Source organism: Mobula birostris, chromosome 22, assembly GCF_030028105.1.
Source record: "Mobula birostris isolate sMobBir1 chromosome 22, sMobBir1.hap1, whole genome shotgun sequence".
NCBI classification, from domain to species: domain Eukaryota; kingdom Metazoa; phylum Chordata; class Chondrichthyes; order Myliobatiformes; family Myliobatidae; genus Mobula; species Mobula birostris.
In genome coordinates, this window is record NC_092391.1 from 55463577 (window position 1) to 55673308 (window position 209732).

Below are 209732 nucleotides of genomic sequence, written 5' to 3' on the forward strand. Positions count from 1 at the left end.
GAGATTGCTGGGCGGTGTGGCTCCAAGGTCTGGAAGGACGTATTCCATGTTGTATCTCAATAAATAAAAAACACAATCTAAGGATTGCTGGGGCAGCACACAAATGTCACCACACTTCCCGTGCCAACATAACATTCCCACGATTCACTAACCCTAACCCGTACTGTACATCCTTAAAAAGTGGGAAGAAACCGGAACACCCAGAGGACAACCACGTGGTCACAAGGAGAATGTACAAACTCCTTCCAGACAGCAGCAGAATTGAACCCAGGTTGCCTGCACTGTAAAGCCTTACGCTAACTGCTACGACGTCAGTAAAGGGTCTTGACCTGAAACATCGACTGTCCACTTCCTTCCACTGTTGCTGTCGGACCTGCTGAGTTCTTCCAGCATTTTGTTTGCAGCTCAGGAGCTTACTTGGTTATAAGATCTGGCACAGAGACATAGAAGCTCCCAGATTGTTTAGTAATGGTTTATCATTATTACATGGTCACAGTTCAAAGTAAGTTTTATTATCAAAGTACATATATGTCACCTTACACAACCCTGAGATTCATTTTCCTGTGGGCATATTCAGCAAATTTATAGAATAGTAACTATAACAGGATCAATGAAAGATCAACCAGAGTGCAGAAGATAACAAAATGTGTAAATGCAAGTATAAATAAATAGCAATAACTAACAAGAACATGAGATGAAGAGTCCTTGAAAGTGAGTCCATAGGTTGTGGGAACGTTTCAGTGATGGGCCAAGATAAGTTATCCCCACTGGTTCAGGATCCTGATGGATGAGGGGTAGTAGCTATTCCTGAACCTGCTGGTGTGAGTCCCAGGGCTCCCGTACCTTCCTCCTGATTTGCCAAGATACAATTAAAAACTTGTCTTGCACAACTGTTGATACAGATCAGATCATTACACAGTGCATTGAGGTTGAACAAGGCGAAAAAATAACAATGTAGAATTGTACTCATAATAGAAGCAATGAATGAACTGTTTTGTAGATCCCAGCTGTTTAGTTTTTAAGATTCAGATTTACTTATCACATGTACATTGAAACATACAGTGAAATGCATTGCCTGTATTAGCAACTAACGCAACAAATTGATGTACTGGGGGCAGCCCACCAAGGCCACACATTCTGGTGCGAATATAGTGTGCTTGTCATGTTCAACAACAGGACAATAGGACAAAACGAGGCCCTTTCCCACTCTCCCATCCACCTGCCCCCTCACTCACACAAACGCACAAAGGCACTCAACGCCGGGGAGTCGCTGACTTTAGTCCTCAGCCCAGAGAAGAAAACTTGCGATCTTCTCCTGCTCTGGCCTACATGTGACTCCAGACCCAGCTACCTGATTGACTCCCAATTTGCCGTCTTACGGATGGGCATTAAATGCTCGTGATCCCACAAATAAATCTTGAGGAGGGATTGGGATTAGGTGGATAATTAAGAGAAGGATACAGATATTATTTTTTATTTCCTTTCCTCTCAATATTTGGTGAACTATATGCTTTTGTATGATTTTTAAGGCATCCTTCACCATGCTCTTAAAGGGTTTTTGTTTGGCTTGCGGGAGGTTGTGTCCTGAAAGAGCCAGTGTCCCTGTCGAGGCAGCGTTGGGGAGACTCGACACCACAGAAGGTGACTGCTTCAGCTGGTGGGGGGGGGGGTCTGGCCGAGTCGGTGTGGTGGGGGGACTGGGAATTGATCAGCCTGCAGGACAGCAGCGGAAGCAGTCGCTGTTTGATGTATCTTGCTGTGCATTATGAGGACACAACCACGTTGTCCGGAGAATGCTTGGGATGCTGTCCAGGGAGCAAAATTAAAGACTTGGAGGATCTCGGCGTTTTGTGTCTTCCTTTGATTTGATTGATCGAATTATCCAGGTCCAGAAATTCTATTCTAATTACAAATGCATGTGCGTTACACTGCAAAATCTTTTCGGGGCGCTGAGTGGTTACAGAGGACTTATCAAATGCACTGAAGTCCCACCAAAGAGTTTTGGCCCAAAACGTCGACTGTACTTTTTTTCCATCGATGCTACGTGGCCTGCTGAGTTCCTCCAGCATTTTGTGTGTGTTGCTCGGATTTCCAGCATCTGCAGATTTTCTCTTGTTTGTGACACTGAGGTGTCTTTGGGTCCTCTATGTGTAGGCCTGTCTCACACACAGGGGAGCACAGAGCGCACACAAGGTACCCTCCAACCCGATGACATGAACATCGAATTCTCTTAACTTCTGGTAATTTCTGCCTCCTCCCACTTCTCTCCTTTCCCACTCTCCAATCTGGTTCACCTCTCACTCCTTCTCTTCTCCTCATCTCCCCCGGTGCCCCTCCTCCTTCCCTCTCTCCCAGGGTCCACTCTCTCCTGTCAGATTCCTTCTTCCTCAGCCCCCTACCTCTCCCACCCATCACCTCTCAGCTTCTCACTTCATTCCCCCTCCCCCACCTGGACTCGTCTGTCACCTACCAGCTTGCAAACTTTGCCCCCACCCCCACCTTTGTTTTCTGGCTCCTGTCCCCCTTCCCGTCCAGTCCTGATGAAAGGTTTCGGCCTGAAACGTCGACTGTTTATTCCCCTGTGGAGATGCTGCCAGGATTGTTGAGTTCCTCCAGCACTTTGTGCGTCTTACCACGAGGCCATGCAGTGTGCGCGATGTCTGCGCTCTGCATCCACGACGTTCAGCAGCACCTGCACATTACTACCCCTGGGCCCCCCTCCTCCTTTCCTTTCTCCTATTTGTCCACCCTCCTCCCCAATCAGATTCATCCCTGTCTAGCCCTTGACCTTTCCCACCCATCTGGCTTCACCTATCACCTTCTAGCTTGACCTCCTCCCCCTCCCTCCACCTTCTTGTTCAGGCTTCTTCCCCACCCCCCCCCCCCCGTCGCCCCCCAGTCCTGAAGAATGGTCTAAGCGTGGAACATCGACTGTTCACTCTTTTGCGCAGATGTGGCCTGACCTGCTCGTTTCCTCCAGCATTTTGGGTGCATTGCTCTGGATTTCCAGCATCTGCAGACTTTCTTGTGCCTGACCCCTAATTTTGAGACCTCACCCTTCATTTCCACATCTGCTGACCAGGGTAAATGTTATCCCTTCATCCAGCCGTCTCTGAGTGATACTTGCATTGGTTCAATATTGTCACATGGACCGAGACCGAGATACAGTGAAATAAGGTGTTGCTCCTCCACACTCAGGGTGTGTATCAATTATACCAATTTATCGGCCTATCTTGCATGCTCTTCATACAGATCAAATCCTTACATAGTGCATTGAGCTGGAATAAGATAAACCAACACCAGAATGTAGAATAGAGTGTGAAAGCTACGGAAAAAAGTGCACTGCAGGTAAATGATAAAGTGCAAGATCTTAACAGGTAGAGAGGCCAAGTCGTACAGGAGTCTCTTAACAGTGAGATAGAAGCCATCCTTGAGCCTGGTGGTACCTGCTTTCAGGCTTTTGTATCTCCTGCTGATGGGAGGGGGGAGAAGAGAAAATATCTGGGTGGGTGGGGGGGGTCTTTGATTATGCTGGCTGCTTTACTGAGGCAGTGAGAAGCATGGACAGGGACGTACAACGTGGAAGCAGGCACTTCAGACCAACTTATCAGTTTCTACTGCCCATTACGCCGCTGGCATTAAGGGCAGTAATGAAGTTCCTCCATCTCTGCCAGTGCTCAGGGCTTCCTTCATTCTGTCAGTAGCTCGGTTTTCATTACTGTCAGTCACGCAAGTCCCAGGTGGAGACTGAGGAAACCATTGCACTCAGATGCAGAAGGATTCTTCATTGCTGGTTCCAAAACAGTTTTGCTTGATGAGTCAGGGTTGTTAGCCCTGAGCTGAACCTCCGAACCTGGAGGACCTCTGGACCACTCTGAGTCTGGCCTCTACCCTTTGACCTGTTTAGCATGGGTGACCCTACCAAAAGCCAAAGCATAAAGCCCTGACTCCAGCCGGCATAGCTCTCTGGGTCACTGAGGCACTCAGGCCTCCAAACTCTATGACAAGGTTGTGGTCCTCTGGGAGGAATTTATCCATGTTAGCCCTTTGTCCTGCGTGTAAAACATGCACCTTCTGTAGCAGGCAGTCTTACACATCTCTGGCACTGCATTGATCAAGATGCTAATCAGAGCTAATTCCCTAAAACACCACAGAGATTTGCTCCTCAAAGTAAACCAATACCAATCCAAAATATAAAGACGCTTATATCTATTGGAGCACTTGGCTTTCAGCTGATTAATTAAACAAGGAAAGTGAGATTAATTAGATCGTTCTTTCAAAGGGCAAGAAGAGAGACAATGGGCTGAACAGTCTCTGGAGGAATATTAAATTGACTGTTCACAGTAACTTACCCTGTGGGACTGGAGGAAAGTTTAATTGCTTTTAAAAGTAAGTGTTTAATTGAAGAATTGCCTGACCAATAACATCTTCAGCATGGCTGGCTGTGAGAGACTCCCAGGTGACTCAGCTTTAGAAATTGTGCCCACGGAACAGACTCACGTGTCTGCTCGGCTCTGCTTTGCCCGGAGACGGGCCAGTCCACGCACACACCTCACACACATAGTCCCTCTCCCGTCATGGTACTCCACACACTGAGGACTGGCCAGCATTAATACCCAGCCAAGACAAGATTCAAGATTGTTTAATGTCGTTTCCAGTACACAAGGAGAATGAAATAATTATTACTCCAGATCCGATGGGGCACAAAAACAACACAATAAGATAAAAAAAAACACAATAATAATCAAAACACGCAATGAGATAAGGAACCCAATAATCATAAAAACACAATAAATACGGATATATTTGTTGGTTATGTGCTGTGTCCTATCCCATGGCCGATCATGGTCTTTCCATGAATTCCCAGCAGCCAGACGTTCCCAGGTCCCTCTGACCTAATGGCATGAGTATCGATTTCCCCTGGTAAGCAAATTTTCTCCCTTCCCGCCCCCTCTATTCCCCATTCTGAATTATTACCTCTCCTCACCTGCCTATCACTTCCCCATGGGTCTCTTCTTCCTTCCCGTCCACTTTCCTCTCCTGACAGATTCCTTCCCCTCCAGCTCGTTACCTTTCCCACCCACCTGACTGCACCTATCACCTTCCAGATAGCCTCCTTTCTCACCCCACCACTCGCTTTCTTATTCTGGCATCTTCCCCCCTTCCTTGCCAGTTCTGAAGAAGGGTCTCAGCCGGAAACGTTGACCATCTAGTAATTTCTGTAGATGATGCCTGACCAGCTGAGTTCGTCCAGCTGGTTGTTGCTTTCCATGAACATGATTGTTCTTGGCAAGTTTTTCTGCAGAAGTGGCTCTCCATTGCTGTCTGGGCAGTGTCTTTACAAGACGGGTGACCGCAGCCATTATCAATACTCTTCAGAGATTGTCTGCCTGGTGTCAGTGGTCACATGACCAGGACTTGTGATCTGCACCAGCTGCTCAAACGACCGTCACCACCTGCTCCCATGGTCACCTGACCCTGATCGGGGGCTGAGCAGGTGCTACACCTCGCCCAAGGGTGACTACAGGATAGCAGAGGGAAGGGGCACCTGACACCTCCTTCGGTCAAGACAAATCTGCACCCGCCACCCTATAAATACACATGATAGCTTATGTACAGAGATTGACTGTGTGTGTCCATAAAGTGATGCTCGGCACAGGAGTGTCTGTACATAAGGTATCTGACAGGAATGATAAAGTAGCGATGGTTGGGGGTGTGAAGGGGTGGGTTAGTGGGTGGAGGTGTTGATCAGCCTTACTGCTTGGGGAAAGTAACCGTTTTTGAGTCTGGTGGTCCTGGTGTGGATGAAATGTAGCCTCCTCCCTGATGAGAGTGGGACAAACAGTCCATGAGCAGGGTGGGTGGGATCCTTCATGATGTTGCAAGTTGATTTTATTGCTGTGTGCGCATGGCCAAGTGGTTAAGGCATTGGTCTAGTGATTTGAAGGTCGCTAGTTTGAACCTTGGCCGAGGCAGCGTGTTGTGTCCTTGAGCCAGGCACTTAACCACACATTGCTCTGCGATGACACCGGTGCGAAGCCGTCTGGGTCCTAATGCCCTTCCCTTGGACAACATTGGTGTCGTGGAGAGGGGAGACTTGCAGCATGGGCAACTGCTGGTCTTCCATACAACCTTGCCCAGGCCTGCGCCCTGGAAACCTTCCAAGGCACAAATCCATGGTCTCACGAGACTAACAGATGCCTATATAAAAAAAACAGGTATGGTGGGGTTCAGGGACAATCACGGGCACAGAGGTACAGACAACACACACAATATAAATTATGCACAGAGGCTTTGGAAATGATTTATTATCAGCATATGTACCAGGATACAGTGAAAAGCTTGTCTTGCACACTGTTCATACAGATCAGATCATTGCACAGTGACCATAAGACCACAAGACACAGGAGCAGAATTAGGCCATTTGGTCCATCAAGTCCACTCCGCCATGCTATCATGGCTGACTTATTATCCCTGTCAACCCTAATCTCCTGACTTCTCCCCATAACCTTTCATGCCCTGACTAATGAAGAATTTATCAACCTCCACTTTAAATGCACTCAGTGACTTGGCCTCCCCAGGCGCCTGTGGCAACGAATTCCACAGATTCACCACTTTCTAGCTAAAGAAATTCCTCCTCATCTCTGTTCTAAATGGATGTTCTTCTATTCTGAGTCTGTGCCCTCCGGTCCTAGACTCCCCCATCCACTCTATCGGCTTTTCAACATCCGATAGGTTTCAATGAGATTCCCCCTCATTCTTCTAAACTCCAGTGAGTACAAGCCCTGAGCCACCAGCCACTACTCCTGTGATAAGCCTTTCATTCCCGGAATTATTCTTGTGAACATCCTCAGAGCCCTCCCCAATGTCTGCATATTCTTTCTTAGATAACGGACCCAAAACTGCTCACAATACTCCCAAGTGAGGCCTCGCCAGTGCTTTATAAAGCCACAACATTACATCCTTGCATTTATATTCTAGTCCTCTCAAAATGAATGTTAACATTGTATCTGTTTTCCTCACTCTTGCAAATTAACTTCTAGGGAATCCCGCCTGAGGATTCTCAAGTCCTTTGGCACCTCGTATTTTTGAATTTTCTCCCTGTTTAGGAAATAGTCTCTGCTTCTATTCCTTCCACCAAGGTGCACGAGCACACAGTTCCTGACACTGTATTCCATTTAATACACACCAAATGCTGGAGGAACTCAGCAGGCCAGAAAAGTGCACATTTCAGGCTGAGAACTTCCATCTGGACTGATAAATCAGCTGTTCACTCTTTTCCATAGATGCTGCCTAGCCTACTGGGTTCCTCAAGCATTTTGTGTCTTGTACTTTGATTTCCTGCATCTGCAGATTTTCTCTTGTCTGTATTCCATTTGCCAATTCTTTGCCCAGTCTCCTAATCTGTCCAAGTGCTTCTGCATCCTCCCCGTTACCTCAACACTACTTGCTCCTCCACCTATCTTCATATCATCCGCAAACTTGGACAAATAACCATCTATTCCGTCATCCGATCATTGATATACAATGTAAAACAACACAGTCCCAACACCGACCCCTGCAGAACACCACTGGACACCGGCAGCCAATCAGAAAATGATCCTGGAATTCCCAGCCCTCTTGTCTCCCAGTGACTCGGGGTGCAGACAGTTCCACCACTGGCCTAGTGATTGGGAGTACTGACAGGTCCACCACTGGCCTAGTGACCCGGGGTACAGACACGTCTACAACTGACCTAGTGACTGGGAGTACAGACAGCTTCACCAGTAGCCTAGTGCACCGACCAACAACCCACTGATTTAACCCCAGTCTCATCACGGGACAATTTACAATGACCTACTAACCAGTACGTTTTTGGTCTGTGGGAGGAAACCAGAGCACCCGGAGGAAACCCACGCATTCCAGAGGGAGGGTGCACAGACTCTTTGCAGACGGCACCGTAATTGTACTCGGAACTCCGGAATGCCCGGAGCTGTGATAGTGTTGTGCTATCCCCTACGCTACTCTGGTGCGATGGGGAATCGCTCTCCCTGTCTTGCAACTCCTCAGTAAAGAGCAGGTGACCAAACTAAACTCAATGTGAGGTGACTGGTTGTGGTACCATCTCTGCAGGAGAATCACCAAGAGTCCTGAGGAACATTGACTGTTTCTTACAGGTCAGGAGTGGGAGAGTCTGGGTGGGGTTGATGGGCTGAGGTGGATAGGTGAGGTGAGGAGAGTGGGAAAGCACTTTGGCCAAGGGTAAAGAATCACCCGTTGTGTATCTGGGCCACTGTCAATGGGAAGGGGCAGGAACCAAGAGATGTTGGGTTAGGGAAGGGGTGCTGAGGTAAAGGGACCAATCATGTTCTTACTGAATAGTGGAACGAGAAAAGGGGATAAATGGCCCTGGGATGGGGAATGAGCACAGTAGTCCAGCTGTGGGGCCTTGTGTGTGTGTGTGTGTGTGTGCAGTACAGTGCAAAAATCTTAGGCACATACATATAGCTAGAGTGTCTCAGGGCTGGGGTTGTCTATATCCATGTCACCACCATCCCTCCCCCCCACCCCCGGCCAGCTCCTGGCATTCCTTCTCTGCCACCCGTCCCACACCCCTCCCGTGGCACTCCACCCTCACCATTCCCAATGTCCTTTGGCAGCGACCTCCTGGTTAGCTGCGCGCTTCTTTCTTTTCAAATCTTTTTATTATTATTATCCAAAACTAACACGAGTACATCGAAGTTGGCAACACTTACAATGTCTCAAGAAAAAAAAAACATTGTTTTAAAGATTGAAAAAATTTTGGTGACAAAAAAAAAAGAAAAAAAAACCTACTAAAGCAAAGAAAAGTGAGAAAAAAAAACCATCAGGTCTTCAACCCCGGAGCCACGCATCACTCAAAAAACTTCTAAAGATAAACATCAAACCGCCAGCAAGAAAACAAAATACCAAAAATTTACAATTAGATCATGGAGGAAATTTATCAATTAACTCAAATGATAGTAACGAGCAAGTGAACCCCATCTTTTCTCAAAATCAAATAAAGGTTCAAAGGTTTGACTTCTAATTTTCTCCAAACTAAGACATAGCATCACTTGAGAGAACCATTGTGACAAAGTGGGAGCTGATGTATCCTTCCACTTCAACAAAATGGCCCTCCTAGCTATCAGTGTAACAAATGCAATAACATGTTGGTCAGACAAAGAGATACCGTGGATATTTTGAGGAATTATTCCAAAAAGCACAGTTAGTTTGTTAAGTTGTTAGCTTCTGTTTGGTTCTGAACTGATTGACTGTGAGCTTCTGGGTAGTTGTGAGCTCCTGCTGGCTCAGGGCTGATTGGAGCTGAGCTTCCGATTGGCTGCAAGCTCCTAACTGGCCATAAGTACTTGGGAGATCCTTTGGCGTCTGGTTGGCTTCTCCTTGAGATTCTTGGATGGTGGGTCTGTCCCTGTGAGGGGAATCCCAGCTCTCGGAGAGGCTTGAAGTGGAAGGCAGCCGGTGGAGGAGCTCACTTTTCTCAACCTTGTGTTGTTTCGGGCAAAGGAACAGAGTTCTTACAACCTAAATTCTAGGGACAGCAACCTCTCATCAAATTTAATTGTCATTCAACCATACACGAATATAGCCAAATGAAACAGTGTTCCTTGGGGGCCAAGGTGCAAAACACATTACCAACAGCACACAGCACAAATAGCATATATGGTTACAATTGCAGAAAACAAACAGTCACAAAGGAAAATAATATAGCCGATGGTCCCTGAGTGGCATGACTGCAGATTGATGTGAAGTAGCCCTGGTCCAACTTGTCCTTCCACTGAATGAACACTGGAGGGCAGCACCAATGGGAGGGGCCAGACCCAACGTGCCTACAAAGACCTCTGTTCTCTCCCAGGCAGCCTCCAGCATCTCCTCCCCTGGGCAACGGCAACAATACAGCAACACAAAATAGAGGGGCTGGAACCATGTCGGGAAGAGCTGAAGTGTCAAGCTGTGAGGTGGAATCCTCCTTCAAAGAAGAATACTGCCTTTCAACAGGCGATTTGAAGATGCCAGTTTATGCAGTCATCGGCCACCGTTGGCTGCCAGTAACTAAACACTGGGGCAGCAAGGTAACATAGCGGTTAGCAAAACATTATTACAGGTCCAGTGATCTGGGTTCATTTCCCACTGCTATCTGTGAGGAGTTTGTATGTTCTTCCCGTGACCACGTGGGTATCCTTCTACGGTCCAAAGGTGCATGTGTTGTGACTGTGACCAAAGTCAACAAAGCGAAGCTTGTGATATGGAAGTCTTTATTCATCACAGCAGGCAGGCATCATTCTGGAGACACCCTCAGTAGAGGCTCGCATCCCAAAGGTACACCACGTTTTCATGCCCTTAGGATCAAAGGTAACAGCAGGTGATTCAATACAATTTCAATGACATCAATAGTTTGAGTTGACAATGCTTCCTTTGAATTAGATATCTACAGTGGCAGACACCTCTAAATGTTCAAACACTTTTGCTGGGACAAAGTAATTCACACAGATGGTCTGAAAGCTTCCCAGGACAGGGATCCCAAACACTCAAAATTAATGTACTGACTGAGTACATAAATGTCCCAATTATTGATAACACGCAGATATTATTGATAACCCACAGCTCAGGAGGAGAAGATGGCGGCGCGATGCAGCTCACAGCAGCCACTCCGGTGGTGACGTCTGTTATTTGTCAAGTAGGGTGCCGTACACAATCCTGATTTGATGGAGACGGACGTGAGAGCACAGAGGAACATCTGGTGAAACTTCTGAAATGCCTGCTTCGCTGCTGCTGCTACAGAATCTCCGGAGGAGAAGGTCCTGAGTCCTCGGCGTTGCTTGTTGCTCGGCGGCCAGGGCAGGGTTGAAGCGCTCGGCGGAGGATGGTGCTCGGAGAGGCTGTGTTGAAGGGGCTGGTCAGAGGCTCTAAGTTTTCGGACGGACTCAGAGTCCGCTGTGGTCGGGTGATTCCAATGGTGCTGCATCGGCAAGTTTGCAGCGCTTGGAGGTTCATGGCAGGAAGAGTTTCTCCCTTCACCGTCTGCGTGAGATGATGAGGCTATCGGGACTTGGGACTTTTTTTTACCATGCCCATGGTCTGCTCTTTATCAAATTACAGTATTGCTTTGCACTGTTGTAACTATACGTTATAATTATGTGGTTTTGTCAGTTTTAATCTTGGTTTGTCCTGTGTTTCTGTGATATCTTTCTGGAGGAACATTGTATCATTTTTTAATGCATGCATTTCTAAATGGCAATAAATGAGGACTGAGTGTCCTCATAATCTAATCTAATCTAATCTATCTGATTGATACCCTAAGTGTCAACATCAGTCTGGTTTGCCAGCTCGAATTCAGTCTGTAATTTCAAATTCCTGGGTGGGAGAGAGTGAACCATTTCAAGTTCCTGGGTATCAACATCTCTGAGGATCTAACCAACATATCAATACAGTTGCAAAGAAGGCTGTATTTGGTCAGGAGTTTGAGGAGACTTGGTCTGTCACCAAAGACACCTGCTAATTTCTACAGATATACCATAGACAGCGTTCTAACTGGTTGCTTCACCATCTGCTATCGGGAGGGGCTACTGTACAGGATCGAAATAAGTTGCAGAAAGTTGTAAACTCGGTCAGCTCCACCATGGGTACTGGCCTCCAAAGTATCCAGGACATCTTCAGGGACTGATGTCCCATCACCCAAGTCATGCCTTCTTATTGCTACCATCAGAGAAGAAGCACACTCTGAACGATTCAGAAACAGTTTCTTCCTCTCCGCCTTCAGATTTCTGAATGGACATTGAACCCACTATTTTTTTAATATAACTAATATATACATATATACTTCTCACTGTAATTCACAGTTTTTATTATCATGTACAGGTCCACAATCCCTTATCCGAAATCCTTGGGGCCAGTTGCATTTTGGAATTCAGAATTTTTCGGATTTCAGACCCGCCCCCCCCCCCCCAATACCAAAAAACATGTATGCCCAAGTCCCTTATCTAACCTGTCTCAGTGCAGTGGACTTTAGGACCCGGTGGCGCGTCAAACCTACACACATCCTCCCATATACTTTAAATCATCTCTAGATTACTTGTAATACCTAATACAATGTAAATGCTATGTAAATGATTGTTATACTGTATTGTTAAGGGAATAATGACAAGAAGAAATTTTATTTCCAACAAAAGCATTCAACAAAACATAAAAATATACAGCTTCGAACGAACCAAATCAAACACATGGTAAGTGACTTATTGGAATTAATGTAGAACATCACTGTCACTGTCACTATAAAACTTCAGTAACTTGTCTTTCTGTTTATTTAAATCACATACAGTGGTAGTTCCGACACTATTTTCTTCAGTAAGTCGCCGCACGGACACACCACGATCAAGCTTCTGCAATAACTCCACTTTCTAAGTTATTGATAATGATAGATGCTTCCTTCTCTTTTTCTCATTGTTGCCCATAGGGCTATCTGCAGCTCTTTTTGACATTTTCACAGTGAAATTAAACACAAAGTCAACAGTGAGCACAAAATATCAGCGAACAGCAAATGCACGTGTAACCAGTACGAGCGCTGAGCCACAACTGACGTCTGGCGGCCTCTGCTAGTGCTGCCACGTCACACCTGAGTGACGTCAGCTGTTGGCAAAAAAACCTCAGTTTTCGGAGCTTTTTGGATTTCAGAATTTCGGATAAAGAAACGTGCACCTGTATTGCTTTGTACTGCTGCTGCAAAACAAGTGATTTCATGACATATGCCCGTGATATTAAACCTGATTCTAGTTCCGATTCTGATAACTTGGGCAGTGTTTGCAAAGATGTACTTTTAACTTCAAGCTGATTAGTGCTTGCAATTCACAAATTACATTAAGACTCGTTCATTTCTATCTGCAATATTCACATAACTCCAGAATACTCCCTCGCATAATTACCAAAAAACAATAGGTACTCCTGTTTGAGTACTGTTGGGGGGGGACAGCTTACCCGGGGGAAGCGACAGTGGCCGTGCCTCCGGCACAGAGTCTGGCCCTGTAGCTCAGAAGGGTAGGGCAAGGAAGAGGAGGGCAGTTGTGATAGGGGACTCGATAGTAAGGGGGTCAGATAGGCGATTCTGTGGACGCAGTCCAGAGACCCGGATGGTAGTTTGCCTCCCTGGTGCCAGGGTCCGCGATATTTCTGATCGTGTCCAAGATATCCTGAAGTGGGAAGGTGAGGAGCCAGAGGTCGTGGTACATATAGGTACCAATGACATAGGTAGGAAAAGGGAAGAGGTCCTGAAAGGAGAATATAGGGAGCTAGGAAGGGAATTGAGAAAAAGGACCGCAAAGGTAGTAATCTCGGGATTACTGCCTGTGCCACGGACAGTGAGAGTAGGAATGCGATGAGGTGGAGGATAAATGCGTGGCTGAGGGATTGGAGCAGGAGGCAGGGATTCAAGTTTTTGGATCATTGGGACCTCGTTTGGTGCGGGCGTGACCTGTACAAAAAGGATGGGTTACACTTGAATCCTAGGGGGACCAATATCCTGGCAGGGAGATTAGCGAGGGCTACTGAGGTGACTTTAAACTAGAATGGTTGGGGGGTGGGAATCAAATTAAAGAGGCTAGGTGAGAGGACGTTAGTTCACAACAGGGGGATGGGAACCAGTGCAGAGAGACAGAGGGGTGTAAAGTGAGGGTAGAAGCAAAAAGTAGTAAGGAGAAAAGTAAAAGTGGCAGGCCGACAAATCCAGGGCAAGCATTAAAAAGGGCCATTTTTCAACATAATTGTATAAGGGCTAAGAGAGTTGTAAAAACGCGCCTGAAGGCTTTGTGTGTCAATGCAAGGAGCATTCGTAACAAGGTGGTTGAATTGAAAGTGCAGATTGTTATTAATGATTATGATATAGTTGAGATCACAGAGACGTGGCTCCAGGGTGACCAAGGATGGGAGCTCAACGTTCAGGGATATTCAATATTCAGGAGGGATAGACATGAAAGAAAAGGAGGTGGGGTGGTGTTGCAGGTTAAAGAGGAGATTAACGCAATAGAAAGGAAGGACATAAGCCGGGAAGATGTGGAATCGATATGGGTAGAGCTGCGTAACACTAAGGGGCAGAAAACGCTGGTGGGAGTTGTGTACAGGCCACCTAACAGTAGTAGTGAGGTCGGGGATGGTATTAAACAGGAAATTAGAAATGTGTGCAATAAAGGAACAGCAGTTATAATGGGTGACTTCAATCTACATGTAGATTGGGTAAACCAAATTGGTAAAGGTGCTGAGGAAGAGGATTTCTTGGAATGTATGCGGGATGGTTTTTTGAACCAACATGTCGAGGAACCAACTAGAGAGCAGGCTATTCTGGACTGGGTTTTGAGCAATGAGGAAGGGTTAATTAGCAATCTTGTCGTCAGAGGCCCCTTGGGTAAGAGTGACCATAATATGGTGGAATTCTTCATTAAGATGGAGAGTGAAATATTAATTCAGAAACAAAGGTTCTGAACTTAAAGAGGGGTAACTTTGAAGGTATGAGACGTGAATTAGCTAAGATAGACTGGCAAATGACACTTAAAGGATTGACGGTGGATATGCAATGGCAAGCATTTAAAGGTTGCATGGATGAACTACAACAATTGTTCATCCCAGTTTGGCAAAAGAATAAATCAAGGAAGGTAGTGCACCCGTGGCTGACAAGGGAAGTTAGGGATAGTATCAATTCCAAAGAGGAAGCATACAAATTAGCCAGAAAAAGTGGCTCACCTGAGGACTGGGAGAAATTCAGAGTTCAGCAGAGGAGGACAAAGGGCTTAATTAGGAAGGGGAAAAAAAATTATGAGAGAAAACTGGCAGGGAACATAAGAACTGACTGTAAAAGCTTTTATAGATATGTAAAAAGGAAAAGACTGGTAAAGACAAATGTAGGTCCCCTACAGATAGAAACAGGTGAATTGATTATGGGGAGCAAGGACATGGCAGACCAGTTGAATAATTACTTTGGTTCTGTCTTCACGAAGGAGGACATAAATAATCTTCCAGAAATAGTAGGGGACAGAGGGTCCAGTGAGATGGAGGAACTGAGCGAAATACATGTTAGTAGGGAAGTGGTGTTAAGTAAATTGAAGGGATTAAAGGCAGATAAATCCCCAGGGCCAGATGCTCTGCATCCCAGAGTGCTTAAGGAAGTAGCCCAAGAAATAATGGATGCATTAGTGATAATTTTTCAAAACTCTTTAGATTCTGGACTAGTTCCTGAGGATTGGAGGGTGGCTAATGTAACCCCACTTTTTAAAAAAGGAGGGAGAGAGAAACCGGGGAATTATAGACCGTTTAGCCTAACATCAGTGGTGGGGAAACTGCTAGAGCCAGTTATCAAAGATGTGATAACAGCACATTTGGAAAGTGGTGAAATCATCGGACAAAGTCAGCATGGATTTGTGAAAGGAAAATCATGTCTGACGAATCTCATAGAATTTTTTGAGGATGTAACTAGTAGAGTGGATATGGGAGAACCAGTGGATGTGGTATATTTGGATTTTCAAAAGGCTTTTGACAAGGTCCCACACAGGAGATTAGTGTGCAAACTTAAAGCACACGGTATTGGGGGTAAGGTATTGATGTGGATAGAGAATTGGTTAGCAGACAAGGAAGCAAAGAGTGGGAATAAACAGGACCTTTTCAGAATGGCAGGCAGTGACTAGTGGGGTACCGCAAGGCTCAGTGCTGGGACCCCAGTTGTTTATAATATATATTAATGACTTGGATGAGGGAATTAAATGCAGCATCTCCAAGTTTGCGGATGACACGAAGCTGGGCGGCAGTGTTAGCTGTGAGGAGGATGCTAAGAGGATGCAGGGTGACTTGGATAGGTTGGGTGAGTGGGCAAATTCATGGCAGATGCAATTTAATGTGGATAAATGTGAAGTTATCCACTTTGGTGGCAAAAATAGGAAAACCAGATTATTATCTGAATGGTAGCCGATTAGGAAAAGGAGAGGTGCAACGAGACCTGGGTGTCATTATACACCAGTCATTGAAAGTGGGCATGCAGGTACAGCAGGCGGTGAAAAAGGCAAATGGTATGCTGGCATTTATAGCGAGAGGATTCGAGTACAGGAGCAGGGAGGTACTACTGCAGTTGTGCAAGGCCTTGGTGAGACCACACCTGGAGTATTGTGTGCAGTTTTGGTCTCCTAATCTGAGGAAAGACATCCTTGCCATAGAGGGAGTACAAAGAAGGTTCACCAGATTGATTCCTGGGATGGCAGGACTTTCATATGAAGAAAGACTGGATGAACTGGGCTTGTACTCGTTAGAATTTAGAAGATTGAGGGAGGATCTGATTGAAACGTATAAGATCCTAAAGGGATTGGACAGGCTAGATGCAGGAAGGTTGTTCCCGATGTTGGGGAAGTCCAGAACGAGGGGTCACAGTTTGAGGATAAAGGGGAAGCCTTTTAGGACTGAGATTAGGAAAAACTTCTTCACACAGAGAGTGGTGAATCTGTGGAATTCCCTGCCACAGGAAACAGTTGAGGCCAGTTCATTGGCTATATTTAAGAGGGAGTTAGATATGGCCCTTGTGGCTAGGGGGATCAGAGGGTATGGAGGGAAGGCTGGTGCGGGGTTCTGAGTTGGATGATCAGCCATGATCGTACTGAATGGTGGTGCAGGCTCGAAGGGCCGAATGGCCTACTCCTGCACCTATTTTCTATGTTTCTATGTGTGTTGGTTAATTGATCACATGGTGTTCCTTAAGGTTGTCATATCTGGGGATGATAATGGGGATAAGCTCCCACTACCTATTAAATGCTCCCAATGGCATGCATCTCAAATAGCCTCTGACAACCAAGTCCAGTTCCTGGCCTTCACATGTGGCTTAACTACTAAGCCCAGCGGAACTGTTTCTACTGACAGGAGAAGGGTCAAAGGCGGGTTACTGGCGCCTAAAAACCAGTCACTTTGGGCAGGTGGGGCTGGTCAGTCATATTTTGCAGCTGATCTAGGAGAAGAAAAACTCTGCTCTCAAACCTCTGCTGCCTTGTGGCTATAACCACTCAAGGGGAAGGCTTTGGGAGTGAACCCCAAAGGGAAAGTCTGGAGTGGAGTCCCTAAATCAGCCCGACATTGAGTTCGATGCTGACTGGCAACTCCCGCAATGCCACTGGTGCCAAATTCTATCAGCTCTGCCATTCTTTGGAATCATCCGCTGTGTGGAGACAGGGAGCCTGCTGCACGGGCAACATCCTGCTCCCTACATTGTACTGCCCTGGCTTGCGTATCAGTGCATGGACATAACATCCATGGTCAGCCATCACTGAGAGTATTGTGACCACCTCTATCGCTGTTTGGTTTCCTGCCGCCTCCTCCCTCGCCGAGTCCAGGTTACAGCAACTGGTCCACTCAGCAGAGAGGATCAATAGCTGTCAACTACCTGTTCATCGTCAGAGTAAAGAATAGAGCTGGAAAAATGACTGCTGGCTCCACCCACCCTAGTAGTCACCTACTCACCAAATTGCCATCAGAGAGACACTACAAGTCGATCAGCGCCATGACTACATGTCATCTCTGAAGCTTCTTTCCTGTAGCTATGCAGCTTCTCAACAAAGCTCACTCAGGTGTTGTACTCTAACTGTCCGTGCACAACATCCGATAAATGGTTTTTCCTAAACCCTCCTTGTTCTGTTGATAATTATTAAATCTGTTCATATGTTCATGTTTATTTGAGTTTGATTATTGAAGTTTGTGCTAATTGTTGATGGCTTGTGAATGTTTGCACTTGTCTTGTGAATTGTTGGTTGCTATTGTGTTGTCTGTTATGGCATTGTCCTGGGTTTTATGCTTGGTACTGAACCACAAGCAGTTCTGGTTTGTGTCACATACTGGCAATAAAACCATAAAACCATAAGATATAGAAGCAGAATTAGGCCATTTGGCCTGACATGTTTGCTCCGCTATTTCATCATGGCTGATCCAGTTGCCTCTCAGCACCAATCTCCTCCCCATATCCCTTCATGCCCTGAGCAATCAAGAATCTATCACCCTCTGCCTTAAATATACTCAATGACTTGGCCTCCACAGCTGCCTGTGGCAACGAATTCCACAGATTCACCACTCTCTGGTGAAAGAAATTCTACCTCATCTCCATTCTAAATAGATATCCCTCTATTCTGGGGCTGTGTCCCCTGGTCTTAGACTCCTCCACCACAGGAAACATCCTCTCCTCAATCTACTCTTTTGAGACCTTTCAACATTCAATAGGTTTCAATAAGATCCTCCTCATTCTCCTGAATTCCAGTGAGTACAGGCCAGAGCCATCAATCACTCCTCATTACAAGCCCCATGACAAGCCTTTGAAACACTTTCATGAACCTCCTTTGAACCCTCTCCAATGTCAGCACATCCTTTCTTAGATAAGGGGCCCAAAACTGCTCACTATACTCCAAGCGAGCCCTCACCAGTGCTTTATAGAGCCTCAGCATTACATCCTTGTTTAGCTGTCTGCATGTGTAAGGGTGAATGATAATTAAACTTGCACTTGAAGCAGGACCATATGTGACCTTCCAGATGATGTAACATATCCCAAGGTGCTACCAGGAATGCATCCTTGTATCACAGCTAATGTTTATCCATCATTCAGCACAGGGCAGGAACAGTACATAACAAGAAGAGGCCCTTCAGCCCATCATGTCAGTACTGATCATGGTGCCAAGTTAATTAACTCCATCAGCCTGCACACAGTCTGTATCAGAATCAGGTTTATTATCACTGCAGTATCAAGATAAGATTAGATCTATGTGTCATGAGTACTTTGAAACATTGAGCAAAACGTGTCGTTTGCGTCAACAGCCCAGCCCGCAAGTGTCTCCACACTTAAGACGTCATCATGGCGTGCCCACAGCTTACTGACTCTCACCACAACGTCTTTTGGAATGTGGGAGGGAACCCATATGGTCACGGGGTAAGTGTGCAAACTCCTTACATAAAGCAGTGGGAATTGAACCCCAGTCAGTGCTTACTGGTGCTGGAAGATGAGGCACCAACTGCTATGATGAGATATTTGATGTTTTGTGGCAGCAGGACAGTGAAAGATGTCGCGTCAGTTGTCCATCGTGTCCGACAATGACAGGAAACCCACGCGGGAGAGTTTTTAAGGTGGAAAAACCGTTCCACTCTCTTGACCTCAGAAGTCCGGGTCCAGTGGTACAAATGAGCGTCACAACACAGTCTTCCTTGGTTGCATGACGTCTTCTGTGCCTCGTCGTGCCCTTTGCTCTCCACGGAGCGTTGCAGTGCTGCCTTCCTGTAGATGTCATCCTCCCAGTCCGCTGAGCCCATCCCACGCCTTCAGCCCGGACACCCCAACCTTTCCAATCTGGCCCAGCGCTTAAATCAGCCAAACCTCAGGTCGGTCCTCGCTCTCGAACCCAGGCCTCGCCGCCTCAATTTGGCGAGTACTCACCACGCAGCAACTGTCCTGACCCTTTGTAACTGCAGTTCACACCGTAAAAATGCCAGGTCATACAGGCGGTTCAAAAGCTCACCTTGGAAAGGGAAGTTAATATTCATTGATCGCAGTGATCATATTGAGAAAAAGTGTAGTTAATACAGTCATTTATAGTTTTGTTTGCTTCCAGCAAGTCGTCACCATGCTACACCAGAGCCATCTGAAGTAGAATATGGCCCTCATTCGTGTCCTGTTCGAGAGACAGTACCTCAGAACAGCAGCACGTAATGGCAATGCACAGAGACACAACGACTTCTCTCTCTCCTAATAATGGTGCTAGTTTTAGATTATTAGACATCTGTTTCAAAGTTTCTTGTCAGGAACATCAGTCAACCAAAGTTTTGATATAACTCTGCCACTGGCGGTCCCAAGCCCGGACTTGAAAGGAGGGGGGTAGCAACCCTGTCCTGTAAAAACTCGGAGCCACAGAAACTCCAACAGAAGGTCTCATCCCTGGGAGAGGAAGGATCTTGGCCTTGAATGGCCCAGAACAGACAACTGGTATATAGAAGATTGAGAAGAGATTTGATAGAGGTTTACAAAATTATAAGGGGTATAGATAGGGTAAATGCAAGCAGGCTTTTTCTACTGAGGTTGGGTGAGACTGCAACCACAGGTCATGGGTTAAGGGTGAAAGGTGTAAAGTTTAATGGGAACATGAGGGGAAACTTCTTCACTCAGATGGTGGTGAGAGTGTGGAATGAGCTGCCAAGTGGTGCACACGAGCTCGATTTCAACATTTAAGAGAAGTTTGGGTAGGTACATGGATGATAAGGGTGTTGGGGGCTGTGGTCCCGGTGCAGGTTGATGGGAGTAGGCAGTTTAAATTGTTTTGGCATGGACTAGATGAGCTGTACTTTCCTATGACTCTATAACTCTGGTAAGCTGCTATCAGCAGCCTATGCCCCAATAGGGGTGATGGGTTTGAGTGAGAATCAGGTATATATCGAAATGTGTTACCTTTGTAGTAACAGCCCAATACAATGCATAATAATAGAAAAAGACATGAATTACAGTAAGCATATATATATTAAATAGTTCATTAAATAATGAGTGCAAAAACAGAAATTGAAAAGTAGTGAGGTAGTGTTTATGGGTTCAATGTCCGTTCAGAAATCAGATGGCAGAGGGGTAGAAGCTGTTCCTGAATCACTGAGTGTGTGTCTTCAGGCTCCTGTACCTCCTCCCTGATGGTAGCAATGAGACCAGGGCATGACCTGGGTGATGGGGTCTTTAATGATGGATGCCGCCTTTTTGATGCACTGCTCTCTGGATACTAGGGAGGCTAGTGCCCGTGATGTTGCTGACTAGGTTTACAGCTCTCTGCAGCTTATTTTAATCCTGACAAGAGGAAGAAGAAAGCTTTGATATACATCCACACTCTAACAGTTATTTCTACATTGTGTTTTATTGGATTGCTTTTATAGTGTATATTTATTATGGCTCTTTTTTTGTTATTTGTTGTGATTTTATGTGTATCTTTTGTTTAATATGCTGCATTGGATCTGGAGTAGCAATCATTTTGTTCTCCTTTACACTCGGGTACTGAAGAACGACAACAAATAATCTTGGATATTAGATCTTGAATCTGATCCCCATGAGGATTCGCTCTTGGCCCTCCAGATTCCTCCTCCTGACATCAATAATCAGTTCCTTCAAAGCTTCTAAGGTTCAGCAAAGGTTTATTTATTGTCAAAGTATGCAGGCAGTATACAACTCTGAGATTCTTCTTCTCTAGATAGCCACAGAACCAAGAAAGCCATGGAAGTAAAAACATCAACACCTCCCATGCGAAAAAAAACAAAATATGCCAAGAGCATCAATGTCTTGCTAACATTGAGTGAGAGGTTGCCAGGTGAGATATATACAGAAAGGTGGCAGTTAAGGGTCAGTAACATCATGAAGGATCCCACCCACCCTGCTCATGGTTTGTTAGTCCCGCTCCCATCAAGGAGGAGGCTACATAGCATCCATACCAGGACCACCAGACTCAAAAACAGTTACTTTCTTTCCCCCAGCAGTAAGGCTGATCAACACCTCCACCCACTAACCCACCCCTCCACACCCCCAACCACCACTACTTTATTATTTCCGTTCAGAGTTGCCTAACGTACAGACACTCCTGTGTCGAGTGTCATTTTATGGACATACTGTACAATCAATCTATGTATATAAGCTATCTTATTTATTTATATTTAGTGTGTTTTTTATTGTTGTGTTCTTTATCTTATTGTGTTTTTTTGGATCCGGAGTGACAATTATTTCATTCTCCTATGCGTGTGCTCTGGAAATGGCATTAAACAAGCTTGAGTCTAGAACACTGAATATTGATAACGCATTTTACTGCCTGTTGCGTTGCTGGGGTTTAGGGCAGCAATGAAGGGCCTCCATCTCTGGCGGTGTTCAGGGCTTCCTTCATCGTATCAGCAGCTTCCTCTCAGTTTTCATACAAGTCCTGGGTGGAGACTCAGGAATACCATCACACTCAGATGTAGAAGGATTCTTCACTGCTGTTTCCGTAACAGTTTTGTTTGACCAGTCAGGATTGTTAGACCTGAGCTGAACCCCCGATCCCAGAGGACCAGTGGCCCACTCGTAGTCTGGCCTCTATCCTTTGACCTGTTTGGCATGGGTGACCCTACCAAGAGACAAAACACAAAGCCCTGACTCCAGCCAACAAGGAGTCTGGGTCATTGAGGCATGCAAGCCTCCAAACCCTATGACAAGGTTGTGGTCCTCTTGGAGGTAATGGAGCATCAGGAAACCCATACCATTCACTGCTCCGATTATCCCCCAGTTGCTCCCCAAGTAGTAAGGCTGATCAACACCCCCACCCACTAACCCATCCCTCCTAGCGTCACCTAATGTACTATGTACAATCTGTCTATGTACAGAAAGGTTACTGGTACACTCACTGTGTTTTATGGGATTGATTTTATATTTACTGAGTGTTTTTTTAATATTGTGTTCTTTATCTTATTGTGTATTTTGTGCTGCATTGCATCCGGAGTAACAATTATATCATTCTCCTTTACTGAAGAATAACAATAACCAGTCTTGAATCCTGAACCACTGGGGAGTCAGCCCAGTTCACAGAGAACCTCTCTCTCTGAACAGTGGTGATCATTTTTCCCACAGAGGCACGGGCAGCCAACGTGTGATGGAGAGCGCTCGCTAAATGCACTCCGTACAATGTGCATTTACACATACAAACATTGCCTTGTCACTCTGCTGTCATGTGCTGAGTGTGGGCACCTCCCCCCCCCCCGGTATATTCTAATAACACTGGACAACAAAGATTTTGCTTCCTGAATATCTTTGCGTATATCTTATGGATTTGGGGCTGCTGAGTAGGAAAATCACCATGAAATTCCTCTATTTCACTCCACTTTTTGAAAAATCACCTATATTTGCTATTTCAATTCATAATTCAAATCAGAACAACTGATACCAAGGCTACGGAAGGCATTTTTGTTGGTCGACAAATCAAACAGGTCATCAATGACAGGCAATTCAAAGAACTTCTAGTGGGACCGGAGAAAATCACATGGAAGGCATTCAAGGATGTTGCTGAAAATTTTCTTGCCAACATCAGAGCACCAAACTACGTGCAGCTGGTCGACAACATGCTTTAATCATACAAAACCTTGAAGTGCAACACGTCACTAAAGATTCATTTTCTGCATTCCCATTTAGACTTCCTCCCTGCCAATCTTGGCACTGTCGGTGACGAGCATTGTGAAAGGTTTCACCAGGACACTGTGGTCATGGAGAAACGGTATCAGAGCAACTGGAATCCATCAGTGCTGGCTGATTATTGTTGGATACTTAAGTGTGAGGCCTCAGACACTCAGCACAAATGAAAATCATCAATGAAACATTTTTAGCTCAGTTGAACAATTGCAAGGCATCAGCACTGTAATGCAATTAACACATTATATTCAATAAAAGTTAATTTCTTGTTTCTCCAAATTTCTATGTGATATGTAGCCACCCACCCCTCCAGCCAGCCTCAGGGTCTCTCGGCTCGCTTTTGTCTAGGGAAACAGCCCTCAGCCCCGCCAAACTGGGTAATAGTTTGTGTGGGTGCTGTGTGATGTACCCCACCCCACCCAAATAACAGACAATACACCAGATACGATTAAATGATTTACAGTTTATAGATATTTCTGGAACTATATAATTAATAGAGAATAAAATATAAAAGGAAAATAAAAGGTGCCACACTTATCAAAGTTCAATCTCTTCGTGCACAAACAGTTGGAACTCAAGACCCTCCTTCTTCACCCTGTGACCCTTCAGACCACCTCGACCAGCCGCCTGGGACCAAAAACGGTGGTCCACCAGACGCTCCACACAAGTCCGTCTCCGTCTCCCCTCCTCGCTGAACTCCCTGGACCTCGGACTCCTGCTCGGGGTCTGACCCTGTTAGCGGACTCACAGCACCTGGTCTGTCCTCTGTCTCTCTCTTTCTCTCGCCTTCTGCACAAAAACCCGGGCATCACACTAACTTACAGACACAGACAGAATAACATCCATCCCAATTGGTTTGTTCATCCTTTTATCAGTAACATGATCCAAACAATCTCCTAGCGGGAGGACTTTCTCAGCAGTTAACATAACAAAGAAGCCATTTTAATTAGACTATGCAGTAACATAAAAGAAGAAACCCCTTACAGATACAAATAGTCTGAAGTTATATTTGTGTTCAACTTCAAGCAATCTATCATAAACAAAAAAAAATTCTGATGAAGCAACACTTTTGAAAAAATTTGTTGTCCTGTGGTCTTGGTCCTAATGGGTTGGATTTGTGGTGCCTTTCCTGCCATACATGGTGAAATATTCCATGGGGATGTTTAAATATGTATATATTTTTTTTATTTAGGGCAGATACTTCTGTGGATTTTGTAATATGATTGTAGCTACATTGCAGGACGTATCATATTCAAATTCATGTGTAGCCTTAAGTTAACCTTGGGGTAATATATCCTTGTGCCTGAAAAAACAGGGCGGATCGCACTCGGCAGAGGAGATAGATCGAACTACCAAGAGTTCACATTGAGTATAGTATGTAGCTATAGTGTGTTTTCTGGTAGATAGCTCTCTGTACACATTGGCAATTTCCTTTTCACTATTTTCACTAATGTTTGTGAGTTAGATTTTTGACACACTGAACAGACACCCTTCCATGAAAGTGCTGAGCGACTCCAACTGTTTCTTCCCCTTTAGGTCGAAACTCACTTATCATAACACAACACTTTCAGAATCTGGTTTAATATCACTGGCGTATGTCGTGAAATCTGTTACCTTTGCAACAGCACTATAATGCAAAACCTGATAATAGAGAGAAAAAGTGTAAATTACAGTAAGTATATATATATTAAATAATTGAGCTAAATAAGTAGTGCAACAAATAGAAATAAAAAAAAAGTAGTGAGGTAGTGCTCATGGGTTCAAAGTCCATTCAGAAATCGGATGGCAGAGGGGAAGAAGCTGTTCCTGAATCATTGAGTGTGTGTCTTCAGGCTCCTGTACCTCCTTCCTGATGGTAGCAATGAGAAGAGGGCATGACCTGGGTGATGGGGGTCCTTAATGACGGATGCCACCCTTTTGAGACATCACTCCTTGAAGATGTCCCGGATACTACGGAAGATAGTGCCCATGATGGAGCTGACTAAGTTTACAACTCTCAGCAGCTTGTTGTGATCCTGTGCAGTAGCCTCAAATACCAGACGGTGATGCAGCCAGTCAGAATGCTCTCCATAGTTCCATCTGTAGAAATTTGCAAGTGTTTTTGGTGACAAACCAAATCTCCTCAAACTCCTAATGAAATTTAGCCGCTGTCATGCCTTCTTTGTAGCTGCATCGATATGTTGGGCCCAGGATAGTTCCTCAGAGATATTAACTCCCAGGAACTTGAAATTGCTCACTCTCTCCACTTCTGATCCCTCCATGAGGACTGGAGTGGGTTTCCTCATCTTACCCTTTCTGAAGTCCACAATCAATTCTTTGATCTTAGTGATGTTCAGTGCCAGCTCGTTGCTGCGACACCACTCTACTAGCTGGTATACCTTGCTCTTGTATGCCCTTTCGCCACCACCTTTCGGCTTTGCTTTCTGTTTTCAGATCTTACCAGGAAATCTGATGTTGCTGTGTGCCTGTGTAATATAAACAGACATCGCAGGAAACAGCTGTCCTGCCATGGAATTTCAGCAGAACAAATAACACAGGCCAGGAAAGGCGAGCAAACACGGTCGGTGAGAGGTAACCTGTCTTATCAGTGCTGTTGAACCACACACTGAGCGTTGTGTGGAACAAGGACAAGGTGTTCGAATGACTTCAGATATTTGCTGGAGGGGTGTGGGGGACATGCGAAGGGAGGGCAGGCGAGGGATGCACACTATGTTCAGCAGAACAACGCGAGTTCTGTAACCAGAGAGCTATAGATGATAGTGAACCCAAGTGCAGAAAGAGGTCTAGAATTCAGTCTGTCTCAGACTAGCCTTCTGCAGTCTCCTAGGGAGTTCGGTGAAGCTTCGAGCGAAGCGTATGGCCTGGAGTTCAGACAGCTTGGTGACGGGGTGGCTGGGGAGGGTGGGCAAGCCCACGATCGACTGCATTTCTCGCCAGCTAAAGTGCCAAGGAAGAATGAAATCAACAAGGATGAGAGGGAAAGGCAGACAGGTGTTCAGTGCCATCTACCTGTGTGTGAAAGATCCCTCGCCTGCTGCTCCAGGAGGAAGGTGCCTATGTACAAAGCAGGACTGACACCTACTTGCCTCTCTCTCTCTCACTCTGTCCTTCTCCCTCTGTCTCTCTCTCTTTCTCTCTCTGTCTCTCTCTCTGTCTCTCTCTCTCTCTCTCTCGCTCTCTCTCTCTCTCTCTCTCACTTTTTCATCCCTCCCACCCCAGGAGGAAGGTGCTTATGTGTGAACAGTCTCTCTCTCCCTCTCGCTCGATGCTATTGGAGGATGGTGCCAGAGTCCATGGGTCTTGGGTAACGTTTAATCCATGTGGTTTGTGGACTGGTCTCTGTAATTCATATTATAATGTTTTTTTAATGGTTTCTGGACACTTTTATTTCTAGCTGTTTTGTGCAATTTTGGTCGGGACCGACTGGCACGGCAGCCTGCAGATAGCGAGAGACGCAAGCGATGTTGGATTGAACTGAATTGAATATGTCTTTTAATGTCTTTGTGATTTGGTGTTTTGCATTATGTGTTTTTGACTTGCTTATTTTTTTTGCTGTTTGCGCAATTTGTTCTTTTTTTGCACATTTGGGGCTTGATGTTTTTCTTTGTTTCATGGCTGTCTGTGGCAAGACAAATCTCAGGGTTGTATATGACATATAGACTTTGATAAGAAATGTACCATGACGCTCCGGGAGGATGTGGCCGACACCCTGCCCCACATTTCTAATGATCCACCCTGTTTTTGTTCCCGTGTTAAAATGTTTTTGTGGGATTATGGTGGGAAGTTCCAGTTCATTTATTGTTACATTTTAACTTGGGTTATACAGTTACTCACTTGTGTATTTGTGGGTCACCTTGACTGTAACCGGGGTGTGTGATGGTCACCTCCCCCGTCTGTATGAGACTGGTTGGGTTCACTCTCCGGGTCATGGTGCCTGGTCTGTTTTGTGTTTCTCACAATAAACCAGTTGTTGATTCAACGAGCTTCCTCGTTGAATGCTCAACATATTGGTGTCAGGAGCGGGATGTGAAATTGACAGCGAGATTGAAAAGCTACAGCATTGGATGGAGTACCTTAAGACCCAGTTAAGAAACAGGTAAATAGTTTTGGAAAGAAAACTTGTGGTACATTGGCATTCAAAGAATAAAGTATTGAGTACAAGAGATGGAATGTTATGTCAAAGTTCTATAAGACATTGGTGAGGCCTAATTTGGGGTATTGTGTGCAGTTTTGGTCACCTACTGACAGGAAAGATACAAATAAAATCGGAAGAGTACAGAGAAAATTTACAAGGATGTTGCGGGGACTGGAGGACCTGAGTTATGAGGAAAGATTGAATAGGTTAGAACTCCATTCCTTGGAACATAGAAGATTGAGAAGAGATTTGACAGAGGTATACAAAATAATGAGCGGTATAGATATGGTAAACGCAAGCAGACTTTTTCTTTTGAGGTTGGGTGGGACTACAACCAGAGGTCAAGGGGTTAAGGGTGAAAGGTGAAAAGTTTAAGGGAAACATAAGGGGAAATCTTTTCACTCAGAGGACGGTAAGAGTGTGGAACGAGCTGCCAGCGCAAATGGTGCATGCCAGCTCGATTTCAACGTTTAACAGAAGTTTGGATAGGTACATGGATAGTAGGGGTATGGAGGACTATGGTCCAGGTGCAGGTCGATGGAACTGGGCAGTTTAAATGGTTTGGCATGGACTAGATGGGCTGAAGGGCCTGTTTCTGTGCTACAGTTTTCTATGATGTTATGACTCGGAGCGGTTGGAGGTGATGGGATGGGTTGAGAAGATCTGCAGAATGATAAGTTCTACAGAGAGGCTGCGTAGGGCAAAATGATGAAGTCAGACCAGAATCTTGGAAAAATCATTGCTTAGAACACAGAGCATAGAACAGTACCATACAATGCAGGTCCTTTCCCCTGTTACGTACCCCGTGACTGGGTTGCCAAACCAGCAGAAATGGACCACGTGTTGGAGTCTGGTTTAACAGAAACTAATAAAGTTTTATTAAAGAAATAAGTAAAACAGTACTCTAATCGTAAGGATATAAATGCAACAGGTTAGCAATGATAAAACACACATGTACACAGAACTAGGGTAATAGGATTCAACCAAGCTCTATCGCAGTCTAGGGGTAAAATGATCAGTCTCAAGTGACGCAGAGTTCAGTTCAGCTGAGTACAGTTCGCAGTAATTGCTGTTGTGCCATTGGAGAGGGAGAGAGAATGGAAATTTTGATTCAAACAGACCTTTGATGTTCTTCGCAGTTAGCTTTCGGGCGAACCCTTTTTATGTCTTCTGTGGTCACCGACTGTGACCCCTCCATTCCGGATACGACCGTTCTTCCACAGTGAACCCGGCACCCAGGCAAGGGCGGACACACACACCAGGTTCCCACCGATCGTACCCTTTTCACCCTGTGCATCTATGGTCGGTTCCCGCGACCAGACCTCCAAAGTGAAACCAACTTGTGGGGGCACACCGCTCTTCCAGAGTCTCGTTATCTCGTGATCTCGTGGTGTGTCGTGCCTTAGCACACCTGTTCTTTTTTTCCCCCTGCTGGGGTATCGCCTGTCCATCAAACTTCAAACAGTTCAGGTTCAAAGCAACCGGTCTGTCGATATTCTGAAATGTGTTTCTTTGTCGTTAATCTCTCTCATCTCTCTTATTAGCATTTTGAATGTTTCTCCATTGTCTCACTTATCCCTCTCTCATTAGCATCAATCTTCTGATAACTTGGTTTTTCGTCACACAGGATTTTTACCAGGGTAAAAATTATGGGCATGAATACATTATTAGATACACACTAATATACAGAGTCATCACCTATTCGGCTAATACAGAGAACCTTAAGTTGTCAACACCTTGACAGACAGTCAGCTATCACATTTTCCGTTCCTTTCATATGTGTTATTTTAATATCTTCTAAGACCAGGCTCCAACTTAGCAACCTTTTGTTTTTATCCTTCATAGTGGCCAAAAACACTAATGGGTTCTGATCACTGTAAATTCTCAGTGGTTTCCGTCCCAGACAAATATAACAAAGGTCGTCCCACACAAACTTCGCATTCTTTGGCAAGAGCTTAGTAAGAGGGAGGGTAATATCTGCAAAGTTTTTGCAAAATTTCCGATAGTACCCCACCATCCCCAAGAACCTTCTCAGGGCTCGCTTGTCTTTCGGGGTGGGGACTTCAGAGATAGCCTACACCTTAGCCTGCATCGGAGCCAGCTGCCCCTGTCCTACCACAAATCCCAGATAAGTGACCTTTGCGTGGCCGAATTCACTTTTTGCAAGGTTCACTGTCAGGCTGGCTTCAGCCAGCTTTTTAAACAGTTCCTCTACTGCCACAATGTGCTCCTCCCACGTGTCACTCCAGACCACTAAATCGTCACTATACGCTTCTGCGTTCCTTAGCCCTTTTGTCACTGAATTAATCATCCTATAGGGGTGTTGCTCACTAGGCTGACCTGATGTGACAACAACACCATGTCCCGGCTCTTTGCATCGCCTCGGGACATCCGGACATACGTGTGAGTGCCGGTTAATTAGCTTTATCAGCGGCTCGCTCTGTTCAGGGGTTAAGTGAGAGAACTCATCAGCAAAGCTGGCCACAACAATAGAGTTCTCCCATCTGGTCGGCACCACACTTATCTTTCCAAAATGGGTTTTCCCCTTATCAGGTGGCACCCTAGCCTCATTAATTATCATGATAACACCGACTAGGTCTGCTCGCTCATCGTGGCAAGCTGTTAGCATATCAGTAGCCTGTAACTGTGTTAACTCAGGTTTACAATAGTCAATAGCATCCTTCCTCCTGTGCGGCCAGTAAAACTCTTTCATGATTCTATCGACTGTCTTCCTCACCCCAAAATGTCCACCGAGGGGTATCTTGTGGGCCAGGTTAAAAATCTCATCCCCATAAATTTTCGGTACTACCAGCTGGTGCACCACCCCCCATTCCTCATCTGCGAGCACTGTACTTGGTCTCCATTTCCTCCTTAGTATTCCCTCCTTCACATAATAGCCCACTGGCTCCCTTTTTAATGCTGCTTCGGAGAGAGCTGTCTCCGTCAAAACCATCAGCTCCTTGTCTCGTTCCTGTGCCTGTATAAATTCCTTCCTTGCTAATGATAAATCTACCTCAACTTCCGTTTCACTACGCTGCTTCTCACTTTCTAACCCCTCCTGGTACAAGGCTGGTAAAAACGTCTCTGCTAAATCTACATTCGCTTCGGCAGCCTTTCTGGACATGCGCCAAGTCACTGCGCAAACGGGATAAACCTGTGAGTCCATGGGTGGGTCCTCAATGCTGGCAGGCTGGCTTGTCAGTTTTACTGCTGAGAACACATTTCCGCCGGCGAGGTCATTACCGAGTAAGACCTCCACGTCTTTCATCGGTAGTTCAGGCTTCACCCCTATCGTGACCGGTCCGGAGACTAAGTCGCTTTTTAGGTGTATCTGGTGCAAAGGTACTGCTTCAGTCCCTTTCCCGATGCCTTTTATCACCCTGACCTCCCCAGTCTGGGTCTCTGAACTAAAGTCTAACACACTCTTTAAGATCAATGACTGACAAGCTCCAGTGTCTCTCCAGATCCGTACTGGAACCGGGTTTAACCCCCTTTTCCCTGACACCAATCCGGCCGAGATAAACTTCTCGCACCCTTCCTGAACTTTATCAGACCTCTTCTCCCCTAGTGGTTTGTTTGCCAGCTCAATACAGCCAGTCGGAACCGTCGTTTTTCCTTTCCCCGTCTCCTTCTTTGGGGCAAAGCACCTGGACACAAAGTGATCAGCTTTCCCACAATTATAGCATACGACCCCAGGAGACTTCCTACCAAACTGCTCCCGGTCTACCTTATCCTTCTCACTAGTCCCCAGCTTACTTTCTGACTTTTCTGGCGGACTCTCCCCGCCCTCCTGACTACCCTTCTGGTAGCCTTTACTCAGGGTAAACTTCACTTTGTGCGTTAACGCGTATTCATCCACTAACTTAGCAGTTGCGGCTAAGGTTTCGGCCTCTTTCTCATCTAGATAGGGCCTCATACCTTCAGGAACACAACCTTTAAACTGCTCAATCAGTATTAGCTGTAACAGTCTGTCATAATCCCCATTGACCTCTTTCGAGGCACACCAACACTCACAATATGTCTGCATCTCACGGGCAAACTCTAAATACGTGCCGCCCCACTGCTTCCTCACATTCCGGAACCTCTGCCGGTATGCCTCCGGGACCAACTCATAAATCCTGAGTATGGCCTCTTTCACCACATCATACCTCTCAGCATCTTCTGCGGACAAAGCCGAGTAAGCTTGTTGAGTTTTTTCCTTTAAGTACGCTCTGAAGCAAAACAGCCCACTTATCCCTCGGCCAGTCCTGACTTGCAGCGACTTTTTCAAAATGTAGAAAGTACCGATCAACATCGGCCTCCTCAAATGGGGGAAGCAGCCTAACCTCCTGGGTCGCCCTGAACCCTCCACCTTGGATCGGCATGGGCCCCTGCGCTAGCCTCATCCTTAACTTCTCCAGCTCAAATTCCCTTTCCCTCTGTTTCTCTCTCGCTTCTCGTTCTAACTTTCTGTCCCTCTCTTCTCGCTCTAACTGCCTGTCCCTCTCTCCTTGTTCCAGCTGTTTCACCCGGAACTCGTGCTCGAGTCTCAGTTTTTCAATCTGCAGCTGTACTGTTTCTCCACCAGGTTTTCCCATAGATACCATCTCCAGCTCCCCTTGGGGAAACACACCTTTAGATACATAATGCTCATTGATAGCTCTGTGCATCTCCGCTCTCCTCATTGTCGACTTTCCCTTAAAAAGATTCAACCGTTTGGCCACAGTTGCCAATTCTGATTTCCTGGCATCCTCTAATGCCTCCAAGGTTGGTGCCTTTAGAAATTCCTCAATCTCCATTTCTGCTGTTTGCCCTTTCTTTCTTTTGGGAATTTTAACCCAATCAATTTACCCAGTCCCAAATTTGACGTTCAAGATCGCAGACGAGATCCCCAATTATGTTACGTACCCTGTAACTGGGTTGCCAAACCAGCAGAAATGGACCACGTGTTGGAGTCTGGTTTAACAGAAATTAATAAAGTTTTATTAAAGAAATAAGTAACACAGTACTCTAATCTTAAGGATATAAATGCAACAGGTTAGCAATGATAAAACACACATAGAACCATAGAACCATAGAAACTACAGCACAGAAACAGGCCTTTTGGCCCTTCTTGGCTGTGCCGAACCATTTTCTGCCTAGTCCCACTGACCTGCACACGGACCATATCCCTCCATACACCTCCCATCCATGTATCTGTCCAATTTATTCTTAAATGTTAAATAAGAACCCACATTTACCACCTCGTTTGGCAGCTCATTCCATACTCCCACCACTCTCTGTATGAAGAAGCCCCCCTTAATGTTCCCTTTAAACTTTTCCCCCCTCACCCTTAACCCACGTCCTCTGGTTTTTTTCTCCCCTTGCCTCAGTGGAAAAAGCCTGCTTGCATTCACTCTATCAATACCCATCATAATTTTATATACCTCTATCAAATCTCCCCTCATTCTTCTACGCTCCAGGGAATAAGGTCCTAACCTATTCAACCTTTCTCTGTAACTGAGTTTCTCAAGTCCCGGCAACATCCTTGTAAACCTTCTCTACACTCTTTCAACCTTAATTACATCCTTCCTGTAATTTGGTGACCAAAACTGAACACAATACTCCAGATTCGGCCTCACCAATGCCTTATACATCCTCATCATAACATTCCAGCTCTTATACTCAATACTTTGATTAATAAAGGCCAATGTACCAAAAGCTCTCTTTACGACCCTATCTACCTGTGATGCCACTTTTAGGGAATTTTGTATCTGTATTCCCAGATCCCTCTGTTCTACTGCACCCCTCAGTGCCTTACCATTAACCCTGTATGTTCTACCTTGGTTTGTCCTTCCAAATGTACACAGAACTAGGGTGATAGGAATCAACCAAGCTCTATCACAGTCTGGGGATAAAATGATCAGTCTCAAGTGACGCAGAGTTCAGTTCAGCTTAGTACAATTCGCAGTAATCGCTGTTGTGCCGTTGGAGAGAGAGAGAGAATGGAAATTTTGATTCAAACAGACCTTTGATGTTCTTCGCAGTTAGCTTTTGGGCGAACCCTCTTTATGTCTTCTGTGGTCACCGACTGTGACCCCTTCGTTCCGGATACGACCGTTCTTCAAAGGTGAACCCGGCACCCAGGCAAGGGCGGACACACACACCAGGTTCCCACCGATCGTACCCTTTTCACCCTGTGCGTCTATGGTCGGTTCCCGCGACCAGACCTTCAAAGTGAAACTAACTTGTGGGGGCACACCGCTCTTCCAGGGTCTTGTTATCTTGTGATCTTGTGGTGTGTGTCGTGCCTTAGCGAACCTGTTCTTTTTATCCCCCTGCTGGGGTATCGCCTGTCCATCAAACTTCAAACAGTTCAGGTTCAAAGCAACCGGTCTGTCAATATTCTGAAATGTGTTTCTTTCTCATTAATCTCTCTCATCTCTCTTATTAGCATTTTGAATGTTTCTCCATTGTCTCACTTATCTCTCTCTCATTAGTATCAATCTTCTGATAACTTGGTTTTTCGTCACACCCCCCAGTGTTGGGCCAATCTTTTAATCTTCTGTAAAATCAGAAGATCCCCAGGCCCAGCAATGGTGGGACCAGGCAGGGGAATGTTGGGCAGAAGGTGATGGTGAGGATTTGGTTCCACTGAGCCCAAAGTCTGAAAGCACACTGGCATCACAGAACATATGGAACAGAACCAGCATCTTCAGCACACCAAATCCTCTGGAGTGGGTTCAGCGGAGATTCACAAGAACAATTCCACAAAAGAAAGGCTTATCGTATGAGGAGCACTTGATGGCTCTGGGCCTTTACTTGTTGGTATTTAAAAGAATGAGGGGCGAACCTCTACCCAAGATTCAAGATTGTTTAATACTATTTTCAGTGCATAGATGTAAAGGAGAACAAAATAATTGTTACTCTGGATCCAGAACCTGTCACCCTTCACCCTAAATACGCCCAATGACTTTGCCTCCAACAAATTCCATGGATTCACCACTGTCTGTCCTAAATGGATGTCCCTCAATCCTGCGGCTGTGTCCTCTGGTCCTATCATCCACCACCATAGGAAGTATCCTCTCCACATCTACTCTCTTGAGATCTTTCAACATTCGAGAGGTTTTAATGAGATCCCCCCTCATTCTTCTAAATTCCAATGAGTATAGGCTCAGGGTCATCAGTCGCTCTTTGCAGCTACGCATCAATTAAATAAAAGCATGCACAGACAACAGATCTATAAGCATACGTAGACAGCTGATCATTTGTAGTGCCTAGATGGGTCATTGCTCTAAAAGAAATAGATCCATACAATACACTTCTCCCCCTATAGATTAATGCTACATAAAACTGTATATGCCCAAAACATTCAATTTCCTATTTCACAACTCACATTCCAAATAAACATGCTTTCACAGTACAGTCCCTCACTAACTTCACAGTCCTAACGGTTCAGTCTTTTGGGAGGCGCTCTGTTTCTTTCAGGATAGCGCCTCTGGACCCATGGAGTGGCATTGGGTTTGGCAGGTGTCTTGTCTAGATAACATTCTTGGTTTCTGTCAGTGACATCATCACTGAGAGGTAAGTCTGGTGTCAGTGACATCATCACTGAGAGGTAAGTCTGGTGACTGTAATGTGTCCATCTTGTTGGATGTAGTCAACTCAGGTGTGTTCTTCGGTTGAGCATCCAGTGTCTGGTCCACATGACGTCTCTATGTTTGATCTCCAATATCAACTGTATACATCAGTGGTCTAGTTGTAGCTACCCAACTGGGTGTCCACTTGTCTTCTCGATAATCATGCACTAGGACTTCCTGTCCAATCTCAAATTTCCTTGCTGCTTCACTTGGCAACTGGCTTAACTGTTTAGTCTGCACTTCCCTCCATAGGTCTGGTTTCAAGAGGTCTATGCGAGATCTCAGATTCCTGCTCGTGAACAGAATTTCAGGTGTTTGATTTGTCGTCATATGGTACACAGAAAGGAAGCTGTCCACCTTATGTGGTAGAGAAATGTCCTTCTTGTCCACCACTTTAATGAACTTCTTCAAGGTTTGGATAAACCTTTCAGCTAACCCATTCGTTGCTGGGTGGTGTGGAACTGACTTGAAATGTCTGATGTCATTTTGCTTCATGAACAGTCGGAATTCTTCTGACATGTATTGTGCTCTGTTGTCACTCACAATTTGTTCTGGTAAGCCATTTCTTGTGAAGATAGTCCTCAGAGTGGAGACAGTCTTTGATGAGGTGGGTTGACTTCATTGGTATAACCTCCAATGAGCATCCACAGCAATCAGAAACATGGAGTCCATGAATGGCCCAGCAAAGTCAATATGTACACTTTGCCATGGTGACAACGGCCACTCCCAGGGCTGTAACAGTGTCTACGGGGGTGCATTTTGAACTTTTTGGCATCCTGAACAGCCTTTGACCATGTTTTCAATCTGTTTATCCATTCCTGGCCACCACACGTAGTTCCGGGTGAGACTCTTCATCTGGACTGTACCCAGGTGTCCTCAGTGCAGATTCTCTAACACTCTGGTGCTCAGTTTAGAGGGAACCACAACATGAGATCCACACATCAGCATTCTTTGACATACCGACAGTTGGTCTCATCTCATTGAGAATTCTGGAAACATAGGGTTACCATGAGCTGGTCGTCCATGCATGGTGATGTCATAGACTTCTGACAATGTCAGTTCATTCTTTGTTTCCCTTTGTATTTCGGAATTTGTTACTGGCAACTGCTCCACCAACGCTGTGTGGAACACTTCTGCTGGATCACAGTATGAAGACTTCTTCAGTTGTCAACAGTGGAAGACGTGACAAGTCATCAGTGTTGCTGTGTTGTTTGCTACCTTGAACCCCATGTCATAAGAGTGGGCTCCTAGGAAAAGTGCCCAATGTTGTAACCGGTAGCAGTCTTCACTGGAATTCCCTTCCTGGGACTGAAAATGGACACAAAGGGCTGGATCACACACCAGTCTGATGGTCAGTGATGGGTCATAGTGGGTGAGTAGTTCTCGGATGTTATTAGTCTCTTTGTTTCCTTGAATGCTCTTTCACATCTTTCTGACCATTCCCACTTTGCTCCTGTCTGTAACAGTGTGTTCAATGGGTGCAGCACTGTAGCAATGTTTGGTAGAAACCAGTGGTAGTAGCTTACAAGGCCCAAGTATGACCTGGCAACACTCAATCCTGTCCTGACGAAGGGTTCTGGCCCGAAATGTCGACTGATCGTTTCCACGGATGCTGCCCGGCCAGCTGAGTTCCTCCAGCGTGTTGTGAGTGTTGCTTTGACCCAAGTATGACCTGAGTTGTGACACATTTTCCGGTTTGGGTGCCTGTAGCACTGCTTCAACCTTCTCTTGTGGCTTATGTAAACCCTGCTTGTCAATGACATGTCCACAATATGAGATTTCACTCTTGAAAAACTCATATTTCTCTCACTTTGCACACAGACCGTACTCACTCAGCCTGGTAAGCACTTTACCAAGGTTCTGGAGGGGCTCTTCATCATTTTTGCCAGTCACAATGATGCCATCAAGGTAACATTGTGTTCCTGGGATATCTTGGAGCATTTGGTCCATTGCTCTTTGCCAAATTGCTGGAGCTGATGCCACACCAAAGATGAGATGATTATACTGGAACAGTCCCTTGTGATTGTTGATTAAGAGGAACTTCCTGCTTGACTCCTCAATCTCCACTTGCAGATAGGCTTGTGACAAATCAATCTTTGAAAACCTCTCCCCTCCTGCCAAAGATACAAAAATGTTTTCTACATTTGTATTTGTGGCAGGGGTTAGTGCACGGTATGCAGCACCAGGCTGACGCTCACCTTGAAATCCTCACGCACGCGTACAGCTCCGGCCTTCCCTTTCTTGATCACTGGGACAATGGGCATGGCCCAATCACTCCACTCAGCCTTGGAGAGGATTCCAGATGCCTCCAAGCTCTACAGTTCAGCATCCACTTCAGGACGTAGTGCATAAGGCATTGGATGCTTTATGGAATCTTGGTGTTGCTGTTTCATTCAATTCAATTCTGGCCTTCATGCCTTTGAATTTACCAATCCCCTTCTCAAACACCTTCTCATTAGCACTGAGCACCTGTTCCAGTCTCTGGTTAGTGCTATTATTTGGGCTGCTGTTGCCTGTTGAAGCCACATTGAGAGCTTTGATTGCGTGCCAGTCCAGTTGGAGTTTTCTCAACCATTGATGTCCAAAAAGTGCTGTCCCTTCACTTTTCAACATACAAAGCTCTAACTGCTCTGTTTGGCCTCCATAAGTCACATTCACTTTCAGTTTGCCTTTGGGAGACATTTTTTCGCCTGTAGGTCTTTAGCATCACTGGGGTCTTCGCTAAGTGTATCTTAGAAAACAATCTGTTGTATTCGGCATCTGGAATTATAGACAAAACTGACCCTGTATCCAGCTTCATTTTCAGTTTTACACCAGACACATCTGTTGTGCAACACACACAAAATGTTGGAGGAACTCAGCAGGCCAAGCAGCATCTATGGAAAAAAGTGCAGTCGACGTTTCGGGTTGAGACTTGACCATACTTGAATGTCAACTGTACTTTTTTCCATAGATGCTGCCTCGCCTGCTGAGTTCCTTCAGCATTTTGTGTGTATTGCTTGGATTTTTTGCATCTGTGAATTTTCTCTTGTTTGTCTATTGTGATCCATATGATTTTCTGATCTGCTTCAGTAATACTATGCAGTACTAGGCATGACAGCTCACCTTTGTCAGACTCTGTGTTTTCTGATTCTGTTTCACATTCAGTCACTTTATGTATTTGATCACTTTTGTGTTTGAATCTTTTCACTCGGTGTGGTTTTTCTCTTTGGTAGTGGTTTTTATCTGACTTGCACACTGTATGTGACCTTGTCTATGACAATCATTTGATCATGGGAGGATTTGCTACATCAATAACATGTTTTGCTTTTTGCACCATTCAGGGAAATTTTGTGCATTTAACATTCTAAACCCTTTTTCTGTCATTCTTTTGCATCTTTTGCTGCAGTCTCGAATGATATTGCAGTGATCAATGCCTGTTTTAAGGTTAGGTCTCTCTGACAGTAGGCTCTTTTGATTGCTTTGACTGTGCATGCCACAAACAAGCCTGTCCATTAATGCACCAGAAAGTCCATCTCTGAAGTCACTGCACTGGGAAAGTTTGCAGTTCTCCAATGTATTCAGAAATGCTTTCATCCTTTGACTGGGTCCTTTTGTAAAATCTGAATCTCTCAGCTATTACCAGCAGTTTGGGGTTCAAATGATTTTGTAAAATTGTAACAATTTTGTTGAACATCTTGCTTGCTGGCTTTTCAGTGGTTACAAAGTTCCATAAGAGACAGTACCATCCTTGCACCTATTAAACTAAGAAGCTTGGGGGGCTTTCTTTCACTCCTCCACATTGTTCGTATTACAATACAGTTTCACCCTCCTGATATATCACTCCCAGCCTTCATTAGCACTATCAAATTCATCAGCTTTCCCGACTGAAGTCATCGTCATGTTATTTTCATTTTAATTTTGCCAGTTGTGTATCTTTCACTATGTAATATGCTGTACTCACGTGTACCTTTGTCAGCATTTGTGACGGCTTCCATACTAACTCTTTCCTCTTACTGTCGGTGTAGCTTGTGATATTTTCCAAAATTCAGGTTCGTAGTTGTTGCCAATTTGTTGTGCCTTTGCAGTTACATGCCAATTAAGTAAAAGCACGCACATATTAACTGGTGTGCTCACATTGCAGTGAGAAAGGGAGAGAGAGCGACAATGCACCATGCACAGAGAACAGATCTATATGCATGAGTAGACAACTGGTAGACAAGAAATAGATCCATACATTACACCTCATACAACAAGCCTTTCATTCCCAAAATCATTTTTGTGAACTTCCTGTGAAACCTCTCCAGTGTCAGCACATTCTTTCTCAGATAAGGGGCCCAAATCTACTCGCAATACTCAAAGCAAGGCCTCACCAGTGCCTTATAACAGTGGTCCCCAACCTTCGGGCCACAGACCGATACCAGGCCGCGAAGCATGCTGGGGTGCAGCGGTAGCCGGAGTGCACCCGGCACATCTTTAAGAAAAAAGCCGAAATAAACAAGCTAATTAATTAGGTGTCACCCAGAAGCCAGTCTTCATTAGAGGAACTGAGGTGGAGAGGGTCAATAACTTTAAATTCTTCGGCATTAAGGATCGATGTTTCTACTCTCTGAAAAGTGTCAGAGGATCTGCCCTGGGACCAGCACGTAACTGTCATTACAAAGAAAGCACGGCAGCGCTTATACTTTATTAGAAGTTTGTGTAGTTTCAACATGTCACCTCGATCCTGACAGCCCTGTCTTTTCAGCCTGTCTGGGCTGGCATTTAAATTGACCAAACAATGGAACAGCTAAAGGCCCCAGCGCCCTGGAAAAAGGAGTGAACATCGCGTAGATCAAGTGAAATCGGCAATCGCCTCTGATCTGGGCCGACATTTACGTGCCGAGCGGCATCTAATTAATTAGCTTGTTTATTTCGGCTTTTTTCTTAAAGATGTGCTGGGTGCACTCCGGCTACCGCTACACCCCGGCATGCTTCGCGGCCCGGAGGTTGGGGACCACTGCCTTATAAAGTCTTAACATTACATCTTAAGGCAAGAATGTCCCTTAAGGAAACCATGCTAACGTTGGCCTTTTCTATCCTGTGCCTCCAGGTACCCCAAAACGACATCCTTAATAATTGACTCCAGCATGTTCCCAAACACTGAGGTCAGGCTAATTTCCTTTGTGAAAGTCTCTGCCTTCACCACCCTCTCAGGTAGTGTGTCCCAGATTCCAACAACCTCCACCCCTCTGGGGAAAAGAATTTTCCTCAGGTTTGCCCTAAACCTCTTACACTTCTTAAGTTTCAGCGCTCTAATCCCTGGCACTGTGCCACAGGAAAAGCTGTCTTTCTCTCTCTGTTTCTCTCTCTCCCTCTCTACGTGCTTCATAATTCTGTACACTCATAATTGTGTTTCTTGGATTGAGTGTGCGTTCTCTCGGGGTTGTGTACGTATGTGACAGGTATGTCATCCTCATCGTCACGTGCTGTGTCGTTTGGCGTGGGCAAACATGGTCTCATGACCATGATTGTTCTTGACTAATTATTCTAAGGAAGTAGTTTTCTATTGCCTACTTCTGGGCAGTGTCTTTACAAGATGGGTGACCCCAGCTATTATCAATACTCTTCAGAGATTGTCTGCCTGGTGTCAGTGGTCACATAACCAGGACTTGTGATCTGCACCGGCTGCTCAAACAATCTGCTCCCAGGACCTTACATAACCCTGATCAGGGATAAGGCAGGTGCTACACCTCGCCCAAGGGTGACCTGCAGGCTGGCAGAGGGAAGAAGTGCCTTCCACTTCCTTTAAGGATGTATCTCTACCCTGCCATCTAGGCATATATGTACTTCGATAATAAACTTACTCTGAACTTTGAACACTTCTGTTGGGTCACCACCTTGGCCTCCACCAATACAAGGAAAATGAACCCAATTCCTCCAGACTCTCCTCATAACTGGAACCATCCACTCCAGTCTTCTTCTTCCTAAGACCTTCACCCCCTAGTGGAGCAGATGCCACCAACAGCAACCCTCCAGAGTCCTCTGTTGTGGGCCAAAGGTTGATCAGCTCTGTGGCTTCCACTTTCCCCACATGACTTTGTACTTCTAGATGAAGATCCTTCCTCTCTTAGGATGAGCCCTTCTTTAGTGTTCCTGTAGTTCCGGGTTTTTGTGGGATGGAGTCGTTAGTCCCATGGCTAACCCTCCTGCTTTGGCAGCCAGGCTTGGGACCGTCCATGGTGGAGTTCTCCATCCCAGTTAACATCTAGTAATTCTCTTCTGCACGCTCTCCAACGCTACCACACCCTTCCTACACTGAGAAAATCCGAACTGCACACAATACTCCAGACATTCTCTCTTCTCCCCTCACCCATCGGGCAGAAGATAGAAAACCCTAAAACCACATACCACCAGGGTCAAGGACAGATTGTACCACCATGTGATAAAACTGTTGAATGGCTCCCAAGTAATAAAAGATGCAATTACAAACAAGGAGCAGCAGTAGGTATATTTCATCAGGAGTTTGAGGATATCTGGTATGACACCAAAGACACTTGCAAATTTCTACAGGTGTACCGTGGAGAGCATTCTGACTGGCCGCATCACTGTCTGGTATGGGAGGGGGGAGATGGGGGCTTCTGTATTGGATTGAAATAAGCTGCAGAAAGTTGTAAACTCAGTCAGCTCCATCGTAGGCACTGGCCTCCACGGTATCCAGGACATCTTGAAAGTGCAATGCCTCAGAAAGGCAGCGTCATCAGTAAGGACCCTCACCACCCAGGGCATGCCCTCTTCTCACTGTTACCATCAGGAAGGAGGTACAGGAGCCTGAAGACACATAGTCAATGATCCAGGAACAGCTTCTTCCCCTCTGTCATCAGATTTCTGAATGAATGTTGAACCCATGAATGTTAACTCAGTAGTTTAATTTTGGTCTATTTGTTTAATTTATTTTTATATATACAGTATTTCACATTGTAATGTATAGTTTTTATTATTATATATTGCAGAAAATTTGACAAATTATGCCAGTGACAGTAAACCTGATTCTGATCGTTCTGTTCTGTGTCACGGATTCACACGGAATCTGAGCAAGCTTCCCCAACGTTTGCAGTATGCGAGGTGGTATCGGGGATCTGCCATCCGGCTCGCACAGCGAGCCATACGAAGCTGGCTTATGCCCCTCTGGGCTGGGAGGGTTGACGGGGGAATGGGGAAGTCGAGGAGGGTGGTTTGGGAGAATCTGGTGTGCTGGGGTTGAGTTGATGAGAAGGTGGGGAGAATGAAGTGACATTAGTGCAAGATTAGGGTCCATAAGATCATAGACATAGGAGCAGAATTTAGCCATTTGGCCCATCAAGTCTGCTCCCCATCCCAACATGGCTGATTTATTATCCCTCTCCACCTCATTCTTCTGCCTTCTCCCAATAATCTTTGATACCCTGAATAATCATGAGTCTATCAAACTCTGCTTTGAGTATACGCAATGACTTGGCCCCCACAATGAATTCCAGTGGGTGAGTATTTATTTATTTATTTATTGAGACAGCGCAGAGTAGGCCCTTCCAGCCCTTTGAACCCTGCTGCCCAACAATCCCCCCCGATGTGAACCCAAACCTAATCATGGGACAAATAACTTTTTTTTTGTAATTTATTTTTTATTGAATTTCATCATCAGACGAACATTTCCACAAGATGTATTTCAGATACTGTACATATATATCATATAATCATATTTGTCACAAATCTCCACATAATATTTATCTGAGGTATACATTTATAGAAAGGAAAGGAAAGAAAGAACAATCGAGAGAAGAAAACTATGTACAGAGTAGGGAGTGATTTTTTTTTTACAACATATTCATTGACTTGTGAGAATAAAATCAGGCCCATGAGGTGTTATGAAGTTAAACTATTTTTCCAGTATGAATTAAATTTTTCCAACTTATAATTAACAGATACTATTATCTTCTCCATTTTGTAAATGTCCATTGTAATTTCCATCTATACATTTAAAGTTGGGCTCTCCTGTGATAACCATTTCCTGGTAAGGGTCTTTTTACCAGCCACCAGCAGTACATTCATTAAATATTTATCTCTTTTCAACCATTCTTGAGGTATATACCCAAAATAAATGGTCTTGCTCTCTAAGGGTATTTCACATTTAAAGATGTCTTGTAGGGCATTATGTATCCCACTCCAATAGTCCTTGATAACGGGGCATTCCCAGAAAATATGATAATGGTTTGCATTTTGATTTCCACAATTTTTCCAGCAAACAGGGGGGGTTACTATCATAACGGGATTTCTGAGAGGGTGTAATAAAATATCTTACCAAGTTTTTCCACCCGAACTCCCTCCATTTCTGTGAACTGGTACACTTCCATTGATACCTCCATATTGTTGTCCAGTCTTCCTCAGATATTATTATCCCTCCTTCCTTCTCCCATTTTGTTTTAATGTATGAAGTCGAATATGGTTTAAGATTTGACAAACCCTTATACACGCTTGAAATGATTCTACTACCATTGTCTGAATTATATGCTTTTCTAAATAGCTCTATCAGACATGTACTTGCCTTGGTTACATCTGTAAATACTGTTAAAAGTCTTGTTTTTCTAATAAGTGTTTCTCTTTGAGCATTTCAAAACTGAACAGTGTCCCTTCTTTCATTATATTGCAAATAGCTGTTATTCCTTTAGCTGTCCAGTCCTTAAATCTAGCGTCCAGTTTATTCGGTGTAACATCCGAGTCATATGCACACCATTTAAGAATTGCAATGTCTCTCTCTAGGTTATACTCTTTTATAATCGTTTTCCATATTTTAAGAGTCCATTTCACCCACGGGTTATCAATAGCATTTCTGTTACTTTGTAGGTTGTTATCAGCCAAAATTGCCTGTATGGGGATGAAAAGTATCCTCTCCTCAATGTTTTTCCATTGAGCGTCATATGATGGGTTGCACCAGCATATCACAGCTCTCAACTGTGCGGCAAAATAATAATCTCTAAGAGAAGGTAGGCCCCACCCCCCCTTTTCCTTGGCTAATTGCAAAGTTTTGAGACAAACCCGAGGCCTTTTACCTTGCCATAGATATCTTGATAGCATCTTGTTCCATTCATTGAATTGATTTTGATTAATCTCTATTGGTAAGGTCTGAAAGAGATATAGTAGTCTGGGCAGTATATTCATTTTAATAGATTCAATCCTTGAACTGAGACCAAAAATAAAGGAATTTGGTTCTATCTTGTTGTATCTTCCTTAATTTTTTTATATATAGGCTGATAATTGTATTCTGATAATTTTGCCAAATCTTTTGGCACAATGATGCCCAAATATTTGACAGACTCTGTTTGCCATGCCCAAGGATATTTACTTTCAATTTCTCTTGGTGGGTTATAGTTATATGAAAGTAGTTGGGTTTTATCTATGTTGATCTTGTATCCTGATAATTGGCCATATTGTTCAAAAGATTGCTTCAATTTAGGTAAAGAGTATGTTGATTGTCCTAGGTAGATCAAAATGTCATCCGTGTAACAGGCCAATTTATGCTCTGTCCCTTTAATAGTAATTCTCCTGATATCTTCATTTTATCTGATGTATTGAGCTAATGGTTCCAGATATAATGCGAAGAGTAGCGGTGACCATGCACAACCCTGTCTCGTGCCCCTTTCTAGGGTAAAACTATTAGATAAATATCCATTGATTTTAATCCTGGCAGTAGGATTGTCATATAGTGCCCGTATAGTTTTAATAATTGTGTCATGTAGACCAAATCTATGTAAAACTCTGTATAGAATATTCCAATTAACCAAATCAAATGCCTTTTCAGCATCCACGCTTATCACTATTGCTTCAATTTCATTTTTATATATGATCCATAATGTGAAGTACCCTTCATATATTATCTTGTGTTTGGCGTTGTTGTATAAAATCTGTCTGATCATTATGTATCAGTGTGGGTAGAAACTCTTCTCATCGTTTGGCCATGATGGAGGTAAATATTCTATAATCCACATTAAGAACAGATATTGGTCTAAATGACCCACATTCCATTTTATCCTTGCCTTCTTTCGATATAGCTGAGATTATCACCTCCTTCCAGCTGGGTGGCATTTGCAGTTTTTTCAGTTTCCGCACCAGTATTTTCAATGATTTAGATTCACTTTCATAGTGTCTCTGTCTCAGAAACATTAATTTTTTTCTAATTTCTTGTGTAGCCAAACTATTAATTTCATTCCTAATTTTTAAAATTTCCTCTACTGTATCCTGTGCCAAACTCAATTTGTGTTTTCTTCTAGTTCCTTCAGCTTATCTTGTAATTCCTCTAATGTTTTATTCCTTATTTTTTTCTTATATGCAGATATCGCTATAATTTTCCCTCTTAAGACAGCCTTCAGAGTATCCCATAGAATGGGAGGTGAAACCTCTCCATTGTCATTGAATTCTAAGTAAAGACCAATTTCTTTTTTAATTTTTTCCTTAAAATAGGGATCATTGAGTAGACTTGAATTTAGTTTCCAAATAGTATTCTTTGGTTGTAGGTCAAAATCAACATATAAATATATAGGTGAATGGCCACTTACATCTATTGTCCCAATTCCACAGGTGATTATTTTGTCTCTATCTTTTCCAAATGTTATGAAATAGTCTATTCTTGTATATACGGAATGGCGGGGGGGGGGGGCAGAATAATGAGTGTAATCCCTTCTGTCGGGGAAAAGGTCCCTCCATGTATCAATTAGACCAACATCCTCAAAAAGAGTGTTAACTTTCTTATGTAAGGACTTAGTTTCATAAGTTTTTCTATTGGAAGAGTCTAACTTTGGTTGTAATTGTAAATGTAAGTCTCCCCCACATATCAAGAGAACTTCTGTTTCCGTTACCATAATATTAGTAATTTTCTGGAAGAAACTAATATCACTTCCTGGGGGTGCGTATATATTCAATAAAGTAACTGGATTTCCGTCTATATTCCCCCTTATGAGAATATATCTGCCCTCCTTATCTCCCACTTTGAATATTTTTTCAAAATTTAGCTTGCTTGTGATGAGAATAGCAACTCCTCTTCTATGTCCTGATTTATACGAGGAGAAAAACAAATTAGTGAAGCCCAATCTCTTTAATTTTCCATGTTCATTATCACTTAAGTGAGTTTCTTGTAAATATACTACATGGGCTTGTTTTTTCATTTTTGATAGAATTTTACTGCGCTTGACTGGATTCAACAGCCCATTGACATTAAAAGAAATGAATTTTACTTTGTCTTTAGCTATGTGTATTTATCTGTTAGTATATCATTGAAATTTGCAGAACATAACTTAATCGATCTACTCCTGTCATAATGGGGGTACTGGGAGTGGACCCAAATGCAAGGCACAGAGCCTGAAGTACTAGGAACAGGACAGGACTAGAGACTAGAGTTAGGGACGTGTCTGGATGCAGACAAGGAGCTGGGACAAGAACACAGACTTGGGCTAGGACATTGACTAGGCAAGCGGGACCAGGACAAGGAACTGGGAACTAGGAGCCTGGGCTTGGACTCCGAGCTGGAGACTGGACGAGGACCCAGAACTTGGGTCTTGACTCGGGCTCGGATCCCGGAACTAGGCGAGGACTATGGCTACAGAACTGGACATGGCTTGGGTTCCTCGAGGCTTGGGTTCTTCGTGGCTTGGGTTCCTTGAGGCTCGGGTTCTTTATGGCTTGAGTTCCTTGAGGAGAGGACATGATGAGGCTTGGGTTCCTTGAGGAGAGGACATGACGAGGCTTGGGTTCCTCGAGGCAAGGACATGACGAGGCTTGGGTTCCTCAAGGCAAGGACATGACGAGGCTTGGGTTCGGACTCCGAGCCAGAGACTGGACAAGGACCCAGAACCCCTGGGTCTTGACTCGGGCTCGGACTCGGGAACTAGGCGAATACATGACGTGGTCTTGGGAGACAAGAACATCGGAACACAAAGCCGGAAGCCTTGACTTGGCCTTGGGGAGGACAGGAACACAGAGCCTTGGTCTAGAGCACGGGAACATGGAGCCTTGGACATGAGAGACAGGAACATGGAACACAGAGCTGAGACCCCTCCTTGGGAACAGGACGTAGGGCCGGGACTCATACACAGAATGCTGAACATGACGAGACAGTTCTCAACACTAGGTAGCGGCAAACGGCCGGACCTACCTAGCGAAGGTGTGGACACAGAGTCGATTCCCAACACCAGGTAGCGGCAAATGGCCAGACCTACCTAGCGAAGGCGTGGACACAGAGTCGGTTCCCAACACTAGGTAGCGGCAAATGGCCAGACCTACCTAGCGAAGGCATGGACACAGAGATGGTTCCCAACACTAGATAGCAGCAAACGGCCAGACCTACCTAACGAAGGCGTGGACACAGAGGCAGTTCTAACTTAATGATAGGCAGTTCCTTATCTTGACACAGCAAGGCTCCGGTCTTGCTCCGGTGGTTGAACTTGACAAGGTTGCAGGCAAAGCTTCAGACACAGGTTGCAGGGCAGGGCTCCAGAAGGAAGGGGAAGGGAAGGGAACAGTGCAGCCTCAGGGTAACGGCAAAGATGTCCTGGCTTACCCAACGGAGGCAAGGACAGGAAGGGACAGATCCAACCACAGGATAAAGGCAAAGACGGCCTGACTTACCCCACGGAGGCAAGGACGGGATACTGACGAGACAAACCAGCCACCACACTTCTTCTTCTTCTTCTTCCTCTTCTTCTATTTCCGGCAGTTTAGATGCATCTAGGTGTATTACTGCCCTCTGCAGGATGTATAATTAATTATAGAATTTCAAGGAACTCAAATTCTCGGATATAACCTAGTCTCACGTATAAACTGTCACGCGGTTTCCAAATAATTGCATTGCCTCAAATCACATTCATTTCATTTGAATCATTTGTAAAACTAAAAGCTTCTTGCTTGAGAATATTCATTATCGCATGCTTAATATTTAAAATGAGTTTTCCAAGTCTATCTGCTATTTCCAAGTTTTCCTTTTCTTGAATCAAAGCTAATAGTTGTTTATTGAGATCTTGAAGTTCTTCCTCAGTTGTTTCCATGTTTCCATTTTATAATCCGAATGTAGATAATTCACTTTGCATCAAATTCCTTTTTCTTTTTGCAACTTTGGAATAAGTTCCTCCATTTTTAATCTGTTTTCCATGTCACTGAATTTTGACAACAAGCACCTTTTCAGAGACCATCTCCTTTAAATGCAGTACTGTTTCATCCAATCTCTTTCCAACACAGTTGTTCTTACTGAGTAACACACAGCAAAGTTGCTGGTGAACGCAGCAGGCCAGGCAGCATCTCTAGGAAGAGGTACAGTCGACGTTTCAGGCTGAGACCCTTCATCAGGACTAACTGAAAGAAGAGTGAGTAAGGGATTTGAAAGTTGGAGGGGGAGGGGGAGATCCAAAATGATAGGAGAAGACAGGAGGGGGAGGGATGGAGCCAAGAGCTGGACGGGTGATTGGCAAAAGGGATACGAGAGGATCATGGGACAGGAGGTCCAGGAAGAAAGGCAAGTGGGGGGGGGGGAACCCAGAGGATGGGCAAGGGGTATATTCAGAGGGACAGAGGGAGAAAAAGGAGAGAGAGAGAAAGAACGTGTGCATAAAAATAAGTAACAGATGGGGTACGAGGGGGAGGTGGGGCTTTAGCAGAAGTTAGAGAAGTCGATGTTCATGCCATCAGGTTGGAGGCTACCCAGACGGAATATAAGGTGTTGTTCCTCCAACCTGAGTGTGGCTTCATCTTTACAGTAGAGGAGGCCGTGGATAGACATGTCAGAATGGGAATGGGATGTGGAATTAAAATGTGTGGCCACTGGGAGATCCTGCTTTCTCCGGCGGACAGAGCGTAGGTGTTCAGCAAAGCGGTCTCCCAGTCTGCTATCATTTTGGATCTCCCCGTCCTCCTCCAACTTTCAAATCTCTTACTCACTCTTCCTTCAGTTAGTCCTGACGAAGGGTCTCGGCCTGAAATGTCGACTGTGCCTCTTCCTAGAGATGCTGCCTGGCCTGTTGCGTTCACCAGCAACTTTGATGTGTGTTGCTTGAATTTCCAGCATCTGCAGAATTCCTGTTGTTTGTGTTCTTATTGAGTACTTCTATTTGTTGATGGAGTTCTACACATTTACCCTGGGTTTCAACCATGTTTCTTGTAAACATAAATTCCGGTACATACTTCATAAGTTCTTGATCATTTGTGATAAGACTCCTTGGATTCCTTTGTGATATATATATACACATACACACACACATATCACATATTGCCATTAATTTACAGCCTCTCCTGCCTATGAACTGTTTGATCCTCCATTCAGCGTATCTTTGACTGCTTCCCACCTAAGCCCTGTTATTTTTCTGCAGACTTGACTATAATTTAAATTTTTTCAGTTCTTTTGTCTGTTTGCGCTGAACAGTTAAATGCATCTACCATAAACAGTACGAAATCCTTCTTACTCATTATTAGTGTATCCTTATTTATCATATTACAGCCCTCACAATTCACCAGTTTATTATTCCCTGTATTTGTTTGCTCGATAGCCTTCTCCAGCAAATGCTTTCACTGCCTCTACGTAACTGATCCCTTGAATTACTTTTACATATTGTATCTCAGCTTTGCTCTTGCTAATAATGCACCCTCGGTAAGCTGCACTGTGTTCCTCGCCACAATTGCAGCATTTCAGCCCAGCTCCTGCCTCACATTTCCCGTATTTATGTTCTCCAGCGCACCTTCCACATCTTTGTTTCCCTCTGCAGACCGCCACAATATGTCCGAATTTCTGATATTTAAACCATCTTAAAGGCAGTGGTATATATATTCTGACCTTATAACACATATACCCTAAATAAACTTTAGTTGGCAATCTCTCTTCATCAAAGTTAATCATAACCGATAAACTATCACACCTTTTCCCATTTCTTGTAGCTTTCAAATGTTTGGCCTCAATAATTTTTGCTCCTTTTATGTTCTGTTTAATCTCACCCATAGTATCTTTTGTAGGTATCCCCAAAATAACACCTCTAGTCCACTTGCTATTGTTCCCCCGCCATCTGAAGGTAGAGCGTTCCTATGAAACGGTTCGTAAGCCAAAATGTCGTAAAACGAAGAAGCAATTACCATTTATTTATATGGGGAAATTTTCTGAGCGTTCGCAGACCCAAAAATAACCTACCAAATCATGCCAAATAACACATAAAACCTAAAATAACAGTAACATATAGTAAAAGCAGGAATGATATGATAAATACACAGCCTATATAAAGTAGAAATACTTCTCTACAATGATTGCCTGCACAGATCTCCGTAGCAAAAATCTCACGCAAGCGCTGTTGGCATAAACGCGCTCTCCAGTAACCTTTAAACTATGAAGCTGCCAAATCTACCAAATAACGCGTAAAAATACACAGCCATATATAAAATAGAAATAATGTATGTACAGTGTAGTATCACTTACCGGAATTGGGAAAACAGCACCAAGCACACTGATGATGGTGTGTTAGACTGAGTCGTCGCAGGCTGGGTGGTGCAGTGGCCCCCACCCTCCAGGCCGCCGACCCGATACATTGCCGCGAAGAACACAAGGGTCCAGCGGTATCCAGGAGGCACACAGCACATCGTTAAGATTGCATCGCCTCTGATCTGGGCCGATATTTACGTGCTAGGCGGCACCTAATTAATTAGCATGTTTATTTCGGCATTTTTCTTAAAGATGTGCTGTGTGCCTCCTGGCTATCACAGCGTTCTTCGCGAATCGGTACAGTATCTGTCCGGGGCCCGGGTGTTCGGGTGGTGGGACACGGGGGTGTCATCTCATCGTCGATCAGGGCAGGCAGCTCATCTTCTCCTATGACTGCCCACCTCGATGTCGAAGGTCGAGGTTCGTCGTCTGCTGTGGCTAATGTGGAAGACTTGCTTGACTGCTGAGCCTCGCGCATTTTTCTATCATACAGTTGTTTGTAAGCACTCAAACTGTCCTGCAAATATCCCCTAAACTGACGTACCCTTTCAAAATTAAAGTCGTGCTTTATCATTGCAGCGAAAATCTCACGCAGTTGCTTCACTTTCTGCATTCGGTTTCGATTGTTATCCTTTCTTCTTCCGATTGCTTCAGCTCTTCATCTATCAGTTCTTGGTCATGGGATGCCAAAACCTCTCCAACATCATCTTCGTCAGCTTACACAAGCCAAACTCACTTTGTCCTTGCTTCGTTCACCATGATCGAAATGCTTAATTATGTCTAGTTTTACGCTAAGTGTAACACCCTTACTCTTTCAGGCTTTTCCGACACCTTAGAACTCACCTTGCAAACGGCTGCTCAATGCAACGGGTTAAAGCAATGCCGTTCCGAATCCGGGGGAGAGCGGCTGCTCGGGGCGCGCGCTGCCTTTCTTTGTAACAGTGAAAACACCTTCTGAAAGCGAAAACAGGGTACTGATGTAGGTCTTTCGTAACAGTGAGGTTTCGTAAAGCGAACGTTCAAAAAGTGGGGGACACCTGTATTGAGCACTGTACATTTTTGCCGTTTATTTTATTTAATCTTACCACTTTGCCTTGTTCAGCTCTAACCCGACAAATCACTAATAGCGATCCATTTCGTAAAATCTTTGCACTTTTGACTTCACCTATAAATTTGTTGATTACCTTCATCAAATGAATCAGGTTCCATTCACCAAAAGACACTTCATCCGCTCAGTTTTATAATTGCTTTAATCTCAGCTTCTTTCTGTTGTTTTGCTATCCTATTTTGTTTGTCCCCTGACTCCTTAGAGTTTGACACCTCATACCTCTGTTTTCTTTTCTTACTCTTTCCACTCCATTCCTCTTTCTCGCCAACGTCCATCTCTAACTCACTTCCACTATCTGTCGACCAGCAGTTCATCCTGCGGGATATTCTCTTTATCAACTCAGCAGCTGTGGCCTCCCTACTCAGCTCCTCTTCAGCAGTTCTGCCCACGATTGGCACTCTGGTCTGGCTCGAATCAGTGATGAAAACAAGCGACGTTGTTGCCCTTCGTTCCTCGCTGCCCGCAACATGTAGGCTTGGTACTCCACAATTCAGCTCTATTCATTCAATTTGCCGCTCCCCAATTTGGTCTCAACTCAAATCAACTCAATTCAACTGCAACCTCAAGAGCCTAAGCAGCCATCATATGTCAGCCAGCCACCACATTCAAACCCAGGGCCACTTATATCCCCAGCCCCAGGACGCGTATCAGTGCCTATGAACCGGAACGCAGAGTTCATGGACCGGACCATGACAGCTCCCTGAACAAATGAGCCAAGAAACGCGAATAATAAAAAAACGGTAACGAAGGTGTGATTCCAAGGCTGGGGTCTCTAGATGACCCTGGGTTGAGCTCGAAGAAACGTCTAGCCGTGGGGGATAGCTCCTCCTACCTGTGAGTCGAGGGCCCCCGCTGCGGTATCTATAAAATTAAGTAAAAAAAATCTATGTCCGTTACACAGAAATGATTTCCCTGTGTATTCCTCCCATGTATATATTCTCATTTAGGTGGGGAAAAAAGGAGTGAATGAATGAATTTTAAAAAATTGAGTAATATAATACGTAATTATAATACATATTTCTCGAAATAGGTATATCACCATCTATTTTTGCTTCCGTTTAATTTATCAACATTTTTAAAGTTAACCAAACCTTATGGCTCTTCTGGAGGAGGTGAGGGCTGCCCTCGGAGAACCTACAGTCTCTTCCTAATCTCCTTCTCTCGTCCTGCTCCTGTCCCCTGCTTTCTCGGTTCTCTTACTATTTCCCAAGCAGATCGGGATAACTGCTCAGCCACACTTTCCCTTGGTTTGACCACGCTAACGGGCAGCTCTCTGTTCTTCATGTCTGTAGTCGCCTCTTCCACCGTCTGATATAGTCGTATCCCTTCTTGGTAAAATAGCCTCAGTTTAGCAGGGTACGGGGCTTGGAATTTAATCTTTTCCTGCCTTAATATTCATTTTGCTTCAGAATATTCCTTCCATTTCTGCGGGACATGATCGAAATATATTAACTTCTCGTTCCAAAGCACCCACTTCTTACCCGAGGCCCTTCGTAGAATCTGCGCCTTGCTCTTGAATTGAAGGAATTTAAGTACTACAGAGCGCGGCTTACTTTCTCTGTCTCCAGAGGGCTGTGGGACGAGTGAACGATGTGCCCTCTCAATTTCAATCTCCGTAGTCGGGGAAGTCTCCAGCGCTTCCCGCAGCAACTTTTCTACAAACTCCATCATGAACAAACCCTCTGCTCCTTCGGGAACATTATAAATCCTGATACTTTTCTGTTGCGATCTTCCCTCCTGGTCAAGCAAGTTACTTTCCTGTTGATTTAATATTTTTATCGTCTTATTTAGTATCCATTCCGCGTTTTGCACGCGATCTTCCACCTTCTCAATTCGAGTCTCTGCCACCGCTATTTTCTGATTGACGTTGGCGAGCTCTGACTTTATATCATTGAGTTGCTGCTTTATATCTTTTTGGACTTCCCTTATCTCTTCCAGAATCCTCACCATATTTGCCGCTTCGCCTGAACGAGGCCCCGCGTCAGCCGCGCCACCACGCACACGTGTAGGAGAGCCGCGCGTTGTACCTCTCTCTTCCATAGGCTCCGCAGTGGTGCTTTTTTTAATCTCCATTCTTTTTCCCCATTCTTGCCCCCCTTATCAATTCAGATATTTTCAAAAGATCTTATATTTGATGGATTAACGGGGCAAAATATGCGTTTTTCCAGAGGAGCTGTTGATTTAAGCGGCCATTCTGAATGATGACGTCACTGAAACCCCACGGGACAATTTACAATGACCAATTTACCTACCAATTGGTGCGTCTTTGGACTGTGGGAGGAAACCCACGCAGCCATGATGAGGATGTACAGAGAACGCCGTTATTGAATCTTGAACACGGACGACCCGAGCTGCACTAACTGCTGTGCTACCGTGGCGCATGATCGGGGTGGCGGGTCACTGTTATCTGGGCCGTGCTGCCTCAAAAGCATGGTGAGCAGTCTCAGCAGAGCTTTAGAAGGGGAGCTGGAGAAACAGCAAAAGGGAATCACATGCAGGACTCGGGAACTGGTCGGTCATTTAGAAACATAGAAACATAGAAAACCTACAGCACAATACAGGCCCTTCGAACCACAAAGCTGTGCTGAACATGTCCTTACCTTAGAAATTACCTAGGGTTACCCATAGCCCTCTATTTTTCTGAGCTCCACGTACCTGTCCAGGAGTCTCTTAAAAGACTGTATCGTATCCGCCTCTACCACCGTTGCCGGCAGCCCATTCCACGCACTCACCATTCTCTGAGTAAAAAACTTACCCCTGACATCTCCTCTGTACCTACTCCCCAGCACCTTAAACCTGTGTCCTCTTGTGGCAACCATTTCAGCCCTGGGAAAAAGCCTCTGACTATCCACACGATCAATGCCTCTCATCATCTTATACACCTCTATCAGGTCACCTCTCATCCTCCATCGTCCCAAGGAGAAAAGGCCGAGTTCACTCAACCTATTCTCATAAGGCATGCTCCCCAATCCAGGCAACGTCCTTGTAAATCTTCTCTGCACCCTTCCTATGGTTTCCACGTCCTTCCTGTAGTGAGGCGACCAGAACTGAGCACAGTACTCCAAGTTTACCTATGACAAAAAACAGTCAGAAAGGGAAGGAGGAGGGAAACCAGGGGGAGGTAATGGGCAGGTGAGGAGAAGAGAAGGGGTGAGAGGGGAACCAGAATGAGGGATTGAAAAAGAGAGAAGGGGGAAAGGGGGAATAATTACCTGAAGGTAGAGAAATCGATATTCATGCCATCAGACTCGTAGCTACTCAGATGGAATATAAGGTGTTGCTCCTCCAGCCTGAGTGTGGCCACATGGTGGCAGTAGAGGACACCATGGACCGACCTGTCAGAATGGGAATCAGAGGTAGAATTAGCTTGGGTAGCTTCCGGAAAATCCCGTTGATTGTGGCAGATGGAGCGAAGATGCTCAAGGAAGCATTCCTCCAATCGCCAGCACCCGCAGAATCTCTTGCATTCAAAGATTTTAAATACATTTATTGTCAAAGGACTTATATAGAATACAACCGAGTTTCGAAGTCCCACAGGCAGCCACGAAACAAAGAAGCACAATGGAACCCATTCAAGGAAACATCAAACACCCAACATGTGAAAAAAGAACAAATTGAGCAAATTTCCCCCTGGGTCCCCTCCTCCTTCCCTTTCTCCTGTGGTTCATTCTCCTCTCCTATCGGATTCCTTCCTCTCCAGCCCTTGACCTTTCCCATTCACCTGCTTCACCTATTGCCTTCCGGCCAGCCTCCTTCCCCTTCCTCCTCCGTGCTGAAGAAGGTTCTCAGTCTGGAATGTCCATTGTGACCAGAATCCAGCAACACATGCAACTTCAACTTCTAAGTCCCCCAAAACAATTCCACACCCTCGCTGATCAATTCCTTCAATGTGGGTCCCAAGATTCCTGCAGTTTCCTCCGAGAGCAGCTAGCAAGAGGGAGAGGAAAACCGCTCTCATCCTCGCCGATTTCAACTTTGCTCAATGCCTCAATCGCAGAGAAGCAATGCAGTTGATCACGGGCTCGTGCCCTCAGCGCCTCAGTTGGAGAGAGGCAATGGAGTCAAACAGGGGCTCGTGTCCTCAACATCTCAATTATAGAGAAACAATGGACTTGATCATGGACTTGCACCCATAATGCCTCAGTCGGAGAGAAGCAACCAAGTCAATCACAGGTTTGGACTGTCTCCCAGCTTCCTTTCATTAAATGGCATCTCCTACATAACTAAAAGTTAGGTTGATCTTGGAGCAGGCTAAGGGTTCAGTACAACATTGTGGGCTGAAGGGCCTGTACTATGCTATAGTGTTCTATGTTTAGAGGATATGGCCAAACACAGACAAGTGAGATTAACTTAGATGGGAATCTTGGTCAGCATGTTTTGTGTCCTGTGACTGTATGACCCACATGTCCTTTAGAATCAGAATCGGGCTTAATATCACGGCATACGCTGTGAAATTTGTCATCTTGCAGCAGCAGTACATTGCAATACATAATAACAAGAAGTATAAATTACAATAGGAAATATATGTTAAAAATGAAATTAAGTAGTGCATAAAGATGGTGTACTGTATAGCCTACAGTATAATAAGGGACTACTTTATGTTGTAGGGACACATTGTTGCATGCGCTATTAGGCACGTATTGAGCATGCGCTATTAGGCGTGTATCGATCTGTCTGTGAGTGTCGAGTTCGGTTTCTGCCAGTAAAGAACCATGAAACTTAGCTTCCGTCTCCAGCGTTTTTATTAATAGCATTGTTGTGTAACCAGGCCACATACACAACAAATTGGCGACAAGGTTAATGAACCTACATCATATCGGAATGCTGTGTTTTAATTGATAACGACACTCGGAAGAAGACCACAAGGAATTAGCCAAGGAGCGGGAGAAGGAGGCAGAGCAAGGCCGCGAGTCCGAAAGGAAGCAGGAGCACAGCCGGGGTCAGGGACGTTGGGAGACCAAGAGACACAGTCGGAGCCGCAGCACGTCCAGCCGAGACCACAGCCGGGGCTGACCCCCAGGGGCTGAGGGTCTGCCTGCCCCAGAAGGGAGATAAAAAGGAGCAACACACACACACATCTCGACGGAGTGCGCTCATGGCGCTAGCAAAAAGGACATGTGAGTCAAAAAGGAAAATAAGAGGAGAACGGAGTTAATTAACATAACAAAGATGACGATGATTGGAACCATTACAGCATGTAATAGTGACTTTGAAGACTGGGCAACTTACATTGAAAGAGTGGGGTGACATTGTGAGGGTAACGGTGTTAAGGATGAAAAAAAAGCCAGCACCTTACTCAGTATTATGGGAGCAAAAACATACGGGCTGCTACAGAGCTTGTTAACCCCGAAAAAGCCAGCTGACGAAACATTCAAGCAAATAGTAGACACTCTCCAACAGCAGTTAAACCCCAAACCACTGGTCATTGCTGAAAGATTTAAAGTTCACAATCAGAATCAGAGCAAAAATGAAAGCATTTCTGAATATTGTGCTGAATTGCGCAAATTATCAGGACATTGTCAATTTGGAACTGGTCTATCGGACGCATTGAGGGACAGGTTAGTGTGTGGCATGCACTGTGAAACCACACAGAAGAAGCTTCTGTGTGAAAGAGATCTTACATTCGAGAAAGCAGTAAACATTGCAATATCAACAGAAACAGCGGCACGGGGTGCTTCCGAGATACAACAAAATTCTCTGGAATATGCCACAAATAAAATGTCACTGAACAGAAATGAAAGAAGGAAATGTTACCATTGTGGGAACAGGTCACATGACCCGGAGGACTATTGTTTTAAAGACAAAGTATGCAGAAACTGTGACAAACAGGGCCACACTGGCAGAGTCTGCAAAGCTAGTAAACAGCAGAAAAAGGGCAAAATACAGAGAAACAAGAAACCCCAGAAAGAAAAATACAACAAGGTACACAAAATGAAAGAAAGCAGTTATGAAAGCAGTTCTGATGAAAACGACTCTGACGAAAGTGAATTGTCTTGTCAGCAACTTCACAGCGTGAAAGAGACAGATGATCAAAGAGTAATAAGAATCACTCCACAAGTGGCAGGCATGAGAATGAAAATGGAGTTGGACACAGGCTCAGCTTTAACAGTGATCTCTGTACACGACTACAAACGACTGTTTTCTCACATACCTCTGAAACCAACTAAACTTCTACTAAAGACTTACACAGGACAGAAAGTGCGTCCTGAAGGCAAAATTAAAGTGACGGTGACCTATGAAGCTAAAACACAGCAACTGAACCTCTATGTACTGAAAAGTGGAGGACCACAGTTGCTGGGGCGTGAATGGCTCAGGAAAATCCAGTTGGATGGGCACACCATCAAGGCACCAGATGTGTCAGCAAAGGAGGGCAGCAAGACTACATCTGAGAGACTGTCACAAATACTTGCTGACTCTGAGGAAGTGCTCATGAAAGGAATAGGAACACTTCAGGGCACGAAGGCAGATATTGAGATTGAGGAAAATGCATGTCCAAAATTGCACAAAGCCAGACCAGTGCCATATGCAATCCGTCCGACAGTAGAGGCAGAGCTGAAAGATCTGGAGCAGACTGGGGTCCTGTGGATTGGAGTGAATGGGCCACGCCTCTTGTTCCAGTGATGATGAAAACCTCCAGCACAAAACCAGGAAAACCAAGCAAGGTGCGAATATGTGGTGACTTTAAAGTGACTGTTAACCCAGTTCTCCGCACAGTACAGTATCCTCTACCTCGTATTGAGGACATCGTTTTAAATTATGAGAACACTCAGTCCTCTTTTATTGTCATTTAGAAATGCATACATGCATTAAGAAATGATACAATGTTTCTCCGGAGTGATATCACAGAAAACAGGACAGACCAAAGACTAACACTGACAGAACCACATAGTTATAACATATAGTTACAGCAATGCAAAGCAATACCATAATTTGATGAAGAACAAACCATGGGCACAGTAAAAAAAGTCTCAAAGTCCGCAAGTCGATCGTCCCCCGAGTTCCCAATAGCAGGCAGCAAAAGGGAGAAATTCCCTGCCATAAACCTCCAGGCACTGTCAACTTGCTGATGTCTTGGAAGCAGCTGACCACAGCCGACACTGAGTCCATCCGTCCGAAAACTTCAAGCCTCCGACTAGTCTCTCCGATACAGCCTCCTGAGCACCATCCTCTGCCGAGCACCTTCGACCTTGCCCCAGCCGCTGAAACAAGCAAAGCCGAGGATTCAGGGCCTTCTGCTTCGGAGATTCCGGTTACCACACAGTAGTAGCGGCAGCGAAGCAGGCATTTCAGAAGTTTTCCTGATGTTCAGAGTTCAGCAGAGGAGGACAAGGGGCTTAATTAGGAAGGGGAATAAAGATTATGAGAGAAAACTGGCAGGGAACATAAAAACTGACGGTAAAAGCTTTTATAGATATTTGAAAAGAAAAAGATGGTTAAGACAAATGTAGGTCCCCTACAGGCAGAAACAGGTGAATTGATTATGGGGAGCAAGGACATGGCAGACTAATTGAATAACTACTTTGGTTCTGTCTTCACTAAGGAGGACATAAATAATCTTCCGGAACTAGTAGGGGACAGAGAGTCCAGTGAGATGGAGGAACTGAGCGAAATACATGTTAGTAGGGAAGTGGTGTTAGGTAAATTGAAGGGATTAAAGGCAGGTAAATCCCCAGGGCCAGATGCTCTGCATCCCAGAGTGCTTAAGGAAGTAGCCCAAGAAATAGTGGATGCATTAGTGATAATTTTTCAAAACTCGTTAGATTCTGGACTAGTTCCTGAGGATTGGAGGGTGGCTAATGTAACTCCACTTTTTAAAAAAGGAGGGAGAGAGAAACCGGGGAATTATAGACCGGTTAGCCTAACGTCGGTGGTGGGGAAACTGCTTGAGTCAGTTATCAAAGATGTGATAACAACACATTTGGAAAGCGGTGAAATCATCGGACAAAGTCAGCATGGATTTGTGAAAGGAAAATCATGTCTGACGAATCTCATAGAATTTTTTGAGGATGTAACTAGTAGAGTGGATAGGGGAGAACCAGTGGATGTGGTATATTTGGATTTTCAAAAGACTTTTGACAAGGTCCCACACAGGAGATTAGCGTGCAAACTTAAAGCACACAGTATTGGGGGTAAGGTATTGATGTGGATAGAGAATTGGTTGGCAGACAGGAAGCAAAGGGTGGGAATAAACAGGACCTTTTCAGAATGGCAGGCAGTGACTAGTGGGGTACCACAAGGCTCAGTGCTGGGACCCCAGTTGTTTACAATATATATTAATGACTTAGATGAGGGAATTAAATGCGGCATCTCCAAGTTTGCGGATGACACGAAGCTGGGCGGCAGTGTTAGCTGTGAGGAGGATGCTAAGAGGAGGCAGGGTGACTTGGATAGGTTAGGTGAGTGGGCAAATTCATGGCAGATGCAATTTAATGTGGATAAATGTGAGGTTATCCACTTTGGTGGCAAAAACGGGAAAACAGATTATTATCTGAATGGTGGCCGATTAGGAAAAGGGGAGGTGCAACGAGTCCTGGGTGTCATTACACACCAGTCATTGAAAGTGGACATGCAGGTACAGCAGGCGGTGAAAAAGGCGAATGGTATGCTGGCATTCATATCAAGAGGATTCGAGTACAGGAGCAGGGAGGTACTACTGCAGTTGTACAAGGCCTTGGTGAAACCACACCTGGAGTATTGTGTGCAGTTTTGGTCCCCTAATCTGAGGGAAGACATCCTTGCCATAGAGGGAGTACAAAGAAGGTTCACCAGATTGATTCCTGGGCTAGCAGGACTTTCATATGATGAAAGACTGGATCAACTAGGCTTATACTCGTTGGAATTTAGAAGATTGAGGGGGGATCTTATTGAAACATATAAAATCCTAAAGGGATTGTACAGGCTAGATGCAGGAAGATTGTTCCCGATGTTGGGGAAGTCCAGAACGAGGGGTCACAGTTTGAGGATAAAGGGGAAGCCTTTTAGGACTGAGATTAGGAAAAACTTCTTCACACAGAGAGTGGTGAATTTGTGGAATTCTCTGCTACAGGAAACAGTTGAGGCCAGTTTATTGGCTATATTTAAGAGGGAGTTAGATATGGCCCTTGTGGCTAAAGGGATCAGGGGGTATGGAGGGAAGGCAGGTACAGTGTTCTGAGTTGGATGATCAGCCATGATCATACTGAATGGCGGTGCAGGCTCGAAGGGCCGAATGGCCAACTCCTGCACCTATTTTCTATGTTTCTATGTTTCTAAATGTGTCTCAGCTGAGAGCATATCTTGGACTAGTGAACTATTACCAACACGCACAAAACGCTGGAGGAACTCAGCAGGTCGGGCAACATCCATAGAAATGATCAGTCAACATTTTGGGCCAGAACCCTTCGTCAGGACTGAAGAGGGAAGGGGCAGAGGCCCTATAAAGAAGGTGGGGGGAGGGTGGAAAGAAGAAGGCTGGTAGGTGCCAGGTGAAAAACCAGTAAGGGGAAAGATCAAAAGGTAGGGGAGGGGATGCAGGGAGGTGATAGGCAGGAAAGGTGAAGAAGGAATAGGGGAAAACACAATGGGTAGTAGAAGGAGGTGGAACCATGAGGGAGGTGATAGGCAGCTGGAGGAGGGGGCAGAGTGAAACTGGGATGGGGGAAGGTGGCGGGGAAGGAATTACCGGAAGTTGGAGAATTCAATGTTCATACCAAGGGGCTGGAGACTACCCAGATGGTATAGGAGGTGTTGCTCCTCCAACCTGAGTTTTACCACAAGTTACCACTAGTTCTTGCCTCACCTGTCCACAGTCCTACACCCACTAAATCCACTATTACAGACAGGGACACAATGGAAGTGGACTGAGAGCTGTGAGAAAGCGTTTCAAGAAACTAAAAGACTCATGACTTCAGAAGGGGTACTCGCGCACTTTGACCCCTCCTTACCAATCCGACTGGCTTGTGATGCCTCGCCCCATGGGATAGGAGCTGTGTTATCGCACAAGTTTCCGGATGCCTCAGAAAGACCAATAGCGTTTGCCTCAAGAACGTTAACTTCAGCTGAACACAACTACGCACAGATTGACAGAGAGGCCCCGAGCCTCGTGTGGGGAGTCAGGAAATTCAGTCACTACCTGTATGGCCAGAAGTTTACCCTGTTGACTGACCATCAGCCCCTCGTTTCAATCTTCAACCACAAAAAAGGTGTTCCAGAGATGACAGCACAAAGGCTGCAGTGATGGTCTCTGTTCTTAGGTCACAGCTATGACATTGAACACAAGGGGACCAAGCAACATGGCAATGCAGATGGGTTGTCATGTTTACCACTGCCCACTTCAGAGATAACTACACAAATGGATTCAGCAGAGTCTTTCACACAACAATAGTTGAACAACCAGTGACAAACAGCCTCATTGAAAGGGAAACACACAATGGCCATACGTTGTCAAAAGTGTATGACATCACGGTAAAGGGATGGCCAGCACGGGGTAACACATTGTTTCCAGCCTCCTCAGTGAGGAAGGAGCAGTTGTCAGTGTGTTGGGGAACACTAATGTGTGGTTCACGAGTTGTGATTCCTCCCAAGCTACACACCAGAGTGCTGGAGGAAGTGCACGAGGGGCACCTGGGTACCATGAAGATGAAAAGTCTTGCCCGTGCTGTTACGTACCCCGTAACTGGGTTGCCTAACCAGCAGAAATGGATCACTCAGTTGGAGTCTGGATTACTAGAACTAAGAAAGTTTTATTAAAGAAACAAGCAACACAGTACTCTAATCAAAAGGATAATGAATGCAACAGTTCAGCAATGATAAACATACATGTACACAAAATTAAGATAACAGGATCAATCAAGCTCTATCGTTGTCTAGGGGTAAATGACCAGTTTCAAAATGACGCAAAGTTCAGTTCAATTTAGTTCAGTTCAGTTCACAGTAATCGCTGCCGTGGCGATGGACAGTGGGGGGAAGGAGAGAGAGAGCAAAACGAATGAATATTCAAAACGGCTTCCACACAGACCTTCGCAGTCAGCTTTCGGGCGAGTCCTTTGTGATGTCATCTGCGGTCACCGACCGTGACCCCCTCCGTTTCCAGATACGAATCGTTTCCCTGCGGTGAACCTGGCACCCAGGCAAGGGTGGACACACACCAGGTTCCCGCCGATCGTGCCTTTCCACTCTGAGCGTCTATGGCTTGATCCCGCGACCAGCCGTCCAAAAGCTTCCCACCGACTTGTGAGAGGCGCACCGCTTCCAGGGTCTCGTTACCTTGGGTGTTGTGTGTGTCCTGCCTTAGCAAACCTGTCCCTTTTTATCCCCCTGCTGGGGTATCGCCTGTCCATCACTTCAAACAGTTCAGGGTTCAAAGGGGGAGCCGATCTTGACAGCTCTCCTTCCTTCATTTACATCTCCAAATGCTGCTCCATTGTTTTCCTTATCTCGCTCTCTCCTGAAGACAGGTGGCAGACCAACTGCTGATTCCACTGGTGCCAGCCCAGGCCAGCTACATCTTAATCTATGTGTATTCTTGTCACACTTCCCCCCCTTTAAGGATTTTTACCGGGGGGTAAAAATTACAAACATGAATACATTATTTGGTACACACGAATATACATCTTTATCAGCTATTTGGCTAATACAGCGAGTTTGAAGTTGTCAACACCTTGACAGACAGTCAGTCATCACATTTTCTGTTCCTTTTATATGAGTTATTAATAATCCCTTAGACCAGGCTCCAATTTAGCAAACTTCATAGTGGCCAAAAACACTGATGAATTGCGATCAATGTAACCTCTCATTTGGTTTTGTCCCGGACCACGATAACAAGGGTCGTCCCATTCCGACTTAGTTTTCTCTCGCAAGGGCTTAGTAGGAGGGGGAGGGGTAGTAACCGCAGAGTTATTGCAAAACTTCCTACAGTATCCCACCATCTCCAAGAGCCTTCTGAAGGTCCTCGTGTCTGTCGGGGTTGGGATGTCAGAGATAGCCCGCATTTTAGCTTGCATCGCTGCCAGCTGCCCCTGTGTCACTCCAATTCCCAGGTAAGTGACTTTCGTGTGGCTGAACTCACTTTTTTCAAGGTTCACTATCAAGCTGGCTTCAGACAGCCGTATTACATTGCCAATACACACCTCTGTGTTCGTCAGCCCTTTAGTCACTGAATTACTCGCTAGGCTGACCTATTGTAACAAGCACCACCCAACATCCCAGTTCTTTGCATCGCCTCGGGACAATCAAACACACGTGTGCGAGTCATTTAATTACTTCTCCTAAAGAGTCGCTTTGTTCGGGGATTAAGGGAGAGACCTTATCAGCAGAGCTGGCCAAAACAATAGCCTTCTCCCATCTGGTCGATACCATACTCATCTTTTCAAAATGTTTTTTTTCTCTTATCAGGGGGACCCTAGCTTCATTGATTACCGCGTTAACACCGACTAGGTTTGTTAGCATATCAAAAGCCTGTGACCGTCTCAGTTCGCGTCGGCCATAATCAATAACATCCTTCCTCCTGAGCAGCCGGTAAACCTCTTTCATGATTCCACCAACTGTTTTCTCCAGCACCGCAAAATGTCCACCGGGGGGTACCTTGTGGGCCAGGTTAAAAATCTCATCCCCATAACTCTTTTGCACCACCCCCCATTCCTCATCTGCGGGTACAGTACTTGGTTTCCCTTTCTTCCTTAGCACTTCCTCCTCCACCAAAATCATCAGCCCCTCGTCTCGCTCCTGCGCCTGCATAAATTCTTTCCTGGCTAATGCTAAGTCTGTCTCAGCTCCCTCACTACCTCTTGTTTCACTACACTCCTTCTTTTCACTTTCTACTCCCTTCTCGTACAAGGCTGGCAGAAACGTCTCAGCTAAATTTACTACCGCGGTCCCGTGATGAACCTGTGAGTCCATGGGCGGGGCCTCAATGCTGGCAGGCTGACCTGTCAATCTCACTGCTTCAAACACGTTTCCCCCGGCGAGGTCATTACCGAGCAAGACTTCCACGCCTTTCATCGGTAATTCGGACCTCACCCTGATCGTGACTAGTCCAGAGACCAGGTTGCTTTGGAAGTGTACCTGGTGCAAAGGGACTGTCTCTGTCCCTTCTCCAATACCTTTGACCTTGTCCCCAGTCTGGGTCTCTGAGCTAAACTCTAATACACTCTTAGTATTAGTGACTGACACGCTCCCGTGTCTCTCCAGATCCGCACTGGAACTGGTTTTAACCCCTCCTTCACTGACACCAATCCAGCCGAGATAAACCTCTCGCGCCCTTCCTGAACTTTGGCAGACCTGTCCTCTCCTAGCGGTTCGTTTACCAGCTCGATACAGCCAGTCAAAATCGCCATTTTTCCTTTTCCCGTCTCCTTCTTTGGGGCAAAGCACCTGGACGCAAAGTGTCCGACTTTCCCGCAATTATAACAGACGACCCCAGGAGGCTTCCTACCAGACTGCTCCCGATCTACCTTATCCTTCTCACTAGTCCCTGGCTTACTTTCTGACTTTTCCGGCAGACTCTCCCTGCCCTCCTGACTACCCTTCTGGTAGCCTTTACTCGGGGCAAACTTCATTTTATGTGTCAACACATACTCATCCGCTAACCTAGCAGTTGCGGCTAACGTGGCTGCCTCTTTCTCATCTAGGTAGGGTCTCATACCATCAGGGACACAACCTTTAAACTGCTCAATCAGGATCAGCTGTAGCAGTCTGTCATAATCCCCCTCTACCCCCTTCGAGGCGCACCAACGCTCACAATATGTCTGCATCTCACGGGCAAACTCCAAATACATGCGGTCCCACTGCTTCCTCGCATTCCGGAACCTCTGCCGGTATGCCTCCGGGACCAACTCATAAATCCTGAGAATGGCCTCTTTCACCACCTCATACCTCTGGGCATCTTCCGCGAACAAAGCTGAGTAAGCTTCTTGGGCTTTCCCTTTCAGTACACTCTGAAGCAAAACAACCCACTTATCCCTCGGCCAGTCCTGACTTGTAGCAACTTTTTCGAAATGGAGGAAGTACCGATCCACGTCGGTATCGTCAAATGGGGGAACCAGCCTAACCTCCTGGGTCGCCCGGAACCCTCCATCTTGGTTCGACACGGGCCCCTGCTCTGCCCTTATCTTTAACTTCTCCAGCTCGAATTCCCTTTCCCTCTGTTTCTCCTCTCGTTCCAGCTGTCTCTCTTTCTCTCTCGCCTTTCTAACTCTCTCTCTTTCTCCTGCCTTTCTAACTCTCTCTCTTTCTCCTGCCTTTCTAACTCTCTCTCTTTCTCCCGCCTTTCTAACTGCTTCTCTTCGTGTTCTAACTGCCGTACCCGGAACTCGTGCTCGAGTCTCAGTTTTTCAAGCTGTACCTGTACCGCGTCTCCGGCAGGTTTTTCAATAGACACCACCCCCAGCTCGCCTTGGGGAAATACACCTTTAGATACAAAGTGCTCTACGATAGCTCTGTGTATCTCCTCTCTCCTCATTGTCGACTTCCCCTTAGCAAGATTCAACCGTTTGGCCACAGCTACCAATTCCGATTTCCTGGCATCCTCTAATGCCTCCAAGGTCGGCGCCTTTATAAATTCCTCAGCCTCCATTTCTGCTGTTTGTCTTTTCTTTCTTTCGGAAATTTTGACCCAATCAATTTACTCCGTCCCAAATTTAGCGTTCAAAATCGCGGACGAGAACCCCACTTATGTTACGTACCCCGTAACTAGGTTGCCAAGCCAGCAGAAATGGATCACTCAGTTGGAGTCTGGATTACTAGAACTAAGAAAGTTTTATTAAAGAAACAAGCAACACAGTACTCTAATCAAAAGGATAATGAATGCAACAGTTCAGCAATGATAAACATACATGTACACAAAATTAAGATAACAGGATCAATCAAGCTCTATCGTTGTCAGTTTCAAAGTGACGCAAAGTTCAGTTCAATTTAGTTCAGTTCAGTTCGCAGTAATCGCTGCCGTGGCGATGGACAGTAGGGGGAAGGAGAGAGAGAGCAAAACGAATGCATATTCAAGGCTTCCACATAGGCCTTCGCAGTCAGCTTTGGGGCGAGTCCTTTGTGATGTCATCTGAGGTCACCGACCGTGACCCCCTCCGTTTCCAGATACGAATCGTTTCCCTGCGGTGAACCTGGCACCCAGGCAAGGGTGGACACACACCAGGTTCCCGCCGATCGTGCCTTTCCACCCTGAGCATCTATGGCTTGATCCTGCGATCAGCCGTCCAAAAGCTTTCCACCGACTTGTGAGAGGCGCACCGCTTCCAGGGTCTCGTTACCTCGGGTGTCGTGTGTGTGTGTCCTGCCTTAGCGAACCTGTCCCTTTTTATCCCCCTGCTGGGGTATCGCCTGTCCATCACTTCAAACAGTTCAGGGTTCAAAGGGGGAGCCGCTCTTGACAGCTCTCCTTCCTTCATTAACATCTCCAAATGCTGCCTCATTGTTTTCCTTATCTCTCTCTCTCCTGAAGGCAGGTGGCAGACCAACTGCTGATCCCACTGGTGCCAGCACAGGACAGCTACATCTTAATCTTTGTGTATTCTTGTCACGTGCCTATGTGTGGTGGCCAGGATTCGATAAACAGATTGAGGACGTGACCAAGAACTGCTCTGGATGTCAAAAGGTCACAGAACACACCAGCACAAGCCCCTCTCCATCCATGGGAGTGGCCCTCATCACCATGGCAACGAGTGCACATCGACTTTGCTGGACCATTCATGGACTCTATCTTTTTAATCGCCGTCGATGCACATTCCAAATGGCCAGAGGTCATCAAAATGAAGACAACCACATCGGAAAAGACCATTACAGTTCTGATGACCACATTCGCCAGGAATGGCATACCAGAACAAATCTGCACAGACAATGGACGACAATTTGTCTCTGAAGAATTCCAAAGTTTTGTGAAGAACAATGGAATCAAGCACTTTACATCTGCCCCTTACTATCCATCCACAAATGGCATGGCAGAAAGATTTGTACAAACATTCAAGAAAGCCCTCAAGGTAAGGGACAGCGAAAATCAACCACTACAACACAAGATAGACAGCTTCCTCCTTGCCTATCGTAATGCAGTACACGCAACAACCAACCAGACTTCAGTGATGCTGTTTCTGAACAGGAACCTGAGGTCTCACATGGATCTTCTCAAACCAGATGTACGGTGTGATGTGGAGAACAGACAGTTCAAACACTTGAATGCTAAGCCAACACGGAGCTTCAGTGTGGGACAGTCAGTTCTTGCACACGATTACCGGACTGAAAAGTGGCCGCCGGGTACAATTTCCACCATAGATGGGCCACTGATGTATAGAGTACAGGTGGGAGAGAATGTATGGAGACGTCATGTGGACCAAATCCTGGATGCTCGGGTGAAAAACACAACAACACCTTGCCCGGACTCCCCGGACATAGAAGCAAACACTCCAGCTGTGACCACATCAGACTCATCCACAGATAAGCCTGTCATCAGTGCTGAGGAGCCACCTGATGTACCTGTGGAGACTCACTCCCCGAAGCAACGTTTCAAGTCAGACGTTACCTGGAGAGGCAGAGAAGACCCCCTCCCCCCCAGAGACTTGAGTTATAAATGTGTCTTAGAACGAAAGTGAAAGAAAAGCCTTGTTATAATTCGATATTATTACGTTACTTTGCTATAATTTGATGTTATTAAGTTACTAAGTGAACAAATGGTAGGCGTTTGTATGTTAAGGGTAAACATATTTGTTTTAGCAGAGTGTCCAGTAAAAAAAACAGTTGATACACTATTAAAATAAAAGGGGAGGAGTGTACTGTATAGCCTGCAGTATAATAAGGGACTACTTTATGTTTTAGTAACACGTCATTGAATGCGCTATTAGGCGCGTATTGATCTGTATGTGTGTGTCGAGTTCGGATTCTGCCAGTAAAGAACCATGAAACTTAGCTCCCGTCTCCAGCGTTTTTATTAATAGCATTATTGTGTAACCAGGCCACATATACAACAGATGGAAAGTAGTGAGGTAGTGTTCATGGGTTCAATGTCCATTCAGAAATCGGATGGCAGAGGGGAAGAAGCTGTTCCTGAATCACTGAGTGTGTGTCTTCAGGCTCCTGTACCTCCTCCCTGATGGTGGCAATGAGAAGAGGACATGACCTGGGTGATGGGGGCCCTTAATGATGGATGCTGCCTTTTTGAGGCATCGCTTTTTGAATGTATCCTCGAGGCTGCGGAGGATAGTGCCCATGATGGAGTTGGTTGAGTTTTCAACTCTCTGCAGCTTTTTCCGATCCTGTGCAGTGAGCCCCCCGCCCCCCCATTCCAGTCGGTGATGGTGCCAGACAGAATGCTCTCTAATCTGCGAGAGTCTTTGGATGTGGAGAGGATGTTTCCTATGGTGATGGAGTCTAGGACCAGAGGACACAGCCTCAGAATAGAGGGTTTTTCATTTAGAAGGGAAAAGAAGAGGGATTTCTTTAGCCAGAGGGTGGTGAATCTGTGGAATTTGTTGTCACAGGTGGCTGTGAAGGCCATGTCATTGGGTGTATTTAAAGCAGAGGTTGATAGGTTCTTGATTAGTCAGGGTGTGAAAGGTTACAGGGAGAAGCCAAGAGAATGGGGTGGAGGGATAATAAATCAGTCGTGATGTAATGGCAGAGCAGATTTAATAAGTTGAATCGGCTAAAATTCTGCTCCTACAGAAATGTGCAGAAGTCATAGATACTTATATATATTGTATAGCTAGGACCTTTGCGCAGTACTGTATTTGTCAATGTGAAGCAGAGAGTGAGTTTGTAAATCTGGTGGGAGCAAAGGAAGTTGGAAGTGGTGAGGGTGCAGCTCTGTGGGAGGGGAGTAGGACAGTTGGAGAGAAGGACTGTCGGGGCAGGTGTGGTGTGGGTGCAGACACACCCAGCCTCGAGACACCAGGCAAGGTCATTTGATTACAATCAATTGGTTTATTGATCATTACAGAATGTCTCTCTGGTGCTTCCCACTCCCTCCCCTCTCCCTTCCCCTTTTCCCAACCATGATTCCCCTCTCCCTGTCCCCTTCCCACTCTCAGTCCACAATAGAGACCCAGATCAGAATCAGGTTTATCATCAGTCACATACGTCATGAATTTTGCTTTTTTTTGTGACAGCAGTACAGTGCAATACATAAAATTACTACAGTACTGTGCAACAGTGTGGATAGTATGGAAGTAGGTACAGAGGAGATGTCAGGGGTAAGTTTTTTATGCAGAGAGTGGTGAGTGTGTGGAATGGGCTGCCGGCCGCGGTGGTGGAGGCGGAAACAATAGGGTCTTTTAAGAGACTCCTGGATGGATACATGGAGCTTAGAAAAATAGAGGGCTATGGGTGAGCCTAGCTAGTTCTAAGGTAAGGACATGTTCAGCACAGCTTTGTGGGCCAAAGGTGCTTCGAGATGATGGTCCTGATTTCAAATCCGGCCAGGTCCCAACCTGGGCAGCAGCAGTACCTGTGTGGAAGAAAGGCCTGGCAATCTACTTCCGTATCTTGCCACGAAAACCCTATGGACAGCTACACTATCCACAGGGTCGCCATGAGTTGACGACGACTTGATGGTATTCAACTCTCTACTGTATGTCTTATGGTCTTACATCAGGAGAAACAGCAGCTCATGTTCACAGAATAAACAAGTTAATCTATGCGTGTTGGAAATGCAGAGGATTTCAACTTTACTCGTGATTCTGATTCTGTAAAGGAAAGGTGGGGATCTGTGGAGGTTTATCGAAGGTTCGCAGTGAGTCAGAATGATTGAGCTGGGACAAGAGATGGAAGAATGTTGACTAGAGAGGGTGGATGGTGGATCAGGCTGGAACAGGAGGCAGTAAGAGATCCCAGTTCTGTTTATTGTCATTCAACCATACACATGTATATCACCAAACGAGACAGTGTTCCTCTGGACCAGGGTCCCCAACGTGGGGTCCCTGGACCCCTTGCTTAATGGTATTGGTCCATGGCACAAAAAAGGTTGGAAATCCCTGCTCCAGACCATGGTGCACAATACAGTAAATTTAACTCACTCACATAGCACATAAAGTAATATTACCACAAATAAATTAACAAGTAATAAGGTGCATTTATTACACAAACTAGAAAGTAAACAGTATAATGCCACTGGCACTTTATGCCTGCCGAGAACCGGGTGGTGGCAGGGGGTTTGGTAGTTTTATGTCCTGGGAGAAGAAGCTGTTTCCAATCCTAACAGTTCTTGTCCTGATGCTACTGTATCTCCTGCCTGATGGGGGTGGGGGGTTGTCAAAGAAGGTGGGAAGCCCTGTACACAGGCGGCTCCAAACCAGAGAAAGAGGCTCTAGTAAGGGGGCATTGGCCAAGAACTCAACAGGACCAGCTGCAGATCAGAGGCTGAGATCCTGTGGTGAGCAACTCAACTCTTGACACCCCAAGGACTTCCCGCCATCTGTGAACACACCTGGAGTGTGACAGAACACTCGCACCTGGGTGAGGGCAGCTCCAGCAATTCTCAAGAAGGTCAGAGCCATCAGGACAAAGCAACTCGCTTGATTGGCACCCCATCCACCACCACCAAACACTCACTCCCTTCAGCACTGGCACACACTGGCTGCAGTGTTTCCATCCACTAAAGGTCAAAATTCAAAGTAAATTTATGTATGTATCACCAAAAACAGCCTCGAGATTCACTGTCTTGCGGGCATACTCAATAACTCTGTAGAAAAATAACCAAACCAGAATCAGTGAAAGACCACAGCAACTTGGGTTTTTAACCAATGTGCAAAAGACAACAAACTGTGCAAATGCAAAAAGATAGAAGAAATAATAATAAATAAATAAATAAGATTGAAAGATTCAAAAGATTCAAAGTACATCTATTATCAAAGTATGAGGTATATAGACCTGAGGTTCATCTTCACACAGGCATCCACAAAACGAAGAGACACGATGGAACCCGTTCAAAGAAAACATCAAACACCCAACGTGCCAAGAGAAAAGAACAAAGCACGCAAATGGCAAAAAGCAAGAAACACAGAATATAAAACATCAAACCACAAAGTCATTGAAACAGCCGCGGAGTGTTCAGTTTAGTTCCGTTCAGTTCAATGTAGCGATGTGTTGTTTGTTGACTGCTAGTCCACCACGCTCAAAAGCTCACAAAATAGCGACCAGAAACCATAACGGGAACTACAGAGTCCAACCCACAAACTGCATTGAATAAACCTTGCCCAAGATCCAAGACTCCAGCAGCATCAAGCAAAAGGGAGAAAGAGAGAGAGAGAGAGAGAGAGAGAGAGAGAGGGAGAGAGAGAGGTAAAATGCAGGCAGACGGCGCTGAACACCTGCTCACCTTCCATTCTCAACCTCATTGGCTTCAGTCTTGTTCAACGCTTTAATCAGCGAGAAATAGAGAAATGAAATAAGCAACAAATATCGTGAACATGAGATAAAGAGTCCTTGAAAGTGAGTCCATAGGCTGTGGGAAAATTTCAATGATGGGGCGAGTGGAGTGAAGTTATCAGGAGTCTGATTGATTCCTGAACCTGGTGGTGTGGGTCCCGAGGCTCCTGTACTTCCTTCCTGATGGTTGAGGGGTAATAACTGTTCCTGAACCTGGTGGTGTGGGTCCTGAAACTCCTGTACCTCCTTCCTGATGGTTGAGGGGTAATAACTGTTCCTGAACCTGGTGGTGTGGGTCCTGAAGCTCCTGTACCTCCTTCCTGATGGTTGAGGGGTAATAACTGTTCCTGAACCTGGTGGTGTGGGTCCTGAAGCTCCTGTACCTCCTTCCTGATGGTTGAGGGGTAATAACTGTTCCTGAACCTGGTGGTGTGGGTCCTGAAGCTCCTGTACCTCCTTCCTGATGGTTGAGGGGTAATAACTGTTCCTGAACCTGGTGGTGTGGGTCCTGAGGCTCCTGTACTTCCTTCCTGATGGTTGAGGGGTAATAACTGTTCCTGAACCTGGTGGTGTGGGTCCTGAGGCTCCTGTACCTCCTTTCTGATGAAGGGGCAAGAAGAGAGCATGTGGGGGTCCCTGACGATGGATGCTGCTTTCCTGCAACAGCATTTCATGTAGATGTGCTCAATGGTGGGGAGGGAATTCCGCATGATGTACTGGGCCGTATCCACAAGAGGCTGTGGAGGCTAAGTCACTGAGTGTACTTAGTGGAGGTTGGTAGGTTACTGATTGGTCAGAGAAAAGACAGGAGAATGGGGAGGGGACAAAAAATAAATCAGCCATGACGGAAATCAGTACTGTCTAAAACCCTTAGGCACCTGAGTAATGTATATGTGCCTAAGAGTTTTGCACTGTACTCTAATAATAATAATAATAATAATAAAAACACATAAGCAAAACATATTGAGAGCATGAGATGAAGAGTCCAGGTTACACCTGACAAGCCTACCTGCCACCTGTAAGTTGCCAGGCGCGGTAAGGTAGCATAGCTGTAAGCGTAATGCATCATAGCGCCAGTGATATGAGTTGTGTTCTCGCCGCTGCCTGTAAGGAGTTTGACCGTTCTCCCCATGACCGTGTGGGTTTCCTCTGGGTGCTCTGGTTTCCTCCTACAGTCCAAAGATTTACCGGTTGGTCGGTTAGTTGGTCACAGGGCTACAATTGGGTAGCACGGGCTCGTTGGGCTGGAAGAGCCTGTTACTATGCAGTACATTTAAATAAAAATTAATAATGAAGTGATTACAAGAGGGCGTGCTTCAGAAACCTGTATGCAGCTGGAGGAGTTATCCGTGTACCTCAGGAAGGAAAACGTACAGGAGCTGGGGGAAATACCTGTCTCACACTGTTCCGGTGCAGACATCACGGAAACCAGCCTCCTCTCTGTGGACTCTGCATACACTTCTCACTGCTTCAGTACAGCAGCCAGACCCACCCACCCCAGGCATTCTCCCCTCTCCCATCCAGCAGAAGATACAAAAGTCAAAGTTCAAAAGTTCAAAGTAAATTTTGTTATCAAAGTACAAATAGGTCACCAGATACAACCTTGAGATTCATTTTCCTGTGGGCATACTCAGCAAATCTATAGAATAGTAACTATAACAAGATCAATGAAAGGTCAACCAGAGTGCAGAAGATAATAAACTGTGCAAATGGAAATATTTAAAAAAAGCAAGAAATAACGAGAACATGAGATAATGAGATAAAGAGTCCCTAAAGTGAGATCATTGGTTGGGGGAACATCTCAGATGGATGGGCAAATGAGTGTAGTTATCCCCTTTTGTTCAAGAGCCTGATGGTTGAGGGGTAGTAACTGTTCTTGAACCTGGTGGTGCGAGACCTGAGGCCCTTGTACCTTCCACTTGATGGCAGCAGCAAGAAAAGAGCATGGGGGTAATCTCCAATGATGGATACTGTTTTCCTACGACAGTGCTTCATGTAGATGTGCTCAGCGGTTGGGAGGACTTTACCTGTGATATAGTGGACTGAATCCACTATCTCTTGTAGGATTTCCCTTTCAAGGGCATTGGTGTTTCCGTACCAGGCCATGATACAGCCAGTCAGTATACTCTACACCGGTGATCCCCAACCTCCAGGCCGCGGACTGATACCGGGATACATAGAATGCAGGGGTACAGTGGTAGCCAGAACACACCCAGCAAATGTTTAAGAAAAAAAGCTGAAATAAACAAGCTAATTAATTAGGTGCCGCCCGGCACGTAAATGTTGGCGTTGCCTCTGATCTGGGCTGACATTTACGTGCCAAGCGGCACCTAATTAATTAGCTTGTTTATTTTGGCCTTTTTCTTAAAGATGTGCTGTGTGCGTCCCAGCTACCGCTGTACCGCTGCATTCTTCGCGGCAGTGTATCAGTCCACAGCCCAGAGGTTGGGGACCACTGCTCTACACTATACACCTACAGAACTGGCATTATCAAAGACCCTACCACATATTCTCTCTTCCCTCCCCCACCCACCCCCAGGCAGAAGATTCAGAAGCCTGAAAGCATGTACCAGCAGGGTCAAGGACAGTTTCTATCCCTACTCTTATAAGACTATTGAACTGCTCCTTCTATGATAAGATGGACTCTTGACCTCACAATCTACTAGTTATGACCGTGTATAAGACAGTGTACTTTCTCTTAGCCGTTACACTTCATTCTGCATTCTGTTATTGCTTTACCTCCTTCTACCTCAGTGCACTGCGTAACGATCTGATCTGCTTGAGCAGCGCGCAAGACAAGCTCCTCACTGTACCTTGCAGCAAAGGGCAGCACGGTAGTGTAGTGGATAGCACAACGCTTCACAGCACCAGCAAACTGTGTTCAATTCCCACTGCTGACTGTAAAGAGTTTGCATGTTCTCTCTGTGACTGTCTGGTTTCCTCCGGGTGCTCCGGTTTCCTCCCACATTCCAAAGATGTACCAGTAGGTCATTGTAAATGGTCCTGTGATCAGGCTAGGAATAAATTGGGGGGTGCTGGGTGGCCATTAATGGTCCCATGATAAGGCTAGGATTAAATTGGGGGGTGCTGGGTGGCACGGCTGACAGAGCCAAAAGGGTCTGTTCCGTGCAGAGGCTCAACTAATCAATAAACAGGTACAATAATCAATAAACAGGTACAATAATCAATAAGCAGGTACAGGCCCTTTGGCTCACAACGTTGTGTTGACTTTTTAACCTAAAGCCAATCTAATCCATCCCTCCCACATAAACCTCCATTTTTCTATCATCCAAGTGCCTATCTAAGAGTCTCAGTCTCTACCACCACCCCTGGCAGCACGTTCCACACACCCGCCACTCTTTGTGTGAAAAACCTACCCGCCATCCTTCCCTGTGCTTTCCTCCAATCACCTTAAAATGATGCCCTCTCACATTAGCCATTTCCAACCTGGGAAAAGGTCTCTGGCTCTCTACTTGATTTAGGCCTCCTCTTGTCTGGTACACCCCTATCAAGTCACCTCTCATCCTCCTTTGCTCCAAAGGGAAAAGCTCCAGCTCACTCACCCTACCCTCATAAGACATGCCCTCTATACGCGGCAACGTTAAAACAATCCCAATTCCAGTAAGTTTGTCCTCCCTCCTGGAACCATGAAGCCCAGCAGCCCTGTGGGAGCATCTCCTCCACCCCAGGAAAGTGCCCACTGCTCCAGGCTGGCTCTCTGACCTAAGGGTCACACGCTGAGTCGAGAGAGGGAGAGAGAGAAACATAGAGACAGACAGAGGAGGGGGAGAGAGCAGAGCGAGGAAGAGAGAGAGAGGAGGGTGAGAGAGATGAGTGAGAGAGAGAAGGGGAGAGAGAAAGGAGGGAGGGAGGGAAGGAGAGAGGGAGAAAGAGAGACATGGGAGAGAAGGGCAAGGAGGGAGAGGGTGAGAGAGAAAGAAGAGGGAGAGAGATGGCGATGTGAGAGAAGGAAGAAGAGAGTGCATTGAGGAGAGAGAATGAGAGGCAGCAAAGGGGTAGAGAAGGGACGGAGGAAGAAGAAAGAAGAGACAGTGAGAGTGAGACAAAGAGAGGGAGGGAGAGGGAGTGAGAGGGAGAGAGGGGAGGAAAAAGAGAGACAGAGGGAGAGACATGAGAGAAAGAGGAGGGAGAGAGGTGGGAGAGAGAGAGAGGGAGGAGGGGTGACAGAGGGGGATGGAGAGAAAGAGAGAGGGATAGAGGTGGGGAGAGAGAGGGATAGGGTGAGGAGAGAGAGAGAGTGACAGAGAATGGAGGGAGAGAGAAAGTGAGATTGAGAGGAAGAGAATAAGTAAGAGGGAGGGAGACAGAGTGAGAGGGAGTGTGAGATGTGAGAGAGGAGGGAGGGAGAGGGAAAGAGATTCAGCAAGAAAGAGAGTGAGTGAGAGGGGAGAGAGAAGAAGGGAGAGAATAGAGAGGGGAAAGAGAAGGGAGAGAGGGAGGGAGAGAGAAAGAGACAGCGAGATTAAGAGGGAGAGTGAGTGAGAGGGAATGTGAGAGAGAGATTGAGAGTGAGGGAGGAGGAAAGGAGAGTGGGGAGAGTGGAGGGAGAGATATAAGAGGAGGGAGAGGGAGGGGAGAGACGAGAGGGAGAAAGGGAGAGAGAGGAAGAAAGATGGGAGGGAGATAGAGAGTGTGTGAGGAGAGAGAGGGAGAGTGAGAGGTGTGAGTTAGGAAGGAAAGAGAAGCAGAGAGGGTGAAGAGCGAGAGGAGGAAGGGAGAGAGAGGTGAGAGGGAGAGGGTAGAGGGGGAGTCAGAGAGACGGAAGGAAAGGGAGAGAGATGGAGAGTTAGAGGCAGGAGAGAGAGGAGCAAGAGAGGGAGACAGAAAGTGAGTGAGAGTGAGAGAGGAGGGAGGGAGAGGGAGGGATGGAGAGAGTGAGAGAGGGAGGGAGATGGTGAGCGACAGAAACAGTGAGAGAGCGAGAGAGAGAGAGAGGAGAAAGAAAGGATGAAGAGGGACAGAATGTGTGGGAGAGAGTGAGAGAGAGGGAAGAGCAAGAAAGGGAGAGAGGAGGGGGAGTAATGGAGAGATAGGGGCAAGGGAGAGAGAAACTGAGTGAGAGGGAGAGTGAGAGAGGGAAGGGGAGAGAGAGGGATGGAGAGAGTGAGAGAGGGAGGGAGATAAAGAGGGAGCGAGAAAGTGAGTGAGAGTGAGAGAGCAAAATACAGAGGGAGACAGAGCGAGAGAGAGTGAGTGAGAGGGAGAGGGAGAGAGGGAGAGAGGGAGAGGGAGAGAGGGAGAGAGGGAGAGAGGGAGAGAGGGAGAGGGAGAGAGGGAGAGGAGGAGAGGAGGAGAGGGAGAGGGAGAGAGGGAGACAGAGAGAGGGAGAGAGAGGAAGGAAAGTCATGGAGCGAGAGATAAAGACATGATAAAAACATCTGTGTCTTCTGAGCAGATCACTATAGATTGGTATCCCTCTCTCGTGGCACGGGCAGCATAGAGAAGTAGGCGGCCGTCTGCTTCTTGTTGACACTGAAGAGCTGACACCTCCTCACTGTCTTAAAATGTGATTCTGTAACATTTGTCATTCACAGTTGATACAGAATCTTCTCCTGTAGCTTTGCTCTGTACTCCGTCTTTCTCCATTCATGGACTACGAAGCTAATGAGACGATTTTTGTCACTGACTTTGGTCAGGAAGCTCCTCCACTGCCTCACCATCTGTGTGCCTGTGATACCTTGCAACTCATGACCAGTCTCTTCACCCCGTAGAGATCTTTCACTATTCCTGATAGAGTTCTCCTTGTATGTGTCTATTCTGCCACTCTGACTGCCTTCCCTCAGAGCTATACCCAGAATTGTTGTGGCAACATCTCTGAACATAACTTGATCACTTTTCACTCTTTGAACCAAGTTCATTCCATCAGCCACTGTAGCAGAGTTTCCTGGGAGTTGCTCTTCTACTGCTACATTTTTCTGCAAGGTTGTGGCTAAAGTAGCTTTATTTGTCTTTCTCAGCAATCCTTCTGGTGTGGACAGGGCCCAGGGCAATGGTCCAAGGGGATGAGAAAGGATATCCTCCATACCTAGACTGCACCCTTGTGCCATCGCTGTGATGCGTCCAAACAAAGACCTGTCTGCTTTCAAGATGATCGCCCTCCCACTTGATTTCACTTCTCTCTTCTTACACATATCATTGAATGTTTTTAGCTTGTTGGTTTTCATTGGGTCATGGAATTTCTTTGCTGGTGGGTCTTCCTCTAGTCTCTCATCCTTGAAGGTTGCATAGCATTGCTCACCAATCTCATATGCCTTCATCAGGTCGAAGGCAATGTCCTTGGGGGCTGCCTTTGCCGTAGAGATGCTAATGAGGTCCCACTTCTCTGCAAATGGGTCATATGTGACCCATTCATGTATGAAGCTAACCACTGCTGAAGCTGCTTCCTCATCTTTCTGGATTCTTGGCCACTGTGGCTCCACATGACAAAGCTCTGATTTGTTGTCTTGCACTATCTCCCTTAACTGTCCCAGGAATGCACTGTGGTGCTTAGCTGTTATGTAGTAATGCTTGATAGCTCCAGCATTCAGGCTGAACCGTGATGTGCCTCCAGGAGTCTGTGTGTCTTTGTTCACTGTGGCTTCAATAGCCTGGTCCACAGGGATCTGCTCAAAGGGGTTGTTACTTGACAGCTGCACTGAGAATTGGCCTGTCTTGAAGGCCTCATACACAGAAGGATTCTTCTCTGGGAGGTTCGTCATCTGAGCAAAGTAAGGGGACATAATTCATCTTATCACAGGCAAAGCACCACGGGATCATGGTTCTTACAGCATGGAGGTGCAACTCCCAGTCCCCCTCACAGAAAGCTACCACCGCTGCAATGCTATCACATATTTTCTAGCACGAAGGGTGTATACCTTGCCAAAAATCACTATAAGAGTTATTACCCCGCTCTTCGCTTTCACATCAGTGACGGTGCAACTAATTTTCGGTCGTCCCAAACCCGGGTTCATCCGACACCTAAACCGTGCGCCTCTGTAGGTCAAAGCCAGCGCGACGTCTCCTAAATTCCACCCCAACGAAGTTAAGATCGTGTACCTCAGATGTACAGGAGGCGAAGTTGGTGCACCTTCTGCTTTGGCTCCCAAGATTGGTCCATTGGGCCTGTCTCCCAGGAAAGTGGATGATGGCTACAGGTGACTGTATCACAATCCAGCTGACCATCCAGATTCAGGTTGTCCCATCAGCTTCTGCCCTAATCATCAAAGCTCTGAAGGAACCACCCAGGGACAGAAAGAAGCAAAAGAATATTAAACACACTGGCAGCATCACCTTCGATGAGGTGGTTAATATTGCCCGGCAGATGAGGCATCGTTCTCTAGTGAGAGACCCTTCAGGAACTGTGGAGGAAATCCTGGGAACTGCTGGGTCCGTCGGTGGCAACACACAGTGTCATTGACGACATCAGTGAAGGCAGGATTGAGTGTCCTACTGAATGAAGAGGAAGTGCCAGATATCAGGGCCCCAGCAGAGTAAAATAAAATCTGTTGAGATTAAAAAAAAAGAATTATTCCCCCTACATGGTACCGGTGACCCAAATTTGGGGTCCTGGCTCACGGACTAAGAGGGTGAGAGAGGGAGATGGAGAGAAATTGGGAGATCATGGAGACAGAGGGGGAGAGGAGGAGTGTGAGGGAGTGGGGGAGGAGAGAGAGAGAGTGGGAGGAGAGAGAGGAGTGAGGGAGGCGGCCTCTCTGTAAACAGACAGCTTGTGTCCTTTGTCTGCGGAGCGTCTCCAACTCTCCTCCCTCCCGGGCAAAGCGCAGCCCCTCCCGCTGGATCCACCATCACCCCCCGCCCCTGGTACACTGGACAGTAGCCCTGCCTCCTTGTTGTCTCCAGTGCGGAGAGGGGCTACGGGAACCACAGGAGTGTCAGGCCCGCTTGTCTAGACAGAGAACCGGCTGATCGGCCATGGGAGGAAGCGCCTGATCTGCGCCAGCCCGGGCTAGAGCGCACCCCACCCCACGGGGCTCTGTATGTCTTGAGGGGGGAGAATGATTGCCGGGACACCCGGGGGAGAGACGGCGAAAGCGCCCGTGGAAATGGCAAGGGATCTGCGTTCTTACGCCGCCAGCTGCCTCGCCACCTCCGGGCCTGTTCCCGGCCAACCGTGATCGGGTGAGCCGGGGGAATCGGAGCGCAATTCGCCATGGAGACCGTGGGCAAATTCGAGTTCAACAGGAAGGATCTGATCGGGCACGGGGCTTTCGCCGTGGTCTTCAAAGGTCGGCACATCGAGGTAAAATCTCGCCCTGGTGCCGCTGAATAGCGCTGGTCGGTACATTTATACAGGTTGTTCCTGCGGCAGGGCCGCTGATGTGTCTGACACACTTGTAATACCGTGTTTATTTACAGTGTGAGAGTCTGAGTGTGTGCGTGTGAGTGGGCTTGTGATGGTATGTGTGTGAGTCTGTATGTATGTGTTTGTGTCTGTGTGTGTGTGTGTGTGTGTGAGTCTGTATGTATGTGTCTGTGTGTGTGTGTGTGTGAGTCTGTATGTGTGTGTGTCTGTGTGTGTGTGTCTGTGTGTGAGTGTGTGTGTGTGTGTGAGTGTGTGTGTGTGTGAGTGTGTGTGTGTCTGTGTGTGAGTGTGTGTGTGTGTGTGAGTGTGTGTGTGTGAGTGTGTGTGTGTGTGTGTGTGTCTGTCTGTGTGTGTGTGAGTGTCTCTGTATGTGTTTGTGTCTGTGTGTGTGTGTGTGAGTCTGTATGTATGTTTGTGTCTGTGTGTGTGTGTGTGAGTCTGTATGTATGTGTCTGTGTCTGTGTATGTGTGTGAGTCTGTATGTGTGTGTTTGTGTCTGTGTGTGTGTGTCTGTGTGTGAGTGTGTGTGTGTGTGTGAGTGTCTGTGTGTGTGTGTGTGTCTGTCTGTGTGTGTGAGTGTCTCTGTATGTGTCTGTGTGTGTGTGTGTGTCTGTGTGTGTGGTGTGTGTGTGAGTGTGTGTGTGTGTGAGTGTCTGTGTATGTGTGTGTGTGTGTGTGTGTGTCTGTGTGTGTGGTGTGTGTGAGTGTGTGTGTGTGTGAGTGTCTGTGTATGTGTGTGTGTGTGTGTGTATGTGTCTGTGTGTGTGTGTGTGTGTGTATGTGTCTGTGTGTGTGAGTGTGTGTGTGTGTCTGTGTGTGTGTGTGTGTGTGTATGTGTGTGTGTGTATGTGTCTGTGTGTGTGAGTCTGTGTGTGTGTGTCTGTGTGTGTGTGAGTGTGTGAGTGTGTGTGTGTGTGTGTGTGTGCCTGTGCTGGACAGCTGATAGAGAGGGGGTGGTGAGAGTAGGGCCAGTGAGCTTTCTACAGCCTGTCTACCTCAGGCAGACAAGTATGGACAAGTCTCCTTTACCCCCGCGATTTATATAAACCCATGTTCCTATCACACGCATTGTTAATTTTCTTTTACAGGCTCATCAAATGCTTCAGTTTTCAGATTAGTTCAGCTGATTCTGGTCGGAGCTTTAATAAAACAGAAGTACAAGTTTTCTTGCACTGATTAAAGTTTAACTGTCCATTAAACCCCAAATGTAAATATTTCTGGATGAAAAGCAACACACAAAATACAGGAGGACCTCAGCAGGTCAGGCAGAGTCTACGGAGAGGAATAAAAAGTCAACATTTCAGCGCGATACCCTTCATCAGGACTGAAACTTTAGCTGTTTACTTCTCTCCATGGATGCTGCCTGACCTGCTGAGTTCCTCCAGCATTTTGTGTGTGTTGCTCTGAATTAGCAGCATCAGCAGAATCTTTTGTGTTTATGATTTGCTGAATTAACGATCAAGTTTTAAACTACATATACAAATACAGCCAGTATAATAATTGCCATTTTTTGTTTCAGAAACATGATTGCGAGGTTGCCATTAAATGTATTAACAAGAAAAACTTAGTAAAATCTCAAACCCTTTTGGGAAAGGAAATTAAAATCTTAAAGGTAAGAGCAATACTTCAGTTCAAGTTCAGTTTATTGTCATTCAACCCGTACACACATCTATCACCAAATGAAACAACTTTTCCCTGGACGGAGGTGCACAACCCAGTACATAAAACTTCGACACACACACACAACACATAAAGTAATATTACCACAAATAAATTAACAAAAAAAAAGGTGCATTTACAACACGTTAAGGAGTAAACAGTATACGTTACTGACACTTCACTCGTGACGAGACCTGGGTGGTGGCAGGGAGTTCGTTAGTCTCACGGCCTGGGGGAAGAAGCTGTTTCCCATCCTAACAGTCCTTGTCCTGATGCCTGATGGTAGGGGGTCAAAGAGATTGTTGGATGGATGGGTTGGATCATTGACAAAGCTAAGGGTACTGCATTTGACACTGATCATTTAGCCAAAGTGCAAAGTAAATTTATAATCAAAAGTACACATACGTCACCATATACAACCCTGAGATTCATGTTATTGCAGACATAATAAATCCATGGAATAATAACCATAACAGAGTTAATGAAAGACCACACCAACTTGGACCTTCAACCAGAGTGCAAAAGACAACAGAATGTGCAAACACAAAAAGAAATGATAATAAATAAATAAGCAATAAATATTGAGAACATGAGATGAAGAGTCCTGGAAAGTGAGTCCATACCTTGGGGGAACAGTTCAGTGATGGGGCAAGTGAAGTTGAGTGAAGTTATCCACTTTGGTTGAATAGCCTGATGGTTGAGGGGTGATAACTGCTCCTGAACCTGGTGGTGAGAGTCCTGAGACTCCTGTTCCTTCTCCCTGATGGCAGCAGCGAGAAGAGAGCATGACCTGGGTGGTGGGTGCTGCTTTCCTGCGATAGTATTTTGTGTGCTCAGTGGTGGGGAGGGCTGTACCCATGATGGACTGGGCTGAATCCATAACTTTTTGTAGGATTTTCCATTCAAGGGCATTGATGTTTCCATACCAGGCTGCGCTGCAGCCAGTCAGTATACTCTCCACTACACATCGATAGAAGTTTATCGAAGTTTTAGATGTCATGCCGAATCTTCACAAACTCCTAAGGCAGTAGGGGTGCTGCTGGGCTTTCTTCATAATTGTACTTTATGTGCTGGGTCCTCCGAAATGATAACACCGATGAACTAGTTTTGAATCTCTCACACATGTGGAATTAGTGAGTTGTTGAGGTTTTTTTTAAACCTTGTGGCTTTACCACATGAGTTAATATTTCCTCTTTTTCAGGAACTGAAACACGAAAACATTGTGGCACTCTATGACTTTCAGGTAACAGTATTGGTTCAAAAGCTGCATCCTAGAGAGATGATGCACAAACAGAACATGCTCACGGTATTAAGCAGCTAGGAGAGCATCTGTAGATAAAGAAGAGCTGAACTATGGTTTCAAGCTGATGAAATATTTCATAACGTCAGCATTTTGTGGTTTTCAAAGTTATAAGTAAATTTATTATCAAAGTACATTTATCTCACCACATACAACCCTGAAATTCATTTTTGGGAATTCCCAATAAATCCATAATGGAATAATAACCATAACAGAATCAATGAAAGACCGCACCAACTTGGGTCTTCAACCAGAATGCAAAAGAAAACAAACTGCAAATACAAAAAGAAAGAAATAATAATAATAATAAATAAGCAATAAATATTGAGACGAGATGAAGAGTCCTTAAAAGTGAGTCCATTGGTTGTGGAAACATTTCAATAATGGGGCAAGTGAAGCTTTCCCCTTTGCTCCAAGAGCCTGATGGCTGAGGGTAATAACTGTTCCTGAACCTGGTGGTGTGGGTCCTGAGGCTCCTGTCCCTGCTTCCTATTGGCAGCAGTGAGAAGTGAGCTTGGCCGAGGTGGTTGGGGTCCCTGATGATAGATTGTGGTTTACCCTCAATTTTGCATGTGTTGTTTTATTTGTTCTAGGATATCTTGCTCATTAATATTATGATTTGAAGAATTTTTAAAGACGACCTCAGTTTCATCAGTTTCTGAATTAATTCAGCAGGAATAAATGACCAGCAGGATTCCAATAACTATATTGCAAAATAAATGTATAGATGTGCTGATTTTTCAAGTGGGAAGGATTCACCCTTCTAAGCAGATCCCCTGGGAACAGTTACCTCCAGCCCTGCAATTGACATTGCCCCTGCTGACCCTAGTTTGATTGGGAATACATTGCCTCTGAATTTGGAACAGTTCGGGGAATTGGGAATCTATGAGTCCTGCAGCTGAGTGGTTCGGCACGGACTAGATGGGCTGAAGGGCCTATTTCTGTGCTGGCTTCTATATCCGAGAGTGCTTCGCGTGCCTGTCTGGTGAACAGCTGATCGTTTTGTTGACATTCTCCGACATCCGGGTTGAACTTTAGTGCGCATGCGCCGCGCCGGTTTCGGCGCCCTGTGCTCGCTGTGACTGCTGGGAAATGTAGTACATTTCGACTCTGACAGGGCACGACATGTTTGAACTACAGCTCCCAGGTACCTGCGCGCGTCAGCTGCTTCATCTACGTCAGATAGACTGTTACATGTCGAGCTGAGGGTGATTGGGCAGAGCGGGGTCTCCTTATGTGACAGATTACACTAAGCATGACTAATATTACCCATTGCGGGAGCTCCGGGCAGTATAAAGTGTTACACCAAAAATAACCACAGCTGGAATTGGTTTCTTAATTACAAACGTTTGTAGAAGCAGAAAACTGTAAGGCCGTAAGACATAGGAGCAGAATTAGGCCATTTAGCCCGTCAATTCTGCTTCACCATTTGATCATGGCTAATCTATTTCCCCCCTGCTTTCTCCCTGTAAACTTTCACGCCCTGAATTATCAAGAACTTAATCAATCTCCGCTTTAAATATACCTAGTGACTGGGCCTCCACAGCTGCCTGAGGCAACAAATTCCACAGATTCACCACCCTTTGATTAAAGAAATTCCTCCTCGCCTCTGTTCTAAATGGACACCCCTCTATTCTGAGGGTATGTTCTTTGTCCTAGACTCCCCCACCAAAGGAAATGGCCCCTTCACATCCAGTATATTGAGGCCTCTCAACATTCGATCGGTTTCAATGAGGTCACCCCTTGCATTCTTCTGATTTGGTCTATACAGTCTTGGGCATTACTTTACATTTATAACCTTTAAATACAGAGTCAGATCATCAAGACAGTTGGTGGATAAGAATTCGATTAAAATGAGGACTGGTACTCAATACACAAGAATCAGAATCAAATTTATTATCACTGACATATTCAAAGGAAGTTTATTATCAAAGTACATGTATGTCACCATGTACAACCGTGAGATTTATTTTCCTGTGGGCCTTTACAGTAAACACAGTAGGATCAATAAAAGACCACACACGACAAAGCACAACGAGCAAAGTGCAAAAGACAACAATCAGAATCAGGTTTAATATCACCAGCATATGTCGTAAAATGTGTTAACCTTCAGGCAGCAGTACTATGCATGATAAGTATACAGAAAAACCCTGAATTACAGTTAGCATATTTATGTATATTAAATAGTTAAATAAGTAGAGCAAAAAGAGAAAAAAATAGTAGTAAGGTGGTGTTCATGGGTTCAATGTCCATTCAGAAATCTGATGGTGCCTTCAGGCTCCTGTACCTCCTCCCTCATGGAAACAATGAGAACAGGGCATGACCTGGGTGATGAGGGTCCTTAATGATGGATGCCACCTTTTCAATAGGTACATCTAATGTCAGAGAAATGTATACAGTATACATCCTGAAATGCTTTTTGAGTCATTGCTGCTTGAAGATGGATACCACAGAGGCATTGCTTTTGGATACTATGGAGGCTGGTGCCATGATGGAGCTGACTGAGTTTACAACTCTCTGCAGCTTCCTTCGATCCTGTGGCGTACTCCCCACCCAACCCCCATACCAGACGGCGATGCAACTAGTCTGAATGCTGTCCACGTGACATCCGTAGAGATTTGCAGGTGTCATTGGTGACATACCAAATCTCCTCAAACTCCGAATGAAATGGGTGTGTGTATTGCTCTGGATTTCCAGCACCTGCAGGATCTCCTGTGACTATTACTAGTAATTTTGTGTGCTAGGATGTTTCACCCAGACTAATTACAGTGTTATTGTGGTTGCTGTCCTACAAACCAACTCAGTATGTTGCTGTTACCTTTATAAATGTAAGTGCTGAACATTTGGCCCTTGTTCAAAATTAGGTCATGGTAAAACAGTCCCTAAACGTGTGATTCTGCTGGTGGTTGCGGTTGGTTGGAGGCTGATGGTGCTTGTCCGTCACTGTCCGTTGAATCTGACGATGACGCGAAGCCTTCTCGGGACAGCTTTTAAAGTGGAAAAGCCATCCTCCATCGACCTCAAGGTCCGGTAGTACAAGTAGTCATCACAAACGGGGGTCTTCTTGGATGGCTATGAATTTATCTGTGCCTTAGAATATAGAACAGTACAGCACAGGAACAGGCCATTCGGCCCACAATGTTGTGCTGATCCAGCTATAAAGCAAATCAAAAGTACCCAAACATTAATCCCTCCTACCTACACCATGCCCATATCCCTCCATCTTCCTCACATCCATGTGTCTATCCAAACGTCTTTCAAAAGCCTCTAATGTATTTGCCTCTACCACCAGACCAGGCAGCACATTCCAGACATCCACCACTCTGAGTAAAAAGCTTACTCCTCGCATCCCCCTTGAGCTTACCCTCTCTCACTTCCAATGCCCTCTGGTATTAGACATTTCACCCCTGGGAAACAGATACTCTCTGTCCACTCTATCTATGCCTCTCATTATTTTATAAACCTCTATCAGATCTCCCCTCAACCTCTGGCGCTCCAGAAAAAACAGTCCAAGCTTATCCAGCTTCTTGTGGTAGCAGATATGCTGTAAACCAGGCAGCGTCCTGGTAAACCTACTCTGCACCCTCTCCAAAGCCTCCGCATCCTCCTGTGGTGGGGCAGTTGTGGTTTTTCTACCTTTATAACTTGACCCTAGTTCAAAATTAAGTCTTTCTGTTTTTCCTTAAACTTCTGATTCAGCTGGCCGTTGTAGTTGGGTGTCTGCTGTATCCAACGATGACAGGAAACGTGTGCAGAGGAGTCTTTTGCATGGAAAAGCCTTTCCACTCCAGGTCCAGTCGTACAAGTAGGCGTCACAAGTAGTGGTCTTCCTTGTTTGCAGTGGATGACCGTGGAGTTTTCTGTGCCTCGTCATGCTGCTCACTCCCCATGGAGCGTTGCAGAACCACCTTCCTGGCTGTTGGATCACCATAAGACCATAGGAGATAAGAGCTGAATTAGGCTAGATACAACCTTGAGATCAATTTCCTTGTGGGCATTCATAGTGGATACAAAGAAATGAGAAAGATGTAGGAGCGGAATTAGACCATTTGGCCCATCGAGTCTGTTCTACCATTTCATCAATGGCTGATCCAATTTTCCTCTCAGCCCCAATCTCCTGCCTCTCCCTGTATCCCTTCATGCCCTGACCAATGAAGAATCTGTCAACCTCTGCCTTAAATATACATGAAAACTTGGCCTCTACAGCTGCCTGGTGCAAATAATTCAATAGTTCACTACTCATTGGCCAAAGAAATTTCTTCTCATATCCGTTATAAAGAAGGTGCCCCTCTATTCTGAGGCTGTGACCCCTGGTCTTAGATTCTCCCATTATAGGAGACATCCTCTCCATATCCACTCTATCAAGGCCTTGCACCATTAAATAGGTTTCAATGAGGTCACCCCTCATTCTTCTGAATTCTCGTGAATAGAGGCCTAGGGCCATCAAACACTCTGCATATGACAAGCCATTCGATCCTGGAATCATTTTTGTGAACCTCCTTTGAACCCTCTCCAGTTTCAGCACGTCCTTTCTAAGATAGGGACCCAAAACTGCTCACAATACTCCAAGTGAAACCCCACCAGTGCTTCATAAAGCCTCAACATTACATCAAAGAAACACATTTTGTGTGTGTGGCTTGGATTTCCAGCATCTACAGATTTTCCCTTGTTCAGAATTACATCTTTGCTTTTATGTTCTAGTCCTCTTGAAATGAATGCACACATTGCATTTGCCTTCCTCACTACTGAGTCAACCTGTAAATTAACCTTTAGGGAATCCTGCACAAGGACTCCCAAGTCCCTTTGCACCTCTGTTTTTTTTGTATTATCTCTCCATTTAAAAATAGTCAGCCCTTTCATTTCTTCTACCAATGTGCATGACCATACATTTCCCAACACTGTATTCCATCTGTCATTTCCTTGCCCATTCTCCTAATCTGTCCAAGTCCTTCTGTAGCCTCTCTACTTCCTCAAAACTACCTGCCCTTCCACCTATCTTCATATCATCTGCAAACTTTACAACAAAGTTATTAGTTCCATCAATCAAATCATTGACATATAACATAAAAAGAATCGGTCCCAACACAGACCCCTGTGGAACACCACTAGTCACGAGCAACCAACCAGAAAAGGCTCCCTTTATTCCCACTCTTTTCCTCCTACCAATCAGGTACTGCTCTATCCATGCTAGAATCTTTCCTGTAACACCATGGGTTCATAGCTTGTTAAACAGCCGCAAGTGTGGCACCTTGTCAAAGGCCTTCTGAGAGTCCAGGTGTACATCAACCGACTCTCCTTTTCCTGTCCCACTCGTCATTCCTTCAAAGAATTCCAGCAGGTTTGTCAGTCAAGATTTTCCCTTCAGGAAACCATGCTAACCGTGGCCTATTTTATCATCCTTAATCATTGACTCCAACATCTTGAAAGATCATTACTAATGCCTCGACAATCTCTTCAGCCACCTCTTTCAGGACCCTATGGTGTACAGAATCTGGTCCAGGTGACTTATCTACTTTCAAACATTTCAGTTTCCCAAGAACCTTCTCCCTAGTGATGGCAACTTCACACATTTCATAACCTCTGACACCTGGAACTTCCACCATACTGCTAGTGTCTTCCACAGTAAAGACTGATGCAAAATTCTTCCTCAGTTCATCCGCCATTTCCTTGCCTGCCCCCCCCCTTTCCCTTTGCTACCGCTCCAGGACTTTTTTCCAGCAGTCCGATATCCATTCTCACCTCTCTTACACTTTATGTACCTGAAGAAACTTATAGCAACTTCATTCATATTATTGGTTAGCTTACTTTCATATTCCATTTTTACCTTCTTAATGACTGTTTTAGTTGCCTTCTGTTGGTTTTTATAAGATTCCCAATCCTCTAACTTGCCACTAATTCTTGCTCTATTAAAAGCCCTCTCTTTGGCTTTTATGTTGGCTTTGACTTCTCTTGTTAGCCATGGTTGTGTCATCTTGCCTTTAGAAAACTTCTGCCTCTTTAGGATGTATATATCCTGTGCCTTTCAAATTGCTTCCAGAAATTCCAGGCATTGCTGCTCTGCCATCATACCTGGCAGTGTACTTTTCCAATCAAGGAAATCAACTCTTCTCTCATGCCTCTGTAATTCCCTTTACTCCACTGTAATACTGATACATCTGACTTTAGCATCTCCTTCTCAAATTTCAGGGTGAATTCAATCATATTATCATCACTTGACCCCCAAGGGTTCTTTTATATTAAATTCTCTAATTGTGTTCACTGACAACACCTGTTCCAGAATAGCTGATCCCCTAGTGGGCTCAACCACAAGCTGCTCTAAAAAGCCATCTCATAGGCACTCTAGCAATTCCCCCTCCTGGAATCCAGCATCAACCTGATTGTCCCAATCTACCTGCGTATTGAAATCCCCCATGACTATTGTAACATTGCCCTTTTGGCATGCATTTTCTATCTCCCATTGTTATTTGTAGACCATATCCTTACTACTGTTTGGGGGTCTGTAGACAAATCCCATCAGGGTCTTTTTACTCTTGCAGTTCCTAAGATCTATCCACAATGATTCAACTCTTTTCAACCCTATGTCACTTCTTTCTAATGATTTGATTTCATTTTTTACCAACAGAGCAATGCCACCCCCTCTGCCTTCCTGCCTGTCCTTTCAATACAATGTGTATGCTTGGACATTAAGCTCCCAGATATAATCTTTCAGCCATGATTCAGTGATGCCTGTAACTTCATACTTGCCTTAATGCAACTGTGCTACAAGTTCATCTACGTTATTCCATATACTGCACACATTCAAATATAGCACCTTCAGTCCTGTATTCACCTTTTCGATTTTGTCTGCATTTATTGTTGTAACTCATCCTGTTGACTGCAATTTTACTCTGTCAGCAGCCTCTCCTCACTCACTACACATTGCCTGTGTTTGTAAACCAGTTACCTCATCTTCAGCACTATTATCTGCCTTTCCTATGACACTTCTTACATTGAAATATACACAGATCAGGACACTAGTCACACCATGTTCAACCTTCTGATTCCGAACTTTGTCTGAGGTCTTACCAACATCTACATAGAAACATACATAGAAAATAGGTGCAGGAGTAGGCCATTCGGCCCTTCGAGCCTGCACCGCCATTTATTATGATCATGGCTGATCATCCAACTCAGATCCCTGCACCAGCCTTCCCTCCATACCCCCTGATCCCCGTAGCCACAAGGGCCATATCTAACTCCCTCTTAAATATAGCCAATGAACTGGCCTCAACTGTTTGCTGTGGCAGAGAATTCCACAGATTCACCACTCTCTGTGTGAAGAAGTTTTTCCTAATCTCGGTCCTAAAAGGCTTCCCCTCTATCCTCAAACTGTGGCCCCTCGTTCTGGACTTCCCCAACATCGGGAACAATCTTCCTGCATCTAGCCTGTCCAATCCCTTTAGGATCTTATACGTTTCAATCAGATCCCCCCTCAATCTTCTAAATTCCAACGAGTACAAGCCCAGTTCATCCAGTCTTTCTCCACAACCTCTCCGCTAACTGTTCTGGCACTCTGGTTCCCATCCCCCTCCAACTCTAGTTTAAACCCCACCGTGCAGCATTAACAAACCTTCCTGCTAGGATATTAGTCCCCCTCCAGTTCAGGTGCAAAACATCCCTTACATACAGGTCCCACCTTCCTTGGAAGAGATCCCAATGATCCAGAAATCTTATGCTCTCCCTCCTACACCCAACTCCTTAGCCACATATTGAACTGTATAATCTTCCTAGTACATAGCACAGGTAGCATTTCTGAGATCTCAATCCTGGATGTCCTGCCCTTTAACTTAGCACCTAACTCCCTATGCAGAACCTCATTACTCATCCTACCCATGCCATTGGTACCTACATGGACCACAGCTTCTGGCTGTTCACCCTCCCACTGAAGAATGCTGACAACTCGATCCGAGATATCCCGGACCCTGGCACCTAGGAGGCAACATACGATCGGGGGCTCTCATTCTCGCCCGCAGAGCCTCCTGTCCATTCCCCTAACTAGCGAATCCCCTATCACCACAGCGTGCCTCTTCTCCCTCCCATCCCCACCTCCATTTCCCTTCTGAGTCACAGAGGCAGACTCAGTGCCAAAACCCCGACCACTGTGACTTTCCTTTGTTAGGTCAACCACCTCCCCCCCCCAGTAGTATTCAATGCAATATACCTGTTGTCGAGGTGGGTAGCCACAGGGGTACTCTGCACTGACTCCTTAACCCCTTTCCCCTTCCTGACTGTCACCCAGCTTCCTGAGTCCTGCACCTTGAGTGTAGCTACTTTCCTATTTGTCCTATCTCACCTCCTCAGTCTCCTGAATGACCTGGACTTCATCCCGTTCCACCTCCAGCTCCTTAAAAGTAAGCGATGAATCCTGACTGCAAGGGGGATAGTTGGGGCTTAATTTGTCAGGTGTGTTCAAGAAGGATTCCTGACACACTATGTGGACCGGCTGATAAGAGGAGAGGCCATACTGGATCTAGTTCTGGGTAATGACCCTGGTCAGGTGGCAGACCTCTTGGTGGGGGAGCATTTTGGTGAGAGTGACCACAACTCCCTTAGCTTCAGCATAGCTATGGAAAAGGATAAAAACAGACAAAATGAGAAAGTGCTTAACTGGGGAAGGGCTAACTATGAAGGGATGAGGCAGGAACTAGCGAGAGTAAATTGTAAACAGATGTTCAAGGGTGAAAGCACAGAAGTGTAAGAGGAATAGATAGAGTGGATAGCCAGCGCCTCTTCCCCAGGGCACCACTGCTCAATACAAGAGGACATGGCTTTAAGGTAAGGGGTGGGAAGTTCAAGGGGGATATTAGGGGAAGGTTTTTTACTCAAAGAGTGGTTGGTGCATGGAATACACTGCCTGAGTCATTGGTGGAGGCAGATACACTAGTGAAGTTTAAGAGACTACTAGACAGGTATATGGAGGAATCTAAGGTGGGGGCTTATATGGGAGGCAGGGTTTGAGGGTCGGCACAACATTGTGGGCCGAAGGGCCTGTACTGTGCTGTACTATTCTATGTTCTAGTGTGAGCGTGAGGTGAAGAATCCTCGAAAGTGAATGCGTAGGCTGTGGGAGCAGTTCAGTGCCGGGGTGAGTGAAGTTATCAGAGGGAGGTGCTCCTGGGATGGGGAGGGCCGCTGAGAATTGTGATAGACTGGACCGGCTGAGGCTCAGTTCCAAGGGTTACAACTCTCTGGATTATTAGCAGCATCCGCAGACTCTGCCCCTTCAATGCATGGTGCTTATCCATCGTGTTCAACGATGACAGCAGAGTTTTTAAAGTGAAAAAGCCACTGCACTGGGCCAGTTCCCCTCAGAAGTCCGGGTCCAGTTGTATGAACCGGCGTCACAAACTGGGGTCTTCCTCGTTTGCAGTGGATGACCATGACATCTCCTGTGCCTCGTCATGCCCTTCGCTGTCCACGGAGTGTTGCAGACCCTCCTTCCTGGCCGTTGGATCTCACTGTAGATCTCATCCCCCCTCCCAGTCTGCCGGAGCAGACTTCACCTGCTTGGAGATGTCCCTATCTCACTGGGCTATGAGCTCCACTGGCCGCATCTTCAGCCCGCCTGTCAAAGCGGTGTGGTTGCTATCTCATGCAAACAGCTACTTGGAGCCACGGTGAGAGCTGAGTGTCCGGCTTTGGGTGAGTGACCTGCAACGGAATGGGCACCACAAGCCCCTTCACCAGCAGTATTACCCCTCCCTGGACACCACACATCAACCATAATCAACTATTGATAAAGGAAATCAAAGGCCCAAGGAACGGTCTGATTTAGTTTGGAATTGAACAGACCCATGTTGTAACTGGAACGCTATTGGCCTTTGTGCACTGTATTTCTGTTTTTGCTTGTTCTAAATTCAGAAGGACGGTATTGGCAGCTCTCTCTGGTGTCATCAAAGTTGAGTTTATTGCTAAATTCACAAGGCCTTGCTCACAGCATCATCATTATGTGCTGTGTCCTATGACGAGGGTGATCGTGGCCTTTCCATCACCATGATGGTTCTTGGCAAATGTTTCTGCAGAAGTGGTTTGCCATTGCCTTCTTCTGGGCAGTGTCTTTACAAGACGGGTGACCCCAGCCATTGTCAATACTCTTCAGAGATTGTCTGCCTGGTGTCAGTGGTCACATGACCAGGACTTGTGCTCTGCACCAGCTGCTCAAACGACCGTCACCCCCTGCCCCCATGGTCACCTGATGCTGATCTATGGGGGGGGGGCTAAACAAGTGCTACATCTTGCACAAAGGTGACCTGCAGACTAGTGCTGCTCCCCACCCCTGGCACTCCTTCCCTGTCCCCTGTCCCACACCCCTCCCGCGGCCCTCCACCCTCGCCACTCCCAACATCCTTAGCTCCGGTCAGATTTACAAACTCATTCTCTGCTCTATGTTGACAATACAGTACTGTGTAAAAGTCTGAGGCACCCTTGCTATGTATATCAGCTTAAGGCTTATGCCCAGTCCTTTACCAGTCAGAGAGTGGAGAATTTGCCCAGTACTTTACCAGTCAGAGTGGAGACTTTGCCCAGTGTTGTACCAGTTGGAGATTGGAGACTTTGCCCAGTGCTTTACCAGTCAGAGAGTGGAGAATTTGCCCAGTGCTTTACCAGTCAGAGATTGGAGAATTTGCCCAGTGCTTTACCAGTCAGAGATTGGAGAATTTGCCCAGTGCTGTACCAGTCAGAGTGGGATGTTGCCCAGTGCTTTACCAGTCAGAGAGTGGAGACTTTGCCTAGTGCTTTCCCGGTCAGAGAGTGGAGACTCTTGATTTCTATTGGTTTGGTCTCCAAAAGTGGTTTTCCCGGAGTCCCTTAGGATATCAACTGAGACCGTTCTGGGCCATGGTCTGTGTCAGCACACAGGATAATGCCATACGTTTCCTACTCTGTTTACTCCTCTATTCTCTCCCTCCAAGTTTCACCCCTCACCTACACATGAGGGGAGATTAACCTCCAGCATCCATGGCTTAAAGGTGTGTGTGGAAACAGGAGCACACAGAAAATCCTGCGAAAAGTAGTGAATATGGTCCAGTCCATCACGGGTAAAGCTCTCCCCACTATTGGGCGCATCCACATGAAACCCTGTCTCAAGAAAGCAGCATCCAACATCAGGGACCTCCACCACATCTCTCACTGCTGCCATCAGGAAGGAGGTACAGGAACCTCAGGACCCACACTACCAGGTTCTGCAACAGTTATTGCCCCTCAACCATCAGACTCCTGAACAATAACTTCACTCAATTTCACTGGCCCCATCACTGAAATGTTCCCACAACCTATGGACTTATTTTCAAGGACTCTCCATCTTATGTTCTCAATATTTATTGCATAGAAACATAGAAATTTGAAAACATAGAAACATAGAAAACCTACAGTGCAGTACAGACCCTTCGGCCCAAAAGTTGTGCAGAACATGTCCTTGCCTTAGAAATTACCTAGGGTTACCCATAGCCCTCTATCTTTCTAAGTTCCACGTACCTGTCCAGGAGTCACTTAAAAGACCCTATCGTATCCACCTCCACCACCGCCACTGACAGCCCATTCCATGCACTCACCACTCGCTGCCTAAAAATCCTTACCCCTGACATCAACTCTGTATCTACTTCCAAGCACCTTAAAACTGTGCCCTCTTGTGCGAGCCATTTCAGCCCTGGGAAAAACCCGCTGACTATCCACACGATCATTGCCTCTCATCATCTTGTACATGTCTCTCAAGTCACCTCTCATCCTCTGTTGCTGCAAGGAAAAAAGGCCCAGTTCGCTCAACCTATTCTCATGAGGCATGCTCCCCAATGCAGGCAACATCCTTGTAAATCTCCTCTGCATCCTTTCTATGGTTTCCACGTCCTTCCTGTAGTGAGGTGACCAGAACTGAGCACAGTACTCCAAGTGGGGTCTGACCAGGATCCTATATAGCTGCAACATTACCTCCCAGCTTCTAAACTCAGCCCCACGATTGATGAAGGCCAATGCACCATATGCTTTCTTAACCACAGAGTCAACCTGCACAGCAGCTTTGGGTGTCCTATGGACTCAGACCCCACGATCCATCTGATCCTCCACACTACCAAGAATCTTAGCATTAATACTATATCCTGCCATCATATTTGACCTACCAAAATGAACCACCTCACACTTATCTGGGTTGAACGCCATCTGCCACTTCTCAGCCCAGTTTTGCATTCTATCAATGTCACGCTGTAACCTCTAAGGCATGGGATCCAAGGGGACATTGCTTTGTGGATCCAGAACTGGCTTGGCCACAGAAGGCAAAGAGTGGTTGTAGATGGGTCATATTCTGCATGGAGGTCGGTCACCAGTGGTGTGCCTCAGGGATCTGTTCTGGGACCCCTACTCTTTGTGATTTTTATAAATGACCTGGATGAGGAAGTGGAGGGATGGGTTAGTGAATTTACTGATGACACAAAGGTTGGGAGTGTTGTCGATAGTGTGGAGGGCTGTCAGAGGTTACAGCAGGACATTGATCATTAATGTTGCAGCTATATAGGATCCTGGTCAGACCCCACTTGGAGTACTGTGCTCAGTTCTGGTCACCTCACTACAGGAAGGATGTGGAAACCATAGAAAGGGTGCAGAGGAGATTTACAAGGATGTTGCCTGGATTGGGGAGCATGCCTTATGAGAATAGGTTGAGTGTGCTCAGCCTTTTTTCCTTGGAGTGATGGAGGATAAGAGGTGACCTGATAGAGGTGTATAAGATGATGAGAGGCATTGATCATGTGGATAGTCAGAGGCTTTTTCCCAGGGCTGAAAAGGTTAGCATGAGACGGCACAGTTTTAAGGTGCTTGGAAGTAGGTACAGAGGAGATATCAGGGGTAAGTTTTTTACGCAGAGAGTGGTGAGTGCATGGAATGAGCTGCCGGCGATGGTGGTGGAGGCGGATACAATAGGGTCTTTTAAGAGACTCCTGGACAGGTACATGGAGCTTAGAAAAATAGAGGGCTATGGTTAACCCTAGGTAATTTCTAAGGTAAGGACATGTTCGGCACAGCTTTGTGGGCCGAAGGGCCTGTATTGTGCTGTAGGTCTTCTATGTTTCTATGAGGCAAATCAGCAGTGAGGTCATGGGCCCTATACAGATTACAGAGGAGGAGGTGGTTACTGCCTTGAGGCAAATTAGTATGGATAAATCCCCAGGGCCTGACAAGGTGTTCCCTCGGATACTGTGGGAGGCAAGTGCAGAAATTTCTGGGGCTCTACCAGAGGCATTTATACCATCCTTAGCGACAGGTGAGGCAGCAGAGAACTGGAGGATGGCCAATGTTGTTCTGCTGTTTAACAAAAGCTCTGAACATAAACGGGGAAATTATAGACTGGTGAGCCTGACATCATTAGTGGGAAAGTTATTAGAGATATTCTAAGGGACCAGATAAATGAGTATTTGGATAGACATGGACTGATTAGGGATAGTCAGCTAGACTTTTGTGTGTGTGGTAGGTCACGTGTAACCAATGTTATAGAGTTTTGCAAGGAAGTTGTCAGGAAAGTTAATGAAGGCAAGGCAGTGGATGTTGTCTACATGGACTTTAGCAAGGCATTTGACAAGGTCCCACATGGGAGGTTGGTCAGGTAGGTTCAGTCACTCAGCATTCAAGATGAGTTAGTAAATTGGATTTGACATTGGCTTTGTTGGAGAAGCCAGAGAGTGCAGTAGCTGGGTGCCTCTCCAACTGGAGGCCTGTGACGAGAGCTGTACTGTGGGGATCAGGGCTGCCTCAGCTGTTTATCATCTGTATCAATGATCTGAATGACGATGTGGTTAACTGGTTCAGGAAATTTGCAGATGACACCAAGATTGGAGGTGTAGTAGACAGCGAGGAAGACTGTTAGAGCTTGCAACAGGATCTGGACCAGTTGGAAAAATGAGCTGAAAGATGGTAGATGGAATTTAATGCAGATGAGTACAGAGTGTTGCACTTCAGTAGGACCAACCAGGGTAGGGCTTACACAGTGAACAGTCGGGCACTGAGGAGTGTGGTAGAACAAAGGAATCTGGGAATACAGGTACATAATTCATTAAAAGTGGCATCACAGGTAGATAGAGTCGTTAAGAAAGCTTTTGGCATGTTGGCCATCATAAATTAAAGTATTGAATACAGGAGATGGGATGATATGTCGAAGTTGTATAAGACATCAGTGAGGCCTAGTTTGGGATATTGTGTACAGTGTTGGTCACCTACCTACGGGAAAGATGTAAATAAGGTTGAAAGAGTGCAGAGAATCTAAGGACCTGAGTTACAAGGAACAATTGAATAGGTTAGAACTTTATTCTTTAAAACATAGAAGATTGAGGGGAGATTTGGTAGCGGCGTACAGAATTATGTGGGGTATAGATAGGGTAAATGCAAGCAGGCTTTTTCCACTGAGGTTGGGTGAGACTATAATTAGAGGTCATGGGTTAAGGGTGAAAGGTGAGAAGTTTAATGGGAACAAGAGAGGAAACTTCTCCACTCAGAGTGTGGTGAGAGTGTGGAATGAGCTGCCAGCACAAGTGATACATGTGAGCTTGATTTCAATGTTTAAGAGAAGTTTGGATGGTACATGGATGATAGGGGTATGGAGGTCTATGGTCCCAGTGCAGGTCGATGGGAGTAGCCAGTTTAAATGGTTTAGGAATTTCTTTCAGCAGAGGGCAGTGAATCTGTGGAACTCGTTGCCACAAACAGCTGTGGAGGCCAGGTCACTGAGAATATTTGATGCGGAAGTTGATGGGTTCGTGATAGTCCGGGAGTCAGAAGTGACGAGGAGGATGCGGCGGAGGGATAATAAATCAGCCGTGACGCAGTGGCGGTGTGGCCTGTGTCCTTTGCTGCATACACCAGGGTGAAATGAAATGCCTTCCTTATGCGAAGCTCACAGAGTAACCAGTGTACGTAGTCAAAATGAATAGAGCAAGAAATACAACGGGAAGAAAACAGTGAACAATGCAGAGTTTACTGCTGCACAATAAACCACAGGGTGGCTGAGTTCAGGATGTTAAAGATTAACTTCATTTATTGCAGGTGCAGAAGTCTGAGCCACATATATATAGCTAGGGCGCCTAAGACTTTTGCACAGTATCGTTGTAATTTTATGTATCATACTGCACTGCTGCTGCAAAAAAAGCAAATTTCATGACATATATGAGTGATGATAAACCTGATTCTGATATGGGTCTCTATTGTGGACTGAGAGTGGGAAGGGGGCAGGGAGAGGGGAAGAAGCGGGAAACACCAGAGAGACATATACTAATGATCAATAAACCAATTGTTTGGAATCAAACGACGTTCCCTGGTGCCTCAGGGGCCAGGAGTGTCTGCTGGCAGCCACAAAAAAAGAAACACCGTGGAAGTCGTTCAAAGAAAACATCAAGCACCCACCATGCAAAAAAAAAGGACATCACACAAGTGGCAAAAAAAGAGCGAATAACACAGAGAATATAAGTCAGCAAACCAGAGAGTCCTTAACGTATTCAGGAATGTTCAGTTCAGTTCAAGTTAGCGCTGTGTCGGTCACTGACTGTAGGCCGCAGAGCCAATTCGAGTCGAAGTTTCCTGATCAAAATCACACAAAATAGCAGTAGAAAAAGGTGTATCCAGAAACCAGAAACGTGTACTACAGAGTCTTCTAAAAACAAGTCCAGTCCCCAAACCTTGCCCGAACCAAGACCCCTGTACCTTCCTCCAGCAGCAGCAAACGAGAGGGAGAGAGAGACCGGCCAAATACAGTCAGACAGCACTGAACACCGAGCAAGCGAGAGGGAGAGAGAGACCGGCCAAGTACAGTCAGACAGCACTGAACACGCAGCGAGCGAGAGGGAGAGAGGGACCGGCCAAATACAGTCAGACAGCACTGAACACCGCAGAGAGGAAGAGAGAGACCGGCCAAATACAGTCAGACAGCACTGAACACCTCAGAGAGAGAGAGAGAGACCGGCCAAGTACAGTCAGACAGCACTGAACACTGCAGAGAGGGAGAGAGAGACCGGCCAAGTACAGTCAGACAGCACTGAACACCGCAGCGAGCGAGAGGGAGAAAGAGACCGGCCAAGTACAGTCAGACAGCACTGAACACCGAGCAAACGAGAGGGAGAGAGACCGGCCAAGTACAGTCAGACAGCACTGAACACTGCAGCGAGCGAGAGGGAGAGAGGAAACCGGCCAAGTACAGTCAGACAGCACTGAACACAGAGCAAGCGAGAGGGAGAGAGGGACCGGCCAAGTACAGTCAGACAGCACTGAACACCGCAGCGAGCAAGAGGGAGAGAGAGACCGGCCAAGTACAGTCAGACAGCACTGAACACCGAGCAAGCGAGAGGGAGAGAGAGACCGGCCAAATACAGTCAGACAGCACTGAACAACGCAGAGAGGGAAAGAGAGACTGGCCAAGTACAGTCAGACAGCACTGAACACCGCAGAGAGGGAAAGAGAGACCGGCCAAGTACAGTCAGACAGCACTGAACACCGCAGAGCGGGAAAGAGAGACCGGCCAAGTACAGTCAGACAGCACTGAACACCGCAGAGAGGGAGAGAGAGACCGGCCAAGTACAGTCAGACAGCACTGAACACTGCAGAGAGGGAGAGAGAGACCGGCCAAGTACAGTCAGACAGCACTGAACACCGCAGAGAGGGAGAGAGAGACCGGCCAAGTACAGTCAGACAGCACTGAACACCGCAGAGAGGGAGAGAGAGAGACCAGCTAAGTACAGTCAGACAGCACTGAACACCGCAGAGAGGGAGAGAGAGACCGGCTAAGTACAGTCAGACAGCACTGAACCGCAGAGAGGGAGAGAGAGACCGGCCAAGTACAGTCAGACAGCACTGAACACTGAGCAAGCGAGAGGGAGAGAGAGACCGGCCGAGTACAGTCAGACAGCACTGAACACCGCAGAGAGGGAGAGAGAGACCGGCTAAGTACAGTCAGACAGCACTGAACCGCAGAGAGAGAGAGGGAGAGAGAGACCGGCCAAATACAGTCAGACAGCACTGAACACTGCAGAGAGGGAGAGAGAGACCGGCCAAGTACAGTCAGACAGCACTGAACACTGCAGAGAGGGAGAGAGAGACCGGCCAAGTACAGTCAGACAGCACTGAACACCGCAGAGAGGGAGAGAGAGACCGGCCAAGTACAGTCAGACAGCACTGAACACCGCAGAGAGGGAGAGAGAGAGACCAGCTAATTACAGTCAGACAGCACTGAACACCGCAGAGAGGGAGAGAGAGACCGGCCAAGTACAGTCAGACAGCACTGAACCGCAGAGAGGGAGAGAGAGACCGGCCAAGTACAGTCAGACAGCACTGAACACTGAGCAAGCGAGAGGGAGAGAGAGACCGGCCGAGTACAGTCAGACAGCACTGAACACTGAGCAAGCGAGAGGGAGAGAGAGACCGGCCGAGTACAGTCAGACAGCACTGAACACCGCAGTGAGCGAGAGGGAGAGAGAGACCGGCCAAATACAGTCAGACAGCACTGAACACCGCAGAGAGGGAGAGAGAGACCGGCTAAGTACAGTCAGACAGCACTGAACCGCAGAGAGGGAGAGAGAGACCGGCCAAGTACATTCAGACAGCACTGAACACTGAGCAAGCGAGAGGGAGAGAGAGACCGGCCGAGTACAGTCAGACAGCACTGAACACCGCAGAGAGGAAGAGAGAGACCGGCTAAGTACAGTCAGACAGCACTGAACCGCAGAGAGGGAGAGAGAGACCGGCCAAGTACAGTCAGACAGCACTGAACACTGAGCAAGCGAGAGGGAGAGAGAGACCGGCCAAGTACAGTCAGACAGCACTGAACACCGCAGCGAGCAAGAGGGAGAGAGAGACCGGCCAAGTACAGTCAGACAGCACTGAACACCGAGCAAGCGAGAGGGAGAGAGAGACCGGCCAAATACAGTCAGACAGCACTGAACAACGCAGAGAGGGAAAGAGAGACCGGCCAAGTACAGTCAGACAGCACTGAACACCGCAGAGCGGGAAAGAGAGACCGGCCAAGTACAGTCAGACAGCACTGAACACCGCAGAGAGGGAGAGAGAGACCGGCCAAGTACAGTCAGACAGCACTGAACACCGCAGAGAGGGAGAGAGAGACCGGCCAAGTACAGTCAGACAGCACTGAACACCGCAGAGAGGGAGAGAGAGACCGGCCAAGTACAGTCAGACAGCACTGAACACCGCAGAGAGGGAGAGAGAGACCGGCCAAGTACAGTCAGACAGCACTGAACACCGCAGAGAGGGAGAGAGAGAGACCAGCTAAGTACAGTCAGACAGCACTGAACACCGCAGAGAGGGAGAGAGATACCGGCTAAGTACAGTCAGACAGCACTGAACCGCAGAGAGGGAGAGAGAGACCGGCCAAGTACAGTCAGACAGCACTGAACACTGAGCAAGCGAGAGGGAGAGAGAGACCGGCCGAGTACAGTCAGACAGCACTGAACACCGCAGTGAGCGAGAGGGAGAGAGAGACCGGCCAAATACAGTCAGACAGCACTGAACACCGCAGAGAGGGAGAGAGAGACCGGCTAAGTACAGTCAGACAGCACTGAACCGCAGAGAGGGAGAGAGAGACCGGCCAAGTACAGTCAGACAGCACTGAACACTGAGCAAGCGAGAGGGAGAGAGAGACCGGCCAAATACAGTCAGACAGCACTGAACACCGCAGTGAGCGAGAGGGAGAGAGAGACCGGCCAAATACAGTCAGACAGCACTGAACACCGCAGCGAGCGAGAGGGAGAGAGAGACCAGCCAAGTACAGTCAGACAGCACTGAACACCGAGCAAGCGAGAGGGAGAGAGAGACCGGCCAAGTACAGTCAGACAGCACTGAACACCGAGCAAGCGAGAGGGAGAGAGAGACCAGCCAAGTACAGTCAGACAGCACTGAACACCGAGCAAGCGAGAGGGAGAGAGAGACCGGCCAAATACAGTCAGACAGCACTGAACACCCGCTGTCCTTCCAGTCTTGTCCTTGTCCTTTTCAAGCTTGCTCAGTGCTTTAATTGGCGGTCGTGGGTTCGTGCTCCGGTATTAAGACGCACCCTCCATTCCCAAGCTCACCCTCAACCACTCCAAGTTCCCTCAGAAACAGCAGAAGTGCCAGATCACTCAGTCGGCCCAAAAACACATAATCAAATGTAAATTACAGTCTCCAGTCACACACGGATTAGCGTTGGGAGTATATTTAAAAGAAGAAGAAGCAGTTTCATGAACTGTCTGCAGGATGTTGCCGTTATTTGTGTTGGTCATTGGTGCCATCCCGCCTTTAGGCATCTTGACCCACAGAACTACTGCTCACTGGATGTTTTTTGTTTCTCACACCATTCTCTAAACTCTAGAGGCTGTTGTGAGTAAAAATCCCAGGAGATCAGCACTTTCTGAGATACTCAAACCACCCCATCTGGCACCAGCAATCATTCTACGGTGCAAGTGACTTCAATCACATTTCTCCACCTTTCTGATGTTTGGCTTGAACAACAACTAAACCTCTTGACCGTGATTGCATGCTTTTATGCGTTGAGTTGTTGCCACGTGATTGGCTGATCAGACATTTTCATTAACAAGCAGGTGTACCTGATAAAGAACACCCAACATGGCCACTAAGTACACAGGGAAATGCATCATTTGCATCGACATCCAGCACAGTCCGAGGATGTGCTGGGGACAGCCCGCAATTGTTTCCTTCGCCACCATAGCATGCCACAACTTACCAACCCTAACCCGTACTTGGAATGTGGGAAGAAACGGGAGGAACCTCATGCGGTGACAGGGAGAGTGTACAAACTCGTTACAGACAACGGCAGGAACTGAGCCCTGGTCGCTGGTGCTGTAAGACGTTAGGCGTTGCTGTTCGTTGTCCTGTGACAGCAGACAGACACACTCTCCTGTGCGTTATGGTCTGCGTGACACAGCTCGGGTCCTGAAGTAGTTCTTCTGTCATCTTGAGGAGGTCTCCTGACCCGTGGAATCAGATAGTTTCCTTGCCTGACCTGTCTCAAGATCACGAGCCAATGGGACCTCTTCCACGGACAGGGGGAAAGCGAGGAGTTTCACTGCAGCCCAAGTATTTCACCAAGCACTTCAGAATCTACAGCGCATTGAGATCCTACAGGCTGTTCCATCCACACTAAAGGTGATGCCTTCTCCCCCCAGCCTCTGTTTACTCTATGGTTCAATGGTTCCATTTAACGTTAGAGAATGTATACAGTATACAACCTGTAATTCTTATTCTTCACAGACATCCACAAAACAGAGAAAAGAACCCCGAAGAATGAATGACAGAAAATCATTAGAACCTCCAAGCCCCCCTCCCACACTTATTCCAGCAGGAAGTATCCGTGCCCATCACTCATCAAGCAAGCAATATTAAGCTCCTAAAGAGAGACCATGATCTGCAGTCCAATAAAAATCATTGTTCACCCAACAATTCAACATACCACAGTCTCTCTCTCTCTCTCTCTCTGTCTCTGTCTCTCTCTATCTCTTTATCTCTCCCCCTCTCTCTCTCTCTCACTCACTCACAAGGGACAGAGAGATGTCAACCTTTCCACAGTGAGAGAGAGACCAACAGATCGCTGTTTCGATGTTACAATCCGAAGCGATGTTTATTTGAACTTACCCGACTCAAGGATTGGCAGATTTTCTCCCCCACCCATGTTGACAAAGAGAGAGTGATCACTGAGTACAGAGGCCTCCAACAACCGCACCTGCTGTCGCAATGTTCCAATCCCCGTGACGTTCCCGTTGGCAACACCGGCGAGAAATTGAGTTGTTCACAGGGGCCGTCTGAGGCCGCAGCCTGACGTCACACATCTTCCAGTCCGCTCCTGGAGATATTGAGAATGGTAGGTCAACGAGCTCCAGAAGTGGGAACTCACCACCATGAAGAACCGCAGTTTAAATGCAGCTGTAGATCACAGACTCCTACAGGACCCCAGCCACCTTGAAAAGGAGAAAAGAGACATTAAAGAGGAGAATTTCGCAGTTTCAAACATGAGCTCAAAGAAGGCATCCTCTCATGCCATTTTAGCCCCTCTCCCTTGAGAGGAGCTAAGAATCAGAATCAGGTTTATTTTTAAGACCATAAGACATAGGAAAAGTGGCAGGGTAAAATTAGTCAGGTCCACCTCAGGTTCTAGCCTTAGCATCCAAGACACCTTCAAAGAGTGGCCCCGGAGAACGGGTCTCCCGTCTTGTAAAGACACTGCCCAGAAGAAAGCAATGGCAAACCAGTTCTGCAGAAAAGTTTGCCAAGAACAATCATGGTCATGGAAAGACCACGATCACAAATGACACGACTCCTGATGATGATGTCATATGATATAACACCTGATGATGGTGTCATATGACATGGCACATAATCATGATGATGATAAGACATATGAGCCAAATTAGATCGTTCAGCTCATAGAGTCTGCTCTACAATTCCATCTAGGCTGATTTATTATCCCTCTCTGCCCTGTTCTCCTGCCTTCTCCCGTAACTTTGATGCCTTGACGAATCAAGAATCTTATCAACCTCCGCTTTCAATATACTCAGTAACTTGGTCTTCACAGCTGTCTGTGACAATGAACTGCACAGATTCCCAACATCTGGCTAAAGAAATTCCTCCTCATCTCTGTTCTAAATGGACGGCCTGCTATTCTGAGACTGTGCCATCTGGTCCTAGACTCCCCCACCCAAGGGAACATCCTCTCCACATCCATTCTGTGTAGGCCTTCCAATATTCGATTGGTTTCAGTGAGATTCCCCTTCATTCCTCTAAACTCCAGTGAGTTTGGGACCACAGCCACCAAATGCTCCTCATATGTTAACCCTTTCATTCCCGGGCTGTCTTACATTTTGGAACAGTCACTCACAAAGGGTAACGTTTACAAATTCAGGCATAAAGGCAGAAAAAAATTCTCATTTGAAAATTTGTTGGAAGTTTTCTGAAGTTCCATCGTTCACAGCCAAACCAGAGGATGTTATATTTTCTGCCCAAGTTGAGAGGGTTAGGTACTGCAGCCCAAGCTATACCTGGATAAGCCTGAATGGGAAAGAATATCATGACGCTTTATTGAATGGTGAAAGTGTGACCAGAAACGGAGAGGGGAACCATGGTAGTGTGGTGGTCAGCGCAATGCTATTACATTTCAGGTCATTGGATTTTGGAGTCAATCCCGGCATTCTCCGTAAGGAGTCTCTGTACGTTCTCCTCTTGGAATGTGTGGGTTTTCTCCGGGTGCTCTGGTTTCCTCCCACAGTCGGAAGGTGTACCAGTCAGTAGGTTAATTGGTCAGTGTAAATTGTCCCGTGATTAGGTCCGGGTTAAATTAGGGGTTGCTGGGCGGCGCAGCTTAAAGAGCCAGAAGGGCCTGTTTCTTGCTGTACCTCTGGTGAGGCCACATCTGGAGTATTGCATACAGTTTGGTTGTCCCACTATAGGCAGGATGTAGAGGCTTTGGAGAGGGTGTAGAAGAGGTTTACCAGGATGCTGCTTACTTTAAAGGGCATGTGCTATCATGAGAGGCTGGATAAACTTGGTTGTTTTCTCTGGAGCGTTGGAGCCTGAGGGAGATCTGATAGAGGTTTATAAGGTTATAAGAGGCATAGATAGAGTGGACAGAGACTATCTGTTTCCCAGGGTTGAAATGTCTAATACCAGAGAGTATGCATTGAAGGTGAGAGGGGGTAGGTTCGGGAGGGGGGGGTGTGAGGAGTAAGTTTTTTATTCAGAGTGGTGGATGCCTGGTCTGGTGGTAGAGGCAAATACATTAGAGGCTTTTAAGAGACGTTTGGACAGGCACATGGATGTGAGGAAGATGGAGGGATATGCACATTGTGTCGGTAGGAGGGATTAGTGTTTGGGTGTTTTTGATTTGTTATTTAGCCGGTTCAGCACAACGTTGTGGGCCGATTGGCCTGTTCCTGTTCTGTGGTCTATGTTCTATATTCTATCTCTAAAGTAAAAATATAAAAAAATTAAAAATCTTTAACCAATGTATGTGGCCCAGAAATGGGTGTCTTACGCAAGAATCTAATCTCTGGTAATGTCCTCATTTCTGATCTTTGTGTTTCACAGGAGATGGCAAACTCTGTCTACCTGGTGATGGAGGTGAGTGATATTGAACATCACAGAACCAGACCCTTTGGCCCAACTTGTCCATACTGACCATTGGTCACCAAGGTGCTAGTCCCAGTTGCCTGAGCTTGGCCCATGTCCATCTGTCTAAACCTTTCCTGTCCACATACCTACCTACCCACCTCTATCACCTCCTGTGTTAACTTATTCTGTATACCCACTCCCTGAGTGAAAAAAGTTGCGCCTCGGGTCACCTTAAAATCTCCCCTCCTACCTTAAACCTGTGACCTCTACTTTTAGACTCACCTATCCTGGGACAAAACTATAACCACCCTCTTTCTCTGTCCTGGGACAAAACTGTGGACACCCTCACTCTGGGACAAAACTATGGCCATCCACTTTCTCTGTCCTGGGGCAAAACTGTGGACACCCTCACTCTGGGACAAAACTATGGCCATCCACTTTCTCTGTCCTGGGACAAAACTGTGGACATCTGGAGCGAAGGAGGGTGAGAGGTGACTTTATAGGGATATATAAATTGCAGTAAAATTTGGAAATCATTATTTTGGATCAGTCTTCCTCCAATTCTGCCAGAGTTGCAGTTTTCCATCGTCATTACTTAATAGAGGCGCACAAGATGCCCTGACCTTTCCCACCCACCTGGCTCCACCTGTTACCTTCCAGCTAGCCTCCTTTCCCCTCCATCCACCTTTTTATTCTGGCATTTTCCCCTTCCTTCTCAGTCCTGAAGAAGGGTCTCAGCCCGAAACGTCGACTGTTCATTTCACTCCATAGATGCTGCCTGTCCTGCTAAATCCTCCAGCATTTTGTGTGTGTGTGTGTGTGTGTGTGTTGCTTTAAAGAAATGCAACATTGCCTCACGGCATCTCGTGTGTGTGTGTGTGTCTCTCTCTCTCTTTCTCTCTCTGTGTCTGTGTACTCACTGAAATTCCATGTGTTTTTTTGCAGTACTGCAATGGGGGTGATCTTGCCGACTATCTTCAACGTAAGTGTTCAGCAACTGAGAAACTTGTAAAGTGAGAAAGCTTTTATTTCGTCCTGTTGGCACAAGGATCAATTGTGTTTGCTGTATACATTTACTTGTATTAGGAATTTGCTGTGGTGTGTTGATCGGAGCATGACATGCAACAAAAAACAACATTCAACAATTATAACGAATAAAGAAATATATAAAAATGAAGTTAGAGGTTAAAGCACAGATAAGGAGTAAAATGAGCATAAATAGATAAAACACCAGTGTGCATTTACAATGTAAACAGCATTATGAACTGTGGTTTAAAGTGTATGACTGCAGTAACAGATAGAGGGGGGGTGGATTGAACATGGAACACAGAACAGTACAGCACAGGAACAGGCCATTCGGCCTACAATGTTGTGCTGGGCCGGCTAAAAAGCAAATCAAAAACACCCAAACACTAATCCCTCCTACCTACACGATGTCCATATCCCTCCATCTTCCTATTCTTTGAAGAAGTAACATTCATGATAGACAAAGGAGAATGGATTGATATTGTCTACTTGGACTTTCAGAAGGCCTTTGACAAGGTGCCACACTTGAGGCTGCTTAGCAAGATACGAGCCCGTGGCATTACAGGGAAGATTCTAGCATCGATAAATAGTCACTGATTGGCAGGAGACAAAGAGTGGAATAAAGAGCCTTTTCTGGTTGTCTGCCGGTGACTAACGGTGTTCCACAGGGTCTGTGTTGGGACTGATTCTTTCTACATTATATGCCAATGATTTGGATGACGGAATTGATGGCTTTGTTGCAAAGTTTGAGGATAATATGAAGATGTTGGGGGGCTGGTAGTGTTGAGAGGTAGAGAGGCTCTTGAAGGACTTGGACAGATTAGGAGAATGGGCAAAGAAATGGCAGATGGAGTACAGGTTGGGAAATATATGGTCATGCTCTTTGGTAGAAGAAATGAAAGGGCATGTTGTTTTCTAAATGAAGAGGAAGTTTAAAATCTGAGGTGCAAAGGGACTTGGGCAGGATTCCCTAAAGATTAATTTCCAGGTTGAATCTGTGGTGAGGAAGGCAAATGTAATGTTAACATTCATTTTGAGAGGACTAGACTATAAAAGCAAGGATGTAATGTTGGGGCTTTATAAAGTACTGGTGAGGCCTCACGTAGAGTATTGTGAGCAGGCCTGGGCCCCTTATCTTAGAAAGACCATACGATATAGGAGCAGAATTAGTCCAAAGGATGTGCTGTCATTGGAGAGGATTGTAAAGAGGTTCACAAAAATGATTCCAGGGTTGAAACACTTGTCATATGAAGGATATTTGATGGTTCTGGGCCTCTGCTCACTGGAATTCAGAAGAATGAGTGAGGACCTCATTGAAACCTATTGAATATTGAAAGGCCTTGGTGCAGTGGATGTGGAGGGGATGTTTTCTATGGTGGGGTAGTCTAAGACCAGGGGACACAGCCTTAGAATAGAGGGTCCTTCTAGAATGGAGATGAGGAGGAATTCCTTTAGCTAGAGGGTGGTAAATCTGTGGAATTCGTTGCTACAGGCGGCTGTGGAGGCCAAGTCATTGGGTATATTTAAGGCTGAGGTTGATAGATTCTTGATTAGTTAGGGCATGAAGGGCTACGGGGAGAAGGCAGGAGATTGGGGCTGAGAGGGAAAATGGATCAGCCATGATGAAATGGTGGAACAGAATCGATGGCCAAATGGCCTAATTCTGCTCCTATGTCTTATGGTCTTATGGACTGAAAAAAAGTAAATTTAGAGGTTAAAGGACGCATATGGAATAAAATGTGCATAAATACATAAATTCCAGCATGGAATTACGACATAAACACCAGTATAAAAAGTGGTTTACAGATTTTACAATGAAGTGACTAAGGTGATGGGGGACTAACTAGAATGGTTGATCAGATTAACTGCTGAGGGGAAGAAATTTTTAGGATGGAGTGAAGTTTTCTTTTGTTTTAATGGCCCTATAGCGCTTTTCAGAAGGGAATTTTTGGGAAGGGCAGTTTGCAGGGTGGACTGTGTCCTCAGCGATTTTTCCTACCCACTTCTTTATCAAGTTCTACAGTGATGGTGGACTGTAGCCAGTGACTACTTCTGCTGACCTGACAGTTCATTGTAGCTTTTGTAAATTCTGAGAGGACGCTGCGCCAAGCCAGACCGTAATGGTTGCTGAGAAGATGCCATCTGTACTAATGGTGGATGCAGGTGACGGGGTTTAGAGGATTAGGAAGCTTTTAAAAGCCAACAGAAGGCAACTAGAAAAGTGATAAAGAAGGAAAAGATGGAACACAAAGGTAAGCTATTAAAGAGGAAATCAAAAGTTTCTTCAGATATATAAAAGAGGCGAGACTGGAAAATGACACTGGAGAGGTAGTAATGGGAAACAAGGAAATGCTGGACGTACTTAATAAGTATTTTGCATCAGTCTTCACTTTGGAAGACACTAGCTGAATGGTGGAAGTTCGAGAGTGTCAGGGGACAGAAGTGAGTGAAGTCGCCATTACTAGGGAGAAGGTTCTTGGGAAACTGAAAGGTCTGAGATAGATAAGTCACCTGGACCAGATGATATACACCCGAGTGTTCTGAAAGAAGAATTTCTTTAGCCAGAAAGTGGCAAATCTGTGGAATTCGTTGCCACAGGTGGCTATGGAGGTCAAATATATTTAAGGCAGAGGTTGGTAGAGTCTTAATTAGTCAGGCCACGAAGGGATACAGGGGGAAGGCAGGAGATTGGGGCTGAGGGGGAAATGGTTTAGCCTTGATGAAGTGATGGAGCAGACTTGATGGGCTAAATGGCCTAATTCTGCTCCTATATTTTATGGTTTATGATCGTAAGCATCTGGTTTTATGTACTTGCTCGGTTATTGGAATGAAAAGTGAGAAGATCTTCTAACACTTTACCACACCCAAACATTTTGCAGCCATTGACATAGTCCTGAAATATTGAAACCAACAGCTTGAGCACGGTTTGCTCTGATAAATGGCAACAAAAGAGCAGCATGCATGGTTAGCATAATGTTGTTCCAACACCGGTGACCCAGGGTCAGTTCCTGCTGCTCTCTGTAAGGAGTTTGAAGGTTCTGCCTGTGACCATGAGGTTTTCCTCCGGGTGCCCTGGTTTCCTCCCACATTACAGACAGCGGCGGGAATTGAACCCCAACCACTGGTGCAGTAGCATTCTAAGTTCAAAGTAAATTTTATTATCAAAGTGCATATATGTCACCATTTACAACACAGAGATTTATTTTCCTTTGGGCATTTTCAGCAAATCTATAGAATAGTAATTATAACAGGTTCAATGAAAGATCAACCAGAGTGCAGAAGACAACAAACTGTGTAAATGCAAATATAAGTAAATAGCAATAAATAACAAGCACATGAGATAATGAGGTAAAGAGTCCTTAAAGTGAGATCATTGGTTGTGGAAACATCTCATTGATGGGGCAAGTGAATGTAGTTACCCCATTTTGCACAAAAACCTGATGTATGAGGGGTAGTAACTGTTCCTGTATCTGGTGATGTGGGACCTGAGGTTCCTGTACCTTCTTCCTGATGGCAGCAGAGAGAAGAGAGAATGTCCTGGCTGGTGGAGGTCTCTGATGATGGACGCTGCTTTCCTATGACAGCGTTTCATGTAGATGTGCTCAATGGTGGGGAGAGTTTTACCTGTGATGGACTGGGCCATATCCACTACCTTGTGTAGGATTTTCGGTTCAAAGATATTGGTGTTTCCATACCAGGCCGTGCTAATGCAGCCAAACGATTTACTCTCCACTACACATGTATAGAAGGTTCTCAAAGTTGTAGATATCATGCCAAATTTCTGCAAACTGCTGAGGAAGTAGAGGAACTGCCGTGCTTTCTTCTGTACTAGGTCCAGGACAGGTCCTCTGAAATAATAACACCCAGCTCACTCTCTCCACCTCAGATCCTCTGATGAGGACTGGCTTTTGGACCTCTGGTTTCCCTCTCCTAAAGGTCTGCATGTGACAAATCTTTAAATCTTGAATAGTTAATATGTGGTGTCAGGTTGAAATTGCCGTTCTTGTGATTTGTTGTGTGTGACTATGTCATTATAATATTTATTAACATTTAATATGTTACAACGGGCGCTGTTTAACCTAGTCACCCTCTGTTCTAATTGTATTTGGGTGCTGAGAAGGTATTGTAACTTAAGCTGTCTGTGACTCATTTAGATAATCTGCATTTGCTTTGGATGCAGACAGAATTGGCAATTTGATAAAGATATTTCTCTGGACTGACCCTGCAGAATATAAAATCAATTTAATTATTTGCTTGTTTGTCGAGTGCCTCGTGACAACACTCTATAATGTGGAAGAATTGGGAATCTGCTTTGTAGGGAATGACTGCACTGTGCAGCTGAGGGGTCACAGTGCAAGCATGGAGATTTCTCCCTGACTTTGTCTTGCCTCCTGGTTTCTTAAACGTGGGCAATTCCAAGTACTCTGTCAAAACCCAGAAACCCAACACCGTACAGTCCCAGTGTGTACGAATGAACCCCACTCCCCCAGTGCTGAACCCTGCTGTGCAGAGAATTTGGCGCCATTTTCCCCAAACTCACAGGGAACTTCCTTGCAAACGATACAGTACAGAACAGCCCCGTAGCCCCACGATGTTGTGCTGACCTTTTAACCTTCTCCCAAGATCAACCTAACCCTTCCCTTCCACACAGCCCTCCATTCTCCTGTCATCCATGTGCCTGGCTAAGTGTTTTTAAATGTCCCTAATGTATCTGCCTCTACCATCATCTCTGGCACTGTGTTCCACACACCCACCACTCTGTGTAAAAAAACCTACCTTTGACATCCCCCCCACCCATACTTTCCTCCAATCTCCTTAAAATTATGTCCTCCCCACTTCCATTAGCCATTTTCACCCGGGGAAGAAGTCTCTCTGGCTAGTCACTCGATTTATGCCTTTTATCATCTTGTATACCTCTATCAAGTCATCTCTCATCCTCCTTCTCTCCAAAGAGAAAAGCTGTAGCTAGCTCAACCTTTCCCCATAAGACATGCTCTCTAATCCAAGCAACATCCTGGTAAATCTCCTCTGCGCCCTCTCTAAAGCTTCCACATCCTTCCTGTAATGTGGCGACCAGAACTGAACACAATACAAGTGTGGTCTAACCAGAATCTTATAAAGCTACAACATCGCCTCGTTGCTCTGGAACTCAGCCCCACTGACAAATGGAGGCCAATACACCATACGCCTTCCTAACCAAGATCCCTCTGTTCCTCCACAAAGCTAAGAGTCCTGTTATTAACCCTGTATCACACACAAAATGCCGGAGGAACTCAGCAGGTCAGGCAGCAGCTATGGAGAGGAATGAATAGTCGATGTTTTGGGCTGAGGCCCCTCAGCAGCACTGATGAAGGGTCTTGGCCCTAAACGTCAACTGCTCGCTTGCTTGTTTGTTTGTTTATGTATTTATTTAACGATATAGCGACACCACCCCAGCAATCCTCAACTCCAATTTAATCCTAACCTAATCACGGGACTATTTACAATGACCAATTAACCTACTGACCAGTACACCTTTGGGCTATGGGAGGAAACCAGAGCACCCGGAGGAAACCCATATATTGCACTGGGAGGACGTACAAACTCCTTGCAGAGGATGCCGGGATTGAACTCCCAACTCCGACACCCTGAATGTTTCCCCCTACATCCCAAACAAACCCAGGCTGCCGGGTTAATTGTATACTGAAAATTGCCCCAAGTGTGTAGTTGGGTGGGAGAACTGAATGGGAATGTTGGAGATCCAATTTACAGAACAGAGAAATGGTGAAGAGGATCGTTCTGATGATCTAGAATAGATTCGATGGGCCAAAGAGTCTCCTGCTCTGCCGTAAGGAAATATGAAATAAGTATTTGCCTCTTTACACTGGATACCATTTATACCACAGCTCAGTAGACCAAACCCCATGTGGTCAATGCCCTGATCCCCACCTAAACAGAGCACCAAGCCCCCACCTCTATTGTTCGACCGGATGCCAAAATCTATCTGCCCAGAATCCTGAACATTATTTTCCTGGATTGCTAAATCTCATCATCAGGTTTATTGCCACTGATATTTGCTGTTATCACCACTGACGTTTGCTGTTTTGCGGACAAATGTTTTAATTCCTATCCCCATTTCCATTCTAACATGTCAGACCATGGTCCATCTCTTCAGCCACGATGAGGCCACTCTCAGGGTGGAGGACCATCCCCTCATATTCTGTCCAGGTAGCTTCCAACCTGATGGCATGAGCATCGATTTCCTCTTCTGTAAATTTTTCCTGTTCCTCCTTCCCTCTTCTTCAATTCTTCACTTATCTTGTTTCCTTATCTGCCTATCACCTCCCCCTGGGTCCCTTCCTCCTTCCTTTTCTCCCATGGTCCACTCTCCTCTCCAATCAGATTCCTTCCTCTCCAGTCCTTTATCTGTTCCACCAATCACCTCCCAGCTTCTTTCTTCACCAGCCCCCCTACCCACCTGGCTTCACCTATCACCTTTTAACTTGTTTTCTTTCCCCTCCCCCCACCCTTTTTATTCTGGCATCTTACCCTTTCCTTTCAGTCCTAAAGAAGAGTCTTGGCCTGAAAGGTCGACTGTTTATTCCTCTCCATAGATGCTGCCTGACCTGCTGAGTTCCTCCGGCATTTTGTATGTGTGTTGCTCTCCAGCAGCTGCTCAATCTCGTGTTTAATATCGCTGACATATGTTATGAAATTTGTTGTTTTGTGGCAGCAGTACATCACAATACCAAAAAATTACAATAAGAAATATATAAAATAACTTTTTTGTGTGTGTGTGCTGTACTCTGCCAGAGCCTCAGTGACCGCCTTTCAAGAGGTTGTCTTGGAGGAAAGATTCGGTGAGTGGTCCCCCACGTCCTTCTCACAGCGCAGTTTGTTTTTACGAGGCCAAGTTGTGAGCTCAACACTCAACCCGGCACGGATAGAAAGCGTGCCCAGGAGCAGCCCGACTGGATTCAAACTCGGGAACCTTCGCTCCAGAGTCTGGCGCTGATGTCACTGCGCCACCAGCCGGCCTATATATAAAAAAACTAAGTAGTGCAAAAAGAGAGCAAAATTAGTGAGGTGATGTTCATGTGTTCATGGGCTGTTCAGAGATCGGATGGTGGAGGGAAAGAAGCTGTTCCTGAAGTGTTGAGAGTTGCTCGTCAGGCTTCTGTCCTTCCTCTCTGACGGACGTAACGAACAGAGGGCCTGTTCTGAGGTAGTAAGGTCCTTCATGATGGATGCTACCATCTGCACTGTGAGAGAGAGAGTGGGGCAGCAAGCTAAACGTGTGTCCTTGAGGGCCGTCTATGTTGATCATAAAATGATGAGTGTGTCTCTTCAGTCTCCAGTGGTAGTGTTGAGAAGAGAGCATGGGAGACCAGAGCCAGTGTAGATCGGAAGTCATATCTCCGCTCGCTGGCGATCAACACAGGCACACCTCACGGATGCATGCGTAGCCCTCTGCTCTACTCCCACTGGCTTTATACACGTTGAAGTGTAATGATGCCATTGAGGAGCACTGCCACAGGAAAGCAGCATCCACCAACAAGGACTCCCACCATCCGGGCCATGCTCTCTTCTCACTACCACCATCGGGCAGGAGATGGAGGAGCCTCAGGTCCCACACCACCAGGTTCAGGAACAGCTATTACCCCCCAACCATCAGGCTCCTGAACCAGTGTGGATAATTTCACTTACCTCAACTCTGAAATGATTCCACAATCTACAGACTCCAATCTCCTGTTCTGCCTTTCAAGGACTTTGCAACAACTCTTATTCTCAATATTATTTATTATTTATTTACATCGCTTCTCGGCCTTTTGGCTAAGATCAAGTGTAGTATCTGTTCTTATCAGACCAGAAGGCGGAGGACCAGAGTTCGCGCTGACGCAGGGGTGGATCCTAATGCTGATTGGCCTCCAATCTAACACCCCATACCAGCGACGACAGCAGTGAGGAAGATGGCAGCAGCGAGCAGTGCATCGGCTCGAGGCCCGGGTATCAAGAACACTGTCAGGCTGACAGTGCGAGACCAGAACGGGGGCACCGGCTTCACCCGAGAGACCTTCATCCGGAAGGTCTTGATGGAATGCTGCGGATTTACGCCCGACGACATCTATTGCGTCCAGGACTTCGCAGGTTTCTTCGATGTCACTTTCCGGCAGGCTGCAGGGTGGCAGAAGCTGTACCAGCAGCTTCAGCTGAAGGGGACAGAGGCGCCGCTGTCGCTGCTGAAAGCACAGCCCCTCTTTGCAACGGCTACGCAACAGGAAAGGACAATCACGGTGCACATGTTCAACCCGCACGTGCCAGTGGTAGATGTCCTTACATTCCTCGCTCGGTATGTGGAGAGCGTAGGAACACCAGCAGACGTGAAGGACGGACTGGGAATCTGGACCAGCAAACGGCAGGTGAAGGTGAAGCTGAGGTTGGATTCCAACGGCGGCGTCATCCACCCCCCCCCCCCGTCTTCGCCATCGGAGGGAACCGAGGGTACATGGTGTACACGGGACAACCCAGGGTGTGCCGAAACTGCGGCAAGGAAGGGCACATCGCAGCCCAGCGCAGGGTGGTGATGTGCAAGAACTGTAAAGCCGAAGGCCACCTGACCAAAGACTGCACGCAGGCCAAGTCCTGCAACCTTTGCGGACAGGCTGGCCACCTGTACAGAGCCCGCCCGAGGCGTGGGGGCACCTACGCACAGGCGACCAGGGGAGGTGCTGGCCCTGAAAGGGCCCAGGCAGATGCGGACGTACCCGCCAGCGCTGCAGACCAGGCACCCGACAGGACGGATGACGAGACCAGGGAGGAAGGTGCAAGCACCCCAAGACCTGCCACCCCCCTGCAGACCCTCCAGGACCAGGCAAACGACGAGCAGGAGTCCATGGAGGAGGGGAGAGCTGAGGCGGAAACCGAATGGAAGGTCGTCAAACGCAAAAAGACCCAAAAGGCGGCGGCCAAGCGACAGAAGGCGGAGCAACACAAGAAAAGGGCAGGGAACCACACAGCCCCTGGTACCCTGTCCTCTTCAGAGGAGGAAGGAGTTGGGGGAGGCCAGCAGCCCTGGCGGAGGAGACAGCTGGCAGAACAGGTGGAGAGGAGGAGAGAGGAGGGAGAAGGTCTGCTGGCCACCCCCCAAGTACAGGAGACAGAGAGCAGCAGAAACACACAGCTCCGGGAATCCGGGAGCAGAGCCACGGCCGGCACCCAGCAGCCGGAAGGGGAAGCAGCCCAGGAAGTCAACAAACCCCCCGGGCCCAGAACCAGAACGGCCACACACGGAGGAGTACTACCAGCAGTACCTGAGCCCACAGGAGGTGGAAAACTTCACAAAGGCGGTGGGAATGAAGGCTCAGGATGGCAAGGGTGAGGACGGAGAGCAGCCAAAATAAAAGACTTACAACGATGGCAGACCTTAAATTGGCGTGCTTGTACGTGCGAAGTTTGAAGAGTACTGGGCGATGCGTCAGCACGCTCCAGTACCTGGACACTGTAAAGACCGACGTGACCTTCCTCCAGGAGTGCGGACTACCACATCTCCGTAACTACCGGAGGTGGTCACGGTGGTGGAGAAAAGGTTTGTCTGTGTGGTCGGGGGGCAACGATTGTCGCGCTTCCGGCCTGGGGATTCTGCTGCGGGGAGGCAACTTCTCAATCACCCAAGTTAAAGAGGTGGTTGCGGGGCGCCTCCTGGTAGCAGACGTCAAATACCGGGGCACTCTGCTCCGGCTGATCAATGTGTACGCCTCCCCCGTGCGGAGCGAGCGGCTGACCGTCTTCGAGCAGCTCCCAAAGCTGCTGGTGACGTTCCAGCCAGTCGTTCTGGCCGGAGACTTCAACCGCACCATTGATGCGGCTGGAGGACCCGGCAGCGCCGACGGCAGGCTGGACAGTACCTCTAGACTCCTGAGGGTAACGGTGAAGACAGCCAAGCTGCGCGACGCCTTTGGCACCCCCACAGGTGGAGCACAGCCGCAAGCCACCTGGACACGATCGGACGGCTCAGCCCGCTCCTGGATTGACTTCCTCTTCCTGTCTGAGTCCCTCACGGTCAGGTCCACCGACGTCACGCCGGTGTTCTTCTCTGACCACTGCCTTCTGAGAGCCACCTGTCGCTTACGGGAGGCCCAGAAGGCAGGCAGGGGGACTTGGAAGCTGAATGTAAAGCTGCTGACCCCAGAGAACATCGAGGAACTAGAGAGGGAGTACACAGGTTGGAGAACCTTGAAAGCCTTCTTTGATTCCCCGGTTCACTGGTGGGAAGCCACCAAGGAGAACATTAAGAGGTTCTGCATCCGCAAGGGTATCCAGAAAGCAAGGCAGGAGCAGAGGGAACTGCGTAAACTCCAGACAGAGTGCAGCAACTTCTTCTGCAGTCAAAGGGGGTGGATGTCGGGGGGGGAATTGCGAGAGGTGAAGGGCCGGCAAGCCCAGCACCTCGCCGCCAAATCCTCCAAGATCATCTTCCGATCAAGGGTCCAAACCGTGGAGCAGGACGAGACGTGCTCATGCTTCTTCTTCCAGAAGGTGCACAGGGGGAGCTGTGTGATCCACAACCTTAAGGAAGAGGACGGCTCAGTCGCGTCCTTGCAGACCGACATACTGAGGATCTGCAAGTCCTTCTATGCCGGTCTGTACGACGAAAAGGCCACAGAATCCACAGCCTCCCGCAACTTCCTGTCGTCTATCACGCAGGTCTTAGACGACGGCAAGCCGGAGAGTCTGGATCAGCCACTGACCCTGGACGAGCTGACAGGCTCCATCCATTCCTTTGGGTTGGGTAAGACTCCCGGAAGCGACGGCTTACTGGCTGAGTTGTACTCGGCTCTGTGGAACTGGATGGGCCCAGACCTGCTGGAAGTGTACAACGCTATGCTTCTGGCCGGCAGTATGCCTGAGTCCATGAGGAAGGGCATCATCACCCTCATCTACAAGTAGAAGGGGGAAAGGGAGGACATTAGAAATTGGAGACCCATCTCTCTCCTGAATGTGGACTACAAGATCCTGTCCAAGGCTATCGCCAACAGGGTCAAGTCTGCTCTAGGACAGGTGATTCACCCAGACCAAACCTGTGCTGTACCGGGTAGGAAGATCTCAGACAGCCTCACGTTGCTGAGGGACACCATCGCCTACGTGCAGGACAGGGGGGTGGACGCCTGCCTGGTCAGCTTGGACCAGGAGAAAGCCTTCGACAGGATATCGCACACGTACATGGCGGATGTGCTCTCCAAAATGGGATTTGGGGAGGGAATCCGGAAGTGGATCAGACTGCTCTACACAGACATCCGTAGTGCAGTCCAGGTCAACGGGTGGGAAACAGACAGCTTCCCCATCAGGTCTGGAGTCAGGCAGGGCTGTCCCCTCTCCCCTGTCTTGTTTGTGTGCTGCATAGAACCCTTTGCGGAAGCCATCAGGAGGGATGAGGGCATAAGAGGGGTGACGCTGCCAGGCAGTGGAGGGACCCAGGTGAAAACCTCCCTGTACATGGACAACGTCACCGTCTTCTGCTCTGATCCAAGGTCAGTTCGCAGGTTGATTGGCACCTGCGAACAGTTCGAGCTGGCGTCGGGGGCCAGGGTCAACCGCACGAAAAGCGAAGCAATGTTCTTCGGCAACTGGCCCGACCAATCCAGCGCCCCCTTCACCATCAGGTCTGACCACGTGAAGGTGTTGGGGATTTGGTTCGGAGGGGCTGAAGTGTGCAACAAGAACTAGCAGGAGCGGACTGCCAAGGTGAAACAGAAACTGGGACTGTGGGGAGGGCGCTCCCTGTCAATAACGGGCAAGAACCTGGTCATCAGGTGTGAGGTGCTCTCAGGGCTGCTGTACTTGGCGGAGGTCTGGCCCGTCCCCCGCTCCTACAGCTCGGAAATCACCCGAGCTGTCTTCAGATTCGTCTGGGGATCCAAGATGGAGCGGGTGAGACAGACCGTCATGCACAAGTCCCTGGACAACGGGGGCAAGATCGTCCCCAATGTCGCCCTCACCCTGATGGCCAGCTTTGTATGTGGCTGCATCAGGTTGTGTGTAGAACCCAGGTATGTGGGCACCAAGTACCACTATGTGCCCAGGTTCTACCTGTCGCCCTGGCTACGAAGGATGGGTCTGGCCCCACTCCCGCACAACGCCCCAGTCAGCTGGTCGTTGCTGGCATACCTGTCCTACGTAGCAAAGTTCTTCCAGGAGAACGCCTTTGACCACAAGGCCATCAGGCAGTGGTCGGCACGAAGTGTCCTGCAGGCACTACAGGAGAAGGATGTGATGGACACAGTGGGGTGGTTCCCTGAGCAGACTGTCCAGTTCATCTGGCAAAATGCCTCATCGCCAGATCTCACCAACAGGCACCAAGACCTCGCCTGGCTGGCGGTGAGAGGAGCCCTCCCAGTCAGAACCCTCCTGTACGCCCGGAACGTTGTCTCCACACCCCACTGCCCACGGGAGGACTGCAGTGAGGAGGAGTCTGTGACCCACCTCTTTGCACACTGCCAGTTCGCAAAGAGGGTGTGGAGGAGGATGGACGGGCTAGTGTCACGTTTCATCCCCAGCAGCTGCGTAACAGAGGACTCTCTGATCTACGGGCTGTTCCCGGGGATGCACACGGAGACCAACATCCGGTGCTGCTGGCAGATCATCAACTCGGTGAAAGACGCCCTTTGGTCAGCCCGAAACTTGATGATCTTCCAGCACATGGAGATGTCCGTGGGAGAATGCTGCCGACTGGCACACTCTCGGCTGCAGGAGTACGTGCTGAGGGACGCACTGAAACTTGGTGCAGCCACCGCAAGGGCCCGGTGGGGAAGGACCACAGTATAGGTTTCTCCACCCGTGGGTGCGGGAGGGGTCGGTGGTCGGGGAGTATACCCCTCAACAATGATATGGTAAGCTGAACTACTGGAGTGCCACGTGGGGGGCTATAAATACGGATATGTACTGAGTATAATGGAAACGTATGTAAAGGATGAAAAGTTATTGAATGGTTTATTGTATATATTTATTTTTGAATAAAGTATATTTTGAAATTTAAAAATAATTATTTATTTACATAGTGGACCGAAGGGCCTGTATTGTGCTGTTGGTTTTCTATTTTTTTTGTATTTGTACAGTTTGTCTTATGCACATTGGTTGGTTGTTCATAGATTTTCATCGACTCTGTTGTGTTTCTTTGTACTTACTGTGAATGCCCATAAAAAATGAATCTCAGGATTGTATAAGACCATAAGATATAGGAGCAAAATTAAGCCATTTGGCCCATCAAGTCTGTTCCACCATTTCATCATGGCTGATCCATTTTCCCTCTCAGCCCCAATCTCCTGCCTTCTCCCCGTATCCCTTCATGCCCTGACCAATCAAGAATCTATCAACTTCCGCCTTAAATATACCCACTGACTTGGCCTCCACAGCCGCCTGTGGCAACGAATTCCACAGATTCACCACTCTCTGGCTGAAGAAATTCCTCCTCATCTCCATTCTAAACAGATGCCCCTCTATTCTGAGGCTGTGTCCTCTGGCTTAGACTCTCCTACCACAGGAAATATTCTCTGCACATTCACTCTATCAAGAATGTAGTCCTACGGCTTCATAAGACACTTATCAGACCACAAGGAGTATTGTGAGCAGTTTTGGGCCCCTTATCTAAGAATGTATGTGCTGACTTTGGAGGGAGTTCAAAAGTGGTTCACAAAAATGATTCCAGAATTGATGGCTTGTCATATGAGGAACGTTTGATGGCTCCGGGCCTGTATTCACTGGAATTCAGAAGAATGAGGAGGATCTCACTGAATCCTATCGAATTTTGAACGGCCTTGGTAGATTGGATGTGGAGAAGATGTTTTCTATGGTGAAGGAGCCTAAGACCAGAGGACACAGCCTCAGAATAGAGAGACATCCATTTCGAGATGAGGAGGAATTTCTTTAGCCAGAAAGTGGTGAATTTGTGGAATTCATTGTCATAGGTGGCTGTGGAGGCCAAGTCATTGGGTATATTTAAAGGAGAGGTTTATAGATTCTTTATAAGAATTCCGTGCTCCCACCACTCTCTGTGTCTAAAAAAAGAATAACCTTTGACATCCCCCCTATATTTTCCCAGTCACCTGAAAATTATGCCGCCTTGTATGAAATATTTCTGCCCTGAGATAAGGTTCACTTTATCATCTTACACACCTTTATCAAGTCACCTTTTCCCCTCCACAGTGAAAAGCCCCAGCTTGCTCAACCTTTCCTCATAAGACAGGCTCTTTATCCTGGCCTAATCCAACCCGATTGGCTGTAGCAGTATTGAGGGAGGGGGGTTTGAATGTCTTCTAACCCAGGGCCCTAAAAGTACAAGTACATGGTTCCCTAAAAGTGGCATTCTGGGTAAGACCATAAGATATAGCAGCAGAATTAGGCCATTCGGCCCATCGTGTTTGCTCCACCATTTCACCGTGGCTGATCCATTTTCCCTCTCAGCCCCAATTTCCTGACTTCTTCCCTTATCCTTTCGTGTCCTGACCAATCAAGAATCTATCAACCTCTGCTTTAAATATACCCAATGACTTGGCCTCCACAGCCGCCTGTGGCAACGAATTCCACAGATTCACCACTCTCTGGCTAAAGATAATCCTCCTCATCTCCATTATAAATGGAGGACCCTCTATTCTGAGGCTGTCCCCTCTGGTCTTAGACTCTCCCACCATAGGAAGCATCCTCTCCGCGTCCTCTCTACGAGGCCTTTCACTATTCAATAGGTTTCAATGAGCCATCAAACACTCTTGATATGACAAGCCATTCAACCCTGGAATCATTTTTGTCAACCTCCTTTGAACCCTCTTCACATCCTTTATAAGATAAGGAGCCCAAACTGCTCACAATACACTGTGAGGCCTCACCAGTGCTTTATAAAGTCTCAGCATTACATCCTTGCGTTTATATTCTAGTCCTCTTGATGACATATATGTACCTTGATAATAATTTTACTTTGAACTTTGTATGCCTGCAAGAAAATATTCTCAGGCTTGTACGTGGTGACATATACTGTATGTACTTCTATGCGGTGGTGTGCTGGGGCAATGGCATCAATATGGGTGATGCCAACAGGCTCAGTAAACTGATTAGAAAGGCTGGCTCTGTCACAGGAGTCAAACCGGACACACTGGAGACTCTGGTAGAACAAGGGGGCCCTGCGGAAAATCCTGGCAATTCTGGACAGGGTTTCTCACCGTCTGCGTGCCACCTTGGCTGAACAGAGGAGCACTTTTAGTAATAGACGAAGACAACTGCGCTGCTCCAAGGAGCACTATATGAGGTCTTTCTTACTCCCAGCCGTTAGGCTCTATAATGAATCAACCTGCGGCCGGGGGAGTGATGGCCTCCTCCAGTGAGACTGTTAGTGGTAACTTATTTTCATTCTTGCTACTTCTCTTCTGATATTTGTATCTGTGCATTTGTAATGCTACCGTGACACTGTAATTTCCTTTGGGATCAGTAAGGTATCTATCCGTCTATGATGAGAAATGTACTTTGAAAGAGTGGCTTTCCTTTGTGGTTTTCTCCGCTCTGGGCCTGGCTGGCACCTGATTTTCGGTTTGTGTTACAGTGAAAGGGACCCTCAGTGAAGACACCATCCGCCTCTTCCTGCAACAGATCGTTGGGGCCATGAAGATGCTTCACAGCAAGGGGGTTATCCACCGTGACCTGAAACCACAGAACATCCTGCTGTCCCACGTCGGGGGGCGGAAATCCAATCCCAACAACATCCGCATCAAGATAGGTAGGAGACGGCTCTATCCTCTCTCGGGGCTCGCAGCTATCTGTGCAGGGAATGGTGGGCTTAGTACAGTGTCATAAACAAACGTCATCTCAGCCTTCATTAATTCTGGCATCTCAAATGAGGGAGATTAAAAACTAAAGGTTTCCTCCCCTGAGGGATCCACGGCAATTAGAATGAGGCTTTGTAAGGTTAGACAGAACTTGGAGCATTGTGACAGGCTCTGGGCCCCTTTTCTGAGAATGGTGGCAGAGTGGAGATACCTGTTCCCTCCGCTAGACTGCAGGTCACCCTTGGGCAAGGTGTAGCACCTGCTTAGCCCCCGATCAGGGTCACGTGAAGCCATGGGAGCAGGTGGTGGATGGTCATATGAGCAGCTGGTATATATCACAAGTCCTGGTTATACGACTATTGATACCAGACAGACAATCCCTGAAGAGTATGAACAATGGCTGGTGGTCACCCGTCTTGTAAAGACGCTGCCCAGAAGAAGGCGATGGCAAACCACTTCTATAGAAAAATGTGCCAGGAACAATTTCATGATCGCCGATGGCACATAATGATGATGATCTAAGAAAACGTGGAGAGGGTCCAAAAGAGGTTCACGAGACTGATCTTGGGAATGAAAGGGATTAATGATCGAGGAGTGTTTAACATCTCTGGGCCTGTACTTGCTGGAGTTTAGAAGACTGAGGGGGATCTCAATGAAACCTATCAAATATTGAAAGACCAAGATAGTGGACGTGGAAAGGATGTTTCCTATAGTGGGAGACTCTAGGACCAGAGGGTACGGCTTCAGAACAGAGGGACGTCCATTAAGAACAGAGACGAGGAGGAATTTCTCTAGCCAGAGAGTAGTGAATCTGTGGAATTTGTTGTCGGGAAGACTGTGGAGGCCAAGCCATTGGGTATATTTAAAACAGAGGTTGACAGATTCTTGATTTGTCCCAGGGGAATAGGGTTGAGAGGGATAATAAATCAGCCATGATGAAATGGTGGAGCAGATGCGATGGGCCAAGTGGCCTAATTCTGTCCTATGCTTTATGATCTAATTCTGACATCCAGAATGAGTAAGATCAGCAGACAGAGGGAACTTAGAGCGGTTTATTATTGTCATGTGTACCAAGATAGTCTGAAAGGGTTTTGTTTTGAATGCCACCCATACTGATCATTACAGGGCATTAATACGTCAGCGTAGTAGAAGGAAAAAATAATAACGGTGTGCAAAATAAAAGTGTTAACAGTTACAGACGCCCTGACTAATCAAGAGCCTACCAGCCTCTGCTTTAAAAATACCCAGTGACTAGGCCTCCACAGCTGTCCCTGACAACGAAACCCATCAACGTTGGTGCATTAGTTTTATACCATCAAAGTCGTTCCCATGGCCATTGCAAATGCAATGTTCTGCTACCACTGATTTCTCTGGGTAACCCAAACAGGCACACCTCCTGTGCTCCTTGATGCAGGTTTCCACCATGCGTCCCGTCACAGTTTCTTTAAGGATCGCCAGTATCCTGAAGAGATACCAGATTAATACTGTCCTCAAACCCATAATGAAGCTCAGATCACAGCTTATGCCAGTCAGGGATGACCTGGGACTCAGGACGGCTGGCGTTTATAGGATTCCCTGTGAATGTGGAGCAGCGTATTCGGCCTGTCAGGACACGCACTGGAATCCCCTGCACAAAACTACAGCAAATCATGACGTATGTGAGTGCCGTGCCAATGGCTTTTGTGATCGCCTGGTAAAGGGAGCCACTGAAATAAAACTAGAGGAAAAGAATTTTAACAAAGACGAAGGTCTTTAAGTAAGAACTGGAGTTCCAATTGTAAGCAAGGTAAGCAAGGACAGTGGAAGCCTGATTGGATGAGGACTAACCAATCAGGAGGGTCGGACGATGGGGGTATAAATACCATCAGACTAGACATGCCCAGGCAACATCCCTGATGAAGATGGCAGAGTTTGTCATCAAAACGCTGGTTAAAATCGTTACCTGTACCTGGCTGGAAGCCCAAGAAGAGTATATTCTGCAGATGCTGGAGGAACTCAGCAGGCCAGGCAGCATCTTAGGCTCACTGTTGGCCAGGATTGACCATGGATGTTGCATCCTAACTGATAGGCAGGCCAGGGCAGCACGATATGGAGAGCAAGCAGTTGTCCATGCTGCAGGCTCCCCTTCTCCACACAGCTAAAGAATCCAAAGGAACGACAGAGAGACCGACACAGTCTGGCACCAGCATCAGTGCGAACTCAACCTTGGGGACTCCTGTTCCAGATGTATCCCTCAGGGTTCATTTCAGGAGCCTTCTCCGTGAGTGGGCATAGCCACAAGGCAGTGGAGGATTGAGATCAGAGTTTTCCTTCTAGATGAGCTGCTGAGCCCCACCTGCCCAATGTGACTGGCCAATAACCCACCTTTGCCCTTCACCTGTCAGTAGAAGTGGTTTTAGTAGCTGAGCCACATGTGAATGCCAAGGGCAGGAACTGGTTGGCAAAGGCTATTGAGACGCACGCCATTGGGAGCATTTAATAGGAAGTGCGTGGGTCTGTGGACTCTTTGGTTAATGGTAGGTGTCCATAGCACAAACAAGGATGGGAACCCCTGATGTAATGGGAGCTTATCCCCACTACCTCCCCCCGGCTGTCACATCCTTAAGGGACGTGGGCAGCATCTGTGGAAATGGATAAACAGTCAAAGTTTTGGGCCGAGATCCACAATGAGGCCATATCGCGGTAGATTGTGAGGCCAAGAGTCCATCTTATCAGACTGCAGAACCATTTAATAGTCTTATTACAGCAAGGAAAATGTTGTCTTTGAACTTGGTGGCAGGTGCTTTCAAGTTTTGTATCTTCTGACCGATGGGAGAGGGGCAGAGAGAGAATGTCTGTGGTGGGTGGGAGCTTTTGTTGCTGGCTGCATTACCAAGGCAGCAAGAAGTGTGGGCAGAGTGGAGTCAAGCACTAGAGCTGGAACGGCTGACGTGGGGCTGACACCCTCTTCCAATGGCCGTAACTTAGACTGTTCCCTTCTCTTTGAACGCAGCTGACTTCGGCTTTGCCCGATACCTGCAGAGCAACATGCTGGCAGCGACCTTGTGCGGATCGCCCATGTACATGGTGAGTACTCTCCATCGTCCATCGTTACTGAGAACCTTTAGAATGTCTGTGGTCTTCGGGGTGACATTACGGCTCCCTATAGCCCTGGTTATCACTACACCTGAGTTATTAGTTATTTATACAGAAATGCATCGTGAAACAGGCCCTACGGGCCCTTCAAGCTGCTGCACTCAGCGACCCCCATTTAACCCTTGCCTAGCCGCGGGACAGTTTACAGTGACAAATTAACCTACTAACCGGTATGTCTTTGGACTGTGGGAGGAAACCAGAGCACCCGGAGGAAACCCACGTCCCACTGGGAGAATGTACAATCTCCTCACGGATGACACTGGAATGGAACTCCGAACTCCGATGCCCCAAGTTGTAGTAGTGTCGCACTAACTGCTTACTCTACCGTATCTCTGCTCTTTGAGATTGTACGGAGTTTTTTATATCCACGGGTGATGATTAACATTTCGTTAAGTACGGAAGCCCTCCAACCTTGCGGCAGCCCCTTGGTTAGCTGTCCGTCCCCGGTGAGTTTGTCTGCCTTCCAAAGCTCGCAACAATATGGTTGACTCTTGACGGCCCCCCGCGGTGGACATGGTGAATTACTACATTGCAGCAAGGTGGCAGCCCTCCACCGTCTGCCTGAGGGCAGCTAGAGAAGGGTAATCCAGTCCAGTGCGGAAGTCTTAGGCACATATATATAGCTTGGGTGCCGAAGGCTTTTTCACCATGCTGTATTTGTCAACGTGGAGCGCAGAGAGAGTTTGTAAAACTGGCAGGAGCAAAGGACACTGGGAATGGCGAGGGTGGAATGCCGTGGGAGGGGTGTGGCACAGGTGGCAGAGAAGGAGTGCCAGGATGGGGTGTTGGCACGGGTGCAGACTCATCCAGCGCCGTGGGAGGGGTGTGAGACAGGGGGCAGAGAAGGAGTGCCGGGGTGAGGAGGGGGTGTCGCAGGTGCAGACTCACCCAGTCCCGAGACACCAAGAAAGGTCATTTGATTCCAAACGATTGGTTTATTGATCATTGCAGAATGTTTCTCTGGTGCTTCCCACTCCCTCCCCACTCCCTTCCCCCTTTCCCAACCATGATTCCCCTCTCCCTGCTTCCTCCCCACTCTCTGTCCCCAGTAGAGACCCAGATCAGAATCAGGTTTATCATCACTCACATATGGCATGATTTTTTCTTGTGACAGCAGTACAGTGCAATACGTAAAATTACAAGAGTACTGTGCAATAGTCTCAGGCACCCTAGCTATATATACAGTACAAGTGCCTAAAGCTTTTACACAGAACTGTAGATGAGGAGGAATTTCTTCAGCCAGAGAGTGGTGAATCTGTGGAATTCTGTGCCACAGACGGCTGTGGGGGCCAAGTCATTGAGTATATTTTAAGTGGAGGTTGATAGGTTCTCGATTAGTTAGGGTGTCAAAGGTTTCAGGAAGAAGACAGGAGAATGGGGTTGGGAGGGATAATAAATCAGTCACGATGAGATGGCGGAGCAGACTCGATGGGCCGAATGGCTCAATTCTTGTCCTACGTCTTGCGGTTTCATGAATAAGTGAAGCTAATCTTTGTCTTTACAGTAAGGAGGATAGTTTTGACAGTGGGTGTATCCAAAGCAGTTGAACCCAATGACCTACAAATCTGCAGTTAATACTTCGTAGACCAACAGATTATCTATGGTGGAATACTGATGACGGATTTAATGAACTGGGATAAAGTTCACAGTACAAGCCACTGCCTGAACCTTGGCCCAGAACAGTTCAGGAATTAACAATTGCATTAAGGGCCAGAGAGGTCCACAGCATAATTATACACTGTCAGTATTTTAGTCGGAATGCTGGGGATATTGAACACATGAAGCTCCTCAGGGACAGAATCGCAATTATTACTCCTGTTTGAATCATTCCTTCAGAACATGAATTGATTACTGTAGATGGGAGGTTATGTTGAAGTTGTACAAGACATTGGTGAGGCCTAATTTGGAGTATTGTCTGCAGTTTTGTCACCTACCGACAGGAAAGATATAAATAAGGTTGAAAGACTACAGAGAAAATTTATGAGGATGTTGCCCGGTCTGGAGGTCCTGAGTTATAAGGCAAGATTGAATAGGTTAGGACTTTATTCTACGGAATGTAGAAGATTGAGGGGAGATCTAATAGAGGTGTACAAAATTAATGGGGTATAGATAGGGCAAATGCAAGCAGGCTTTTTCCAATGAGGTTGGGTGGGACTACAACTGGAGGTCTTGGGTTAAGGGTGAAAGGTGAAAAGTTTAAAGGGAACATGAGGGGAAACTTCTTCACTCAGAGGGTGGTGAGAGTGCGAGAGGCAGGTACTGAATTAATTTCGATATTTAAGTGAAACTTGGATAGGTAGATGGTAGGGGTATGGAGGCTATCGTCCCAATGCAGGTTGATAGGAGTAGGCTTTTTAAATGGCTTTGCATGGACTAGATGGGCCAAAGGGCCTGTTTCTGTGCTGTGCTTTTCCCTGACTCTATGACTCTAACATACGACAGTCCAGCACAGTATTACTCTGCCAAGTCCGACTGCGAAAGCAGGAAGATAGGGTATGGGTTTAGCAAATCCGTACCGTAACAACACAGAGTTACAGAAACCCCAACAGAAGCTCCAAAGACCTAATCCTGGAGAGAGCATGGAGAAGGTGAGAAGTGGAGGAAGAAGTACAAGGTGGTAGGTGATTGGTGAAACCAGGAGCGGGGAGGGATGAAGTAAAGAGTTGGGAAATTGATTGGTGAACGAGATAAAAGGCTGGAGAAGGGGGACTCTGACAGGAGAGGACAGAAGACCCTGGAAGGAAGGGGGAGGAGCACTAGCGGAGTGATGGGCAGGTGAGGATATAAGGTGAGAGGGGGAAACAGGAATGAGAATGGTGAAGGAGGTGCAATTACCAGAAGTTCGAGAAATCAATGTTCAGGCATCTGCAGATTTTCTCATCTTTGTGCTCCTTGAAGATGTCCTGGGTACTACAGAGGCTAGTGTCCGTGATGGAGCTGACTGAGTTTACAACTCTCTGCAGCTCCTCCCAGGGAGAGTGAGACAGGACAAACCTTAAACGTTGTGGGATTGGAACCGAGTGAAAGCCAGTGAGTGAGAAGGGCATGTGGTGGAGTGACTGGGCGTCCAACAGATGGGATCACAATCATTTCCTTCACCACTTTGACCTAAGTCAACAGGAGATTTCAAGCTTGAGGGGTTGATTAGCCCCTTCTGAAGCAGATTTCTGACCTCTCGCTGGGACGGAGCCCAATCCAACATGAAGTAGTTTTGGTGGAACGAAGTTAGCCCACTAGGGTTCTCCCAGTTTCTTATTCACTGGGTATCAGGATAGGATGGTTGCTGGTAAGTCTGACATTTAGAGCAGAATTAGGCCATTCAGCCTATCAAGTCTACTCTACCATTTGATCATGGCTCATTTATTTCCCCTCTCAACCCCATTCTCATGCCTTCTCCCTATAATCTTTGCTGGCCAGACTAGTCAATAATTTATGAATCTCTGCTTTAAATATACCCAATGACCTTGCCATCTGTCAGAATAAATTCCACAGGTTCAGCACCTCTGGCTAAAGAAATTTCACCTCATTTACAGTACTGTGTTTAAGTCTCACGCTCCTATATATAGCTAGGGTGCCTAAGACCTTTGCACAGTACTGTAGTAATTTTATGTATTACACTGCTGTAAAAAAAAACAAATTTCATGACGTATGTGAGTGATGATAAACCTGATTCTGATCTGGGTCTCTATTGTGGACTGAGAGTAGGAAGGGGACAGGAAGAGGGGAATCATGGTTGGGAAAAGGGGAAGGGAGAGGTGAGGGAGTCGGAAGCACCAGAGAGACATTCTGTAATGATCACGAAACCAATTGTTTGGAATCAAATGACCTTGCCTGGTGTCTCAGGGCTGGGTGTGTCTGCACCCATGCCAACCCCCACTCCAAGCTGACACTCCTTCTCTGTCACCCGTCCCCACCCCTCCCACGGCGCTCCACCCTCACCATTCCCAACATCCTTTGCTCCTGCCAGATTTACGAACTCACTCTCTACTCCAATACCATAACTTATACACACACGCAATACATAAAGTGCACATATGATACAAGTTGAAGAGTGAACAGTAAACCCTACTGGTGCTTCATATGTGATGAGACCGTATAGGATCCATACATGGTGGCAGGAAGCTCAGTCAAATCCTGACAACTAGAGGAAGAAGCTATTATTATTTTTAGTTTTTCTCAGCTCAAGCTGGTAAAACCTGAAGAACGGCATAGCCCAGCACACTCACTTCTCAACCACTGGAACTTTCAGACCTTTCTGTTAGGCCTTCTGGAGATCAATAAGTGAAAAACACTAGAAATATGCTGAATTAAAGAAGGAAATTGAAAGACTATGGAATATGAACAGGGTATACATTGTCCCAATAGTAATATCTACAATCGGTATCATCCCAAAGGCACTATACAATAGCACTAAACAATCAGACTTACACAGAGTCTGATTGTTTAGTGCTATTGTATAGTGCCTTTGGGATGATACCGATTGTAGATATTACTATTGGGACAATGTATACCCTGTTCATATTCCATAGTCTTTCAATTTCCTTCTTTAATTCAGCATATTTCTAGTGTTTTTCACTTGCTGATTTGTGTATATTGTGTGCATTTGAAATAGCTATATCTAATAACTAAGTTGTTCTTGCTTGTTTATCTTATATTATTATATCCAGCCGATTATTATGGATTGTCCAATCTGTAGTAGTAATGGATTGGTTATAATATAATTTGTGGGATTCTGACTCTAAAACTGGATCAGGCTTGTTGTTATTATTATTATTCAATAATTCACCAGGAGGGAAGAACTTTTGTTCCCAGTGAACTGTAACTATCTTTAATAATTGATTGCAAATGCTTGACATAAGTGAAGAGAGAGTATGGAGTTTTTTCAGACTGAGATATACCATAAGATTTGCAGCAGGATAAATCGATCATCTCAAATCAAATCAATAAGCAAAATCAGAATTACAATCAGGTTTAATATCACTGGCATATGTCGTGAAATTTGTCTTTACAGCAGCAGTACATTGGAATAATAATAGTAGAAAACAACTGTGAATTACAGTAAGTATTAAACAGTTAAATTAAATAGGTAGTGCAAAAATAGAAATAAAAATTAGTGAGGTACTGTTCATGGGTTGAATATCCATTCAGAAATTGGAGGACAGAGGGGAAGAAGCTGTTCCTGAATCGCTGAGTGTGTGTCTTCAGGCTTCTGTACCTCCTTCCTGATGGTATCAATGAGAGAGGGCATGTCCTGGGTGATGGGGGTCCTTAATGAATGGAGGCTGCCTTTTTGAGGCATCGCTCCTTGAAGATGTCCTGGATACTATGGAGGCTGGTGCCCATGATGGAGCTGACTAAGTTTACAACTCCCTGAAGCTTATTTCAGTCCTGTACAGTAGCCCACCCCTCCATACCAGACAGTGATGCAGCCAGTCAGAATGCTCTCCATGGTACATCTGTAGAAATGTGTGACTGTCTGCGGTGAGAAACCAAATCTCCTCAAGCTCCTCATGAAATATAGTCACTGTTTGCCTTTGTTGCTGCTGCACTGATACGTTGGGTCCAGGATAGATCTTCAAAGATGTTGACACCCAGGAACCAGAAACTGCTCACTCTTTCCACTTCTGATCCCTTGTTGAGGACTGACTTATTGATTCCATTAACGCCCCAAAATTCTTGTCTTATTTATTTATTTATTTATTGCTAGTGATTCACCACGGTAACAGGCCCTTCCTGGTACTAAATGCTTTCGGGGTTAAATTGAACCTGACACCAAATTGGTCTCAAAAATACTCTGCAGATGCTGGGGTCAAAGCAACACTTCCGGTAATTCCCTCCCCCTCCCTTCCCCTATCTCAGTTTCACTCTGCCCCCTCCCCCAGCTGCCTACTACCCCCCTCATGGTTCCGCCTCCTTCTACTACCCATTGTGCTTTCCCCTATTCCTTCTTTACCTTTCCTGCCTATCCCCTCCCTGCCTCCCCTCCCCTTTATCTTTCCCCTTACTGGTTTTTCACCTGGAACCTACCAGCCTTCTCCTTCCCATCCTCCCCCCACCTTCTTTATAGAGCCTCTGCCCCTTCCCTCTTCAGTCCTGACGAAGAGTTCCGGCCCGAAACGTCGACTGATCGTTTCCACGGATCGTTCCCAACCTGCTGAGTTCCTCCAGCGTGTTGTGAGTGTCAATTTGGTCTGAAATGTTTTTGGTTTCCGGGGATGCAATCCATCTCTGAGACGACCAGACTTTAATCAATAAGGATGAAAGAGTACAGAGAAAATTGACAAGGATGTTGCTGAAACTTAAGCTTCTGAATTATAGGGAAAGGATGAGTAGGCTGCAGGGATCAGTGCTGGGTCCATTATTGTCATCTGTATCAACTGCTTCAGCAAATTTGCAAATACCATCGAGATCGGGAGTGTAGTAGACAGCGAGGAAGACATTGAAGCTTCCAGCGGGATCAAGACCAACTGGGAAAATGGTGCTGTTGGGCAAAGCATTTTCGATATTCAAAGGGAACTTTTTTCCATTTCCCTAGAAATGTTATTAATCTGTTGCAGGATTTGCATAAAATCATCATCACATTGTACACTCTGCAACTCTTCCTCCAGCAGTAAGTCGACAGTCTAAGCACAGAACAGAGTTTTTAACCCTTTTCTGGGCATTTTGGATAAGCACCAAACTACGAAGTTACACCGTGGCTTTGCAGAGTCCCCGCGACAGCTCCCATTGGACAGTCGGTTTACTATAAGACATAGGATCAGAATTAGGCCATTTGGCCCATCGAGTCTTCTCCACTATTCCATCATGGCTGATTTATTATCCCATGATTCTGTTGCTTTCTCCCCATAATCTTTGATGCCATGACTAGTTAAAAACCTATCAACCTCTGCTTTAAATATACCAAATGACTTGCCCTCCACAGCCACCCGTGGCAACGAATTCCATAGATTTACCATCCTCTGACTAAAGAAATTCCTCCTCATCACTTTTCTAAAGGGACATTCTTCTATTTGGAGGTTGTGCCCTTTGGTCCTAGACTCCCTCACCATAGGAAACATCCTTTCCACATCCACTCTATCTAGGGCATTCAATCCTGATTTGCCGTAGTGCCTCTAACAGCCTCAGGTGATATTGCTCCAATTCAGTGGGTCACCATGGTAATGTAGCGGTTAGCACAAGACCATTAGAGCTCGTCATGTTGGAGTTCAATTCCGGCATCCTCTATTAGAAAGTTCGTACGTCCTTCAAGTATGTGCTTTGGTTTCCTCCCACAGTCCAAAGACGTACCGGTTAGTAGGTTAATTGGTGGTTGTAAATTGTCCTGAGATAAGGCTGGGGTTAAATCGGTGGATTGCTGGGCAGTGCGGTTCAAAGGGGCGGAAGAGCCTGGTCCATGCTGTATCTCTAAGTAAATTGGACAGATTCTGACAGCGGGTTGGGAAGCTGGCTGTGATCTTACAGAATGACAGAGCAATTTATTCCTGTTCCCCTTCCCTCTTGTTAGTTTCTCTCTGTGGTGTCCGCCCAGTGCCTTCCTCCTGCCCAATCTGCCTGCAGAAAGGTTCTCCCTCACCTTCTCGAGCACAGAAACTCACTGACAACCCACATCTGGCGTCTACACGGGACCGTCTGTCCTTGATTACACTTCAGGAAGTCTGTAATTAGTGCTCGGAGTGGGTGTGGGCATTGGAACAATCTTATTATTATTACACTAATCTGACCAGTTCCTCATTTGGAAAGTTGCCTCGGCTCTTCGAGGAGTTTTAACCTCAAACGACAACCCTTCCTCTTGGGGCAGTAATCTGGGAGTATCATCAGAGACCCCCCCCCCCTCCCACCCAGTGACAATGTCTTACTCCATTGGGACACCCACAAGGGGGCAGCACGGGAGCATAACGCTTCGAAGCACCAACTAAACATTTTGTGTCCAAATCCCACTCTGTCAGGAGTTGTACGTTTTTCCCATGACCATGTGGGTTTCCTCCGGGTGCTCCAGTTTCCTCCCACAGTCCAAAGGCGTACCGGTTAGGGATGGTGAGGTGCTGTAGTGTTATGTTGCCACTGGAAGCGTGGTGACCGTTGCAGGTGAGGTCCACAGTGAGTTCTTTAGTCGTGTTGGTGAGCCATTGAACCACATTCGAGGTCAGGATCTCTGATGCACCTCCTGTCGTTAAAGCTGCAACAACAGCTCGGTACAAAGGCAATCAGAAAGGGTAAGACGAGGAAACACTCACCAGTCCTCATAGAGGGATCAGAAGTGGAGAGAGTGAGCAACTTCAAGTTCCTGGGAGTCAGTATCTCTAAACTGGACCCAAAGTATCGATGCAGCTATAAAGAAGCATGACAGCAGCTATATTTCATTAGGAGTTTGAGGAGATTTGGTATGTCACCAAAGACACTCGCAAATTTCTACAGATGTACAGTGGAGAGCATTTTAACTGGCTGCATCACCATCTGATATTGGGGGGGGGGGCCACGTCACAGGATCGAAATAAGCTGCAGAGGGTTGTAAACTCAGTCAGCTCCATCATGGGCACTAGTCTCCGTAGTATCCAGGACATCTTCAAGGGGTGATGCCTCAGAAAGGTGGCCTCCATCATCAAGGACCCCCATCACCCAGGCCATGCCCTCTTCTCATTGCTACCATCAGGAAGGAGGTACAGGAACCTGAAGAGAGACACTCAATGGTTCAGGAACAGCTTCTTCCCCTCTGACATCTGATTTCTGAATGGACATTGAACCCATGAACATCACCTCACTACTTTTTTATTTCTATTTTTGTACTACTTATTTAATTTAACTATTTAATATATATATTTACTGTAATTCGGTTTTTTTTTCTATTATTATGTATGTCCTTGTACTGCTGCTGCAAAGACAACAAATTTCACAACATATGCCAATGATAATAAACCTGTTTTGGATTCGAAATGTGTCCAGGCCTGTGAATCATGTATTAGTCGGCCAGCTGATGTAACTGTTGTCAGACACTGAGACCAGTTATCGTGATGCATTTGGAAAACAGAAACTGGTTTTGTTTATCTTCAAAGAGCAAAAGGAAACCCCAGGCTGAGGACATGAGGAATCTCCACCCTTCCTTCATGGTTTCAGTGTGAAACGTCTTTTCCAACCGCCGCAGGACATACCAAGAAACTTGTCAATTACTCACTCAGTGACCACTTTATTAGGTACCTCCTGACCTAATACAGTGCCACTGAATGGACAGTACTGTGCAAAAAGTCTTAAATCACACACATAGATAGTGGATGCATTAGTGATAATTTTTCAAAACTCTTTAGATTCTGGACTAGTTCCTGAGGATTGGAGGGTGGCTAATGTAACCCCACTTTTTAAAAAAGGAGGGAGGGAGAAATCGGGAAATTATAGACCGGTTAGCCTAACATCGGTGGTGGGGAAACTGCTGGAGTCAGTTATCAAAGATGTGATAACAGCACATTTGGAAAGCGGTGAAATCATCGGACAAAGTCAGCATGGATTTGTGAAAGGAAAATCATGTCTGACGAATCTTATAGAATTTTTTGAGGATGTAACTAGTAGAGTGGATAGGGGAGAACCAGTGGATGTGGTATATTTGGATTTTCAGAAGGCTTTTGACAAGGTCCCACACAGGAGATTAGTGTGCAAACTTAAAGCACACGGTATTGGGGGTAAGGTATTGATGTGGATAGAGAATTGGTTGGCAGACAGGAAGCAAAGAGTGAGAATAAACGGGACCTTTTCAGAATGGCAGGCAGTGACAAGTGGGGTACCGCAAGGCTCAGTGCTGGGACCCCAGTTGTTTACAATATATATTAATGACTTGGATGAGGGAATTAAATGCAGCATCTCTAAGTTTGCAGATGACATGAAGCTGGGTGGCAGTGTGAGCTGTGAGGAGGCAGGGTGACTTGGATAGGTTAGGTGAGTGGGCAAATTCATGGCAGATGCAATTTAATGTGGATAAATGTGAAGTTATCCACTTTGGTGGCAAAAACAGGAAAACAGATTATTATCTGAATGGTAGCCGATTAGGAAAAGGGGAGGTGCAACAAGACCTGGGTGTCATTATACACCAGTCATTGAAAGTGGGCATGCAGGTACAGCAGGCGGTGAAAAAGGCGAATGGTATGCTCTCATTCATAGCAAGAGAATTCGAGTACAGGAGCAGGGAGGTACTACTGCAGTTGTACAAGGCCTTGGTGAGACCACACCTGGAGTACTGTGTGCAGTTTTGGTCCCCTAATCTGAGGAAAGACATTCTTGCCATAGAGGGAGTACAAAGAAGGTTCACCATATTGATCCCTGGGATGGCAGGACTTTCATATGATAAAAGACTGGATCGACTAGGCTTATACTCGTTGGAATTTAGAAGATTGAGGGGGAATCTTATTGAAACGTATAAAATTCTAAAGGGATAGGACAGGCTAGATGCAGGAAGATTGTTCCTGATGTTGGGGAAGTCCAGAACGAGGGGTCACAGTTTGAGGATAAAGGGGAAGCCTTTTAGGACCGAGATTAGGAAAAACTTCTTCACACAGAGAGTGGTGAATCTGTGGAATTCTCTGCCACAGGAAACAGCTGAGGCCAGTTCATTGGCTATATTTAAGAGGGAGTTATATATGGCCCTTGTGGCTAAAGGGATCAGGGGGTATGGAGAGAAGGCAGGTACAGAGTTCTGAGTTGGATGATCAGCCATGATCATACTGAATGGCGGTGCAGGCTCGAAGGGCCGAATGGCCAACTCCTGCACCTATTTTCTATGTTTCTATGTTTCTATAGCTAGGGTACATAATACTTTTACACAGTACTGTATTTGTCAATGTGGAGCGGAGAGCGAGTTTGTAAATCTGATGGGAGTAAAAGATGTTGGGAATGGTGAGGGTAGAGCACATGGGAGGGGTGTGGGACAGTTGACAGAGAAGGAGTGCCAAGGAGTGGGCGGTGGCAAAGGTGCAGACAGACCCAGCCCTGAGACACCAGGCATGGTCTTTTGATTCCAAACAATTGGTTTATTGATCATTACAGAATGTCTCTCTGGTGCTTCCCGCTCCCTCCCCTCTCCCTTCCCCTTTTCCCAACCATGATTCCCCTCTCCCTGTCCCCTTCCCACTCTCAGTCCACAATAGAGACCCAGATCAGAATCAGGTTTATCATCACTCACATATGTCATGAAATGTGTTTTCTTTTGTGACAGTGCAATGCATAAAATTACTACAGTACTGTGCAGAAGTCTTAGCGCCCTAGCTATATATATGTGCCTGAGATTTTTGCACAGTACTGAATGTTTGTGATCTGCTGCTGCTGTAGCCCATCTACTTCAGGGTTCGATGTGTCGCGCATTCGGGGATGCTCTTCTGCACAGCACTGTTGTAACACATGGCTATTTGAGTTACTGTTGCCTTCCTGTCAGCGTGAACCAGTCTGGCCATTGATTAGTCAGGGTGTCAAAGGTTATAGGGAGAAGGCAGGAGAATGAGGTTGAAAAGGATAATAAATCAGCCTTGATGGAATGGCAGAGCTGATTCATAGAGACATAGAAAACCTACAGCACAATACAGGCCCTTCGGCCCACAAAATTGTGCCGAACATGTCCTTACCTTAGAAATTACCTAGGGTTACCCATAGCACTCTATTTTTCTGAGCTCCATGTACCTACCCAGGTGTCTCTTAAAAGACTGTTCCTGAACCTGATTGTGTGAGTTCTGAGGCTCCTGTATCTCCTTCCTGATGGCAGCAGTGAGAAGAGAGCATGGCCTGGGAAGTAGTGTCCCTGATGATGGATGCTGCTTTCCTGCAACAGCGCTCCGTGTAAATGTGCTCAACGGTGGAGAGGCCTTTATCCGTCATGGACTGGGCTGTATCCACTACTTGCAAGCTTTTCTGTTCAAGAGCATTGGTCCAATTTCTCTCTCTGTCACTAGGCACCTGAAGTTATCATGTCCCAGAACTATGATGCCAAGGCTGACCTGTGGAGCATCGGGACTATCGTTTACCAGTGTCTGACAGGCAAAGCTCCCTTCCAGGTATGTACCATTGACCCTGCACATTCTTCCTCGACTGCCTGGTGTGGGATCACTCAAGAGCCCCAGTGAATCAAAGACAAAACCACATGAAGATCCCTGCCAAAAACACATGAAGCACTAAAAACAAGAGATTCTGAAGATGTTGGAAATCCAGAGTAACACACACAGAATGCTGGAGGAACTCAGCAGGTCAGGCAGCGTCTATGGAAATGAACAGACAGTCAACGTTTAAGGCCAATACCCTCCATCGGGACTGGAGAGGAAGGAGGAAAATGCCCGAATAAAAAGGGGGGGAGGGGAAAGAGGACAAGCTGGAAGGTGATAGGATGAAGCCAGGTGGGTGGGAAAGGTCAAGGGCTGGAGAAGAAGGAATCTGATAAGAGAGAGGAGTGGACCATAGCAGAAAGGAAAGGGGGAGGGGACCCAGGGGGAAATAATAGGCTTTCCTTCTCAGTCCTGAAGAAGGGTCTTGGCCTGAAACGTCAGCAGTTTACTCTTTTCCATAGATGCTGCCTGACCTGCTGAGTTCCTCCAGTGATCTGTATGTGTTGAAGTAAAAAGTTTACCTCTGTTGTTAGATTAGTTATCTTTGTTGAACCTGGACCTGTGACTGTAAGATGCTTGACTGATATTCAAAGATCATCCAGTTAGGCCTCAGGTTCCAACTTGGGGTCCACAGACCCCTTGGTTAATGGTAGGGGTCCATGGCATAAAAAAAATGATTGGGAACTCCTGAGTTAGGGAAAATTTACTTGTCAATTAGCTAGCAATGTAGCAGATTACCTGATAATCTCATCAGATGGGGTCCTGGGGTGTGGTATGTCTCGGGTGATGATATCTCCAGGCAACCATGTACATAGACAGTCCCAAGTAACTCTCGGCAAAGCTCAAGTCATTGTCCTGCTGCTGTTATGTGAGAAAGCTCTGAGCCTTTGGGGGTGGAATTGACTGTAAGGCATAGGAGGAGAATGCGGCCTTTCGGCCCATCGAGCCACTCCGCCATTCTGTTGTGGTTGACTTAACCCTCTCCAACCCCATTCTCCTGCTTTCTCCCCATAACCTCTGACGCCCTGATTAATTTTCATAAGTATATTTAAGCTTCTAAAATTGTAACGTCAGTGTCAAAAAAAAGCCAAATCCACTGTGATTCAATGTTGTAAAACAATAAAACATGAAAACTTCCAAGGGGGGGTGGTGAATACTTTTTATAGACACTGTATATGACAGTCCAAACACACAAAGCTATCTGCTTGAGAGAGGGAAATTCCACTGCCCCGAATTGCAGATCAAGATTTGAAATACTAGCACCAAATTCTTTTTGTGATTTACCCCACTAAATGATGAGCTGAGACCGAGGTTATGGGCCGACTCCGCTGTTCCGGGCTCCGAGTCAACGGGACTCAATTTGGTTCGGAATGCTGTTGCTGCTTTTATGTTTGCATGATTTGTGTTTTTTTCCCTCTTTCTTTGTGCTTTGGGTGTTGTTTTTTTTTAATTGGATCCTTTTGGGTTTCTTGTTCTGTGGCTGCCTGTTTGCAGACGAATCTCAAGATTGTATAATTTACATGTCCTTTGATCATAAAATGTACTTTGACTCCTTTGAATGTGTGCCACAGAGGCAGCATCATTCACAACACCCATTACGTCATTCTCTGCAAGAAATCTTCAAAGTTCATCTAGAGATCACAGTGCCTTTGTTTCAGACTAACTCTCCAAATCAATTGAAACAAACAGGCAGATACAAGATGTTCCAAAGGGCCCCCCAGTCGAAGACACGCTCTGTCAAGCACAGATAGCACAGCAGTCAACGAGTGTTCCCACATTCAGCGGACTGATAGGGAGCAGATAATCTGTCTGAGAGATGCTGGGCAAACCTTGGCCACGGGTGCTCAGCATTGGAGGCTGCCTCTGTGTCCAGGGCTGCACTGTCGGCTCAGGGAGCTGGGGAAGTTGTGTAAGGAACTCTGCTGGGTCTCGGAGATCGGACACCAGCACATCTGGCAACTTTAACCGGCAGGTCCTGTTCCAGCTTTCAGCAACCTCATTTCCACATTTCCCCAGAACCGTAGCAAGGGCTTCAGCTTATAGGTTGTCCCTCCAGAACAGGGATTTCCTTCTAGAACAGAGATGAGCCAGAGGGTGGTGAATCTGTGGAATTCATTGCCACAGACAGCTGTGGAGGCTAAATCATTGGGTATATTTAAAGTGGAGGTTGATAGGTTCTCAATTATTAAAGTTGTCCAAAATTAAGGGGAGAGGCAGAAGAATAGGGTTGAAAGGGGTAATAAATCAGTCATGATGGAATGGTGGAAAAGACTTGATGGGCTGGATGGCCTACTTTTGTTCTATGCCTTATGGTCTAACCCAGTGTAGGCAGCCTTCTGGCATGTGCTATTCATTAATTTGAGGCAAAACATAACTAGATGTATTTAAATGGATAATTCCCATATTTCAAGTTTTTATGGCATTTATCTGGCCCACCGTCCGCTCATTAATACGCCATCTGGCCCACAGAGGCAAAAGGGTTGCCGACCCCTGACAAACCAGTGGAGTCAGATTGGCTCCTTGTTCGTGGCTGTCCCACTCATGCAAACATCTCAGGGTCTACCTTCTCCCACCTCCTTAAGATCTTAGATGTTTGAATTGGATCACCCCTGTTCTCCAGAACTCCAAGGAATTCAGACCCATACTGCCCAGCTTCTCTGGACAGGACATCCCCCTCGTCCCAGGAATTAGCCCAGTGAATTTCCTTTGGAAGGCCTTAAGAGGATCAAAATTGTGTTCCATGTGATGTCTCACCAACATATTATACAACAAAGCATCCCATCTCCTGTACTCGATACATTGATTTATAAAGGTCAGTGTACCAAAAGGCTTTCTTTCCAACCCTGTCCACCAGTAATATCACTTTCAGTGAATTATGGACCTGTATTCCCAGATCCCTCTGCTTTACCACACTTCTCAGTGCCCTACCACTCACTGTGTAAGACCTACCTTGGTTTGTCCTCCCAAGGTGCAGCACCTCACGCTTGTCTGCATTAAATCCCATCTGCCATTTTTTTAGCTGATGCAAATCCCACCTCAAACTTTGAGAGCCTTCCTCACTGTCCACTACACCCCCAGTCTCGGTGTCAGCAACAGATAGGAACAATTCTAGTCAACTCAAGTTTATTGTCATTTAACTTTAAACGTGTATACTGTCAAATGAGACAATGTTTCTCCACACCAGGGTGTAAAGCACAGTAGTACACATAACACACAACAAATTAGGAAAGTAAGAATTAAATCTACAAATGAATTGCACATGGATAAACAAAGTAAAGTGCATAAATTAAATGTTGCAGGGTACAGTACAAATTATCTGGTGATATGGCAAGGAGTTCTGAAGAGGGAAAAATCTGTTTCCCATCCTGACCATTTTTGTTTCAATGCATCGGAGTCTCCTGCTTGATGGTAGAAAGTCAAAGAGGAGGCTGGATGGATGGGTGGGATCCTTGATAATACTAAGGGCCCTGCGTACACAGCGCTCCTGATGAATGTCCCCAGTGGATGGTAGGGAGACCCTTTTGATCCTCTCAGCTGTTTCAACAGTCCTTTGTAGGGATTTTAGTCCTAGGCTTGGCTGCCCCCATTACCAGATGAAGATGCAGCTTGTCAGGATACTCCTGATGGTGATCTTTGTGTAATAGTAACAATTATATAACCAGATGGAAGAACGTTGAAATTCCATTCAGTCCCTGTTATCTGCTGACTTGCTGTCTGTGGTTTCACAAGGTCAGTCATGTATTACCAGTAGAGTTGGTAATACAGTGCCCCCCCTCCCCACCCCACAGCGCTCTTCTAGAATCCAGTGTGTCCTGTTAACGCATGGGAAAGTAGTGAGATATCAGTAACGTGTGTGTGGTCAGGGTCAGGAACACTGAGTGTGTCGGCAGCAGAGTTGGCTTCTGGGCTTCCTGTATCAACTTCAAGGTCAAGTCTATAGTCATTCAATGTATACGTGTATGCCACCAAGTTAAACAATGTTCTTCCAGACCAAGATGCACAACTCACGCACACAACACGTAAAGTAATATTACCCCAAGCAAGTTAACAAGTAATAAGATTTGTTTGTGACACAAGTTAAAAAGTAAACGGTATGTTGCTACCGGTGCTTCATGCGTGATGAGACCTGGCTGGTTACAGGGAGTTCAGTAGTTTCACTGCCTGGGGGAAGTCCTTGTCCTCATGTTATGTTACCTCCTGCCTGATGGTAGGGGGTCAAGGAGTTTGTTGGATGGATGGGAGGGATCACTGACAATGCCAAGGGCCCTGTGTGCACGCTGCTCCACATAACTATCTCTGATGGGTGGAAGAGAGACGCTGATGATTATCTCAGTGGTCCAGTTCCAATTTCTGTATAAATTACAGGCTGAAGCATTTTGCAAAGTCAATCCACTGAATGGTTTATACAGACGTTGAACGGTAGACTACCGGGGATGCACATTCGAGGGACAGAGAGCTCTAGGTGTACAAGTGCATAATTGTTTGTAACTGGCATCAGGGTGGTGGAAAAGGCGTTCAGCATGCTGGTCTTCATCAGTCAGGGCACTGAGTACAGGAGTTGGGGCAGGATGTTGCAGTTATATAAATCAGTAGTGTAACGGTTACAAACCAAACTACTGAGAGACTAAGCCAGGAGGTCAACAGTGTATGGCACACTTCCAAAATAACAAATCTCCAAATCGAGAAAGGCACGTTCAATCCTTTATTACAAAGCCAGCAGAGGCGAACGATCTTATAGCGATTAAGAAAACTAACAAAACTAAAATGAGTGATATAACGATCTTATCATTCCAATTAGCGATATCAGAATTAGCGTTCTATACATATTTATTTATTGAGATTCAGCATGGAATAGGACCTTCTGGCTTTTCCAACCATGCCAACCAGCAACCCCCAATTTAACCCTAGCCTAATCCCGGACATTTTACAATGACCTATTAACCTACCAATCGGTACATCTTTGGACTGTGGGAGGAAACCTACAAGGCCACGGGGAGAACTTACAAACTCGTGGGAACCTAGGCATTCTAATAGTGTCCCAATTACTGTTCCACAAAATTACCACAACTAATTAGCAGTCAGCAAAAAAAATAATTTATATTATCATACGCACAAAATACACACAAAATGCTGGAGGAACTCAGCAGGCCAGGCAGCATCTGTGGAAATGAATAAACTGCCGATATTTCAGGCCAAGACCCTTTATCGGGAATGGAAAGGAAGGGGAGAAGTCAGGGTAAGAAGATAGGGTGGGAGGAAGACATACAAGGTGGTAGGTGAAACTGGGGGAGGGCGAAGGAGTGAAGTAAAGAGCTGAGAAGTTGATTGGTGAAAGAGATAAGGGGCTGGAGAAGGGGGAATCTGATAGGAGAGGACAGAAGGCCATGGAAGAAAGAAAGGGGAGGAGTACCAGAGGGAAGCGATGGGCAGGCAAGGAGATGAACTGAGGGGGAAACAGGAATGGGGAATCTGAAGGGGGGGGGCAGTGTGGACAATTACTGGAACTGCAAGATATTGAAGTTCATGCCATCAGGCTACCCAGACAGAATATAAGGTGTTGCTCGTCCAACCTGATTGTGGCCTCATCATGGCAGCAGAGGAGGTCATGGACTGACATGTCGGAATGGGAATGGGGAGCAGGATTGAACTGGGCAGCCACTGGGAGATCCTGCTTTTTCTGGCGGATGGAGCGTAGGGGCTTGGCGAAGCGGTCTCCCTCATTTCCTCTGCACTTCAGGGATCCAATGAAGGGCTGTCTTGAGGATGGGTCCCCCTTCTCAGCATGTGCCCAATCCATCTCCAACGTTTCCTCATGAGGATTGTGGCCATGTCCTCTTGATGACACTGAAGGCGTAGGCCGTGGCTGGAGATCTTTCTAGGCCAGAAAATACAGAGGATCTTCCCTGGTGCTGCATGATTTGAACAGCAGTTATCTGATTGGCTGAATTTTACCTGCAAGTATGAATGGAATGTTTCTTACCTGTGAGAATAAAAAGAGCTGACTGTGTAGAGGCACCATCTTCTTTTCCTGTTATCATTTGCCTCTTCCTCTCTTCACTCACTTGACTTCTATCACTGTCTGTTTTTTCAATTTTCTTTGCTCTATTAACAAAACGATCATGAAGCAACAAGTTTTGTGCCTCATTCCTGACTTCCAGAAGCAGCTTGGATTAAAAACACCGGAATCCAACACCGTTCTAGGTGAGGAAGGCAGCCATGGCTTCACAGTCCATGACTCGTTGGTGGGTAACAGTGAATCGATTTGGAAACGTCGGGCAGGGTCCAGGCCCAGAGCGTTTTGATGCAACAGGGCCTGAGTCTTAGAGCAAGGAACGACCCGATGTTGGTATGATTTAAATATTGGGTCGGTTCGATGGAAAAGGCCAGGGGTCAAGACCAGAGGGAAGGGTCGGGCCAGTTCTGTCGCCGCTCCATGACATTTTTTCCACTCTTCCCTGCACTGAGGCCGTGGGCCTGCTCCTATTACTATTATTGTTTATACTATTTCTCTCACTCTCACTCTCTCTCTCTCTCTCTCTCTCTCTCACTCTCATACTCTCTCTCTCACTTACTCACTGTCACTCTCTCACTCTCACTCTCTCTCACTCTCTCACTCTCTCTCACTCACTCTCTCTCTCACACTCTCACTCTCTCTCACTGTCACTCTCACTCATTCTCTCTCTCACTCTCATACTCTCTCACTTACTCACTCTCACTCTCTCACTCTCTCTCACTCTCACTCTCTCTCACTCTCTCACTCTCTCTCACTCTCTCTCTCACACTCTCTCTCACTCTCTCACTCTCTCTCACTCTCTCACTCTCTCTCTCACACTCTCTCTCACTCTCTCACTCTCTCTCACTCTCTCACTCTCTCTCACTCTCACTCTCTCTCACTCTCTCTCACTCACTCTCTCTCTCACACTCTCTCTCACTCTCACTGTCACTCTCTCTCTCACTCTCTCACACTCTCACTCTCTCTCACTCTTTCTCACTTTGTCACTCTTTCTCTCACTCACTCTCACTCTCTCTCTCACTCTCTCACTCACTCTCACTCTCTCTCTCACACTCTCACTCTCTCTCACTCTCTCTCTCACTTTCTCACTCTTTCTCTCACTTTCTCACTCTCACTCTGTCACTCTCTCACTCTCTCTCACACTCTCTCACTCTCTCTCTTACTCTCTCACTCTCTCTCTCACACTCTCTCTGTCACTCACTCTCTCTCACTCTCTCTCTCTCCCCCCTCCCCTCCCTCCCTCCCTCCTCTCTCTCCCCCCAAACACACACACACACACACACACACACACACTCAGACACACTCTCTCACACACACAGACACACACACACACACACACACACACACACACTCAGACACACTCTCTCACACACACACACACACACACACACACACACACACACACAGAGTGGGTGTTGGTTGTTTTCTTTCTTTTCTTTCTGTGGTTCTTTCTTTCGTGGCTGCCTGTAAGGAGACGAATCTCAAGGTTGTATAATCTTTACATACTTTGAAAATGAATGTACTTTGAACTTAGAACCAGATGTGTTTTTCTCCGATGCCTGCTGTGGCCAAGTTGGATCGACGATGGATTGACTGAAAACATCCCACTCTTTTTGTTTCAGGCCAACAGTCCACAGAATCTCCGCCTGTTCTACGAGAAAAATAAGGCCCTCGTTCCAAAGTAAGCCAATTGGTACTGCCTAGATGTGTCCAGCAGGTTGGCTGTCCGAGTTTGCCTCTGTCCATGTGTTGTTGCCTGAGCAGGGGCAAGGTCCAGGAAGCAAAGGCCTTGGAAGTTGGATAAGCACCCATGGGTGATGGTGCTAGGGGACAGGGTGGAGCAGGGGGGTGGCCAGAAATTGGAACTGGTTTGTTATTGTTGCTTATACAGAGGTACGGTGATAAACTTATCTTTGGTCTGTCTTGCATACAGATGGAGTAGGGTAAAATGTCAGCAGGCCTGTACAGTGCTGTGGTGTTCTGTATTCTAATATGAATTAATATTCATGATCTAATTAGCAGAATGTTGAACTCTGCCAATTAATTCACATTTACCTATTATTACTGAAGATGGAAGAAAAACAAAACACAGGGTTAATTAATATTCATTCATGTTTGGCCTTTGTAATTACACAGGGAAATGCAGTATGCCAGGGTTTGTATCGTAGCAGAGTTCTTATGGGATGTGGGGAGCGGGTCTCGTGTGTCAGGGGTGGAGGTCTGCCATCTTGTGGAGAACCGGTGGTCAGGAAGCTCACAGTGTCTGTGTTACTCCCGCCAACAGCATCCCGAGGGAGACCTCGAGCCACCTGCGCCACCTGCTGCTGGGACTTCTCCTGCGGAACTACAAGGAGAGGATGGACTTCAGTGAGTACCGTCCTGCAACACGTGGCCACGGTAGCCCCTCCACCCCTTCCTCCGTTCACAGAGCATAGAACACTGCAACACAGTGCAGGCCCTTCAGCCCACAATGTTCTGCTGGCCCTTTAACCTTCTCTAAGTTCAAACTAACCCTTCCTCCTACAGAGCCCTCCATCCAATTTCTGAATGGATAATGAACCCAACATCAGCACCTCACTTTCTTTTTTGTTCTTTATGCACTACTGATTTAATTAAATTGATATATATATATACTTTTTATAATTTATAGTTTTTAAAAGTTATTATGTATTGCAATGTACTGCTGCTACAAAACAACAAACTTGATGATGTATGCCAGTGATATTAAACCTCATTGTGATTCTAACTCAGATTTCTGTGTCTCTTAAATACCCCTAATGTATCTGCCTCTACTATCACCGCTCTCTGCTCTCTGTGTAAAATACCTCCAGTATTGTGTAAAAGTCTCAGGCACATATATATAGCTCAGTTGCCTAAGACATTTGCTCAGTACTGTATTTGTCAACGTGAAGCGGAGGGCAAATTAGTAAATCTGGCGGGAACAAAGGATGTTGGGAATGGTGAGGGTGGAGCACCCCGGGAGGGGAGTAGGATGGGTGGTAGAGAAGGAGTGCCGGGGTGGGGGTTGGTGTGCATGCAGACACACCCAGCCCTGAGTCGCCAGGCAAGGTCATGTGATTCCAAACAATTGGTTTATTGATCATACAGAATGTCTCTCTGGTGCTTCCTGCTCCCTCCCCTCTCCCTTCCCCTTTTCCCAAACATGATTCCCCTCTCCCTGCCCCCTTCCCACTCTCAGTCCACAATAGAGACCCAGATCAGAATCAGGTTTATCATCACTCACATATTAGATTATGAGAACACTCAGTCCTCGTCTATTATAGGATGAGGCTTTTCATTCTAGGATGTGGGAGATGTCTTCTTTTTTTAAAGAAAGGGGCCTCCCTTCCTCCACTAGCAACTCTGCTCTTAAACGCATCTCCCCTATTTCACGTACATCTGCTCTCACCCCATCCTCCCGCCACCCCACTAGGAATAGGGTTCCCCTGGTCCTCTCCTACCACCCCACCAGCCTCTGGTCCAACATATTATTCTCTGTAACTTCCGCCACCTCCAACGGGATCCCACCACTAAGCACATCTTTCTCTCCCCCACTCTGCTTTCCGCAGGAATCGCTCCCTACGTGACTCCCTTGTCCATTCGTCCCCCCCATCCCTCCCCACTGATCTCCCTCCTGGCACTTATCCTTGTAAGCGGAACAAGTGCTACACATGCCCTTACACTTCCTCCCTCACCACCATTCAGGGCCCCAAACAGTCCTTCCAGGTGAGGCGACACTTCACCTGTGAGTCGGCTGGGGTGATATACTGCGTCCGGTGCTCCTGATGTGGCCTTCTATATATTGGCGAGACCCACCACAGACCGGGAGACCGTTTTGCTGAACACCTACACTCTGTACACCAGAGAAAGCAGGATCTCCCAGTGGCCACACATTTTAATTCCACATCCCATTCCCATTCTGACATGTCTATCCACGGCCTCCTCTACTGTAAAGATGAAGCCACACTCGGGTTGGAGGAACAACACCTTATATTCCGTCTGGGTAGCCTCCAACCTGATGGCATGAACATTGACTTCCCTAACTTCTGCTAAAGCCCCACCTTCCCCTCGTACCCCATCCGTTATTTATTTTTATACACACATTCTTTCTCTCTCTCTCCTTTTTCTCCCTCTGTCCCTCTGACTATACCCCTTGCCCATCCTCTGGGTTCCCCCCCCCCGTCTTTCTTCCTGGACCTCCTGTCCCATGATCCTCTCATATCCCCTTTTGCCAATCACCCGTCCAGCTCTTGGCTCCATCCCTCCCCCTCCTGTCTTCTCCTATCATTTTGGATCTCCCCCTCCCCCTCCAACTTTCAAATCCCTTACTAACTCTTCCTTCAGTTAGTCCTGACGAAGGGTCTCGGCCTGAAACGTCGACTGCACCTCTTCCTACAGATGCTGCCTGGCCTGCTGCGTTCACCAGCAACTTTGATGTGTGTTGCTTGAATTTCCAGCATCTGCAGAATTCCTGTTGTTCTCGTCTATTGTCATTTAGAAATGCATACATGCATTAAGAAATGATACAATGTTCATCTAGAGTGATATCACAGAAAAACAGGACAAACCAAAGACTAACACTGACAGAACCACATAATTATAACATATAGAAACAGCAGTGCAAAGCAATACCATAATTTGATGAAGAGCAGACCATGGGCATGGTAAAAAAAAGTCTCATGTCCCGATTGACTCCTGAGTCCCCGATAGCAGGCGGCAAAAGGGAGAAACTCCCTGCCGTAAACCTCCAGGCACCGACAACTGCAGATGCCCTGGAAGCACCCGACCACAGCCGACACTGAGTCCATCCGTCCAAAAACTTCGAGCCTCCAACCAGCCCCTCCGAAACCGCCTCCCGAGCGCCATCCTCTGCCGAGCGCCTTCAACCTCGCCCCGGCCGCCGAAACAAGCGAAGTCGAGGATTCGGGGCCTTCTCGTCCGGAGGTTCCGGACCACACAGTAGCAATGGCAGCGAAGCAGGCATTTCAGAAGTTTTCCAGATGTTCCTCCGCACTCTCACGTCTGTCTCCATCAAATCAGAATTGTGCACGGTCCCCTACTTGACAGATTACAGATGTCATTTTCCGGAGAGGCCGCGCGCACTGCGTTGCACCGCCATCTTCTCCTCCTCCTTTATTCTATTAACAAAACGATCGTGAATGTCATGAATTTTGGATTTTTTTGAGGCAGCAGTACAGTGCAATACATAAAATTACTACAATACTATGCAAAAGTCTTAGGCACCCTAGCTATGTATACTGTATGTACCTTAGACTTTAGCACAGTACTGTACATTTGAAAGACATGCACGTTGGTGGGTAAATTATCTGCTGTAAATTGTGAACCCCCCCAATGTGTTAATGAGAATCTAGGGGGGAGGAATTGAGAGGACTGTGGGGAGAATGTAGGCCCTCTATTGGTCAGGGTTGTCCATGGGTGATACGTCCCATCTGTCTATGTGATACACAAGCCTGGGCAGTACGATATGGAGAGCAAGCTGTTGCCCATGTAGCAGGCTCCCCCTCTCCACACAGCTGATGAATCCAAAGGAATGGCAGAGACCGACACAGTTTGGCACCAGCAAAGTTGTTGGGGTTCCCATTCGGCATTGAACTCAATGTAGGGATACCAGCTCCAGATTTTTCCCTCAGGGTTTACTCCTGAAGCCTTCCCCATCAGCCAGTACAGAGTTACAGGTTGGCATGGACTAGATGGGCTGAAGGGCCTGTTTCTGTGCTGTAATGCTCTACGACTTCTCAGGTCCTGATGTAGGGCCTTGGCCCAAAATGTCAACTGTTTACATGGCTCCATAGACACTGTGAGGCTTGTAACCGGCAAGGTTTGGTGTGCTGCATGGAGACGCCTCACCTCCTAACTAATAAGCTTGTCTTGTTGTTTGCAGACGATTTCTTCCATCACCCTTTCCTGGACGTCAGCTCATCCATGAAGAAATGTAAGTGAGGGAAAGATGCCCTATGGCGCTGTGCCTCAGTAAGGAATGGCAGACAGATTCTTGGCTGTTCTGTACACAGCCTTCCTGTCAGGGTCCAGCTCTCTCTCGCCTGGCTCACTACGAAAGCCTACTCACACACAAAATGCAAACATCAGGAATTTACCATCATGCCACTGGTGATTAGGACAGCAATGAACGTTCTCCATCTCTGGCTGTCCTTGGCCATAGAGGAGGAATCTTCATTGCTGTTTCTGAAACAGTTTTGTTTGACCAGTCAGGGTTGTTAGCCCTGAGCAGAACCTCCGAACCTGGAGGACCGGTGGATCACTCTTAGTCTGGCCTCTACCCTTTGACCTGTTTGGCATGGGTGACCCCACCAAGAGCCAAAGCACAAAGCCCTGACTCCAGCCAGCATAGCTCGCTGGGTCACTGAGGCACACAAGCCCCGAAACCACAACACGTTTGTGGTCCTCTTGGAGAAGGTATTTACAAGACTGAGAACAAATTCAGATTAAAATATGATTATTAAAACACTCAATTCACTATTCCTGGAAATCCTTCACTGTACCTATGGTGACCACGTTCTCCCCCTCCATGGCCACCCAGGCATGAGCAAATCCCCAGAAGAGGGGCAGGCAGTCTGCTCGGACAGTACCCTCAACTCCACCTCCTGGACCCACGAATAGCCATCTTGGCCAGGCCCAGGAACAGGCCGAACAGGACATCCTCCGAGTGACCCACTCTTCTCCTTACTGGGTACCCACAGATCAGGAGAGCGGGGGGGGGGGGGGGGGTGGTTGCTGAAGTGCAGCCAGAACTTGAGCAGCAGCCCGTTCAGATATGCAACCTCTCGCACCCCATGTAGATGTGCACTGTCTCCTCCCGGCTACGGAATGGACAGGTGGACGAGGTGTCAATGGACATTGTTTAAAAACCTGCTGTGTGGTACTGCCCTGTGCAACACCTTCCACCTCAGGTCCCCAGTGTACAGGGGAAGGACGCCCTGCATAAAGAGATTCCTACTGGGGACCTCCCCCACTGCCAGATGGTAAAACAGACTGCCACAGAGTGTCCGGTCCAGAGGACTGTCCTCTTGCAGTGACTGCTTGTGTGGGACATTTTCCAATCCACAGGAGGGAGGGGGTTGTTGGGGATGAACGACGGTCATGTCCTCTCTAAAGGAATTTGTACAGAGCATGGTCCCACATAGTTGTGGTGTCCAGGGGCACTGACCTCCACAGAGGGTGTTTGAGTGGTTTAAGGGGCATGGTTTCTGGGAGGTGGAGAGTGATTGCTCCCATGACTAACCCTGTGCTTTCACCTCTGTCACCAGCTGCCCCGGTACCAATGCCAGTCTACCCAGGCTCGACCTCCAACAGCTCCTGCAGCAGTTCCTCCACCTCCCACCTCGCCTCCCCTCCGGTGAGTACAGGGGCCCTCTGAACTCAGGGGAGGGTGGAGGGGGTGAGTTCCTCCTTCTCTGCCACCGTGTGGGTGGATCACTGGGTCGGGGGTCGAATTGAGCAGAGTGTAACCCCACCCTCCCCTCACCTCATCATTGGGGTTGGCATGGTAACGTAATGGCTAGCACAACATTTGCCAGCAAACTGGGGTTCAGTTCACACTGCTGTCTGTAAGGAGTATCCGGGTGCTCTGGTTTCCTCCCGAAGCTCGAAGAAGTGTGGGTTAGGGTTAGTGAGCTGTGGGCATGCTATGCTGATGCTGGAAGTATTGCCACACGTACCAAGGCTGGCATACTCTTATGTGTTGTATTTCAAAGCATCAAACTAATTCAAAGGAAGACACGGGTGTCCAGCAACTTCTTGTTTACTTTAAGCAAGCAAGCATGTATCATGTGGTAGCATGATAACGTGTGTTTTTCATGTAATTATACATATAACCCATTATTAATTATTAAAAGGAACAAGAATACTCAATCATAAACCTCAAAGTTACTGGTGAACGCAGCAGGCCAGGCAGCATCTCTAGGAAGAGGCGCAGTCGACGTTTCAGGCCGAGACCCTTCGTCAGGACTAACTGAAGGAAGAGTTAGTAAGAGATTTGAAAGTGGGAGGGGGGAGATCCAAAATGATAGGAGAAGACAGGAGGGGGAGGGATGGAGTCAAGAGCTGGACAGGTGATTGGCAAAGGGGATATGAGAGGATCATGGGACAGGAGGCCCAGGGAGAAAGAAAAGGGGGAGCGGGGGAAAACCCAGAGGATGGGCAAGGGGTATAGCCAGAGGGACAGAGGGAGAAAAAGGAGAGAGAGAAAGAATGTGTGTATAAAAATAAATAATGGATGGGGTATGTGGGGAGGTGGGGCATTAGTGGAAGCTAGAGAAGTCGATGTTCATGCCATCAGGTTGGAGGCTACCCAGAGGGAATATAAGGTGTTGTTCCTCCAACCTGAGTGTGGCTTCATCTTTACAGTGGAGGAGGCCGTGGATAGACATGTCAGAATGGGAATGAGATGTGGAATTAAAATGTGTGGCCACTGGGAGATCCTGCTTTCTCTGGCGGACAGAGCGTAGGTGTTCAGCAAAGTGGTCTCCCAGTCTGCGTCGGGTCTCGCCAATATATAGAAGGCCACATCGACAGCACCGGACGCAGTATATCACCCCAGCCAACTCACAGGTGAAGTGTCGCCTCACCTGGAAGGACTGTTTGGGGCCCTGAATGGTGGTAAGGGAGGAAGTGTAAGGGCATGTGTAGCACTTGTTCCGCTTACAAGGATAAGTGCCAGGAGGGAGATCAGTGGGGAGGGATGGGGGGGATGAATGGACAAGGGAGTCGCGTAGGGAGCGATCCCTGCGGAATGCAGAGAGAGTGGGGGAGGGAAAGATGTGCTTAGTGGTGGGATCTCGTTGGAGGTGGCGGAAGTTACGGAGAATAATATGTTGGACCCGGAGGCAGATGGGGTGGTAGGTGAGGACCAGGGCAACCCTATTCCTAGTGGGGTGGCGGGAGGATGGAGTGAGAGCAGATGTGTGTGAAATGGGGGAGATGCATTTGAGAGCAGAGTTGATAGTGGAGGAAGGGAAGCCCCTTTCTTTACAAAAGGAGAACATCTCCCTTGTCCTGGAATGAAAAGCCTCATCCTGAGAGCAGATGCGGTGGAGACAGAGGAATTGCGAGATGTCTATCCACGGCCTCCTCTACTGTAAAGATGAAGCCACACTCAGGTTGGAGGAACAACACCTTATATGCCGTCTGGGTAGCCTCCAACCTGATGGCATGAACATTGACTTCTCTAACTTCCACTAATGCCCCACCTCCCCCTCGTACCCCATCCGTTATTTATTTATATACACACATTCTTTCTCTCTCTCTCCTTTTTCTCCCTCTGTCCCTCTGACTATATCCCTTGCCCGTCCTCTGGTTCCCCCCCCCCACCGTCTCTCTCCCCGCACCTCCTGTCCCATGATCCTCTCGTATCCTCTTTGCCTATCACCTGTCCAGCTCTTGGCTCCATCCCTCCCCCTCCTGTCTTCTCCTATCATTTTGGATCTCCCCCTTCCCCTCCCACTTTCAAATCTCTTACTAACTCTTCCTTCAGTTAGTCCTGATGAAGGGTCTCAGCCTGAAACGTCGACTGTACCTCTTCCTGGAGATGCTGCCTGGCCTGCTGCGTTCACCAGCAACTTTGATGTGTGTTGCTTGAATTTCCAGCATCTGCAGAATTTCTGTTGTTTTCAATCATAAACCTCTTAGTTTTCCTTACTGCCAGTCACACGTCCCGGGTGGAAACTCAGGAACACTATCGCATTGATGAAGGATTCTTCATTGCTGTTTCCGTCATAATTTTGTTTGATCAGTCAGGGTTGTTAGTCCTGAGCTGAACCCCCGAACCTGGAGGACTGGTGGACCACTCTTAGTCTGACCTCTACCCTTTGACCTGTTTGGCATGGGTCAAAGCTCAAGGTCCTAATTCCAGCCAACATAGTTCCCCTGGTCATTGAGGCACACAAGCCTCCAAACCACAACAAGGCTGTGGTCCTCTTGAATGATTATTGACGTGGAACCAGGTAAAACAATACCAGAGACAGTGCAGTGCAGGCAGACAATAAGGTGCAAGGCTGTGTCGAGATAGACTGTGAAGTGAAGGGCAGCACAATAGCGTAGTGGTTAGTGCGTTCGCTTTACAGCACCAGCAACTGGGGTTCAGTTCCCGCTGCTGTAGGTAAGGAGCTCAGACATTCTCCCCATGACCGCGTGGGTTTCCCCAGATACTCTGCTTTACCCCCACATTCCAAAGACAGGTTACGGTTAGTAAGCTGCGGGCAAGCTACGCTGGTGAAGAATCCTTCCTGATTTGACTTGTTGCAAATGCTACGTTTCGATGTCCATGTGGTAAAAAAACTTAGACTTTATAATCTTTATCAACTGCTCATGGCGCTGCCTGAATGAGATGGTGATGTTAACGTCATGAAGCTCGGGACTGGGAGCTGAAAGATTTTTTTTTTCCCCTTCCTGCCCAAAACCACATCAATTCTTCTGTCCTCTGGAGAACGGAGCAGAATCGAGTTGCCATAAGACCATACGATATAGGAGCAGGATTAGACCATCCATCGAGTCTGCTCCGCCATTTCATCATGGCTGATCCATTTCCCCCTCAGCCCCAATCTCTTGCCTTCTCCACGAATCAAGACCAATCAAGGATCTATCAACCTCTGCCTTAAAAATGTACATATAGACTTGGCCTCCGCAGCTGCTTGCGGCAACAAATCCCACAGATTAACCACTCTCTGGCTAAAGAAATTCATCCTCGCCAGTGACATCATCACTGTGTCTTCGCCCCGGACCCAAAGTTGACCATTTCCAGTGAAGTCATCACTGTGTCCTCGCCCCACACCCAACATTGACCATCTCCAGTGACATCACCGCTGTGTCCTCGCCCCACACCCAACATTGACCATCTCCAATGACGCCACTACTGTGTCCTCGCTCCACACCCGACATTGACCATCTCCAGTGCCGTCATCACTGTGTCCTCGCTCCGGACCCGAAGTTGACCATCTCCAGTGACATCATCGCTGTGTCCTCGCCCCACACCCAACATTGACCATCTCCAGTGACATCATCACTGTGTCCTCGCCCCACACCCGACATTGACCATCTCCAGTGACATCACCACTGTGTCCTCGCCCCACACCCGACATGATCCTCGTATCTCTTTCCTCGCATCACTGTCTGGTATAGGAGGAGGGGGAGGGGGAGGGCCACTGCCATGGATCAAAATAAGCTGCAGAAAGTTGTAAAGTCTGCCAGCTTCAGCATGTGCACTGGCCTCCTCAGCACTAAGGACATCTCCAAGAAGCAATGTCTCCAAAAGGTAGCAATGTCACTACGGACCTCATCATCCAGGACATGCACTATTCTCATTGCTACCATCAGGGACTAATAACTTACACTATAGTTGCTCTAATGACACTTGACAGCAATTTTTTTGAAGGTGTTATTTCATCAGAATCATTTTTTTGGTTATGATAAACTGCTTGAAGCTTAAAGTCTAAATGGGAATGAAGAAAATGAATCTTTAGTGACATGTTACACTTCATGGTTTTGTTTGCTTGAACCATGTTGTCAACCAGCTGCACGTAGTTTGGTGCTCTGATGTTGGCAAGAAAATTTGCAGCAACATCCTTGAATGCCTTCCATGTGATTTTCTCCGGTCCCACTAGAAGTTCTTTGATTTGCCTGTCATTGATGACCTGTTTGATTTGTCGACCAACAAAAATGCCTTCCTTAATCTTGGCATCAATTATTCTGGGAAACATCTGTCTCCACTATTGAAATCTTTCATGGAAATTTATAGCCTTTCTAATACCTGTCCTGCCAAGCAGTGTCTGCCCTGCCTCAGTATGCCTAGGCATGCCTGGACAAGATAGAAAACCTTTCAACTTACATTGTGGGAAACATCTTAATCAGAATCAGGTTTATTATCACCGGCATGTGACGTGAAATTTGTTAACTTAGCAGCAGCAGTTCCATGCAATACATAATCTAGCAGAGGAAAAAAAATAATTAAAAATAATAAATAAACAAGTAAATCAATTAGTAAGTGAATAGATTAAAAAAGTGCAAAAACAGAAATACTGTATATTTTTTAAAAAGTGAGATAGTGTCCAAAGCTTCAATGTCCATTTAGGAATTGGATGGCAGAGGGGAAGAAGCTGTTCCTGAATCACTGAGTGTGTGTCTTCAGGCTTCTGTATCTCCTACCTGATGGTAACAGTGGGAAAAGGGCATGCCCTGGGTGCTGGATGTCCTTAATAATGGATGCGACCTTTCTGAGACACCGCTCCCTAAAGATGTCCTGGGTACTTTGTAGGCTAGTGCCCAAGATGGAGCTGACTAGATTTACAACCCTCTGCAGCTTCTTTTGGTCCTGTGCAGTAGCCCCTCCATACCAGACAGTGATGCAGCCTGTCAGAATGCTCTCCACGCTACAACTATAGAAGTTTTTGAGTGTATTTGTTGACATGCCAAATCTCTTCAAACTTCTAATAAAGCATAGCCGCTGTCGTGCCTTCTTTATAACTACGTCATTGATGAATTCATAATTGACAAAATATGAATTGAAATAACAAATACAGGTGACTTCAAGAAAAGGGAAATTTCATGGTGACTTTCATGATCAGCACCCTAACATCCATAAGATAGACCCAAAAGTATTCAGGAAGCAAAATCTTTGTTGTCCAGTGCAACTTAGCTTGATGTAATCTATATATAGATATTTTGTAATTTATAATTTTATTAAGTATTGCAACGTAGTGCTGTTGCAAAAGAACATGTATACAACAAATGCCAGTGATATTAAACCTGATTCTGATTCTCATTGTCGTCTTCCTTTCTTTCACCCTCCTCTCCGACTCCTTGTTTTCAGTGGATTTCTGGCTCTCCCTGTGGCAGTTAGTGCCCTCTCTCTGTACCAGGAAACCAGTACGGCTCCCTAACCTGAGTTGCCTTTCTCTGTCAACAGTCTCTGACAGACGTACACCACCTCCGGATGAAGGGCCTCGCTTCGCCCCCGCAGGAGATTCCAGGCTTCCTCCAGGCCTCCAGGGACTCGGCCGGGAGCAGCAGCAAGACCTCGTCCTGTGACATTGACGACTTTGTCTTGGTGCCCCACAACAGTCCGACACACTGCTCTGGTAAGTCCCCACCTGCTGTTGCCATGGTGACAGTTATGAACGATGGTTCTCCACTAACCCTAGGCTCTCGTTCATTCCTGGAAGTAATTGTTCCATTGCTGATGGCCTGGGCTCCAGATTCCCCTCGCTCACCCCTCCACTTCTCTCTACTGTAAGACCATAAGGCAAAGGAGCAGAATTAGTTCTTTCGATCCAACGAGTTTGCTCCACCATCATGTATGATTTATTAACCCCTCCACCCCATTCTCCTGTAACCTTTGACACATACGCTAATCAAAAACTTACCAATCTACGCTTTATGTTTGCCCAATGACCTGGCCTCCATTGCCGTCCATGGCAACGAATTCCACAGATTCACCAACCTCCCGCTAATGAAATTCTTCCTCTTCACTGTTCGAAAGGGACGTCCTTGTTCTGGCTCAGGGAGTCCCAACCATCTTTATGCTATGGACCCCTACCATTAACTGAGGGGTCTGTGGACCCCAGTTTTGGAACTCCTGATCTAGAGTGAGGCCCTTTGAGCTGAGGCCCGCATCATGCCTCTAGGGCATTTGTAGAAATGTGTTATCCAGCAGCAGGACCGGGACCTGCTGTTGTCTGATCAAGGGACCAGGGCCTGTTGTCCGATAGAGGGTCCAGGCCACTGGATCAGGAGCTGCTGTTGTCCGATCGAGGGGCTGGGCCGCTGGACCAGGAGCTGCTGTTGTCCGATCGAGGGGCCAGGGTGCTGGACCAGGGCCTGCTCTTCAAGGACAGTATGTATTGCATCCAGTTCTGGTCACCCCGTTATAGGAAAGATGTTCAAGCTTTGGAGAGGGTGCAGAAGAAGTTTACCAGGATGCTGCCTGGTTCAGAGGACATGTGCTATCATGAGAGTCTGGATAAACTTGTGTTGTTTTTTCTGGAGCGTTGCAGACTGAGGGGAGATCTGGTAGAGGTTTATAAGATTATGAGAGGCAGAGATAGAGTAGACATGGAGTATCTGTTTCCCAGGGTTGAAATATCTAATACCAGAGGGCATGCATTGAAGGTGTTCCATGTAACAACCTTCTTGTGATCCAGCTTTTGACCTTTTGGGTAGCCTCCAACCTTTCCAGCATGAGCATGGATTTCCCTAACTTCTGGAATTTTCTCACCCCTTCCTTCTTCTCTCTTTTTCCATTCCCAATTTGTTTCCCCTCTCATGCCTTCTCTTGTCCTCAGCTGCCCGTCATCTGGTGTTTATCCGCCTTTCTCTGTCCTCTCCTATCAGATTCCTTCTTCTTCAGCCCTTTGACTTTTCCACTAATCCCCTCCCATGTTTTTACTTCACTTGTCTCACCTATCATCTGTCAGCTTTTACTCCTTCCCCTCCCCCCACATTCTTATTCTGGCATCTACCCGCCCCCTACCTTCCTTTCCAGTCCTGATGAAGATCCTCAGCCCGAAACATCGACTGTTTATTCCTCTCCATAGGTGCTGCCTGATCTGCTCAGTTCCTCCAGCATTTTGTGTGTGCTGCTTTTGATACTCAGTGTCTTGGTCCCCGTGGATGAAATCTGTTACCAGGGGACTTGGAGTTACCGTGTCAAATCAGCATTGTTGTAGTTCCCGTACTTCTCAGCTCCGTTACCTGGACATCAGGAGAGTAGATGAGGCAGATCTAGACCAGGCTGTGATTGTGTTCTGTTCATTAAAGTGAGGGTTGGGGTCGGGGGGCATGCTTCTGGATTCTGTAAAGCAATAAGACATGGGAGCAGAATTAGGCCATTTGGCCCATTGATCCTGCTCCACCATTTCATCATGGCTGACCATTTTCCTGCTGTCTCCCCATAACCTTTAACACCCTTTCTAATCAAGAACCTATTACTCTTCACTTTAATATTCCTGTGGTCCAAAACTCCCCCACTATAGGAAATATCCTCTCCATGTACATTCTATCTCAAGCAGTGGTTCCTAGCCTTTTTTATGCCATGGACCAATACCATAAAACAAGGGGTCTGTGGACCCCTGGTCTAGACCATTCAATATTCAATAGATTTCAGTGAAATCCACCCCCCAATTCTACAGAGTACCAGAGTGTGTGGTGTTCCATGTAACTAGAGTTTACTGAGTCAGAAAGCACAGGAGAAGGCTCTTCTTTGTCAGTACAATCCCATTCACCACTCACCTCCACATGGGGGAACTCTACAGCAGCCAGTTAACCAGAATCCACAGGAGGTTCAGAAGAATGATTCCAGAAATGAAAGGGTTAACGCATGAGGAACACGTGGTGGCTCATGGCTGGTGCTCGCTGGAGTTCAGAAGAATTGGGGAGGATCTAATTGGGAAGCGAGAGGGAAGCACCAGAGAGACATTCTGTAATAATTAATAAACCAATTGTTTGGAATCCAATGACCTTGCCTGGTTTCTCAGGACTGGGTGTGTTTGTACCCGCACCACCCTCCCCAAGCCCTTGGCACGCGTCCTCTGCCACCCGTCGCACACCCCTCCCGGGGTCTCCACCCTCACCATTCCCAGCAGCCTTTGCTCCCGTCTGATTTACAAGTTTGCTCTCTTCTTCACATTGACAAATACAGTACTGTGCAAAAGTCTCAGGCATCCCAGCTATAAAGATGTGTCTAAAATTTGTGCACATTACTATCTGTACTGGAGCTGAGGGTACAACGGAGGGAATAAACCTCCCCTGAAAGCTTGGTTCACTGGTTCATTGGCAACACCAACAGCAGGGGAGGTGAACGGTCTCGGTTGTAGTGTGGACTAAGCTTCAAGCCCGCAGAGAGACACTGAAGGCAGTCTGAAAGAGAGCAGAGGCAGGGCAGGCACGCTGGAATCCTTGGCTGTCCCTCCTGTTGGTACTGCTCTCCAGTGTTCGCTCGGTGAAAGACATGGTGGACTGCCTCCGTCTGCAGACTACTGCAGGCTTGTCCTTGCCAACAATCCAGGCACAATCAATCTACGGGACAGGACAGGAACTTGGCCTATATATTTTTTTGTGTGACTGTATGTTTACTGCTGTCTTATATACGCTATATGTGTCTTGTGCTGTGTATGACTTTTGGTATTGTGTTTTGCACCTTGGCCGCAGAGTAACGCTGTTTCATTTGGCTGTACATATGGGTATTCACGTATGATTGAATGACAACTGAAGTTGAAACTGAGCTCTTTCCTCAGGTGAGCTGCTGACTGACAGCCTGACAGGACGGACAGTAATTGACAGCCTTAACTACAGCAGGTAGGTCTTCTGTACATCGTTCCAACACGGCAGGCAGACACTCCAGAATACCGGAGCCTGGGGTTAACTCGGCAGCTCCCATATCTTCGTGTCAGCCCTGCCAGTCTCCACCCAGCTAACAGGAACCACCTGCCACTCATTTCCAACTCATTACCTGCAGCCTATTTGAACCCACAGCCTTTGTCACCCATCAAACCGGCCAGCCTCAAACAATTGCTCCTAGCCTCCAGTTACCTTGTTGCCTTGTCATGTTAAGTATCTGTTCTGTCTTGTTTTGTGTGCCCCCCCCCGTGGCTTGTTATTTTGCAGATTACAGTATTATTAAAGATATCGCTCACCACTAAATCGTCTCTGCTGCTCTGCATCTTTGTCAAGTTTCCTCTAAATGTCCTGGCACTTTGTGCTTTGTCCCAGCCAGCCTGGTCCTCCTCAACCGTGACTGTGATCACCCACATCATATGACGTGGCACATAACGAGCAAACGAGAGTTCAGTTAAGCAGATATTAAGTTCCAAGGCCATGACAAAGTAGATTGTGAAGTGAAGAGTCCAAAAGAAACTCCAAGAAGTATTTATTTAGCCTCTTGCAACTGGACAACCTGCTCGTCCCAGAGTTAGCCAAGTGGATTCATGTTCGACTGTCTCCATTGCATGTATCTTTATCTAAGGGGACCAAAACTGCACACAGAACTCAGATTCCCTATCATTCCATCGGTATCTGCCATGGGCAATCATGTTATATATGATCATGATTGTTCTTGGCAAACTTTTCTACAGAATTGGTTTTGCCATTGTCTTCTTCTGGGCAGTGTCTTTACAAGACGGGTGACCGCAGCCATTATCAATACTCTTCAGAAATTGTCTGCCTGGTGTCAGTGGTCACATGACCAGGACTTGTGATCTGCACCAGCTGCTCAAACGACCATCACCACCTGCTCCCATGGTCACCTGACCCTGATCGGGGTGGGGGTGGCTAAGCAGCTGCTACACCTTGCCCAAGGGTGACCTGCAGGCTAGTGGAGGGAAGGAGCACCTTACACCGCCTTTGGTAGAGACATATCTCCACCCTGCCACTCTATGCAGTTCTAATAATATTCCCGAATTTCACAACCCCAACCGGCACTCACTGGACAATTTTTTTTTGGGAGTATTGCTTCCTCAGAGTTTTTTTTTTGCTTTTGATAGACCACTTGAAGCTGAACAGAAGTATAATTTCAGACTACTTGTATCACGTAGGAATTTGGAGAAACAAGAAATTAACTTTTATTGAATATAGTATGTTTAATTGTATAATGGTACTGACACCTTGCAATAGTTCAACTAAGTTAAAAATGTTTTGTTGATTATTTTCATTTGTGCTCAGTGTCTGAGGCTTCTTGCTTTAGCGTCCAACAATAATCAGCCAACATTGATGGATTCCAGTTGCCCTGATACCATTTCTCCATGACCACAATGTCCTGGTGAAACCCTTCACTGTGCTCATCACTGATAGTGCCAAAATTGGCAGGGAAGAAATCTAAATGGGAATGCAAAAAATGAATCTTTAGTGACATATTGCACTTCATGGTTTTGTTTGCTTGAAGCATGTTGTCAACCAGCTGCACGTAGTTTGGTGCTCTGTAGTTGCCAAGAAAATTTTCAACAACATCCTTGAATGCCTTCCATGCGATTTTCTCCGGTCCCACTAGAAGTTCTTCAAATTGCCTGTCATTGATGACCTGTTTGATTTGTGGACCAACACAAATGCCTTCCTTAATCTCAGTTATTCTTACTTGAATTATGAATTGAAATAACAAATATAGGTGTTTTCAAAAAAAAAATGGAGCATGAAAGGGAAATTTCATGGAGATTTTCATGATCAGCAGCCCAAAATCCATAAAATACACCCAGAAGTACTCAGTAGGCAGAAGCTTTGTTGTCCAGAGTCATTAGAGTGGTTGGAACGCCATCGTCACTCTAATTTGCTGTGTTTGGTGTATGGTAGAGTTAATCTGTCTTGTTTCCTTTCTCCCTCCAGCGGCTCCCTCTTAACGTCCGCTGGCCAGGGAAGTCACGGGGAGCCACTCTCTCCCTCCGCATCCTGCAGCAGTTCCCCAAGTCCCTCAGGGTAAGCTCAGCGCCATCTTGAACCAAGCCGGCTGTTGGTGGAATATTTGTTGCTGTGACTTCTATTGGACATCTGGTGGTTGCCTGAAGAAACCTTTTGGCACATTAGCCTTGATAAATGAAAGTATTGAGTACAGGAGATGGGATGTTATGTTGAAGCTGTATGAGACATCAGTGAGGCCTAATTTGGAGTATTGTGTGCAGTTTTGGTCACCTACCTACAGGAAAGATGTAAACAAGATTGAAAGAGTACAGAGAAAGTGATCAAGGATGTTGCCAAGACTGGAGGACTTGAGTTGTAAGGAAAGATTGAACATGTTAGAACTTTATTCTTTAGAACATAGAAGATGAAAAGAGATTTAATAGAGATATACAAAATTATGGAGGGTATAGATATGGTAAACGCAAGCAGGCTTTTTTTCACTGAGGGTGATTGTGACTATAACCAGAGGTCATTGGTTTAGGGTGAAAGGTGAAATGTTTAAGGGGAACATGAGGGGAAACTTCTTCACTCAGAGGGTGGTGAGAGTGTGGAATGAGCTGACAGCACAAGTGGTGCATGCAAGCTCAATTCCAACATTTAAAAGAAGATTGGATAGATACATGGATGGAAGGGCTATGGTCCCGGTCAATGAGAGCAGCTTAATTGGGTCAGCATGGACTAGATGGGCTGAAGGGCCTGTTTCTGTGCTGTATTTTTCTGTGACTCTAAGATCTGATTTTTGATGAGTTCGAATCTGGTATCGAAGTGCCTGAGGAGCTTTCTAAATGTCACAGAGGCTGAGTTAACTTCTGGTGCTCTTTACAATTAAGGAGTGTGCAGGCTCATGAGAATGATCCTAGGCATGAAGGGGTTAATGTTGAGGAACATTTAATGGCTCTGGGCCTGTACTTGCTAGAATTTAGAAAAATGAGTGAAGATTTAACTGATACCAATCGAATATTGAAAGTCCTGGATAAAGTGGATGTGCAGAGGATGTTTCCTGTAGTGGGGATTCCAGGACCAGAATAGAATCACGACTGTCGGTGTGGTATGACTGTGCTGTGTCTTTCAGTCGGCCAAATCAGGAGCTGATTGCCACCTATGAAGCCACCGTTCCCATCCCCGTGCCCACCCAGGTTCTCAACTACCAGCGAATCGAGCAGAATCTCCAATCTCCGAAACGCAGTCTCCTGCCAAGGTATGGTATCCCCAGGAGATGGCCAGACCACGGTTAGCTACCGCCATACCCTGCGCCTGATAAGCAGCATTCCGTAAATCATTCTCGTTTCCATTCATTGTCCTTATTCCACAGGTTTATTGTCACTGATATCTGTAAAGATTAGTTTGATTTCTCACATGTACATCAAAACATCGAAACATACCGTGAAACGCATCGCTTGCGTCAACTTCCAACACAGTCCGAGCATGCACTGGGGGCAGCCCACAAGTGTCACCATGTTTCCAGCTCCAACATAGCATGCCCACAATCTTACTAACCTTAACCTGTACGTATATCATTTACGTATATCCTGTATGTATAACATGCCCACAATCTTACCAACCTTATCCTGTATGTATATCATGTACGTATATCCTGTACATATATCATGCCCACAATCTTACTAACCTTAACCTGTACGTATATCATTTACGTATATCCTGTATGTATAACATGCCCACAATCTTACCAACCTTATCCTGTATGTATATCATGTACGTATATCCTGTACATATATCATGCCCACAATCTTACTAACCTTAACCTGTACGTATATCATTTACGTATATCCTGTATGTATAACATGCCCACAATCTTACCAACCTTATCCTGTATGTATATCATGTACGTATATCCTGTACATATATCATGCCCACAATCTTACTAACCTTAACCTGTACGTATATCATTTACATATATCCTGTATATATAACATGCCCACAATCTTACTAACCTTAACCTGTATGTATATCATTTACGTATATCCTGTACGTATATAATACTCACAATCTTACTAACCTTAACCTGTATGTATATCATTTACGTATATCCTGTACGTATAGCATGCCCACAATCTCACTAACCTTAACCTGTACGTCTCTGGAAAGTGGGAGGCAACCAAAGCACCCGGAGAAAACCCACACAATCGGGGGAGAACGTACGAACTCCTACAGACAGTGGCGAGAATTGAAAGTTCGAAGTTCCAAGTAAATTTATTGTCAAAGTACATAGATGTCATCATATACAAGCCTGAGATATGTTTTCTTGTGGGCATACTCAATAAATCCATAATAGGACCATTGTCATAATAGAATCAATGAAAGACCGCACCAACTAGGCTGGGCATTCAACCAGTTTGCAAAAGACAACAAACTTTGCAAGTACAAAATGACAGAAATAATAATAATAAATAAATAATCAATAAATATCAAGAACATAAGATGAAGTATCCTGGCAAATGGGTCCATAGGTTGTGGGAACATTTCAATGATGGGCAGGTGAAGTTGAGTGATGTTACCTACTTTGGTTCAAGAGCCAGATGGTTGAGGGGTAATAACTGTTCCTTAGCTGGTGGTGTGGGTTCTGGGGCTCCTGTACCCGCTTCCTGATGCAGCATCAAGAAGCGAACATGGCCTAGATGGAGGAGGTTCCTGATGACGGATGCTGCTTTTCTGCGACAGTGCTCCACGTTCGCGGAAAATTGTGCTCAATGGTGGACAAGGTTTTCCCCGTGACGAACTGGGCCACAGCCAATATTTTTTGTAGGATTTTCCATTCAAGGGCATTGGTGTTTCCATACCAGGCTGTGCTGCAGCCAATCAGTACACTCTCCACCACACATCCGCGGTACACTGTCTAGTTCCATATCGAGACACCGATCACTGGCACTGTAAGGCCATGCATTGGTCCTCAGTATAAATTAGGATAGAGTTTGTAAAAAGGTATTACAATAATTGTGGGCAATTTTAATGATAATTACACTGGACAACCATTTTTTTGTTCGGAAGTGTTGGTTCCTCAGAATATTTTTTTTGTTTATCATAGACCACTTGAAGCTGAACACAAATATAATTTCAAATTATTTGTATCACGTAGGAATTTGGAGAAACAAGAAATTAACTTTTATTGAATATAATGTGTTTAATTGCATAACAACGCTTTGCAATAGTTTAACTAAGCTAAAAATGCTTTGTTGATGATTTTCATTTGTACTCAGTGTCTGAGGCTTCACGCTTAAGTATCCAACAATAATCAGCCAGTATTGATAGATTCCAGTTGCCCTGATACCCTGAATCAGAATCAGGTTTCTCCACAACCACAATGTCCTGGTGAAACCTCTCACCGTGCTTGTCACTGACAGTGCCAAGATTTGCAGGGAAGAAGTCTAAATGGGAAAGCAGAAAATGAATCTCCAAACTAAAGATGTAGCTATGGGCACCCGTATGGGTCCTAGCTATGCCTGCCTTTTTGTTGGCTTTGTGGAACAATCTATGTTCCAAACCTATTCTGGTATCTGTCCCCGACTTTTCCTTCGCTACATCGACGACTGCATTGGCGCTGCTTCCTGCACACATGCTGAGCTAGTTGACTTTATTAACTTTGCCTCCAACTTTCACCCTGCCCTCAAGTTTACCTGGTCCATTACCGACACTTCCCTCCCCTTTCTAGATCTTTCTGTCTGTATCTCTGGAGACAGCTTATCGACTGATGTCTACTATAAGCCTACTGACTCTCACAGCTATCTGGACTATTCCTCTTCTCACCCTGTCTCTTGCAAAAACGCCATCTCCTTCTCACAATTCCTCCATCTCCGCCGCATCTGCTCTCAGGATGAGGCTTTTCATTCCAGGACGAGGGAGGTGTCCTCCTTTTTTAAAGAAAGGGGCTTCCCTTCCTCCACCATCAACTCTGCTCTCAAACGCATCTCCCCCATTTCACGTACATCTGCTCTCACTCCATCCTCCCGCCACCCCACTAGGAATAGGGTTCCCCTGGTCCTCTCCTACCACCCCACCAGCCTCCGGGTCCAACATATTATTCTCCATAACTTCCGCCACCTCCAGCGGGATCCCACCACTAAGCACATCTTTCCCTCCCCCCGCTCTCTGCTTTCCGCAAGGATCGCTCCCTACGCGACTCCCTTGTCCATTCGTCCCCCCCATCCCTCCCCACTGATCTCCCTCCTGGCACTTATCCTTGTAAGCGGAACAAGTGCTACACATGCCCTTACACTTCCTCCCTCACCACCATTCAGGGCCCCAAACAGTCCTTCCAGGTGAGGCGACACTTCACCTGTGAGTCGACTGGGGTGATATACTGCATCCGGTGCTCCCGATGTGGCCTTCTATATATTGGCGAGACCCAACGCAGACTGCGAGATCGTTTTGCTGAACACCTACGCTCTGTCCGCCAGAGTAAGCAGGATCTCCCAGTGGCCACACATTTTAATTCCACATCCCATTCCCATTCTGACATGTCTATCCACGGCCTCCTCTACTGTAAAGATGAAGCCACACTCAGGTTGGAGGAACAACACCTTATATTCCGTCTGGGTAGCCTCCAACCTGATGGCATGAACATTGATTTCTCTAACTTCCGCTAATGCCCCACCTCCCCCTCGTACCCCATCCGTTATTTATATACACACATTCTTTCTCTCTCTCTCCTTTTTCTCCCTCTGTCCCTCTCACTATACCCCTTGCCCATCCTCTGGGTTATTCCCCCCCCCCGTTGTCTTTCTCCCTGGGCCTCCTGTCCCATGATCCTCTCGTATCCCTTTTGCCAATCACCTGTCTAGCTCTTGGCTCCATCCCTCCCCCTCCTGTCTTCTCCCATCATTTTGGATCTCCCCCTCCCCCTCCCACTTTCAAATCTCTTACTAGCTCTTTCTTCAGTTAGTCCTGACGAAGGGTCTCGGCCTGAAACGTCGACTGTACCTCTTCCTACAGATGCTGCCTGGCCAGCAACTTTGATGTGTGTTGCTTGAATTTCCAGCATCTGCAGAATTCCTCGTGTTAATGAACCTTTAGTGACATGTTGCACTTCATGGGTTTGTATGCTTGAAGCATGTTGTCAACCAGCTGCATATAGTTTGGTGCTCTGTAGTTGCCAAGAAAATTTTCAACATCTTTGAATGCCTTCCATGCGATTTTCTCTGGTCCCTCTAGAAGTTCTTTAAATTGCCTGTCACTGTTGACCTGGTTGACTTGTGGACCAGCAAAATGCCTTCTTTAATCTTGGCATCAGGTATTCTGACTTGAATTATGAATTGAAATAACAAAAATTAGTGATTTTTTATAATATGGTGCATGATGGGAAATTTCAAGATTTTCATGATCAGCAGCTCAAAATCATTAAGCTGCACCCAAAAGTATTCAGGAATCAAAATCTTTGTTGTCCAGGGCTATTGACAAATAAAAATGCCAATGGTGGTTTTGAGAATGAGTTCGTATTCTAGTAGGTCTCTTCATTGAGGACCCAGTCAGGGAGCAGGAAAAACCTGCTGAGTTGCTCCAGCATATTGTGTGTGTAGCCGGGGAACGGGTTCCTTTCTTACTCTGTATCGAGGAAGGGTTAATTAATAAGTTCTTAATAGGAGATCCTTTAGGAAAGAGCCATCATAGCTTGGCGGGATTTCAAATTTAGTTTAATGTTGAGAAGCCAGCAAGGAAGTGAGCCTCTATGGGAGAGATGTTACACCTACAACGGCAACAGGACTGTGACAGATGGTGTTGAATTAAAAGTCAAAATCAGAATCAGTTTTAATATCACAGATGTATGTTGTGAAATTCATTGTTTTGAGACAGCAGTACGATGCAATACGGTCTGACCAATGCCTTATAAATCCTCAATATTACATCCTTGCTTTTATATTCTAGTCCTCTCGAAATAAATGCTGTCTATTACCTTCTGCACCACCAACTCAACCTGCAAGTTAAACTTTCTGGATTGCTGCACGAGGGCTCCCAAGTTCCTTTGCACCTCAGATTTTTGAAATTTTCTCCCCATTTAGAAAATAGTCTACATCTCTATTCCTTCTACCAAAGTGCATGACCATACACTTCCCAACACTGTATTCCATCTGTCACTTCTTTGCCCATTAAGTTCTTTGAGTCATCGAGCATTGAAGAGTACGGCACAGGGACAAGCTCTTTGTCCCGTTGGAAAGGTTTAGAAGGTAGTGGGCCAAACATGGAAACGTGGGACAAACTTGAGCACCCTGGCTATATATATGTACCTAAAACTTTTGCACAGTACTGTAAAGTTAATCTTTAAATCTTTATCTTTAACCTTTAGATCGGAGGCATTTGGAAGGTCCTGCAGCACAAATCCACTGGGATTCAATAAAACAGGAGCGTCCCCTCCTCAGCACGGAGACCAGGGCGCCACACACCACCGAGCGCCATCTTTGGGAAGTTTCAACCTTTACCCACCCTCGCCACAAGGTAGGCTGATCAGTGAATCTTCCGCTGGGCACTCCGCGAGCAGACATCCCTACCTGGACTGTGCACACCTAGTGTGTCATGCTCTGAGTGAAGGGCCGTAAATCAAAGTCAATTTTATTATCAGAGTACATTTATGTCACCATATACAACCCTGAGATTCATTTTCTTGCAGGCATTCTCAGCAAATCTACAGAATAGTAACTATAACAAGGTCAATGAAAAATCAACCTGAGTTCAGAAGACAACAAACTGTGTAAATGCAAATATAAATAAATAGCAATAAATGATAAGAACATGAGATAATGAGATAGAGTCCTTAAAATGAGATCATTGGTGTGAGAACACCTCAAGTGAGTGAAATTATCTCCTTTTGTTCAAGAGCCTGTTGGTTGAGGGGTAGTAGCTGCTCTTGGACCTGGTGGAGCGAGTCCTGAGCCTGGTGGCAGCAGTGAGAAGAGAGCACGGCCTGACGATGGACGCTGCTTTCCTGTGATAGTGTTTCATGTAGATGTGCTCAGTGGCTGGGAGGGCTATACCCGTGATGTACTGGGCCGTATCCACTACCTTTTGTAGGATTATCCGTTCAAGCGTATCTACAGTGCACTGTCTTGTTCCATGTCTCACACATGCGCACACACACACCACCCGTTAGCAAAATTTATTATTACTTCGTTGCCCGCGGTTCTGGCTGCCTGGGTGTAGGAAAGGTATCATCGAGCTTAGAAGAGTGCAAAGGAGATTTAAAAGAGTGTTACCGGGACTGGAGGGATTGAGTTATAAAAACAGAAGAAACATGAGCAGTGGATGTGATGATTTATCCACTCCATCTGCCAAAAGTGGAACCTCCCGGTGGCCAAACATTTAAATTCCTATCCCCGTCCATGTTCGACGTGTCGGTCCACGTCCTCCTCTTGTGCCACGATGAGGCCACCCTCAGGGTGGAGGAGCAGCACCGTATATTCCGTCTGGCACGAACGTTGATTTCTCCTTCCGGTGGGAAAGATAGCGGGCTGGAGAGGAAGGCATCTGATAGGAGAGGAGAGTGGACCACAGGAAAAAGAGAAAGAGGAGGGTCACCAGGCAGCTGAGGAGAGAAGTGGGGAATAGAAGAAGAGGGGAGGGAAAAATATTATTACAGTAGAGGAGAAGGGGCAGTGCAGGCTGACAATAAGGTGCAAGTCCATGATGAAGTAGATTGTGTGGTCCAGGATTCATCTAATACCAGGGATACTGTCCTGGTTCAAGCTGATGCTGGTGAATCTCAGCGACTCCTGGCTGGTGGCTGATGAAACAAGGAAGACGACTAAATGTTTTGTTAATCACACTTTTTCTGGTAAACGATCATCGCAAGCAATGGTCTGTAACTTCCCTTTGGACTTGGGGGCAATTCGGTGTGGCAGAACCAAGGCGAGGCAGCGGGACCCTTGCCAAGAGCGAGGATTGCCCGAGGGTCATTCAACTTAAGCGCCAGGCCGAATCAGAAAGGTTGGGCGCAGGCCCTGTGCAGATCGAAGCGAATGAACCCAATGTTCGGATGCTGATGTAGGCGCCGGGCCAGATTGAAAAGGTCAGGGTGTCGCAGCCTGAGACAGGGGATGGACTGGTTCAGTATTCTGGTCCGTGACGTTTACTCGGCTCTGCATTGGATTAAGGGTTCAAGGACGGACTCCCTTCGTGGACTTCAGTTCAGAACGCTTGCGATTACGGTTTGCATGTCTCCAAGAGGACCACAACCTTAGAGGCTTGTGTGCCTCGATAACCCGGAGAGCTATGTTGGCTGGAGTCGGGGCTTCATGCTTTGGCTGTTGGTAGGGTCACCCATGCCAAACAGGTCACAGGGTAAAGGTCAGACTAAGAGTGGTCCACCGGTCCTCCAGGTTCGCGGGTTCAGCTCAGGGCTAACACCCCTGACTGGTTAAACAAAATTGTCACAGAAACAGCAATGAAAAATTCTTCTACATCTGAGTGTGATGGTATTCCTGAGTCTCCACCCGGGACTTGCGTGACTGACAGTGCTGAAAGCCGAGACGAAGCTACTGACACGATGAAGGAAGCTGTGAACACCGCCAGAGATGGAGGCCCTTCACTGCTGCCCTAAACGCCAGCAGTGTAACGGCCAGTAAGTATCGTTTGAACGATTTGTTTTTTCCCTCTCTGCACATTGGGTGTTCAACGGTCTTGTATTTATATATATGAGTTCTTTTGGGTTTCTTTGTTCTGTGGCTGCCTGCAGGGAAACGAACTGCAAGGTTGAGTAATGTATACATACTTTGATAGTAAGTGTACTTTGAACTTTCAATAATCAGAATTAGAATCAATCACTGACATATATAATGTGAAATTCGTTGTTTTGCAGCAAAGACATAACAATTGCGCTAACTTACAATATAATCAATAATTCGAATGAAGGAATAGTGAGGTGGCATTCATGGACCATTCAGAAATGGCTCCTGTGCCTCCTCCCTGGTGGTTGTAATGAGAAGAGGGCATGTTCCATTTGGAGTCTGAGGAGGTTTGGTCTGTCATTAAAGACAGTTGCAAATTTCTACAGATGTACTATGGAGAGCATTCTAACTGGCTGCATCACCGTCTGGCATGTAGTGGGGAGCACAACTGCACAGGATCGAAGGAAGCTGCAGAGAGTTGTAAACTCAGTCAGCTCCATCATGGGCACCAGCCTCCGTATTGTCCAGGACCTCTTCAAGGAGCGATGCCTCAAAAAGGCAGCGTCCATCATTAAGGACCCCCATCACCCAGAACATGCCTCCTTCTCATTGCTACCATCGAGGAGGTACAGGAGCCTGAAGGCACACACTCAATGATTCAGGAACAGCTTCTTCCCTTCCAATTTCTGAATAGACATTGAACCCATGAATACCACCTCACTACTTTTTTATTTCTATTCTTGCAATATATATTTAACTATTTAATGGATACAGTATATATTTACTGTAATTCACAGTTTTGTTCTATATTATTATATATTTCATTGTACAGCTGCCACAAAGTTAACAAATTTAATGACATATGCTGATGATATTAAACCTGATTCTGATTGTGATTCAATGGGGTAGGGGCTGTCCTTGAGCCTGGTAGTACGTACTTTAAGGTTTTTGTATCTCCTTCCCTATTGGCCATGTGCCCAGCGGTTAAGGCGTTCGTCTAGTAATTTGAAGGTCGCTCGTTCGAGCCTCAGCTGTGGCAGCGTGTTTGTGTCCTTGAGCAAGGCACTTAACCACACATTGCTCTAGTGTCTGTGCGGGGAGTGGCGCCCCACACAGACTTCCAATCTGCACCTTGTAAGGCATGAAAGTGCCCAATGCAGGCCTCTGAAGGTCTGAGTCGACGTTCCCCTTCCCTATGGAAGGGGGAAGAACTGGGAATGTCTGGGATGGGAAGGGTCATGGTGATGTTGGCTGCTTTTCCGAAGCAGATTTAACCCGGAGTGAGAGGCAGCCACGGGTGATACCGTGGACCGAAGGTAATGGATTTCTGTTTTGAAACCAGGTGTCCTGGCACCAGAACCTCACCAGCATGGACTGGGCTCCAGGCTGCACAGTGCGCCCAATCTTTCCGACACACTGCACTACCAACAGAAGATGAAGAAGCAATATTCTGAGCCGCTGGTGGCCGGTATGGCCCAGCCTGTCCAGAGTCCGCCGCAGCAGATGTTCGGGCAGCAGCCCTGCAGACAGATGAAGCTGTCCCCCAAGCTCTCCGAGTTAATTCAGAGGAGCCCACTCCCCACCATCGTGGGATCACCAACGAAGGTAACATTGCTGGTGTGAACCTGGGGAAAGGTTATTCTTCTGGAGGGGCTCAGCAGGTCAGGCAGCATCTATGGAGGGGAATAAACAGTCAACGTTTGGGGCTGACTCTTCATCAGGATTGGAAAGGAAGGGGGCAGCGGCCAGAATAAGAAGGTGAGGGGGTGCAAGCTAGTGAGTGATAGGTGAGGGGCTGTGCATGGACTGACATGAGGCTAAATGGTGGTCACAACTGCACTCTGAACCAAAATCAGGTTTATTATCACTGATTTATAAGATGTGAAATTTAGCAGGTTAGGCAGTATCTATGAAGGAAAGTAAATGGTCAGATTTCAGGCTGAAGCCCTTCATCAGAACTGGAAAGATTCAATGGTTCAATTTAATATCAGAGAATGTATACAGTTGACAACCTGAAATTCTTACTCTTCACAGACATCCACCAAACATGAAAAACCCCAAAGAATGAATGACAGAGAAACATTAGAACCCTAAAATGCCCCTGCTCCCTCCCACACACAAGCAGCAGCCTCCTTTCCACCCCACCTGCCTCAACAGGAGGCTCAGCTCCCACCAGCCACCGTGCAGTAGCAAAGCCCCCAAAGAGACCAAGATCTAGAGTCCATCAGAAAACTACTGTCCGTCCCAACAGTTTGACATCCCATAAGCGCTCTCTCTCACTAACGAGGGAGAGAGAGAGAGAGAGAGATCACTCCTACCACACCAGACAGGAGGTCAACAGCTCACTGATTTCATGTTAACCAACTACATCACTTATTTCAACAGCGGCATACACTGCTGTCTCAACGTTTCGATCTCTGGCGACGCTTCATTCGGTGACACTGGCGAAGAATCAGGTCGTCCACGGGGCCGCACCACAAAGACACACATCTTCCAGGCTGCACCTGGAGATATCAAAAACGCTAGGCCCCTCAGCGAGCTCCGAGTCCGGGGACTCACAACCATGAAGAATCACATTTTGAGTGCAGCAGTAGATCACCAACTCCGACAGTACCCCATTCACCTCAAGAGTTAAGAAAAGACATAAAAGAGACAAAATTAAACTGTCTCACAGATGAACTGGAGGAAATCGCCCTCTGGTGCCATCTTTAGCTTCTACTTTAGTGAAAGGAAAGGTCAGAGAAGCCAGAATAATAAATAATACAAATGTTGGTGGGGAGGAGAAGCCTGTTGTCTATTTAGTATTTCAATAATATTTGAGTAATCTTCTATATATTTTGTTTGGAGCAGTTAAGCTTCAAAGCGAACTGTATGCTTTTAAACCGAATGAACTCAGCAAAATTGGCACTTGCTTCTCATTGGCTGTTTCATTGGCTTCAAAATACTGTTCCAATAGCTCAGTATACATGAGCCAATTATCCATTGTGTAATCAAACTCGTCAGTCTTTCTGATGGAGCCAGCCACTTCTGTTTTTTTAAATTATTATTATCATGTACATTACTCACACTTTATGAACTCTGAGTTCTTCCATTTACGGCCTTTTTTTCAGAACAAAACTCGATCGTGTCTTCTCTTCCAAAGTATATGTGCCACGATGCTTTTGTATAAACTTGACTGTCTCTCCATATGCTGGACTCCATCTTTTACTCAACTTCCCTTTGCGTTTTTTTCAGTTCAAACATTTCACTGCAGTTTTAACAGGTTGGTAGCCATATCGGGTTAGCGTTAAAAGTACCTCTTCACCAATCTTATGTTTTTGTAACTTCAAAACATTAAATTAATTCAAATGAAACACAAAAGTCGGAAAATACAGGTGTAGTTTGAGTTTACTTTGGGCAAGGCACACAGGTATCATGTGGTAATGTGATGACGTTTGCAATTAGTGTATTTTTACATAGAACCTGTAATTAATTATTTAAATGAACGAGAATGCTTAATCGAACAATATACAATGCCTGTAAAAAGTATTGAACTCCTTGGAAATTTCATGTTTTATTGTTTTCCAACATTGGATCACAGTGGATTTAATTTGACCTTTTTGACACTGATCAACAGAAAAGACTCTTTTGTGTCAAAGTGAAAACAAATTTCTACAAATTGTTCTAAACTTATTACAATTATTAATCACAAAATAATTGATTGCATAATTATCCACCCCTTTCATGTCAGTATTTAGTACATACACCTTTGGCAGCAATTACAGCCTTGAGTCTGTGTGGATAGGTCTCTATCAGCCTTGCACATCTGGACAATCTGATATGTCCATCCATGGCCTCCTCCACTGTTGGTAATAAGGCCACATTTAGGTGAGAGGAACAACACCTTATATTCCACTTGGGTAGCCTCCAACCTGACAGCATGAAAATCAGTTTCTCAAACTTCCAGTAATGCCTCCACCCACCCCCTCTCACCATTTCCCATCCCCTTGTCCCTCCCTCGTGTTATTTCCTTGTCCGCCATCGCCTCCCTCTGGTGTTCCTCCCCCCCCCCAGCCCCTATTTCTTCCTCCTGTCTCTTTCACCAATCAACTTCCAAGCTCTTTGTTTCATCTCTCCCCCTCCAAGTTTCACCTGTCGCCTGGTGTTTCTCTCTCCCTTCCCCACCCCCACCTTTCAAATCTACTCCTCAGCTTTCTTTTCCTCCAGTCCTGCTGATGGGTCTCAGCCCAAAATATCGACTGTACTTTTTTCCACAGATGCTGCCTGGCCTGCTGAGTTCCTCTGGCATTTTGTGTGTGTTGCTTGGATTTCCAGCATCTGCAGACTTTCTCTTGTCTGAATCTTTTTTCATTGATCGGTGTCAAAAAAGCCAAATTAATTCCACTGAGATTCACTATTGTAAAACAACAAAACATGAAAACTTCTGGGGGGGGGAGGGGTGAATACTTATACGAGATTACTCAAATATTATTGAAATATAAAATACACAATAAAGCCATCTGCTCGTCACCTGGTAGTTTTCTGCGTCCAGCTATGAGGTAGTGTGATGCTATTACAGCCTGGGATGACAGAGCTTGGAGTTCATATCTGACACCATCCTGACTTTCGTACTTTCCTCTCCAAGGATGTGCGGGTTTCCTCGGACATTCCAAAAACATAGCTACTGCTTAGTAGGTGAATTAGTATTTGTAACTTGTCCTGTGATTTGACTAAGGTTAAATAGGTGGGTTTGTGAGCTGTGTGTCTCATTGGACCAGAAAAGCCGGTTGTGTGCTCTGTCTCACTAAGTAAAGAAAATATGGTGGTTGGAAACGGAAGCGAGTTGTGCTGGTCGTACTGTCAGCCCACGTTTTGTGCTCAGGTCTCTACAGTGTGTGCTGATCCACAGACTTCAGGTGAAGTAGCAAGGACGTGGCAGTAGCTGGTGTGGATGGGGCTCCCAGCGTTCAACAAGAGGCACAAGGCTGGTGGGAGGGGGCACAAAGGGGATTGGCAAGGATATGCACGGATCCAGGGAGATCACAACAAAAAAGATTCTTAAAGATTGGCTTTATTTGTCATTTTGGGCAAAGTGTAGCACCTGCTTAGCGCCTCCCCCCCACCCCTATTCAAGGGCATTGGTGTTTCCATAACAGGCTTTGATACAGCCAGTCAGCATGCTCTCCGCCACACATCACTAGAAGTTTTAGATGTTTCAGGCCACATCTTCGCAAATGCCTCAGGAATTAGAGGCACTGCCGTGCTTTCTTAGTAATTGCACCAACGTGCTGGGCCCAGGACAGGTCCACTGAACTGGTAACAGCGAGCAACTTGACGTTGCTGACCTGTCCACCTCGGATCGTCCAGTAAGGACTGGCCAGTTTCCTTCCCGTGAAGTCAATAATCAGCTCCTTGGTCTTGCTGACACTGAGTGAGAGATTGCTGAGCGAGGTCTATACAGAAAGTTGCCAGAAAAGACCACTGAAATTGTGAAGGATTCCACCCACCCTTCTCACGCACTGTTTGTCCCATCCCCATCAGGGAGGAGGCTGCATACCATCCACACCAGGACCACCAGACTCAAAAACAGTTACTTTCCCCAAGCAGTAAGGCTGATCAACACCTCCACCCACTAACCCACCCCTCCACACCCCCAACCACCACTACCTTATCATTTCCTGTCAGAGTCACCTTATGTACAGACACTCCTGTGCCAAGTGTCACTTTGTGGACATACAATCAATCTGTGTATATAAGCTTTCTTATGTACAGTGGTGCTAGAAAGTTTGTGAACCCTGTAGAAGTTTCTCTATATCTGCATAAATATGACCTAAAATGTGATCGGATCTTCACGCAAGTCCTAAAACTGGATAAAGAGAACCCAATTAAATAAATAACAGAAAAAACATTATGCTTCTTCATTTATTTATTGAGAAAAACAATCCAATATTGTTGGAAAAGGTAGGTGAACCTTTGCTTTCCATAACTGGTGTGACCCCCTTGTACAGGGATAGCTTCAACCAAATGTTTGCAGTGACTGTTGATCAGTCCTACACATCTGCTTGCAGGAATTTTAGGACATTCCTCATTACTAAACTGCTGCATCTCTGAGATGTTGGTGGACTTCCTTGCATGAACAGCTTCCACAACATTTCTATAGGTTTAAAGTCAGGATTTATATTTATTGTGTTTAGTCTTTATCATGTTCTTTATTGTATTGTGTTTTTTTGGGCTGCATCAGATCTGGAGTAGTAATTGTTTTGTTCTCCTTTACACTTGTGTGCAGGAAATGACATTGAACAATCTTAAATCTTGAACTATCTTGAATCTTTCTGTTGTCACTACAAGGGAGAGCTGTAGGCTCCTTCTGGGCAACCGAGGTTAAAGCTCAACTGGTCAGCTTCTAACATTGTCTCCTCAGGTGTCCTCCCCCTTCGAGTTCCCAGAGGCTGCCAGCACCCAGAACCTCGTCACGATGCTCACTCACCAGGGTGTCACCCTGGCCTCCAGTCGCAACAGGACGGTGCCCGACCTCGGCCATTTCCACCACCAGCAGCTCGGGCACGCGCAGAAGCCCACCGATGAAGAGAAGGGACCTTTCGGCAGGTTTGATATTTAACCCCAGCATGTCGCTTGTCCAGGGTACTGGGGCCCTCAAACGACAGGTCAATGGAGTGTCAATAGTGCTCTCTCCCTGTGTAAAGGAAGGAGTTCACTGAGATTCACATCTCAGGAATATGGCTGCAACCACCATGCAGAGGAGGGAGAAGCTGGAGGTATGCAACAAACACAAAATGCTGGAGGAACTCAGCAGGTCAGGCAGCATCTATGGAAAAGAGTGAACAGTCGGCGTTTCTGGCCAAGACTCTTCAGGATTGGAAAAAAAAAATCAGCTTAAAGCAAGAAGGTGGGGGGAGTGGAGGAAGAGGTACAAGGTGGTAGGTGCTGGGTGAAACCGGGAGGGGGAGGGATGAAGTAAAGAGTTGCAAAATTGATTGGTGAACGAGGAAGAGAAGGAGGAATCCAATAGGAGAGGACAGAAGGCCATGGAAGAAAGGGAAGGGGGAGGAGCACCAGAGGGAGGTGTGGGCAGGTAAGGAGATGAGGTAAGAGAGGGAAATGGGAATGGGAATGGTGATGGGGGGGCAATTGGCAGAAGTTCAAGAAATCGATGTTCATGCCATCAGGTTGGAGGCTACCCACACAGAACATAAGGTGTTGTTCCTCTAACCTGAGTGTGGCCTCATCACGGGCAGTAGAGGAGGCCGTGGATAGACATGTCGGAATGGGAATGGCAAGTAGAATTGAAGTGGGTGGCCACCAGGAGATTCCGGTTTTTCTGGTAGACAGAGCGTAGGTGCTCAGCGAAGCAGTCTCCCAGTCTATGCCGGGTCTCACCGATATACAGGAGGCCACACTACGAGCAACAAATACAGTATATGACGCCAACAGACTCATATGTGAAGTGTCACCTCACCTGGATGGACTGTTTGGGGCCCTGAATGGTAGTGAGGGAGGAGGCGTAGGGGCAGGTGTAGCACTTGTTCCATTTGCAAGGCTAAGTGCCAGGAGAGAGATCAGTGGGGAGGGACGAATGGACAAGGGAGTCGCGTAGGGAGTTACTCCTGCGGAAAGCAGAGATTGGGAGGGAGGGAAAGTTGTGCTTGGTGGTGGGATCCCGTTGGAGATGATGGAAGTTTCAGAGAATTATGTGCTGCATGTGGAGGCTACTGGGGTGGCAGGTGAAGACAAGAGGAACCCTATCCCTGGTGTGTCGGCAAGAGGATGGGGTGAGAACTGACATGTGTGAAATGGAAGAGATGCGGATGAGGGCAGCGTTGACGGTGGAGGAAGGAAAGCCCCTTTCTTTGCAGAAGGTGGATATCTCATTAGTTCTGGAATGAAAAGCCTCACCCTGAGAGCAGATGTGGCGAAGACGGAGGAACTGAGAGAAGGAGATGTCATTATTCAGGAATGAAAAGCCTCATCCTGAGAGTTGTAAGGATGTAATGCTGAGGCTTTATAAGGCAGTGGTCAGACTGCACTTGGAGTATTGTGAGCAGTTTTGGGCCCTTTATCTAAGAAAGGATCTGCTGACTTTGGAGGGGGTCCAGAGGAGCTTCACGAGAGTGATCCTGGGAATGAAAAGGTTAACATATCAGAAAAGTTTGACGGCTGTGGGACTGTACTTGGAGTTTAGAAGAATACGGAGTGGGCGGTGGATTCTCATTGCAACCTATCGAATATTGCTAGGCCTAGTACAGTGGAGGTGGAAAGGATGTTCGCTACAGTGGGGGAGTCCAGGACCAGAGGCACAGCCGCTAAAAATAGAGGGATGTTTTCCATTTTGAATGAGATGAGGAGGAATTTCTTTAGCCAGAGGGTGGTGAATCTGTGGAACTTATTGCTGCAGACAGCTGTGGTGGCCGAGTCATTGGGTGTATTTAAAGCTGAGTTTGAAGAGTTTTTGATTAGTCGGAGGAGATGCTCCCTGTAGAGGTGGTTTCACCCGAGGTTGAGTATGTGCTCAGATAAACGAGCATTGATTCCTGTTCAAATCTCTTAACAAGATCAGTCAGGGTTATCTGGTTGGTGTGTGCGTAGTTTCCTGTAATCCACGTGCTGACAAGGCTTTCGTACCAACCTGCAGGTCGCTCAGTGCCGGGAAGCTGTCGGATCTGCTGCTGAAGGCAGCATTCGGAGGGCAGGCCACGGAAGCCGTCAGCAATGAGAGCCTGAGCACAGAGAGGCCGATGGATGTGGCAGGTAACGGGGCCCGCAGCGGACTCGGGAAGAGCGGTGTAACCTCTGACTGGGGCTCTCATGTCCCCCTGTGCCTTCAGGCCCTGCGCCCCTCACTGGCCCCTCCACTTCTCCTAATGCCTGCCTCTCCTGCTGACCCTCAGTGTGAATTGCTGTGCCCTGCGCAGCGTGGGGGGAGATTTAATGCTGCCGTGTCATTGCAAGGTATGGTTCAAATGCTGATTGAGATCAGAAGTGCCCATCACGGTGAGTAGGTGTTTCGAGCAATAGTGACTGGGCCCACCTGCCCAGAAACAGGCCCTTCAGCCCATCTAGTCTGCGCCGGCCGAGATACTGACGCAGTCGGGAAGGCGGCATGCCAGTGGCTGCATTTCATTGGGAATTTCCAGGAGATTTGGTATGTCACTAAATACCACAGAAAACTTCTACAGGTGTACCGTGGGGAGCATTCTAACTGGCTGCTCGCAGTCCCGTGTGGGGTAGGGGGGCCACTGCACAGGATGGGAAAATTGCAGGAAGTTGTAAACTTAGCCAGCTTCATCATGGGCCCCAGCTTCCCCAGTTTCGAGGACACCTTCAAAAGGCAATGTCCATCATTAAGGACCCCATCACCCAGGACATGCCCTCTTCTCATTGCTACCATCAGGGAGGAGGTACAGGAGCCTGAAGACACTCTCTCAATGATTCAGGAACAGCTTCTTTCCCTCTGCCATCCGATTTCTGAATGGACATCCAACCCATGAACACTGCCTCACTATTTTGCAAATTTTTGAACTACTTGTATTTTTAAAATATTTTTATTATAATTTATCATGTTTTTAAGTATTGCACTGTACTGCCACAAAACAACAAATTTCACAACATATCAGTAAAGGTTCTTGTGACATGAACAAAGACACTGTAGCTGGTGGATATAGAAGTCTCATTCAGCAAAATTAGCAACTATTCGAGACCCAATGTTACATGACATTTTATAAGCTAAAGACCAAAGGTAACAACAGGACAGTTCTATCGTTACAAAGTACCTACAATGCTTCCTTTGGATTGCATACAGTTTTCAAACACCCCCTTCACGCCCACACTCCAGACACCCAAACTGAATGTTGATCTCCGCTGACTCTAGGCCGCATTCATGCACAACTCTGGTTAGGCCACATCTGGAGTATTGTGTGCTGTTCTGGTCACCCCACTGTAGGAAGGATGTTCAGGCTTTGGAGAGGGCGCAGGCGAGGTTTACCAGGATGCTGTCAGGTTTAGAGAGCATATGTTATCACAGGAGGCTGGATAAACTTGGGTTGTTTTCTCTGGAGTGCTGGAGACTGTAGGGAGATCTGACAGAGATTTATAAGATTATGAGAGGCAGAGATAGAGTGGACAGAAAGTACCTGTTTCCCAGGGTTGAAATGTCTAATACCAGGGGGCATGCATTGAAGGTGAGAGGGGGTAGGTTCAAGGGGGATTTGAGGGGTAAGTTTTTTACTCAGAGAGTGGTGGATGTCTGGAATGTGCTGCCTGGTCTGGTGGTGGAGGCAAATATACTAGAGGCTTTTAAGAGATGTTTGGATAGACACATGGATGTGAGGAAGATGGAGGGAGATAGACATGGTGTAGGTAGGAGGGATTAGTGTTTGATTTGCTCGTTAGCTGGTTCAGCACAACTTTGTGGGCTGAATGGCCTGTTCCTGTACTATACTGTTCTATATGTAGGCATCTAAGGTCAAATTGTTCTGAGCTGTGTTTTAAATCCAATCTACAATCTTCATCCAAATCTGAAGTTTGGTTGCTGGTGAAATTAATATTACTCTATTCCCTAACTCCAGAATATGCCCTAACAGATAGATTTTTTTTTGAAGTGTTGCACTGTACTGCTGCCACAAATCGACAAAATTTCATGACCTATCAGTGATTCGGGTTCTAGTACTGGTGCCAATTTAAGCAAGTCCTATCTGCCCGCGTTCAGCCCCCTTCCCGTTAAGCCTTTACTGTCGATGTATCTTCAAAGTAAAGTTTATTATCAAAGTACATACATCACCACGTACAACCCTGAGGTTCTTTCTCTGCAGGCGTACTTAGCAAATCTATAGAACAGTAACTGTAAACAGGATCAATGGAGAACAAACTATGCCAATACAGATATAAATAAATAGCAATCAATAATGAGTATGAGTGTAGTTATCCCCTTTTGTTCAAGAGCCTGATGGTTGAGGGGTAGTAACTGCTCTTGAACCTGGTGGTGCGAGTGCTGAGGCTCCTGTACCTTCTACCTGAAAGCAGCAGTAGGAAGAGAGCATGTCCTGACGATGGATGCTGCTTTCCGATGGCACCATTTCATGTAGATGCGCTCAATGGTTGGGAGGGTTTTACCCGTGATGTACTGGGCCAAATCCGCTACCTTTAGAAGGATTTTCTGCCCAGAGGCATTGGTGTTCCCATACCAGGCCGTAATGCAGCCAGTGAACATACTCTCCATCACACATCTACAAAGGTTTGTCAAGGTTTTCGATGACATGCGGGATCTCCACAGACTCCTGAGGAAGTAGAGGCACTGTTGTGCTTTCTTCACAATAATATTTATATGATGGGTCCAGGACAGGTCCTCGGAGATAGTGACACCCAGGAATTTGAACTTACTGACCTTCTTCACCTCTGATCCCCCAATGAGTAGTGGCTCATGGACCTCTTGTTTCCCTCTCCCGAAGTCTACAATCAGTTCCTTGGTCTTATTGACATTGAGTGAGAGGTTGTTGTTACTACACCACTCAGCCAAGTTTTCAGTCTCCTCCATGTATGCTGATTCAACACTCTCTTCAATACAGCCCACAACAGTGGCGTCATCAGCAAACTTGTATATGGTGTTGGAGCTGTACTTAGCCACACAGTCAGGGGTGTAAAGTGAGTAGAGCTGGGGCTGAGTACACATCCCTGTGGTGCTCCTGTGCTGATGGAGATGTTTTGGCCAATCCAAGCTGACTGGGGTCTATAAGTAAGGAAATCCAGGATCCAATTGCTCAAGAGGGTGTTGAGGGCCTGGTCTTGGAGTTTACTGATTAGTTTTGAGGGAATGATGGTATTAAATGTTGAGCTGTAATCGATAAAGAGCATCCTGATGTTTGCATCTTTGCCGTCCAGATGTGCCAGGGTTGTGTGAAGAGCCAACGAGATAGCATCTGATGGGAGTAGGACGCACAGTCCATGACCAGGGTGGGTAGAATCCTTACTGGCCCTTTTCTGTATATACTCTCTGTCTTTGATGACAGGTAAGCCTTGATGGTGTCCTCACTGGCCACAGGTCCTCGGAGACTGGAGGGTAGCAATGCCTCTCCTTTGTTCAGGAAAGGGAATAGGAATAAAGCTGGGAATTATAGAGCACTGTGTCTTACATCAGTGGTGGGCAAACGACTGGAGAGGGTTCTTAGAGACAGGATTTTCAGGCATTTGGAGTAGCATAGTCAGCACGGCTTTGTGAGGGGCAGGTCTTGCCTCACGAGTCTGATTGAATTCTTCGAGGATGTGACAAAGCACATTGATGAAGGTAGAACAGTGGATGTGGTGTATATGGATCTTAGTAAGGTGTTTGATAATGTTCCCCAATGGTAGGTTCAAACAGTTCAATTTAATATCAAGAGAATGTATTTCAGTATGCCACCTGAAATTCTTACTCTTCACAGACATCCACGAAACAAGAAACCTCAAAGAATGAATGATAGTAACATCAGAACCCCAAAGCCGCCCCTTCCCCCTCCCACGCAGAAGCTTCGAGTCTCCCCCCTCCCGCTTCCCCCACTTGCACCAGCAAAAGCACCGACCCCCCTCCCCCACCATGCAAGCAATAGCAAAAGCCCCCAAAGGGACCTTGATCTCAATTCTGCGCTGGGAAGGAGGTGCTGGCATTCCACTCGATCTATGCCTCGTATCATCTTGTACACCTGCCTCTATGTCCCTTATATATCTGCCTCTGTCACTGCCATCACCCCTGGCAGCACCTTCCATGCACTGACCACTCAGTGTGGGAGAGCTTACAGCAAGGTTTCACCGTTCAGCAATAAGGGAACATCACATAGAGGCAAAGAGCACTACAGCACACAAACAGGCCCTTTGGTCCATCTAGTCCATGGCAAACCATTAATCTGTCTACTTCCATTGACCTGCACCAGGACCATAGCCCTCCATAATCTTCCCATCCATGTACCTATCTAAACTTCTCTTAAACATTGAAATCAAATTCACATGCACCCACTTCCACTGTCAGCTCATTCCCTCATGTTGCCTCTAAACTTTTCACCTTTCACCCTTAACCCATCTCAGTCTAGTCATAGTCCCACCCCATCTCAGTGGAAAAAGCCTGCTTGCATTTACCTTAGCTATACCCCTTCATAATTTTGTATACCTCTATCAAATCTCCCTTCATTTTCCTACGCTCCAAGGAATAAAGTCCTAGCCTATTCAATCCTTCCTTATAACTCATGCCTTCAAGTCTTGGAACATCCTTTAAAGTTTTTCTGCACTCATTCAATCTTAGTTACATCTTTCCTATAGGTAGATGACCAAAACTGCACACAATACTCAAAGCTAGGCTTCACCAAAGTCTTATACAATTTCAACATAACATCCCATTTCCTGTACTCAATACATTGACAACGTGCCAAAAGCTTTCTCTACAACCCGATTCAACTTTCCAGTAAGATGGTGGGGTGCTCAGATGCAGCGGCTTCTACAGGGCCAACCAAAGGTGTTATGATCTTTTTTAAGAATATTTTTTACGATTGCAAGACCCTGCTGGACATTAAGAAGTTACGGTACTGCAGGTCTGCCCCATCAGTGAGTTGCTCGTTGGCGGAGAAACTGAAGGAGTTGGATTTGCTGTGGACCGTAATGCTTCCTGTGACAGAGAGGCATCGATGTGCAGTCTAACAGTGAGAAATTGTCTTAGTTGCTGTTCTTGTGATCACAAGACATTGGTGGTGTTAAATGCTAAAGGCCAGTTTGCTGTTCTATTGACAAACAGCAGGGGGCGCTTCCTGGTCTTGGTCCTAGGAAGGACTAGGCCTCAAGCGGCAGTGTCCCCTGCTGCAGTTTCCCAGAAGAGGGGGTTTGGAATCAGTGCTGCCCCCCAGTGTTTGCTCAGCAGAAAACAAGTTGTATTGTGATCAACTGCAGACTGCTGCAACATTCATGGACTCAGGAACATACTTTGTGTGACTTTATTTTACTGCTATCTTATATGTGCCTTGTACTGTGTATGACTTAATATATCTGTACATTTTGCTCTTAATAGATCTGTGCTTCACACCGTAGATCCAAGTGAAGCGTCTTTTTTGGCTGTATTCATGGGTATTCATGTATGGCTGAATGACAATTAAACTTGAAATTGACCTTGCTGCTATATTTCCTCACACCTATAGTCTCTGTGTCCATCTTCCAATTAAACACAGATGCAAAAAATCCGTTTAAGATCTCCCCCGTCTTTTCCGCTCCACACATAGATTACCATTTTGATCTTCCAGAGGACTAACTTTGTCCCTTGCGATCTTTTTGCCCTTAAAATATTTGTAGAAGCCCTCAGATCACTTACCTTGTCTGCTAGAGCAACTTCACGCCTTCTTGTAGCCTTCCTAATTTCCTTAAGTGTTCTGTTACATTTCTTATCCTCCTTAAGCACCTGATTTGTTCCTGCCTGCCTAAATCTGCTATGCACCTCCTTTTCGTTCTTAACCAGGGCCTCAAATCTCTTGAAAACTAAGGTTCCCTAAACCTGTTATTTGTGCCTTTTATTATGAATATAAGTTCTGTACTCTCAAAATTTCACTTTTGAATGCCTCTCACTTACCACGTACACCTTTGCCAGAAAACAACCTCTCTCAATCTATCCTTGCCAGATCTTTTCTGATGCTATCAAAATTGACCTTTCTCTCATTTAGAATCTCAACCAGATGACTAGACCTATCTTGTTGCATATTTACTTTGAAACTAATGGCATTATGATCACTAGATTCAAAGAGTTCCCCTACACAAACTTCTTTCACCTGCCCTGTCTCATTCCCTAATAGGAGATCTAGTATTGCTCTCTCTTTAGTTGGGACTTCTAAGTACTAATTAAGGAAACTTTCCTGAACATATTTCACAAACTCTTTCCTGTCCAGCCCTTTTACAGTATGGGAGTTCCAGTCAACATGTGGAAAGTTAAAATCATCTACTATCACAATCTTTATGTTTCTTGCAACAATCTGCAATCTCTCTACAAATTTGCTCCACTAAATCCCATGGACTGCTGCTTGGTCTATAATATAATCCCGTAAATGGGGTCATACCTTCCTTATTCCTCATTTCTACCCATAAAGCCTCAGTAAACGAGCTCTCTGGTCTGCCCTGGCTGAGCACTGCCGTGACATTTTCTTTGACTAGTAATGCCACTCCTCCCCCATTAATCTCTCCAGCTCTTATCATGTCTAAAACAACAAAACGCCAGAACATTGAGCTGCCAGTCCTGCCCCTCCTGCAACCAAGTCTCACTAATGGCTACAATGTCATAATTCCCAGTGTTGATCTATGCCCTGAGCTCATCCGCCTTTCCTACGATACCCATTGCAATGAAATATATACAGCTCAGGACACTAGTCCTGTCATGCTCAGCCTTTTGATTCCTGACTTTGACATCTTTCTTCACAACTTCTCCACAATCTGTTGTGGCACTCTGGTTTCAAACCCCTGCAACCCTGCAACTCCAGTTTAAACCACCGCCCCACCCCTGTGCATTAACAACCCTTCCCGCTAGGCTATTAGTCCCCCTCCGGTTTAACGTCGAACTGCCCCTTCTGTACAGGTCCCACTTTCCCTGGAGGAGAGCCCAATGATCCAAAAATCTGAAGCCCTCCCTCCTACACCAACTCCTTAGCCACGTGTTAAACTGTATGATCTTCCTATTTCTGGCCTCACTGGCATGTGGCACAGGTAGCAGTCCTCAGATCACTTACCCGGAGGTCCTGCCCTTTAACTTAGCACCTAACTCCCTGAACTCACTTTGCAGGACCTTGTCACCACTCCTACCCCTGTCATTGGTACCATTGTGGACCACGGCCTCGGGCTGCTCACCCTCCCACTTCAGAGTGCTGTGGACTCATTCCGAAATGCACCCGGGAGGCAACAAGCAATCTGGGAATCTTGTCCTTGTCCACAAAATCTCCTTGCTGTTCCCCTAACCAAAGAATCCCCTATCACTACAACTCACTTCTTCTCCCCATTTCCCTTCTGAGTCACAGAGCCAGCCTCAGTGCCAGAGACCTGCCTTCTTTGGCTTCTGCCTGGTAGGTCGCCTGCCCCCGCCCCCGCCCATCCTAACAGAATCCAGAGTTGTATACTTATTATTGAGGGGAGCGGCCACAGGTGTGCCCTGCACTGGCTGCCTGTTCCCTTTCCCCTTCCTGACGGTCACCCAGGTACCTGCCTCCTGCAACTTAGGGGTGACTGCCTCCCTGTAGCTCCTGCATAGCACCTCCTCATTCTCCTGTGTGAGCCGAAGGCCATCGAGCTGCAGCTCCAGTCCCTTAACACGGTCTCGAAGGAGCTGCAGCTCGGTGCACTTTGTGCAGATGTGGTTATCTGGGACATTGGAGGTCTCCCAAAGCTCCCACATCTCACACAGAGACATACCACCAATGCTGGGCCCATTCTTAGCGCTATGTACTAACAGGGGGGAAAAAACTTACTAGAATCTTACTCAGAGCCTTCGCCTGTGCCAGTTGAGTCAAAACCAGACCACTCTAACATTGCCCCACTCACACAATGGCTGCTCTGCTTACACCTCCTTTCCTTTTATTGGCTCAAACAATGACTCACTCCCGACAAGACTTGCAGCTTTGAAATGGCTCTTGCCCTCCCTGCAAGACATCGCTCTCTCACTCACTACTTCAAAGAGATGTTTGGAATGGGGATGAGGTGAATTTTTCCCCTGAAGGTTTTGGGTCTTTGGAACTTTTATCATCGAAGGTCAGTGGGAGCAGGATGCTTCCTGTCTCTAAGGGTAGGGGTGGAGTTGGGAAACATTACAGCCTTGCCTCTGATAAATGTGAATCCCGTTCTTCCCTCCCCAGCTCCCGGCACGGCTATCGGGGGACAATTCCCTACGGCGTCTTCCTGCAGTCCGGCCCCAGCCATTTTCATGGTGGGCTCCCCTCCCAGTGGCGCCTCGCCCCACTCTGGCCGAACACGCATGTTTTCAGGTACGTCCCTGTCTTCCTTGCTGCTTCATTTGTGTGCTTACATTCCAAAAACAATCTTGAGCAACACACACAAAATGCAGGTCAGGCAGCATCTACGGAAAAGGGTAAACAGTTGTCATTTCATAAAAGTCCAAAATTCTAAAGTAAATTGATTATCAAAGTACTTACAGTGTATGTTACCATTTATCACTCTGATATTCATTTTCTTGCAGGCATTCACTGTAGAACAAAGAAAGGGTAGCAGTTAGCACGATGCTATTACAGCTCAGGACATCGAAGTTCAGAGTAAAATTTATTATCAGAGTACATACGTGTCACCACATACGAGCCCGGGATTCTTCTTCCTGTGGGCAGACTCAGCCAACCTATAGAATAGTAACTGTAAACAGGATCAATGGAAGAGCGAGAGCATTGAAGACAGCAAACTGTTGGAATGTAACTATAAGTAAACAGCAATAAATAATAAGAACATGAAATAACAAGATGTAAAGAGTCCTTAAAGTGAGATCATTGGTTGTGGGAACATCGGAATAAATGAGTGTAATTGTCCTCTTTTGTTCAAGAGCCCGATGGATGAGGGGTGGTAATTGTTGCTGAACCTGGTGGTGCGAGTCCTGAGGCTCTTGTACTTCCTACCTGATGGCAGCAGGGAGAAGAGAGCATGGCCTGGGTAGTGGGAGTCTCTGACGATGGATGCTGCTTTCCTGCAACAGTGTTTCGTGTAGATGTGCTCAGTGGTTGGGAGGATTCAGAGCTCAGTTCCAGCATCCTCTATAAGCACACGAGTTTCCTCCCACAGTCCAAAGACATACTGGTTGGTAGGTTAATTGGTCATTGTAAATTGTTCTGTGATTAAGCTAGGGTTAAATTGTTGGGTTGCTGAGCAGCACATCTTGTTGGCTGTTTATTGCCCTTCATAGATGCTGCCTGGCTTGCTGAATTTCTCCAGCATTCTGTGCGTGTTGCATTTCACTGTGTCTTTCAACGCACATGTGACACATTAAGCTAATATTTAGTCGGTAAAACATTTTAGGGACAGCTTCTTCCCCTCCACCACTGGATTTCAGAATGGCCCATGAACACAATTTCACAATTTTGCTCTCTTTTTGAACTACCTATTTAATGTTTGTAATATTTCTTATAGTAATTACTTTATGTCTTGTACTGCTTGTACTGTACTGTTGCCACAAAACACTATGTCACTGGTAATGAACCTGATTCAGATTGTGATCTCTCCAATCTCTAATGGTGCTGCAGTCGGCTCCTCCAGCTCAGTGAGCTCACTGGGTTCCTGTAGTGGCTGGGCTCCCCAGGGCTCCCCTCTGGGTCTTGCCATCGAGCCCGAGATGTCCTCGGCTCTCCGGTACAACTTCGCCGAGACCAGCGCAACCAACGTGGAGGCTGCCGTCACCTTTGAAGCCCCAGAGCTACCCGAAGAGACTCTCATGGAGGTGTGTGCATTTTTTAAACATCTTTCTCAAGTGTGCTGGGGTATTGCGTACAGTTCTGGTCGTCCTGTACAGGGAACGGTTGTCAAGGATGTGAAAAGGGTGCAGAGGAGGTTTATCAGCATGCTGCCTGGTGTAGAGAGCATGTGTCATCGCGAGAGGCTGGACAAGCTGGGCTGTTTTCTTTGGAGCGTGGGAGACTGAGGGGAGATCTGATCAAGGTTTATAAGATCATGAGAAGCACAGATAGAGTGGACAGAGACTATCTGTTTCCCAGGGTTGAAATGTCTAATGCCATTTAAGGTGAAAGGGTGTAATTTCAAAGGAGAATTGAGGGCAAGTTTTTAACAGAGTATGGTGAAGCTTTATAAGGCACTGGTGAGGCCTCACTTGGAGTATTGTGAGCAGTTTTGGGCCCTTTATCTTAGAAAGGATGTGCTGATATTGGAGAGGATTCAAAGGAAATTCATGAAAACGACTCTGGTATTGAAAGGCTTCTCATATGAGGAGTGTTTGTTGGATCTGGGCCTCTACTCACTGGAATTCAGAAAAATGAGAAGGGATCTCACTGAAACCTATTGAATGTTGAAAGGCCTGAACAGAGTGGATGTGGACAGGGTGTTTCCTATGGTGGGAGAGTCTAGGATCAGAGGGCACAGCCCCAGAATAGAAAACATCCATTTAGAATGGTGATGCGGCGGAATTTCTTAAGCCAAAGAGTGGTGAAACTGCAGAATTCGTTGCTATAGGTCACTATGAAGGCCAAGTCACTGGGTCTATTTAAGGAAGAGGTTGATCGATTCTTGATTAGCCAGGGCATGAAAGGATAGGAGGAGAAGGCAGGAGAGTGGGGCTGAAAGGAAAAATGGATCAGCCATGATGAAATGGCAGAGCAGATTCGATTGCCAAATTCTGCTCCTATATCTTATGGTTTCATAGTGTTACAGTGGGTTTTATCATTTTACAGTGTTACAGTGGGTGTTATGGTTTTACAGTGTTACAGTGGGTGTTATGGTTTTACAGTGTTACAGGGGGTGTTATGATTTTATAATGTTACAGTGGGTGTTATGGTTTTACAGTGTTACAGTGGGTGTTATGGTTTTACAGTGTTACAGGAGGTGTTATGGTTTTTTAGTGTTACAGGAGGTGTTATGGTTTTATTGTTTTACAGAGGGTGCCGTGAATGTGCTGCCTGAGATGGTGGTCGAGGCAGACACATTAGAGAATTTTAAGATATATTTTGAATGTGAGGAAAATGGAAGGACATTGTGTAGGTTAATTTCATTGGCAATTTGATTACTAATTTAATTGATTCAGGACAACATTGAGGGCCGAATGGCTTGTTCTTGAGCTGTACTGTTCTATGTTCTCTGTTCAGGCAGTAATGTTTTTACATACATTTGAGCAAACCTGGGTAATTTTCATTCCTTTGAATTTACTAGAGCAGATCCATTGAAGGTGATTGGAAGAGATTATTGGGGGATGTCAGAGGTAGTGTTCTTACACACGGAGTGGTGGGTTGTGGAGAAAACATCCTTTCCACATCCACTCTATTCAGACCTTAAAACATTCAATAGGTTTCAATGAGATTCCCGCTTCAGTCTTCTAAACTCCAGTGAGTACAGGCCTAGGGCCATCAAACACTGCTTATATTTTAACTCTTTCATTCCCATTCTCGTGAACGTCCTCTGAATCCTTTCCAATGGCAGCACATCCTTTCTTAGATTTGCAGCCCAAACATATGGGGTTGTATCCCAATCCTAGGCTGATACAACAGTGAGGGAGTGTTGTATTGTCTGTGAGGTGGCTGCTGAGTCTTCTGGGATGGGATATTAAACAGACGCTTATCCGTAAAACCCCACAGTTGCTATTTGGAAGAGAATGAGGCAAGTTTGCAGCAGAGATTGCTCAGGCAGATGGTTCCCCCGGGGAAGATTAAAGATTAACTTTATTTGTCACAGGTGCATCGTAATGTGTTTGATTTGCGTTGTGCAGGGGGCAGATTGCAAGTGTCACCACGCTTTCGGCTCCAACATAGCATGGCCAGAGACGCTCCTGGAGGAAACCCACGCAGTAACGGGGAGAATGTACAGGCTCCTTAGAGTAGTGGGAATTGCACCTCGGTCAGTGACGCGGTAAAGCGTTACACTACTGGTGCCGTCCGTGCCATTACACGGAGATTATGCAGTCATGGCTCTGTGTGTGCAGAAGATGGCCGCCAGACAACAGTGACTACACTTGCATTGTGTGTCACTGCTTGTCCTCTGCCCCCGACACATCCTTGGGTGTGTCGGTTGTGAACGCCACCAACCATTTTCACTGTACGTTTCGACGTACATCTGAGTCTGAAGATCTGAAGACTTCTGAGGAACCTCTGCGGGGAGTGAAGTGTTTCGAGACATCCCACAGTTGTGATGAGCTGTGTGAGGTGTATTGGTGGTGTTTTGTGTGCGTGGATACAGCTACCTCTGACAGCGTCATCACTGATAGTAAGATAAAATTGGATTGTTTGGGTACAGCCCAAGTCGAGGCAGTGCTGTCCAGGCCCCAGAGCATATCAAAGCGACTGAACCTGATGTTTGGACGACAATTTAAGCAGTGGGCCGAATCGTGAAGGTCAGGTATGGGCCAAATCGAGGCAGTGGGGACCAGGCCCCAGAGCATATCAAAGTGAACGAACCCGATGTTTGGACAACGATTCAGGTGCCGGGCCAGAATGAAAAGGTCAGGGTGTAGGAGGCCGAGGCGAGGGATGGGCTGGCTCACTTTGCTGCTACACAACGTTTACTCAGCTCTGTGCTGAACTAAGGATCTGTGGACAGACTGTCTTTGTGGACTTCAGTTCAGATCACTGTTTGTTTGTGGTTATTGTTTGCATGATTTGTTTTTCTCCTCTCCACATTGAGTGTTTATCAGTCTTTTTTTCAATGGGTTCTTTTGGGTTTCTTCGTTTCATGACGAATCACAAGATAGTATATCATATACATACTTTGATAATAAGTGTACTTTGAACTTTTAAACTTTGAAAATAACTGGACCCAGGACACAAGCACTCTTACGACTCGACCACACTTTATTTCACCTGTGCACAAGGAGAGCAGCGTGTCCCCTGTGACCCCCACTGTTCTGAATTCTGAGCAGAGAAATGCCATTTTTATACAGAATCTGCTAGCAGTTACGAGTATTGAGTATTTGGTAAAGTGTGTATGTTTGAATGCCTTGCTTGCAAGAACAATCACCGTTCATACTACAGGTGTCAAAAGTCAATCAAAACTATAAGCTAACAACTGATGAAACTTGAAGTTAGAATAGCAATTGACCCTTATTGGAGTGCGTGCCTTTGATCGCTTATCTCGTCTCCAGAACCCTGCTGTGCAGAGGAAGTCTACGCTCTTCAAAGACCTGGGTTATCTGCATCTTCCTTCCAGTAAGATGGAGGAGTGCTCAAACGCAGTGGCTTTTATGGGGTCAGCCAGAGGTGTTATTGACCCTTCTAAACATACTTATTTTTACAAGACCCTGCTGGACATTAAGAACTCAAAGTACCGTCGGTCTACCCCACCAGGGAGTTGCTCATCGGCGGAGGAATCGAAGGGGCTGGCCTTGTTGCGGACCGTGCTGCTGCCTGCATCAGAGGAGTCCGTGCGGGAAGGCGGTGTGTAGTCTAACAGTGAGTGGTCATCTGTTCTTGTGATCGTAAGACCCGGTGGGGCGTTGGTACTGTGGAATGCTGCAAACCGATTCACTGGTTTATTGGCGGACGGCGGGAGAGGTGCGTGGCCTCGGTCGCGGCAGGGACCAGGCCTCAAGCCGCAGTTTCACCTGTTCACAGCCGCCCAGGAGAGAGGTGGCGGAGTGTTCGTGCGCCGCCGGGGCGGTGTGGCACGTCGCCCAGGCTAGAGTCAGTGCTGCCCCCCAGCGTTCACTCAGCAAAAGTCAAAGTGTATTGTGTTCAACTGCAGACTGCTGCAACATTCCTGCACTCAGGGACTTGGACTGTATTTCTTTTGTATGACTGTATTTTACTGCTGTCTGCCTTATATGTGCCTTGTGCTGTATGTGAATGTTGGCACTGCACCTCGGCCCCAGAGTAACACTGTTTTGTTTGGCTGTATTCATGTCTGGTTGGATGACAATTAAACTTGAACTTGCTCTCGATCTGCCGTCCATCCTTGGCTGGATGTTATGTTAACCCTTGCCTTACCGCGACTTCCACAACTGCACAGGGTCCCTCACGCCCAGCGCCTGTCTCGTTCACAGCAGGAACACACCGTCATCCTGAAGAACCTGCGTTTCACACTGACCTTCGTTCACTGTGTGATGGAGATCGCCTCGGCCAGGGGCAGCTCCCTGGAGGCCACGTCCAGCTCGGGGACCGCCGGCAGCCAGCTTCAGGACAGCATGGTGGTGGATCAGATTAGCCTCCTGAGCAAGGAGTGGAGGTGAGGCCTGTGGGGAGAGGAGAAGGGGTGGGGGAAGTGGGATGGCAGGGGAGAAGGTAAGGGGGAGGAGTGCTGGAGGTTAGCTCTAAACATTGTACCGCAGATCTGGTTCTAAGTTCTGTCCACTTACAACTCGCATTTAAAATTCTCACCCTTATTCCTCTGGCCCCTACACCCATCCCTGTCTTTATGACCCTGTCTGACACCTACACCCCTCCCTGTCTCTATGACCCTGTCTGACACCCACACTCCTCCCTGTGTCTGTGACCTCCTCAATCCCCTACACCCCTCCCTGTGTCTGTGACCCCCTCAATCCCCTACACCCCTCCCTGACTCTGTAAACCCTTCCAGCCCCTACACCCCTTCCTGTCTCTCTAACCCCCTCCAGCCCCTACACCCCTCCCTGACTCTGTAAGTCTCTCTGACCTGACACCCCTCCCATCTCTGCAACCCACTCCAGCCCCCACACACCTCCCTCCCATCTGTGTAACCCCCTCCAGCCCCAACCCCAACCATCTCCGTAAATCACTGCAGCCCCGACACCCCTCCGTCCCCTACACCCCTCCCTGTCTCTGTAAACCCCTTCCGGACCCTACACCCCTCCCTGTCTCTGTAAACCCCTTCCGGACCCTACACCCCTCCCTGTCTCTGTAACCCCCTCCGGACCTTACACCCCTCCCTGTCTCTGTAACCCCCTCCAGCCCCTACATCCCTCCTGCCTCTGTAACCCCCTTCATCCCCTACATCCCTCCTGCCTCTGTAACCCCCTTCATCCCCTACATCTCTCCCTGTCTCTGTAACTTTAAGGCTTCCAAGCCCACAGGTTCTCAACCCTCCTCCATTTCCCACCTATGGATCGATTGAAGGGTTCTTGATTGTGAGGGAGGTTGAGGGTTAACGGGGAGAAGCTGGGAGGATGGGATTAAAAATGACCAGCCATGATTGTATAGCGGGGCAGACTCGTTGGGTTGAAGTGCAGGGTAAGTGGGGGGCACACTGAGGTACCGCGCTGACTGCCGCTGTCTGTACTTTTGTGTTCCAGTTACGCAGAGCAGCTGGTTCTCTCCATGAAGGTGGCAGAGCTGCTGTCGACGGCCCTGCGCCTCAGCAAGAGTCAGATCAAGGAGGGCAGACTGTACCCCTCGTCCAGCGTTAAACAGGGTTAGCTGATCTTTACCTTTGGTCTGGATGCCAACCGATTAGTGTCACATAACGCAGATCACACTAGTAGTCCGTGCTAATTAATGCTGAGGCTTTATAAAGCACTGGTGAGGCCTCACTTGGAGTATGGTGAGCAGTTTTAGGCCCCTTATCTAAGAAAGGATGTGCTGACATTGGACAAGGTTCAAAGGAGGTTCACAGAAATTATTCTAGGATTGAAAGGTTTATCATTTGAAGAATGTTTGATGGCTCTGGGTCTGTACTCACTGGAATTCAGAAGAATGGGATCTCATTGAAAGCTATCGAATGTTGAAAAGCCTGGGCAGAGTGGATGCAGAAAGGATGTTCCATATGGTGGGTGAGTCTAGGGCCAGAGGACACAGACTCAGAATAGAGGAACATCTATTTAGAACAAATATGAGGAAAAATGTTTTTAGCCAGAGGGTGGCAAATCTATGGAATTCGTTGCCACGGGCAGCTGTGGAGGCTAAGTCATCGGGGATATTCAAGACTTCCTGAAAAGTCTTCCTGAAAGGTTACGGGGAGAAGGCGGGAGATTGGGGCCAAGAAGGAAATGCATCAGCCATGATGGAATGGCAGAGCAGACCTCGATGGGCTGAATGGCCTAATTCTGCTCCAATGTGTTTTGGTCTTAACTCAGTCACTCTCGGAATCAGGTGTATAGAATGTCACTGGCATACAAAATGTCATGAAACGTGTTGTTTTGCGGCAGCAGTATATTGCAATATGTCATAACTTTTAAGCTATACATTACAATAAGAAATATATATTTTAAAAATTAAATAATTAGTGCAAAAGAGAGCAAACAATGAAGAAAAACTAGAGAGGTAGTGTTCATGGATTCAACATCCATTCAGGAAGTGACGACCGAGGGGAAGAAGCTGTTCCTGAATCATTGAGTGTGTGTCTTCAGACTCCTTCCTGATGGTGGTAATGAGAACAAGGCATGTCCTGGGTGATGAGATCCTGAATGATGGATGCTGCCTTTTTGAGACGTTAGGTTTTGAAGATGTCCTTGGTGCTGGGTAGGCTGGTGCTCAGGATGGAGCTGACTGAGTGCCTCATGCCTCTCTCTCTCTCTCATGGGAGATCACCTCATTAACTTTAATCTGCATGAGTCAGTCTCCGTCCCTTCATGTCCACTTGATCAAAGTCTTGCTTTATTCAGAGTCCGTTCTCTGCACTGATTTTTATTCCAAGTCAGCAGCTCCTGACCTTTGCTGTCAGCCACAGAACATTCCCCCCAGGACTGCTAACGGCTGATTTTGTGAGAAATGTAGAAAAAGAGCAGACCCTTGAATTCTGCTCCATCTAGGAGGAGATTTAGACCAGTTAGACCCTTCAATTCTGCTCCATCTAGGAGGAGATTTAGACAATTTGGCCCATCGAGTCTGCTCCAACATTCAATCACAGCTGATTTTTTTTCTCAAACCCATTCTCTCATTTTCTTCCCTTAACCCCCTCACCAATCTAGAACTTACCAATCTTTGCGCTAGATGCACCCAGTGACTCAGCCTCCACAGCTGTCTGTGGCAATGAATTCTGCAGATTCACCACCTTCTGGCTAAAGAAATTCCTCCTCACCTCTGCAGTTAAAGGGGTGTCTGAGGCTGTGCCCTCAGATCTTAGACTCTCCCACCAAAGGAAACATCCTGTCCATCTCCATCTCTCTAGGCCTTTCAATATTCAATAGTTTTCATTGTGATCCCCTCACTGTCCTAAACTCCAGCGAGTACAGGCCCAGAACCATCAAACACTTTTTATCCATTAACCCGTTCATGACACCGAGGCTCCTGGCTCGTGTGGTGCTCCAGTGTACCTTGTACGTCCTGGCAAGCTGTGCTGATAGCTCATCGCCCGTGCCTGTTCATCAGCCTCGCAGCCATTCTGTCTGTCACCCATGAATCATCTTCATCACCCACCCAGGCTCACCAGTCAAGGCCCGGCCTGAACACGCCGGACTCATCTATTGATCTTTTTACACGCCGTTTTCCCAGAGTTGGAGCCTGGGAACGATGATCAGTGCGACCTGTCAACAGAAGTTAGGGTTTTTATGTTCTTCCGGTGATGAGAGGAAAGCCCCCTCATACATTAAACATTTAAATCCAGTGTTCTGCAATCCCATATTCCCCTGCTCTCCCCATCCCCCTTGTTCTCTCTTTTGTCTGGAGATCCCTTTTCTTAAATATATTCACTCCTGGTTCTGCACCTTCTGGTACAGAAAGTTCCACAGGTTCAGCATCCCTGAGTGAAGAAACTTCTCATCTCAATCCTCAATGTCTTCCTCTCACTGTAGACTCCTCATAAACGCGAGATGCTGGAAATGCAGAGCAGCACGCACAAAATGCTGGAGGAACTCAGCAGGTCAGGCAGTGTCTATGGAGAGGAATAACCAGTCAAAGTTTCGGGCCAAGACCCTAGACCCAAGCCAACATCCAGCCTGTCGAGCCCTGTCGTCCGAGGGCACGTCTGTGAAGTCTCCTCTCTTTCTTCCGAAGTCTAGGAGCCAGTCTCCTCATCTCTCTCATTTCACGCACATCCGCTCTCACCCCATCCTTCCGCCACCCCACTAGGAATAGGGTTCCCCTTGTCCTCACCTACCACCCCACCAGCCTCCAGGTCCAACATATTACTCTCTGTAACTTCCACCACCTCCAACGGGATCCCACCACAAAGCACATCTTTCCCTCCTCCCGCCCCCCCCTTTCCACTTTCTGCAGGGATCGCTCCCTACACGACTCCCTTGTCCATTTGTCCCCCCATCCCTGCCCACCGATCTCCCTCCCGGCACTTACCCTTGTAAACGGAACAAGTGCTACACATGCCCTTACACTTCCTCCCTTACCAACATTCAGGGCCCCAGACAGTCCTTCCAGGTGAGGCGACACTTCACCTGTGAGTCAGCTGGGGTGATATACTGCGTCCAGTGCTCCCGATGCGGCCTTCTATGTATTGGCGAGACCCAACACAGGCTGGGAGACCGTTTTGCTGAACACCTACGCTCTGTCCGCCAGAGTAAGCAGGATCTCCCAGTGGCCACACATTTTAATTCCACGCCCCATTCCCATTCTGACATGTCTATCCACGGCCTCCTCTACTGTAAAGATGAAGCCACACTCAGGTTGGAGGAACAACACCTTATATTCTGTCTGGGTAGCCTCCAACCTGATGGTATGAACATTGACTTCTCAAACTTCCGCTAATGCCCCACCTCCCCCTCGTACCCCATCTGTTATTTATTTATATACACACATTCTTTCTCTCACTCTCCTTTTTCTCCCTCTGTCCCTCTGACTATACCCCTTGCCCATCCTCTGGGTTTTTCCCCCTCCCCCATTTTTTTCTTGCTAGGTCTCCCATCCCATGATCCTCTCATATCCCCTTTGCCAATCACCTGTCCAGCTCTTGGCTCCATCCCTCCCCCTCCTGTCTTCTCCTATCATTTTGGATCTCCTCCTCCCCCTCCCACTTTCAAATCTCTTACTAGCTCTTCCTTCAGTTAGTCCTGACGAAGGGTCTCGGCCTGAAACGTCGACTGCACCTCTTCCTACAGATGCTGCTTGGCCTGCTGCGCTCACCAGCAACTTTGATGTGTGTTGCTTGAAATTCCAGCATCTGCAGAATTCCTCGTGTTTGCTCCTCATTTGCTGTTTTGCAACCCTGAGACTCAGTCTAGTTAAAGAATCAGAATCAGGTTCAATATCATCGGTATTTGGCATGAAATTTGTTGTCTTTGTGGCAGTAGTACATTGCAATGCATGATAACAGAGAGAAGGTAATGAGGTAGTGTTCATGGGTTCAGTGTCCATTCAGAAATCAGATGGCAGAGGGGAAAAAGCTGTTCCTGAATCGTTGAGTGTGTGTCTTCAGGCTCCTGTACCTCCTCCCTGATGTTAGCAATGAGAAGAGGGCATGTCCTGGGTGATGGGGGTCCTTAATGATGGATGCTGCCTTTTTGAGGAATCGCTCCTTGAAAGTGTCCCGGATGCTGGGGAGGCTGGTGCCCGTGATGGCGCTGACTGAGTTTGCAACTCTCTGCAGCTTACTTTGATCCTGTGCAGTAGCCTCACAACCCCCCCCCCATACCACACGGTGATGCAGCCAGTTAGACTGCTCTCCAAGGTACATCTGTAGGAATTTGCGATTGTCTTCAGTGACATAGCAAATTTCCTCAAAGTCCTGATGAAATATAGCCACTGTCATGCCTTCTTTGTAGCTGCATCGATATGTTGGGTCCAGAATAGATCCTCAGAGATATTGATACCCAGGAATTTGAAATTGCTCGCTCTCTCCACTTCTGATCTCTCCATGAGGATTGGTGTGTGTTCCCTCCTCTTGCCCTTTCTGAAGATAGAATGGAATTGCATTAGCAGCATATTTCAGGGTTCAGACAATCACAGGAGTCTGCGGCAACACAACGGATGCTGAAGGACCTCAGTAGGTCAAGGAGCATCTGTGAAGAGGAATATGGGCATTTCCCTCCGCAGATGCTGCCTGACCCTCTGAGTTCTCAAACAGCTTGTGTGTGAGATCAGAGTCAGAATCAGGTTTAATATCGACGGCAAATGTCATGAAATTTGTTGTTTTGAGGCAGTGGTACACTGTAATCATCGTTGTTATGTGCCGTGTTGTTTTGTAAAGACACTGACTAGGAGTAGTTTGCCATTGTCACCTTCTGGGCAGTGTCTTTACAAGCTGGGTGAGCTCAGCCATTATCAATACTCTTCAGAGATTGTCTGCCTGGTGTCAGTGGTCACATGACCAGGACTTGTGATCTGCACCAGCTGCTCCCATGGTCACCTGACCCTGATCCGGGGGGCATGGGGGGGTGTTGCTACACCTTGCCCAAGGGTGACCTGCAGGCTAGCGGAGGGAAGGAGCATCTTACACCTCCTTCAGTAGAGACAATCTCCACCGTGACACCCAACCCTAACCCTAACCTTAAAAGTACATATGTCACCATATGCAACCCTGAGAATCATTTTCTTGTGGGCATTCTTGGTAAGTGCAAAGAAACTGACAATAAAATAATAATAAATATCGAGAACAAGAGATGAAGAGTCCTTGAAAGTGGACTCATTTGTCGGAACAGCTGAGTGATGGATGAATGAAGTTGACTGAAGATTTTATTTATTTATTGAGATATAGTGCAAAGCAGGCCCTTCCGGCCCGTCGAGCAACCCCCAGTTTAACCCCAGCCTAGTCACAGGACAATTGACAATGACCAATTAACCTACCAACCAGTACGTCTTTGGACTGTGGGAGGAAACCAGAGCACCCAGAGGAAACCCACGCGGTCACAGGGAAAAAGTACAAACTTCTTACAGGCAGTGGCAAGAATTGAACCTGGGTGGCCTGTGTTGTAAAGTGTTGTGCTGACCACTACATCACCGTGCCGCCCCTCTGGTTCGAGAGCCTGATGGCTAGGGATAATAACTGTTCCTGAACCTGGTGGTGTGGGTCCTGAAGCTCCTGTACCTCCTTCCTGATGGTTGAGGGGTAATAACTGTTCCTGAACCTGGTGGTTTGAGTCCTGAGGCTCCTGTACCTCCTTCCTGATGGTTATGGGGTAATAACTGTTCCTGAACCTGGTGGTGTGGGTCCTGAGGCTCCTGTACCTCCTTCCTGATGGTTGAGGGGTAATAACTGTTCCTGAACATGGTGGTGTGGGTCCTGAAGCTCCTGTACCTTCTTCCTGATGGCAGCAGTGAAAACAAGGGTAAAACACTGAAAGAATGCAGAGTAAAGTGTTACAGTTACAGAGAAAGTGCAGTGCAGGTGGACAATAAGGTGCGAGATCATAATGAGCTAGACTGTCAAGGCAAGAGTCCACTTTATCATGCAAGAGTTCTGTTCGAGAGTCTGATAGAAGCTGCCCTTGAGACTGGTGGTATGTGCTTTTAGGATTTTGTATCTTCTGCCCTATGGGAGAGGAGAGAGGAGAGAATGCCATGGTAGGTACAGTTTTGATTATGCTGACTGCTTTACAGAGGCAGTGAGGAGCGTAGGCAGAGTCCGTGGTAGGGAGGCTGAGTCCCGTGATGTCACACCACCTTTCCTTCGTCTCAGTGCTGCCAATGCCACACGGTCGCTTTGAACAGTCGCTGGGTTCACTTTCTTCAGCCAACTTCCCCCACTGGCTGTGAACGGATGTCGGCCTTTCATGGGCCACGGTGACGTAGCGGTCAGCTCGGCGCGTTCTGGAGTTCAGAGTTCAATTCCAGCACCATTCTGTGAGGCGTCTCTGTACATCCTGTCCGTGGAGCACGTGGGTTTCCTCCTGGTGCCCTGGTTTCCTCCCACAGTCCATAGATGTACTGGTTGGTGGGTTAATTGGTCATTACAAATTGTCCCGTGATTAGGTTCGGGTCAAATTGGGTTTGTCAAGGGTTCAGCGTGGCTCAAATGGCCAGAAGGGCCTATTCCACATTGTGTCACTAAAATAAAAGCAAGAAACTAATTGGCTTCAAGTGTGAGGTTGGCGGGAAGGTGTCCTGAAACATTGCATGCTGGCGAAGTAACCCAAGTGTTTTCACACTGCCAATGTTAGAGAGCTGGGGAGTTTGTTGATAAAAGATTTATTTCATTCTGAAGTGACTCTTTGAGCTAAAGGTCTAATAGCGAGCTGTGCTTCCCCACCCCAGTGGTGAAGAAGCTGAATGAACACTACAAATCCTGCGTCTCGCTCTGCCGCTCCCTGACCGCCAGACTCCAGCGGTTCTTCCTCGACAAGCAACAGCTCATGGACAGAATTAACAGCATCGCCGCGGAGAAACTCATCTACAGCCACACCGTGCAGTTGGTAAAGATTTACTTATTTGTCACACGTATATCAGAACATACAGTAAAATGCCCCTGTTTGTGTCAACGTACTTTAATAATGAATTTACTTTGAACTTTTGAACTTTGAATTATTGACCCACGACCGCAACTCACAAGGTTCACTCCAATTCACTATGTTAACATAATAACCTCCTGAAGAATCTTCCTGGCTGCCTTCTGGCCGTCTCCAGATAACTATTCCAGCCACCGCGCTAAGAACCTCTTCAAATTAATGAAACAGATTAGTCACACACAAACTGCTCGTCACAAATGCAGCTCGACACATTTTGATCAGCGCTTGGCTCTTCTGTTCCAGGTAATAGACTCCACCAAATTACGTACATCCGCCTGGGCCCTCTATCTCACTTCCTTCTCCAAAAGTGAACTGAAATTAGCAACATTAACAGCCCAAAATGACTCTCTCTAATTTCCCCCTCAATCTTTTGGGTGACCTGCGGTGGAGATTTATCTGTCTCCAATTTCATTCATCTCCCCATCTTATGGCATACTGGCCTTTATTAGTGCAGACATTTGTTCATTTAGATTAGATTAGATTAGATTCAACTTTATTGTCATTGTGCCGAGTACAGATACAAGGCCAATGAAATGCAGTTAGCATCTGACCAGAAATGCAAAGAATAGTGTTATTTACAAAATAACTGTAAATTAAAAATTAAGTGCTACAGCACACAAATATAAAAGTACTGGGACAGTACAATATGGGTGCAATACTGCTTAGTGCTGTGATGTGAGGTTCAGCAGGGTCACAGCTTCAGGGAAGAAGCTCTTCCTGTGCCTGCTGGTGCGGGAGCGGAGGCTCCTGTAGTGCCTACCAGATGGGAAGAGAGTAAAAAGTCCATGGTTAGGGTGAGATGCATCCTTGATAATGCTTTTCGCCCTGCCCAGGCAGTGTTTATGGTAGATGTTCTCAATGGTGGGCAACTGAGTGCTGATAATCCACTGGGAAGTTTTCACCACATGCTGGAGTGCTTTGTGATACGATACGGGACAATTGCCATTCCACACTGAGATGCAGTTGGTGAGTATGCTCTCAATGGTACAGCATGCATGCCGTTTGACATGGGTGATCATGGTCTTTCCATGACCGTGAATGTTCTCAGCAAATTCTTCTATAGAACTGGTTTGCCATTGCCTTCTTCTGGGCAGTGTCTTGACAAGACAGGTGACCCCAGCCATTATCAGGAAACAAAGACTGAAAAACATGCCATGTGCAAAAGAAGACAGATTGTGCAAACACAAAAAAGACTGAGGAAATGAGTTGTAGAGTCCTTGAAAGTGAGTCTGTAGGTTGTCGGACCAGTTCAATGCTGAGGTGAGTGAAGTTATCCCCTCTGGTTCAGGAGCCTGATGGTTGTAGGGTAATAACTGTTCCTGAACCTGATGGTGTGGGACCTGAGGCTTCTGCACCTCCTGCCCGATGATAGTACTGAGAAGAGAGTATGGCCTGGGTGGTGGGGGTCCTTTCATATGATAGCGCTGTGTGTAGATGTGCTCAATGGTGAGGGTGGCTTTTCCCGTGATGGACTAGGCCGTATCCACTACCTTTTGAAGGCTTTTCCGATCCTGGGCATTGATTTTCCCACTCCAGCCACAATGCAATCAGTCCACCGTTCATCTCTGGAAGTCTGTCAGAGTTTCAGCTGACATGTCAAATCTGTGTAAACATCGAAAGGATTAATTGGTGGGAGATTGTAGACACAACAGAGAGAGGAAGGAGCTATCTGGTAGATGAGAGGTAGGTTAAAGTCTGATCCCCAGAGAGTCACACGGGGAGCTCATTTCCCCACCCCCCCCACAACTGAAACTTCAGCTGTGGAGAGATGCAAGTCATGTATCAGAATACAAGCACAGGCTCAGCCTGCTGCTGTCCAGGGCTTCTCCAAACACAGCTTCACTTTTCCTGCCTCCCTGCTTCCCACTCTGACTCTCTCTCACTCTCTCGCATCCGTTTATTACGTTTTGCTGTTCACTGGCACAGGGGTGGGGACGTAACTTACTGCAGCCCATCAACCTACTGTGCATCACTGGGATGTGGAAGAAAACCAGAGCGGCCTAGGAGACACGCGGGGTCGCAGGGAGAACCTGCAAACTCCACGCAGACAGCATCCAAGGTCCCTGGAGTAGTGAGGCAGAGACAGTACCTACTGCATCATTGTGTTAGGAATCCTTATGACATAGGAGCAGAATCCAGCCATTCGGCCCATCGAGTCTGCTCCACCATTCCATCGTGGCTGATTTATTTTCCCTCTCGTCCCCACTCTCCTGCTTTCTCCCCATAACCTTTGACTCCCTGACTGATCAAGAACATATCAACCTTCAGTTTAAATATAACCAATGATTTGGCCTCCACAGCCATCTGTGACAACGAATTCCACAGATTTAGCACCATCTGGCTAAAGAAGTTTCTCCTGATGTCTGTTCTCAATGGACGTCCCTCTATTCTGAGGTTATATCCTCTGAACCTAGACTCCCCTAGCATAGGAACCATCCTTTCCATATCCACTCTATCTCATCACCATCACCATTAAGTGCCGTGTCGTATGACTTGGGCGATCGTAGTCTGTGATTATGATTGTCCTTGGCAAATTTTCCTGCAGAAGTGGTTGGTCATTGCCTTCTTCTGGGCAGTAACTTTACAAGAAGGGCGACCCCCAACCCCTATCAATACTCTTCAGAGATTGTCTGCCTGGGAGCAGTGGTCTTGTTGCCAGGACTTGTGACATGTACGAGCTGTTCCACCACCTGCTCCCATGGCTTCTTGTGTCCCTGATCGGTTGGGGTGAGGCTAAGCAGGTGCTACACCTTGCCCGAGGGTGACCTGCAGGCTAGTGGAGGGAAGGAGTGCCTTACACCTCCTGTGGTAGGGACATACCTCCACCCCACCACCCACAACTCTTATCTAGACCTTTCAATATTGGAGTCACAATAAAGCTGAAAGTAAATTTATTATCAAAGTTACATATATGTCACCATATACGAACCTGAGATTCGTTTTCTTGCAGGCTTTCATAGTAAAGCAAATAAATTAAGTAGAATCACTAAATAGCATTCTTTACAGGAAGGATGTGGAGGCTTTGGAGAGTGTTCAGAAGAGCTTCAGGTGATTAGAGGGTTTGAACTATCAGAAGAGGTTGCACAAACTTGAGTTGTTTTCTCTGGAGTGTTGGAGTCTAAGGGGAGGTCTGATCGAGGTTTGTGAGAAGTATAGACAGAGTAGATAGTGACGGTCTTCTTTCCAGGCTAGAGAAGCATTACATGTCTCTGGGCCTGTATTTGCTAGAGTTTGGAAGAGTGAGGGGGAATATCACTGAAATGTAACAAATATTGAAAGACCTAGGTAGAGAGAACGTGGAGAGGATGTTTCCTATAGAGGGGGAGTCCGTGACCAGAGGGTACAGCCTCAGACTAGAGCAGGGGTCCCTAACCCTCTTTTTTATGCCATGGACCTGGAGCAGAGGAACGTCCAATTAGAATGGAGATGAGGAGGAATTTCTTTGGCCAGAGGGTGGTGAATCTGTGGAATTTGTTGCCAAATTCTTGATTAGCCGGGCAGGTCAAAGGATACGGAGAGAATGGAGTTGAGAGGGCTAATAAATCAGCCATGATGGAACGGTGGAGCATACTCGATGGGCCAAATGGCCTGATTCTGCTCCTATATCTTAAGGTCTTATGGTCTTGGTGTGTGGATTTAGGGTGGCGGGGGGAGGTTTAAAGGAAACTTCCAGAACAAACGTTTATTCCACTGAGTGGCAGGTACTGCCTGGGGCGCTGATAGAAGCAGGGTCAGTGGTGAGACAGACAGCAAATGCAGGGATGTGTACCACGTGCAGGCAGATGAGATTAATTTAGATTGGCATTATGAGATATTCTGAGCTTGTGCCTGCATCAATGCTGTACTGATCTCTGTTGTACATGCATGCAGAGCACTAATAAGTTATTAAGACCCTAAGCTGTTGGAGCAGAATTAGGCCATTTGGCCCATCGAGTCTGTTCCACTATTTCATCATGGCTGATCAATTTTCCCTCTCAACCCCAATCTCCTGCCCTCTCCCCATAACCTTCCATGCCCTGACTAATTGAGAATCTATCAATCTCTGCCTTAAATGGACCCAATGACTTGGCTTCTACAGCCACCTGTGGCAGTGAATTCACCACTCTCTGGCTAAAGAAATTTCTCCTCATCTCCATTCTAAGTGGACATCCCTTTATTTTGAGGCTGTGTATTCTTCCTCTCCCAGGGATGAGGTCTTTGGAGCTGCTGTTGGTGTTTCTGTAGCTCTGGGTTTTTACGGGATGGGGTTGCCAGCCCCCATGGTCAAACCTCCTTGTTTGGCACTGGGCTTGGGACAGTCCATGGCGGAGTTAAACGGACATGGTGCTTTGGTCCGCTTTCAGGTGCAGTCGACAGCGCTGGACGAGATGTTTCAGCAGGGGCAGGACTGCGTTCAGCGATACCAGAAGGCGCTGCTGCTGATGGAGGGCCTCTCTCAGATAATCGTGAACGACGAGGATGTGCAGAGCATCAACAAATGTAAGTGTTTTACTCAGCCGTTGAGTCACGTACAGCAGGAAAACAGGCCCTTCAGCCCTCCAGCCCTATGGGTCCACCCCGACCCAGATTCCCATCGGAGCTGTTCCCTTTTGGCCCACTGTTAGATCCTGGGTTATGACCAAAGAGAAAAGTAGCTGGGGTCACTTAGCACTTTAGTACAAGGGTGTGTCAAAAATCAAATGTACAAAAATTAGTGAGAACTTCCAATATTTACCAAAAAATCCACCAGGAAACACAAAGTAGCTCCATACAAAACAATTTCAGAACACACTACCAACGCTACTTACTTACTTACTGCTCAATACATCTACTGGAGTGGGCAGTAGTGAAGGTCCTCCATCTGTGTCTGCCCTGAACCAGAAGGGTTATTTATTGCTGTTTCCATCTCTTACTGTTTATTACTCAGCAACTACCAGGGACAAAATCACTGCTTTTTGATCACAGACAAACTTATGTGATGCTGCTTTAAAGCTGTCCGCTGGAAGCTCGGTGTAACGTCTAACATTGTGCACACGACTGACCTTAGTCAAAAACTTTTCAGCAACAGACTCCTGTCCCAATTAAGTGGCTTACTGTCCCAAATAAATGAACAGAATCTTGGCTATTTTCTTGATTAGCTTTTGTTCTTTTAAGGGTTGTCCCAAATAAGCAGAAATCTAATGTTGACCACAAAAGAACAAAGTTTACTGTGAATGCCTGCAAGAAAGTGAATCTCAGAGTAGTATCTGGTGACATCACTATGTACTTTGATAATAAGTTTACTTTGAATTTTGAAATTTCACCATGTACGTCTGTGATAATAGATTCTAATTCTGATCCCAGGCAAGCAATGCATCGAGCGCAGATTGTCCACCTTACATCCAGGATTGTGCGCGTGAACTCCTTCCCGCCTTGCGTTGCCTGGAATTCCTGGACACTGCTTCAGAACAATCCCAGATGGCGATCTTCCCCTCTGAAGTGGACAGGGGGGTGGTCTGCGTTTGTTAACCGTTGCCTGCCGACCCTAGCGGCTCCCCATGAACAGTAAGCGTGAACGACCGTCCCGGCTGATTACGAGACTCGTGGCAAACGACACCATTCTGCAGTGCACATCCATTGCTGAGAAAGTTTTGGCTGGTGGGAAACAGACGTGTGAAGAACACCAGCAGGAGTCCTCTCCCCCACCCTCCGACCTTATATTGATCTGATGGGAAGCTGTTGCCTGCTTCAAATAACGTACTCTCCACTGATCTGTGGATGAAGAGAGTTTTGGACTCAAAGGAAGCTGGTGAAATGTTTGCATTGTAACAAGACTTCCTGGTTTTATTTTGTGTTTTCATCGATCGCTGCCTTGAAGCACTTCTCTCACTTTTATTCTCTCTAAAGTGTTACCACATGTGCACACTGACACAGTTGGTCCCTCACAGTCTCGCGCACACCCACACACACACCCACACCCACCACACCTGTACACGTGAAACAGTCAAACAATGATGCACTTTACATTAAGTCTGAACCACACACACAATCACGGATCCCATATTATCACAGGGCAGACCCAAAACCACAGAATCTGCCTCCCCACCCGGTTCAAGACCCTCAGCACCTCCAACCTCACCTGATTTATGTTGCACTATTCACAAATCTGGATCTGGAGCAGTTCGGAGGTTAGAGTGGGTGGGTGAGTGTGTGTGTGTGTGTGTGGGGGGGGGGGCCACTCATTCCTCAGTTACAGCATCCCGTCAAGTTCCATGCAGCAACGGACAATCACGTCTCCAGACTCTCCTCCTAGGCTTCTTTCACGAAACTTGTTTTTTTTGCGATGTGTCACTGCGGGGGTGAGTGGTGCTTTCGTAGGCGAACAGAAACATTGTGAGTGAACAGGAGCTGGAATGCAAGCACGGGGTGAGCGAGACGCAGGCGCAGGAGTGCGTGATCACGTGAGTGGTGTGGTGTATTCAAACTGGTGACATACGAATTATCAACCAATGATTTCCTTACAATTTCCTATAACTACTTGAAAATTCGTTGCTCGTGTACACAAGGGTATATATATATATATATACACACACATATATATATATATATCAATTCCACCAAGCGTTACAAGAGGGTTTAAATTAACCCCTTGGTGTGTACAATAAATGTCAGTAAGTATTTATTGCCTCAAAGTCACCGATGAAAATAGGAAAGGGGTGAATACAAGTGTCACCCACTCCTGAGGTAACCTGAACTCTGTTATTTATTCACCGTTTTAAGGTAGAAATGTAGGTTATTTTTGTTCTCTTTGGCATTACCCAGGGCTGGGGTTTAGCTTGAGCTGATATATTCAGGTTGAACTCTGTTCAATGTGTGTTCTGTTAAAATGCTGGAATTATTTTTGTTCTGTTTTTATTTCTGTGTGCGCTGGTAAATGTATTTTTATTTTCAATTGTATGAAATGGAAAAAAAAACACACACACAATTAAATAAATATCACAGAAATTCTTGGCGGTTCGACTTACGGGAGAGAGCTTGGGGATGGTCAGATTCCCGGGATGCACACTAGTTAGCGCAACACTTTACATTACAGGCGACGCGAGTTCAATTCCCACTGCTGCCTGTAAGGAGTTTGGACGTTCTCCCAATGACCGCGTGGGTTTCCAACGGGTGCTGCGGTTTACTCCCAGAGTCCAAGTACTGCACTGGTTGGTAGGTTAATTGGTCATTGTAAATTGTCCCGTGATTAGGCTCGGATTAAATCGGTGAGTTGCTGGGCAGAGTGGCTCGAAGTGTCAGAAGGGCCTATTTCCCGCTGTACCACGATAAATAAATGCAGAATCAGGTTTATTATCACTGAGTGTATCTTAGACAACAGATATAGGAGCAAAATTAGGCCATTTGGCCCATCGAGTCTACTCTGCCGTTTCATCATGGCTGATCCACCTTCCCTCTCAGCAACATCTCCTGCCTTCTCCCCGTATCCCTTCATGCCCTGACTGATCAAGAATCTATCAACCCCTGCCTTAAATATACCCAACAACGGCCAATTGTTTGTGGTCTTCTGCTGCTGTAGCTTATCCACGTCAAAGTTTGACGTGTTGTG

General features: G+C 46.6%; 1 protein-coding gene and 2 pseudogenes across 5 annotated transcripts; all 3 read left to right on the forward strand.

Moving 5' to 3' along the window:
* The first annotated feature begins 9944 nt into the window (after window positions 1–9944).
* Window positions 9945–79256, forward strand: LOC140186102 (large ribosomal subunit protein uL11 pseudogene; annotated as a pseudogene).
* Window positions 79257–79498: 242 nt separating this feature from the next.
* On the forward strand, window positions 79499–209026 carry ulk1b (unc-51 like autophagy activating kinase 1). 5 transcript variants are annotated; one of them, XM_072240799.1, is made up of 27 exons: window positions 79499–80059; window positions 81642–81734; window positions 82983–83024; window positions 106173–106205; window positions 107142–107178; window positions 122785–122958; window positions 126000–126073; window positions 138064–138165; window positions 145846–145904; window positions 146508–146590; window positions 150126–150176; window positions 151510–151598; window positions 157161–157332; window positions 160486–160546; window positions 162563–162652; window positions 163707–163832; window positions 168930–169078; window positions 172586–172848; window positions 177644–177828; window positions 179873–179988; window positions 188073–188201; window positions 189459–189652; window positions 193910–194091; window positions 195134–195252; window positions 201918–202075; window positions 206512–206647; window positions 207491–209026. In XM_072240799.1, the coding sequence occupies exons 1-27, from the start codon at window positions 79970–79972 to the stop codon at window positions 207544–207546; spliced, it is 3063 nt and encodes a 1020-aa protein (XP_072096900.1). In that variant the 5' UTR covers window positions 79499–79969; the 3' UTR covers window positions 207547–209026. The 5 variants fall into 5 exon arrangements, with proteins under 5 accessions (XP_072096900.1, XP_072096901.1, XP_072096902.1 ...); XM_072240800.1 differs by having other exon boundaries at window positions 193913–194091; XM_072240801.1 differs by lacking the exons at window positions 162563–162652; window positions 163707–163832.
* LOC140186533 (U2 spliceosomal RNA) lies at window positions 115015–115146 on the forward strand (annotated as a pseudogene).
* Window positions 209027–209732: the final 706 nt, after the last annotated feature.

Bases quoted from the DNA above. Each gene is read 5' to 3' on its own strand.
- ulk1b (XM_072240799.1), top strand. From the start codon at position 79,970: ATGGAGACCGTGGGCAAATTCGAGTTCAACAGGAAGGATCTGATCGGG. The intron at 81,735-82,982 runs GTAAGAGCAATA...CCTCTTTTTCAG, and splicing joins AGGAAATTAAAATCTTAAAG to GAACTGAAACACGAAAACAT. The intron at 126,074-138,063 runs GTGAGTACTCTC...CTCTGTCACTAG, and splicing joins GCGGATCGCCCATGTACATG to GCACCTGAAGTTATCATGTC.